This window comes from Odocoileus virginianus, chromosome 4 (assembly GCF_023699985.2).
Source record: "Odocoileus virginianus isolate 20LAN1187 ecotype Illinois chromosome 4, Ovbor_1.2, whole genome shotgun sequence".
NCBI classification, from domain to species: domain Eukaryota; kingdom Metazoa; phylum Chordata; class Mammalia; order Artiodactyla; family Cervidae; genus Odocoileus; species Odocoileus virginianus.
The window spans coordinates 57,104,365-57,392,722 of NC_069677.1; the positions used below are offsets into that span (position 1 = coordinate 57,104,365).

At 40.9% G+C, this 288,358-nt stretch overlaps 5 protein-coding genes, 1 long non-coding RNA gene, 1 other non-coding gene and 1 pseudogene across 10 annotated transcripts; 4 read left to right on the forward strand and 4 right to left on the reverse strand.

Annotated features, from left to right (window-relative positions):
* Positions 1-39,833: 39,833 nt before the first annotated feature.
* Positions 39,834-40,326, reverse strand: LOC110149339 (transcription factor BTF3 pseudogene; annotated as a pseudogene).
* A 9,332-nt stretch (positions 40,327-49,658) lies between these two features.
* Positions 49,659-56,008, forward strand: PFN2 (profilin 2). The gene is made up of 3 exons (XM_070466600.1): positions 49,659-49,889; positions 52,012-52,204; positions 54,337-56,008. Exons 1-3 carry the CDS (start codon positions 49,758-49,760, stop codon positions 54,432-54,434), a joined length of 423 nt encoding a protein of 140 aa, XP_070322701.1. The 5' UTR covers positions 49,659-49,757; the 3' UTR covers positions 54,435-56,008.
* A 3,110-nt stretch (positions 56,009-59,118) lies between these two features.
* Positions 59,119-179,568, reverse strand: RNF13 (ring finger protein 13). 4 transcript variants are annotated; one of them, XM_020911432.2, is made up of 10 exons: positions 179,421-179,568; positions 146,269-146,398; positions 139,836-139,916; positions 124,843-124,968; positions 105,574-105,661; positions 98,714-98,804; positions 95,010-95,115; positions 87,615-87,708; positions 60,755-60,835; positions 59,119-60,496 (listed from the first exon to the last, which is right to left on the reverse strand). In XM_020911432.2, exons 2-10 carry the CDS (start codon positions 146,380-146,382, stop codon positions 60,132-60,134), a joined length of 1,146 nt encoding a protein of 381 aa, XP_020767091.2. In that variant the 5' UTR covers positions 146,383-146,398; positions 179,421-179,568; the 3' UTR covers positions 59,119-60,131. The 4 variants fall into 4 exon arrangements, with proteins under 4 accessions (XP_020767091.2, XP_070322698.1, XP_070322699.1 ...); XM_070466597.1 differs by lacking the exon at positions 179,421-179,568 and adding an exon at positions 178,064-178,088; XM_070466598.1 differs by lacking the exon at positions 139,836-139,916.
* Positions 179,569-181,424: 1,856 nt separating this feature from the next.
* LOC110149123 (uncharacterized) lies at positions 181,425-231,696 on the reverse strand. The gene is made up of 4 exons (XR_002317362.2): positions 231,559-231,696; positions 231,255-231,393; positions 183,918-184,159; positions 181,425-181,586 (listed from the first exon to the last, which is right to left on the reverse strand). It is a non-coding gene; the product is annotated as an uncharacterized lncRNA (long non-coding RNA).
* Positions 196,153-226,816, forward strand: ANKUB1 (ankyrin repeat and ubiquitin domain containing 1). The gene is made up of 6 exons (XM_020911439.2): positions 196,153-196,827; positions 198,129-198,272; positions 205,695-205,911; positions 214,704-214,818; positions 218,467-219,405; positions 224,746-226,816. Exons 1-6 carry the CDS (start codon positions 196,738-196,740, stop codon positions 224,873-224,875), a joined length of 1,635 nt encoding a protein of 544 aa, XP_020767098.2. The 5' UTR covers positions 196,153-196,737; the 3' UTR covers positions 224,876-226,816.
* A 208-nt stretch (positions 231,697-231,904) lies between the features above and the next one.
* On the forward strand, positions 231,905-240,184 carry COMMD2 (COMM domain containing 2). Its single transcript, XM_070466602.1, has 6 exons — positions 231,905-231,991; positions 232,087-232,164; positions 232,758-232,840; positions 236,803-236,976; positions 239,427-239,670; positions 239,872-240,184. The coding sequence occupies exons 1-5, from the start codon at positions 231,925-231,927 to the stop codon at positions 239,622-239,624; spliced, it is 600 nt and encodes a 199-aa protein (XP_070322703.1). The 5' UTR covers positions 231,905-231,924; the 3' UTR covers positions 239,625-239,670; positions 239,872-240,184.
* On the reverse strand, positions 233,860-234,733 carry LOC110149112 (small ribosomal subunit protein eS1-like). The gene has a single exon (XM_070466601.1). The coding sequence runs from the start codon at positions 234,721-234,723 to the stop codon at positions 233,929-233,931; it is 795 nt and encodes a 264-aa protein (XP_070322702.1). The 5' UTR covers positions 234,724-234,733; the 3' UTR covers positions 233,860-233,928.
* A 38,351-nt stretch (positions 240,185-278,535) lies between the features above and the next one.
* On the forward strand, positions 278,536-278,608 carry TRNAG-UCC (transfer RNA glycine (anticodon UCC)). Its single transcript has one exon. It is a non-coding gene; the product is annotated as a tRNA-Gly (tRNA).
* Positions 278,609-288,358: the final 9,750 nt, after the last annotated feature.

Sequence of the window (288,358 nt, forward strand, 5' to 3'; positions counted from 1 at the left end):
TTGGCTCAGCTACCCATTGGCCTTTTGCTAAAGGGGTTCTAGATACCAAATCAAGCCAAAGACCCCGCTAACTAAACACCCAGACTCTCAGATAATGCCAGATTCTGATGGATTTTTTTTCTTTTTTTTACAAAGAACACTGACATTTCCATCCCACTGAATTATAAAATACACCCAAGTCTCCCTCCCCTTGTCTCTATGAGACACACCAACATAACTGCTTCAGTTTAGGATTGAAAGTGATGGTTTAATGAGCTGACAAATGAGGTCTGATTACCAGGAGTAGCGGCTCTGAATGGCAAAACGCATCAAGCATTCTACTCAAACCATCCTAGGTTTCCAGGCAGCCCACATAACAGACAATTGTCATATCTCATTGCCTGATGCAAATTTTAGATTAGAAATGAAAAATGGGGATGTATCTAAGTCCACCATCAGTCTGTATCCCTACTTCTGTCAAATTTATAAACATACATGGATCCCACTGTACCCTCAGCTGTTTTTTAGAATGGGAAGCAGTTAAGCACACAGGCTCTAGAGACAGACTACCTCACTTATCTCCTCAGTAAAATGAGGACAGTAATAGCTCCTGTCTCATAAGGTTAGGGCAGTAACTAACTAAAAGGGCTGACTCATGAGAACACAGTGACTAGCACTCCATACATGTTAGCCATTTTTATCATTACCTATGATATTTTATTGCAATTCCTGATTTCTAGATCTGTCTTCTCTGAGTTTTTAAGAAAAATTATCCAAAATTTAAGATAACCATCTAGCCTTTCAAATAACACTCAAGTATTATCTCATTTGCAGGCCTAAGGTGAAAGTAACTTTGTTTGACATATTACTTTCTATTATTAAGAGTTAGAGGCCAGGTTCAGGAGAGTTAGATGTAAATTTGTAGAAAACTGATACATTGCAAATGATTTGTGTCTTAGTGGGAAAGAAAGTGAAGTTGCTTTGTCGTGTCCTACTCTTTGCGACCCCATGGACTGTAGTCTACCTGGTTCCTCCATCCATGGGGTTTTCCAGGCAAGAGTACTGAAGTAGGTTGCCATTTCCTTCTCCAGTATCTTAGTAAACAGGTAAGCTGTTTATTTCCAATCAAAAAATAAACCCACAGGGGTATGGGTTTAAGAGATACCAACTACTGTGTATAAAATAGATAAACAACAAGGATATATTGTGCAAAAAAGGGAATCCAGCCATTATTTTGTAATAACTTTAGATGGAATATAAGCTATCAAAGTAGTTACTATGCGGTACACCTGAAGCTAATATAATATCATAAATCAGCTATCAGTTCAGTTCAGTTCAGTTCAGTCGCTCAGTCATGTCTGACTCTCTGCGACCCCATGAACCGCAGCATGCCAGGCCTCCCTGTCCATCACCAACTCCTGGAGTTTACCCAAACTCATGTCCATCGAGTCGGTGATGCCATCCAGCATCTCATCCTCTGTCATCCCCTTCTCCTCCTGCCCCCAATCCCTCCCAGCATCAGGGTCTTTTCCAGTGAGTCAACTCTTCGCATCAGGTGGCCAAAGTATTGGAGTTTCAGCTTCAGCATCAGTCCTTCCAATGAACACCCAGGACTGATCTCCTTTAGGATGGACTGGTTGGATCTCCTCGCAGTCCAAGGGACTCTCAAGAATCTTCTCCAACACCACAGTTCAAAAGCATCAACTATACTTCAATATAAATAAATAATAATAACTAAACCCAAAAGGCTTTTAGGCTCCTATAAGACAGAAACCAGTTTTGTACTGAGCTTTGCAATGTTATTCCAGCATTTTGTTTTTTTCTCATTGACCAAATTTAGCAGTTTTTCCTGTTCTCTTCTGAACCGGTTTTGCTGTTTTGTCAAACTCATATGATTAATGGCTTAAATCTTTGATACATGTTCACTATACATTTTTCTGAGATCATGCTTTTACTTTTTAATATATTGAATGAAGGATTCTTTAAATTCCATAGTGCTGTACAATTTTCAAAAGTTTCACACACATGGTTTCATATAATAGTGTAATAATTCTTTTTCCCCCTAATCCTGTGGTTCGCCTAGCCCTTTTCCTCTCCCCACTGATAACCACTTGTTTGTTCTTTATATCTGGTCATCTGTTTTTTAATTTTATTTACTAGTTTGTTTTATCTTTCAGACGCCGCCTATAAGTGATGGTATGCAGTATTTGTCTTTCTCTGTGTGATTTGTTTCACTTAGCAAAACACCCTCCAGGCCCATCCAGTGTTGCAAATGGTAACATTTCATTCTTTTTTTGTGACTGAGTGGTATTCCATTGTATATACAGATACAGCACATCTTCTTTATCCATTCATCTGTTTATGGATGCTTAGGTTGCTTCCATGTCTTGTCTATTGTAACATGTATCTTTTCAAACTAGATCATGTATTTACCTCTTAAAAAAAGTATTCTTTGCCAAAAACCAGAAGCTCCTTACAGACGGCCATCCTAGAGTTCTTTGCCGTTTCTCAAGCTTTAATGTTCGTCAGCTGGGAATTCTGTAGGTCTGGGGATAGGGGAGCCTGAAACTCAGGATTTCTAGCAGGTGTTGTTGATCTTATTCCTGAACGCAAGGCCTGGACTTGGAAAATGTTACCCGTGGTGGTGTGAACATCCACCTCTATCAGCAATGACGAGTCCTACTCTTTATGCCACCGCCCTCCCATATCTATCCTTTCTTTTCACAAGTTATACACAATAATGCAGAGGATTTAATTTTGGTTGGGATACAATTAGGAAAGCTTGATTATCACGACGACTCAGTTAAATGAGAGGTTAGTGAGAGTGAGGGAAAGTGGAAGAGGGTTCGTCAACAACTGGAAAACCCAGTTATTTTGGATGTTAAACCTAAGGCACCTATGATGGTGCTGGGCTCCCGTCCCTATGGAGGACCTGCCACAGGACCCTCAGACAGACGGTAACACCTGCTGCATTGCCCAGCTCGTTCCCAAGGGCGTCTGAATTCCCCCTTAGGCAGCCTTGGGCTTCAGAGACGTGAGTCAGGGTGGCCGTGCCAACACTGCCGGGACTTCCGAGCTAGGGAGCGGACGTGGTATTCAGCTCCTCTGTCTTCGGGTCTCCCGCCTTCACATGCTGTCATGTATGTATAGTTTGGGGCAATAAACTCTCTGCTATTAGAAAACATAAAATAATCAAGTGCCTCCTATATGGATTTAGGGAGAATTCTGGATGCCAGACCACCTTACCTGCCTCCTGAGAAATCTGTATGCAGGTCAAGAAGCAACAGTTAGAACGGGACACAGAACAATGGACTGGTTCAAAACTGGGAAAGGAGTACATCAGGGGTGTATATTGTCACCCTGCTTATTTAACTTATATGCAGAGTACATCATGTGAAACGCTGGGCTGGATGAAGCACAAGCTGGAATCAAGATTGAAGGGAGAAATATCAATAACCTCAGATATGCAGATGGCACCACCCTTATGATAGAAAGCAAAGAGGAAATAAAGAGCCTCTTGATGAAGATGAAAGAGGAGAGAGTGAAAAAGCTAGCTTAAATCTCAACATTCAAAAAACTAAGATCATGGCATCTGGTCCCATCACTTAATGGCAAATAGATGGGGAAACAATGGTAACAGTGAGAGACTTTATTTTCTTGAGCTCCAAAATTGCTGCAGATGGTGACTGCAGCCATGAAATTAAAAGACAGTTGCTCTTCGGAAGAAAAGCTATGACCAACCTCGACAGCATATTAAAAAATTGAGACATTACTTTCCAACAAAGGACCACCCAACAAAGCCATGGTTTTTCTAGTAGTCGTATGGATGTGAGAGCTGGACTATAAAGAAAGCTGAGCACTGGAGAATTGATGCTTTTGAACTGTGATGTTGGAGAAGACTCTTAAGAGTCCCTTGGACTGCAAGGAGATCCAACCAGTCCGTCCTAAAGGAAATCAGTCCTGAATATTCATTGGAAGGACTGATGCTGAAGCTGAAACTCCAATACTTTGACTACCTGATGCAAAGAGCTGACTCCCTAGAAAAGACCCTGATGCTTGGAAAGACTGAAGGCAGGAGGAGAAGAGGACGACAGAGGATGAGATGTTTGGATGGCATCACTGACTCAATGGACATGAGTTTGAGCAGGCGCTGGGAGGTGGTACAGGACAGAGAAGCCTGGCTTGCTGCAGCCCATGGGGCCAAAAAGAGTCAGACACGACTGAGCGACTCAACAACAGCTGAATGTCTATATTCATGTTCTCAACCCTGGAGGCACATCAGAATTGGGAACTTGAATAAAAACATTCCTGTGCCTGGTCTCCCCTCCAGAGAGCCTGTTGTAATCAATCTGGGGTGGGACTTGAACAAGGGTATTTTTAATACCACGCTGCTTCTTAAGGGGAAATAATAGTCACATCAGCTGCCCTATCTTTGAGGCAACTGGGAAATTGTTAACTATCGACTCCTTTACTCATCTCAGCAGCACTAAGGCCAAGTATCTCTAGTCATATTAAGAGCGTTGCAAGATTTCCAAGAAAGTGCTCTTATTTCTTTCTGCTTCATAATGTGAACGTGTTAAAACTGCTTTTGAGAAGAAGCACTAGATGCTACAAAAGGTAACACGAAATATAGGTGGCTTGTGAAGCCTGGTCGTAAGGTATGACCTCCCTAAGCACCTGGAAAAAAAAGAAAGGTGTTTCATTTGAGTCTGAATCTAATTAAATCCACAGTTAAATGGATACAGTCAAGCAACCAAGAAATTGTAAATATGGTATTATGAAGTTTTCATTGGTATTTTTATAAAATACTGTTACTAGTGAAAGAAAACATGTCTAAAAATAAATTAAAGTCCCACATTTCTGCACCCTTGCTCACTCCCCATCACTGCTTCTCATCCTTTACCTGGAACCTGACTGCTGGCTTAGACAGGAATGAAGGTGAGTTCATGAATAGGATGTCTTTGGACCACGCCCATCCTTACCCAGAAACGTTCTTCCAGAGGCCAAACAATTGGGAAGGCACAGATGAGGCAACGGGTATTTTGAGAAATAAGATCTAACACTATAGAGAATGTCATTAAACACCAAAGTGTCAGATACAGGGACCTGTTTGTACCGATTAGAAGGAGGAGGAGGAAAAGAAATAGAAAAACAGCTAAAATGCAGAAGACAAATGCAAACAAGCCATGAGACATTAATAGTGGACGTCATGTGTTGGTACTGAGTGCCAGGTACTTTATATATGCTGTTTTATGTAATTCTCAAAAAAGCCTAATGAGGTGGGTCATTATCTCCATCTTTCAGTGAAGGTCTCTTTTACGTAAAGGCGGCTGAATCAGGATCTTTCCCCTGTTAGCCAACTTTAAATCATTTCCAAATTCGATGTCAGGAAGGGGAGGGTGCACCGGAGGCCTGAGGCTGGTTGCTACTTGGGGGGATGAAGAGGACCCGGAGCATCTCGAGGGGAGTGGAGTCCCAAGAGGGAAGGAGACTAGGCCCCAACTAGGCCATGGAGAACCAACAGACCAGGAGCACCCACAGTGGACAGTAAGGAAGAGTGAGCATTTTCATTCATTCGTTCGCTGATACATTTGTTCATTTACCCACTCAACAGCCACTTGCATAGGTTACTATGTGCCAGACACTGTTCTAAGGGTTTTATAACTGTCAGCTCACTTAATACACAAAACAACATTCTGAAGCACATGCTAATATTATCCCCATTTTACAGATGAGGAAATTGAAACAAAGCTAAATAACTTCCCCAAATATTGTATTAAGCCATTGATTAGGAGTTTTATTTTTACAGCAGTGAGCCTGCCTTGATTAATACAGTGTCACCACATAGATATTTTCTATTCAGACTTAAAGGGCTAATTTTGTGAAGAAGTTTACAAAGCCCAGAGTTGTGACTTCAAAGACATTGAAAAGGAAGTTCAAAAGACATCTCACATTTTGATGTGGCTCAGTTCAAAAGACTGCTGACAAGGATGAGTTTATTTGGATGATGTGGGGGGATTAATACATTGACTACTAATGATCTTTTTGAAAGTATCTATGCAATCTTATTTACAAAATCCCTTGTGAAATGCACTGTCTTTTAAAGAAAATGAGTAAGTTCATCTCTCAGATCCAGGTGGCTGCATGTTCTCGTCTGTTAAATGAACGTTAGGGATGGATAAGCTTGGAAGTACCTTCCAGCAATAACATTAAGCACCAGTGTTCAATTTCCCATGTTGAGGCCGTCTCAAGATGTGAAATTTAACTTAAAGTGGGAGTAACTGCTTTTCACAAACAGTTCACAAACTCAAGGCTGAATTCAAGCCTCTGATCCCAGTCTTCATTCTGAGCCAGGAGCAGAGGCATAAAAAGTCTCTGTTAGCATGTGAGCTTTTATAGACATCAACTAATATAAAAGGACAATAACTGCACTTTAATTTGGCTATCGTTTTTTAAATCACACAGTGTATGATTCTATGATAAATAAAGTGATAAGTGGAGCACTTTCCTTGGATGCATGCATTCAGTACTGCCACATACTGGAAGGGTTTCTATGAGAAAGCAGGTTGGCAGAGACGTTGACCTCCTCTCCCTTCCATCATTTTCTGCTCCCTTTTGTTCTCTGTCCTTTCAGTTCCTCCTCATTAGAGCCTCTGGCTCTCTCATTTCGTGGTTCCATCATTTGACATTGAATTCACCTTTCCTTTTGACAGGACCCGCTGCTTTATATTTTCCTTTTTCCAACTCTGCAAAGATAAAAATCTCATTTCTCAATGAAAACTGAGACTCGGATACAAAGCATACTCAGGAATTGGCTTAATTGGCAAAGAAAAAAGAAAATTATTGAAAGAGCCAGATAACTGATCCCAGCCAAACCCGGTGTTAAATCTAGCGTAGCTGTTATCTTTTTTTCAAACCCAGTACTGAACCAAAACCACTGCTTTTGGAAGGTTTTGTGAAACTTAATCAAACACTGCCGTGGGGTATGTGAGTGAGGACTTTTACAACGAGAATCAGCCTGCATTGTCATGGGCCTGAACCTAAACCAGACTGGAACAACCTCAGGTGTAACTAGAAGCTAAAACCCAAGTGGAACACTTTAAAGTTCCGTTCCATGTAGGGCTAAACCGGCAACCACCATTCCTTTTCCTAGGTGACTCAGTAGTCTCTAAAAATGAACAGATTTGTGGACTTGAGTTTTGCCCTTCAGTTCAGTTCAGTTCAGTCGCTCAGTCGTGTGTGACTCTGCGACCCTGTGGACTGCAGCACGCCAGGCTTCCCTGTCCATCACCAACTCCCAGAGCTTGCTCAGACTTATGTCCTTTGAGTCAGTGATGTCATCCATCCGTCTCATCCTCTGTTGTCCCCTTCTCCTCCTGCCTTCAATCTTTCCCAGCATCAGGGTCTTTTCCAGTGAGTCAGTTCTTCGCATCAGGTGGCCAAAGTGTTGGAGTTTCAGCTTCAGTGTCAGTCCTTCCAATGAATATTCAGGGTTGATTTCCTTTAGGATTGACTAGTTTGATCTCCTTGCAGTTCAAGGGACTCTCAAGAGTCTTCTCCAAAACCACAGTTCAAAAGCATCAATTCTTCGGCACTCAGCTTTCTTTATGGTCCAACTCAAGTGGGTTTTTACTTATGCCACGAACTACAGTTATGTTGTCATATTCAAGTCCACGTGCCTGATGCACAGTGAGGCCAAACAAACCTAAATATCAAAGATTGGAACAGAGAAAGGTTTATTGCAGGGCCTAGCAAGGAGAATGGGTGACTTGTGCCCAAGAAAAGCCCAAATTGCCCAAGGGTTTCAGTAAAGCATTTTAAAGGCCAGATGATAGAGGAGCATCCTTGGGGTTTATGATCAGCTCATGTATAAAATTGTCTGATTGGTTCATGTTGAGGTAACAGGGCAGTCAATTCTTAGAGACCCTGTGGTTTGAGGCGGGGGGTGGGTGGCTAGTTATAATCACCAAGTAGTTAATGTCTCCTATTGGTGGTGGTTTTAGCATCTGAAAAACTCAGGAAATGTTATCAGATACTATTCTCTAGGTACTTCAGAGATAAGCTATAGCAGAGAATATGAGGAAGGGGGTCTGTCCCAGGAAGTCCCCATAGGGTCTGCTCGGCTATGGTTAGATACCAAATCCTCTCTCTCTGTCTCTCTCCCCCAGCCCTGCCTTCACACCCCTTTTCTCTCTGTCCTTCCTCCTTCCTCTTTAGCTCTCTCTCCCCACTTCTCTCTTCTTTTCCTTTGATTAGGGGAGGAGGTAGGCAGGAACATCCTCTAAGGCACAACCCTTTTACAGTTTCTCCCTTAAGGGGTCTAATTATCTCATGAATTCAGCTTCTAATCTCTGCCTATGATTTCTCCTTTCTGTCTCTAGTTCTATCCTCTCACCTAACTTCCAAGGTCTTTAGGACACATTCACACTGATGTAGTTGCCGCTTGTCTTCAAGAAAGCTGCGTCAGTTTCTTCCCCCTTTGAGACGTGGAGCCTATTCCTTCACCCCCAGTGAATCCGGGGAAGGGGGGCTGTGACTGCTTTGACTAACAGAATATAAGGAATGTGATGCTGCAGAACTTTGAAGACTAGGTTTTAAGTCACCTTGCAGCTTCCACTTGGGTCTCTTAGAACATTAATTCTAAGAGGAGCCAGCCCTGGGGGAACCCACCACCGTAAGAGAATCTAACCACCCTGAGACCTCCGTGCCGTCAGGAAGCCCATACTAGCAACACGCAGAAGCTGTGGAGGGGGTGACACCAGCCAGTCCCCAGGGGCCCAGACATCACAGCCCGAACGCCAGACAAACATCAACCAGGAAGTCGTAACTCCAGCCCTAGCTGCCATTTGACTGCAATCCTATAAGGAATCTGTCCCAAGTGAAAACTACCCAGTTGAGCTTATCAGAATCACAGAATAATAAACAACCAGAAGAGACATCTAAGACATTTCATTCAATAGCTGATTCTTTCATTCATTTAGCAATTGTTCATTGAACCTTACTACATGTGCAGCAACTTGTAAGGTACTAGAAACAAGTGATGAAGAAATCAGACCCAATTCTTGCTTTCATGGGGCTGACAGTCCTTCAAAAGGAAAGACTGAACAACAACTGATCAATTGCTTCAAACTTCTAATATCTCTCGTTTGCTCTCATGCTCAGCTGGTAAACATTCTTTAATTTTCCATTGAGAAATGGAAATAATCGAGGAGGGATTCCTTCACTTAGGGACCTAGGATGTAACCTCCTAACCTACCAGCATCTCTGTGGAACTCTTCACCCACTTTCTCTCTTGTTTCTCTGAATGAAGTGTCTCTGGAGTTTACTCCATCCACTTGAGCCCTGGATCTCATATCCTTCACAGTGACTTCTCCATCACTTTCATCAGAATGCAAACAACTCCCAAATGATCTCGACCAGGCCCTTGGTGTGAAATACCATCTTTAGGCTGATAGCCCAGGAATCCCTCTCTCCAACCTTGATCCCTGCTCAGACCCACAGACTGGTATATGTCCAAAAGACACACCATGCCTCACACAGAACTCTAGATTTCACGGGCTCCCTTCACTCTCCATCATGCTTCTCAGCCCCAATAAATGGCTGCTTCCCAATCCCATCTGGAGAACAGACGAGTGATGCTTGACTCCTCTCCTTGTTTCACGCCCACCTCCGGTCCAGCAGGCAGCCCTATGACTCTGCCTCCAAAACATCCACAGATCGACTCACTCATCTTCGGCTTCAGCTTCTCCATGCTGGTGCAGGTCACCATCCTCTCCCAGCAGACTGCTGAAATTTCAAGCCTCCTTACTTCCACTCTTGTGCCTCCACAGTCCCTTTTCCTTACAGCATCCAGAGTATCTTTCAGAAGTGTAAATTATTATTGCGTGATTCTTCTCTTCAATGACTTCCTCTGCACTCGGAGGGCTTCCCAGGGGGCACAGTGGTAAAGAATCCCTGCCAATGCAGGAGGCATGGGTTCAATCCCTGGGTCAGGAAGATCTCTTGGAGGAGGAAATGGCGACCCACCCCAGTATTCTTGTCTGGAAAATTCCACGGACATAGGAGCCTGTCAGGCTACAGTCCATCAGGTCACAAGGAGTTGGACAGGACTGAGCACACGTCGTACTTAGAAAAGCTTGCGTCTTTGTGTCCTTGTTTCTCTGATCTGGCCTCTCAAACTTCTTTGCATGTGACTCCTGCCTTCATCTACTGCTTTCTAGCCGTGAGGTCTTCTTTCCTTGCTGAGACAGGCCAAGCTCACTTCTACGCAGGGCATTTGCACTACCTGCTGGCCCTAGTCTTGACTTGGCTGACTTTTGCTAGTCAGCCTCCAGCTTCAACGTCTCCTTTTCAGACTATCGAACCTAGTGTGACGGCACTCTGTTTTAATTGTTTGCATAGCACTGCTTACTCTGACGTTGTTCATGATTGTGTGTTTTTTTAACTTATTTTTTTTCATCACCTGCACCTAGAAAGTAAGCTCCACGAGGGCAGGCGCTTTGTCTTGTTCTCTGCTGCTTCCTCAGCTCCACAACAGTGCCTGGCCTGTAGGAGGTGCTGCATCAATGCTTGTTGATGAATGAGTGAAACAATCAGTGGTGTGATGAATATGAAGAGTGTCGGTGCTTTGGGAGCACCTCACCTGTGATGACGAATGGACTGACCTAATTTCAGAGGCGTGGAGTGGGAACCATTTTCCTGAGAAGGTGGAAGTTTAAGTGAAGATCAAGGTCTTCCCTGGTGGCTCAAATGGTAAATAATCTGCCTGCAATGCAGGAAGCCCGGGTTTGATCCCTGGGTTAGGAAGATCTCCTGGAGTAGGCAATGGCAGCCCACTCCAGTATTCTTCCCTGGAGAATCCCATGGACAGAGAATCCTGGCAGGCTACGTCCATGAAGCCGCGAAGAGCTGGACACGACTGAGCGGCTCAGCACACAGCACACGAAGGATATAAAGGAGAAAGGCGCGAAGCGGGGGGAAAGAGCAGAAGGTCACGCAGAACGGCCCGGGGGGCGAGGAATGCTGCTCCCAGGCTCCCTGAGGGGAGCTCTCAGGGAGAGAGGCGTGCAGGTCAGGTCCCAGGAGGGCTTCTCATGTTTTCAGGCCGCTCATCTCTGCCCTGCCTGGACCTTGCTCATCTTGTCGCCAGTCTGGCATCTTCCCGCATGTGCCTCTGCCAGCGGCTCCTCTGTCCTCCCACGGGCCCGGGAGCCCTGGGGCCCCCTCTGCTTCCTCAGTCAGAGCGCCATGCCCCTCAGGGAGGGTCTCTGTCCCGCTGGCCACCCGCTCCAGGCCCCGTCCCGTCTCTGAGGTCAGCACCCCCGTGCCCGTGGGGCGGAGAGGGGCAGCTTGGCCTTGTGCTCACGGTCAGCCTCCGTCTCAGCCCCGCAGGCGGCCTTCCGTGGACCGCGCCCCTGGTCCTGGCCGCACCGTCCCACCCCCTCAACGCTCCCAACACCACTCCTGCCCGCCTGGAGCCCCCGCCCTGAGGTGGCCTTCAGCGTGGGCCTTCTCCAACCAGAGGCCTCAGCGGCCTCTTAGCTCCTGCAGCATCCTCTCTCAGCCCCATCACCAGGCTCCACACCCCCATCCAGCCTGACCCAGAGCTCCTTCTGAAGACTCCTGCTTCACAGGCAGCGAGCACACCAACACCTCCCCTCCCACGATTCTGCACACCCCTCAGCATGACCTCCCTTCTCTCGACCACTCGAGTCCTTCTCCTCCACGGGACCTCTGCCCGTCACTCAGTGTACGGCTGTGACATACTCAGTGTACGGCTGTGACAAAGAGCGCTATGCCTGGAACCGGATTGATCCGCTCCACCCCACTCCTGCAGTGGAACCGTGAACAAGCTAGCCTCTCCCCTTCTCTGCGCTTTGTTTTCCTCATCTGCAAAATGGGAACAATAATAGTGTCTGATTCATCAGGCTCTTGTGAAGACTGCATTCAGAGCACTAACAAGCATTTACTAGTATTATTGTTGCTGTTATCACCTGTCCACCTTTTCCGTCCTGAACTCAGAAAGCACCCAGGATAGCCCACATCACAAATGTAACACTCGGCTTTATTCCTAATTGTATTTTTCCCTATTATTTCCTGGGACCCCCCCAGGAGGAGCCTCATTTCCTTGAAGACAGAGAGACAACAGAGGCCGTCTTGTAAGCCAACAGTCCCAGGGAAGGCTGAGATGAGTCAGAGCCCCGGCTCTCAAGCCGTTCACAGCCGAGGAGAGGGAGACTAGCCTGTAATCACCATTCCAACACCAAGGAGCGTGGAAGTGCAGTAGCCTTCTTGGGAGCACCGAGAAAGAGCTTTCTGGAAAGAGGGCTGTCCAAGCTGCAGGCTGAAAGTGCAAGCAACAGATCACAAAGTCAGGAGTGGAGGAGACGGTCAACATGTCGCACTGGCCCTCACACACCACATGCTCCTCCTTTCCTTTCAATGGAAGCACATACTCCACATACAAAAAGCACTGACAAGGATTTTAAACCTCACCGAAGCTTTAAAAACAGGGTCTAAGCAAGCTACGCTGCATGACTCACAGCAGCTTATCCTGAAATATCTCATCAGCCGTCCGGGTCGTCTCCACAGCAGCCACTCAGAAATGTCCCCTGGCTCCTTTCTCCACTCTTCTCTTTGAAAACTTTCCCCCCAAACTGCTCCAGGCTTGGCCACTTCCCTCTCCCCTCCCCACTTCTGCTCAGCTCTTCACTAAGGAGACACATTTAGCTTTTCTAGGCCTCCTTCAATTCATCTTTTATTCTCAGCAGCAACCAAAAGCCAGGCTCCAAGGCCTCCCTGGAAAGGAAGGGGGAGGCTGCAAACTTTTATTACACTAGACTTTCTCTTCTTCTCTATCACAGATCCTGCCTGGTAAAAGTTTTCTCTAAGAAAAGGACGTGGGCTTCTCTAGGGGCTCAGCAGTAAAGAATCCGCTTGCCAATGCAGAAGATGTGGGTTTGATCCCTGAGTCGGGAAGATGCCCTAGGGAAGGAAATGGCAACCCGCTCCAGTATTCTTGCCTGGGAGATCCCATGGACAGAGGAGCCTGGTGGGCTACAGTCCACAGGTTGTGAAGAGTCAGACACAACTTAGTGACTAAACAACAAGAGGACATCACATCATCCAGGTCATCTTCCAAACTCAGCCCACCCAGCAACCTGCCCCAACCCTTGTCTCCTATTGGACTGAGCCAGTTTCTCCTCTGATATTGGCAAGGACATCACATCATCCAGGTCATCTTCCAGACTCATAGCCCACCCAACCACCTCCCCCAACCCTTGTCTCCTATTGGACTGAGCCAGTTTCTCCTCTGACATCGGCAAGGTTGGGGTGGGGAGAGTTGAGGCTGCCTGCTTCTGTGTCTTTCATAGTTCCTTCTAGAACAATGACTTTTGAAATTTTTTTGAGACCCCCTGTAAGAAATACATTTTACATCACAGCCAAGGGCACACATACACACACGCACACACCCCCCACACTACTGAAACAGAAGTCTAATGAGATATCACATACCCTTTGTGCTGTATTTTCTATTCCATGTATGTTATTTTTAAATGGGAATAAGCATCATCTTTTAGGGATACAAACTCTTCACAGATAAAATGATTCAAGGTCTGTAACTTGCTTGAAAATACTTGAGGTGTAGATGAAACAAGATTGAACAGGAGTTCATAACTGTTGGAGCGGTGAGAGGCACATGGTACATGATGGTTCATTATGCTATTTTCTCTAATATTTTATATAGCTGGTATCTCCCATAATAAACAATTTAAAACAAAACAAAAATATTGGTGATGCCCCACAAAAGTGATTTTACAATCCATAAATATTCCAGGAACTACATGTAAAATACCTTCTAAAAAGCCCAGGAGTTGGGAAATTTGAAACTAGATGGCAGGGGGAAAATGTCAACATGTAAATTTAATCTGTTACACACTCCATCCCCCTAAACAAAGTCTATCCCTCCCTCTAGGATTCAGAGTTGGAATGTTTGCTGAGTTTTGTTTCCCTGCAGCATACAGTTGTTTCTAGGTGTCTGTATGGATGAGAAACGAATATGATAGGGTAGGGAAAACACTTTGAAAGGATGGCACAGACGGCCAAAGCCCTGTATAGTGTCTGCTTCAGACAAACAGAAAGGGAGGCGATCATTAAATTCAATCTAGACAGTGAGCTTTCACCAGGAATAATGCCACTTGTGCTCATCATTTGCTCCTTCCAGAATGCCGTATGTTTGTGTGTGTGTGTGCTAAGTCACTTCAATCCTGTCTGACTCTCTGTGACCCCATGGACTGTAGCCCACCAGGCTCCTCCGCCCATGGGAGTGTCCAGACAAGAACACTGGAGTGGGTTGCCATGCTCTCCTCCAGGGGATCTTCCAGACCCAGAGACTGAACCCAAGTGTCTTTATGTCTCCTACATCGGCAGGCAGGTTCTTTACCACTAGCGCCACCTGGGAAGCCCCATATTATAGTCATTTGATGTCAAATTGCCAGTCTCCTGTGTTATGCCCTCCCTTGATAACCTTGTGGAGGCTACTGTCTTACGAGAGCTCCTGGCTGAGGAAGGGTGGGTGGTGCCTGCTGCCTACAGTGTAGCGGGGGCCCCATGTCCCCTCTGTACCAGATGGCAGTTGAGCTTACCTGGGCCTGCCTCTGCACCCCGTCCCCGCCAGCTCTCCTGAATGGTGTTGTCTGGGCAGTGACAGGCGTGCCCGGGAGGATCCTGGCTCTTCAAGAAAGTTAGAGATACCAAGGGAACATTTCATGCAAAATGGGCTCAATAAAGGATGGAAGTGGTACGGATGGACTTAACAGAAGCAGAAGGCATTAAGAAGAGGTGACAAGAATACACAGAAGAACTATACAATAAAGATCTTCACAACCGAGATAATCACGATGGTGTGATCACTCACCTAGAGTCAGACATCCTGAAATTCGAAGTCAAGTGGGCCTTAGGAAGCATCACTATGAGCAAAGCTAGTGGAGGTGATGGAATTCCAGTTGAGCTCTTTCAAATCCTAAAAGATGATGCTGTGAAAGTGCCCCACTCAATATGCCAGCAAATTTGGAAAACTCAGCAGTGGCCACAGGACTGGAAAAGGTCAGTTTTCATTCCAATCCCAAAGAAAGGCAATGCCAAAGAATGCTCAAACTACCGCACAATTGCACTCATCTCACATACTAGTAAAGTAATGCTCAAAATTCTCCAAACCAGGCTTCAACAATACGTGAACCATGAACTTCCAGATATTCAAGCTGGATTTACAAAAGGCAGAGGAATCAGAGATTAAATTGCCAACATCCGCTGGATCAACGAAAAAGCAAGAGCATTCCAGAAAAACATCTACTTCTGCTTTATTGACTATGCCAAAGCCTTTGACTGTGTGGATCACAACAAACTCTGGAGAATTCTTCAAGAGATGGGAATACCAGACCACCTGACCTGCCTCTTGAGAAACCTGTGTGCAGGTCAGGAAGCAACAGTTAGAACTGGACATGGAACAACAGACTGGTTCCAAATAGGAAAAGGAGTACGTCAAGGCTGTATACTGTTACCCTACTTATTTAACTTTTATGCAGAGTACATCATGAGAAACGCTGGGCTGGATGAAGCACAAGGTGGAATCAAGATAGCTGGGAGAAATATCAATAACTTCAGATATGCAGATGACACCATCCTCATGGCAGAAAGTGAAGGAGAACTAAAGAGCCTCTTAATGAAAGTGAAAGAAGAGAGTGAAAAAGTTGGCTTAAAGCTCAACATTCAGAAAACTAAGATCATGGCATCCAGTCCCATCACTTCATGGCAAATAGATGGGAAAACAGTGGAAATGGTGTCAGACTTTATTTTTGGGGGCTCGAAAATCATTGCAGATGGTGATTGCAGCCATAAAATTAAAAGACGCTTGCTCCTTGGAAGGAAAGTTATGACCAACCTAGACAGCATATTAAAAAGCAGAGACATTACTTTGCCAACAAAGGTCTGTCTGGTGAAAGCTATGGTTTTTCCAGTAGTCATGTATGGATGTGAGAGTTCAACTATAAAGAAAGGTGAGTGCTGAAGAATTGATGATTTTGAACGGTGGTGTTGGAAAAGACTCTTGAGAATCCCTTGCACTGCAAGGAGATCAAAGCAGTCAATCCTAAAGGAAATCAGTCCTAGGTGTTCATTGGAAGGACTGGTGCTGAAGCTCAAACTCCAATACTTTGGCCACCTGATGCAAAGAGCTGACTCATATGAAAAGACCCTGTTGCTGGCCAAGATTGAAGGCAGGAGGAGAAGGGGACAACAGAGAATGAGATGGTTGGATGGCGTCACCAACTCAATGGACAAGAGTTTGAGTAAACTCCGGGAGTTGGTAATGGACAGGGAGACCTGGCGTGCTTCAGTCCATGGGGTCGCAAAGAGTCGGACACGACTGAGTGATTGAACTGAACTGAATTGACCATGTACCTGCAGCACATATTGACCTGTTAGATCTTCTAGGAGGGAGTGGGCACCTGAACCCAACATCATCATTCCTAGAAACCATCTGCAAAATAGTCCAATCCCAAGTTCTCCAAACTCTAATCAGGAAAAGGAAGCCCCTAAACACACTTTTGAATTATTCTGAGATTAAAGAAGACCGCGGAACTGTACTCCTGGCTGTAAATGCATAGAGAACTGCGTGGAAGAAATTACAAACCATCTCCTTTTATAAGGTAGACTGTGGGAAAAGGTTGCTGACATGCTTTCTAATAACTTACATACAAAGGTTAGAGATTCCAGTGCTAACCTTCATCAGCATGTTGGGAGATGCGGCAGTCCCCTACACTGAGATGACAGTGAGCCTTCTTATTCTGTTTACTGTGCCCCGTACAGGATCCTCTTCCCTAACCAGCCACTGAGCTGTCACCACCAGCTTTCTTGGAAATGCCACCTGTTGCCAAATCTTCATGGAGTGACTCCTTTTCCATCTGCTGAGAGAAGGAGACCCATTTATGATGATTCTTCAGAGTAAGATTCCATGCTCCAGCAAAAGAGAAAATCACACACACACTCTCAGCAAGGCACTTCTAACAAGCTGCCAATGACTGCTCTGTTTGCTCCTCATGCGGACACTGGACCAGCCTTGCTGGTCAGTTTCTGGGGTCTCTACACCCCAGAGGAGGCAAGGAGGTCTGGTTTCGGCCTGAGTCACAGTCCAGTCCTTCGGCCTCAGGAAGCCCTGCTGTCCAGCACGTGCCACATGGGGCTGCTGGATGGCCCCGCGGAGCGACGTGAGCAGCCGGCCGGGCGGCTGGGGGGCCTCTGCACCGCGTACACTGCTCATGGCGCCCATCCCCAGGATCTGCCTCTGACTTCCTGTCTTTCCTGGAATGGACTTACATTTCAGAAACTGTGATCTTGGAGGCTCAGACCAGATAAAACTGCACGCAGCCTGTAAGCCAGTGAGCGAGGGGACCCTCTGAATCTTGGGTGGTGCCCGGAGGCCCAGGACAGGCCGGCCTGTTTACCGCACAGCTAGCCCTGGGTCAGTCATCTCCCCTGAAGGCTGGCTCCGCAACTTGGAGTGGTTTGGAGTGGGTTCCACCACATGCCTAGGATTCTAAGGTGCTGCTTTGCAGAGAGCGTTTGCTCTACTGAGTCCACACCGTCTACTTGGCTTGCCAAGTCCATCATAGGTACTCTTGGTGAGGGTGCCCTTGAAACTCAGTCTGGAGGAAATATCCAATTCTGTGGGTAGCTAGGGCCTCAGGGCCAAAGTCTAGTACACCTCCTCCTTTTGCTACACAGAATGTCTGAAACCAAAGGAGTAAGGCTGAGAAGGACTGAGATTAGAATCTAGGCTTTCTCCTTTTCCTTTGAAGTTCATGACAGAGTTGAGGACTGAAGAGGCAGGCCCACATTATGACTTTCAAGGGTCCGAGATACCTTTATCGTCCTGGGCCTCTTCCTCCATAAAAATAAAACACTTTAAATTGAATTTTATTGTTGGATTGCAATAATGAACAAACAAGTCAGTATAATATACTGAAGCATTTTCTTCAACCTAAACATTAATTTTCTTTTGCTTTAAAGAGAAATGAAAACATTTTTATGCACCCTTAAAAATATTGTAAGTCCTGGGTACTGTGCCTGGGTTAAGCGGATGTCAAACCTATTAAGAAGTGCCAGTAAGTACTCATGAATGGATCAGTAGATGAAGGGAAAGAGCATGATATTCAGGATGAGCTTTGTAGAAAATCCTTCACTGTATCTCCTTCCATCTTTCCACCCTGCCCTGCGCTTCCTGCTCTCGGCCGTGATGATTTCAGAATCTGATTCACTCTGAAGGGTGGGAGAACGTCTGGAGGGAATCCGCATTCTCCTCTTACCCGCACAAGTCACACAACGCTGTAGTAACAGAGAATTACAGTTTCCAATTTTAAGGGAAATTTTATTTAAGCACATGAACAGAAATATCAAGAATAAATTTTGTCCTTCACTATAAACATCTCTGCAGATGTCCTAGCATTAGTCATGAGAAAAACCATTTTAAAAGATGTTTACAGAGCTACCTTCTGAAGCTTGGGCTTCACAATCATAATATTTTTCATCTGTTGGTTAACTGAGTCTCTAATCAAACAATCCACTGAGTTACAAATGAAAGACATTAGATTGGCAATGGCCCCTACAATATTTCAACATTTGTCATTTGCAGAACTTATCACCAAGAGACAATGTATTAAAATTTTCTTAGTGTGATTCAGATTCACTTTCCTTTACCTTAAATCTACAGGTCTGCGTGCTAAGTCATTTCAGTCATGTCTGACTCTTTGGGACCCTATGGACTATAGCCCTCCAGGCTCCTCTGTCCATGGGATTATCCAGGCACGAACTCTGGAGTGGGTTGCCATTCACTTCTTCAGGGGATTTTCCCAACCCAGGGATCAAACCTGCATCTCTGACATCTCCTGCATTGGCAGGTGAGTACTTTACCACTAGCTCCATACAAGTCTACAGGTGGCCAGAATCTCCAATGGAATCCTGAAATTTTCCTATTCTTTTCAAAAGATATTTTTAGTTCACTTTCTCATATACAGAGATTCCAGGCAGCACATTTAGCAGTAGACTGCTTGTGTCCTTTGAGAACAGAGTGTTACCAAACTAGAGATTGAGAAATGCTCTTAATATTCTCAGAACCAAGTGAACTGAATTATTATTGTTGAGGGAAAAAAGGTAATTATCCCTCAAACCTTCTAAGTTCTTGGCCAAGACCCCCCTACCGCATAATTAAAAGACAGATCATCAAGAGAAAAACACATTAATTATGTACCTATGGGGGGACCACAAAGATATGGGACCTGAAGCAACCCAAGCAATTGAGCCTTGCATACCATCCTGAGCTAAGAGACGGTATAGCAAAAGCCTAGAGGCTCCTCCATCCTGAGATAGGAGCCTCGGGCTTCCCCGGGGAGGACAGCAGTTTACAGGAGGATGAGAAGAGCGGGTATTTGGTAAACCAAAGTTGCTCTGTCAGGCAGAGAAGTCACTCATATGATAAAATGGTATCTGGTAACAGCTTTCTTCCTGGTATCGGCTCCCTTTCTCATTTCTTTTAGGCAGTTAAAGGAGGTGGCAAAGAGAAGTAAAGCAGCTTTTCTTGAGTTGGTTGGGTCTTTAGTGTCTTTATCTTAAACATGCATGTACCAAAGTGGCACACTCTGGGGTGATTTATTCTGAACCCCCTCATTATCTTAGAGCAGCAGGAGGCAAACTAATGTTTATGTGTGTGCATGCTAAGTCAATTCAGTCCTGTCCAACTTTTTGCGTCCCTCCATACTATAAGTAGCCCGCCAGGCTCCTCTGTCCATGAGATTCTCCAGGCAAGAATACTGCAGTGGTTGCCGTTTCCTTCTCCAGGGGATCTTCCTGACCCAGGGACTGAACCCACGTCTCTTATATATTCTGCATTGCAGGCAGGTTCTTTACCACTAGCGCCACCTGGGAGGCCCAAGACTACCAGGCACCAAAGTTAATACCTTTATTCTGGTGTCATCATCACTTTCTGAGCCTTCCCTGGCGTCACGGAAGTTTGCCGCTAGGACTCTATTTCTTGGCTTTTTTCTTAAAGTGTAGTTGACTTGGAATGTTGCATTAGTTTTAGGTGTACAGCAAAGTGATTCAGTTATATCTATTTTTATTCAGGTTCTTTTCTCTTATAGGCTATTACAAAATATTGAGTATAGTTATCTGTGTTACACGGTAAGTCCTTGTTGGTTATCTACTTTATATGTAGTAGTATGTCTATGTTAATCCCAAACTCCTCACTTGCCCCCTTTGGTAATCATAAGCCCGTTTCCCATGTCTGTGGGTCTGTTTTGTATGAGTTCATTTCTGTCATTTTTGTTTCAGATTCCACATATAAGCGATATCACGTGCTATACTATTTGTCTTTCTCTGATTTACTTGACTAAGGATGATCATCTTTAGGGCCATCGTGTTGCGGGGTGCTCTATTTCTTTTTAAAGATTTTTAAAATTTACTCTGGCCCTGCTGAGTCTTCCCTGGTGCGCACAGGCTCTCTCGAGTTGCGCCGAGCTGGAGGCTGCTGTCGTGGTGAGCCGCGCGGGCTCTCAGCAGCGGCTTCTTTGCTGCGGGGCACAGACTCTCGGGGCTCAGGCCTCAGTGGCTGAGGCCTGTGGGCTCAGGAGTTGTGGCTCCTGGGCTCTAGTGCTCGGGCGTCAGCTGTTGGGGCCCACGGGCTTAGCTGCTCCGCAGCGTGCGGGGTGTCCCCGGGCCAGGGACTGAACCCGCGTCTCCAGTGCTGATCGTGCTTATTCGCAGATCCTTTACCCCGGAGCCCGCAGGGGAGCCCTGAGCGCGCCTTTCTAGTGCACTCTCAGCACACCAAGCCGAGTGCAGAGTGAGGCTTCCCTTTGTTTGTCCCAGTTTGCACCTTCTCCAATCTTAAAAGGGAGCTCTGTGTTTGGTAAACACGCTCTTGCTGAGTCTGGGTAATTCAGCCATCCCCTCTCTTGTTTTTTGTGACTCCCGTCTTCCTCTAAACCTTTTTTTGGGGGAGGTGGGGGTGGGAGGCAGGGCGGAGAACATCTCTACTCCTTGCAAACGGAAATGTCCTCTGCTCTTCCAGCCTGCTACGGTTCGGTTTTATTTCTTTAGCTGCAAGAAGCAGAGCAACAGATGGCATCCCCAGTTTCGGTAAACTGGCAGGGTAGGGTTTCTTTTCATTTCCTGTGTCTTCCTTAATGATCCCTAGCGTTTCACTCTTGTTTGGCTTCATCTTCTTGGGGCCACAGAAGCAAAAGAGAGCCCTGTTCTGTGTTTCTGGGAACTTACCAAGCACATTCCTGGAGCCAAACTTGTTTGCTCTGTGCTAAGGATCCTATTATATTGTTTACATTAGCTTCCTCTGAATAGTTTGAGTATCATTTTCCTGCATAGTTCACATTCTTTTAGTTCTCGTTCTAAAGGGAAAGAAAGGCACAGGAGGAGTGTGTGTGTGTGTGTGTGTGTGTGTGTGTGTGTGTGTCTACACGGGGGAGGGCTACCCACTGAGGCGGAAGGCCTACATTCCTATACAGGAACTGGAGCTCCAAATATCTTGGAGCTTCCAAGAATATCAGATATGATCTAATCTCTAAATTGAAAGTCAACAGACTGTTCCCATGACTCATGAATCCAGATACATCTTTCAACAATCAGGCCTTCACTTCATGGGGGTGGGAATATCTATACCTAATCAATGTGAATTAAAGCAGATCTTTTTGAAAGGCTCCCATTTCTTCTGAAGACTAGGAACAGTGTTTTGATATATTTTACTCCTGTTTTCTTAAATACATTTTCAAAAACATATATTTCTGCCAGGCTTCTAGGTAAATTTTCACGTAAGCACTCTTTCAAACACCTCAGCATAATTGCCAGTTGGTCGTAGGGGCTTAAACCTGACCCTGCATGTAGTAATGCTTTTCTAGATTTCTCCACAGTCATCAGTTTTCACAGGTGGAGCGATGTGAGATCATTTCATTCATCAAACCTGATGAGAAAGACTGTATAGTCCCTGCCTGGACGTTTCAGACATTCGTGTAACTTTTTCAAAGTTTCCTTGACTCTCTCTCATTACTTCTCTGTGATGAAAGTGAAAGCGAAGTCGCTCAGTCGTGTCTGACCCTTTGCAACCCCGTGGACTACCAGGCTCCTCTGTCCACGGGATTTCCCAGGTAAGGGTACTGCAGTGAGTTGCCATTCCCTTCTCCAGGGGATCTTCCCGACCCAGGGGTCGAACCCAGGTCTCCTGCGTTGCAGGCAGATGCTTCACCATCTGAGCCACCACAGACGTCTCCTCATGCTCATTCTGTCTAATCAGTGAGTGTCATCTGTACTAACGACTCTCAGCTCCTTTGGAAAACCTAACAAGAATTCCATCCACCCTCACTAGTCAAGACAATTCCCAGCCTATATTTATTTATTTTTCTTTCCTTTCTTCTTTTTTTTCAAGACAATAAACCAAGATTAGAAAGACAGAACTAAAGGCAAGAAGGTGCTTTTGTAACAAGCCTCCCATAGGGCGTGGCATCCCTGCCGACTGTGCCTGGCACCTTTGCTCAGGCCGGTGAGCATCGCCACTCACCTGAGTTCTCCCAGGTCCCCAACACCTCAAAGCAGCTAATAAAGAAGAGAGTCCCGTTTTGCACCCATGTAATAAATAGAAATTATAAAGACTAATAGTTAGGATATCACCTCGGGATTTATTTTTACAATTATTATAACAAATATACTAAATTCATGTATGAAGATAAAAAATACAAACAAAACATATTTTACTGGCTCATCAAGAACCTTAAAGAGTAGAATCTTGTCTTACCTACCTAGAACAAAGATTCTAAAATCAATATATAATTTACAAAACCACATATAACCTAACACACTCTTTTTTCTTTTATCAATTGAAGTATGCTAGTACCACCTGGGCAGCCCATATATATTAATAGATACTTATGAGTATGTATTAATACCTATATTAAAATATATACTTACATACTTATCAGTATATGGGGCTTCCCTGGTGGCTCAGAGGTTAAAGCGTCTGCCTGCAGTGTGGGAGACCCAGGTTCGATCCCTGGGTCAGGAAGATCCCCTGGAGAAGGAGATGGCAACCCACTCCAGTATTCTTGCCTGGAGAATCCCATGGACAGAGGAGCCTGGTGGGCTACATTAGTCCATGGGGTCGCAAAGAGTCGGACACGACTGAGCGACTTCACTTCCTTCCTATCAGTATATATGGACTTCCCAGGTGGTACAACTGGTGAAGAACCCACCTGCCAATGCAGAAGACATAAGAGATGTGGGTTTGATCCCTGGGTCGGGAAGATGCCCTGGAGGAGGACATGGCAATCCACTCCAGTATTCTTGCCTGGAGAATCCCATAGACAGAAACGCCTGGCAGGCTACAGTCCATAGGGTCAAAGAGCCAGACATGACTTACAGCCTTAAGCACATTCACAGGGATGGTGGATCAAGGTGACAGCAAGGCTAGAGTCTATGTAAAGCTCATGAAGCTCTTGTGTTTGAGCGTCTCCTGTGCGGGTCCGGGTCAGCAGTGGACAGCCGCAGGGACAGGGGCTCTGGGTGCAGACGTGGGTACAGCATAACCCCCTTGGAGGAGGTCGCCATTAACCCCCCACAGAGCCGCCAGAACTGACGCAGGACTGGGAAACAGACTCTAGGAGGCACAACAGAACCTTGTGCACCAGGACCCAGGAGAAAGGGGCCGTGAGCCCACAGGAGACTGACCCAGACTTGCCTGTGCGTGTCCAGGGGTCTCCATGGGAGGCGTGGTCGGCGGTGGCCTGCTGCAGGGTTGGGGCACTGAGCGCAGCAGTGCGCGCCTGGGACCCTCTGAAGCAGGTCATCATTATCCTCATCACCTCCACCATAGTTTGGCAGACTTCTCTGGTGGCTCACGAGGTAAAGCGTCTGCCTACAGTGCGGGAGACCCGAGTTTGATCCCTGGGTGGGGAAGATCCTCTGGAGCAGGAAATGGCAACCCACTCCAGTATTCTTGTCTGGAACATCCCGTGGACGGAGGAGCCCGGTAGGCTACAGCCCACGGGGTTGCAAAGAGTCGACAAAGAGTCGACATGACTCAGTGGCTTCACAAACCGCAGGGAGGGAACACATCTCCACCCATCAATAGAAAATTGGATTAAAGATCTACTGAGCATGCCCTCTCCACTCCCGCACCCCCCCCCCCCCAATCAGAGCAAGACCCAGTTTCCCCCTCAGTCAGTCTCTCCCATCAGGAAGCTTCCATAAGCCTCTTATCCTTTTCCATCAGAGGGCAGGCAGACTTAAAACAGATCACAGAAAAGTACCAATCTGATCACATGGTCCACAGACTTGTCTAACTCCATGAAACTATGAGTCATGCTGTGTGGGGCCACCCAAGACGGACAGGTCATGGTGGAGAGGTCTGACAGAATGTGGTCCACTGGAGGAGGGAATGGCAAACCACTTCAGTATTCTTGCCTTGAGAATCCCATGAACAGTATGAAAAGGCAAAAAGATAGGACACTGAAAGATGGAACTCCACACGTCGGTAGGTGCCCAATATGCTACTGGAGATCAGTGGAGAAATAACTCCAGAAAGAATGAAGAGATGGAGCCAAAGCAAAAACAACACCCGGCTGTGGATGTGACTGGTGATGGAAGCAAGGTCCGATGCTGTAAAGAGCAGTATTGCATAGGAACCTGGAATGTTAGGTCCATGAATCAAGGCAAATTGGAAGTGGTCAAACAGGAGATGGAAAGAGTGAACGTCGACATTCTAGGAATCAGTGAACTAAAATGGACTGGAATGGGTGAATTTAACTCAGATGGCCATTATATCTACTACTGTGGGCAAGAATCCCTTAGAAGAATTGGAGTAGCCATCATGGTCAACAAGAGTCTGAAATGCAGTACTCACTCCATTATTCTTGCTGGGCGAATCCCCATGGACAGAGGAACCTGGCGGGCTACAGTCTGTGGAGTAGCAAAGAGTCAAACACGACTGAGCGACTAAGCACACATAATTTGAATATTTATAGGTTTAAAAATTCTCGACCACAAAATACCACCATAAAAAGGTAGAAAGAAAGAGGACAAAAGTGCAACGCTGGGGCTTCCCTAGTAGCTCAGTGGTTAAGAATCTGCCTGCCAATGCAGGAGACACGGATTCGATCCCTGGTCCAGGAAGATCCCACATGCCGAGGGGCAAATGAGCCCCTGGGCCACGACTGCTATGCCTGTCCTCTAGGGCTTCGACTGCTGAGTCCATGCGCTGCAACTGCTGAAGGCCGTGCGCCCCAACAAGAGAGTGGCCCCTGCGGGCTGCAGCCAGAGGAAAGCTTGTTCAGCAACAAAGGTACAGCACAGCCAAAAATAAAGTTAAAACCAATTTTGTTACGTGCAACCCTGTGTTTTCTCACAGTCATTCTGATTTCCACAAGCAACTAGATAAGAAACAAATTGAAATTTATCAAAGGTTCTTACGCATTTCCAAAGTTTCTATGTCTTATTAAAAGTATCTGCTTTTTAACACAAAAAAGAAGCAAACTCACAGGTACAGAGAACTAGTGTTTACCACTGTGGTGCAATACTAGGGTGGGAAAGTGGAAGGTGCGAATTCTTGGGTGTAAGATGGGCTTAAGGATGTATTGTGCAACATGGGGAATATAGCCAATATTCTATAATAATTATAAATGGAAAGTAACATTTAAAATTATAAAAAATTAAAATAAAAGATTTTATATCCTCGTTAACAGATTCCCTAGATCAACCTCATTGTTGATAGTGTGATGGTATATGGACAGGGAAATGTAATCATAAATATGTAACATTTGTATCTAAAAACTTGATCCAGACTGTAACATTTTCATATACTATGCTCATCAAAATGTAGTATCACATGTCATAATCTGCCCAGTTTATCAAGAAAACTGTTTTTGTCAAATAGTGACACCCTTTTTTCCTAGTTGAAATCTTATTTTTAAAACCTTGAATACTTAACATATTTCACACAATCTGTTGATTGCATAAGGCACTTTGAGGGCAAACTAATAACCACAATTTACTGTTGTATAACATAATCAAAATTAGATATTTTCTTTAAAAATAATCAAAATTGGCCTGTTATTTTAATATCAAAAATTGACTCAGAAATATGGTTTCTCTAATTTTTGTTTAGCACAGTCCTGCCCAGGATTAATATTGTTAATACCTCTATCAGTTACTTATTTGGATAACGTCTTCTTGTTGTTCAGTCGCTAAGTCATGTCTGACTCTTCACACCTCCAAGGACTGCCACACACCAGGCTTCCCAGTGTAGAGTTCTGGTCCTGGTAATGGCAGAAAGCTTGTATCAGACAAATCTTCCTGCAGGTAACAATGTAAACTTTAGACAAAACATAAAAACTGCTATCATAAGGCACCAGAGAGCAACCAAACTTGGCAGACATAGAAGAGAATAAGGAAGGATGAAAGCCACATTTATTCGTTTTGCCCTGAGAGCACACCCCAGCCTACACTATGCAGAGTGGCTAGAATTCAGGCAGAAAAGTGCAATATTGTTGGCTTGAAATGTCAAAGGATGGAGTTCAAACTGCTAAAACTTCTGGAAATTAAGGGGGAAAATCTCAGAAAGGAGGGAGAGAGGGAATCCTAAAATCTGTGTAAAAACTTCCCTCAAATCCTTGGCTAATTTCTGAACTCCGCGCATATGGGAGAGACTTCAAGAAGCCCAGTGGAAAGCCACAGCTAGAAGTTCATGGAGCTAAGCAGATACTTCTTTTGCTGCATAGCGTAGGGAGGCTGAATTTAAAGTCTGAGTCCTGCAAAATTAGAAAAGCTTGGTACATACCTTGAACTTGCAATTGGAATTTCAGAATAGAATGACCATGTCTCAGTACTTGTGCATTTGCCTAGGAATAAAGGCAAAACTGAAACAGAATTACCCTCAAATAATAAAACCAAGTCTATAGAAACTCAAAGTGATGAGTAAGTAATTAAACTGATGACCTGAGCAAAAATCAATACTATTCAGAAGAAAACAGCACAATCCAGAGTCTCTTTAACAAGTCAGTAACAATGTTCAATATATAATTTAAAGGGGCTTCCCAGGTGCCTCAGTGGTAAAGAATCCACCCGCCAAGCAGGAAACGCGGTTCGATCCCTGGGTCAGGAAGATCCCCTGGGGTAAGAAATGGCAACCGGTTCGCGTTTTCTCCCCTGGAAAATGCAGAGGGTCCTGAAGAGCTGCAGTTCATGGGCTCACAGAGTCAGATACAGCTTAGCGACTAAACGGCAACAAATACAATTTAAAAGTTTCCAGATGGGTTTATCAGTCTAGGGGGGGGGGGGGGGGGGTGGATCGGGACCACATACTAATTGCAACAGAAAGCTCAACATAAAAAGTTGTTAAATTACTATAGCAGAGTGATAACGAAAGGCACGAAGAGCTCAGAAAGGCCTTCTGGGGCTGACGGAGAGCTCTCAGGAGGCGCAAACTCGGGAGCGGCTTGCCTCAGAGCTCAGGCCTCCTCGGAGGAGCGGCTTCAGTGCAGTGATGGCAGAGGATGTTGCTGGCTGCTCAGTCCAGAGCTTGTCCACCTTAGCGGGCAGCAGCTGTCCCCTCCAGTCCCCAGGCCAGCCGTCCTGGCCGGGAGGACAGGGAGGGAGGCAGGGAGCTGTAGCCTGTGTGCCACGTCGTGTCTGGGGATCAGAAAATGACCCTGCGGGGCCGGAGCAGCGGAGCCAGCACAGGTCTGAGCGCGGCGGCGTCTGCGTCGGGGGGCGACAGGAGCCGGTTCTCAGAGAGGCAGGCAGGCGGACCAGGGGGCAGTGGTCAGGGGGCGACAGGAGCCGGTTCTCAGAGAGGCAGGCAGGCGGACCAGCGGGCAGTGGTCGGGGGGTGACAGGAGCCGGTTCTCAGAGGGGCAGGCAGGCGGACCAGGGGGCAGTGGTCGGGGGGCGACAGGAGCCGGTTCTCAGAGAGGCAGACGGACCAGGGGGCAGTGGTCGGGGGGCGACAGGAGCCGGTTCTCAGAGAGGCAGGCAGGCGGACCAGGGGGCAGTGGTCAGGGGGGATCGGGGCGTCTGCGTCGGGGGGCGACAGGAGCCAGTTCTCAGAGAGGCAGGCAGGCGGACCAGGGGGCAGTGGTCAGGGGGCGACAGGAGCCGGTTCTCAGAGAGGCAGGCAGGCGGACCAGGGGGCAGTGGTCGGGGGGCGACAGGAGCCGGTTCTCAGAGAGGCAGGCAGGCGGACCAGGGGGCAGTGGTCCGGGGGCGACAGGAGCCGGTTCTCAGAGAGGCAGGCAGGCGGACCAGGGGGCAGTGGTCAGGGGGAGATCGGGGCGTCTGCGTCGGGGGGCGACAGGAACCGGTCCTCAGAGAGGCAGGCAGACGGACCAGGGGGCAGTGGTGCGGGGGGATCGGGGCGTCTTTCCTAGGATGAGACTGAAGTGTGCTGTGTCTGCAACAGCGTGGCGGTCGCCAGGACTGGGGTGGGGCTGCCAGTTAGCAGAGGACTGTGTGCTCTGGGCACGCGCTTGGAGTGGAGTCCGCTGGGTGTTCACACACACGCACAGCCCATCACATCACTGCTGACGGTCTCTGCAGAGGACCAAGGGAAAGCAGTGCCGCGTGGCAGAGCCAGGAAGAGAACCGCTCTTCATCCTGCAAGGTGCCTCCAGCCTCCTCCGCTAAAAAAGCTTAACGTTATAGGAACTATGGATACACACATGAATGTTGAAACAGTCAGTCCGTTTTCACAGAGCACGTCCTAAGAGTGTAGGTGGAATTAAGAGACAATAAACTTAGACACACACACAAAGAAACAGGAAAACGTAACCTAATACAGAGAGGAAAAGCCATCAGCAAAAACCAACTCTGGGATTAAGTGTCGGAATTAGCAGACAAGGTCTTTGTTTCAGATGCTATAAATATGTTTGAGGGCTTAAAGGACAAAATGTCACAATGATTGAATATATGGGAAATACTACCAAATAAATGGACACTGTAAAGAACTAAATAGAAATTCCAGATCTAGAAATGAAACATCAGAAATGAAAAAAAATTACTTATTAGCATCTTGGAAGTAGGAGAAGAAAGGCTAATTGAAAATCATCGAATCTTAAGAATAGAGAGGAAAAAATTGAAAAGGGAAGCCTCAATGACTTATGGGAAATAGCAACCATTCTAATATATGTGTGACTGGAGTCTCAGGAAAAGAGATAGAAATTGAGGCAGAAACTATATTGAAAGAAATAATCATGAAAAATATCAATTTAAATAACCAGGAGTCTCAGCAAACTCTCAGCAGATAATCACAAGGAAAACCACGTCTGGTAACATCATAATCAAATGAAAACTAAAGTCTTAAAATCAGCTAGAGATAAAAGACACATTACATACAGGAGAGTAAGTAAAGGGAAGGAAAGTCGCCCAGTCATGTCCTGCTGTCTGCGGCCCCACGGACTGTAGCCCAGGCCGCTCTGTCCGTAGGATTTTCCAGGCAAGAGTACTGGAGTGGGTTGTAAATGACAGCTTATTTCTGATAATGAAGACAATGAAATAATATCGTTAAAGTGATTAAAGTAAATAAAAACTGCCAGTCCAGACATTTTTAGATAAACAGAAGTTGAGAGAATCTGTTACTAACAGACTTGTACTACAAGAAATGTTAAAGAAGGTTTTTTTTGCTGAAGTGAAGCCTCACCACACAGAAATTTGAATCTATAGAAGGGAATGGAGAACACTGGAAATAGTAAATATTTGGGTAAATATAAAAGACCGTTTTTTCTTATCCTGCTTTATTTAAAATTTTAAGGCAAAATTTTATAACATTTTAAGGTTTATAATCTATATAAATGTAAAATATATGACAATAATAACACAAAGAATGGGTGGCATAAATGGAATTATACTGTTACAAATTATTTTATTTTTTAAATTCTTATATTTTAAATGAAGGGTACAGTGTCAACTCTAAATAGACTGTGATAAATTAAGATGAAGTAATCCCTAGTGCAACCAATAAAAAATGACAAAGAGTTCTATCTTAAAAATGGAGGAGTCTAAATTTAGGAATATGCAAATACATTTGACTAACGCATATAAAGGTGGAAAAGGAGGAACAGAGGATGGGACACTAGAAAAGAAATAGCAAAATGTAGACCTAAATCCAACTCTATCAATAAGCACATTAATTATAGGTGGATTATGCACTCCAGTTAAAAGACACAAAACTATTAGGCTGGATTTTTAAAAAGCAAGAACCAACTAAATGTTCTCTACAAGAGATAGGTTAACATCCAGTTTATCTCTGAATAGATGTGTCTAATGTGTACATCATGAAATTAGAGATGGCCCTGGTTTTAACTAAATGTGGTTAAAGTATTTGCAAGTTCAACTAAACTGTTACAGTTTCTTCTAAGGGTCACAACTCACTGAACAGATGGAATCTGGGGATTTTATGAAATGCTCTTGTTTCAACTGATGCCAATTGATTATTCATTCCTATAACTTCCTGTTCCTTTTGTAACTATATGTATTAATACACCACATTTAAATATTAGACATGATCTAATATTAAAAACCGTTTCTTAAGCATAGAAAATCATGGTTTGAAATTATAACTGTCTTTAATGAAGACAAAAATGAGCAGTTAAGCATGCAAAGCAAAGGATCTGAGATCACATTCCCTTAATGAGAATCAAATGTCCCACAGTGGCATTTTTTGCTAATTTAGAGAGGCAATGTGGAGTGTTCAGAGATAAGGGGGTACAGAGTCCAACAAATCCTTCTTTTGACCCCTGCCATCTCCTCTTATTGGCCATGAGCCAAGTCAGCTCGATTTTTATATTCTTACCTGCTTCCTCCTCTGCTTAGGAGGTTGACTTAGGAGCCAGGCTTCTTAGGTTCTAACCAAACCACTTCCTTCTCATTAAGTTAACTTAGTAAATTCTCACTAAGTTACTTAATTTCTCTAGGCCTTGGCTTTCTCATCTGCAAATGGGTATAATAATACCACCAACCTTATACAGTTTCTGAGGATTGAGTGAATATTTGTAGAGCACTTAGTATCTGGCACATAGAAAGCATTGCATGACTGTTTGCTAAATAAAATAGATACTGCCTCATTAGGTCCTTGTAACAATTAAGATGGATAAAATAAATCACTTAGACCACTGTTAGACAAATAGTAAGTATCAATCAGTAATGGCTGTCATTACTATTCCTAGAGGTGCCGTGGGTGATCATTGTTAAACATTAGCAATTGTCTCATTAGTACACATCTTATCAGTCACTGGGAGAAATCTTGGTTTACTGATTAATAATGAGTTGATGGCTTTATGCATAGTTTATAAACTATATAATCAAGTTTAAAAAGAGTGGTATTAGAAAATATGTTTACAAAGAGGCCTCCCCAAGAAGTTAAAAAATAAAACTTAGAGGGGATAGATAATGCTAACAGATATAAAATTCTAACTGTCAAGACTGTTCAAAGTTGACGAAAATGTTAGTGAAGAACTAAGGCTTTAGAAACCATCTTTGGAGTGGGCATAATTATGGAGGCAGAAATTAAGCTTTCAGAGACCTTGACCTACTGACTGGAAGTAGTAACATCCCCTGAGAACTTAACTAGAAATGAGGAATCTTAGACTCTACCAGAATCAGAATTTATAAGATCTCCAGTTGATTCTGAAGCATTGTGGTAGAGTATTTTTGCTTTCTAGTTTTTCTGTGGAGTTTATTTTAAATATACCATATTGTTAATACTAAGATCTGGGTGATAGTATGTCTCTTTAGAATGATACATTTTCTCTGATGATGAGACTTTACAGTTTGGCTACATGCATGATTTTATTATGTCCTGGGGATAGATTTTTATAATCGAAAGCCATTTCTGGTTTTATAATGCAAATCTATTAATATGTGAAAAGAGTCGCCAAACAGGTTTTATAGTAAATATCACAGGCGTTTCTCAATTTCACTACCTCAGAGATGCATGTTTTTGAAAAAATCATCTCTAAATCACTAGAGTTCAGAATTTCACCACTTTTCACAGATCACACTTGCTCAGACTAAAGATGAGAAAGGGCCCTGAAAACAGAGCTCTGATGCACACTTCTGTTTAATGCAGTCATAACTCACTGACTTTAAATAGACTGTTTCAAAACCAAATATTTTATTTGGATGTATCTGGAGAGCTAAAATATTTCTATTGAAAATCTCTGTGAGAAAACATTCTAGATGTGAAACGTCTGGTTTTGGTCATTTCAGTTGAAGGCTAATATTTGCACGGGTCAGGGGGCCCACGGTGACACTGTGTTGTTCTAGAACAGTGTTTCCATGACACAGTGTTCCTAAAGGGTTGAGTAGCTGTGTTCAACCCGTTCACATGGTTCAAACGTTCCCAGCGTATTGCAGAATACGTATATCTGCAAATATCCACAAATAGCTTTCTCACTTCCTTTTTTTCCTCGGAAATAGAGGGTGAAGAGGGGTGGGGAAGGCTGGATACAGTCGTGGAGACACACTGGGGTTTCAATGTCAGGGGCAAAGTGCCTGGGAGACCCACGTATCAGCCTTAGTGCTTGTCCAGAGGGGCCACCACTGCCAGTGGTCTTTGGTAGCATTCCCCTCGCAGAGTGAAGCTGACCACAGGATCTACCTGTTGACTTCCAGTGGGCGGGGGCCATGCAGTCTGACAGTTATACCCTCTACTTACCTTGAATAAGTTAGAAGGAATAACTTGTCTTGAATGCTGGAGCTGTCAAGAACATTTGATCAGCTCTTTAGGATCTCATCCTGAACTACACGATGGGAATCAGCTGGGAAGATTTACAAGTAATTGGTGCTCAAGTCTCACCCCCAGACATTCTGATTTAATGGTTCTGAGGCGTACCCTGGGTACCGAGATGTTTCAGAGCAGCCTAGTGACCTGTGTGCAGTGACGGGTCTCCGTGGCACGACTGTGAGGACCCAGTTCTCTGTCTCTTCCTCCGAACAGCCCATCCTGCCGAATTGCTTCTCCTCTGAGCATTCAGCTCCTTCTCGCCCTCCCCCACGGTTGGCACCTCAGCGACTTTGCCAGGCTGGGTCTCTCTGCCAGCAGTGCATGAGCTCCAGACCACAGAGTTTTAGACATTGTTATGGGCTGAATTCTGTCTTTCCAAAATTCATGTGTTGAAGTCCCTCAGAATGCAGCCGTGTTTGGAAAGGTAGCCTTAATGAGGTAACGAAGGTGGAATGAGTGCATATGGGTGAACCCTCACCCGATACGGCGGATTTACGAGAAGGTTAGGAGGCAGGTACGAGAAGGCACTGGCACCCCACTCCAGTGCTCTCTCCTGGAAAATCCCATGGATGGAGGAGCCTGGTGGGCTGCAATCCATGGGGTCGCTAGGAGTCGGACACAACTGAGCGGCTTCAGTTTCACTTTTCACTCTCATGCATTGGAGAAGGAAATGGCAACCCCCTCCAGTGTTCTTGCCTGGAGAATCCCAGGGACGGGGGAGCCTGGTGGGCTGCCGTCTATGGGGTCGCACAGAGTCGGACACGACTGAAGTGACTCAGCAGCAGCAGCAGCAGGAGGCAGGTAGGCATAGAGGGAAAATGGAGACTGAGGGAGAAGAGTCCCATCTACCGGCGAGGAGAGCTTCCTCAGAAGAAATCAGTCCTGCTGGCACCTTAATCTCAGACTCTTCACCTCCAGAGCTGTGAGAAAGCAAATTTCTGTGGTTTAAACCCCCTAGTCTGTGGCTCTTGTCACGGCCGCTGGAGAAGATGACGACAGAGTCTTCCAGGGCGCCCGGAACCTTGTGAGTCACGGCTCTCCTCTCCCCAGAGGGTAGTTGTGCCGGACACGTGGCTTAGTCTTTAGTATCTCAGAGGGTTTTCGCAGACAGAGAAACACCCACAATGATTTGAACTCTCCACAGATTGAACATTTAACCCGTGATCTAAAATTTGATTAAATTACCTTACTTTAAACTGAAATTGCAAATCCCATATGATCAATTCTTTTGAAAACTTCAACACCTTCAATAGCAGGCAAAACACATAGGACAGCAAAGCTTACTACAATGTTTAACTTCAGACTATTCTAAATATCAAACGCCATATGTTGAATTTATTTCTTCATTAAGGTTGTTTCATATCTCCCTTGGATTATGAATGAATTTGTTTTGACATCTTCCTAATGTTCTAGTGATATAGTTGGATACCTTCTAGTTACGATTCTCAACAGACCCCAAAACTCAGTTTCTGTACGCTTTGTCATTCCTTGGTTGGGGCACAAAAATACTGGTTTTTCTCTCCAGGTGATTCAAATCCAACCCAACTGTTACAATACTGAGCATATGTTTCTTATTCTAAAACTTATTTGTTAGCTTACTTAAGATTTTTTAAGTCCATTCCTTTTTCTAGACTTAATTTTGTCACCAGAAGTTGGTGTTTGCCTCTGAAAATAATATATTTTACAACTCTTTTGGTCAAGATTACACAATGCATATTGTTATAGGCTGATGTGGTCTATTAGGTTTATAAACATCATGTGTGTTCTTATTGCTGTTTTTATTACTATTCATGAAACCACTGGGATTTCATTCCCTGAAAGTTGATGAGTCTCTCTGCTCAGCAAGCCTTTACAGGATATTTGGGACATTTATCACCTTGGAATACATCACCAAGCCTGCTTTTTATTTTGCTATTGTTGCTGACCCTTGGTACTAAATAACTGTTGGGTCCCTTTTCCATTTGATTATCCTACACTTTCTGTTAACTCATTGATTAAATGCTCATACCTCTTCACAGGGGCTTCTCAGGTGGTGCAAGTGGTAAAGAATCCACCTTGAGTGCAGGAGACTCAAGGGACCCGGGTTCAATCCCTGGGTCGGGAAGATCCTGGAGAAGGACGTGGCAGCCCACTCCAGTATTCTTGCCTGGTAACTCCCATGGATGAGGGGCCTGGAGTACGTCTGTGGGGTCTCAAAGAGTCAGACACGACTGAGCGACCAAGCACAGCACATTAGCAGTGTATGTGTAGTCCTGGTTGGTCATGATTGGCAGTTTCTTTCTTTATTTTTTGCCATTCTGATAGGTTTGTAGTGGTACTGTGGTGGTGGGGGGGTTTAGTTTTAAAATGAATTGCAATAAAGTCCACATAAAGTTTGCCATCTTAACCATTTTTAGTTTATTTACTGATTGACTGATTGCTGCACCACACATCATGTGAGGTCTTAGTTCTCTGACCTGGGATTGAATCTGTGCCCCTGCAGTGGAAGTATGGAGTCTTTTTTTTTAGGTCATAATAATATATTTATAGCCCATGAGAAATAGATTCAGAGTGCAGCCATGAAATTAAAAGACGCTTACTCCTTGGAAGGAACGTTAGGACCAACCTAGACAGCATATTAAAAAATGGAGACATTACTTTGCCAACAAAGGTCTGTCTAGTCAAAGCTATGGTTTTTCCAGTGGTCATGTATGGATGTGAGAGTTGGACTATAAAGAAAGCTGAGCACTGAAGAATTGATGCTTTTGAGCTGTGGTGTTGGAGAAGACTCTTGAGAGTCCCTTGGACTGCAAGGAGATCCAACCAGTCCATCCTGAAGGAGATCAGTTCTGGGTGCTCATTGGAAGGACTGATGCTGAAGCTCAAACACCAATACTTTGGCCACCTGATGTGAAAAACTGACTCATTTGAAAAGACCCCGATTCTGATTGAAGGTGGGAGGAGAAGGGGACAACAGAGGATGAGATGGTTGGATGGCATCACGGACTCAAAGGACATGAGTTTGAGTAAACTCTGGGAATTGGTGGACAGGGAGGCCTGGCGTGCTGCAATCCATGGGGTCACAGAGAGTCAGACACGACGGAGCAACTGAACTGAATCTATTTATTGTAAAGAGACTGATTTTTTAAGTTGGAGGATAATTGCATTACCATGGTGCGCTGGTTTTGCCATTCAGTAACGTGAATCAGCGGTAAGTACACACATGTCCCCTTCCTCTCGCATCTTTCTCCCACCCCAGCCCCATCCCGCGCCTCTCGGCCGTCACAGCGCACTGGGCTGCGCTCCCACGAGTGGTGTACTTTACACGTGGTAGTGTATCTGTGTCAGTGCTATGCTCCCAGCTCATCCCACCCTCTTCAACCCCTGCTGTGTCCACAAGTTCATCCTCTGTCTGCATCTCTATTCCTGCCCTGAAATAGGTTCACCAGTACCATTTTTCTAGATTCCATTTATGTGGGAAGGACGGAGTCTTAACCCCTGGACCACCGGGGAGGCCCATGAACCACTTTTAATTGGACGGTTCAGTGGTGTCGGGTACATTTAGAGTGTGGTGCTACTGCCTTCATCACCATTCTTCCACGGAGCTCTTCATCTTGCAGAACTGAAACTCTGTACTGAGCAAATCATAGCTTTTCATTTCCCTCCCCCCAGCTCCAGTCAACCACTCTCCTGCTTTCTGTCTCTGATTTGACAACTCTAGGTACCTCCTGCAGGAAAAGGATGTATTATTTGTCCTTTTATAACTGACTTATTTTACTTAGGATAATATCCTCAAAGTTCATTGATACTGTAGGATTTCCTTCCTTAGGAAGGAAATTCCTTACATACATTGTATGTATAAATCACGTATTGTTTATCCATTCAATCATTGATGAACAGGTGGGTTGCTTCAACCTTTCTGTTATTGTGAATACTGCTACTATGAACATGGGTGTACAAATATCTATTTAAGTCCCTTTCAGCTCTTTTGAGTACATACCCATAAGTAAAATTCCTGGATCATGTGATAAACCTATTTTTAATTTTTTGAGGAACTGCCGTACTATTGTCCATAGCAGCTACACTGTTTACATTTACATTTCCACCAACCAGTGCACAGAGTTTACGATTTCCCGACAATCTTGCCAACATTTGTTTCTTAAATTGTAGCCCTCCTGATGGGTGTAAGATGGTAGACTCTAGTTTTAATTTGCCTTTTCCTGGTGACTAAAGCAGTTGAGCACCTTTTCCTGTGGTTATTGACCTTGCGAACCATTTTTGTAAAGTGCACATTCAAATCTTTGCCAACGTTTCTCACAGGTGTCACTTTACGTGAGTCTGGACAAGCCTGAAATGGCAAGGCAATGTAGGGCATTACCGTGGTCTTTGAGAGTCTTGTCATGCCCACAATTAGCTACCTACTATTTGTTTCTCCATAGAGGTGAGGGTGCTGCAGGTGGGGGTGGTGATGATGTGGTGGTGGGGGGCTTAGTTAGGAAGTTTCGTCTGACTTGCAACCCCGTGGACTATCATCTGCCAGGCTTCTCTCTCCCTGGGATTTCCCAGGCAAGAATACTGGAGTGGGTTGCCATTTCCTTCTCCAGGGGATCTTCTCGACCCAGGGATTGAACTCACGTCTCCGTCATTGGCAGGTGGATACTGACTGAGCCACCGGGGAAGCCAGTGTTCTTTAAATGCCAAATGATATTTTAAAAACACACACGTATTTTTAAGTTTTTGGTGTTTAGTTGGTTTATAAAGTATTAGTTTCAGGTGTGCAGTAAAGTGATTCAGTTACACACACACGTGTGGTGTGTGTGTGTGTATATATATATATATATATTTCAGATTCTTTTCCACTACAGGCTGTTGCAAGATATTGAACATAGTTCCCTGTGTGACACAGCAGGTCCTTGTTGCTTATTTTTAGTAGTGTGTATCTGTTAATCTGAAACTCCTAGTTTATCCCTTCCCCCATATTTTAATATTCACTTTAAGAGCTACTTGTAAATGTAATGCATAATTGTTTAATTTACATTTTTAGTTCTCTGTTCATCAGTATGTTTGTAGACCTAGAAACATTCTCTCTAGAAGTGAAATCAGAACTATTCTAAAGAAGACCAAGTAAAGGACATGAATTGCCAAAAAAAAAAAAAGAGAGAGAAGACCAACCACAAAAATTTAAAGCCTCCTTTTAATGCTTTTTGGGGAAGGCTATCTACTTAATTAAATTAAATTTCATTGCTTGCCTTCTGGGACTGAGATCAAGAAATATTAGATGTGTTATCTCTTTGGGGAGGATTGTGCTGGAGTGCCTGCATCTCTCTCACAGATAACAAGATGGCCGGTGCTTCTACAGGCCTCGCCCTCTTCCCCTGGAATTCTACAACCCACCCCTCAAATTCAAGCACAATTTCCTTGGAATGAGATGCTTCAGCTATGATTCAAGAATCCTCTTTTTGCATGTGGTAGATCAGAGAGCTCCGATACTTTGGCCACCTGATGCGAAGAGCCGACTCACTGGAAAAGACCCTGATGCTGGAAAATATAGAGGGAAGGAGGAGAAGGGGACGACAGAGGACGAGGTGGTTGTATGGCATCACCGACTCAATGGACATGAGTTTGAGCAAGCTCTGGGAGATGGTGAAGGGCAGGGAGGCCTGGTGTGCTGCAGTCCGTGGGGTTGCAAAGAGTCAGACACAACTGAGCAACTGAACAACAAAAATATTAGAGAAAATAAATCAAAACTCTTAGGGAGTTGTGTGTGACAGGACTTGTGTGAGGAGCTTGTGTGAAATTTAGGAAAGGACATGAATCCTTGCCGCCTCCAGGGCACAGTGTAATAGGGCTGCAACAAAACTGGTGGGTTAGCTTTCCACGATGTGGCCAGCTCAGGCACTACAGTAGGGATGCCGCGACTGTAAGGCGTTTCCTCAAATGCTCAGCTCATCATGGAGAAAATGACACTGGGTAAACTTTAAGGACCTGAGGTGGGCTAGGAAAATGGATGTTCTGCTGAGCAAAGGGTTTAATTGCACTTAACAGAGGCTGATTATATACTAGCTTAACCAAGGAAGGAATTTATTTATCCAACGTAAGAAGAATCTGGGGTCAGCGGTGCAAGGCTGGTGAAGCCCTTGAGAAAGCAGGTCCCTTCTCCCCAGCTGCTCCACCGTCCTCAGCATAGTCACAAATGGCTGCCCTATCTCAGCGCTACTTCATCACCATCTGGACCAGAGGAAAGGCAGGTTAAAGGCAGAAAGCTTATATTGGCCTTTTAAAATTTTTTTTAAACTTATCAGGGGGAAAGTAGTTTTCCATTAGACAATTTTTGGCCAGTGGAGGACTGGATGCTCACCAAACTTTTGGAATTATTTTAAATTAAATTGTTACCTCCCAAGTAAATTTATGATTCTGTTAGCAAGAAAGAACAGGAGAAACTGGTAATATCTAGTCCATTAGATTAACTGAATTGTCATACTTTGTATTTAAAATTTTGCTGTCAGACACATTTATACAAATGTGTTTACCATTCCCATGCCTTTGAAAGCTCACCATCAGACAAATCACAACTAAATTCTCTTTCATTATTTCTCAACTTACCTGATTTTTTCGAAAAGAAAGGATAACTTAAGATACATCTACTTGAATGACTGCATTGTCAGTACTACTGCAAGCACTTCACAAAAGTGTCCAAATGACTGACTAACATTTGAAAGAGATGCTCACCAATATAGATTTGCCATTAGGAATATGCAGATTAAAGCCATAATAAATGGCCATTACCTACCCAGTAAAATGTTTATTTTATTTTATCTTTGTCTCAAACTTTATTCTTAGGCTTCTTCAACTTCATTAGTTGCAAAGAATAAATTGTATATAAGCAAAAACTGAAAAGAGCTGCAGTGTCCAGGGGCTTAGGTTTAAAAACATTAGAGATCTAGATTTTATCAGATCCATAAGCAAAATTTTAAAAAGCAGTCATAACATAAAATAGCAGCTCCCAGTAACTTCTTTAAGATTTATCTTCTTCAGAAGTTAACTCAGTTCAGTTTGCTTCATTCTTGGAAGCCTCATCAACATTCTCCACAAGACCTGGACCTTCATCATCATCCTTCTCTCTCGTGGCACGTGGTGCTTTTCCATCCACAGACTGTTTGGGCAGAGCTTCAGCCAGTCTCCTTAAACTGGTCAGACTGTCGGCACCAAGCTGGTTTAAGATGCTGGGGAGCATTTCTGTCAGTTGCTTTGTCTCAGCGTGGCTTGTAAAGGTGAAAGTGTTTGCTGCCAGAGATGCCTGAACTTTAGGGTTGTTAAAGTGGATCACTGTTCCTTGATTTGTGAACATATTCACCTCTTCAATACCAGAGATACTGTTTACCCCTAACTTCTTTAAAGAGAACTGAAGTTTCTTGTCATCTGCTGTGGCTGTTCTATGAACCACCTTCTTCTTTCTGCGAGCAGTTCCTTTCCCACCAACGTGCACTTGTGCCTGCAGTTTGGCGAGTTTCTCCTGGTTCATGATGGTTTCTTTCATCTTGTTGGAGCAGAAATGGGGTCGCGCGGGGGACTAGGGTTGGCGCTGGCAGACCAGCTGAGGTTAGGCGCACACATGCGGGGACGCAAGATCCATATCCAGTAAAATGTTAAAAATTAAAAAGATATGATACCAAATGTTGGTGAAGATGGGGAGTAACTGAAACTTTCCTACATTGCTCGTTCTGGGATAAAACCTCTTCAGAATGTTGTCTCATAGTTTCTAGTGAGCCTAAACCTATGAGCAGTCCCGGTCCCAGGAATGTGCTCACCAAAACACATGCATAGAAAAGTTTATATTCATAATAGCAAAAACCTAGGGACTCAGCAAATGCACACTGACAGTGTAAGGAATAAATAATGATGTAGTCACATAATGGCATACAGCGGGAATGAGCAAACTACAATTACATGCAAAAGTATAGATGACTCACAAACGTTTGAGGGAAAGAAGCCAGAAAGAGTCACAAAAAAGGACCTACTGTGTACGTAGGCTTTTACCTAAAGTTCAGAAATAGGCGAAATTATCCTGAGTTCTGAAAAGTCATAAAAGTAGTTAAAATCCTGATCTGAGTAGTCCTTAACGGGAGCAAGAAGAGAATTCTTGGGCTTCTGATATTATCCTGTTTACTGATCTAGGTGTGGGTTAACTGGTTGAGTTCACTTGGTGAAAATCATCATGGTATGCATTTATGATTGGTTCTCTTCTCTGTATGTATGTTACACTGCAGTAAAAAAGTGAAAATACTACAATCATACACTGCTATTATAATGAAGGTTTCCGGTGTTTTGTCTAAGGCCAATTCTTCTCCCTGCACTTAAAGACTTTAAGGCATTCATTTCATCTGTGGGTTTTGGGATGTTATTTATGAAGTTGAGAATCATCACAGCACAAGGTGTTTCTTTTTATATTAAAAAATGAAGCATAGTTGACTTATATGTGATAGTTTTAGATATACAGCAGTGATTCTGATCTATATATACACATGTACATATATATAACATGCTTTTCAAGATTCTTTTCCATTTATAGATTATTATGAGATATTGAATATAGTTACCTGTGCTATACGGTAGGATTTTTCTATTTTATATACAGTGGTGTCTATCTGTTAATCCCAGATTCCCAATTTATCCCTTTCCCCCTTTTGGTAACCCTAAATTTGTTTTCTAGGTCTATTTCTGTTTTGTAAATAAGGCCTTTCCCATCATTTTTGGGATTCCATCTATGTCATATCACATATTTGAGTGCCTTTCAACCCTCCTCTTATTTGATTTCTAAGTTTTGCTACTTTTGTCCATTCCTACCATTTGGAGAAACTTTTCCTTGTGCATTTACGATTTACTGGCTTCTGAGTCCCACCTGACTTCTCTGGCCACTCGTTCTGTTTTCACGGCGAGTCTCTTCCTTTACTCACTTCTGAATGCTATCTGAGCCCAGACCTCTCTTCTGAACTACAGGGCTCTATCTCTCTCTGCCAAGCAACATTTTCACTAAAAGTCAACCAAGCTTAACATCTCCCTTCTTTGTGTTGCTCAAATTTCCATATTCCTTGTCTCAGTAAATAGCACCAAGCAGTACCCGAGCTGGAAACCTATGTTCAAATTATAGTTACTGAATGAAACAGAGAAGATGTAAAATTATGAGTATGACTTTTACTTCCGGCATCACAGTGGACTAGATACTGTGAGGGAATCATCCAGCTGCAGAACAACTAGATCTGGATCAAAAACATTTTTTGATGTTTTGCTTGGTTCTTAGAAATTAAAAAAATCTTCAAAGACTCCTCTTCCTCCCAAATAAGGAGAAATGTCTTGAGCAGAATTAGAGCGGGGATCTCCACGCATGCGGGAGAGAGGCAGGCGGTCTGAGTGCAGACGCCAACAGCGGCTCTGTGCGAGGAGGTGAATCTGATGCTCCTGCATTCAGGAGACACCCGCACACAGGGGACATCAGAGAACGGTGTAAAGTGGCCCCGGGTTAAAGGTTTTCTAGCACTCCTGGACACACAGCGGAAGCAGATACAAATTATCTTTGAAAGGAACTGTCCTCAACTTAAGCCATTAGGATTCTCACTTATTTAAGACCCAGGAAATATAAATTCATAATCTAAGATCACCAGGTACACAGGAGGCAAGCCTCTATGTGTCAGAGAAAAACTAACACAACTTATTTAGATGTTGAAATCGGCATATACAGAGTACAGAATAACTAGGTAAGAAACGTTTAAAGAAATAAAGTATGGAACCACAAAGTTGGGCAAGCAATGAGAATACCAGGAATGATGAGAAAGATCTGTGTGGCAATAAAATAGAATTTCTAGAAATAAAAAACATGGATTTTTAGGAAGTAAAAAGCTCAATCTAGGGGTCTGATAACAGGTGAAACATAGTCAAACAATGAATTGGAACATTTGGCAGAAGAAATTTCCCAGAGTGCAGCATAGAGAGATAAGAAGATGAAAAATATAAAACAAGCTAAGAGATATGGAGAAAAGAAGAGGAAAAGGAAACATTTATTTTGAACCCAAAAAGAAGAGAGAACTGGGAAAAGGAATAATTGAAGGGGTGATGATTGAGAATTTTCCACAAGTGATCACAGATATAACTCTATTTTTCCAACTAAAATAAAACCAGGTATAAATACATCATTGTGGAACAGCAAAGACAAAAGGATCCCAAAAGCAGAGAAAAGGGACAGAACATAAAGTACAGCAGCAGTGATGAAAATCAGAATGAAATAATAGCATCTTGAAGGTGTCAGTCTTGCATTGTAGATCCAATCAATTTTTTTTAAAAAATGAAAGTGATACAAAGACATTTTCAGATAAACAAAAATAATTTCCCATCAAGAGACCTCCACTAAAAGAACATCTAAATATTTACTTTAAAAGAAGAAAAGGATCATAAAATGATGGTCTGAAATATGAGAAGCAATGGCAAGTGAATAAAACCGGTAACATATAAATGTACATAAATATCTGTGGAACATTTTATGCAAAGATGGGTACAATAGAGAACAGAAATGGCATGGACCCAACAGAAGCAGAAGATATTAAGAAGAGGTGGCAACAATACACAGAAGAACTATACAAAAAAGATCTCCATGACCCAGATAACCACGATGCTGTGATCACTCACCTAGAGCCAGATATCCTGGAGTTCAAAGTCAAGTGGGTTTTAGGAAGCATCACTGTGAACAAGACTAGCGGAGGTGAAGGAAGTCCAGCTGAGCTATTTCTAAATTCTAAAAGATGGTGCTGTTAAAGTACTGCACTCATTATGCCAGCAAATCTGGAAAACTCAGCAGTGGCCACAGGACTGGAAAAGGTCAGTTTTCATTCCAATCCCAAAGAAAGGCAATGCCAAAAAATGTTCAAACTACTGCACAATTGCACTTATCTCACACGCTAGCAAAGTAATGCTCAAAATTCTCCAATCGAGGCTTCAACAGTACGTGAACTGAGAACTTCCAGATGTTTAAGCTGGATTTAGAAAAGGCAGAGAAACCAGAAATCAAATTGCCAACATCTGTTAGATCACTGAAAAAGTAAGAAAGGTCCAGAAAAACATCTGCTTTATTGACTATGCCAAAGCCTTTGACTGTGTGGATCATAATAAATTGTGGAAAATTCTGAAAGAGATGGGAATACCAGACCACCTGACCTGCCTCCTAAGAAATCTGTATGGAGATCAAGAAACAACAGAAATGGATAAGGAACAGCAGACTAGTTCCAAATTGGGAAATGAATACATCAAGGCTGTATAGTGTCACCCTACTTATTTAACTTATATGCAGAGTCCATCATGTGAAATGCTGGGCTGGATGAAGCACAAGCTGGAATCAAGATTGTTGGAAGAAATATCAATAACCTCAGATATGCAAATGACTCCATCCTTATGGCAGAAATCAAAGAGGAACTGAAAAGCCTCTTGATGAAAGTGAAAGAGGAGAGTGAACAAGTTGGCTTAAAACTCAACATTCAAAAAATGAATATCATGACATTCAGTCCCATCACTTCATGGCAAATAGATGGGGAAACAATGGAAACAGAGAGTTTATTTTCTTGGGCTCCAAAATCACTGCAGATGGTGACAGCAGCCATGAAATTAAAAGATGCTTGCTCCTTGGAAGAAAAGCTATGATCAACCAGGATAGCATATTAAAAAGCAGAGATATTACTTTGCCAACAAAGGTCCGTCTAGTTAAAGCTATGATTTTTCAGAAGTTATATATGGATGTGAGAATTGGACCATAAAGAAAGCTGAGCACCAAAGAACTGTCAATTTTGAACTGTGGTGTTGGAGAAGACTCTTGAGAGTCCCTTGAACTGCAAGGAGATCCAACTAGTCCATCCTAAAGATCAGTCCTGGGTGTTCATTGGAGGGACTGATGCTGAACCTCCAATACTTTGGCCACCTGATGGGAAAAACTGACTCATTAGAAAAGTCCGCAATGCTGGGAAAGATTGAAGGCAGGAGAAGGGGACGACAGAGAATGAGATGGCAGGATGGCATCACCGACTCGATGGACACAAGTTTGAGCAAGCTCCAGGAGTTGGTGATGGACAGGGAAGGCTGGCATGCTGCAGCCCATGGGGTCAGACACCACTGAGTGACTGAATTGAACTGAAGCATCTGTGTAAAATAATAGTATTATGAAGAGGGGTGACCAGACTTAAAGTGTTTTAAGGTCCTTGGATTATCTGGTTGGAGGGTGTAATATATTATTTAACTTAAAGTTTTATTCTATTAAATGTGCATGGTAAAATTTCAGTGTAACACTAAAGGAATAGAAAATGAACATATGAGTTCCCTATGAATGAAAAAATTAAAGAATAGTTTGCATATTAGACAAAAAGATAAAATGTAGCTAAGTGAACATAAAAAGACATTAAAATTTAAGGACAGAGAGAGTGAGAACAGGAGATGGAGAGGGAGGAGGAGGGAGGACCAGGAGGAAGAGAAAGGAGGAGGGGGAGGCAGAAGGGAGGTGGGAGGCAGGAGGGAGGCAGGAAGGGTACATTAGAGAAAAATGTCAATAAATGGAGAGCAGGGGATTTCCCTGGCGGCCCAGTGGTCAGAAATCGGACTGCCAATGCACTGGGCATGGCTTGGACCCTTGATCTGGAAAGATCACTCATGCCACCAAGCAATTAAGCCTGTGTGCCACAGCTACTGAGCTTGCACCCCAGGGCCTGAGCTCGTCTGTACTGCGCAACAGCAGGCGCTGCAGTGAGAAGCCTGCACTCAACTAGAGAGCAGCATCCCCTCCCCAACTACAGGGCCCACGCACAGCGGTGACGGCCCAGGACAGCCAGAACCAAAATTTAAAAACAAGACAGCAAGCATAACATCGTTTATTTCTGACAAGATAGACTTTACCCCTGGACATGACTTCGTGACTAAATAACAATATATAACTGAATCATTTTGCTGTACGCCAGAAACTAACAGAACGTTGTAAACCAATTATACTTCAATTTTTAAAAGATAGATTTTATGACAAAAACAATACTGGTGATAAAGAAGGCCATAGTGCTCAGGTGTGTCTGACTCTGAAACCCCATGAACTGCAGCCCGCCCAGGCTTCTCTGTCCATGGAATTCTCCAGGCAAGAATACTGGAGTGGGTTGCCACTTCCTCCTCCAGGGGATCTTCCCAACCCAGGAATCAAACTCACATCTCTTATGTCTCCTGAACTGGCAGGTAGATACTTTACCACTAGCATTACCTGGGAAGCCCTAAAGAGGGATATTACTCGAAAGTTCAATTTATCAGAAAGAAAATATGTTAACTTGTATTAAATAACCTAAAGCTAGTAAAAAAAAAAATTCATAGTTTCAGGGTAAAATTGACAAATCCAGAATTGTAGGTACTCCTTGTTCTTAACTGTAAAAATCATAAATAAAACGAGTGAATAGATTTAAAAGATAACATTTGTATTGCTTGTGGCATTAACAGTGCTTTTGCTCCATTTTCTGAACTTTCTTGATTCTTGTGACAATTTTATAATTAAAACGCCTTTGAAGAAAACCAAGTGTGGAAGTCAAAATCTTAATTGAGGACTTGAGGTGGGCCTAGTTATTATTAATTAATTACTAGAGTTTTACTGTATTGGGGTTAGTTCTATAGCTCTTACCCCAATGTTTATCAGGTTCAGTTTAGTTCAGTCGCTCAGTCGTGTCCGACTCTTAGCGACCCCATGGACTGCAGCACACCAGGCCTCCCTGTCCATCACCAACTCCCGGAGTTTACTCAAACTCATGTCCATTGAGTCAGTGATGCCATCCAACCATTTCATCCTCTGTTGTCCTCTTCTCCCACCTTTAATCTTTCCCAGCATCAGGGTCTTCTCAAATGAGTCAGTTCTTCACATCAGGTGGCCAAAGTATTGGAGTTTCAGCATCAGTCCTTCCAGTGAACACCCAGGACTGATCTCCTTCAGGATGGACTGGCTGGATCTCCTTGCAGTCCAAGGGACTCTCAGGAGTCTTTGCCAACACCACAGTTATCAGCTTGGATACATCTTAATTTCAACTTGTTTCTTGGTGTTTTGCTAAAATGTCAAATGATTTTTTACATGTGGACATAAATGGCTCCGGCACTCCTTGACTGTACATTAAATATGACTTACCACAGTTATTATTACTTATTCTAAATAAGAACAAAATATTTTGGAAACAATGCAAAATAATGCATTCTGCATTTAAATATGCTACAACTGATTGTTATTAGCTACTTCTGGATATCTGTTTCAACAACAGTGCTTTTACTTCTCTTTGGTTCTGCTCAGACATCACTATTATCAATTACCAGAATAAAAGCAGAGAAAGATACAAATTGGTACTTTTTCTCATATTGGTACTCTCTTGGACTTATATTGCAATTCTTAAAACAGTGTTCAACATCTACTCATGCCTTTTGAAACACCTTGTGGTAAGCAACAGTTACATGAAATAGGACCAGATCACTGTATACAAATAGAAAATAAGGCAGCCGTGCTCTGTGGCTTGTTCTAAAGAAAAAGGGCATTAGGAGTCTTTTATTATAATACCAAAAAGAGAAGTGAATAGACTCTTCAAATGCATCATCTCAAAATCTAAACTGTAAAATCTGGTCTATTACACAAGTTTATTTTTCATAGTTCTTTTATTTTTTTATTTTTATTCTCCAGGCTTCAGAAAGATCCCCTGGAGGAGGAATTGTGTGTGCAATACTGGGATAGAAATGACACCGTTTGAAAAATAAAACAGTAATTTTAGGTATTTTAAAAAATATTAAAAATTGATAAGAATTTTAAATTCTTTTGTTTTACCCAATGTGTTTTAGAATCTTTTGAGATTTGAATATGCAGAATATTCAGTTGACTTAATTCTTTTGCTGTTTAGACAATAAAAGAATAAGAATTATTTGCATTGCTTTGCTATATGAAGAAAATAGTGTAAAAATTAAATCTTAAAAACTTCAAATAAAACTTCATTGTAGATTAATAAGTCAATTTCAACTTCAAACTATCATTTTATTATTTTTCTTTACTCGTTACCTTTGTTTACTGTTTAAAGTTACTGAATTACAACTTGTATAAAGAGCGCGAATAAGTGTACAGCTTAATGAATTCTTACATCGGCACTGTGCAGTGTATCATTAATTTTGAGGCTGATCAACTAGTAAAACAAGGATTAAAACCATCAACGACCACCATACACACAAAAAAAGTAGTAAACAAGAATGAGTAAGTGTGAGTAAATCAGGTGGGCGGCACATTTGCAAAAATGAAACAAGTTTGGCACACATTTTATAGCACATAGGTTCTATGTATCATCAGAACATGAAAGAATACATTATCTCAGTCTGACAGAAGCCTGTCTTGGGAGTTCGCTGACGGTGATTTCCCTTCCTTGCTGGTAAGAGTTGTACATTTCAAAGCAAACATCAGAAAAAATACAAAACGTCAGAACCAACTAGATTACGTAGCAACGTTTTTATCTTCTTTCCTGAGCGACATCTGTGGAATCCTCCTTGTCAGTAACTGTGACCTCACATGATAACTTTAAAGTTGAAAATCAACTTTTTCAAAAACGCTTTGAGACGCGCTCTTCCCTTGATTGACAGATCGTTTAGTTCATTTAAAATCGAAATTGTGGGACGTCTCCGAATCCTTTGCATAGTCATAACGCCCAGCGGTTACTAAAGACCACGCAATATTTACAGGGAGTCTACCCATGTTTTACCACTTAAATACAAGCCATTCTCCGATCTGGGTCCTGAAATTAGTTTACCTTTATGAGAGTAGAACCATTAACATGTTCATACAACGAACCCGTTCTTAAGATTTTAAAATTCTTTATATGTTCAGATTTCTTCGACCCACCAGTAATATTCCCAGTTACCAACCAATAGTTTTACACTGCTCGCTATTTGTTTTCTTCGGCATTTACGAGCAGTTTAGCCGCTTTAAAACAGGGGAAGAGAGGCTCTTCTGTCAAGGAACCCACACAATGAGAGGCCCTTGGTACCCAAATGAAGCAACAATGAAAGACCGGCAAAGCTCAGAAATGCTCCTGAAAGCCAAGAATGCCACTCTGATTTCAGATTGCTGGAGCGCGCCCGCCTGGTAGCCTTTGTGGCCGAGAGGTCCAGAGAAGAGGGTCCCACTGAGGATGCCTGAGATGACAGTGGCCGACTCTGCTACCCGCCCGCCCGGACCACAAAGAGGAGTCAACGCTCCGCATCCCGTCACCAGGGCAACTCTGCAATCCGACACCGAGGCGCAGGTACCGCATCCCGAGCCGCCGGCCGCAGGACCGAGGCGTTTCACCGGCCGGACGCGGGGACTCCGAGGCGCCCCAGACGCCGCCGTCCCGGGGGTACCGAGAGCGACGAGGGAGACGCCCAGTCCGCAGACCGCGGGTCCGAGGCTCAGCCACTCTCAGCTGCCCGCCGCACTCAGACCTCGCCGGCCGCACGTGGCGCCGTGATTGCCCCGGGCGGTATCCCTCCGCGCCGTGCCCCCGCTCAGCCTCCCTCCCTCCTCGGGACCCTCGGGGCCAGGGCGCCGCGGAAGGATCGCACGCACGCGCGCGCGCACGCCCGCCGGGACGGCGGAGAGCCCGGGGAGCCGCTGCGAGGAGTCGTCCCCGGCGCCATCGCCCGCACGGCCGCTCCGCAGCCTGCCGCCGCGAGCTAATCAGCCCCGCAGGCGCGGGCGGGAGGGCGGCCGGGCCGGGCGCGCTCCGCGGCTCGTCCCTCACCGCCGTCCCCGCGTCCTCCCTCCGCAGCTCCTCGGGGAGGGGGGCGGTCGGTGCTTGCGCAGAGCCGCCTCCTCTCCGCCCCCGCCCCGCCTCCCCCCGCGCCGCCGCCGCCCGCGACCGCCGCCGCCGCCGCTGCGCCTGCTGCTCCTCGCCGTCCCCGCTGCAGTGCGAAGGGCTCGAAGATGGCCGGTTGGCAGAGCTACGTGGATAACCTGATGTGCGATGGCTGCTGCCAGGAGGCCGCCATTGTCGGCTACTGCGACGCCAAATACGTCTGGGCAGCCACGGCCGGGGGCGTCTTCCAGAGCATTACGGTGAGGACCGGAGGGGACCGGGGCTCCCGGCCCCGGACCCGAGCGGGGCCGGCCGGCCGTGGGGGTGCCGCAGCGCGGGGCCGGACTCGGGCAGGGCCGCGCCGGCAGGTGTGCGGGGCGGCGGGCGCCGAGGATGCGGCTGCCGGGCGGGCGGAGAGGCCGAGGCCCGGGGACGCCCCCTCGCCGGGGCTGCGCTGGGTGGCGGGGGCGGCGGCCGCGCTCGCCGGCGTTCCCGGTGCTTGTCCGGATGAGGCTGGGGGAGGGGGCGCGCACCGGTCCGTGGGTGGGGGGCCTTCTCCCTTTTCTCGCCCCCGCCCCGGGGTCCCCTGGAAGCCCTGGGGTTTGCTTTGTACGTTCCCGGCTGGAAGCGGGGACCGGAGGGGCCGGGCTGGGGCGCGGGTCCTCGGGTGGCCGGGCCGCCCCTAGCTCCGGGGACGGCGCGCCGGCCGCGCCGCGGGCTCTGGGAGGCGGTGGCTGCCCGGCCCCCAGGAACCTCGCAGCCACTTGGCGTAGGTTTGCCGGTGTCCAGGCCTCTTGGGCTTGCGAGAAATGTACGCAGACAACGTAGGTGGATTCGTGAATCTCTGGCTCCATAGGATTTTTTTTTTTTTTTTAATTCTCCAAGATGGCGAACTGCCATTGATTTCTCTCCTATGGAGATTCATCGATATACAGTTATCCCCAATTACGCAACAGAGCTCTAGAAAAGGGGGTGCTTGGGGCTTTCAATAATCTGCGAACACCGAGGGGACACTTCAGTTCTCCAAGTCCCTCCCTCTTAGTGATCTTCGTAAGGGAACTAATGCAGATTAATGCTTCCCGGTGCCTGATTTTCCTGTGACTTGGTGGTTTGACTCGGTTGCCACATGTTTGGGGAATAATTGTCTATAAGCCTTCCAGTGCTGCTTTATTGTTTTGCCTCTTTCTGCATAAGGGTCTGAAATGGTTACATTATATCAAATACAGGACCATTCTCTTAATTTCCTAAGCTTCACGCCCCCTTCCTATCAAATGCCAAAATTCAGGCCCCTTACTATGGGTGCTACTAATTATTCTTGTACTACTTAACATGGTTTAAGGTCTCGCTGTGTAGAACTCCTGATCCAGGTGCTTTCAGGTTCTCTATTGCCGCAGTGGACTACAATTCTTACAGAGAATTGGCGTCTGGCGATCAACTTTTTTCCTGCAGTCCTCTTGTCTTTGTGTGTGAGTTCCCGCTGTCTGGCTGGGAAGATTGCGGGAGAGTGCATGGAAATGGCTGGGGCCTGCTATGACTCTGCAGTTCTGATGGGGGCGACGCCTTCCTTCTTATTCATGGAATGTTAGAATGCACGTTTTCTCCTTTCCGGTTCTGGTCGCTACCTCAGTTTCTTTCCCACTCTCCCTCCATTTTCTCTACTCTTTCATGGTTGCCTATTGCAGTGCTACAGACAGAATCCTCTTTGCATTTGCCCGGAAAGAAAACTGATTACTGAGGAGGGAGGGGAAGGAGAGTTGGAGGGGGAGTAGGAGCTAAAATAAGAGAGGAGGGAAATATGAATTGGGGGATGCCCTGAGGTTCAGGGCTTGAGGTTCATCCTCAGGGGGTATGTCAAGCTATTTGAAACAGAGTAGATGTGAACAGATCTGCCAAGCGTGGACTTTTGTTTCAGGAAACTTTAATCAAACAACTTTAAGTTTGATATGACAAGACTGTTAACGTGACTGTGATAAGATTTTGTTGAAAGTTTTTAGGTGAATCTTTACCATTACATAAGCACTTCGGCTGCCGCCTGACTTGAAACAAGTTTATAAATAACTCAAGTTTGTAGTTTATCTAGTGTCAACTACCAACTGGAGATTCTTTGCATAGACTGGGCTTAGTTAACAGACCACTCTCTCTTAACTGTGAAATCTAACTAACTGACTGACTGATAGAACATATCATCCTGTAAGATTAAGTAATCTTTTAAAAAAGACGGGAACTTGGTTTTACATTAATGAAATGTGGATGTCTTGTAGTGGTAGTACAGACTTGACAGTTTTCCTGTTACACCAAGACAAGAAATTAACTACAACTTTTTGTTTTGTTTTCTCTCTCTTTTTTTTTTTTTTTTTTTTTTGTGGTTGGGGGCGGGGGCAGCCAGGAGAAATAGATATGATTGTAGGAAAAGACCGGGAAGGTTTCTTTACCAATGGTTTGACTCTTGGCGCAAAGAAGTGCTCAGTGATCAGAGATAGCCTATACGTGGATGGCGACTGCACAATGGACATCCGGACAAAGAGTCAAGGTGGGGAGCCAACATACAACGTTGCCGTCGGCAGAGCTGGTAGAGGTAAGTACAGTGCCCTTTTGGTTAAAAGTGGCAAGTCACATTACAACTTATTAAGCAGTTTCTTTACCATTTTGAATAAAGTGTTAGTCCATAATGGCTATTAAGCTGGTTTTTGTGAACTGCCCAGCACTGAAGGAGGCTCTTCTCTAGATTCATTTACTCTCTCCAGCAGCCGCGTGTACGCCTCCCCTCTGAGAGCCTGACTTTATGCTGAAATAGAGTCTTAACATCAGCTCCTTCAGTTTCAGCTTTAGTAAACGGAAAATCTGTATGTATAACTGAACCACTTTACACTTGAAATTAACATTGTTAATCAACTATACTTTAATATAAAATAAAAAGTTAAAAAATAAAATCACTTTGTCTCCTCAACTGCTAGTTATTCAGATTGTTAAATCATTCAAATTGGTTATTTTAGTCCCTCTGGGTTTTTGACCTTTGAAAGTCGTCTTTCTTACTCACATTTTGGTCATTCACTATTCAGCATAAAAAATGAAAAATGAATATTGGCTTCCATTTCTATTAGAAACATTGCTGGAGAAGAGAGAAGTAATTAGAATGAGGGTTTTGGAGTAAGTTTCGCACTTACTAAATATTTTCAAAGACTCTATGTGCCTGATTTATTTGAAAAATAGGAAATTATATTTCATTTATACACACTGATCCAGAAATTCTTGTGTTTCCTATTGTCAACATTGCAGAAAGTCTTACTGTACTAAATAAGTCTCACTGCGTTTTTGAAAGAAACTTTAAAAATTGAGATTTATTATGACATCTAATTGGTTTACAAATACATTTTAATGTGTTAACCTGTGAAAATGTTTTGTAAATAAAGAAGGCTGGTGTAGCCTAATAAAGCAGGCCCATCTAATGTTAAGACCAAATCTACCACATGAAGAAACTTGAAGCCACTGTGAGCCATCGTTTACTGTAGTGGGCCTACTGGCTCCCAGGACTGTCCTAAAGGTCCCTGCTGTTCCGCTGTGCATTGCTATGTATGAGTATGTCTCTGTAGGAAAATTAGATGGCTGTGAAATAGGAGTAAATCTCAAATAGTAGCTGAGCTCAGATAAATACACTACAAAGAAGCATCGGCCATGGGACATAAAACCAAAGTTTTTGTGCCACACTGCACTCCTGACATCTAGTGGCGATAAATGTAAAATCTGATACATACACATTCTGAGGATAGACCTTTGAACTACATCATAGAAAAACCTGCTGTTGGAAATAATAAATTTATTTTAGGGTTTTATACTCAATTAAAAATAAAGCTAACACAGTGAGGATATCAGTAAGCACAAACCTTCAGAACTTTTCATTTGGGCTTTTCTGAATAGCACTGAAAATGCTATTTAAAATTCAGTCTTGGTTTTTCTCTGGAAGTAATACACACGTAGCCTCACTAGTAAGACTTAACAGTTTGTACTTAAGCAGTTAAATTTGGAAAGAATTTTATAAGTAAATAAGTTTTTTAAAATTCATTTTTTGGGGATCAGTCTAATGTGTATTTGTCATGCAGAGTTTTTTGCTCTCTATATAAGATGGATGTCCATAAAAGGAATGCCATTTTCAGCAACATGAATGGACCTAGAGATTATACTAAGTAATAAAAGTCAGAGAAAGAGAAATCACCTATATGTGGACTTTTAAAAAACATGATACAGAGGCACTTATTTATCAAACAGAAACATTCACACACTTAGAGACAAACTGAGGGTTACCAAAGGGGAAAAGTTGGGGAGGAGGGATAAATTATAAAAGTTGGAGATGAATGAGGACACACCACAATATATAAAGTAAACAACAAGGGCCTACACCAGGAACTCTACTCAGTAACCTAAGTGGGGAAAAAAAAAAACAGTAAAGTCACACTCTTTTCCCCCTAGTTAGTGTAAAGATACTTTTATAGAGCACTGCAGCTGGACTCCAAGATGCAGATAATAGAATGTTTTCGGCATATTTCTAGTTTGAAAGTTCTCCTTTTTGGAGACCTGGCTGACTTCAGTGCTTCGTTGTTCATGAAAAACTGACTTAATGTTAACTTATTAATCGGGATTCTGTCTGCTAAAACTTATGTGAGTCTCTTGATTAACACTTCTTTTGAAACACTTTTCTTCTTTCTCTTTCAGTCTTGGTCTTTGTAATGGGAAAAGAAGGGGTCCATGGAGGCGGATTGAATAAGAAGGCATACTCAATGGCAAAATACTTGAGAGACTCTGGGTTCTAGCTGCTAGGCAGACTGTTAAGTATTAGGGGAAAATTGCTCTTAAACTTTCCTAGCTGTAAGCTTGAGTCTTAATTCTGGAAATTTTATTAGCAATGCAGGGTGATGGGGCATGAACCTGTCTCCTTTGTATCCCTCTGTCGGTGGGGAAAGGCGTCTTTCTTCCCGCTCCCCCCCCCCCCCCCAATAATTCTGTTCCCTTTGTTTTGTTCCCTTGTGCACTCCAGCACCGGTTATAGTCGTGGGAAGGGAAGGTGCCCACGGAGGCACGCTTGACAAGAAAGCGTATGCACTTGCGTTGTTGAGGAGGTCTCATGTGTAAGCAGCCTCTCCCCATCTTCCTAGCAACTGTCTTCATCATCACCCCAATTATGGTCACAGCGCTACCAGATTATAGATGGTAGCTAATTTTTCTTTACCTATTTTCTAATGTCGCAATTCCTGTTTGCCCAGTGGATCATTTGTATGTTAACCACTGTATGTAACCAACCTTATCTGGCAACATAATTGCAGCACAATAATGATTTGCATGATACCTTGAAATTTGGGGGGAGGGGGCATGCCAAGTTGGGCATCACTTTGTCTTAGCAATTAATGGGATATTGATTACTAAAATAAGTTAATATTAAGCAAGGTGCCGGTTGTACAATCTCTAATTTGATCAGTGTCTTTCAGCACTTTGAGCATTTACTTAGCTCATAGTCTTCCTTTCACAGCGCATGGTTGGGAGGAAAAAGCGCATGCATCTTTCCTTCACTCCCCTTTTCCCACCCCCTCCCTTTGCACATAGGTATTTGGTTCGCTTCCATCTTCTTTTATGCAGTGCCTGGTTTATTTAACCAATTAATATCACTTTTGTTGATGAGCTGTTGAGAGCTGCAGTAGTTTGCTTTTAGTATTGTTGTTGCACTTGAGTAGAGACAGAACTTTCTTCATAGTGTCCACAGGACATGCGACAAGTGCAGCCGCAAAACCAGAGCAAACGCACTTCCTCCCGCGACCTCCTAGTGACCGTGGAATCCCCAGGGACGGTCCGGCACCGCAGTAGCTCAGACTTGTGCTCCTGTCTTTTTCTTTGCACACCAGCTCTTCTCTTCAGTAGGATTGTAAAAGGCTGCCATTATGGACGTTAGGTATCCCAACATAACCGTCTGGAGTGTGTCCAGTTTGTTCTTCATAGGACCAACTTTTATTTGCAGCTTGAGTTTTTATATGAAGTTGCATTATTGTGGACTTGGCTGTCTTGTGATGAATTTTTTTCATATGTATTCTGTGCCATACTATTGTTAAAATGAACTGTTGCTATTGTGAGATGGATTTTAACTGACCTGTTAAAGGTTTCTTTCGAATGGCACTACTTTAGGGACACTCTAGTATTTGCTTCTATTGTTTGGGCCTTGTGGATAATGTACAGATTTAAAAACAAATCTTGTTGCTGATTTGTCCATTTCTTTCCCTGCACTTTGTTACATCTGGGATACAGTCTAACTCATCTGATTTAATATGCATTTAAAAAAATGCCATAACTATTAAACACCTTGTTTACAGACAGATGAAATAAATTTATTCCAACCAAATACTCTAGACTCCTGTTATTTATGTAAGTTGTTAGCTTACTGTTACAGTTGATCTTTGACATAATGGGAATATACTTTTCTGCTACAAAAGCATAAAATTTTTCAAAAACTTCAGCTGGTGGCCTGCTCCATTTTCTCTAATGTTATGAGTGCCTAGGAATTTATTTTTAAAAAGCTTTGCTCTATTAAAAATGGCTTGTCATTTTGGGTGCATCTTCAGGCTTAGGAGGCAAAACTTGATTTATCCACTAGAAATTAAATAACTTTTCTTTTGTTGCTGGTGTTTGGATACGAATATCTGGTGAGCCGTAAGGGGCCCAGTATCCTGAAGAGTTTCTGCATTTGTGGGTTCTTCTGTACTGAACTGTCATATGACCCCGCTGGATTTGGAGGCCGTGTTGGCAGGTGAACTCAGGCAGCTGGGCCTCTCACGTGAGAGAAGCCATTCCTTGGGCAGCATAGAAGATAATTGGGGTTGGGATGTTGTGCAGCTTCCGGCTGTGGACTGACCTGTAAACTGTGACTGTGTAATAGTCAGGTTTAATCCCAGAGGTCATAAGGCCTCTGAGATGTACTGAATTTTACTAAGTATGTTTTAAGACTGTTCAGGTAAGTGATTATCATCAACTGCCAGGTGGAAGTTCCAAGCTCAAAACTTGGTGGGTCTAAGCAAAACTGGGAAGCTGGTTATAATTCAGATTCTGGGCTCTGGAATGCTACCTTGGAGATGAAGTTTCCTGAAGTCACTTGAGAAATAATCATTATTAGGTCAGTCTGATTCATTTAAAGCGGACTGTATGCTACCGTATGAGAAAGAGTGGGTTAGGGAATGGAAGTTAATCTCTCAAGATACACTGTGCATAACTAAGATTTTTTCCTTTGACAGCGTTGTTAGTTCTGGATTTGACTGGCCATGCAGGGATGTGAAGGTGTGGAAGGTGTGGGGTTTCGGGCCGCTGAAATAGCAGGCACACCTTAGAAAGGTAAAAAAAACCCCAGAAACCTCCTGACCTGTTAAGATCCCCGTTAGGAGCAAGAGGTTGGTCAGATGAAAATCTGGTGGTTGGGTTGCGATGACTTATGAGTTTATGGTAATGTAAGTTTACACTTTAGGGTAACTAACTAGAAAGCAGTGGCTAGACTTGGGAAACCCTTATGAATGAACCTCTGAGTAGGTGAGGGGACGTGTGTGTGTTGGAGGTGTGGGTAGGGGAAAAGACAGGAGTTGTGCTGCACTGCCTAATCCCGCAGTTGTGTCCAGCTCTTTGCAGACCCCTCTGTCCATGGGGGAGTCTCCAGCAAGGAGACTGCGGTGGGCGGCCATGCCCTCCTCCAGGCATCTTCCCAGCCCAGGCCTCCTGCACTGCAGGCGGCTCATTTACCTCCGGAGCCGCCAGAGAAGACAGTGGATGGCCACTTTGTCGCTCAGATGATGAATGAAACAGTAACTGGCCCCCTTTCCTTAATTTCATTAGAGAAGCACGTATGAAAATACATAAACACGCATCTTTGCTTTGTACTTTTCTAGGAATTTAACCTAAAGAAATGGAGCTATATAAATTTGTATAGCAGAATGTCACTCCCACAGTGTTACTTAGAATAACTAAACTTGGAAAACTACAAGATTTAACTTTCAGGGTTATGAGTCGAATAAATGACTATGTTCAGAAGATAAAATAGTCATTGAAGAATTACATAAGACAGTGCTCACCAATGAATTTTATATAATGGGATAAATATATATCATATATAATGTATTTTACATGTGTATTTCTGAAGGCAAAATACAGATCTTTCTCGGGTTAAGTTTCTAGGTAACTATACTTTTTATAATCAGAAGATTTTTAGATTAGGAAGATTTTTTTTTAGTGGAAATGGTATTTTAATTTTATTCAGTGGCTTTTTTTTAATTTTTATTGGAGGCTAATTACTTTACAGTATTGTAGTGGGTTTTGTCATACATTGACATGAATCAGCCATGGATTTACATGTGTTCCCCATCCCGGTCCCCCCTCCCACCTCCCTCTCCACCCGATTCCTCTGGGTCTTCCCAGTGCACCAGGCCCAAGCACTTGTCTCATGCACCCAACCACAAAGCTGTGTAATTATACCCATAGAGAAATTATGAAAGATTTCAAGTGACTATTAGAACTAGTAACAATCCTAGATAGTGCTGTTAAGTATATATATTCTTAACAACTGAGAGTTTATAAGAGTTTCAAAAGAAAATGACTTTTGCCTCAGAAAAATTCCTAACTTAAATTTGAAGGAACCAAGTCCTTGATTTGAATTGTGGATTAAAGACTGAGGGAATATAGTATCTAATACACTTAACCGTGATTAACTTTTTCCCTTTAAAAAATTATACTTTAGGTATGTTCTTCTTATTCAGTAATTATAAAAACTATCACATTCATGTGCTAGACAGTGAGCACAGTGTTTGGACCGTGCACCCTGCCTCAGGATAAATGAACTACACAGATGGGCAGACAGGGTCAGAAAAGTTGGGATCAAACAGGTGCATCAAATTCCATAGCACTGTTTTAACTACCATAGGAAACTGATAATTTCTGTTTCTCAGCTCTTTTATTTCTGTGGGGAAGGGGTGGGAGAATAATGAAGAATTCAATTTTTTATTTTCCTAAGTGGAAATACTCATTTTTTTGTTGTTGCTTATAAGAATTTTTTTAAAAGCTGTTCAAAAAGTGAAATTTCCCTCAATAGTGTTACATTTTTAAAAAATGTATTAAATTTTTTTACAACAGAAGGCTAACTGGTACACTTAACTATTCTCTAACATGCTTCTGTTCAGTATTAACTTCCCATGTCAATACAGATAAATCTAGTTATTTACCCTCTTGGGGCTGCACGGCAGTTTACTGTAAAGATGTACCATAATTTTAAGAAAAGGCACCATGGTGTACACTGTTGTTGGAACAATGTGGTCTGCAGTTTTGGGGGATTCCCTAATTGCTTGTGAGCAGTTACTTTGTATAAAATCCTAAGGTAATGTGTATTTATCTGACCTAAATTTCCTTAATCATTGTACCTTTAAAACACACTGTGCACATAAATAGGTTTAATGTGGGTAATACTACAGGAGAACAAAGGAAGTGGAAAACGTGTTTATTAACATTCAAACTCCCTTCATACAAGGCCATATAAAAATTCTTAGCATTTTGATTATATATATATAAGCCTATATTTTCTACATAGTTACAATAATGTGTAATTTAGCTTTTCATAATACATTGTTTAAATACATCATTAGTTCTGTTAAACATAAGCAACGTTTTCAAATCCAATACTTGAACAGTTTCCTCTGTACACAGTTTAGCAGGGCTAATAAGCATAGGATGCTCTTATTAAGAGGTATATGATCTGAATATTAACAATTACTGAAGTTTGGTATTTTTATACAGCATTTTGCTTATGTTTTGATCACCACACAGAATCCTGAAGGATACTGAAATTCAGTAAGTGAAGTCAGAGACACTGCTTCAGCTGATAAATCAAGTTCATACATGACACTAGTATTAAAAACCTTAGAAACAGGAACAAACCTTTTGCGGACTGCCGGAGTGCTGACTGCTCCTGTCAGGGAGGGGCTGCTCGGCAACAGAGGGGAAAGCTCTGAGCTCCTCTGCGGTGCCGTGGTGGCCTCGCTGATGACGGCGATCTGGGCAGACACCAGAATAAGCATATCCCAGCCCAACAGCGCTGGGTGACTTTGTGGAGATGGGAGTCGGCTCATGCTCGGCGGCTACAGCACTGACCCTGTGTGTGAAAACGTGGAACGTGTGCATCCTGTGATCTAGGTCTTAACTGCAAGCTATACTGAGGAATTTTTTTTAATGTTTTGGCTATATTTCATTCCAAAAGAGTCGATCTGATGCTTGAGTTACAGCACCAGTCTATTATTAGTGAAATGAAGTACACTCCTGCAGATAAAATACCAGATCAAAAAAACCTGTTTCAGTAATCTTGATTAACCTGTAGAATAAAAAATAAATTATCTCTACAGAAATCTCTGAAGGGAGCAAAAAAAAAAAAAAAAAAAAAAAATCAAACTATATGCCTAAAGAAACATTTTAAAACGAAATAACCCAACATCCTCTGAAGGTCAGACAGTATTTGCTATGTTGTAATCCCGGTCACCATTAGGCTGCAGCTGGACCACAACACTGTGTTCATTCATTTCATTTTCTGCGTCACTGCTGTCGGGATCTTCATTGTCATCCTCCTCGTAGTCTGAAGACTCTGTCATGTTCTGATGTGAGCGGGATTCCGACAAGGCCCCGAATGACTGGGTGCTGGCGGAAGCCACAGGCCTGAGTAAAGGGGTGTGTTCCGACACTTCGTTTTCTTCTTGACTACTATCTGTGTCAGAGTCTGAATCGCCTTGAGAAGGGACGACTTTTTGCTTGCAGACTGGACAGGTTTTTTTGGTCTTAGTTAGCCAAGGATCTACACACTTGCAGTGATAAGCTGTTGAAGCAAAATACACATCTTTTAGACAGTACACTGTTGTTGAGAACATAATCTCCTGCCATGGTTATTCATGTTCTCATCTGTATGCATCACAGAGGGACGAGACAAGTTTGTAAATTTGTATAAATCTTCCTCCTCTAATGAGATCACTGATTAGTACAGGGCCTGGCTTATGATGTGCTAATAACTATTTTCTAATACTGAACCCAAGTATAAATTACGTATAAATTCAAAGCAGTATGTAATTATTCATACCATGGGAACAGGGAAGGATTCTGAGTTTGTCTCCATCTTCATATTCATCCAAACAAATGGCACATACATCATATTCATCTCCTATGATAGAAATAGTAAAATTAATTAAAAGATCCCTTTTGAATTCCTTACTGTTGAATTTACAACCTTTATTTTAAAAAAAGACAAAGTCATTGCCTATCTCACACACAGGGCAACCACATCAGGAAGCATGTCAGGATAAAGCCATTGTCTGGATAGATAGGTGGGAAGAACATTAACATATATAGAAAAGAATAATAGTTCCAATTGAAAGAATCCCTTTAACGTCTGTAGTCATTTAAGCACATTCAGGAGAGGTCCTAAATAGAAAGTTTTAATGAAAATTTTTGTTGAGTATCTTGAATGTGGTTATTATAGTATCACTTATCAAATATATTCTGTAACAAATACGGGTTCTGTTACAACCTCTTTTTGAGATTTAGTGAGACTGATTTTACCTATCTCAAACTATTAAAATACTAAAGGACTCCAACATATCTATAATTATCTGTAATTACACAGTTGATCCATTTACCTGGGCTTTGAGGACAGTTCCAATATATTAAGGAAGTCAATCATGCTGATTTCTCATACAAATCAAATTTTCAGTCTTACGACTTTGTGAAAATGCCCATTAAAAACAGATGCAGTTAACATAACTGAACAGGACTGAAGCAGTCCGAAGCTGTACCACAGACCTCAGCCTCGTTTTACTAAGGTAGAAGGTTATCCTGCGTTATCCAAGCGGGCCCAAGGTACACCGGGGCCCCTAAAAGTGAGAGGAGACGGCTTTTCTTGTTCAGAGTCAGAGGGGGAGATGTGACTATGTCAGAGATACAATATTACTGGCTTTGAAGAGAGAAAGGAAGGAGAGTCATAAGCCAAAGAACATGGTGGCCTCTAGAAGCTGGAAAAGGCAAAGAAATGGATTCCCCCACTAGAGCCGTCAGAAAAGAATGTCTGATTTTAGCTCAGTGAGGCCTGTCAGACTTCAAACCTACAAAACAAATAATAAGTTTATGTTGCTTTAAGCCACTAAGTTTGTGGCTTTAAATTTGTCACCACAGCAATAAGAAATGAGCATAAGTAGTATTAGGGTTAGCCTGCAAGTGAAAGTCGCTCAGTCCTGTCCGACTCTTTGCAACCCCATGGACGATACAGTCCATGGAATTCTCCAAGCCAGAATACTGGAGTGGGTAGCCTTTCCCTTCTCCAGCGGATCTTCCCAACCCAGGGTTTCCTGCATTGAAGGCAGATTCTTTACCAGCTGAGCTTATCAGGGGGTTAGGCTAGACATAACGGAATTGATGCTTTAAAGTGTTTCAAGTGATAGATTTATATTGATCTCCTATATTTTCTAGGTACAGCACTTACTTTGATGATAACTGGTCAACATTCAAAGGTGTAATTTGTGATCATGGACCAGAAGGGGGCCTAGTGTTCTGTAGAGAATTAACCCCCATGGTGTGTGTGATGAAATGGTAAAGCACATCCTGACTGTTTTATTACCTACGTAACCATGTGCAAGATGCCATCTTTATATTTCAGTACTCAAAGGCAAAACATTAATATACTATCATTTTTGATTGTTGTGGATTAAAAGAGAATGCAAGTAGTGTCTGGCACAAACAGTACTACTTAGCCAGTCTCCACCTGATAAAAGTGACCTGGTAGGCATACTGGCTTATGAAGGCCATAGCTAGGAATCTGCTCTCTGATATCCCCACGTGATTCTGTTAGTAGCAAAGAGCTAGTGGCAATGGTTAATGAACCTGTTGGCTCTGCTTGGGGTAATTATGTAATGTAAGTATTCAGCAGCCCTTGAGCTGTGAGTGTATGTGACTTCCGGTTTTATTTGAAAGCTAGGTTTGGTAGACACTTGATAAAAGTGTTCCCCCAACCCCTCTCCAGTCAAAATGTGATTAAATGTGGTATGGGTGAGAAATCTAAAAAGCAGACAGTTACATATCAACAAAAAAGCAAAAGGGAAAACAGAATCAAATATCTGTCCGTTTTTAAAAGACACAAAATTAAAAATGGTAGAAAATGTGTTATGTGACATGACAACTTAGAAATCCAGCCAGTGGATTCATATTCAAGGTAATGGCCCAACATCAAACAGTTATTAAGTGGTTTTATATTTAAGTTAAAGGCGTTTACATGTTTTTGAAAATGATTTTTAACCTTAGCAGATTTTAAAAATTAACCAACTTGCCCAGTGATTCTGGCAGCATGAGATAAAGGGGCTCTGACAAGCGCTAACAGATGTCAGCTTTGTTATTGTCAGCACCATGCTAGAAAGTTCTACTGCTTATAAACCAGTGGTTCTCAGCCAGGGGACGACTCTGCTCCCCTGCCCCTCGGGATACTCGGTGACCCCCGGAGACCTCTTCGGTTTTCACACTGGGAGCCAGCATTGCTGCTACCTAGCGGACGAGGAGGCTATGAAACCCTATAAAGCTGTGGTGAAAGTGGGTGTCAGTCGCCCAGTCATGTCCGACTCTCTGCGACCCCATGGACTGTAGCCCACCAGGCCCCTCTGTCCGTGGGATTCTCCAGGCAAGGGTCCTGGAGTTAGGTGGCCATTTCCTGCTCCAGGGGATCTTCCTGACCCCGGGACTGAACCTGGGTCTCCTGCACTGCAGGCAGACTATTTCCGGTCTGAGCCGCGGGGAAGCCCATGATGCTCTAGGCGGCCCCTCAAAGCGTCTTCCCATAAAACAGCGAGAAGGCCGGGAGAGCCTGATGCAAACACCCCTCCAGGCTTTGTCAAAGACTGCTGATTCACTAGCGGACAGATGTTCAGAAGCTGCAGGAGGGGTGAGATTCATGTCTGCTACGTGTGACCATATGGAAACACTCCTATCTGGATTGTTATATTACTGTTATTTAAATGTTTCAGAAAATTTTCAACAAGACAGTTAAAATCTCATCAATCTAGGACCATTATAATACGTAAGTGGACAAAACTTTGATTTTCCCCTCTAAACCTGTTTCTCCCTAGTTTTTCCCCAAACCTTGGGTCATCAGATATAGCAAGGGCACTGACCTGTCAGAGCAGAAAACACACACTTAAGGCAGCCGCTGCAGCAGCCAACACTGATTATCAGGCCTGGGCATGGCCTTGATGCCTCTTTCCCTTAAAGCTTAGATTCAACACCACCAAGTCCTATACACTTTTCTCTAAAAATCCTCAGTTGGTCTCTCTGATTCCTCAATTACACTAATCCATTAGCCTTGATTACTAGAAGAGTCTGTTCTTTTCCTGTGTTATATGGTTTTTCTCCATAGCAGCCAAAGTGATATTTTAAAAACATAAACAGTGCCCCATCTCACTTAGAATAGAATCTGAGCTCTTTGTCATGGCCTTCATATAGCTGAATACGATCTGATACACAGATCTGTCCTCTCACATCACCATCCCCTTTCATTCACACTTCAGTCACACTGGCCTTCTGTCAGTCTTGAACAAAGAAATGTAAAAGTCAGGTGGGCACCTGCATTTAGCCATGTTATGGCAAAAAATTAAGACACAAAACTAGTTATAGGAAGAGAAATCACTATTTTTGAAGATGACTTAAAAATGAACTAGTTGTCGACAAAATGAAAAGACAACTAATGAATGGGAGGAAATACTTGGAAATGATTTGACTGACAAGGGGTTGATATCCAAAATACATAAACAGCTCACATCAAAACAACATAAGACCTAAACAGATATTTTTCCAAAAAAGATGTACAGGTGACCAACATCACTAAACATCAGAGAAATTGATACAGGTGATCAAATCACTAAATGTCAGAGAAGTTCACACAGGTGATCAACATCACTAAAGTCAGAGAAATTCAAATGAAAACCACAATAAGATGTCACTTCACAGCTTTTAGAATGGCTATCATCAAAAAGACCAAAAATACTGGCAAGGATGGGGAGAAAAGGGAACCCTTGTACACTGCTAGTGTGAATGTAAGCTGGTACAGCCACTGTGGAAGACAGAATAGAGATTCCTCAACAAACTAAAAACAGACCTACCGTATGATCCAGCAGTGTTCCACTCCTGGGTATACATCCAAAGAAAACAACATTAATTTGAAAAGACTGCACACCCCATGTTCACAGCAGCATTATTTACAATAGCCAAGATAAGGAAGCAACTGGTCCATCAACAGATCGATGAATAAAGACGATGTAGTATATATATTCCATTATGTGTGTATATATTCCAGAGCTACCACTCAGTTATAAAAAAGAGTGAAATTTTGCCATTTGCAACAACATAGATGGACTTGGAGGATATTCTGCTCAGTTAACTAAGACAAAGACATACTGTGTGATATACTTGTACACAGAATCTAAAAAATAAACAAATATAACAAGAAACAGTTATGGATATACAGAACAAACTAATGGTTATCAGTGGGGAGAGGGAAGGGCAGGGGTGAAAGGGGTGGAGGATTAAGAGGTACAAACCACTAGGTGTAAAATATATAAGCTACAAGAATATACTGCATAGCACAGAGGATATAGCCAGTATTTTAAAATAACTATAAATGGAGTATAACCTTTACAAAATGAGAGTCACTATACTTTACACCTGACAATTATATAATACTATAAATCAAATATACCTCAATCAAAAAATAAGTTTACTTGAAATAATCTAGTCATAGTATATACAAAAATTGATGCAAACCTTAACCGTTCAATTTTATAACAAACTAGTCCACCTTAAATCAACTAGAATAGGTTTCCTCAAAGTGAAAGAGAATGAACATTCAGGGCTGAACACACACATTTTCATGAGAAAAGAATATGTATTTTAAATAATGTGTCCAGGGGAGATATAGCATTGAGTCCATGAGCTTCAAATCAAAAATTGCTTTTCTTATAAAGAAAATGCCACTCGCTCCCTGCTTGGCCAGTAAAGAAAACAATGGCAGCTCTTTCTAGCAAATTTAAATAAATAAATCTTATCTTTCGTTTTCCCCTCCGCCATACCTGTTCCTAAGAAATGTGAACGGAAGACAGACTGGATAAAATATTTCATAAGCCAGACTTCCTTAAGAATTGTTCCTGATTATATTTAAACCCTGAGCAAAGGAACAAATAATTACTTTTAAGGTTGGATTAAAGACAGGTAGGGCTTCCCAGTTAGCTCAGCTGGTGAAGAATCCACGTGCAGCACAGGAGCCCCCAGTTCGGCCCCCAGGTTGGGAAGATCTGGAGAAAGGACAGGCTGCCCACTCCAGTATTCCTGGCTGGAGAATCCCATGGACAGAGGAGTCTGGCAGGCTACAGTCCATGGGGTTGCAAACAGTCGGAGACGACTGAGTGATTTCACTTTAAAGGCAGTTAAACAGAGTAATAAAAATAAGGATGTCTTCATAAACAGATATAAGAAAAAGTTAAAAAAATTAAATACTGCCCCACTGTTTTGTGATCTGCTATAAAATGTCACACTGCATTTTTTCAGTCTCTGAAAAAAAATCTTCGTCCTTCTAAACATGATTAGAAAATTTCAGTGATTAAGCATAAAGGAAAAATGTGGGTAACTTAAAACTTCAAATATAAAACCCACTTTTTCATCCTTTACATCTCAGAGATTTTCCTCCTTCACACATTAATGGGGTAGGGAGACGGCTCCCATGGAGACTGCCTTCAGTGCTTAGCTGAGAGACTATTAAGGGAAAACATAAGGATTTTTCATTTGCTGTGAAACATGGTATGTGGTAACCACTCTTTATGGTTCTAGAAAATGCATCAATTGATGCAGGAAACTCAGGAAACCACAATGTCAACTGAAGAGGTATTTTTGAGGACAGCAGTGAACAATGAAATTTGTAAGGAAGCTGGCTGCCTCAAAAGCTAGACAGTAACTAACAACAGGCTGTCACTGTGTTGTGTGTGCCGGTGACGGTTCAGTCGCTGACGTGTTCAGCACTTGGTGATCCCATGGACTGCAGCCGCCAGGCTCCTCTGTCCTCGGGAGTTCCCAGGCAAGAACACTGGAGTGGGTGGCCATGTCCCCTCCAGGGAGTCTTCCCCACCCGGGAACTGAACCTGGGTTCACTGCGTTGCAGGTGGACTCTACCAACTGAGCCCCAGGGAAGCCCTTGCATGTGCTAGAAATAGCGAAGTCAGTATTTTAAACATCTAAATGTTACTCAGCATAAACATTTTGGAACAAGCGACAAAGATGAAGAACACGAAGACAGGAAGATTTAAGATGACCTTGTCCCCACAATACCGTAAATGAATGAGAGTGCTGACCAACCTTTACAGACATTTTACCTGTGCCGCAGCCTCAAGCTGCTAATTTCTGTGGGTTTGATTACAGGTGCCTATGAAATACTTCCAAACGCCAAATTCTTTTTTTGTTTGTTGGCAAATATTTCCTAAATGTTAGATTCCCCTAACATAAACATAAACAGTTCATTTCAGTTGCTCAGTCTTGTCTGACTCTTTGCAACCCCATGGACTGCAGCACGCCAGGCTTTCCTGTCCATCATCAACTCTCAGAGCTTGCTCAAACTCATGTCCATCGAGAGGGTGATGCCATCCAACCTTCTCATCCTCTGTCGTCCCCTTCTCCTCCTGCCTTCAATCTTTCCCAACACTGTGATCTTTTTCAATGAGTGAGTTCTTCGCATCAGGTGACCGAAGTATTGGAGCTTCAGCATCAGTCCTTCCAATGAATACTCAGGACTGATCTCCTTCAGGATGGACTGGTTGGATCTCCTTGCAGTCCAAGGGACTCTCAAGAGTCTTCTCCAACACCACAGTTCAAAAGCATCAATTCTTTGGTCCTCAGCTTTCTTTATAGTCCAGCTCTCACATCCATACATGACCACTGGAAAAACCATAGCCTTGACTAGATGGACCTTTGTTGGCAAAGTAATGTCTCTGCTTTTTAATATGCTGTCTAGTTTGGTTATAACTTTCCTTCCAAGGAGCAAGCATCTTTTAATTTCATGGCTGCAATCACCATCTGCAGTGATTTTGGAGCCCAGAAAAATAAAGTCAGCCACTGTTTCCCCATCTATTTGCCATGAAGTGATGGGACCAGATGCCATGATATTAGCTTTCTGAATGTTGAACTTTAAGCCAACTTTTTCACTCTCCTCAAGGAATTAAATGAAAAATTTGAGCAGCCTCAGGTATACCTGAAGCTTAAAGTGGAGGAAGCAACAGGACACATTATTTTTGCTTAAAGCAGAATTCTTTCTAGATGACTTCTGCCTGCTGACTGGATTGAGCTAGTTTTTATTACAATTCTCAGTGTAGTAAAAATGACTATAAAAAAGCATACATAAAATTTCCTCCTAAAAAGTATGTACAAGTTTGGTAAGAAAACACTGAGATCCCAAAAGAAATGTGAACAAAAGACAAGACAGGTTATAAAGGCAGAAATATAAACAGGTAATCTACTTTGTTAATGGAGAATATGATAAAATGAGTATGCTGGTAGACTTGAACCACTAGGAAATTAGGTTTTTCTCAAAAATGTTCTGTCTGTTTGACACAGTGAATTGAGATGGTAAGGGTTAAGTACAGCTAGGGGCTGGGGGAAGATTAGAGATGGGAGAAGAGGTGGATTAAAGCTAGAAGGCAGTTTATTTCATTTTGAAGTGGTAGTGATTGAAAAGGAAAGACAGGCTTGGGTAGTATTTATAATCGTAATGTTTGTAGTCAAAAGCCTGCTACTTACCTAGCTATGCACACTCAGGTAATTACTTGACACTTCTAAGTCATTTTCTTTTTCAATTAAATTGTCATGACAATACTTTTCTAATTGTGCTGCTCTGAGAACTAAATGAGATCATTGTGCAAGGTGCATGGTTTGCTTTTATGCTATATAATAGGTGTATTATATGCTTATAAGATTAAAATAGAAAATTATCAATATTTTAATTGGGTGCAGTGTCCATCCCAATCCAATTTAATACTGCCTAACTCATTTGGTATAAATGACACTGACTTCTTCAGTGAGAAGTTAGTTAATAGGCTGAAGGTATGGTTGTCTATAGCAATCACATCTACAGGCAAATGATAAAGGTCAACAGTGCCATGATATAAATCAACCTGACCAACTCTCTCAATCCCCTTCAGTCTGTGTCAAGACTACAGTGCAGACCTTGGGCCTAAAATAATAAAACAGTTGATTTTCAAGTAACTCAGGAAAACAGTGATCGCTGAGGGCCACAGCCATTACAGTAGCTTCTACCTGACTGGGAACCTCATTATTTTACTGCTTTGTGGCCATTATAGAAAGTGTTCGAGGAATTGAGGATATTCCCTTTTCAGATTCATTTTTTAATAGTAAATTCAGAGCATTTTCCTTTAAAATACTTCAACAAGGAAAACATACCAACCACCATTGGTTGGACTGAGCTCTGGTTGTAAGTTCTTAACTTATGAGGATACAGACTGTGTCTTTTCCTCACCCTAGTGTTGAATACCATGTCCAGTAGACAGCAGGCTCCCCAAAAACATGCAGAGTAATACATGCCACAGAGCCTTTGTTCATGTCAAGAGGGATGGTTAACAAGCATCCGTCTCTCCCCTGGACCTGCCGCACACCTGCTTCCCTGCTAATCTCTAGTCTGTTCGCCATTCACCAGTGTGAGGGGTCCTTTTCCACAGTAATCTTAGCATGGCGTTCTTCTGCTAGAAACCCGCCCAGGTTTTACCACAACACAATAAAATCACAATAAAATCCTGCACTATGGTGGGACCTGGCTCCCCATGCATCTCTCTAATCTCATCTCTAACCACTCACCCTCTAAGCCACTGTATGTAGTCTAGTCACATGTTCTTTTTACTGTTCCTTGATTATATCAAACACAGTGTTACCTGAAGGCCTCTGAACTTGCTGTTCCTTCTCTGCCTGCAATGGTCTCCCCTCCCTCCTGTCCCCCACCCCCCACCCCGGTTTATTCTCTTCCTTCATTTGGATCTCTTGCAGAGTGTCCTTCTCAGAGAGGTCTTCCCTGTCTTATCTAAAATAGCATCCTGTCCCATGCTGTGTCGCTCATCTGTTTTTCTTCATTGCACATCCTGCTGTGTCGCTTTACTGCTTTACTTGTCCTTTTACCCCCACAAAGCTCCACAAAGGCATGAGGTTTTATTTTTTCCATTTTATTTACTGCTGTTTCACTCCCACCCAGAACAGTGCCTAGCACACAGTAAAATCAGTGAGTAAGTATCTGCTGGAAGAATGTACGAATAACTACATAAGTTATTCCCAGGAAATCCTGATTTCTGCCTGAAACTTTTATCAGAGGACCTAATCAGATAGGTTTAAGTACAAAAAGCTAATAGTGTAGATAAATTCTGTATAGATTCTGACGGGAGTTAAACTGGCCTGTCTTCCTACTTCCATGCTGAATATTCTAGCCAACTCTCAAGATGACAGAAGACAATATGCAACCAAGTCCATAAGGAATACTATGCTTGCACAGTGGCAATCCTCAACACTGTGTCTACTGATAAACAGAAGATACCCACGGAAAGAAGAGCTGTATACCAAGAGATACTAGAGAAGAGTGCTTAGAGAGGCACCAAGGGTCAAGTCTAAAAGGTAAACTGAATTGAAAAAAACTAAGGAGGAAAAGACAGGATTGGGAAGGTAACAGTTGAAAGACTGTCGCAAAGAAGAAATAAACATGGAAACAGGGCAAGATCAAAGTTATGCAAAGCTAGAAATAAAGAGCAGTGGGAAGTAAAGGTGGATAGGTTTGGTGGAGTCAAATCCTGAAAGTTTTAACACCGAGATGGAAGCTTGATCTTGGCATCTCTTCAGCAGTAGAGGCTAACTGAAAGCTCTCGAGCAGAGGAATGACCGACGCATGAAACAGCATCTTAGAGACTCCTCACACGGGCGATGAAGGGGCCTGGGCCTCGGACGCACAGGTCAGCCTAGAGATGGTTAGACTGACCTGATGTTCATCCTCTCAAAAATCAAGCAATAAACTGGTGTTGGCTTGCATGATAAAATGACCAAAAGAAAGAAATGATCAGATCCAATGACCATTTTGGAAGAGTAACTCACTCACTGCATTTGGAGACTAGACACAGGTAATTACAGAGAAGGGGTAAATCGAAGATAACACATGTAATCTTACGTGATGGCTATTTTCATTTAACAGAAATCCAACAACTTTTAAGTGTTTTATTTGACATTATTAAGATACAACATATAAAAGGAACAGGACAGGCGCTGGGAAAAAATGAACTGCATACAATCTGGTAGTTTTTTTAAAATATAAGAATTGGTAAATTAATTCTAAATGTTAAGGAAGTGGTTAGTATTTTGTGACTGTGTTTTATCCTGAAATAATGTAACTAGTACCAAAGACAAATTATAGCCTGAACAGTATGTGTGGAGCTTATTTAGACTACAGAGTGTCAAAATGTATCGATAATATCTCTGCGAAGACAGAGTATCTGCTCTTCCTGGACCACACGCTTTATTGTAATATAAGACACACAGTACAGGTTTGCTCTGATCTCTGAAAGCAGAGTGGCAACAAGAGAAGTCACTGCAATGAAAAGCCCATGCACCGCAGAGAGAGCAGCGCCTGCTCGCTGCGACTAGAGAAACCCTCAACACAGCAATGAAGACTCAGAGCAGCCATAAATAAATCAAAGATTTTTAAAAAGATCCTCAGAATAAACTATAGAGGTTCTCTTATTGTATATAGTTACAGACAGTAAGCTGCTATCTCTAACACCAAGCACAGTGGCTGGTCAAACAAATGTTGACTAAATGCAAAAGGAAAAACAGTTCTGAACATACTGAACTTGAAGACTGTATATCCAGGCACAGACGTCTATTAGTTAACCAGGCATATGGAGCCAGTGCTCAACAGAAAGGTGGGAGATAAAGTATGGAAGTCACCAGGAAGTAGCTCCAGGAAGAGGCAAGGGCCAAGGAGATAATCACCTGATGTAAAGCCCATAGACCAAAAGTGTGCTATTTTTTAAGCAAGCAGTGAACCAAAGAATAAATGGCAGCAAAGGAGATTCCCACTTTACAGAAGAAGAGGACTCAAAATACTGATGACTGACTATAGCAGTCACTCACTGCCTACAGATGCCTACCCCACCTACAACCACCCAGCACTGAAAACCATGGCATAGAAGAGAAGTTACTGGTGGCAGTGAGTTGCATATGTCAATTTGAGGGAAGCAGAAAAATGTTGAGACTTTCTGAGCCACAAACCTTTTTTTTTTTTGAGGGCACAGACTGCAGACTAACTTTATAAAATAATTCATTGCTTCTTTCAGAGCATAGCCACCATAAAACAAATAAACATTTGTTAAATTACTAAAATGAGTCTTAGAGGATGATCAGCCTATGAAAATTTGCTAATATAATACCATTTTGGGGAAAACATCTTTAAATAAAAAGTCAAACTACAGATCATGGATAATAAGCCAAATGAGGCAATATATTTGTGAAAACATTTCCCATGACAGAGTAGTGAAAAAACAAAAAAAGAGTCTAACTGTAAGAAATACTCTAGAAGGACACAAGGGAGACACTGCTATAGAACAACTTCAGAATTCTTCTTCTTCTGAAGTTAAGGCATCCTGAGTATCTAAGCTGGCCTATGAAACTATATAGATTTTACGGCTAGCATGATACTAAACTTGCTTAGTTGGGGTCTATAATAATTTGTAAGTTACTTTCAGCAAGTATTACCAGAGAGGGAGGTTAAGTGCTCAAGACCACAGAGCTAATCACTAAGAATCAGGTCTTTTGGTTCCATATCCTGTATTCTTTCCAATGTAACATTCTGCTGATATTCTAAAAGTTAACTGCTAACTTCCTCACTGCTATGGGGTTCATAAGAACAACTTATTGATACATTACTTATAAGCCCCCACCCCTCCAACTAATAAAGTTTATCTGTGGTAGAAGGAAGACTAGGAACCAGCTATAGGAAAGGAAATGACTTGTGATTTCAGTGGCGTTTTAGACCTGTCTATAATTCCTAAAATGGAATGATTCCCACAGCAAGAAGAGGTAAAATGATGAACATTCCTCACTGACTTCTATTGGATTTCCTTTTGGATATAAGACCTAGTGACAGTTACTTTCTTTCTCTACTTTTTTTAAATTAGAGAAGTTTCAAGTATACACAAGAGTATAATGGTACGCCATTATGCCAGGCGTCCTAGGTGGCGCAGTGGTAAAGAATCTGCCTGCCGATGCAAAAGACGCGGTTTGATCCCTGGGTTGGGAAGATGCCCTGGAGAAAAAAATGGCAACCCCACTCCCATATTCTTGCCTGGAAAATCCCATGGACAGAGGAGCCTGGCAGGCTACAGTCCATGGGGTTGCAGAGCAGGACACGACAAATACCATTATACCACCTCATGCACCATCACGAGTTTCAGCTTCTGCTCTTCTCGCTAGATCTACCTTCCTCTGCTTTTTTTCCCTGAAGTATTTAAAACTAATTCTGAGATATATCATTTTACCAACACATACTTTAGTATGTGTTGTATCTCTAAAAGATAAGGACTTTTAAAAGATGTAATCACAATACTATGATCACACCTAACAAAATGAATAGTAACTTCTTAATACCATTCAATACCCAGTGAAAGTGAAAGTCGCTCAGTCGGGTCCAACTCTTTGCATACCCATGGACTATACAGTCTGTGGAATTCCCCAGGCCAGAATACTGGAGTGGGTAGGCTTTCCCTTCTCCAGGGGATCTTCCCAACCCAGGGATTGAACCCAGGTCTCTGTCATTGCAGGTGGATTCTTTACCAGCTGAGCTACCAGGGAAGCCCAAGGCATACTCAAATGTTCTCAGCTATCTCAAAACTCTTTCTGCAGATGATTTATTCAAACTAGGATCTAAACAGAGTTTAAACACTGCATCTGGCTGATGACCTATTAGTCTTAGTCTAAAACTGTGTGTCCTGCCACCTTTGCACACCTTATTTGCTAAGGAAATGGATCATCTCTCCTGTAAATCTGCCTGTGTTCGAGACTCGGCTGGTCACACAGCAGGTTGTGAAGATGGCTACAACAATACATCGATCATTTTATCTCCAGACTAAAAATTCTACGGGCTCAATGACACCCTGAGCAAAGTAGGAAAAAGGCACCTCAACGGACATCATCGTTTGCCCCCATATAATTGTTACCACAAATACATAATTCTCTGATGACGAAGAATGAGTGAAAACCTCCCAGAGTTATGCAGCATACAACCAGTACAATCGTATGCTGCAGCCAGGATTCAGAGTGCTTGGTGAGATAACTTCCCACAAGTAAGGAAATGTGGGTGGGATTTCTTTTAGATAGACTAGTTTATTTCAGACTTTCAACTCGAAAGACAGAGAGAGCATCAGTTTTCAACACTGTCATCCTTTGACAGTAGTGAACTCGACAGGCTTTTCATACTTCAAAACTGTGTGGCCCCGAGCGTCCAGACTGAAAAAGAATCCATGGTTAAAGGTTTTGGCAAAGGATTAATTAAAAAAAAAAATTTTTTTAAATAGTATCCAATGCTGTGTTCATGTGAAAACCATTTTGATTTTACCCTTTTCATAATTATGACAAATAGTTTGACTTTTTCACAGACAAAATAACAACTATCAAAATGTATTTAGTCTGATACTGCTAAAAAGTTCATCCAGTGATTGGTTCTAGGTTTCTCATAATGTGGCTTACAATGTGATGATCGGGTATGCTGATAACAAGTTCTACACCATCAAACCTTTGGTGCAAATGAAGGACTGCTGTCAGTGGACACAGCAGAAGGCATGCTAGCGAAGCTCTGGGACGCTAACAGTTGCTGGAAACTTTAATGTTTTTAGGACCAGGATAACTGAATTTAAATGGTCTGTGACAATCGTTAACTTAGAGCAAGTAGCAAATATCTGAATTCCTACCAAGTAAGTGCCATGCTAGGTATGAATGTTTTTTAAAAGTTAAAAAAAAAAAAAATACACCCTATGCCAAACAAAGTATCTTTAAGATGCTAATAACAAATAATTTTAAAATGTGAGGCCCATCTCATTAATATATTAGGAATTCACACAAAAAAGATGCAATGAGCCAAAATGTTTTCTAAACCACTAACTCAATAGTTAAATAAAGCAGTGTGAGGTCTTTTAGTAAAATGTGGGATGACAGTTCCTTTTTGATTTATGCTCATTATCGCATCCCCAGTGTTAGGTAGAACAGTATGTCTAGAGCTCAGCAGTGCCCACTATGGATGAATGAATGATTATTTAAATCTGGAATTTACCATGTAAGTTAATGTGTAAGTTACTTAAGGGCAGTATTTTTTAAAAGCAGTCTGTATAAATCAAAAATAATATTAACAAATAATTTTGTTGGTACTAAACTAAATGAAGACCTCATGAAGACAGGTAGATATGATCAGACCCACAACTTTCTAAGAATACTGGATTGATCTGGAAATGTGTAAAGTAACAGAAATTCTCATATACCCCTTGTAGGATGGTGAGTTGGTATAAACATTTTGGAGATTAACTTAGCACTATGCAGTAAATGTGATGACATACATAAATGCTGTGACTCGGCCATTTCACTCCCAGGTGAATATATGACCTAGAGAAACATGTATAACCATGCTGGTGTGAAGCAGAAGTAGCAGTAGGATGAGAAGGACAGAGGGAGATTTCCAGGCTCTGGTGTGGCAGATAAGGGTCTTGGAAGCTATCGCTACTGTGCTCACAAGGAAAAAGCTAAAAAAAGAACAAAAACAAAAACCTGGAAATCAATAACTCTTTTTAAACCTGTTGAAGGACAAAGGTCACGGGGAAATCTGCTGCCCCCAAACTGGGCAGACAGATAAGCAGAGAGAATCAGAAATGACTGGACAGAAGCCCAGAAGCAGAAGACGCCGTGGGCAGCAGTACTGGATAGACACTCGTAAACTGTGAGCGGTAAATGGCTGGTGCTCAGTGTGGATGCTTTTGACAGTTAAAACTCTAGGAGAAGGTTTCTAGTCCAGCATATCAGAAGCTTAGAAGTCACCATTTAACAACAAGTAAAAAGCTAAGCAAACTGAAAAATCAATTCTTCTTAGCTCCATCAGAGAAATTAACTCACAGGGCAAACTGCTGCCCCCACCTCCCAAGTTAGAGGCACAAACAGGTAGATACAGAGAACCACAGCTCATCAGAGCAGAAACCCCTAGAAGACACTTCCCCAGGGACCAGTACCAGGGCAGGGAAAACTAAACTGTAATTGATGAACTGCCAAAGGCCCAGTGTGTACAAGTCTAAGAGTTTTAAACCCCAGTGGAGCCTGTACGTTTCTTCGTGTGTGAGTTTTATCTTGTGGAGCTTTATCAGGTTCTCACAGTGAACAGAGAAGGAAAAAGCCCCTCGGACTTCTGGCAGGGGAGGGGAAAAGTGGCCCTCTGAAGTATGCCACAGTATTCTGTTCTTCACAAGCCTGCCCTCAAGAATAAACCATCTCACCAGGTCATAACCTACTGGCGTTTTAGCTTTCAGGTCTAACCAACATGGAGGAAGGGAAAAACCCACCTTCAACCTTTCCAGCCATCAGGTCCCACTTAGAGGCTGGGGAAAAAACAGAGGCACTTGTGAAGTTCCCAGCCCAGAGCCACAGGCTCACTAAAAAAGCAGTCTTGAAAGAAGCCAGGGCTGGGGGGAGAGGACCTTACCTTTACAGCAACAAAGATAAGAATTATATCCAACTCTTCTCAGAGTTAGCTATTTGCTAAACAATCTTAGAAATGAAGAACAAAGTTGGAGAACCCATACTTCCCAATTTCAAAATACAGTGCAAATCCAGAATAACCAAAAACTGTGGTATTGGCATAAGGATAGACACAGAGATCAATGGAATAGATTGAAGAGTCTAGAAATAAACCCATTTATCTGGGGCAAATATTTTTGACAAGGGTAAATGACCATTCAAAGAAGAAAGATTAGTCACTTCAACAAGTGGTGCTAGGACTAGGACAACTGCATTTCCACATGCAAGGGAATAAAGCTGGAGCCCTACCTCACAATATAAGTATAAAAATCAACTCGAAACTGATTAAAGGCCTAATGTGAGCTAAAACCATAAAACTCACAATGTATTCTTAACTATGACACCAAGAGCATAAACAAAATCAAGCACTGAGAATTCACACTTCATCATAATTAAAAACCTTTTAGCTTCAAAGAACACTGATAAGGATGCAGAGGAAGAAGAACGCTGAGCACTGTTGCTGGCATGGAGAGCATGCCCAGCTCTGGAAGACACTGTGGCAGCTTCTCAGAAAGTTACACCCAGAACTGCCACACGACCCAGCAATACTCCTCTTAGATGCTTAAAAAACTGAATGCGGGAACTCAAATATACTTTACATCAATTTTCAGTGTTATTCACAAGAGCAAGAAGGCGGATGTTAACTCAGGTATCCATCAGCAAATAAAGGGACATACAAAATGTGGTAAAAACACACCACATTATTATGGAAAGGAATATTACTGCTCCTTGGAAGAAAACCTATGACCACCTAGACAGCATATTAAAAAGCAGGGACATTACTTTGCCAACAAAGGTCTGTCTAGTCAAAGCTATGGTTTTTCCAGTAGTCATGTACAGATATGAGAGTTGGACTATAAAGAAAGCTGATCGCTAAAGAATTGATGCTTTTGAACTGTGGTGTTGGAGAAGACTCTTGAGAGTCCCTTGGACTGCAAGGAGATCCAACCAGTCAATCCTGAAGGAAATCAGTACTGAATATTTATTGGAAGGACTGATGCTGAAGTTGAAGCTCCAGTACTTTGGCCACCTGATGTGAAGAACTGACTCACTGGAAAAGACCCTGATGCTGGGAAAGAATAATGCAGAAGGAGAAGGGGACGACAGAGGATGAGATGATTGGATGGCATCACCGACTCAATGGACGTGAGTTTGAGCAAAGCTCTGGGAGTTGGTGGACAGGGAAGCCTGGTGTGCTGAAGTCCATGGGGTCGCAAAGAGTTGGACTCGACTAAGCGACTGAACTGATAAAAAGCAATGAAGTTCTGATATATCCTACAACATGAATAATCCTTGAAAACATTATACTAAATGAGATAAGCCAGACACAAAAGGACAAATACTGTATGATTCCACGTATATGAAATTTTTAGAATAGGCAAATTCATAGTGACAGAAAGTAGATTAGAGGTTACCAGAGACTGTTGGGAGGTAGGAATAAGAAGTAATTGTTCAAGAGGTACAGAGATCCTAGAGTGATGAGAAAATTTTAGAAATAGATAGTGGTGACAGCTGCAAAAACATTGTGAATGTAATTAAAACCACTGAATGGTACCCTTAAAGATGGTTAAAATGACGTATTTATATTATATACATACTTTACCAGAATAAAAAGATCTGTTAAAAAAAAGAATCTGGACACAGATGTTATATCATTCCCAAAAATTAACTCAAAATGGAGCACAGACCTAAACAGAAAAGGCAAAACTGTAAAACTTGTAGATTACATAGAAAATCTAGCTGACCTTGAATTTGACAGTGAGGTTTTAGGTACAACACCAAAAGAATGAACTATGAAAGAAAAAACCGACAAGAGAGACTTCATCAAAATTAAAAACTTCTTCTTTGCAGAAGACATTGGCTAGAGTGAAGAGACAAGTCACACCCTGGGCAAAAATGTTTGCAAAATACATACCTGATAAAGGCTTGTTGTATGAAATGTACAAAGAACTCTTAAAACCCAAATAAGAGAACAACCTGTCTTGGTCAATCTGCGCTGCCGTAACAAACCATAGACTGGGTGGTCTAAACAACATTTCCTCCGCAGAGTTCCGAAGGCCAGGAAATCCAAGGTTAAGGGGCTGGCCAGGTTCCTTCCGGTGACCACCCTCCTTCTGATCTGCAGAGGGCTGCCCTCTTGCTGTGTCCTCGGGTGAGAAAGATGCCATTCCTCCTGTGTCTCTGCAAGTATGAAAGCACCTACTCCTATTCATGACGGCTTCACCCTCACGACCTGGTCACATCCAGAGGCCCTACCTCCAGATATCATCAACCTGGGCACTGTGGCTTTAACATGAAGTGTGGAGGAACACAAACGTTCAGTCAGGTGTAAAAGCCAACTAAAAAATGACTAAACGATCTCATCAAAGCAGATATACAGATGACAAGTACAAGCAAGCATATAAAAGCTGCTCAACAATATATGTATGAGACACCACCACACACCTATTAGAACAGCGACAACACAAAACAGTGACGCCTCCGAAGGCCGGGGAGGACGCGCAGCAGCAGAACCCTCAGTTCCTGCAGGGGGACGGCGCAGTGGCATGGCGGCGGCAGCAGAACCCTCAGTTCCTGCAGGGGGACGGCGCAGTGGCATGGCGGCGGCAGCAGAACCCTCAGTTCCTGCAGGGGGACGGCGCAGTGGCATGGAGGCGGCAGCAGAACCCTCAGTTCTTGCAGGGGGACGGCGCAGTGGCATGGCGGCGGCAGCAGAACCCTCAGTTCCTGCAGGGGGACGGCGCAGTGGCATGGCGGCGGCAGCAGAACCCTCAGTTCCTGCAGGGGGACGGCGCAGTGGCATGGAGGCGGCAGCAGAACCCTCAGTTCTTGCAGGGGGACGGCGGAGTGGCATGGCGGCGGCAGCAGAACCCTCAGTTCTTGCAGGGGGACGGCGGAGTGGCATGGCGGCGGCAGCAGAACCCTCAGTTCCTGCAGGGGGACGGCACAGTGGCATGGCGGCAGCAGAACCCTCAGTTCTTGCAGGGGGACGGCGCAGTGGCATGGAGGCGGCAGAACCCTCAGTTCTTGCAGGGGGACGGCGCAGTGGCATGGCGGCGGCAGCAGAACCCTCAGTTCCTGCAGGGGGACGGCGCAGTGGCATGGCGGCAGCAGAACCCTCAGTTCCTGCAGGGGGACGGCGCAGTGGCATGGCGGCAGCAGAACCCTCAGTTCTTGCAGGGGGACGGCGGAGTGGCATGGAGGCGGCAGAACCCTCAGTTCTTGCAGGGGGACGGCGCAGTGGCATGGCGGCGGCAGCAGAACCCTCAGTTCCTGCAGGGGGACGGCGCAGTGGCATGGAGGCGGCAGCAGAACCCTCAGTTCTTGCAGGGGGACGGCGCAGTGGCATGGCGGCGGCAGCAGAACCCTCAGTTCCTGCAGGGGGACGGCGCAGTGGCATGGCGGCGGCAGAACCCTCAGTTCTTGCAGGGGGACGGCGCAGTGGCATGGCGGCAGCAGAACCCTCAGTTCCTGCAGGGGGACGGCGCAGTGGCATGGCGGCAGCAGAACCCTCAGTTCCTGCAGGGGGACGGCGCAGTGGCATGGCGGCGGCAGAACCCTCAGTTCTTGCAGGGGGACGGCACAGTGGCATGGCGGCGGCAGCAGAACCCTCAGTTCCTGCAGGGGGACGGCACAGTGGCATGGCGGCGGCAGAACCCTCAGTTCTTGCAGGGGGACGGCACAGTGGCATGGCGGCGGCAGCAGAACCCTCAGTTCCTGCAGGGGGACGGCACAGTGGCATGGCGGCGGCAGAACCCTCAGTTCTTGCAGGGGGACGGCACAGTGGCATGGCCACTGGGGACGAGTTTAGCAGTTCCTTACAAAGCTAAACACAGCATTACCACAGGATCCAGCCATCACCCTCCTTGCTGTTTACCCAAACTGTACTGAAAACCTATGTCCACACAAAAATATGCACACAAAAACTTACTGCACCCTTACTCTTAACCACCAAAACTTGGACGCATCTAAGATCTTCTTCAATATGGTATAGCCATACAATGGAGTATTATTCAGCAATAAAAAGAAATGACCCATCAAGTCACGAAACAGGAAGGAAACTTATACACACATATTTGCTACTCCAACTGTATTGTTGCAACTGCTGACAGTCTGCAACATAAAACTATAGAGACAGTAAGGCATCAGTTGGTGCCAGCAGTTTGTGGGAAGGAAGGAGAAAGGGGTGAACAGATGGAGCACAGGGGGTTTTCAGAGCAGTGACTCTGTACGATATAATTATGGATATATGACATGACATTTGTCAAAATGCATAGAATTATACAACGCAGAAAGTGAACTCTAATGTAAACTAATGTACTTTAGTCAATAATATATCAATATTTATTCATCATTTGTAATAGGTGTACCACACAAATGAAAGACGATAATATTAGGGGTAATTTAAGAAGGGGAGGGGCATGTAGGAGACCTCTATACTTTCCACTCAATTTTTCTGTAAACCTGAAACTGTTCTAAAAATAAAATCTATTAGTTAAAAAAAACAAAAGTATATTTTTAACAAAGCCAGGGCACTGTGTTATTCTAAATGTCAACATCATATAACACAAAGGCTAAACAACAAGTTCAAATTAAAGAAACCCAAAGAAATAGAACTACAAGCAATAAATGATACCAGCCTGGATACTACTGTTATAAAGGAACCTACTGGAACAAACTACACTAGAAAAAGAACAATGAATTAGTTTAAAATAACCCATCAACAAATACCCTATAGTTGGTGACTTAAATGCAGTACCACAAAAGAATCTCCTTATTCTTAAGAATCCACATTAAAATATTTAGACACAAAGAATCATGATGTATATAACTTACTGTCAAATTATTCTGATGAAAATTTTACACACATACATAAAGAAGGAGAGCAAAAATGATAAAGCAATAGGTTGCAGCCAAAACCTCATGTCCACTCAGAACTTGTGGATGTCACCTTATTTGGATATCATTTCTTTCCAGAGGTAATCAAGTCAAGATGAGGTTTTAGTGGATTTGGGTGTTGTTATAAGAAATGGAAACTCATTTTCTGTTTTGCATATAGGGTTATCATTACCATCTTTCTAAATTCCATATATATGGGTTAGTATACTGTATTGGTCTTTATCTTTCTGGCTTACTTCACTCTGTATAATGAGAGACACAGATATACAGAACAGACTTTTGGACTCTGTGGGAGAAGGCGAGGGTGGGATGTTCTGAGAGCATAGCATTGAAACAAGTATACTATCAAGGGTGAAACAGATCACCAGCCCAGGTTGGATGCATGAGACAAGTACTTGGGGCTGGTGCACTGGGAAGACCCAGAGGGATGGGATGGGGAAGGAGGCGGGAGGGGGGATCGGGATGGGGAATACATGTAAATCCATGGCTGATTCATGTCAATGTATGGCAAAAACCACTACAATATTGTAAAGTAATTAGCCTCCAACTAATTAAAATAAATGGGGGAAAAAAAAGAAATGGAAACTCATATACTCACACACATACACACGGGGGAAAGGCATGTGAAGATTGAGGCGAGATTAGAATTCTGTGGCCACAAGTCAAGGAAAGCCAAGAGCTGCCAGCAAATACCAGAAACAAGGAAGGGACAAGCAAGAATCTGTCCTCGGATCAGAAGAAAAACGTTGCCAACACCTTGATTTTGGAATTCTAGCTTCTAGAACTGTGAGAAAATAAACTATCATTTTAAGATACTTAATTTGTGGTACTTTATTACGGCAACCCCATGGTAACAAATACTGTAAGTAATAGGTGAATCTGAATAAACGGTATATGGGTGCTTTTGGAGAAATCATGCAAAGTTTTTTTTTGTCCTCTTAACAGAGTCTTTCTCAGAACAAAAGTTTTTAAACTTTGAAGCAAAGTTTTTCTAAGTTTGAAATTATTTCCCAAAAGGTTAAAGATGAATACAATAGGACCAAGAACTTGAATAGCTATTTCTCCAAAGAAGACAGACAAACAACAGTAAGTGCATGGTAACATACTTAACATCACTAATCATCAGGGAAAGGCAAGTCAAAACTACAATGAGATACCATGTCACATCCATTAGGATGATTACTATCAAAAACAAAACCAGAAAATGACAGTGTTAGCAAGGATGTAAAAAAACGGAGCCTTGTGCAGTGCTGGTGGGTGTGTAAAATGATGCAGTTACTATAGACAATAGTATAGCTTTCCTCAAAAAATTCAACAGAGCATTACCATTTAATCCAGCAAGTTCACTTCTGGATATACACCCAAAAGAACTGAAAGCAGAGACTGACAGATGTTTATAAACCTCTATGTTTACAGCAGCATTATTCACAATAGCACCTAGGTATCTATCAACACATAAATGGATAAATAGTATGTGGTATATACATAGAATATTATGAATACTACTCAGCCTTTTTAAAAGGAAAGAGATTCTGACATATACTACAACGTGGATGAACCTACAGCATGGATATTGAGGACATTATGCCAAGTCAAGCAAGCCAGTTACTTATTATTCTGCTTAAAAGACTAGAGGGTTTCCCTTGTGGTTCAGCTGGAAAAGAATCCACCTGCAATGAGGGAGGCCTGGGTTTGATCCCTGGGTTGGGAAGATCCCCTGGAGAAGGGAAAGGCTACCCACTCCAGTATTCTGGCCTGGAGAATTCCATGGACTGTATAGTCCATGGGGTCGCAAAGAGCTGGACATGACTGAGCGACTTTCACTTCACTACATGACTAGAACATCCAAATTCACAGAGATAGAAAGCAGAATGGTAGTTGCCATGGGCTGCTTAGCGGGGAAATGGAGAGTTACTGTTTACTGGGTGCAGAGTTTCCACTTGGGATGATGGAGAAGTTCTGGAGATAGATGGTAGTGATGGCTGCACATGTGAATACAGATTATGTCACTGAATTTTACACTTAAAAATGGCTAAAATGGTCACTTTTATGTATATTTTATTACAAAAAATGCAATAACTGTATATACAAATATATACATATATTTATATATTTGGAGGTAGGGTGGCCTTGACAGGCTGATTTTAAATTTACATGGAAATGCAAAGTGCCAAGAATAGCTAAAAAATTGTTGAAGAGCAAGGCAGGAGGACTAACTCAATCAGAATATCAAGACTTACCATAAATCTATAGTAACTGAGATAAGAGTAAGACTAACAGAAGTTCAGAAACAAACTCACACGCACGGACACTGGATTGTGTCACAGTTGACCGACACTACAAACAGTGTTATGTTTAATAGCTCTGGGACAACTGTATATCCTTATACAAAATATAAAACTGGAAACAAATTGGGCCCAAATTTTACAGAATCAATTTAGATAGACTAAATGTCCAAACATAACAGGCAAAATTATAAAGCTTTCAGAAAATAATATCCATATGATCTTAAGAGTATGGCAGAAATTCTTTTAAAACATGCAAAACATAAAAGAACTTTAGTCCTGTGAAAAGAATAAGCAACGAAACCGGAAAACAGTTAGGACACATAAAATCAGTGAAGAGCTGATTCACCAACACACCCACAACTCTGCGGAAGGAGGGGGTGCTGTGCGGATCTCTGAAGAACTCCTCCTGCATGTAAAGAGCAGGAGAGCACAACCCAACAGGAAGCATGATATGGAAGCTGCTTCATGGAAGTGAAAATCTAACTAGGAAATAAAAACAGGCACTTCACCTCACTGACAAGGAGCGAAATGTAAATTAAAACCACTATGAGCTATCTTTATAAACCCATTGGATTGGCTAAGATTTAAAAGTCTGTCGGTACAAAATATTGGTTCAGATGTGAGGTGAGAGGAACTCCTATACATATTGATGGGAATATAAACTGTTAACATCATTCCTTTGAAACAGATTTGGTATTATCCAATAAAATAGAAGATATGTATATCCTATGAGCCAGCTAATCTATTTCTAGGTATGTACTCTATAAAGAAATCCATGCTCATATATACCAGGATATAAGTACAAGAATGTTCTTAAAAGTATGGTCTTTAAAGATCCCCCCAAACTGGGGAAACAGAACATTGTATATCAACTGTACTTCAACAAAAAATAAAAAACAAAACAAAAACCCAATTGTCTATTAACAGTAAAATGGATAAACAATGTATTTACACAATGAAATGACACTGAATGAACTACATATACATGCAATAAGGTGGGTTAACTGCATCCAAAAAACGTCAAAGAGGAAGGACCAAAGAATACAATTCAAAAACAGGAAACTGTGTCATACTGTTTCGGAATCCATACATAGGTGGTAAACTTAAGAGAAAGGCAGCGACATGATTATCATAGGCCAGCATGGTGATTACTTCCAGTGAGAAGGAAAGGGTCCTAGTCTAGAAGGGGCACAGTAGTTTCTGCGATACTAATAAGGTTCTGTTTCTCGAACTGGAAAGTTTCAGAAAAATGTCTTATATCCTTTTCTGCATACACATTATACTTCACATTTCTAAAAAAATGTAAAGGTATAGGAAGGATAGACACCACTCCATACAGATGAACATGGCTACAGAAAAACACAGTTATGCTGACTGGTTCATAACTATGAACCTGAAAGGGAGGCTCAGGCCCTCAGGCAATCATATTTCCCTCTTCCATCTGTCCATCTGCTCTCCTAGAATAATATCCTATACCCTTCTGTCCTTAAGCCTCCAACATCTCCTCCCCATCCTATCTTTTGGTTGCTGATTCCGTTTCCTTCTTCACTGAGAGCCATGAAGTAAAGAATGCTTCCACATCTTGACCACCATAAACACTGCCAGGATTTTGTGCCCACATATTCTACTTTACCTGAGCTTAGCTCTCCATGCGCCTACCTAAGGCCAATCCACCTATTTGTACTCCAGATCCCATGCCTTCCTGCCTTCACAAAGACATATATTATAGCAATTCTCCCATCTATCCCCTACATCATCAATTTTCTTCAGCAAATAAGCTATTATTTCAATGAAATTTCCCCTATCAGCTACTGCACCATTTCTTTGCTCTCCTTTATAGTTAAATTTCTTGAAAAAATTGTCTATAGTTATTATTCCTCTCCTTCCATTTTGAAACCCACCACAGTCAGGTTTTTGGACTCATCACTCTGTCAAAACTGCACATGATGATAATCAGTAATCAATCAGTTCTCATCGATCTATCAGGAACACTTGACACAGGTTATCAATCACTCTTTGCTCTTTATAGAGACTGGGATCACTTGGTTTCTGGTAAACCACTGTTTTCTGATTTTCACCTGTATACCTGGTCACTTCTTGGTCTCCACTGCTGATTCCACTTCTTCCTTACTCAGGGTTAGGCTGCCCCAAAATGTCTGGCATTCTGTCCATTTATACTCATTCACTTGGTGATATCAGCAGTCTCGTGATTTAAATACACCTTTATACCAATACTTCCAGTTGAGGAATGAAAATATGGAGCCTTAAAAAGTGATTCCTAAAGGCAGCCCTCAAATTGGCCTATGAATAACTTTTAATTAATCCACACTGTATGATGACAGCGCACTGCATTTTTATAAATGTTGATAATTATTTAACATGCAATTTTCCTGTATTTCTGTTGTTAAACTTTATATTTTTCATAAAGTAATGGTTATTATATTTGGTAGGTTTTTTGAATAGGTGTTACTTGGAAAAATAAAAATTCTGCAGAACTAATTTTTTTAAATTGAAGTATAGTTGACAGAATTAAGTTTTAATGCCTTCTCTTTTCCTCCTTTTCACTCTCTATGCATTTTCTCTACTGAATTAAAAAAACAGAACATTTTTACTGGCATAGAAATTGAAAACTCTAGGGAACTACTGGCCAAAAAGATTTAATAAGCATGTACCGCACTGAAAGCTCACGGAGCTTAAGCAAGAGAAACTTTAGCTAGAGTGTTAGACCCCTACCGGCTCTATCAGTACTGGCGAGGTGACATTAAATGTTTTGCCTTTCTGACCCTCTTTCCTTGGAAATTTTTTCCCTTTCCTTGGAAGGAAAGTTATGACCAACCTAGACAGCATATTGAAAAGCAGAGACATTACTTTGCCAACAAAGGTCCGTCTAGTCAAGGCTATGGTTTTTCCAGTGGTCATGTATGGATATGAGAGTTGGATTATAAAGAAAGCTGAGCACCGAAGAATTGATGCTTTTGAACTGTGGTGTTGGAGAAGACTCTTGAGAGTCCCTTGGACTGCAAGGAGATCCAACCAGTCCATCCTAAAGGAAATCAGTCTTGGGTGTTCATTGGAAGGATGGATGTTGAAGCTGAAACTCCAATATTTTGGCCACCTGATGCGAAGAGCTGACTCATTTGAAAAGACCCTGATGCTGGGAAAGACTGAAGGCTGGAGGAGAAGGGGACAACAGAGGATGAGATGGCTGGATGGCATCACCGACTCGATGGACATGAGTTTGGGTAAACTCCTGGAGTTAGTGACGGACAGGGAGGCCTGGTGTGCTGCGGTTCATGGGGTTGCAAAGAGTTGGACACGACTGAGCAACTGAATTGAACTGACCCTCTATTTCCTCACATATAATAACCATTATGGTACCCATTTCATAGGAATATGAAAATTAAAATGAGATGATACATTTAAAATACATCGATGATACATCGATACATAATAGCTACCCTACTGTGTTTAGTTAACCCAGCACTACAGTGTTCAGTTAACACAGTGTTAATACAGTGACGGAGGGAGGAGAGAGACGAGGAGGATCAGCGGGAGCAGACCGCCTGGTGCAGAGAAATACTTCACCCACGGACGTTTTCAACTTCTGGCGCATGGGGATGATAAAGCATTTTCGGCCAGTTTCATCACCGTTTTTAAATTCTCTGAAGACTAGTACCCACCCCTGCCCCGACTGTTCCTGTCTTTACCAGCATAAACCATAGCAAAAGACCACCTTCTACATTCACTCATTAATTACTAACTGAGAATTAGGCATAGCGTACGGCAAGGACTCAGCAGGATTATTAAAGTACGATCACCATGTATTATTAAAATAAACTAATGGTGGTTATTTAGAAAATAATCGCTTACCCTTTTTGAATTTATGTACAGGGAGCTTCTTCAGTTGATCTTTACGAAGTCGGTTTCTCCTAGCTCTATGCCGATCCTGGACAAATTTTGTGATCTAAAAACAAAAGAGAAATATAAAGGGAAATAGATATTAAACATGCAAATAGAAAATGACTACTAAGATAATAAATGCCTTTTAAGTTTCCAGATAGCTGCTACAAATCAATTTATTTAAACCCTAATCACAAGGCTTATTAGCTAAAATATCTATGATTAGATGTATTGACAAGTTGTATTGAAATGTGTCAATTGGAGGGTTGAAATTTCTGTAAGTTACAAACAAATAAAAATTTCAAATTTTATAATGGGTATTGTATATGAGGAAATAGAGGGTCAGAAAGGCAAAAAATTTAATGTCACATCGCCAGTACTGACAGAGCTGGGGAGAGGCATGGGTCTAACACTATAGCTCTATCTTTATTATTAGTGATTAGTTAGCCCATAAATTATCCTTTGAATTTTTATTCACTGACCTAAACTATCTTTATTCTGACAGAAACATTATAAATAACATGTAACTATTTGTTTGCAAAAATATAAATGGTAGACTCTAGGTTACAAAGATTTCATTAAATCAAAAATGGGAGGGTCGAAATTTCTATAAGTTACAAACTAATAAAATTTTAAGTGCACCTTCAGTGGTTCCAGTAGCAAAATGGATAGAACTAATACAGATTACCTATATTATAAATATATAGAAATATCAGATAAAATATAAAAAACATTAAAAAATATAAATTGCTATGCTTACAAGAATAAAAATAAACACATGGGATCAGAACCAAATGCCAAAAACAACATTCACAAAAGAAAATTTTGACAGATTTGACTACATCAGTAGACTTCTGTCTACATCAGTGATTTCCGTCCTCAAAAGATACTGTTTAAAGATAAAAGACAAGTCACAGACTGCGAGGAAATATCTGAAAATTGCATGTGTCACACGGGATTTCTATCCAGAATATACAAAGAGTTCAAAACACAATAATAAGAACACACAAACAACCCAACAGAAAATAGGTAAAATATTTGAATAAACACTTCACTGCTGAAGATATAGACAGCAAATAAGCACTTGGAAAGATGTTCAACATAATTAGTCAAGATAAAAACAAAAATTCAAATCACAAACACTGCTGTATTATGTGTGTGTGTGTGTGTATATATATATACACATGCTATATATCTATTAAAATGAAAAAGACTGACTATACCAAGTGCTGGCAGGCAAGTACAAGGGCTGGTGCGCTGATATGCTACTGGAAGGACTGTAAAACTGTACAACCATTCTGGAAAATAGTTTGGTGGTTTCTTATAAATTTAACTACATACTTATGAAATGACCTAATCATCCCATTCCTACTTATGTGTTGCCAATAGAAATGAAGGTGTATATCCATAAAACAACTTGTACACAACGGTACAAAAAAGCCTATGTCAGCTTTATTTAATAGCCCCACACTAGAAACAACCCAAACATTCATCAGCAGGTAAGTGAATAAACAAAACTGCAGTGGAGTCATACAATGGAAGACGACTGGTCAATAAAAAGTAATGAATATCAACATATTCAATAACACTTATGAGTCCCGAAATAAGTATTCTGAGAGAAAGAAGGCAGACACAAAAGAGTACATAATTTATGAGTCCCTGTATACAAACTGGTAGAAAATGCAGATTAATCTACAGTGACCTGTGGCTGCCCAGGGATGGTGGGGAGGGAAGAAATGAAGGAGAAATTTGGAAGGGGTGAAAAGAAAGTGATTATCATAGAGTATAAGGAAACTTTTTTTTAATGGAAATTTTTCTGGTGGGTTGATATTTCATTATCTTGATCATGATGGTGCTTTCATACATATCCATATATGTATGTCAAAATTTACCAGACTGTACAATTAAGTATGTGCAGTTTATTAATATATTAATCATATTTCAGTGGGAGAACGAAATGGCAACCCACTCCAGTATTCTTGCCTAGGGGATCGCACAAGTCTGACACGACTGAAGTGACTTAGCAGCAGCAGCAGCATATTTCAGTACAGGTTTATTTTAAAAATTTAATAGTAACCACTAGAAGAATAACAATATAATATAAGCTTTCAAACTAGCAGGAAAATGCAGAGAGGGATAAAGAGAAAAAAAGTTGGGTAATCCAAATCTGCACAGTAGGAAAAAACAATAAAAAGTCAACAACAGAAGTTAGTCCACATCACAATAAGGTAAATGGATTCAATTCACCAGCTTTGTTTAAAATTTAGAGTGTATCATATTGGATAAAGAAAAACTTCCAACCATATGCTATTTACAAGGTATGAGATTAAAACTTAATGACACGTTAAGACAAAAATAAAAGTAAAAAATACAGGGGTAGATAGTTATATTATGATAATACCAAGTAAAATTTGGTTTATCAAGTAAAGTAGGATATAAGACAAAAATCATCATTAGGAAATAGTTATCACAATGATAAAAAGGATACTTCACCGAGAAAATGACAAAATTGTGGAAGAATACATAAATTCACAAGCTCGGTAATTTCCAGGTCAAGCAGACAAAAAAAAAAAAGTAAAGACCACAGACCCAAGATGCCCACTATGGCAACCACCGTTTACAGGCAGCTACCAAGCACTTGAAATGTCTCAATCGAGATTTACTGTGAAAGTATAAAATATACACCAGATTGCAAAGACTCAGGACAAAAAGGATGTAGGATATGTAACTATTTATTAACTGAATGTTGAAATACATTTTGGATTTACCAAGTTAAATAAATACAATATTAAGTTAATCACACAGAAATATTTCCTTTTACCTTTTTAAATTTGGCCACCAGAAAATTTTAAATTACAATAAATGTGGCTCACAGTATCATTCTATTACACAGCACTTCTTCACAAGACAGAGGAGTGCAGAAAACTACAGACAACTGCAGTGATTCCTGCATACTGCAGTAGCACAGTTCTGTGAATATACCGAAAACCACTGGACTGTATGATTTAAATGGGTCAGTTTTATGTTATGTGAAGTATATCTCAAACTCTCTTCAAAATACTAAAAAAAAAAAAAGACTAGATAAGACAAATACACAAGCTCAAGTTAATGGACATATAGAAAACTTTACACCCTGAAATGCTTTTCACACATGGGGAAAGTTTATACATCTTAACCACAGTTACCATGCCTCTTCACCACCTGGATTAAAAAAGAGAGCAAAGACATTAGAATACATGTCCTACTGGAATGTAAGCTGCTTGAAATCAGGGATTTTTACCTATTTTGTTCACTGAGGAAACTTCAGACCCTAAAGCAGTGGCTAGGTTTGGAGATGCAGAACAACCATTGCTTGAATGAAAGGAAAAAAAGAAAAATGCAAAATCCACTTCTCTAAAAGACAAAGACAAACTTCTGACAACACTGCTCAAGGTATGGGTGGATATGAATAAACCAGAACTCATCCCACATATAGTAGGAATTCTCTTTAAGTTGCTATAGGAGTACATAGATGTTATAAATCACTTTATACAATACTTGAAAACAGACAAAACAGAAAATTTCTTAGAAATATAATTTGGTATAAAGAAAAAGACAACCATTTATATACCCACGTAATTATGAAAAAAAAAAAATCAGCAGATATAGATAATTTTACAGGCAACCTTCACCAAAACTTCCAGGAAAAAGACAATCCCAATTTTATTAAAAAAAAAAAAAAAAGTTTAAAAAATAGAAAAAAGAAAGCTTTAGTTTTATGGGACTAGCTTTATCTTGTCTAGTTATTTTAAATTATGGCAAAATATACAAAACATAAAATTTACTATCTTAACCATTTTTAAGTATACAGTTCTGTGGCATTAAGTACATTGTTGTGCTAACATCACCACCATCCATCCACCAAACTCTTCACATTTCCCAAAAGTGGAACTCTGTACACATTAAACAGTAATTGCCCAACCTCCCCTCTCCACAGCCCTTGGCAACCACCATTCTATTTTCAGTCTCTGAATCTCACTACTCCAAGCGCCACACAGAAACAGAATCATACAGCATTTGTCCTGTAGCACTTGCTTATTTCACTTAACATGTCTTAAAGATTCATCAGTGTTGCAGCATCTGTCCGAATTTCCTTCCTTTTTAAGGCTGAACAGTATTCCATCACATGTATATACCACATTTTGTCTATCTATTCATCCATCAATAAGATAACTGGGTTACTTTCACCTTTGGCTATTGAAATAATGCTGTTATGAACATAAGCATACAAATATCTAACTTCCAGCTTTAAATTCTTTTGAGCATGTACCCAGATCTGGAATTAGATCATATGTTAAATTTATGTTTAATTTTTTTTTGAAGAATTGCTGTACTATTTTCTATAGTAATAGCTCCATTTGACATTCCCACCAGCAGTGCTCAAGGGATTATCTAGTTTTGATGTCAAGATTATTCTAGCCCCATAAAACTAAATTTCTCTTAACTGGACATCCAGGTTGCTAGTATTTAGGATTTCTGCACCTAAGTGTAAACTGGTTGATCCATACTGGAAATTTGATAACCCAATATGCAAAGGCAAAATTTATATATCATAGTCAAAAAGAGTGTACATAAGATACTAGGGTTTTTAGAATTTACAAAACAAATTCATGTAATCCAACATAAGAATAAAAGAAAAACAATGATCATCATGATAGAAAAAAAAGACACTTAAGGCATCACCTATTCTTTATTTGAAAAGAAAAAAAGGCAAAGAAAAATTTTGTTTCCTTATTTCTAATTCTTATACATTTTTTTTGTCTTACCAGAAAATATAGCACAATGTTAAACAGGAAGTACAATAAGCATCTTATTTTTTTTTTTTTAACATTCATGGGAAGGCTTCTAATAATTCACTACATAATGTTCATTTAAGTTTTTACTCAGTAATCTTTATTGGCTTAAAGGTATTTACTCCTAATTTGCCAAGGATACTTCTTGTTGTTCTAACTTTCCATATTTCCTTCTATACTGAAAACCCAAGGGAATAAAAAAAAATTCAAATTACCAGAATTGGAGAATTCAGTAAGTCTGCAGAGATAAAATTAATATAGAAAAATCAATACTGTCCACTGTCCAAATAGTGGTTTCTTGAATACTAATCTTCAATTAAAAAAAAAACAAAAAACAAATCCAGGGCTCCTTGGGGAAACGTCTGGTTTTAGGGCTAGGGCAAGAAAAAGAAATGATGAGCCTGGGGTTTCTTATAGGACCAAACACTAAAGAAGTATCATACTTATGACAGAAGGATGAGCCAAATCAAAGAGATCCAAGACCCAGCCTGCAGAGCTCCCAATGGCCAAAGCTCAAACAATTAAACAACAAAAATAATGTAGTACTGGGTTATTACCCAAAGTATAAAAGAAACATACAGAGCACATACCAATATAAATGTGACTGAACAAATAAATAAATGCCGAGAAGAGACAAATCATCCTTATAAAAGAATTCCAAATAATATATGTAGATACTTCCCTCCCTCCAGGAAGTGGAGCTTAATTCCTGCCTCTCCCCACTTTTAAGACTGGCTATAGTTAGTGCCTCACTTCCAAAGGAAGAATCGAATACAGAAAGAGAAAAAATGCTAACTTCACAGTGGAAACACCTGGCAAACACAGCCTAAAGCAAGGGATGGAGGTTAGCACCATCAGTGATGTTATGCAAGCACCGTGTGCCCCTGGCTGACACGTTAAGATGAGAACGGCACTCTGCTTTGCTGACACTCTTTATAAAAACCTATAACCAACCCATTCTAACCATAAGAAAAATATCAGACTGAGGAACATTCTATAGGATACCTGGCCAGGACTCCTCAGGACTATCAAGGTCATGAAAAACAAGGAGGGATTAAGAAACTGTCACAGGTCAGAGGAGATTGGGAATACACGGTAACAAGAAAATGTGGTAGCCTGGACTGGGTCCTGGAACGGAAAGAAAGCATTAATGGAAAAATGTAAAATCTCTCCAGTCTGGACTTCAGTAACAGTAATGTTAACTGTGTTAGTTTCTTAGTTTTGACAAGTGTATCATGGTAAGCAAAATGTTAACAATGGGGACAACTAAATGAGGAATGCACGGGAACTCTCTTCTTTGCAATTTTAACATTATTCCAAAATTAAAAGTTTATTTTAAAATATTAGTAAGTTCCTATACCTTAGTAATATCTAATAGAAAATACAATTAAAAAAAAATCTAACAAAAGACATGCTAAATGTTTACAGAAAAAAAATTATTAAACTGATGGATATGAAAAACCAACAAATTAAAAGAAATACCACATCACAGGAAGACTACTTCAAAGACAGTGTTTAACCTTTAGTCTATTAATTCAATACAATAATAAACTCATTGGATGTTACTGTAAATACTCTTTATGAAAAATAAAAAGGTTAGGGACAATAGTGGGATTGTTTTCTATTTTTGTAAATCTCTTTTAATATCTATCTTAATAGACACAGAGAGATTCTCACATGTGCTTCTGCATTCAATTTGTTTTCATACTTCAGACCATGGAGCCTCTAGAAACCTCTTCTATGAACCCAAAAGAAAGAGAGTGACAAAGGAAAACCATAGCTTAGTATCATCATGGAAATAATTTTGACCCTGCAGACCCACCAAGAGTCCTGGGGTCAACCTCGATAACCACTATTTTGGAAACAATGTGTCACCCTCTTAACCTTAAGGCCTCACAGTATTCTTTATTTACATTTTAATATGAAAAATTTCAAATTAGAGAAGAGTTAGAAGAATTTTTATAATAAATATGCATATATCTCCTACCTAGATTCTACAATTAACATTTTACTATATTTTTTAATCACGTATCTATCTATGCCACTATTTACCCATCAATACATTTTTTCTCTTTATTTTTTACAATCCATTTCAAAGTAAGTTGCAAATACTAATATACTTCCCCTCAAATAATTCAGCATGTAAACTCATTACTTAGAGTTTAGTATTTTTTATAGCTCTTTTTAATTTTTCTTTTTAGGTAAACTTCACATACAATGAAACGCACAAAATTTGAGTATGCAATTTGATGAATCAGACACTGTGCAACCCAAACAAGATACACAACATGATTCTCATTCTCCAGGAAATTCCCTGATACTCTTCTGAGTAAATCCCTCACCTCCTTTCCTCCCTGCACCTACTCCCCCAAAGAAATCACTGTTCTGCTTTTTTTCAACCCAGATTATTTCCACCTTTTCCAGAAGTCATGTAAATGAACTCATACAACATGTACTCTTCTATGTACGGCCTCTCTCAGTATAATGTGTTTTAGAGCCATTCATATTAAGTATTTAAAATTAATTTACCTACCATAAAAATGACTATCAAGATGAGACAGATGCCCACTATGATAAGGAAGGGGATTAGGTAGTATTCCAGAGGAAGGCTAAATTCTGGAACTAAGATAATGTGGCCCCTGCAAGAAAACAAAGATAAATAATTAGGAAATATTGACTTGTCAAATTATGATGTTAATTGAAAACAAAAATATTTTTTAAAAGCATTTGGACATTACAATTTAATCCACTAGACCCATCAATTTTCTAATAGATGATTTCCATTAAGTTAAGGGATGTTTTCTCCATTTTTAAATCAGCTTTACATATTTATCAAAATAATTTGCCATTTAATTAAAAGAAATTTTTGGACTGGTTAGAGGAAATCAGTTAAGCAACACTTACTGTGTCCCTCCTAAGAACATGTGTTTACTGAATTTAGTAACCTGGATGAAAGTTAGCATATTTCACAAGCAAAAAGTCAGCATTTAAAACTGGCAGTACCTCAGGCAGAATGTCAACAAGAACCCACCCACACACACACCAAATTATTTTTCATCATTTTCTCCCATGAAAAAACTCTGGAGCCACTATTGATGAAAATGAACTCCCTATTCCCTTTATGCTTTATGGGAATTTGTTGTACCAAGTACAATGGATATAACCCCCGTACTCCACATTCATCTGTGAGATACAGCACGGAAAACTGGCAAAGAAATTCACAAGAGCTGTAGCTTCTCTATTCTAAACCTTCTCCACTGCTTAACTTAAAAAAGCACAAAAAACTACAAAAATGTGTATATTGTGGGGGTTAGGGGGGAGAATAACCAAAGGCCCTATTCTCCCCGTTATTAACCACAGTTAATACGGTTATATGGTTATCAACCAGACAATACTAGTATTATAAAAACTGACAGGGACTCAAGAAATGAAACTGAACAGAATAAGCACACTATTTGTGCTGCATGAGCAAACTGCATACAGCAGCGAATCCTACAGCAGAAAACTCCCTCAGACCAGGGAAGGGTCTGTGTAACGGTCACCGAGACGGCTGATCTCTCCACTGTACTTCCGTGCTCCTCAACCAGCACGGTGTCAGCAACATCACACGGCTACCACGGCTGGGTGAGCCTTTAGGCACCGACTCCAGGTGCTTCGCATCACAGACTGCACAGCAACGTAATCAAATAACTGATGAGGTGCCAATCCTCTTTATAGAGTTATTTCAGATAATAAATTAAGGAGGAATTATAAAGTAAGACCACTTGCAAATCCTAAAGAACCAACGGCTTCAGACAATGATTATTAATGATTGCTCACATCACAAAGAGAGAACCAAATATTATGTCTCCTAATGGAGACATAATACATAATAATACATATAAATTATTCTTGCCTTACCTATCCTCCTGGCCCCCAAGTCACACTTGAATTTGAGCAGCCCTCTAGATCTAACTTGCAATTTACAGGGAAAATAAGTAACAAAGGAAACCTCTAGACAATACACCAAGGATGCAGTCAGAAAAGTCCAGACTGTGGTAAAATTTTACAGGACAAATGACCCTGTTACTCCAATAAATAAATGAGTAGGGGAAAAAAAAAAGAGGCACAGCAAACTTATAGATTAAAAATAGGGTCATTATATGCCCTTATTTGCTCTGAAACAAATCTAGATTGAAATGTTTTGATATTGAATTAAATGTTTACTTTTCTTAACTAAAAAAGGATAAAATAATGAAATGCCATTATATTTTTTATATATAACTTTATCTTCTAGTGATATAGTCTGAGATGTTTACAGTTTAGATCAAAGGGTATCTAGCACTTGCTTTAAAATAATAATCATGGCGTGGGGAAAAAAGGGCAGGTGGCACTTAAAGAGTGAAGAGTCCAAACAAAATTGGCCATAGTTGATAATTCTGAAACTGAATGATCAGATTCACCATACCCATCTCTAGTTTTAAACAGCTGAATAAATTAATAGGTAGGTAGGTAGGCAAGCAGTCAGACTGACCAACTGGCCAGTCAAGAGACAGACGAGACAAACCAGTGTGCACAGGTCTACAATCCTTCAGAACAATTCTGAAACCTAAAAAGCTGTAAAAAGTAATGTCTGCAATTCATTTGATAGTCAACCTGAACCTAACTGACATGATCAAACACCCATACATTTATTACAGATATATATGTTATTTGATTATAGAATGCTGCCTCAATCCTCAAATTCTATCCCTCGGAATATTACTTAACTTTTAAAAATCTGAAAATGCTTCAATTCCACATTATATCTGTCCCAAAGAGCTGGGATAAGAGATTTTGTATCCTTGCATTAACATGGAAAAGGTCTAAACATTAAATAAATGAAGTATGTAACAAAATACTGAGTATGTCAAGGTCCTGTTTTATGAGCAGGGTACCTCTAGCTAAGGTCAGCATTCAAACATGGGGAACAAAGTTAAACTGTCAGTGAAGAGCGTCATAGGAACTTTCACTTAAATGTTTCCTATTTCTGAATTTTTCCATATTTTATCAGCAGGTATCTATCACTTCTTAATTCAAAAAGAAATGGTTTTATTATTTAAAACAAAAAGACTCTTTAAAATACACACAATTTTTCTATATGAGGGAATAATACTGATATAAAAGCAAGTAGTAGTTCTCCTCACCCCCATTAACTACACAAATATGGCTTGCAAAATAGCATCTTGCTTAACTATTTTTAGTACAATATCCAAAATTATATTCCCTAACTTAATAAAGATGTTCTAAGCACAAAATATGTGAACAGTATTTTAAATATCAAAACCATATAGGGAAAAGGACAAAAAATGTAAACAGACACTCTTTCCCTCTCTTTTTTAATTCATATTCAAACTCAAATAATCATGGATTCCCCTGCCCCAAATAATTAGAATTGCATTTCATTGTGCCAGTTTCCTCTTTTGGCAAATGTAGATGGCAAGAGATAATAATAATAACTTCTGGAGGGTTGTTGTTAGAATTAAATGGATTAACAAATATAAAAGCTTTGTTTCATGAGTGCCTGGCACTTGCTAAATCCTCAATACTTATTATATTACTATATTATAATATTACTGCTTTTATTATTAATATTGTTCTCTTGGTCAAATGCCTGTTCCTGTCCACTATGTTTTGGTACCTGTTTTTTAGAAGAAGCTCTGAAGTGTTAATTGAACTGCACTGTTTTCTATATTAGATAAGACAGTTGTGCCTTAGGTTAGTTTCAGTCTGAATTCTATCATGGTAATGAGATTTGGGGGAGAAATTCCATAAGGAGTTTTAAAATCCTAGTCAAACTTTTTAAACTTGAAAACAAACTGTGTTTGTAAAAGTTAGTCACCAAACACATCGTGTGTTGGATTCTGTCTTTATAAAACATTTCCATTTAATAAAATAGAATATGTCTTAATGTAAAATATCATATAAATGTAAATCACATTGCTTCTAAATACCAATGGTTTGACTAAACTATAAAAGGGGAAGTTCTCTTTTTAGCAACATGGGTGCCTAAATCTCTCTAGCATAAACATATTTTCAATATGCAATCATACACAGAAGAAAAGTCAAGTCTTAAAATTATGACTTAAGAAAAGATATAATTTAGCACAACAGAGTACATTCTAAAACATACTTTTGATTACAACTAATCTTAAATAATTCTACCCTCACACAGAAAAGAATTTAAGCTACATGATTTTTTTTATATCCATGACTTACCCTTTTTCATATGTGAATTCGTCTTTCAGGGAATTAGCTGATGATTCACCAATAAAGACAGATGGAATGTCAATTTTCTTTAGTACCTCAACTGTATAAAACAATAGTAAAAGTTATTCTTCAAAGCCCACAGTTAGTGTAAAATCAACTTAACTTTCTTTATAATAACAGCAAATATCAATGTAAGTGGAAATAACTATAATCAATTTGAATTGTCTATTAGTTGATTTTCCAGACTGCAGATTTATACCATGATCCAAATGGCCGAGAAACAGGATGACATTCACAACAACAAAAGCTAATAACATTTTGCAGATATACATTACCACACTATCTCAACAGTCCTATGAGACTGAAATATAAATCTTACTCTATTTCCATTTTGATTTACTTGATTTATTCCTGTACAGACATACTTAACTGTTAGAAAAGAAATAAGAGGAAGAAATAAAGTATTTTTTCCCACACATAACTTAATCCCTAAATGAAAAAGTGAAAAAGCTCTTTTTACATACCCGTTCCCAGGAGAGGTGTAAGCCAAAGAATGTAAGAAAAGACCACTTTACAACAGTCTGAAAAATGACACCACACATCTAAGGCTTTCCAGAGTGAAGGGCTGACAAGGGTTCCGAAAGGGCACTGGGCAGGGAGCCTGGTAAATTTCTACTTCCTCCTAAGCTCGGAGTGCAAGTTAAAGCATTGTGTTTTGACCTGTGCCTTACAAAATTTACTTCCATATCTATATTAAAAAACCAAAATCAAATGCCAACAAAAAAAGAACTTTGTAAAAATTACCCACGACTCGAGAAGTAAAATTCGCTTACTGTCATCACGGAAAACAGTCGTAGTTTTAACTATGAGTTACTTTAACGCATTTGGCTTTAGAGAAAGTCCATTTGTTTTCTTTTGTTACATTCTGCACAACAGTTTTGTTCTACATTTCTTTTAAAAACTGCATTATTTATTATTTATTTAAAAGAGGAGAGAGGTGGATGCACATAAAGAAGAACAGAACACAATCATAACCCTTCCCACCCAAAGATAAGGCTTTATTTGAAGCAACAGAAACAGTTCTGTAAGTTTTGACAAATAGGTACCATTATGAAACCACCACCACAATCAAGATAAAAAAATACGTTATCATCCTTCCAAATTCTCTCATGCCCCTTAACAGTCAAGCCCTTGCCACAACCTCAGCAACCACTGATGTATTTTTCTTTAATTCTTACAAAGACAAGTTTAAAAATTTTTAAATCTTAGTATCCTTAATAGAATACATGCTTTTTCATTTTCAGATTGGATTTACACAAATAAAATCATCCATTTCATACATTCCTTGGGTGTGTCTCTGTCTCTCACACACATACACCCACACACACTCCAATATCATATAAGCCCTAAAAGCGAAAGAGCCAAAATGGTTAGCAGAAGAATATTTAATCACTATCTTTGTATTAATAAGATCAATAAATATGAAAAATTTTGTATTAATGGGATCATATAATAATGGGGAAAATTATAGATTTTTTTCCTACTCAATGGTATATCTCAGACATTCTGTCATGTCACTAAATAAATATCCACCTCATAATTTTTAATAGCTGCAGAAGTACTATTATATAATCATACATATTTTAGGAAGATATTTTCTGTCATGTTAGGAGATCTTTCCCTTTCATGTAACAGTTTAAATTTTAATTTATTTGGTAATTAAAGCTTGGAACTGAATGCCCTTTGTAAAATGTTCTACTCTTTCACAAAGATACCCTGATAAACTCAAAGAGGAATTTTTGGCTTGTAACTACTGGCTTATAATTACTGGAAGTAACATAACTTTGAGTTTTGATATCTAATGAGGTGTTAAAAGCTCCTCACTTCAGTCAAAAGGTTAAGAGGGAAATGATGTATACAAATATGAAGAGCCACCTTAGAGACTCCACCACATCGTTTATTTACTGAAAACAAAACCAAATGTTTTCATTCACAAAATACTTTAAAAACACTGAATTTTAATTCTGATCCACAAAATAACTCTGTAAAGCACACATGCCAAGTAGTATTATCGTACCATAGACAGGTTATAATTAAAGTGGTCAAGCCCAACCTCTCTAGATGCACATTCCAATTGCCTGTCCAATATCTCCATTTGAATGCACGATAGATGTTTCCAACAATGTTTCTCAAATGGATCTCTCAATATCTTTTTTCCCTTCATCAGTCCTACTCTTCCTCATCTCTGTAAACAGCATTAACTATTTTCACCTAGTTTCTCAAGTTAAACATTTTGGAGTTCTCCTTTACTCCTCCCCTTCTATTCCTTAGGTCAAACCCTATCAACTTCAGAACACATCCGTAATTCTATCACTTCCCATCACAGTCACTGCTAGTTCTCCTCTGCCACCATCTCTTGCCTGGCTGTTGAACAGTGTTGTAACTGGTCTCTCAGCCAGCACTCCTGCTCATCTTTCACCTTCAGTCTGTTCTCCAAAGAACAACCGAAGTGATCAGATCAGCTCACACCTCTGTTTAAAACCTACATAAAACAAATTCTAAAGTCCTACGATACCCAGCGTGGTCTAGCCTCCGGTTCTCCTCTAACTCCATCCCCTACGATCTCTCTCCCCCTTGTTCACTCTACTGCAGCCGCCCTGACGCTCTGTCGCACCTTTCTGTCACAGCTGCTTTATCCCGGAGCCTTTGCATTTGTCTGCTCTTCTTTTTCCTTGAAACACCCTCCTCCAGAAATCTGCATGGCTTAGCCTTTCACTTCAGACCTAGCTCTAATGTCAAAGCTTCAAGAAACCTTCTCTGATCACCCATCTAAAAACAGCCCTCCTCAGCCTCTCATCCCTGTCACCCTGTATTCCTTTAACCTGGCATGTTTTTCTTCATAGCACTTACCACTCACTACTTGACATATACCATACCTCTATGAGTATTATTCCCACTCTAGAATGTAATGATAATAACCACAGCAATAAAAATTAATAGCAGCTAAAGAATCATTAAACAGCTATTAAGAACCAGGAAGTCTTCTAAATATTTATATGTCATAAGCAACAAGCCAATGACTTGAATGCTCTTATTCTCGACATTTAACATACCAGAAAAGTGAGGCACAGAGATGTTAGGTGATGTTCCCAAGGCCAGACCACTGGTAGCTGGTGGAGCTGGGATTCAAACCTTCTAAGGCCATACCCAGAAACCACACTCTTAACTATATCATTCTGCTACTTCAATGAAAAGTATGAGCAAAGCCTTAAAACTGTATTATTTCCTCTGTAGTCATGATGCCTGAGAGAGTACTTGATGGGGACTAGGCTACCAAAAACTATCTGATGAAGGAAGCAAGCAAGGAAGAAAAGAGAAGAAACAAGCCCACACATATTGATAACTTGCCCTGTTTATACAGCAATCTGCACAGCCTAGACCCAAACTTGAGGTTCAGACTCCTCATCTAGACTCTTTCCACTCTGCCTTATCATGGGTTTTTCCCCATATGCCTTCTTTCATATGATCTTCACAATCTTGTCGGGTTAAAAAAAATTAAAAATACTCACACTTTTATAGATGAAACTAAAGGACTTGGAAAGATCAGTAACTTTTATGAACTAGCGTGAAATAAACCCACATTTCCTAGTCTTGAAGTTCATGTTCATCACATTCTCCTGCCTCCTGAAGATGACAAATGTGACTGACTCAAGGTGACCCTGTCCTATGTCCTACCTGAAACAAAAAACCGACACATTCCTGTGTGAAATGCTGGCAACAAGGGGTCTGTAAAACTTCCTTTTGTTTCCAGATGTCAGAACCATATATTAGGAGAATACGTGCAGTATTCTCCTTGTGGTTATGATCTAAACCTAAAAAGAGTGACAGATACATGCTTATTTTAATAAACCCAAGCTTTCTTTCCTCTACTAGTGACAGCAAAGATGAAAATGGGAAATATCTTTACAGCGTGTTGGATATATAAAATGTTCAAACACATACATACTCAAGGACAGAGCAAAATGCCATGGAAAGTAATCGAAGCAATAAAGTCAAGAACCAAAATTCTGAACAATTTTTGAAATAAAATAACTCAGTTGGAACATTTCCATAGCAACAACAGGATTATATGGTTATGTGCTACTTCTAATATTTAGCACACTTTCCTTAGGAACTGACATGATTATCACATAAAAAGGTTTTATTAGTGACATGAAGCCAAAACAGGTGTCCAAGGGAACTGACAATTCCAAATTGAAAAATTTTTATTAAAAGCATGTTAAAAGAATAAATAGTTTACAAATACTAATCATTTTATTCAACCCAAAACCCTTGAGAAGGTCTTGAGGGTCACTAAACCCTAAGCCCAGGTTTTCAGCAAAACACACAAAAAGTAAATCGCTTCAGTCGTGTCCGACTCTCTGCGACCCCATAGACGGCAGCCCACCAGGCTCTCCCATCCCTGGGATTCTCCAGGCAAGAACACTGGGGTGGGTTGCCATTTCTTCTCCAACGCATGAAAGTGAAAAGTGAAAGTGAAGTCGCTCAGTTGTGTCTGACTCCTAGCGACCCCATGGACTGCAACTTACTCCAACTCTTCACGACCCCATGGACTGCAACTTACCAGGCTCCTCTGTCCATGGGATTTTCCAGGCAAGAGTACTGGAGTGGGGTGCCACTGCCTTCTCCACAAAGAGCAAGTAACTTGCTCAAAATTATACAGTCAATTCAAGCAGGAGCTTGGACTTGAATTCAGGCCTATTTTTTAGAGTGTCTATGCTTTCCATTTTGTTAGTCAAGTGTACAGGTCACAGAAATGACTAATGTGGGAGGTATGTTGTAGGATAATGTTTTAAGGGAGGTGATTAAAGGAGGGGAAGAAACCTGTATCAAATGTGCAGGACCAACAGTATTAGTTTATTTGATAAGTAAAATCCCTTAATCAATTCCTCTAATTCCTATCAGTGGTTGTTAAACTTTCAGTGAAGTGCCAGAAGCTCTTATGGGTACATCATGCATTCTACAATTATGACTTAACCAGCCAGAAGATTAAAATAATCATTTAAAATATAAAGAAAGTAAGGAACTTATCACTAAGTTTTACTTTTTATATATTGTAATTTTGCCCTAGATTGTATTAGGAATAAGAAGGAAAAGAGTTGCAGGAGACATGGGTTTGATCCCTGGGTCGGGAAGATCCCCTGGAGTTGGAAATGACAACCCACTCCAGCATTCTTGCCTGGGAAATCCCATGGATAGAGCAGCCTGGTGGGCTACAGTCCATGGGGTCGCCGAGAGTTGGACACAACTCAGCGACTGAGCACAGCAACAACGAAGAATAATGTCCCGTGTTATAAAAAGATTTTTTGGTCAAGAAATCCAAAATATTCCCTATTGAGGATACAGTTAAAGTCCTAAATACATTGCAATGGAGTATATCAATCCATGCCTTGTATGTCTGCTCTCTGCTGCAAACTCTTTCTTGCATATATGATTCAATGCAACTTAATAACAAGAGGTATTATGGATATATACTAAAAGAAAAAGAAAAACAAAATACTTAATCATGAATGTTGGCAGTTTATTTAGTGTATCTGGGGTTCTGATCCCAACTGCCAATGTACATGGGCATCTTCCTCACACCATGAAACAACTCAATTCAATGCTGACATTATCTAACTCGAGATGGCATCAGATTCCACAGGCTAAGGGTCTGGTCTCACAAGAATCCCCACCCCCAACTTCAGACACCAGCCACAAGTCTAAGTTGTCACCTTTGCTTCTGACCTACCAGTTACAGACTGGAGGTTTCAACAATCCTTACCCCATGTGTTCAATTAATTTGCTAGAGCAGTTCACAGAACTCAAAGAAACATTTTATTTACTAGATTACCAGTTTATTAAGAAAGGATATAATTCAGAAACAAGCAGATGAAAGAGATGTATAGGGCAAGGGATATGGGAAGGGATGCATGCCCTCTCCAGGGGAGGGCAGCTTTCCCAGCATCTCCACTTTCACCAACCCAGAAGCTCACTGAACCTGTCCTTGTAGGTTTTCGTGGTGGCTTCACTACATAGGCATGAATGACTAAACCACTGGCCACTGAGGTGGGGCTGAAAGTTCCAATCCTCTAATCACCTAGTTAGTTCTCCGAGCAACCAGCCCCATCATTTGGTGGGGGCCAAAAGGAGCCTTATCACCATAAAGGAGACACCTTTATCACTCTCAATAAATTAAGTGAAAGCATACAGCTTAAAAATCAGTCTGATTAAAGCCAGTTGTTTCATTAAAATTAGCTCATTTTCCCTACAAGCTAATATTTCACAGAGAATAAGGAAAGATATTGCCACTTTGAACAAAAAGGTATAGGCATGCCAATATATATTAAGAGGCCAATAATAACCAACTGGTATAAGAGAGCACAAGTATGTGGCTTTGACATTCCACAGGAATACAGTAGCTACTTAGTATTTCTGCATATTCTAAAATTTAATGTTGTGAATCTCTAAATAAATCACAAAACTTCTCCTATGGCATCCTTAACTCAACAGGCTTCTCTCTATTTAAAGCTTTGGTTTTTCCTTTAGCTTTTACCAAAATATCAACACATCCTCGAAAATGAAACACATGGGTTAAAAACAAACAAACAAACCAGCAACAAGAACAAACTGTTCAGGAAAGAACAAGTCAATTCCACTTATACTGCGAGCAAAGTTATCCCAAGGGGATTAGAAACTGGAAATTATCTTTCTGATGGGGAAGAAATTTTGCTTTCTAGAACAGAAAACGAAAGAAGAGAGACTCTGGTAAATTTTAGTTTTGAACGACTGGTCAAACAGGAGAGAAGAAAAGTGATACCTGTACTTACTGTCGTTGGATCCCATGCTAATGAGGTCATCGGAGTCAACATTGTGGACTATGGCTGCTTTGTAGCCTGCTCTCTGTGCATTTAAAACCTGCAAGTCAGAAAACAGTCACGGTGTGAGGATGTGCCACAAGGTCCCTCAACTTCCACAAACATAAATCAACAACTCCAAAAAGGACAGACTAGATGTGTATATATACAGACCGATCTCAAGAGTGTTCTTGAAACATAACCTTATACAATTGATTATCAAGGACTTCTATAGATATCTTCTTGATTTCACTCAAGGTACTAAGTGAAATGAGAGGTAAATAAAGGACGATGTGTAAGCTACCTACCAAAAGGACGGAAAGCACTAACCCTGTCCAGCGCTAACGGGATACAGACGTGGGACCACGCTCAAGAGCCATCAGCCCTTGAGAAGCCAAACCTACCTCCACCACTACTTAGTGCAATAAACTCGGGGCAAATTGCTCTTCTTCCTTAACCCTCAGTCTCCCCAAGTTTAAAACAGAATAGCAACAATACTTCTATCATATGTAAAATAATTTTAAAATGCTTAACACATTATGATTCAAAGAAATAAGTAAAATAAAAGCTATTCTTATTACTAGCTTTATCAACAACCGTTTTCTTTAGAAAGCTTTTCTAAAGCTTCGAAAAAATTAAAAATAAAAATACTCCAGCCTTAAGTTGCTGACTCTGGTTCTATTTAGCTATATAATCTTTCCTAAAACTAGCTTCCAAAATATTAATAGTCAGTTTCACACCAGAAGAATATGGCTAGCTATGTAGTAGAATTTTACTAAAGCAAAGATCTGAAAAGTATGCAACACATGTTACCATACCTCACTTTTAAAGTAACAGTCTGTTTTAAACAAAAATAAACCCAGACTAACCTCTTATTGTACCACCTTTGAACCATTTGGTAAAAATGAAGGCTATTATTTGCATACTGGTTAAATAAAATGAAAACTGGATATGTAAATATATATATAATAGTTTTGAATACTTTGAAAATTATATACATATAATTCTAAATACTTAATATGGCAAGAAATTTGAAATATATCCCCTTATAATCACTGCATAGTGATATGTCTGAAAGTTCCTTTATAATATCAATACTTCTAAAATTAATTTTAAAAAATAATTCCCAGAAGATCTAATACTAGCTCTGTTTTAGTTATCAGCATAACAATGATTCAAAATTCTACAGTAATTCAATAAAGACCTGCATCAAGCTGCAAAGAGTAAGGGAAAGTCCAAAAAGTCAAGTTCCTAAGAATAAAACAAATGCCCAAGTGCTCAGCAGATTGGACTTGGATGGCAGGTAAAGAAACGAGGCTCACGCAGTCAGCCCCGTTCAGGCAAAAAAGAGCAAACTTCCCTTCCACACTGCCCTGACTCCACAACTACCTCACAGATCAAAGTCAGAATTCTGAAAGAGATGATAATGTGGGTTAGTCAGAACAATTTTATCTTATCACTGAAAAAAAAATCTAAATCTGCAAATGCCTCAAAGAATTAATATTTTGTCTCTCTGTGGGTATGCTTACTCACTAAGTCATGTCTGATTCCGAAACCCCATGGACTGTAGCCCCCCAGACTCCTCTGTCCAGGGGATTTTCCAGGCAAGAGTACTGACGTGGGTGCCTTTTCCTTTTCCAGGGGATATTCCTGACCCAGGGATCAAACCCACATCTCCTGCATCGCAGGCAAGTTCTTAACCACTGAGCCGTGAGGGAAGCCTTTACAGTCTCTGTAACTCCTGTGAAACAGCAGGCTGACAGAGCAAGCACTCATTAAACGTTTCCAGAATGAAAATGTGTACATGCTTAAATCAGTAGCTCATATTATAACATTACAAATACAAGAGAGAAAATTGTGTGTGTGTTAGTTGCTCAGTTGCGTCCAACTCTTTGCAACGCCATGGGTTACAGCCGGTCAGTGTCCTCTGTCCATGGAATTCCAGGTAAGAATATTGGGGTGGGCAGCCATTTCCTTTTCCAGGAGATCTTCCCGACCCAGGGATCAAACCCGGGACTCTAAGTTTTTTTAATGAATCAAAATAGCATAAATAGTTCACCAACATAGGACCTACTGCTCTAGTGTTCGGAATAATGACAAGAAAACCAACCCACCAACAAACCTGTTACAAGGAATGTTCTGTAGTCATGCGAGGAAAAGTCAATAACCCCCCCCCAAAAAAAGTTTACTACTTTTTGCCTGTGTGTGCATGTTTTAATTTTAGGTGGATTTTGTTATCCAACTATAATTTTAAAAATGTCAACCTCTACAGTCTTTTACCCGTAGATTTTATTGCTTTACAAGGGGAGAAAAAAATAAATCTCTCAAGACGGATTTAATAGTTTCTAAACCTTATCTGCTACTTATATATTAACCTTTTATTTACTCATTACATTTTCATAGCAGGACAGACTTCACTTAGCTTTTATTTAAACTAAAGTATACTTGGTTGGGGTTGCTATTAGTTTATTGGATGCTTTAATGACCGTTTAATTGTTCCTAAAAACACTAAACAAGTAACTACAGAGAAATGTTTCTCTCACAAATCCAAAAAGCAAGTGTTTCCAAAGATACAATTTAAGAACTACAAAATTTATATCAAAAGCTGTTCTCTCCTTATATAAAACTTAAGTTTTACTTTTCTTTGTAAAGCCAACTAATACACAAAGTCACTGAAATTGCGATTTGACTTGTTTCCCTGAAAAATATGTATTTGTGAGCAAAGATACAACATGTTAGGATACAGAGAAAAGTGGTCCCAGGAACTATGATAAAGTGTAGGTAAAAACAACACAGTTCAGTTTAGTAAATATTTGTTGAATTTACATAACATGTAAGGTGCTGTGTGTTGGGCACAATGCAGAACTTAAAGGTGAATCAGAAACGATCATTATCCTCAAGGGGACTCAATACTCCCGGACATCCCAACAGGCCAGCTGCGTTCCAGCCTCTCTACTTGCTCAGGCTACCATCTCTGCCTGGAACAGCCTTTGGGTTCTGAGTGCCTGATCAGGCTTCAAATTCCATCACCTCCATGAAGGCTATCCTGTTCCACGCCCTATTCTAATGCCCTGGTCCACATGCTGTCCCAAGCACCCATGTAGCTGCTTCCCACTTGGTATATATGCCTGTTATAATGTTCTTAAAGATCTTCTATAGTGTCTTATATTTATGCATTATACATACTATCCCATTTATAAAACAAGGCTGTATGGAGTCCTTTAATCTTCTGCAGTTGCCTATGCGTAAAGACAAAATAGCATGACTCTTAAAAGAGGCTTCCTGAACTGCAAATTGTTAAAAATCACCGATATGAAACAATCTGCTATGTGTGTAACTAAATTTAGCCAGTAGTTTCTGAAAACTGCATTGAGCAACTGAGGAAATATGTTTCTTTCACACATCCAAAATGCAATTGGTTCCATAAATACAATATAAAATTAGATTAATATCAAAAGCTGTTCTCTAATTAAAAAATAAAATTCTTAAAATAGAAAACCACTAAAATAGGAAGGAGTTTTGTAAGCACAAGTGTGAATTCCAGAAAATAGCAATATGTTTAAAAATTTAATAAGAAGGCTTCCCCAAGACGTTTGTTATTGCTATTGATTTTTAAAATAAAGCAATGAAATTAAATCAAAGAAACACATTAACATATGGACCAATGGGCTTACGAATACAAACAAGGAGAATATATTCATGTTATGAACTGCAAAAATCATGTGTCAGTCAAATTAAATTAGACTTTTAAAACTATGCAGCAGCTGGTATTTTCAAAAACACAGGAAGCAGAAATAAGGCCTAAATAATCAGTAAGCATGTGCAAGGTTTCACATTCATAAAATGCAATCTCAAATATGTTGTCAGATGGAAGCAGAGAACTCAAAGATTCGTTAATAAAAAGCAGGCACAGTGAACAAACCTAAATTTCAAAACAGCCATCAAACAGAAAATTGCACAAAAAGACCTTCTGAATTGAACTGCAAACGTGCCTTTTTAAGGAGACTCAAACTGTGCTAAATGTACTAGTTTACATCTAATCAACCAATTAACTGCAACTAAATCATGTAGACCAGGCAGCACCTAATCACAAATTTTAAAGAGATGTGGGACTGCCGACTTGTTACTATAAATAGCCAGGATACAAGAAGACAGCAGACTGCTGATGGAAGAGCACTCAATGAGACAGGCTCTAAAAGGAATCCTGGGAATGAAATAACAGTTCATCTTATTTCCAGACTGCACAAACTGGTGATACTGACACTCACAAACAGACCTTGTGAGAAGAAAGAATTCACTGTGTTGTCAAGATGATCGTAAGGAGAAATTTTTTAAGGGACACGCAGGCATGAGGAGGTGGAGGGAACTGTTGATAGAATATATACAACAAGGTTCCAGACCAAAGGCTACATCTCTGAATAAAAGAAGCCTCATGTGCTGGTGCCTTACATATATTATCTCTAATATCTGATAGAACTCTACCATGTAGATATTCTTTTCAATATTCTAGAAATGAATAAAGACGGGTAAACGAAAATACCCTAAGGTCACACTTAGGCAGAGCCGAGATTTGAAAATAATTTTATTTGATTAGATAGAGAAGCACAGAGTTTCCCAATGAATCAGAATGAGAAACAGGATCACTAACCTTATGTAACATTTTACAAATGTCTAAAAAGAGGGATTAAGAAAGAGGTCACTTTAAGGGATCACTTTCTTTGATATAATAAAGCACCCAAACTCACATGACATCATTTATCTTAAAATCTTACGGGCAAAATAAAACATACAAATCAGAGTATAAGCCAAAAAGAAAAGTGCTCAAATAGTGTGGTAGTTTATAAAAACTTTATAAAAACAGATTTTATAGGACCTCAAACATTTTAATAAAGAGATGAAAGCTGCATTAACAGGAAAGAGTTGTGGGGAAATTTCTCATGTTAAGAGGAAGACAGAAATAACAAGGCAAAAGGCAGGACTGAGGCATATTTAAGGCATATTAAAAACAAAACACAAAGAAGGACCTCAATAAGTGAAAAAGAGTGTTACAGAAAGGAAGACTCTAATCCCAGCAGAGGAGTTAAAACTATACTCCTGGAAGGAGGTTATCTGGGCTCAAATTCTGACTCTGTTGCATACAAGCTGCATACACTTAGGCGAATAACTCCAGTAAAATGAGCATAATAATACACCCAACTTAAAGAGTCACTCTGAGGATTAAATCACTTAATACATGGACAGCACTTAAAACAGTGCTTAAACAGTTCCTGGCACACATTAATAAGTGCTAGTTACGACTACTGTCTTTGCTGTTTAATTTCACAGTTGCTGTCGGAGAGTCAGAGGTTAGAGAGACGGGGAAGAAGGACAGATAGGACTGTATCTTGAAGGCCATTCAGCAAAGTAGACGTGGGGTCTTCCCTGTTAAGGGTTCCCATTCCCTTCTCCAGGGGATCTTCCCAACCAGGGATCGAACGCAGGTCTCCTGCACCGCAGGCAGACTCTTTACCATCTGAATCACCAGGAACCTTAAGGGCTCACAATAGGCACTGGAATAAGGGGGTGGCATGGCTAAAGCAATGTTTTAGAACAATCTGGCAATACTTTGATATGGAGAAGACAGACTGAAGATTTGGAAGTTGTTATGACAAGGCAGGATGACTACAATGATGTGAAATATTTTCATGCTTCTTCAAAGCCAATTTTTTTGAAACTAAGAAACTTAGGAATGTACTTAACCAAAAATGGGAAAGCTGAGAAACAGAGCTTGTTTTCAAGAGGAAGAAGAGAATGGTTCTGAGCTCACTAAACTTGAGAGGTAGGGAGGTTTCTATATACAGATTTCCTAGGTGGGTAGAATATAAAATATCAGGACCTGAGGTTTAAATTTACATATTTTCAGCAAATTAATTCATTCAACAAATATCTGGAATAAAGATCGCTACCTGGTTGTGGAAAATAATTAAACTTGTAATAAAACATAATCCACTCACAGTTTTATATATCTTACAGTCTCCAACGTCCTTTAAGTTCCATACATGAACTAAATTTAAGTGCACTTTGATTTTCCCGAGAGGACACACTACAAATAAGCATATCTGTGTATACTTATCTCTAGGTATATACCTGCAAGAATGCTAAAAATGTTATGAGGTAACTTTTCTTGATGAAAGAGAACCATGAAAAGAACCTCATCATTATATCAGACAGTAGTCTGGATGTTCATGTAAAATGAGACACACTTGGAACATTTTTTTATTTGAAATGTATTTACAGTTCTGAAGTCTTTAACTGAATTCTAGTGTTATTTTTCCCTTGCATGAAGAATAATTTTAATGTTTGAACAACAGTGCAAAGGCAAGCTAAAAACAGGATTATTGAAGACAGACAGACGATACTCCATGAACACTGTACATGTATCCCCTACAGATGTCCCTTGTTTCTGATGTTATCTGCCTTCAGGTGCTGGGCAAAAGATGTTTGAGAATAGTAGCCATTTATAATATATCCTCTTCTGATTTGAATGATAATACAACCTTTAGTTCATTATTTCAACATTTTTATTAAGTGTTAAAAGGTCATTAATTTTAATTGGGAAGTTGAAAGAAAATACTATACTGAAATATTCCAGCCTGTAATTCATGCAGAATTAAAATATGTGATCTATACATGGAATCTAATATATGACACAAATGAACCCATCTATGAAACAGAAACAGAATCGGGGACACAGAAGATAGATTAGTGGTTGCCAAGGGGGAGAGTGGTAGGATAGGGATGGATGGAGATTTGGGGATCAGCAGATGCAAACTGGTATATATAGAATAGAGCACAGGGAACTATACTCAATATCCTGTGATAAATCAGAATGGAGAAGAATATATGTATAGCTGAGTCATTTTGCTATATGGCAGTAATTAACAACACAACATTGTAAATCAACTATACTCCAATAAAAACAAAACCAAAACGTGATCTAGAGGGGAATTTCAGTGATGACTTACAGTTTTATTCACTAAAGAAGTAATAAGACTAGAACTACAGGGACTCCCCTGGTAGTCCAGGGGTTAAAACTTGGGCTCCCAACACAGAGAGGCCGGGTGTGATCTCTGGTGGGGGGCAGAGTCCCATCTGCAGCACAGCAGGGCCAGAAAGTGAAGGAACAGAGGCAGAGAAAGACGTAATAAATATTAGGGAAGCTCCACTATTATGGTTTATGTATCAATAAGAAAAATACATCTATCTGGAGATGTAATTTCACTGCTTAATTAACACCAGGAAGAGAATGACAAGATATTCTTGCACTCCCATTGAATCAGGTGATACCTTCAGTGATTGAAAAGCTCTGTATTTTCTTCTTGCTCTCAATCTGCTTCCCTGCAGAAGGGTATGTACTCCATTTATCAGATAGGATATACTACCTAATTATGTATACACACACACACATATAACATATATACTAATACTCTATATTATTATAGTTATTTATCAATTATCAATAATAAATTTCCTAAGTGTGGTAACTGTATTTTGTGAACATGGAGGAGAACGCTGCTGTAGGAAAGAGAGGAATAAGACATAAAAGATTCAACTCTTAAAATAAAGACAAAATATCAATACTTGGGAATTACAAACAACATTAACTTCTGCAGGATACATCTGTTTTCATCTTTGTTATTATATACACCACAAGCTTTTGTCTTGAATAAGTTATTTTTTTAATACCGATCTGGGTACTTTGACAACCTGATACATTTTAATCAAGCCAATGTCACATAATTAACCTCACACAGAGTAATTTTCAACTTCCATAGTTCATTAAATGACATAAATGTACACTAATCTCAGCATGTTCTCAAAAATATAATAAAACCACAGTCCTGCTATCTTAATAGAAATCACAATACTAGAAATATAAATTTGTGATAATTTAAAGTATTACTTTAAAAATTAACAGAAGATCATTGTTTCATGTGTGTCAGTAAAAGCATTAATTATCAGAAAATTAATCCTGACATCACCTTGAAAAATAAGAGATCTGATAAAATAACAGTCAGAGCACTTTGAATGCCAGACTTCATGTTTCCTAAGGAACCATCTTGTTCACTAGCATGTATCTCCAGCCTAGAAGAATCTCTCACATAAATACTTATTTAGTCAAACTAAATCATAACTAGGGTAACTATCTATCCAGTCCTACCCAGAAAGACATACGCCATAAAAATGCAATTTCTTTATATTTATGGCTTACTTCCCCCTTAAAAACATACCAAAAATTTTACTTCAGTCATCGTGGATAAAAAGTTTTTCTGAAATATTCTGCATCTTCCTAGCTGTCTCAGTTAAAAGACAACAAACGTGATTCGACCTTTTCCAATGACTTGGGACCATCGTGAAGACGCTCTACTACTCCTAGTGCTTTCTGCTCAGTGCTGACAGTGCCACCTCCTCTCTCTGCATTCAGACTACTAGCAGCCGTTAACCTTGCTCCACTCTTACATTCTTCTCTACAATGCAGAAACAAAGGAGAAAACCTGATTAGAATTCTATCCTTAAAAACAACAAAAAAAGTACAGAAAAAGTTCCAAGAAAAAGTCATCAGGAAAAGTACACGGTTTTAAACGCTGGAATTTCATGACATTATGGTGATACCAAGGCGTGTTTCCTTCTTTTATCTTAGGTTATATACTGAGAGCACTGACCTTTTGATAAATGGCATGTTACAAACATACAAGTTTATTTCTTATTTAGGCTGAGAGATAAATTGAATTTGTTTCATTAGAAAATTTGGGGGGCAGGGCTGGTAAAATTTGCAAAATCAGCAAAGCCACACTTACTCGTTTCAAGTAGAGCAGAAAACAAACCAGAATCCATGGAACTTTAAAAATTACTTAAAGATCTTATGTTATATCCCAGCGACAGGTTTTAAAGTCAATCTTTGTATATGGGAATGCAATTTTAAATATTGCGGGTACTGAACATTATATATAAAATAATTTAGAGAACCTGGGTGAACTTTTTTTAATAAAAGGAAATTTCATATACCAAAGTATTTTAGCTAATATAGGTAAGTACTGTTTTATGAAACTTTATTATAGGCTGTGCGCTGTATATATACTAAGGGGACATGTGTAAAAATAAATTTCTTAATATAGGTTGCAGTAAAGAAAGTTTGAAATCCATATAGTGAGTTTTTAATGTTCTGTAGACTGTCTGCAATCAGAAAATAGACTGTGCTTTTCCAACAATATTATTGTGTAACATACCATCACAAAATCAAAGTCATTAATGCATAGGTCATTGAATGTGGTGGTTTCCAATGTAGTTTTAATATTATACCTAGCATGTGATTAGTACTAAAGATTAAAACTAAAACTGATGCTTTTTCTCTTGGTGTCATTAAGAAAACCCAAATAAACCTTTACGTAGCTATTTCTGATGCTTGCTATTAAAGAAGCTTTTCTTTAAAAAACTTTTATATAATGAAATATACCAGTTAAACTATATTAGTTAAAAGCTGCCTAAATATTTAATTTTGAGACTGGCAATTTAAATTTAACAAAAGTATCCATAAAATATCCTCTAGTTATCTATGTATATTAAAGTGCATATTAAAACGAAGGATCCAAACTAAGTTCCTATTTTTTAAATACTAATAGGATTCATATTCCAATCAAATCTTATTTCTCATCCCAACAACAGCAGTAGCTCCATTTTAACCCAATCACCACAGTTAATAAAGTTTTTTGGAAGAAATTATTGTGAAACATAAGGATAAATCTAAACTTGCTATCAGCTTCTAGGAATTTCCAAGTAATGACAAAGGCTCACACTGCGCTGGAAAAGTAACTGGCGAGGCAGTTACGATGAGACTTCTGGCGCTCAGCGCCCCCTAGTGACAGGTCTCTGAGCACCCGCCTCCCTCTAAGGCCTACTGATTCTGGGGCTCTAAGCTCTATACTGTAAGCTCAGCACACAGATCTGCATAAAAATATAAGTCCTACTCCCAAGAAAGTGAAATGAGAAAAGATACACCCATGGGTTTTTTTCTTAGGCTAGAATCAAGCAAGAGGGGGAAAAATATTATGGGGCAAAAAGAAAGAATCTCTAGTAAAGAAATAGGAAATGCAAAGTAATGCCAGCTGGGATTTGCTCTGGCCTCAGCCAAGAATCTTTCCTATCACAACTTTTCAAACACAGGACAGAAAATGAGCAGCTTTAATTAGCAGTCACTTTGTGGTACACTTAACATCATTTTATTAAAATATCTGAAATTATCATAAAAATTCTCCCAACAGGAAGCTCCTTCATGAAAACAGGCTATTAGTACAAATCTAACATAATCTGTAAATGAAATAAAATATATAAGATTTACCTAACAAAGTCTCCAATGAAGTCTGGTTAAAGTAATTAACAACATTAACTAATTAACGTTAGTAACAGGTCTCTCTTAAGCTGAATAGTGAGTGCTCAGATATTTATTTTACCATTTAAATTGCAACTTAAATTGTACATACATACACTGTGAACAGTTTTTCTGTGTTATGCTATGTTTGAAAACACAGAAGGTAAAAGTGCATCACACAGATGCTGGGCGGCTGCGGTGCGGAGCCTGGCCTCATCTGCCCACCCCGGCCGTCCATGGGTTCTGGCACTCCCAGGTCTCGTCTGAGAACTGGAGCACTACGTCACTGTCCAACCTCTACAGATCCTCTGCAGAAAATGTAGTGTAACACTGCTTCTAAGTGTTTTCAAATGCCAACTGGAAAAAAAAACATTCTCTGGAAAACTGATTTTTCTTTTCTCTCAGAATTGCCAACAGAAAGCAACAATAACTCAACCATTAGCCTGGACACAAACTATACTTTGTCCCAATCTGGATATCTAGCACGCGGGAAGAAGCTGTTTTCCCTACAAGGGAAAGAGATGAAGTAAAGAAACTCATGAGGGACTTAGAGGACAGAGACAACTGTCAAAATGTAGCTATGTTCTTTCATCTGAAGAAGGAAGAAGACACTAAGAAGCAAAATTTCTTTCTCAAATGATCAAAGCAATGAAGATGAGAATGGAACAATAGTAGGTAATTCAGGTTTAATGTAAAAACTGTTAGTTCTATCTATAGGATAAAAATTTCTGCAAACATTACAGTACAGTAGGGAATAAGCAGTTGTTGAAATAAGATCCAGAACTGTGGCAAGCAATCCTACCAAGATTAAATCCAACATCACTCTTTCCTGCACATATTTCAGAATCCCAACATCACTCTTTCCTAAACATATTTCAGAATCCCTACAGTAAACACTGGGAAGAGCTACTTCGCTGAAGATAGCATTAGACCCTGATGATGTTTTCACTCTCATCAAAAGGAATTCAGTGACATAAGCCATCTTTCCCTCTTCCTTTAGATTCCATCTTCCTTAACTAGACATTCTTCATTCATTGTGTACCTGAATAATCTGAATAACTTTATTTTAAAGGCAACAATGTGTGTGGAATCTATGACAAAAGAGGTAAGAATATACAATGGAGAAAAGATAGTCTCATAAATAATTGGTGCTGGGAAAATTTGAAAAAAAAAACAATGAGATTAGAACATCCCTCATACCATATACTCAAATAAACTCAGATTTATTTCAGATTTAAAACCTGAAATCATAAAACTCCTAGGAGAGAACACAAGCAAAATATTCTTTGACATAAATCAGATCAATGTTGTTTTGGATCTGCCTTCTAAGACAGAAAGATAAAAAAACAAAAATAAACAAATGGGACTGAATTAAACTTAAGGCCTTTGCATTGCAAAGGAAACCACTGCTAAAACAAAAAGATAACCCACTGAGCGGGAGAAAATGTTTGCAAATGACATAATCAAGAAGGGGTCAACATCTGAAGTGTATGAACCATGCACGCAACTCAGTACCGAAAACAAAGAGCTCAACTGAAAAGTGGACAGAGACCTTAATAGACATTTTTCCAAAGAAGACATACAAATGGGCAACAAGTACATGAAAAAACGCTCAACACAGCTAATTATGAGGGAAATGTAAATGAAAACCACTATGAGATATCACCTAACGTTTGTCAGAATCAAAGGTGAAAGTGAAAGTCACTCATGTCTGACTTTTTGTGACCCCATGGACTATACAGTCCATGGAATTCTCCAGGCCAGAATACCGGAGTGGGTATTCATTCCCTTCTCTAGGGGATCTTCCCAACTCAGGAATCAAACCCAGGTCTCCAGCATTATAGGCAGATTCTTTACCAGCTGAGCTACCAGGGAAGCCCCTTTCTTCAGAATGGCTATCATCAAAAAGTTTATAAGTAACAAATGCTGTTGACAATGTACAGAAAAGGGAACTCTCATACTGTTGGTGGGAATGTAAACTGGTTCAGCCACTATAGAGAACACTATGGAAGCTCCTCAAAAAACTATAAATAAAATTACCATATGATCCAGCAATCCCATTCCTGGGAATATATCTGAAGAAGACGAAAACACTAACTTGAAAACATACATGCATCCCAATGCTTGCAGCAGAATTACTTACAAGAGCCACAGGGCAACAGCCAAGGAAGTAACCTAAATGTCCATCAATAGATAAATGGTAGAGAAGATACAGTATACAACCGAAAATGAAGAGAATGAAACTGTCCCATCTGCAAAAACATGGACGGTCCTAGACAGTGTAATGCTAGCAAATACTTTATGTTATCGCTTATGTGTGGAATCTAAACAATGAAATAAATGTATGTAACAAAACATCAACAGACATGGATTCACGAATAGAATTAGTAGTTATCATTGGAGAGAGGGAAGGGGCAAGACAGGGATATGGGATTAAAATAGGTAAGCAACAAACATATATGGCACAGCACGGGAAAACAAAGCTAATGTTTTACAATAACGTTAGATGGGAGTATAATTCTTAAAAGTTTTGAATCACTGTGTTGTGCACCTGAAACCAATATAATATTGTAAATCAACTATACTTCCAATAAAAGAATGTGTGTTGAAGAGCTATATAAGTGAAGTTACTGGCATTATATGCTTTCACTGGGTGAGGGTAAAGTACATGTAATATACTGTTTTTCAGCTTTTTCTTTCATTAAATATTACTTTCTTTGTAAAAGAAGAGAATTTGTCTTGCTGTTTTAATACTGAATGAATTTGCATATAAAGGAACCTAATTATTAACACAGATATTTTTACCAAAGGGTGGAAGAAGGAAAGAAATGAACAAATGAATGCCCTAGTAGCGCAGAGCTGTTTGGATCCTATACGGGTAGAAATGCTTTCATCTCCCGAGTATTACTCAACACGCTTCTTCAGTGATATCTTTTAAACAGGATTCCAAAGTAGATTAGCAACAAACACTGTAGATTACTTTGGAGAAATACAGAAAAGAGTAAGAAAATTTAAATAATGATATTATAGATGACTTTAATATATGAGTTCAGCTTCTATTTAAGTTCATATCTACTTGCTTAGTACTACTGAAATAAAAGTGCAATTCTGAGACTACCATATACTGTATCAGCCTGGAGGCCTGAGAGAGGAGAATGAAAGGTAAGCATAGAAAGAAAAACTAGATGCCTATTTTGTAAGAAGACAGAATTTCACTCCAAAATTTTTATTATGTTATTATAATGTTAACATAATGCTTATGTTAATTTTTTAATTATCATAAAGTATTTAGACCCAGAGAAAAATGTGGGATACATGATTATCTAGATTTAGAAATACTTCCAAGGGCATTCCAAGAACATTAAGTGAAATGAACATGAAGCTGACAGAATGTTCCAATAATACTGTTTATTCCATAATCTACTTAAATTTAAAGCCATTAGGATTTTCTAAATATTCTAAATTCAGCAAATATTTATTAATCATCTACCAAGTGCTACACAATGTATTAAGAATTTGAGTTGTAGAAACAAAAACATGATCTTTTCTCTCACAGAGGCTGACAGAGGGTTAAATAAGCAATATATAAAAGAAGTGATCTGCTCTGCCTTGAAGATTAAAGAAGGTTTCAGAAAGGAGATGAGACTTCATCTTAGAGCTAAAACAAGCCAGGTAGACAAGCGAGGGAAGATGCTCAAACGAAGGACAGGGGAGAAACCAAGACAGAGGGAAGAGACCGCTCAGCACCTACTGGGCCTTGTGAATTCTTCAAGGTTGAGGTACGGGGACAGGCAAGGTACAGATGTGACTTGACTTCAGACAGAGACAGAAGTCAGGTCAAGTAGGGGTTTGTGCCCCAGCTGGGTTTTGTAAAAGTCACATTCCAACTGAAAACGAGTACCAATGTATTCCTTGGATTGTATTCATCTACCATCCAAATGTAACTCCATCTAACGAACCCCTCCCTGAAATATGGAGGGAATAATATCTAAGTCCTTTCAGCCTCCTGCAGCTAGCTACATTTTTCGAAAATAATCACTAGCGCATTAAGCAGTAATAAGATTCAACAGAAGTACGTGCACTACACCATTTCTGTTTACCAAGCTTCCCTTGAGTTCAGCTGAAATAAGGCAAAGTGACTATTTGCAGAAGTTGACTTAGCATTAAAACCACAAGGTAGAAACATTTCGGACTGCAATGACAACAGATTTTTGACAACTAATGACTTTTTGGCTATAAACACAGAAATCTGTGTAGCTTACAAAAGTTCTATTTTAAATGATTATTTTAATGTTCTTGAAATAACCAAGTATTTCTACAAGAATTTTTAAATGTTATTTCCCACTGGGATGCCAATTCAAGTCTTCTGAGACCTCTCTGCCTCAGAATGCTATGAAGTCATTTTTCTAACTAGAAGATTTAATAAGGCCTTAATTTATTTACCAGAAAGCCAGAAATGTTTCCCTAATTTCAAACACTCACCACAAGCTAACATTTCCAAACACTTATATTTTGTCACAGTGAAGCACAAGTGCATAAAGACAAACAAAATAACACTGCTCTGCTTTTCCTCTAAAGCGCTGGGTTTTTCAGAAGATGCAGCTTTTGTCAGTGTGAGTAAAAGTGACTGTTCTCACGTTAAGCATCTGGCCTTCTGGACACACCACATATCCAAATACTAATTCTGAGTATGGGTTCTGCTATTATCTCTCCAGGGCAAGAAGACTAAAAGGCTCAAATGTGCTTCTCTTGAGAAAACATTAAAAAAAAAAAATTAAAACAGTACTCTATGTTTAAATGTTACAAACAATTCAATTTTCTACCTTCCAAAAACTGTTAATTGCATTTCAGCATCTTATTAGCTACCTTGAGTCACAAACCACTTGGGATAGTTTGCATAGAAATTCTGTCATCTCCTTTATTGTAACATACAGCTTTCCCTCATTTACTTTTAAGAGAGAATAAGAGAAGTTTAGGTTTCTTTAATTACAGCATAATGCTCTTCTTCAAAAAAAAGTCTAAAGATTTATAATAAGTAAACCTTGAAATACCCACCACCATTATCATTTGAAGTATCTTGAGAGAATTTTATTTTTTACTTCTTTTCTCTTCTGCTATCTACAATGGAAAGGGCTCCTTTCACCAAAGAAAGCTCTGTAAGATGGTGGCAATTCTCATTTGTCTGAGATAATTTGGGTATCACTTTGTATAGGAGGCATAACAAAAAAACCACCTTGTAACTATTCTCAATATACTGTAGCATACTGTATGGTGCTGAATTAAGCTTTTGTCAGTATTCAGTCCTAGCATGTTGCATCAGGAATAAGAAAATGAGCTCTTTTTCTAACTATTTTCTTAAGTCAATTTATTCATAAAAAATTGTGGCTACACATGAATGAACCACTATTGAGCATCCACAAAGAGCTATTTATTTGCAATTCATAAGAGAAGTACCATACATAAATTGTAAATGATTGGTTTCTGTAACATACTTACTACAAAACTTAATCATCAATTTGGAAGCCAAAAAAGTACAGTCATGGATTTCTGATCTGAAGATTATACCTAATAAAGCTAATAGCCTATTCACCAGTGATCACCATTAGAAAAGAAATTTTCTTTGGAATGAGATTCCAGTTGTTTTCCCAGCAATCATGATGACTTTATCTTTTTCCACTCACTCTACCTTGACAGGTGATCTGTAATTCATAAGCTTGTGTATTTATGAAATTTATTTTTTATACATTACACACTGGCATGACAACACTGTCCTTTATAAACCAAATTAAAAATTTTACACATCAGTTGACATGAGTTACTATATCACAGTGTGACTTATCAGCCAATGATTAGTTTCTGAAAGGTGAGAACTGAATTCATGTGTTAATTTGACTGGGCTAAGAGGTGTCCAGACAGCTGGTAAAATATTTAGGCCGGTGTCTGTGAGGGGGTGTTTGAAGTGTTTGTCATTTCATTCAGCAGACTGAGTAAAGAAGATCCACCCTCAACAATGTGAATAGGCATCATCAAATTCCTAGAGGTTCCAAACAGAACAAAAGATGAAGAGAAGGATGAATTCCCTCTCTCTGTTCTTGACATCCACATTCTCCTGCCCTTAAACTTCAGAGCTCTTAGTTTTTGGGTCTCTGGACTCTAGGATTATACCATCAGATCCCCCGGTTCTCTGGCTTTCAGACTCTAACTGAATTACACCACTGGTTTTCCTAGTTATCCAGCTTGCAGAGAATAGATTACAGGACCTTTCAGCCTAGTACAGTCAGCATCTTTGCCATCTTTACCCTTATTCTATTTTATATCAATAATAAAAAAATCAATAAAACATTGATGGTTAATAACTACTGCCTAGTTGCTGTGTGCAAGGCATGTCTGACAAGCATTCAACACTGACTATTTCATTTAATCCTTATAACAATTCTATGATATCAGGAACATTTATAATTCTATTTTACAGATAAAGAAATTGAGGCACAGAGAGATAAAAATAACTTGTCTAAGATCACACTACTATAAATGATAAAGGTGTGATTCAAATGTATGCAGTCTGTTTCCAGATCTTGAATACAACCAATATGTCTCCCTCAGTAAATTAATGTCTTATAAATTTAATATAACTGAAAGAAATCACTAGAAATAATATGAGTAAGAAATCTTTCATTTTAAATGTCTATAATATATTGTGTATTTGTGAAGGAAAATTAACGAAATTAAAGAATATGTACAGAATAAAACTTTATCCATTAAGACTATGTCTACACAATGAGTTATATAATAAATATTTTAATGTTTTCCTTCTAAGATTAGAATCCTCAATTAAAACATTTTTACATATTCTTTATACGCACGTGCTTTTAAAGAATACATTATACACATAAGTAGAAGACTTACTATAATACATAGTTTGATTTAACAAAACTTTATTGCTGTCCTACTATGCACTGTAATACAAATTAGATATTTAAACATAGTTAAAACATGAACTCTAAACACAGTAAGACTGCATATATGTGAACTACATATAATAAAAACAACAATGTGATAAAGAGATATAAAGGCACATTGAGCTGGGATGATTTGTTCTGCCCAAGGGAGGGGAGAAAGAAAAGTAAGGCTTCCAGAAGAGGTAACGGTCTCAGCTAGCACTTAAATGAGATGGTCAGAAATATAGGTGATAAAGGTCATCTTCAAGATCTTGGACAGAGAAAATAGCATGTGTGAAGGCACAAAAACACAGCAAGTTGAGAGATTTCAGTAGGTGATATGGCTACAGCACAAAATTCAAGACAGGAAGTGGAAAGTGATGAGCTAGAATATTAGCTAAATCACGAAATTCCATTAGAAATACTCAGACACATGATGAGGATTCACTGAAGGGACTGGAGGACTAACAAGCCCTCCTATCCATTCCTGAGTTGGGTTTTACCCCAAAAAATAAATATTTAATGACAGTATTTCCCTAAATGTTATACTGCAATACCCCCCATCCCCACCTAAAAAGAAAGTTACTTAAAAAAAAATAAAAGGTATTGTAGTTTTGAATTACCAAAGACTGGACTAAGACAAATATTACATACCTTAATGATGCAATAAACCTTGAAATCAGCAGAATTAGCTTACTTTTCATTTCTTAGTGGCATGAAATTATCAAATATTATAATAATAGTTCATTTTTGCTGGAACAATCTATAATTATTATAGTTTAGTTCTAGATCAAATCTTAAAATGGTTTAAATTCAAACTACCATAAAAGCATAACAATTAGAAGGAAATCTAATACATTCGACTTCAAGCTCTATTTCCCATTTAAAGGCAACTGAGAGTTTAAATTTGGAACTAATATACAATATAACAACATTTATTATTTACAAAGTGCTCTACATTTTCAAACTCCTTTACAGTTATTATTTTATTCATTTAAAAAGTTTATTATGGAGGTGTAATTTCTTTCATGAAATGAAAGGAGCAGAGACAAAAAGGCAGGCACAGCAGGAGTCAGAGTAGCCTTTCTTACTTAACGGATAAATCATCTAAGATCAAGCATGCACAGTACATGAAATGATATATCTCACGTCTGTTCTCTAAGACACCCATAAGACACTCAGGTGTGAGATAGTTCAATAAAAGGAACAGGCGTCAATCTGGCTCTCTTGACAAGCAGACAATCCAAAAACAGATTTTTTAAGGTAGTATTAAAAAACAAAAAAGAACAAAATGAAAAACGAATAAAAAAACAAAAAATAAACCTTAAAATCTCACATCTTTAGAGCTGAATTAATGATAGTGAGGGAAGTCCTATGGCAAACTTTTAACTATTTGAAATGCCAATGTAACCCACTTCATGGAGACAAACTTTATACATGTGACAGTCAGCTTATTACAAAAGAGAAATCCCAGTATCAACAAAGATATAGATACAGAAGTTGTAATCATACTGGAGGGTGAAGACACAAAACTAAAGACTAGCATTTCCATTCCTAGGTTAGATCAAGCAAGACCACTATCAAACCACAGTTCAAGATGCCCAATAACCACATGAAAAGTGTTAGAACCAATAGTAATTAGGTAAAACTGTGAATCATAAAACTGATGATGTTTTCCTCTTTGTACTGGCAGCTAAAAGCTTAAATTTTATAGCAAATGAATGAGTTAAGTAAACTCACTCTTGTCTTTCATTGTCTCCTCATTTTCTTTCTGTCCCTACTCCTTTATTTAATCTGAATGAATTGTGCAAACTTTCTTAAATCCCTTCTGAAACAAGAGAGAATTTAAACTAGCTAGCTAAACAAACAGTAACCAAAAAATGAAAACAGAAACATTACCTTTTCATCAAAATTACAATCAAGTCTTCTAATTAACACGATGAAAGTGCCAGATGAATTATCTCTTACTGGCGGAGGCACGATGGGTTCACAGGCATTCTCTGGTTTTGAGTTAATCAAAAAACCCTAAAAAAAGAATTAACAGTAAGTTTTCTGTTAAACTAAAAAAAAAAAAAAAAATGAATTCAACTTACTTCTATAAACACCTTTTGAATTTGCTCCCCATGTTTTGCATAATGCTAGATGAATTATCTGGCAACGACAACAGTTCCTACCTGCCAACTGCCCACAGTCCCAGAACTACTAAAGCAGTTATTTGGTTTCCTAAGCATTTTTTAAAATTCCATTTTTACTATTAAACTTAAAAAAAAAAAAAATCACACATAAGTCCATTACCCCAGAGACAACCATTGTTAGCATGTTGATATATTTGCCAACAATGATTCACATTTCTAAATCAAGTAAATACTTTTCAAAAAGTAACTACTGATTTTCTTTCATCAAACAATGAAAATGCACAGCATTTCTAAGAACTTATTCTATAGAATTACTAGACTGGGAATATATAGGTGTATGTAGAAAGATGTTCCCTCTTATATTGTTTTTAACCAGAAATCATGCATATCAAATGGCAGCCATTTAAGAAATTATAATATATTCTTTCAGTGGAAAATAACAAAATCACTAAAAGGAATAAGATAAATCTATACATATTAAACTGAAAAGGCATTCACAAAATAACTACCAATTAAAAAAAATACAGCAAATTGCTTTCCCAAAAATACAGGATGGTTTGACATCTGAAATGTATTAATATAAAACATTATATTAATAGTTTAAAACAGAAAAACCAAAATCAATAGATGTAAAACACTGAATAAACACATAAAGATATTATCAAAGTCTTCAAATTCAATTATAAGAAGTGAGTAACTTTGTAACTTTACCAACAAAGGTCCATCTAGTCAAAGCTTTGGTTTTTCCCAGTAGTCATGTATGGATGTGAGAGTTGGACTCTCACAGAAAGCTGAGTGCTGAAGAATTGATGCTTTTGAACTGTGGTGTTGGAGAAGACTCTTGAGAGTCCCTTGGACTGCAAGGAGATCCAACCAGTCCATCCTAAAGGAAATCACTCCTGAATATTCACTGGAAGGACTGATGCTGAAGCTGAAACTCCAACACTTTGGCCACCTGATGCCAAGAACTGACTCATTTCAAAAGACCCTGATGCTGCGAAAGATTGAGGGCAGGAGGAGAAGGGGACAACAGAGGATTAGATAGTTGGATGGCATCACTGACACAATGGACGTGAGTTTGAGTAGGTTCTGGGGGTTGGTGATGGACTGGGAGGCCTTGCGTGCTGCAGTCCATGGGGTCGCAGAGTTGGACACGCCTGAGCGACTGAATTGAACTGAGTAATTAAAGCTATGACACAGTGTCTTAAAATAGTCCTGTATGGTACATGAACTGGTCACACCAACCATCTATTCTACAGGATTTGGTAACTTCTCTTGCCTTAAATGAATTACCTAGCTTGTGATAGAGAACGCTTTTGCACATGTTTCAGGAATAAAACACAGCATACCTTCGCTTACTCAAATAATTCCCTTTCTTGATTCCATAAAGTGCTTGGTTTTTACTTTGCAAGGAAACAGAACTGTGGTTATCCTCCCAATAAACAATATTTACTTCATTCATATTAAATTTGCTCCCTGCTGCCTTTCCTATGCCTTTCTGCACACTAACTTTTTGCCTTAAAGCCAAATCATACAGCACAGTTCTTTTCAAGACACTTTTAACAGCAATTAAACTCAAGCCATGTGGCAGCAACAGGGTATATAACTCAACTGAAGTGAAGACAATATGAACAGCTATGACCAAATTTCCTGTGAGGAAAACTCCATCATGATCACCATCTAGTGGATAACAAGTGAAAGACACATCCCAATTTCAGATATGTTAAAACATGGGGTAATAAAGTGCATCTTGGAATCAATATGGGACTTGGAATCTTAGAATTAATGTATCAACATGGGGTATCCTTGCCTGGAGAATTCCATGGATGGAGGAGCCTGGCAGGCTACACACAGTTCACGGGCTCGCAAGGAGTTGGAAATGACTGAGTAACTTCACTTTAGAATCAATAAATGTATAGTATGTACACCTTTTTGTATGAACACAAAAAACTCTACGAGTGGAACCAGGAAAAGGCTTTTGCTTTTTAATCATTTCTGTATTGATGAATCTGTTATGTATTATTTTGTATATTATTATGCATATATTATTAGTATGTATTATTTTTAGACATAAGAAAATTTACAACACTTAAACACACATAAGGTAAAAATTAAAAAAAAAAACTCTATTTGCATTAATGGAAGCCTAAAAAAAAAAAACCAGGTTTTTGTTTTGTTTTGTTTTGTTTTGTTTTGGGGAGGGGGGCACATGCTCATGGGATCTTAGTTTCCTAACCAAGGATCAAACCAGAATACTTGGCAGTGAAAGCACTCACTGGGCCACTAGGGAATTTCCCAAAACGGGTCTTAAAATTATTAAATGTTATTTTTCCTGTGGACTGTGCTAAAAACAGTAGCTTGATAAAACAGTCTACCAGTTCCTATCCTTCCCCCATATATGTCACTTAAATCAGTGAAAATTTATTTTGTTTTATCCAGAAAGTCTACGAGGCAGTGTAATGGATTGGTAGTGCCAATGAATTTAGCAGAACTCTCTAGTCCCTTAAAGAGTGGCCAAGAAGGTGCTGCTTTATTCCAGGTCCACATGCCTCAAGTTTCCCTCCACAGCCAATTCCTTTTTATTAAAAGGATGCTTGCTCTGCGATCAAGCATCCTCCTTATCCCTATTTACTGACAGGGACAGTTTACATCCCTGTAGGGGGGATGGAGGAAGCCCAAGAAAACTACCAATGTCGAGGAGACTCAGAGAGGATGCTCATTTTTCTTACCGTTGTTGTTTTAATTCTCTTTTGATGAAACAAGGAGGCAGGACAAAAATAGTGCATTCAGACTGGCACCTCAATATCATCAAATGTGTAACAGGTTTGTGGTATATATATTTAAGGATTTTTAAAAAAGGTTTATGGCAATACATGAAGCAGAGTGCACAAAAGATGGTTTTTCAGCTTGATGACTGTTCCCAAACTAAACATACCTGTATCAGGAAGCAGATATTAACAGCACTCCAGGAGTTCCCTTCATCATCCCTGTCAGTCACCACCCCCTCATCCAATCAGCAATGTCACTACATGGACTCTGAATAGCTTAGATCAGACTTTGCCTAATTTTATTCTTGACAGAAGCAGAACCAGACATACAGCAGATTCTCCTTCAGACTTCTTTCTCTCAGTACTGTATTTCTCAGACTCATTCCTGCTCTTCAGCAGATCTTACTTTCCATTTCTCTATAGTATTACATGGTATGAGTATACCAAAATGTATCCTACTGATGCGCATTGCGGTAACTTATAGTAGGCACTATTACAAACAGTGTTGTTATAAACTTTCCAGTACAAGTATTTTCATGAACACATGTGCAGGATGTTTACGTACAAAGAAGAACTATAGATATCAAGCTGGATCACAGAGTTTCAAGCTTTAGTAAATACCACCAAGCAATTCAGTTTTCCAAAGTGGTCTGGGTTACCATGTTTCAACTGGAAAATTCAAATAACATAAACTCAAAAATCATTCTGAATATAATTGTGTTTTAACACTTCCAAAGTATTTAGAACTGTGAAACTGCAGGGTAAGTGTTAGGAGAGAATTACTTTGGTTGATAAATCACACTGTTAACGAAGTAAAAAAGAGGCAGATAATTTAATTAAATGGTTTTATTTAAAAGACTGTTTCAGGCTGAAAAGCCTCAGACTCTCCTCCCTTCAGTCTGAACTGAATGGTGACTATCCAATGAATAAATTAAGAAGAGTATGTGTCTGTGCTCTGTATCGTTAGCCATGTCCAGCTGTTAGCGAACCCCGTGGACTGTAGTCCACCAGGCTCCTCTGTCCATGGGATTTTTCAGGCAAGAATACTGGAGTGGGTTGCCATGCCCTCCTCCAGGGGATCTTCTTGACCTAGGGTAAGGAGAGTATATGCAATGATGATGTCAACAAAAATGCTGAAAGCAAGGGAACAGAGCATCGTTCCCTTTGCAAGAATATAAAAGTAAAAGCATGAAGGAAAAAAAAGTGGTGGGCTGTTTTGCCGGTGAATACTGAAGCTATTACTAAGAACGCAGCAAAGGCAGGCAGTTGACTGTTGCTGAGCCATTGCATGGAGCACTGTGTCAGGCCCTACGCCCTGTAAACGCCCTGAGTCATTTCATCTCTGAAACAACCCGACGAGGTAACTCCCATTGTCATATCCCTACTGTAAAGAGGAGGAAACTGAGTCTCAAGAGTTAGGTAACCTGTCCAAGAGCTTATCCCAGGAAGTCTAGCTTCAGACCCTACATTCTCAACCACTCTGCCTTACTCCCCCTGCTGGACCAAAAAAAAAAAAAAAAAAAAAGGGAAGAACAAAATGGGCAAGAAGAGGAGAAATGCACTTTTACAAAAATGAACAAATCGTTAGCCGAAAAGGCAGTTAAGGTTGATTCTAAAATTTAATACAATCATTTCAAATGATAAAATGTCAATGGAACCTGTCATAACTTTTACATTCAAACACAGACAAAAAGAGTCACACTGGTCAATCAGACTTTATCAGCTAATGTGTTCCTAATGTGTGACAGATTAATTTGTTTCTAGACTGTTAAAAAGATCCACTGCCATTTTCTCTCATGCTTTGTTAGACCATTCTTCTAAAATCTACTAGTAATTTTCACATACAAGGTACATTTAATACCCTTTTCACAAACTGCTGGAGATTACTCTCCTCTTAGGCAGTAAAACACCCCTTAACCATTACTCATTACTTTAAGTTCAGTAAGATAAAACAAAATAAAAACAACATGCAGCACAAATGCACAGATCAGAGAAAATTATTCTATGTGAGGCAGTAACAGAAAAGGTGATGTTTGACTTGGTTCTTAAACTTTACTATGGTTCAATCTGGTGCCCAAACCTAATATACTACTATAAGTGATCTGACCAATACAACAACAGACAGGAAATATCACACTTTAACCTTTTCTAGATACTGTATGTCAACTGATGCACCATAAAACCAAATGAGGTTTCTGACAAACACATTACAATCCTTTCAACAAAATTCTGACATGCTGCTACTAAGCTATATTTCTTCTCTTTTCAGAATCTATCTTTTAAGACTTAAGGGCAGATTTAATTCTAGTATCAAATTTGATTCTTAAAAATAACAACATAATATATAAAAATGTAAGGATTGTTGCCTTGCATTTTACCTAACATAGAAGTAGTTATTTGTCAGGATTTTTATTTTATAAATCTCAAGCTCTAGGAGGAAAGTCCACCCGGTACAGGCTTCTCATTCAGCATGTAGACAAAACAAAATCACTGCGCCCTCTGGTGGACAATGCTTTTTAGTTAGCAATAGGTTGCATACTATTTCACCAGCATACCCACTTATACTGTTATCATTCTTAAGAAAAATTAAAAATTGTCACTTCATTCTGAACCAATAGGGATTTATGTGGTGGAGTCAGCGGTAAACAATCCACTTGCCAATGAAGGAGACATAGTGAGACACAGGTTTGATCCCTGGGTCAGGAAGATCCCCTGGAGGAGGACATGGCAATCCACTTAAGTGTTCTTGCCTGGAGAACCTCCATGGACAGAGAAGCCTAGCAGGCTATAGTCCACAGAGTCGCAGACCTGGGCACGACTGAAGCGACTTTAGCACACATACGGTGAATCAACAAAGTGGAAAATCAAAAGCTCAAAAGACTGGTATACTTGTAGGACTTGATATATCCAACAAGATGGTTTCTTTAAAAATGAGGATTTCTAAGTGAATTGGACTTACACTGTAATTACATGTCCTTTAAGATGTTCTTCTATATTGCCATATAATCAATAAACATCAGTAAGGAATATTTATTCATATTTTATAGTCCACAGTACTTGGCAAATCCTCTAAGAACATAAAAGCTTTAAATGTGTTAATCCATTAGAGTTCTTAACAAAATCCTTGATAACAAAAAGTTCAGAAACAAAGAAAGAAAGTAAATCTGTGAAAACTTAAGAGACAGCACAGAAATTCTCCTTCAGTTTTACAAACAAAAGTGAATCCTGAGTAATATGTCATCATCGTAAGTGTCTGCAATTTGTCATTATCACAAGCCAGTTGTGTGCTGAGTACCGAGGTCGTGTCTGACTCTTTCCGACCCTCTGAGCTGTGGCCTGCCAGGTTCCTCTTTCATGGGATTCCCGGGCAAGAATACTGGAGTGGGGAGTCATTTCCTTCTACAATAACTCAGAGTTGAGCACAATCTAGTTAACTAAAGTTGAATATAATCTGGTTATCAGGCTGATTAAGGGGGTCAGAACTTAAGATTAAGTGATAGCAATGGTCAGATCCTAACTACTGAATTGATTTCAGTATGCAGTATTCAAAGAGAATGGTGAATAGCAAGAAGAGGTGGTGCAGGTTCACAGATAAAAGTAGGGAGAACGATACAAAATAATATGTGTTGGTATCGGTATTGGATTTTCTGTTAATTTCAAAGAGGATGATCACTGATTTCTTTGCTAAATGAAATAAGAAATACAGTAAGTATGGGGGAAAGTAAATTATTTCACCATATGGCAAACTCTAATTTAAAGAAGGGAGATACTATCAGTCTCTCCAAAGGGGTCAGAAGTTCATATGCCAGCCATTCACAAGAATACTTGGTTTCCCATTTCCTTGTCAGCCACTGATTAAGACTTTTTTCTCACTAATCTGATGAGTGTGAAATGAACTTCAATTATACTGTACGCAAGGAGATATTTCAGTGCAACACTATATAATAGCTAAAAACTGGCATCTTACACATCTACCAACAAAAGAATAAAAAAATAAATTGTAGCATAGTCATAAAATGAAGTGCTATTCATTGAAATGAATTAAGACTATATAATAACATGAATTTCAAATGCATTGTTGGATGAAAAAGGCAAGTTTAAAAGCCTCATGAAACATATAAAAGCATGCACAACAGTGTTCATAAGGTAACATGTTTTATAATATTAAATGGGAAATATACACATAAATTTCAGGGTAATGATTATCTATGAGGGAACCTAATTGGGAGGATAAAAAGAATGTTTCAGTGGTATTGGTAACACTTAATTTCTTCTTTAAAAAATGGTAAAATATTCGCATCTAAGTAGTAGGTATACTGGTATTCTGTTGTTTCCCTATGCTATTCTGTTTCCAATATTTCATAATTTTTAAAATTAAGAGCAACCTAAATGTATAATGACACAAGGGATTGGCACATTATGGTGTAATTCCAGTACTGCAATAAATTACAGAATTTCTAGTGATGCTATGAATACATATATTTTTACATGAAAAGATACCCATGATATTCAGATATGTTATGATATTGCCAAATTTCAAGAAGTTGCAAAGTAATATATATAAATGGATGATTTTCAAATTCTTTTCACATCCTACACCATCTTAATTTTTATAGTGACCATATATTACTCTTATAACCAGAAAAATAGGTTTTCATGGGCAAACGAATAAAAAATTACCCTTTTTAAGCTAATTACCAATTTTTACCATATCAAATTGATAAAGCCAGCAAGAAAATCTAATGAAAACTACTAAGCGAACCGACACCAGAAATGCCCAGCAGTGAGGCAGGGATGTGTGTAGGCTGACTATGTTGATTTACAGTATCAGAACCTAAGCCTCCTTTTACTTCCAAGGTGACAGGAGAACAAACAGAACAATGTGTGTGGGTCCGAGGATGGTGGAAGAGACGAGGGCCCAAAGCGCGGAACAAAGGAGAAGAACCAAGGTGGGATTTTCGGAATTCCACCTAAGACGGGCGAGATGCCGTAGATTTTCTCGTGCGCTCTTCTCAGGCCCTCCCTTCTATGCTGTCTCCCAGCTCCCCCACATCTAAGTGATAAGCTGCCCTAATGAAATGATTCTTCATTATTTTCTATCTCTAATGAGACTCTATATTCCTTGATTCAGAAATACATGAATAAGCAATCATCACCTTTGAAATTAACAGGAAGAGGCTTATTTTATACGTTCAAGAGTCACTGAAGAAGCATTCTTTGAATATAATCGAAGTTTGTGCAATTGAAAATGCCTTTGTATTTTAGAATTCTCCTTTTACGTATAGCCAGCTGGCTTTATTCCTTGTTTTGATGGTCCTATTTCCTTATTTTTCCTTCAAAAAGGAAACTCTGACCTCTGTTTTAGCCAACAAATTGAAGGTGACATTGCAACAATTCATAGTTCTTAGGAGAGAGGCAGCCATGCACGTTCAGCCTTAACCAAGACTCTTCCTATCACAAAGCTGTCAGGTGTCTGGAGGAAAAACACAGCAGCAGTCCTGAATCTCTCTTGAATATCTGCTACAAAGGAAGCGAAGGAAGTCTCACAAACAACCACATTTCCTTGCAATATTTGCATTTTCCTTCACAGCAAAAAAAAAAAAAAAACCAAAAAAAACCACTCTCTTCTAATCTCATCTTTACATTAAACAAAATAATTTCTTATAAAATAATCCTAAAATTAACTAGTAAATTTATTTTCAAAGAATAGTACAGTTTGTGAAAAATTAACTGGTGATGATGCTATAAGGCACTAATTTAAGAATAAAGATCAGAAGAAAAAAAACTAATCATAGGAGGAAATCCTTTTATTTGTACCTTTGTGTGTCTATACATGAGGAAAGGCAGTCAAGGATGAATCTCCTGCCAAGATCTTTATCCGGTCTTCTCACTGACATGAAGGACTTAGGCTGAGTACCAGGTTACAAAAACACTGTCTGCAAACGTCACGGCACCAGACTTCCCCGTGGCCCAGTGACTGAGACTCTGTGCCCCCAGTGCTGGGAGCCCTGGCTCGGTTCCTGGCTAGGGCACTAGATCCCACATACTTTAACTGAGAGCTCGTCTGTCTCAACCAAGGCCTCATGCAGCCAAGTAAATAAATACATATTTAAAAAAACAAAAGATCACGGTAAATCCAGCCCAAAAGGTGTTTTGCTGAAAACAAGATTTGCCATTTACAGGAATACTCAGGAAACCCCAAATACTAGGCTTACCTTTCAGAGATAATCTTGATTTGAATTTTTAATAATCATTATTATTCCCCCTACTTGTCAAGGCACTTCTTAAAAGCAAAGAAACAAGAAACCTAGAAAAATTTGATCCCCCTGAGACTGGCCTTTGGTATATAACTGAATTATTCCAATGATACTGATAATATACAGAGAGTCTAATCAGAAACTTTGCTAGCATTACTAATCTACATGATAAAATCCTGACTATGCAATAATGAGGCTTTAGTGGTTGGGTATTCTTTCAGAAAGGTAAAAATAGGGGCCTATTTTACACTATAAAATAAAATAATCCTGGGTAGATTAAAGACCTCCCAAGCATGGAGTGAAGGGCATAGGAAAAATTTACAAATTTTGGAGTAAACAGAGAAAAATATTTCAAGGCCTCAGGGTAGGGAAGAATTACTTAAGATACAGAAAATGCAAAACATCAAAAAACATGTCTACATTAATTTAAACTTAGGCATAATTTTCAAAGGCAATTTTAAGTTAAAAAGCACAAAGAAGAAAATATTTATAAGGCAATATAACTAAAAGATTAAGAAATCTGAGCACCAAAGAATTGATGCTTTTAAATTGAGGTGTTGGAGAAGACGCTTGAGAGTCCCTTGGACTTCAAGAAGATCAAACCAGTCAATCCTAAAGGAAATCAGTCCTGAATATTCATTGGAAGGACTGATGCTAAAGCTGAAACTCCAATACTTTGGCCACCTGATGGGAAGAACTGACTCACTGGAAAAGAACCTGATGCTGGGAAAGGAAGGCGGGAGGAGACGGGGATGACAGAGGATGAGATGGTTGGATGGCATCACCAACTTGATGGACATGAGCTTGAGCAAGCTTCGGGAGTTGGTGATGGACAGCGAGGCCTGGAGTGCTGCAGTCCATGGGGCTGCAAAGAGTCGGACACGACTGAGCGACTGGACTAAACTGAACTAAGAGATTAGTGTCTGGACTCTTAAAAGTCAATATTTTAAAGATTTACAAACCAATACAAAAATGGGTTAAAAAACAGACAAACTAGAAGCCCGTTTGACCAATAATGCTATATCTCACTAATAATTATATAATGTTACATGCAGGTAGACGTAAGAGATGTGGATTCAATCCCTGGGTCGGGAAGATCTTCTAGAGGAAGGCATGGCAACCCACTCCAGTATTCTTGCCTGGAGAATCCATGGACAGAGGAGCCTGGTGGGCTACAGTCCATGGGGTCGCAAAGAGTCAGACACGACTGAAGTGACTTAGCACACATACATGCACATCTCACTAATGCTCGATATCACTAATTATTCAAGAAATCCCAAGTAAAAGCAGTAAGACAACGCTTCATACCCCATCAAGTGGGCAATCCTTTAATTCTGATAATAAGTCTTGACAAGGATATGGCAAAAGAGTAACACTTACTTGTAAGTTTTTATTTTAGTGAGGCAGGAGAGAGAACGGAATGACAACATCAAACTGAGAGGTTCAAGACCTTCCCCAGTGTCTAACAGGGACTCTCAGTAAGGAACTTTTTGTGAGTATCTAACTCTGGACAATGTTTAGGTCTCTTATGAGATATTTAGACTTAAAGGAACATACTGATGTCATACATCTTCCTTTTGGATCTGAGGCACAGCCAATAAGGTCTCAAAAAAAAAAAAAAAAAATAAGGTTTTCTGTTAATGGTACTGGCTAACACAGCCAATTAAAATATATAACCAAAAACAAAGAGTTTCCCCCAGGTAAAAGTATCAAATCTTTCTTTTAAAACTTCAACAACACTAACAGGACATATTTTGATTCTTGTAAGATTCACATTTTTACATTAAAGCTAAAATTTTCTTTTGTTACTATTAGCTTAATTGGGGCATATGTAAGTGAATGCAAACAGAATTTCAATTGATATGTGTCATACCATACATATCTAATCTTTTATAAATGTTGGAATTCGGTGATACTATTATAAAATCTACAGATTCTACAGAATTTTTTACTATATTTTATACTAATATTTTATAGTGTTATAAAATATACAGATTCTGTCTACAGAACACAAGCCTACAAAAACTATCCCAACTAACCACTCTGGACAAAGCTCAAAAGTAAAAATATTTCTCAGCTATGTCTCTTAATGCTATAACCATACAATATTTTTAAATTAATTTGGTTATATTTTTAACACACCTGTTTAATCAGTTTTATAGACATTACACTACTGTGAGCGATGTCCACTTTATCGTCAAGTCCTCCTTATAAACAATAAGAAGTAGGCTGCTGCTGCTACTGCTGCTAAGTCACTTCAGTCGTGTCCGACTCTGTGCAACCCCATAGACCATAGTCCACCAAGCTCCCCCGTCCCTGGGATTCTCCAGGCAAGAATACTGGAGTGGGTTGCCATTTCCTTCTCCAGCGCTTGAAAGTGAAAAGTGAAAGCGAAGTTGCTCAGTCGTGTCCAACTCTTCACAACCCCATGGACTGCAGCCCACCAGGCTCCTCCGTCCATGGGATTTTCAAGGCAAGAGGACAGGACCGTGGGTGCTATTGCCTTCTCCTAAGAAGTAGGCTAGCGTTTGTGAATTCTGATTCTGGGCAAAGGCAAGCCAGTCATGCAACTATAAAAGCTATCTATAATGATCCAACAATTTGCAATTTGTTAGAATACTCTCTTTACTATCACTGTATTTCACCTATTGGGCTTGCCCTATAACTACAGGGTAAAAGCAGGCAGATATTTAACACTATTTTTTTTCCCCAGGCAGTGAATAAACAGTTGTCAAAATACCTTTTAAACGTAAACTAAATGTACAATGAGCTTCCCAGGTGGCTCAGTGGTAAAGAATCCACCTGCTAACGCAGGACACTCCAGTTAGGCTCCGAGGTCTGGAAGATCCCCTGGAGAAGAAAATGGCAACCCACTCCAATATTCTTGCCTAGGAAATCCCATGCACAGAGGAGCCTGGAAGGCTATAATCCCTGGGGTTGCAAAAGAATCGGACGTAACTTATTGACTAAATGTCAAAATTTACAATAGCACAGAAGAGCTACAATAAGACTATGGTTATCAAGAGTTAATGAAACTCTTCAAAACAAGCTTACTAAGCAGAAAGGTTCTTCAGTGAAAAAGGATGGACACACTCTTTATGCTGAATGGAAGAAAGGCTGCCAGCTCAAAATCGCTGGTAATCAGAGAAATGCAAATTAAAACAAGATAATTCTTTGGCGCATCAGATTGGCAGAAGTTTAAAAGACTGATAATATCCAGGATTGGCAAGGGTGTAGGAAATTCTTATACCCATTAGTACAGTTTTTTAGAAAAGTAATTTAGTGCATCTAAGAAAATTTTAGATATAAATACCCATGCACTCATTTATTACACTTCCAAACCTCTATCCTAGCAAAATAACTGGCTTTAGATAAGAAACCAAAATATCTGAATATTTATTAATAGAATATGACTAATAAACTGTGGTCATTCATGTTACAGAATACCAAGCAAGGCTGCGGAAAGATCTCTAAGACATAATGCTAATATGAGGAGGTGGGGGAATCAAATGTAAATACAATAGTGGATACCTTTCTTTCATAGTGCCCAAAGTTTTTGAAACCACTGTTCCCACACTATGATCCTACCTTCCCGAAGTAGACCAAAACAACAAAAATAACAATAACAACGACTGTATTATCCAGCCTCCCTCACAGCGAGGTGAGTTGCTACAGTATCAATATACAGCTCATCACCGTGTGATCTCAGCTCAGTGGCTCAGTCCTGTCTGACTCTTTGTGACCCCATGGACTGCAACACGCTAGGCTTCCCTGTCCATCACCAACTCCCGGAGCTTGCTCAAACTCATATCCATTGAGTTGGTGATGCCATCCAACCATCTCATCCTCTGTCGTCCCCTTCTCCTTCTGCCTTCAATCTTTCCCAGCATCAGGGTCTTTTCTAACAAGTCAGCTCTTCGCATCAGGTGGCCAAAGTATTGGAGTTTCAGCTTCAGCATCAGTGCTTCCAATGAATATTTGGGACTGATTTCCTTGAATATCTGGTTTGATATTCACACCTGGTTTCAATTTCCTGCAATTCAAAAGCATCAATTCTTCACCGCTCAGGTTTCTTTATGGTCCAACTCTCATATCCACACATGACTACTGGAAAAACCACAGCTTTGACTAGACGGACCTTCGTCGGCAAAGTAATGTCTCTGCTTTTTAACATGCTGTCTAACTTTGTCATAGCTTTTCTAGACTGTGTGGTCTAGAGTCTGTCAATTAGAAAAACCCAGGTGATAGATTTGAGGAAACAGTTTGGCAAAGGGTGTCTCTTTGACCAGCTTGGGCACATAGAGGCAGACTGTCTTAAGACCACAGGAGCTTCTTGGTCACAGACCAGGTTCTGTGCTTTTCTCTGGCAGGCAGTGGCTGCCATCAGTCTTTTATCATGGCAGTTCCACAAGGCACTTCTGGGTTTTATTGCTGAAACAGTCTGGAAACTGCTTCTCCAGGCTGCGATACTCTCAACATCTCATCCCTTCATAAATTCCTTTCTGGATAAATTAGCTAGAATGGGTTTCATTATAAAAATTAAGAAACCTTTCATATACATAATGATAACCACTTATGAACTTTACAAGTTCATAAATGTGTGAACTAAAAAGCACTAGATATTTAGAAAAGGATCTGAAGACTATGAGAGCACATAACAACCTGATGCTGAACCCTAAAGAAGAAACATGTACAGGTGGCAAAAAGGGTACAAGAAAGCTTTTTCCTTTCTCCTCTACATACCTCTTTTCTGTTTAAATATTTTTACAATGACAAATAGTTGTACAATACTGGGTTTTTAAAAATAATTTAAAATCTTTGAAAAACTTAAAAATTGGTACATCCTTCCCAGAGATGCCTGGTATCCTAGTTGAGAGTAACATTTTTATGGCAGAACAAACTGAAAATATTCTGTGGTACATATATACACAACTTCATGTATTCTCACTTACATAACATAAAAACCTTATACTGGAGCACGGAAGGATTTTTTTAAGCATGACTCCAGAGGTAGAAGAGAAAGATAATAATATGCAACTATAATACACAAATATAACTTCTGAAACTTTAAAGTTAAAAGATGAAGGACAACTATCTGAGGCATATAAGGCAAATAATAGATTAATACTTTCAATATATATTCTTACATATCAATAAGAATGGACATTTTAATTTAAAAATGGGCAAAGTGCATTAGCAAAAACTGGACAAGCTAAATATCCACAGTAAAAAAATTAAACAAAAACATTCAAAAATCCATAGTATGTCATGATATTGCAAAACCATGCAGGCATAGCAAACTAAAATGCAGATCCTTGTCTATTAGCATGAAAAGATGTTCTAGTTTACAATTCAGTAAAAATGGCAGGTAACCAAGTGAAAAATTTCTATTAGTATTAAATATAGGTTCATTGTATGTGTACATAAATATATATGCACAAATATTTGTACATATATCTCAACAAACACATAGCACATATTCTAGAAGAACAGGTCTGAAATATCATGTCAAATGCTAATAGCAGCTAGTTCAGAATAACAAAATACAATCACAAGTAATTTTCACTTTCTTTCTCATACCTTGTCAATAGTCTGAGCCCTTTATGAAAGAATATATATAGGTTTTATAAGTAACAGTAAGAAATATTTTCATTCTTTAAACAAATAAAAAGCAATAAAGATAACTTTATTAAATATCCTATAATTTTAATCATATATTACTACTTTCTTACCTTTAAACCTTCAGCTGGAAGTCTATAACCAAACCTTGCTGGAAGGTCATCAAATGTCTGAGATGCATTTTCAAAATTATACTAAATATAAAATTAAAAACAATCAAGTTACAACCAATGTACACATAACATTAAAAACAAAAGGTTGTTAAATTATTTAAATTGTCATTTCTACGATTCTGATTTACTATCACAGCTTATCACAATAATTCAACTTTGTAAATGCATATCCACTAAGAAAGGAATATATTGACAAAATTTACTACATATACAACTGTTTCAATTGGATTCTGATTTCATATAATTATTATTAAACAGAAGCAACAATTCTGTAACATTTAACTACCTACTGTCTTCCTGAGTTTTTCCCCAAAGACAATTCCCTAGCAAGAAATTTTCTAGACAGATTATTTTCCAGCAAGAATTTCATTTTATTTTCTCTGTATTATAAGGGTCTAGATATAAAGGAAGAGATTCACTGGATTTCTGGATCTAGCTTTGAAAGATGCCTTTTCCCCAGAGAAAGAAGGAGTATCAAACCACCCTTTTAAGACTGCCATTTTTTTAAGTAATCTGAACATTTTTATCCAGGACTGAAAATGAAAGACCTAAACTCAATGAAATACATACACATAGAGAGCTGAAGGTATTCAATCTCTTTAATAACTCCCCCCCTTCCATATAGAAACAGATTCCTATGCTACAGTATTTCAGTCCTCCACCAAAACAGAACAAAACAAGGATCTGCTATACTTTTATAATGGAGAGTAACAGTAATGATAACTGTAAAGTGAGCTTACTGCATTATTTAAGACGCTGTATTCAATATGCTTTAAGGAAAACAAAAAAAACGAGGAAGACATGGAACTAAACAAAAATGGTAAACAAGTAACTTCTGAAACACAGGTGAAATGTACACAGTGAAACAGAAGTTAAGGAAGCTGTCAGTAAACTGTAGGCCAAAGACAGAAGAAACTGAACACGATTAGTTTGAATACATTTTAAAAGGATGGAGCAAAGCAAGAGTGCTATGTACAGACAGCGCAAGACAGAAGGATGATGCAAATATTAAATATTCACAACATGGATTAGGTCACACATCCAGATTGCTGTCTTTACATCAAACACCCACTGGGGATCCTCATTCTAGCCTCATGTGTCATTTGCCAGAGACTGGTGGGTCAACAGCTCTGCAGGTTAAGGGCAAATTACAGCTGTGTTCAGATGCAAATACCTCAGGTCTCTCCAACACAGCAAGCAAACACTGGATCCAGACACTTTCCATCTGTTGAGTCCCCCTGTTCATCCTCAACTACACTGTAAACATACTGTCACCAGGGAAAGTGGATGCAGCACAGAGACTTCTTAGTGTTTAGTCGCTAAGTGGTGTCAGACGCTTTGTGACCCCATGGCCTGCAACCCGTCAGGCTCCTTCCGCCGGTGGGACCTCCCAGGAAAGAATACTGGAATGGGTTGCCACTTCCTTCTCGAGGGGATCTTCCCAACCCAGGGATCAAAGCCTCGTCTCCTGCATTAGCAGGCGGGTTCTTCACCACTGAGCCGTCAGGGAAGCCCAGCAGAGGGACTGAAGAAACTAACAACAGGAAACACAGGATTCGGGCGGTGTGGCTCTTCGCCCTATCCTAAGTGTATTAACATACCCATCTTTCATCTGTGCTTCTCCCTGTGTGTTTGTAATAAATTCAATAAACTGTAACTCAAGTATCCAAATATGATCACTGAACCTATCCTGTTACCTTTGGGATAATCAGCCTGGAAGTATACTTGAAAGCCAGCAATGCTTCAGAGTAAATTCTTATTTTAAAAACAATTCATATTTGCAGAGTGCTTTATGGTTTACAATGGAGAAAGAAATCAGAACCCACTCCAGTACTCTTGCCTGGAAAATCCCATGGACCGAGGAGCCTGATAAGACTATAGTCCATGGGGTTGCAAAGAGTCAGACACGACTGAGCAACTTCCCTTTTTGGTTTTCACAGTGCTTTAGTCAACAAAGTGCTTTTACCTCCATTATCACAATGTATCATTTAATCTCTTAATTAAAACATCCTCCTTTAACTGATTTGATTAAATTATGATCACCTTTGAGCTTGAGACAGTCATTTAACTCCTCCAAGGCCAAAGACACTACCATAAAATAAGGAAATATATCTAGATCAATACAAAGAAAAAGATAGATGTGTACAGGCAATACTTTTACTAAAATGTACTTTTAAGACTAGGAAATGAAAAACCTACAGCTGTGCTAAAGTACTCTTTTATAACTTCCTATTACTGAGGAGTTTCATGCTTTTGGCTAGAATTTCAGAAATAAAATATCTAGCTTGAACTATAGTACTTGTAACACTGGGACTTGGAATCCAAGTTTTGTTAGTGAGTGAGCCTCATTTTGAAATTGCTTTGCCTTTTGTCAGGAAAGCAAATGTTACTTTGCTCACAATGCTTTTTACAATCACATTGTTTAAAAAAAAAAGTTTCTATACTGAACAAGACAAACAGAAAAATCTTTAGTACAAAAGTGCTTCACTTTTCAAAGTAAGGGAGAGCAAGGGGTCCACTAATGCTCATGAAATTAGAGCACACTCACTGTTCAAACAGAAATAAAATCACTCCTCTCTGGAGTCTCAGGCTCAGTGATCATCGTGCTTTAGTTTTAATCTACTTATTTTGAAAAAGTCTCTTCCTAACTAGTTATCCTTGACAGCAGCCCTAACAGAAATTTAATTCGATCCTGTTGTTCACTCGCCAAGTTGTGTCTGGCTCTTTGCGCCTCGACTGCAGCACGTAAGGCTCCTCTGTCCTCCACCATCTCCCAGAGTTTGCTCAAATTCACATCCACTGAGTCAGTGATGCTATCTAACCACCTCATCCTCTGCTACTCCTTTCTCCTTTTGCTTTCAAGCTTTCCCAGCATCAGGGTCTTTTAATTCAATTTAAAAAGTAACAAATGGCTAACAATTATGGAACATTTAGACATCATACTAAACATTTATTCAGGTATTCACTTATTTAATCTTTATGACAATACTATAAGTCATATTATTATCATCATTCTAATTTTACAGACTGACTATAGAATAAAACACCCTGCTTGAAAATAACTTGCTCTAGTAAATGAGAAGAACCAGGATTCTAATCCAGGCAGTCTTCTCCAACACCACAGTTCAAAAGCATCAATTTTTTGGTGCTCAGCTTTCTTCACCGTCCAACTCCCACATCCATACATGACCACTGGAAAAACCATAGCCTTGACTAGACGGACCTTTGCTGGCAAAGTAATGTCTCTGCTTTTTAATATGCTGTCTAGGTTGGTCATAGCTTTCCTTCCAAGGAGTAGCGTTTTTTAATTTCATGGCTGCAATCACCATCTGCAGTGATTTTGGAACCCCAAAAATAAAGTCAGCCACTGTTTCCACTGTTTCCCCATCTATTTGCCATGAAGTGATGGGACCAGATGCCATGATCTTAGTTTTCTGAATGTTGAGCTTTAAGCAAACTTTTTCACCCTCCTCTTTCACTTTCATCAAGAGGCTCTTTTAATTCCTCTCCACTTTCTGCCATAAGGGTGGTGTCATCTGCATATCTGAGGTTTTTGATATTTTTCCCGGCAATCTTGATTCCAGCTTGTGCTTCCTCCAGCCCAGCGTTTCTCATGATGTACTCTGCATGTAAGTTAAATAAGCAGGGTGACAGTATACAGCCTTGACGTATATACTTCTTTTCCTATTTGGAACCAGTCTGTTGTTCCATGTCCAGTTCTAACTGATGCTTCCCGACCTGCACACAGGTTTCTCAAGAGGCAGGTGTGACTCTTACCAGGTACCAGAAGCAAAGGCGAGTAGGACAGAGCCCTGTCTCCCAGGCGCCCGTGGCCCAGGGGACTCACTGACCAGTCAGCGACCCACTCTACAGTAGTGTCTCCATATCCTGTGTGTCAGTCCCAGTCGTGCCCAACCTTCAAAACCCTGTGAGCTGTAGCTTGCCAGGCTCCTCTGTCTAGGGCAGGAATACTGACGTGGGTTGCCATTTCCTCCTCCTGGGGACCCTCCTGACCTCGGCTTGAACCCGCGTCTCCTCTGTCTCCTGCACTGCAGGCAGATTCTTCACCCACTGAGCCATCGGGAAAGCCCCCATGTCCTCTAAGAACTCACCAACTAGCTGGACAAAACTGCTGCCAGCAAATTAATGGTCAAGCGGGAGAGTTTAACTGCCAAAAACAAAATCATCTGGCATACAAACAGCATCACTTAACACTGGCTACAGCTTTTCAAAAGCAACATCCTAATACCTGTCCAAAATGGAGCCAGAATCAACCTGATTTCCAACTTACTTAAATTTTATTATTACAAATTCAGATTACAGTGATGTTGTTATTCAATTAAAAGAAAAAGCTAATGTTTTCTACCTTTTAACTCACTTCCTCTGAACAACTGTGCTACCACATCCGGTTCTTCTGCCTCAATTTTTAGTTCCTCTTTTCCCCCAGACACTCGACCCCACAACCGACTCCCCACCAAGCTACCTCTGCATTCCTGTCAGCCTCTATCATTAATGTCAACATAAAGACCAGATTTAAGTAGCTCTCATGCTGAATAGTCCTTCACTAGAAGACGTCAGCCTACATGCCACACTAACCTGCCTGAGGCACAGCCAGCAAGGTTGGCAGGACTGACTGTTCTTCTATCTCTGACATCCTGTGCTGTATCTAAATTAAAAATACTGCTGAAGAGACTCCTGTGGGGGTCCAGCGGTTAAGAATCCGCGCTCCCAATGCAGGGGGCACAGGTTCGATCCCTGGTTGGGCAACTAGATCCCATATACTGCAATGAAAGCTCCCTCCTACACATGGCAATGAACACTTGGCATAGCTAAATAAATAAATATTCTTTCAAAAAAATACAATTTAAACAGTCACATAAGACCAAGGGAGTGAGTGAAAGATGATGAGAATGATAATTATAGTGAAGATAAAAAGATAAAACATTTACTATGTGTAGATACTAAACAGTTTACCTTATTTAATCATTATAGCACTCCAGTTAAAAAATTAAAAATGGGGGGGACCGGGATGGGGAATACATGTAAATCCATGGCTAATTCATTTCAATGTATGACAAAAACCACTGCAATGCTGTAAGGTGATTAGCCTCCAACTAATGAAAATAAATGGAAAAAAAAAAAGAAAAAAAAAATTAAAAATGGAGGCATTTATAATGACTAAGTATTTTGATCCACATCACATAGCCAGTCAAATTCCCAGAGCAATCCACTGAAAATCATTTCACCCTTCACATAGCTGAACCATAGAATAGGTGAACATTCACTTCAGGTTAAGAAAAAAAAAAAAGAATCTGCCTACAATGCAGGAGACCCCAGTTCGAACTCTGGGTTGGGAAGATCCCCTGGGGAAGAGTCCCTGGCAAACCACTCCAGTATTCTTTTCTGGAGAATCCCGTGGACTAAGGAACCTGGTGGGCTACAGCCCATGGGGTCACAAAGAGTCGGACACCCCTGAGCAATTAGCACTTCTACCACAGATGAAAAGGAAAGAAAGATAAGGAACCATCAGAGGGGAAAAAAGGTATGGAAACCAGCCTGGCTCTCTAAAGTTCTAGTGATTCTAGGCCCTTCCACAAGGGCCACAGGATGAAGAAGCATGGCTGAGGACCACAATAAACTTTGGTCAGCAACAATTTTGGCCCTTCTCTTTCTTACCCAATATTAATAAGCAAATCACTTGCACCCAGAAAGAAAAACCAATAAATCCTTAGCACAGTACCAAGCGCAGAGGTGCACCTACTCACACATGACAGGCGCAGATACCGTTATCTCTTCTTTTCCTAACTTCACAGAAATGAGAAATAGCAAGCACATACACTTCCTAGTACAGAGGACAGTAAGACAGTAGCTCAGAGAGGACTAGAAGGTTTTGATGAGCAGCCTTCTTCTCTAAAAATTTTTCTACCCACCAACGAAGATAAAATCATTAGGCTTCTCCTCATTCAGTTAAAAATGTTTATGGCTGTTTGTACAGTTTCTTAAAATATCACCATCACAGTCATTACAGCTACACTAGTGACCAAGAAAAAACAGTAGAATTCTATGAAAACACACAGCATGTAAATCAGTGTGGGCACCCACACTCAAGAGAGCACCAACACTCTCACGAGCAACATTTATCAGGTACTTATTGTACATGGGATCTTATGTTAGAGATCAACCAACTAAGAAACCAGCGCTTACACTCTCAAGTAACAAATATGCATATGAACTTATGTGTTTGTAGGTAAACACTTTGTGAGATTCCATTATTTCATTATTCACTCTTATCATTCAGAACTTAAAAAAAAAAGACTTTTCTTTAAGGGATGTTTTTAGACATGAATAAATTTCACTGTTTAAATTTACTTACTGCTAAAATGTCTGCTTCTACAGGCAGGAGGTTTAAGAATGCAAAGAGCTGGACAGTCAAGATGGTGTAGACTTGCGTGGCCGAGAGCATGAGCATCCCTATGGAGAGCAGCATCTCGCTGTAAAATCACCTGGAAGACAAGCAGAGGAGTAACAGTAAGTTGTGGGGCGTTGTCTCTGAAAGTAAGTTACACGACAGAGTCATTCCTGATGTCCAAAAATGTCTTTTAAATTATAAACATGGATCAACATTAAAATGAAACTAGTATTTCAAAGCGTAACTGTTTACACAGATTCAGACGTTTCAGTAAGCACCCAGTGTTAGTCAATACCTACAGAACTCGTGGTTACTAAGTTCTATGTTTTAGCTCCATAATAAAGATCCTCTCACAATTCTCAGTTTATAATGTGTGTTAGTTGATCAGTCGTGTCTGACTCTTTGTGACCCCATGTACTTGTAGCCTGCCAGGCTCCGCCATCCTTGGAATTTCCCAGGCGAGAATACTGGAGTGGGTATAGTACCGCCTGTCTACTAACTTAATTGTGGGAGAAACTAGACTTCAATCAAAATAGTGATTTAAAAATGCACATGTACCTTTGACTTAACGCATTTTTTACAATCTTAAAGAATTATGGTAATTTTATTATTTTTTTTTTTGGTAATTTTAAAATATAATTTGTAAATGTCCATTTTATTTATCTTCGAATATTATGCCCCACATTAGAGCATTTTTTAAAAAAAATAGCCATTTATCATAAAGTAATACTTTTGCCCTTCCCCTCCTAACACACACGCACACCTCTTTGCCTTTCTGTCTCCCAATGGCACTAGTGCAACTGCCTCCCCCAACCTCACCCAATTTTCTACATGAATCTCTATCTTACAGCACAAAGATTCCATGAAAGAACCAAATGGTAACCAAGTATCAACATTCTCACTGGGAAGCCTCAACCAACAGTGTAAGTGACTTTTTAAATGGTGAGAATGAAGTTTGCAAAGACAAGAGCCTATATAATGAATTATTTCTTTAAATATCACAAATTCATATAATAACAATTCTGATGACCACTGCTGTTTGTAAGGCTTCAGACTTAGAGACTACCAGACAGACTCAAACTCTGACTCTTTCAAACACACTGAAAGAGAAATATCCTTTAATAATTTTTGAACTACTGTCTTGCAAAAGCCATTAATACCAGAAATTATATAAAGGTAAAAGTACGTTAAATGTGTAGATTTGTTCAACAAAGACAAAAATAAATTAGTGGTTGCCTGGGGATGGGGCTAGGAGGGAGACGGGGGACAGACAGGAATGGACATGACCGCTCACGGAAATGGCGTTTCTTTTCAGGACGATGAACATGCTCTAAAATTCAGACTCTGCTGATGATTGCACAACTCTATAAATTTACTAAAAATAACTGCAGTTTTCACTTTAAATGGGTAAATTTTATGGTGCATTATATAATTCAATAAAGCTGTTTTCAAGGTTTATAGATTAATTGATATGAATGTCTTAGGTAAAATACATTTTCAGAATATATCTCTGTTGAGAAGAGTTAAACACAGCGGGCAGAGACTACTATCCTTAGAACGACCTGCTTGCAAGGCTGGCCAGTCGTTGGCATCTGACAGCTTAGATTTCAGGAGGATTGCTCTCAGTCCCTGATGAGAACAGCTCATTCCGTCTACATGCTGCAAACAACGTGGTTTACGCTGGACACCTGCTTCCCTTCTTGGAGTCTGAGAATCTGGTCCATGCTGGGTGGAAGGTGCCTACCTGAACAGCCCTCACTCAGTACAAACCCTGGGCACTGAATCTCTAATCAGCTTCCCAGGTAGACATTCCCCATGTATCATCCTAACTCACTGCTGAGAGACTAAGCAAACCACCTTTGACTCCAGAGACTCTCATAAGCTCACACCTGGTTTCCTCTGGACTTCCACTCCATGCACCCCTCCCCTTCGTTGATTCTGCTCTGCACCCTTTCACTGTAATAAATCAGGATCACAAGTAATCACACGCTGAGTCTTGTAAGCCCATTAAGATGGTGAGGCAGTGAACTTGGGGACCCCCGTCATAACCACAGTATACCATTTCTGGGCAGAAATCACACCATAAAAACATAAAAATCCTTATAAAATAAGGTGCGCTGGTGACTAAATTTTACTAGAAGGAATTAGTACACAATATACTGACCACGGACTTATTTAGGAAAGTTACTCTGAATAAGAAGTATGACTTTGCTTGTAAAGTTTTGGAATTCTCAGCTAACTTTAGGTGAGGGAGAGGAAGACGGAGTTTAGAGGGCAAATAACTCTAATGATAGGAATAATAATAATCCCAACAACTATAACTGACCACTTACTAAGTGCCAGGCATTGCTCTAGGCATGTTATTGAATTTAACTCATCTAACCCTAACAACACACTCTAAGGTGTCATTTCATAGTTGGGAAAACTCAGGCCCTGTTAGGTAACTTGTCCAAGATCAAACAATGAGTAATAGTAGAGCCAGTATCCAACCCCAGGCACTCTGCCTCTGAGATCTACATGCTAAAGCCCAACTGAAAATAGCATCAGTACCCAAGGCCAGTGTCCCAAAGGTTGTGGAATGGACCTAGGCCCAAACAGGCACTCAAGGACTTCAGTCCAATGCTCATGGCACCTGCTTCTTTTGCTGTGTGTGTGTCTGTGTGTGTTTTTAATAACATCAAGTAGGTTTTGGCTATACATTTTTGCTTTTATTGCCTTTTTCAAAGTAACACATTCAAGAGTTTCTAAAGTCTATTTACAAAGCTAATTCTAATTTCATTGTGGAAAATGAGAGAAAAATTGAAATCATTCATAATCACCAAGTAAAAGAATAACCAGTGTCTATATTTTGAGGTATAACCTTCCAGTCTTTTAGCCATATGCAAATTTAAATATACATATTTAACAAAACTGGAATACACTATACATGTTTTGCTAACTATTATTTTCATTTACTACCCTGTGAATATTTTCCTAATTCATCACTACATTCAAACACAGTTTACGTCACAAGCCCTGGACCATAGCATCCCTCACGAGGCCCTCGAGGGCTCCTGCCCGTTTCACAGATTTTAAAATAGTTTCGTATAATGGTTCCACATATCTGACTGATACATAAGATGAAAACTACTGGTCTAAAACATAGTGTATAACGACCACAAGATACCTGTACACATATTCTTTAATAGATTTAAGGGAATCCCCATTACTGGAGGGTGAATTAGCTTCTTGCTGTAAACTTTTTATTTTGTACTGGAGCATAGTTGGTGAACAACACTGTGATAGTTTCCGGTGGACAGCAAAGTGATTCACTTACACACACACATGTATCTCTTCTTTTTCAAATTCTTCTCCCATTTAGAATGTTACAGAATATCGGGCAAAGCTCCCTGTGCTATTCAGTCAGTCCTTGTTGGTCATCCATTTTAAATATAGCAGAGTATACGTGTCAATCCCAAACTTCCTAACTATCCCTCCTCCCTGCCCTTCCTCCAGTAACCGTACCTATGTTCTCTAAGTCTGAGTCTGTTTTGTAAATAAGTTCATTTGTATTTTTTTTTTTTAGATTCTACATATAAGCAACACGATCTCCTTCTCTGTCTGACCGACTTCACTGCGTATGACCATGTCTGGGTCCATCCATGTTCTGCAAATGGCATTATTTCATTCTTTTTAACAGCTGAGCAATAACCACTGTATATACATATACCACATCTTATTTACCCATTCACTTGTCAATGGACACTTAGGCTGCTTCCACATCCTGTTCTTTGTCCATTTTTAACTGACTGGTAGTGGCTGTTCAGCTGTAAAAGTTCTTTATATATTCTGCATATATTTCCCTTGTAAGATACATGATTGAAAAACATTTTCACCAATTCCATGGGTTTTCTTTTCACTCTTCCTAGTGTCCTTTAATGCACAAGTTTTTAATATGGAGGAATGAGGGTTTTCCTTGGTGGTCCAGTGGTTAAGACTCCACACTTTCAAAGCAAGAGGGTGTGGATTCAATCCCTGGTTGGGAAATAAGGTCCCACATGCCAGGCAGCACAGCCAAAAGAGTAATTTGTTAACCAAATTTCATTTTGAGGAACCAATCCTTAATTCTATTAATTTTCTCTTGGGCTGAATTTGAGTACCCTGGAGGCTACATGTGATTATCCACATGGCTTAACAGCACAGATGCCAGTCACTCATCAAATGCTATTCTGCTAGTTGCAAAATTTAAAACTTCCCCAAGCAGCAGAATAAATCCTAACCTCACATTTAAATTTGTGACAATACCATGCAACTCATCTATAAAAAATTCATTATAAACTTTTTACATTCTAAATTTTACAGATGGGGATGTATTTAGAAAGTTTAAGACCAACATTACTTTCAGGAATGCGCTTTTCAAATAACCTTTAACTCTGAAGATGACACATCTGACATCAACTGGCTCAGTGCCAAAAAACACACATAAAACAGCTAACCATCTCCATAAGAACGCCTCTGAATAAGCTCATATTCCATTGGTCCTCAAGCTATTCTTGCATATCACTAGGATTTCAAAAACTTGACCAAAATAACACACTGCTAAAATAATGATAATCTTTTCCTAATTTGAAAAATGATTTAATAGGCAGTAATTTCAATTTATTTTTCTCCAAAAATGTATCATATATTTCAAAAACACATCAAAAGAGTATGTACTATAGAAAGCACTAACAAAAAAATCTGAAACAGCTAGTTAACTATTTTACCGTAAAGTTTATAATAGCCAAATCACATTTTAGTAAAGACTTGTAAAAAAATTTTAAAAACCAATGTGCTCATCATCATGCTGTTTACATATATATCAGACTATAACATTTCCTCCAGAACAGCGTTCTCAATTCATAAAAGTGAATATATCAATAACTTCATAATATGACTTCTAAGAGTTCAACTGAGAACTACTGAACATATACCACATTTAAGTTCCCATAAAGCATAGTTTTAAATTCTTTTAAAGAAATGGTTGAGACACTGTCATGAGCAAAAGTGTTACAATGGGAAAAAACTGACAACATCAGGGCTCAACTTTTTAAGCAAAAATAAGATACTCAATAGTTCTTTGCAGAGGAGGTGAAGGTTGCCCAGCTAATTTCTCTAACATGAAGTCATCTAAACTAAAAGCAAGCCACATCTAAGATTTTTTACTTTTACTGTCAATCAATACAAGCTTTTTTCAGACTCCACAACAAATTGATTTTTCAAACAAATGAAACAAATAAACCAAAACTTTAAGAGGTTAGCAAACAGGCTTCTCCCTGCGGGACTCATACATACTATTCCCATTGTTTAGTGTGTGCCGTGATCCCAAACCCAGACACGGACAACACACACATGCAAAAAAAGTTACAGGCCAGTAGATAGATAGATAGAACTCAGATACAAAATCCTCAACAATATTCCAGCAAACTGAATGCAGCAACATTTAAAACCATATTCAAACCATATTGATCAAAACCATAATGAAGTGGATTATTTCAGGAATGTAAGAATGGTTCAACATCTGCAAATTAATGTGATACATGATATTAATAAATGAAAGATAAAAGTCATTTGATCATTTCAACAGATGTAGAAAAAGCATTTGACAAGATTCAAAACTCATTTACATAAAAACAATAAAATAGGTATAGAAGGAATGTATTTCCACATAACAGAGGTTATAAAAAACAAATCCACAATTAACATCACACTCAACAGCAAAAAACTGAAAGCTATACCTCTAAGGTGAGGAATCGGACAAAAAACAAATCCACAATTAACATCACACTCAACAGCAAAAAACTGAAAGCTATACCTCTAAGAGGAGGAATCGGACAAAAAACAAGTCCACAATTAACATCACACTCAACAGCAAAAAACTGAAAGCTATACCTCTAAGAGGAGGAATCGGACAAAATGCCCACTTTTGCCACTCTTATTCAACACAGTACTGGAAGTCCTAGCCAGAACAATTTAGCAAGAAAAAGAAATAAAAGGCATCCAAACTGGAAAGGAAAAAGTAAAACCACCACTATTTGCAAATGACATGATTCCACCAAAAAAGTATCAGAAATAATGAACTAATACAGTAAAGTGCAGAGTACAAAATCAATATACAAAAATATATTCCATTTCTATACACTAAAAATGAACTATCAGAAAGAGACACTAAGAGAACAATCCTATTTACAATCACAATAAAAAGAACTAAATACCTAGGGATAAATTTAATCAAGGTGAGAGACCTGTACACTGAAGACTATAAAACACTGTTGAATGAAACTGCAGACACAAATAAATGGAAATATATTCCATGCTCATAGACTGAAGGAATTAACATTATTAAAAGGTTCATATTATCTAAAGCAGTCTACAGATTCAATGCAATCTTTATCAAAATCCCAAGAACATTTTTCACGGAAATAAAACAAAAATCCTAAAATTTATACAGGACCACAAAAGACTGTGAAAAGCCAAGGCAATCCTGAGAAAAAGAACAACGCTGGAGACATCACACTCCCTGATTTCAAATGATACCACAAAGCTATAGTAACCAAACAGCATGGTATTCACGAAAAACAAACAAACAAACACACAGATTAATGGAACAGAATTGAGGGCCCCCAAACAAATCTATACCTACATGGACAATTACTTATGGCAAAGGAGCGGAGAGCTACAATGGAAAAAAGATAGTCTCTTCAATAAATGTTGGGAAAGGACTTCCCTGGTGGTCCAGTGGTTTGGAATCTGCCGGCCAATGCAGGGGACATGAGTTCCATCCCTGGCCCGGGAGGATTCCACATGCCACAGAGCAACTAACTAAGCCCAGGTACAACCACCACCCAAGCTCCCCTGCTGCGGGCCGCGCCCCACCACAAACAGTAGCCCTGCCTGATGCAACCAGAGAAAGCCCATGTGCAGCAACAGAGACCCAGCACAGCCACAAATAAATAAACAAATAAACGCTGGGAAAACCAGACACCCCTATGCAAAAAAAAAAAAAAAAAAAAAAAACAAAGAAAGTAGAACACCAACTTATACCATACACAAAACTCAACTAAATAGATTAAAGACCTAACGTAAGACCTGAAACCATAAAATTCAACAGAAGAAAACATAAGCAATATGCACCTTAACATCAGACTTAGCAATATCTTTCTGAGTATGTCTCTTCATGCAAAGGAAACAAAAACAAAAATAAATAAATGGAACTACATCAAACTAGAAAGATTCTGCACAGCAAAGGAAACTACCAGTAAAATGAAAAGACAATCTACTAAATGGGAAAAGATATTTGTAAATCATACATCTAATAAGGGGTTAATATACAAAGTACACAAAGAACTCAGAAAACTGAACAGCAAAAAACCAAACAACCCAATTTAAAAATGAGCACAGGATATGAAGCAACATCTTTCCAAAGAAGACACACAGATGATGAAAAGGCACATGAAAAGATGATCAACATCATTAATTATCAGGGAGATACAAATCAAAACTGCAACAAGATAACACCTCACACCCATCGGAATGACTGTTATCAAAAAGGCAAGCAATAATAAGTGTTAGTGAAGACGTGGAGAAAAGTGAACCCTCAAACACTGTTACTGGGAGTGTAAATTGATGCAGTCAATTTATAAAAATAATATGGAAAGGCCTCAAACACTTAGGAGAACTACCATATGATCCAGCTACACTTTTGGATATCTATCCAAAGAATATGAAAACAGTAATTCAAAAAAATGTTTTTTGCACCCCGATGTTCACTGCAATAACCAAGAAATGAAACTACCTAAATGCCTAACGACACAGGGATAAAAAAGATTTGGTAAGCGTGCAGAATACTGCTCGGCCACTAAAAAAATAAAGTCTTACCATGTACAACAGACACATGGGCCTTGAGGATATTACGCTAAGTGAAATAAGTCAGATGGAGAAAGAGAAGTACTATATGATTTCATGTAATGTGGATTATAACTAATAAAAGGAACAAACCAAATGAAGATAAAACAAATGCACAGATATGGAGAACAGATCAGTAGTTATTGGAGTGGAAAGGGGTTGAGGAAAGACAAAATGGGTCAAATGCAGGGTGACAGATGAAAATCAAACTTTCAGTGCTGAGCATGCTGTAGTATGTACAGAGATCGAAATATAATTTAAGCATGAAACAATGTTATGTTATCAATGTTACCTCAATTTAAAAATACATTAACATAATATAATCAAAGATATTTCTACTATTAAGTGGCGAAAGTCAGGTCCCGTTCTTCCTCCAATCTATTATCTCCCTTGTTCTTATATAGACATAGGCAATGAGTTGTCCTTTTTGATAAACTTTATTGAGCATTAAGCATTAAAGTAGAATTAAATTTCTGCATGGGCATACAATGTAGTTCCCTACAATAAGGAAAACAAATCACAGCTGTATGACTAATACAGACGAATTTCATAAGAATAACCCTGAGCAAAGGAAGCAAGTCACAAAGAAGGCGAACACTATGATTCTACTCACATGAAGTTCTTTAAAAGACAAAACAGAAGATATTCTGTACAGATTCACATTTAAGAGGTAAAAAGGTAAAGAAAAATGAGGACATTACAATCATAAAAATCAAGATTGTGATACCTTGAGGGTAAGAAAGCTAAGGAAGCGGGTGTGACCAAGAAATAGATGCTTCTGGGATGTCAGCAATAGTCCACATCTCAACCTGGGCTGTGATGAGATGGGAATTTGCATTATAATTGTTCTTGAAACCATATACAAATGTTTTATGCATTTTCTTGTATCTACAATATCATATTATTATTATTATTATTATTATTATTATTATTTTGGCCACACAATGCTGTAAGTGGGATCCTAGTTCCCCAATCAGGGATAAAACCGTGCCCCCTGCATTGGAAGCTCGCAGTCTTAACCACTGGACCACCAGGGAAATCTCCCTCTATTTTTAAAAGGAAAAAAAGCAAAAATAAAGCAGCTTGTCTTTAAAACAAGATTTTGTTTTGCTTTGTTTTTCTGACGACATGGAAATATTACGAAAGCTAGCAAGCAGAAGCCTATCAAGATCACACATACCGAATCAACAAACAACAAGCAACTACTAAAAACCAGACATGTTCAGCCCAGAGCTGTTATCTTCTCACTCAGTGGACGTGAGATGGGATCTAGTCATGTGTCTATAGCACGTATCATCCAGGGGCTTGTGGTAAAAATAAATATTCCCAGGTCCCTCCCTGGAGAGTCAGACAGAAGACTTATAATTTTACTTTTTAAAAATGTCCCCTAGTGAATCCACATTATCAAGCCAAATTTGAAAAACACTGTTCTCAACTATAGATTGGCAAGTACTAGAGCAAGTCATTATTTATAAACTTCCTGTAAGTCAGAGGAGTGGGGTAGAGGGTCAAATTAGAGCAAGAAGGGAGGGAGGGAAATAGGAAAGTAAACAAAAATAAACATATTTCTCTTCAATGCCACTGTTGTCACCAGTGCCAATGCCAACCCCAGCAACAAGCCAAGGAGTGAACAAGAAAGACAACTGACAATGAATTGCTTTCATAACATTCGAGCCTTAAGCATCATTTGGAGAAACATTCTAGAAAATTATGGTTTTCCAGGTTATCAAATCAGGCCCAGCAGAGACTTCCCTGGTGGTCCAGTGGTTAAGACTGTGAGCTTCCAATGCTCAGACTCCATATGCACCCTGATCAGGGAACTAAGAGTTCACATGCTATAACTAAAGATCCCACATGCTGCAACTAAAACTGAAGATCTCAAATGCCACAGCTAAGACCTGGCACAGCCAAATAAATAAATATTAAAAAATACCTGCATCAATACTTCAGGCCTAGTGCATCTACACTTCAAAATATCAATCTTCTGAATCAAAATGTTTTATGATGCTTCACACAAATATCAGTATCACCACTATACACAGATTAGTAGAGAACTTACTAATTTTGACATAAGAGCTCTGCCAAGTATTTGAAGTGAATGTTTTTCCATCTAATCCTCAGAACAACCTTGTCAAGTAAAACAAAAACATAGCAGGGAAAAGCAACTTGTATTATCATTCCAGTTTCCTATTTTAGGGGACTCAATTTCTATGTGTAAATACTAGAATAAATGAACCAATTCTCATATCCATTATTCCCACCCTTTTCCTTTAATTTATGTATAATTTATGAACAAAAAGCTAAGCACACCCAATGCCCCATACACTGTCTGAGGCATGGAATTAATCCCACTAAATCAATGGTGTAAGAGTATGGGGTGCCAGATAAGACACCCCATTTCCACTGATGACAACTGCTTCTTAAAACATCACTCCCAGAGTCGGTTCTTGGCTTCTTTTCTGTATTACTGTTAAAAATATTTCATATTTACATTAAGATGCATAAATACTACGAAATAAAACAACCTGTTAACATGTCTATGTGTAAACTCTGAGTGGTGGGACTCTCATGATTTTACTTGACATTTACCTGCACATTTCAAAATAAACTTTCTCCAGTTTATTTCATTTTATATAACATACACCAAACAAAAACATTAACTTCACTATGGCGATGGTTTAACTGTTACACAAATATGTCAAAGCTAATAAAAGCATAAGCTTTAAATATGTATTATTTGCCAGTTGTAAATCAATAAAACCATTTGTAATTTTTTAAGGAAAAATAATTATTAAATTCTGATGGGAAAAGTAAGGCTGAGGGAGAGTACCCAAAAAGACTAAACCTGGGAGAAGGGTCCCCTCCTCAAACCTGGAGCTTCTCACTGGCGAAGGTATGGCTGCAGCTCACAAGATAACAGAGTCTCACCAGACTGTGCAAACCAGAGCTGGCCCAACACTGCCAGACAAGCAGGAAACCAGTCTCCGGAGTGCAGGTGTGGAGGCTGGTGAGCAAGTGTGCAGAGGTGCTCAGGACACTGCTACAGGCAGAAGACCTGGAATGCAGAGTACGCGTGTGGAGAGAACTGCAGGAAACAATTCCCTGGGTACACGCAAGCCAAGGCTGGGGCACAGGCATGCAGAAGGAGTCAAGGCACTGCAGGCCCAAGGCCTGAGGTACCTGGCGTCCACTTCAGAAGGGCCGTGGCAAGGCAGGTGTGGACCGGGACTGCAGGACCGGGGGGGCCTGTTTACGCTGGGCCTGCGGCTGAGGCAGAGCACCACCAGATGTCCCCAGTGTCCCAGGGGAAGGGGCAGGGGCAAGAGGACACACACAGCTCTTGAGGAAACTAGGAAAGGAACACGAGGAAACGAAGAAGGGAAGAAGTCCCTTCCCCTCCAGCATCCTGACCCGTTAGCACCTAGTAAAGCTTAACATCACGCTCTTTGTAAACGAGAAACGGTTAGAGTCCAGTCCAAATTACCGCAGAGCAGGTACTGAAGGGTGAGATCTGGAGCAGAAGGAAAATGAATTGATAATTCACACAGTTATCTTTCTGCTCTTAACAGGATTTAAGTGAGACAGTACTTCACTCACTCAATAACAGGGAAAAAGGAAAGTGAGTACATGGCCATGAGTGTTCATCGTGGCCACTGATGCAGAATCTCAAAGAGCACCCACACTCTTTGACGTATCACTTCTTTGTAAGTCACACAGATTTCTTATTCTAGTCTAGGCTATTATCCGTGTGTTTTAAAACAAAATGTTTTAAATTATGCAACAACTGCTTTTTATCTTATCAGCTTCGAGGGGCTGCCCACATCCCTTGGCTCAGGTGACCCATGCCCCACCTCCAAAGCCAGCAACGGCGTATTGATTCCTTCTCGTATCACTTCATTCCAAACTCCTCCTCTTCCACTCTCAGGAAATCTCATGATTACACTGGGCCTAACTGAATAACCCCCAGCTTCCCTGGCGGCTCAGTGGTGAAGAATTCACCTCCAAATGCAGGAGACACGGGTTTGATCCCTGAGTCAGGAAGATCCCCTGAAGGAAATGGCAACCCACTGCAGTATCCGTGCCTGGAAAATCCCATGGACAGTGGAGCCTAGCGGGCTACAGCCCATGGGGTTGCAGAAGTTAAGATATGACTTAGCGACTAACCAACAACAGTCACGTCATGTCTGGGCACATCTGTTTCCTGGCACAAGATTTTCTTGTCCCATCTTATACTTTCCTTGCTGTAGCCCCCAACTCAGTCATTTCTCAAAGGAAGATATCCTTGTTTGTAGGAATCTTACACTAACACCTCTGGTGAGTACAGAATATGAGGTTAACAATTCACTCTCAGATGATTAAGGAAAGAAAGAAAAGGTTCCTGTACTGTTCTGGAAATGAGATCATTTCCAAATTAAAATATACACATACATAATTTACATTAATCAACACAATTTCTCCCAAAGCTCAAAACAAATTATTTGAGACTTGTCTAAACACTAGCAGTACAGATGAATGAAAATTTACCAGCTATAAAAATCACTGACTCCTCTCAGGACCTGACAAATTGAACTCAGCTTTTGAAGTGTAACTGCAAAGATTGTGAGGAGAGTTGTAAAGTATAGATCAAAGTTCTCGGCCTGGTAAATCCACCATTTACTGATTTAAGTTAATGACACTGTAATCAGCCTCTAATCCTTACACATTATTCATTATATTGTTATCTAATAAAAGGTTTATGATTTTTTCTAATACTAAAAATAATGCTCAGTAGAAGACATGAAGAAAATACGGATCACCCAAAGGTTAACATTCACAGATAACATGAGCGTTTGATCTCATGTGCTGCAGTTCATCCTCACAGGTTCCTATATACCCTCGCTCTCCAACCTCACTTTCAGCTCTCGTTCCTCACCACCGCCCAGCTGACCCACAAGGGCCAGCTCACCCAGCGTATTAGGGCACAACAGCAAGAGCACTGTGATTGATATACTTCGTAATCAGATACCAGAATTTCTTAAGTCTATTCCCTTATTCTGTATCACCCACATCACTCATACTGGTTCTACTTCTCTGATCCAACCCTACTAGCAGGTTTTTTTCCAATCCATATTTTATTATCATTTTTATACTTATTGTATTATGACTTATATGTTTTTTTACTTAAAGTTGTATCATTTTCCCTTGTTGTTAAAACTCTTCATAAACATTTTGTTAATACCTGCTGAATGTTACATTATATGGCTAAATCATGACCTTCTCTATCCCTCCCTCTACTGTGTAATATTAAGTTGAATCTACCTATTGCAATTATAAATAATTCTATGATAAATATAAATCCCTTTCCATATTTCAGATTGTTTCCTTAGTACAGATTCCTAAATGTGGAATCACTATGCCAAGGAAACAATCTAAAACTTTACACATGTAGCCAAATTGCTTTCCAGAGAAAATATTCCTATTAATATTTATAAATATCAAATAAATGTACATAATAATAAATTATTATACCAAATAAATGTACATTTCCAACACTGATTATCCTTTTCTCATCTTTGTTGGTGTTAGATAATAAGTTACATAAGCTGTAAGTGATTTTTAAAATTTCTGGCTATGTACTTAATATGCATTATTTCTTTTAATACTCCCAACAGTATCAACAGATGGTGGAAGGTCTTACTATCCTTCCATAAATATAGGAAACCGAGAATTAGATAAATAACATTAAGGGCTTATAGCAGTGCTGAGGATTTAGCAAGTACATTAAAAGTATTCATTTTCTTAAGTAACTTGCCCAACGATGCTTACCTCTTAAATAATGGAGTTACGATTCAAATACAGGTGTATATCATGAAATGCCAGCCCTTTCAGACCATCTAATTACTGTATAAATTTGCACTTATTTATGTGTGAGATTGAAATTGTTCATATGAAATTTGAACAGATGAAATTGTTCATAATGAAATTTTAAGGCTAAATATTTGAAATCCTCTTTCAAGGAAAACTAAGAAAGGTAAACTAACATATATAAATGATAATTCACATATTCAAATCAGCTACGATTCCAAGGGCTTCCCTGGTGGCTCAGTGGTAAAAAATTCACCTGCAATGTTGGAGATGTGGGTTCAATCCCTGGGTCAGGAAGATCTTCTGGAGAAGAAAATGGCAACCCACTCCTGTTTTCTTGCCTGTATACTGAATACTCCTGTATTCCCATGCATAGAGGGGCTAGTGGGCTACAGTCCATGGGGTCGCAAAAAGAATCAGACACAACTTAGTGGCTAAACAACAACAACCATTTCAACCTTACTTTTATTATTCATGGATTTCTGAACTAGATTTAATGATAAATATGGTTTATCCCTAAGCCTTTCTCCAAAACATCAGAATTAAGTTGCAAAAAAAAATTAACTTTAAAAATAAATATGCCCACCTTTCTTCAAGCTTAAAGAAAATAAAATATTCTTATCTATATTATAATGACCAATCCTGATACCAGGAATGCAATAGTGTAAGCAGATAATCATTCAACACTATGCTAAAAGGACATCCCATTCTATTAATATTCACAATAATCATACATCATTGAGATCAAAATTCTTCAGTGTTCCACTTCCCACTTTCTTATTTACCTACGTGATCCAGCTTACAAAGGTAAAAAAGGCGGCAAATGACCATTAAAAGAAATTAATGCGAAGCCAAGATGGTGGAGGAATAGGACCGGGAGACCACTTTCTCCCCTACAAATTCACTGAAAGAACAATTGAACGCTGAGCAAACTTCACAAAACAACTTCTGATCGTTAGCAGAGGACATCAGGCGCCCAGAAAAGCAACCCATTGTCTTCGAAAGGAGGTAGGACAAAATATAAAAGATAAAAAGAGAGACAAAAGAGCTAAGGACGGAGATCCGTCCTGGGAAGGGAGTCTTAATAGAGAAAGTTTCCAAACACCAGGAAACCCTCGAACTGGCGGGTCTGGGGGAAGTTTTCGAATCTCAGAGGGCAACCTAACTGGGAGGAAAAATAAATAAAACCCACAGATTACGTGCCTAAAAGCAACTCCCAGAAGAAAAGTACCCCAGACGCCCGCATCCGCCACCAGCAAGTGGGGGCGGAACGGAGAGGAGCAGGCGGCCTTGCTTAGGGTAAGGACTGGCCCGAAGGCCCTGAGAGCAATCGGAGGGAGCTTTCGTGAGATAGCAACTTAAACTGTGGGATAGCAAGAGAGAGAGAGAAAATTAACCAGCCGAACACACTGCCGGCCGTTCGCAGAACAAAGGACTGATCCCCGCCGGAGGCAGGAGGCAGGGGGGAGGGGAAAGGGGCAAATTCAGCCCCAGAGAAGGCATCCCCTACAACACTGCAAACAGGCCTCCAGTTTCTAACCAAAGACTTCCTGAGATTCTGGATGGTCGACATCCGCCTGGAGGGTCGTGGCTAAACACAGGCGCACGCACCCGACTGGCGTGGGTGGAAACTGAGGCTGGGACTGCGGAGGGGAGAAGGCGCGCCGCCCCAGGGGAGAGGGCGCCCGTCAAGCTCCTGGCGGCCTGAGCTGCTCGGCCAGGGAAGGCACAAAACGCAGGCGCAACCGAGTCTGCGCTTTTGTGGAGTACCCAAAAACTGGGACCGCACGCAACGCAGGGCACGCTCCATATAGAGCAGCCGGGAGCCTGAGCAGTGTAGATGGGGAAAGCACACACCAGTGAGTAGGGCAAACCCAGTGTGGCCGGAATACTGAGTGCTATCCACACAGATATCTGTCTGCAGGGCCCCGCCCTCCCCGCAGCGGGACTGAACCAGCGAACCTGAACAAGAGACCACCTCCGCCCGCCTGGGTCATGGCAGAAATTAGACACTGAAGAGACTAGCAAACAGAAGCCAAATAAACAAAGGGAACCGCTTCAGAAGGGACCGGTGCAACAGATTAAAATCCCTGTAGCTAACACCGACTACACCGGAAGGGGCCTATAGATATCAAGAAGTGTAAGCTTTTGGAAAGAGGAGCTATCTGAAACTGAACCGAACCCACACTGACCACAACAGCTCCAGAGAAATTCCTAGATATATTTTTACCTTTTTTTCTCTTTTCTTTACTTTTTCTTCTCTTTTATTTTCTTTTAAAATTCCCTATTACTCCCCATTAATCCTTAACTTTCGTTTTCATATATTTTTACAATTTTTTTAATTAGGAAAAAAATTTTTTTTCTTTTTTTTCTCTTATTTTCTTTTAAAGTCCTCTATTACTCCTCTATTACGCCTTAATTTTCATTTTCATTTCACTATAACCTTGCAAAAAAAGAGAGAGAAGCCCTATTTTTAAACCGAACTTCATATATATTTCTAAAATTTTTTGTTTTTGCTTTTAATATTGTATTTTTAAGAGTCTAACCTCTACTCTAGACTGTTAATCTTTGTTTTTGAGTATGTGATATAAATTGTGGACATTTAAGAAGCCAATATTCAGTTCCCATTTCTATTCAGGAGGGTGTTGATTACTCTCTCCCACCTTTGACTCTCCGTTTTCTACCTCAGAACACCTCTATCTCCTCCTTCCCCCTTCTCTTCCCAATCCAATTCTGTGAATCTTTGTGGGTGTCTGGGCTACGGAGAACACTTAGGGAACAGACAACTGCGTAGATCTGTCTCTCTCCTCTTGAGTCCCCCCTTTTCTCCTCCTGCTCATCTCTATCTCCCTCCTCCCTCTCCTCTTTTTCATGTAACTCTGTGAACCTCTCTGGGTGTCGCTCACGGGGGAGAATCTTTTCACCCTTAACCTAGAAGTTTTATTATCAGTGCTGTATGGTTGGAGAAGTCTTGAGACTACTGTAAGAATAAAACTGAAATCCAGAGGCAGGAGACTTAAGCCCAAAACCTGAGAACACCAGAAAACTGCTGACTACACGGAACATTAAGTAATAAGAGACCAACCAAAAGCCTCCATACCTACACTGAAACCAACCACCACCCAAGAGCCAATCAGTTTCCGAGCAAGATATACCACACAAATTCTCCAGCAACACAGGAACACAGCCCTGAGTGTCAACATACAGGCTGCCCAAAGTCACACCTAACACAGAGACCCATCTCAAAACTCACTACTGGGCACTCCATTGCACTCCAGAGAGAAGAAATCCAGTTCCACGCACCAGAACACTGACGCAAGCTTCCCTAACCAGGAAACCTTGACAAGCCAATCGTCCAACCCCACCCACTGGGTGAAACTTCCACAATAAAAAGGAACCACAGACCTCCAGAATACAGAAAGCCCACTCCAGACACAGCAATCTAAACAAGATGAAAAGGCAGAGAAATACCCAACAGGTAAAGGAACATGAAAAATGCCCACCAAGTCAAACAAAAGAGGAGGAGATAGGGAATCTACCTGAAAAAGAATTTAGAATAATGATAATAAAAATGATCCAAAATCTTGAAAACAAAATGGAGTTACAAATAAATAGCCTGGAGACAAAGATTGAGAAGATGCAAGAAATGTTTAATAATGACCTAGAAGAAATAAAAAAGAGTCAATTTAAAATGAATAATGCAATAAATGAGATCAAAAACACTCTGGAGGGAACCATGAGTAGAATAACAGAGACAGAAGATAGGATAAGTGAGGCAGAAGATAAAATGGTGGAAATAAATGAAGCAGAGAGGAAAAAAGAAAAAAGAATCAAAAGAAATGAGGACAACCTCAGGGACCTCTGGGACAATGTGAAATGCCCCAACATTCGAATCATAGGAGTCCCAGAAGAAGAAGACAAAAAGAAAGGCCATGAGAAAATACTTGAGGAGATAATAGCTGAAAATTTCCCTAAAATGGGGAAGGAAATAGTTACACAGGTCCAAGAAACCCAGAGAGACCCAAACAGGATAAACCCAAGGCAAAACACCCCAAGACACATATTAATCAAATTAACAAAGAACAAATAGTAAAAGCAGCAGGGAGAAACAACAAATAACACACAAAGGGATTCCCATAAGGATAACAGCTGATCTATCAATAGAAACCCTTCAGGCCAGAAGGGAATGGCAGGACATACTTAAAGTAATGAAAGAGAAGAATCTACAACCTAGATTACTGTACCAGTGAGGATCTCATTCAGATATGAAGGAGAACTCAAAAGCTTTACAGACAAGCAAAAGTTGAGAGAATTCAGCACCACCAAACCAGCTCTTCAACAAATGCTAAAGGATCTTCTCTAGACCGGAAACACAGAAAGGTGGTATAAACGTGAACCCCAAACAACAAAATAAATGGCAACGGGACCATACCTATCAATAATTACCTTAAATGTAAATGGGTTGAATGCCCCAACCAAAAGACAAAGGCTGGCTGAATGGATACAAAAGCAAGACCCCTATATATGCTGTCTACAAGAGACCCACCTCAAAACAAGGGACAGATACAGACTAAAAGTGAAGGGCTGGAAAAAAACATTTCAAACAAACGGAGACCAAAAGAAAGCAGGAGTCACAATACTCATATCAAATAAAATAGACTTTCAAATAAAGGCTGTGAAAAGAGACAAAGAAGGACACTACATAATGATCAAAGGATCAATCCAAGAAGAAGATATAACAATTATAAATATATATGCACCCAACATAGGAGCACCACAATATGTAAGGCAAACGCTAACGAGTATGGAAGAGGAAATTAATAGTAACACAATAATAGTGGGAGACTTTAATACCCCACTCACAACTATGGATAGATCAACTAAACAGAAAACTAACAAGGAAACACAAACTTTAAATGACACAATGGACCACCTAGACCTAATTGACATCTATAGGACATTTCACCCCAAAGCAATCAACTTCACCTTTTTCTCAAGTGCACATGGAACCTTCTCCAGAATAGATCACATCCTGGGCCATAAATCTAGTCTTGATAAATTCAAAAAAATTGAAATCATTCCAGTCATTTCTGACCACAGTGCAGTAAGATTAGATCTCAATTACAGGAAAAAAATTGTTAAAAATTCAAACATATGGAGGCTAAATAACACGCTTCTGAATAACCAACAAATCATAGAAGAAATCAAAAAAGAAATCAAAATATGCATAGAAATGAATGAAAATGAAAACACAAAAACCCAAAACCTATGGGACACTGTAAAAGCAGTGCTAAGGGGAAGATTCATAGCATTACAGGCCTACCTCAAGAAACAAGAAAAAACTCAAGTAAATAACCTAACTCTACACCTAAAGCAACTAGAGAAGGAAGAAACGAAGAACCCCAGGGTTAGTAGAAGGAAAGAAATCTTAAAAATTAGGGCAGAAATAAATGGAAAAGAAACTAAAGAGACCATAGCAAAAATCAACAAAGCTAAAAGCTGGTTTTTTGAAAAAATAAACAAAACTGACAAACCATTAGCAAGACTCATTAAGAAACAAAGGGAGAAGAACCAAATTAACAAAATTAGAAATGAAAATGGAGAGATCACAACAGACAACACTGAAATACAAAGGATCATAAGAGACTACTACCAGCAGCTCTATGCCAATAAAATGGACAACTTGGAAGAAATGGACAAGTTCTTAGAGAAGTATAACTTTCCAAAACTGAACCAGGAAGAAATAGAAGATCTTAACAGACCCATCACAAGCAAGGAAATCAAAACTAATCATAAATCTTCCAGCAAACAAAAGCCCAGGACCAGATGGCTTCACAGCTGAATTCTACCAAAAATTTAGAGAAGAGCTAACACCTATCTTACTCAAACTCTTCCAGAAAATTGCAGAAGGCAAACTTCCAAACTCATTCTATGAGGCCACCATCAGCCTAATTACAAAACCAGACAAAGATGCCACAAAAAAAGAAAACTACAGGCCAATATCACTGATGAACATAGATGCAAAAATCCTTAGCAAAATTCTAGCAAACAGAATCCAACAACATATTAAAACAATCATATACCATGACCAAGTGGGCTTTATCCCAGGAATGCAAGGATTCTTTAATATCCACAAATCAATCAATGTAATACACCACATTAACAAATTGAAAGATAAAAACCATATGATTATCTCAATAGATGCAGAAAAAGCCTTTGACAAAATTCAACATCCATTTATGATTAAAACTCTCCAGAAAGCAGGAATAGAAGGAACATACCTCAACATAATAAAAGCTATATATGACAAACCCACAGCAAGCATTACCCTCAATGGTGAAAAATTGAAAGCATTTCCCCTAAAATCAGGAACAAGACAAGGGTGCCCACTCTCACCACTACTATTCAACATAGTTTTGGAAGTTTTGGCCACAGCAATCAGAGCAGAAAAAGAAGTAAAAGGAATCCAGATAGGAAAAGAAGTGAAACTCTGTTTGCAGATGACATGATCCTCTACATAGAAAACCCTAAAGACTCTACCAGAAAATTACTAGAGCTAATCAACAAATATAGTAAAGTTGCAGGATATAAAATTAACACACAGAAATCCCTTGCATTCCTATACACTAACAATGAGAAAACAAAGAGAAATTAAGGAAACGATACCATTCACCATTGCAACAAAAAGAATAAAATACTTAGGAGTATATCTACCTAAAGAAACAAAAGACCTATACATAGAGAACTATAAAACACTGATGAAAGAAATCAAAGAGGACACAAACAGATGGAGAAATAAACCATGTTCATGGACTGGAAGAATCAATATTGTCAAAATGGCTATACTACCCAAAGCAATCTATAGATTCAATGCAATCCCTATCAAACTACCAACGGTATTTTTCACAGAACTAGAACAAATAATTTCACAATTTGTATGGAAATAGAAAAAACCTTGAATAGCCAAAGTAATCTTGAGAAAGAAGAATGGAACTGGAGGAATCAACCTGCCTGACTTCAGACTCTACTACCAAGCCACAGTCATCAAGACAGTATGGTACTGGCACAAAGACAGAAATATCGATCAATGGAACAGAATAGAAAGCCCAGAGATAAATCCATGAACCTATGGACACCTTATCTTCGACAAAGGAAGCAAGGATATACAATGGAAAAAAGACAACCTCTTTAACAAGTGGTGCTGGGAAAACTGGTCAACCACTTGTAAAAGAATGAAACTAGAACACTTTCTAACACCATACACAAAAATAGACTCCAAATGGATTAAAGATCTAAATAAGACCAGAGACTATAAAACTCCTAGAGGAGAACATAGGCAAAACACTCTCCGACATAAATCACAGCAGGATCCTCTATGACCCACCTCCCAGAATATTAGAAACAAAAGCAAAAATAAACAAATGGGATCTAATGAAACTTAAAAGCTTTTGCACAACAAAGGAAACTATAAGCAAGGTGAAAAGACAGCCCTCAGATTGGGAGAAAATAATAGCAAATGAAGCAACAGACAAAGGATTAATCTCAAAAATATACAAGCAACTCCTCCAGCTCAACTCCAGAAAAATAAATGACCCAATCAAAAAATGGGCCAAAGAACTAAACAGACATTTCTCCAGAGAAGACATACAGATGGCTAACAAACACATGAAAAGATGCTCATCACTCATTATCAGAGAAATGCAAATCAAAACCACAATGAGGTACCATTACACGCCAGTCAGGATGGCTGCTATCCAAAAGTCTACAAGCAATAAATGCTGGAGAGGGTGTGTAGAAAAAGGAACCCTCTTACACTGTTGGTGGGAATGCAAACTAGTACAGCTGCTATGGAGAACAGTGTGGAGATTTCTTAAAAAACTGGAAATAGAACTGCCATATGACCCAGCAATCCCACTTCTGGGCATACACACTGAGGAAACCAGATCTGAAAGAGATACGTGCACCCCAATGTTCATCGCAGCACTGTTTATAATAGCCAGGACATGGAAGCAACCTAGATGCCCATCAGCAGATGAATGGATGAGGAAGCTGTGGTACATATACACCATGGAATATTACTCAGCCATTAAAAAGAATTCATTTGAATCAGTTCTAATGAGATGGATGAAACTGGAGTCCATTATACAGAGTGAGGTAAGCCAGAAAGATAAAGACCATCATAGTATACTAACACATATATATGGACTTTAGAAAGATGGTAATGATAACCCTATATGCAAAACAGAAAAAGAGACACAGATGTACAGAACAGACTTTTGGACTCTGGGGGAGAAGGCGAGGGTGGGATGTTTCGAGAGAACAGCATCGAAACATGTATATTATCTAGGGTGAAACAGATCACCAGCCCAGGTTGGATGCATGAGACAAGTGCTCAGGCCTGGTGCACCGGGAAGACCCAGAGGGATCAGGTAGAGAGGGAGGTGGGGTGGGGAATACATGTAAATCCATGGCTGATTCATGTCAATGTATGACAAAAACCACTACAATATTGTAAAGTAATTAGCCTCCAACTAATAAAAATAAATGAAAAAAAAAAAGAAAAAAAAAAGAAATTAATGCTACACACAAAAATCAGTCATGCTTCTATATATCAGCAATGAATAATCCAAAAATGAATTAAGAAAACAACTGCATTTATAAAGGTATCTGAAAGAATAAAATACCCAGGAATAAATTTAATAAGGAAGTGAAAGACTTGTACACAGAAAACCACAAAACATTACTGAATGATAAAGACCTAAATAAATGGAAAGATAACCCGTGTGTTATAAGACTAAATATTGTTGAAGAGTTCCCTGGGGGCCCAGTGGCTAGGATTCCAGGCTTTCACTGCTGTGGTCCACATTCAATCCCTGGTAAGGGATATAAGACCCTGCAAGCCACACGGTGTAACCAAAACAAAAGACAGGCTACATATTGCTAAGATGGCAATACTACCCAAACCAATCTACAGATTTTAATACATTCTCTACCAAAATTCCAACAACCTTTCTAATGCAGAAATGGTTAAGTCAGTCCTCAAATTCATATGAAACCACAAGGGGCCCTGAATAGTCCAAAATAAATTTGAAAAAGAAGAACAAAGCTACAGGACTCACACTTCCCAATTTTAAAATCTTACTATAAAAAAAATAATAAAATCTTACTATAAAGCCATAATCAAAACAATGTAGTATGGGCATAAGGATAGACATAGACCAAAGGAACAGAATTTAGAGTCCAAAAATAAATCCATACTTCTATGGCCAAACTGATTGGCAATAAAGGTGCCAAGATCATTCAACAAGGAAATAATACTTTCTTCAACAATTGGTATTGGAACAACTGGAGAGTCACAAGAAAAACAATGAAGCTGTACCCCTAAATTCACAATATCCAAAATTTAACTCAAAGTAATTAAATGACCTAAATGTAAGAGCAAAAATGATAAAACTCTTAGAAGAAAATAAAGGAGTAAATCTCCATGATCTTGGATTCCACACTGGATTCTTAAATATGCCACCAAAAGTATAAGAAACAAAAATAAATTGAGCTTGATCAAAATTTAAAACTTTTATGCATCAAAGGATAGTAATAAGAAAATGAAAAGACAACCCACAAAATGGGAAGAAAATACTTGCAAATCATACATCTGATAAGGATCTAGTATTCAGAATACATAAAACATAACTCAATAATAAAAAGACAATCCAACTAATACATGGGCAAAAAATTAGAATAGACATTTCTCCAAAGATACACAAATGGCCAAAGAAGCACATAAAAAGATGCTCAACGTCATCAGTCACTAGGGAAATGTGAATCAAAACCACAGTGAGATATCACATCACATTCACACAGATGGCAATCAGTTCAGTTCAGTCGCTCAGTCAAGTCTGACTTTTTTTGACCCCATGAACTGCAGCATGCTAGGCCTCCCTGTCCATCACCAACTCTCAGAGTTTACTCAAACCCATGTCCATAGAGTCGGTGATGCCATCCAACCATCTCATCTTCTGTTGACCCCTTTTCCTTCTGCCTTCAATCTTTCCCAGCATCAGGGTCTTTTCCAATGAGTCAGTTTTTTGCATCAGTTGGCCAAAAGTATTGGAGTTTCAGCTTCAGCATCAGTCCTTCCAATGAACACCCAGGACTGATCTCTTTTAGGATGGACTGGTTGGATCTCCTTGCAGTCCAAGGGACTCTCAAGAGTCTTCTCCAACATCACAGTTCAAAAGCATCAATTCTTCAGCGCTCAGCTTTCTTTATAGTCCAACTCTCACATCGATACATGACTACTGGAAAAACCATAGCATTGACTAGACAGACCTTTGTTGGCAAAGTAATGTGTCTGCTTTTTAACATGCTGTCTAGTTTGGTCATAACTTTCTTTGCAAGGAGTAAGCATCTTTTATTTCATGGTTGCAATCACCATGTGCAGTGATTTTACATCCCAGGAAAATAAAGGCTGTCACTGTTTCCACCGTTTCCCCATCTATTTGCCATGAAGTGATGGGACCGGATGCCATGACCTTAGTTTTCTGAATGTTGAGTTTGAAGCCAACTTTTTCACTCTCTTCTTTCACTTTCATCAAGAGGCTCTTTAGTTCTTCTTCACTTTCTGCCATAGGGTGGTGTCATCTGCATATCTGAGGTTATTGATATTTCTTCCAGCTTGTGCTTCCTCCAGACCAGCGTTTCTCATGATATAATAAGTTAAATAAGCATATAAGTTAAATAAGCAGGGTGACGATATACAGCCTTGATGTACTCCTTTCCCTATTTGGAACCAGTCTGTTGTTCCATGTCCAGTTCTAACTGTTGCTTCCTGACCTGCATACAGATTTCTCAAGAGGCAGGTCAGGTGCTCTGGTATTCCCAACTCTTTCAGAATTTTCCACAGTTTATTGTGATCCACACAGTCAAAGGCTTTGGCATAGTCAATAAAGCAGAAATAGATGTTTTTCTGCAATTCTCTTGCTTTTTCCATGATCCAGTGGATTTTGGCAATTTGATCTCTGTTTCCTCTGCCTTTACTAAAACCAGCTTAACATCTGGAAGTTCATGGTTCATGTATTGCTGAAGCCTGGCTTGGAGAATTTTGAGCATTACTTTACTAGCATGTGAGATGAGTGCAATTGTGCAGTAGTTTGAGCATTGTTTGGGATTGCCTTACTTATGGATTGGAATGAAAACTGAGCTTTTCCAGTACTGTGGCCACTGCTGAGTTTTCCAAATTTGCTGGCATGTCGAGTGCTGGCAGCACTTTCACAGCATCATCTTTTAGGATTTGAAATAGCTCAGCTGGAATTCCATCACCTCCACTAGCTTTGTTCACAGCGATGCCTGCTAAGGCCCACTTGACTTCACATTCCAGGATGTCTGGCTCTAGGTGAGTGGTCACACCATTGTGATTATCTGGGTCGTGAAGATCTTTTTTGTACAGTTTTTCTGTGTATTCTTGCCACCTCTTCTTAATATCTTCTGCTTCTGTTAGGTCCATACCATTTCTGTCCTTTATTGAGCCCATCTTTGCATGAAATGTTCCCTTTGGTGTCTCTAATTTTCTTGAAGAGATCTCTAGTCTTTCCCATTCTATTGTTTTCCTCTATTTCTTTGCACTGATCACTGAGGAAGGCTTTCTTATCTTTCCTTGCTATTCTGTGGAACTCTACTTTCAGATGGGTAGCAATAGCACTAATTTTTTTAACTGGGTAAGAACAAGTGTTGGTGACAATGAAGAGAAACTGGAACCCTCATATGTTGCTGGTAAGAATGTAAAATGGTTCAGTCACTGTGGAAAATAGTTTGGCAAGACCTCAAAAGGTAAACATAAGATTACCATATGATCCAGCAATTCCATTCCTTACATTTATCCAAAAGAAATGAAAACTAGTTCTCAGACAAACTGTTGTAAATGAATGTTCATGGCAACAATATTCACAATAGTCAAAAGATGCGAAGAACCCAAACATCCTTCAGTAGATGCTGTATATATACAATAAAATAATTAAGCTGTAAAAAGGAAAGATTCATACATACAGCAATGTAGCTTGCAACAACCTCGCAGAACCTTGAAAACATTATGCTAAGTGAAAGAAGCCAGACACTAAAGGTCACATATTGTATGGTTCTATTTATATAAGATTTCCAGAATAAATGAGATCTCCAGTAAATCCATAGAGACAGAAAGCAAACTGGTGCTGCCAGGGGCTGGCGGCAGCAGAGAATGGGTACAAGGTTTTAATTTCTAGTGATAGAAATGTTAGATAGAGAGTGGTGGTTGTACAATACTGTGATTTACTAAGTACCACCCAATTATTAACTTTAAAATTATTAGTTTTATGTTTATGAACTTCACCTCAAAAAATGTTAAGCAATTAATATTTAAAATACTTGCTATATAAATGTATAACTTAGAAGCACACTTTTTCTTTTTTGAAGGTCAAATATGTAAATTACAAGGACAGTGATTAGACAAATTATTCTTCAATATTTAATGAGATGTTTTACACCTAAGCAAAGCAGAAATTCAACTCCTACTCTCTTATGACTTGATTTAGAAATATTTACCTATCATCAGGTGGGATTATTCTTCCCTGACGATTCATTCCCTCTAAAAGTTTAACTAGATATCCTGATCATTAAAAAATGAGCCCAAACTAGAGTCATATTCAATCTAACTTCGACAAATTTTTTAGCCCCTTAGAAATAACCCTAAGTCAAATTCTTACCTGACCAGAAGCTCTCTCATTTCAATAAGCAGAATACCTTTCATTTTCAGCCATCTTCTCAATTTACATTAATGTGGCTATGGACATAAATAAGTTTTAATGTCCAAATATTTCAAGGTTACTGATACCCTAAAACCACACAACACTGTTGCTCAGAATAAAAGACTTGCTCAGTCGTGTCCAACTCATGGGCTTCTACAGGCCAGAATACTGGAATGGTTAGCCTTTCCCTTCTCCAGGGGATCTTCCCAACCCAGGGATTAAACCCAGGTCTCCCCCACTGCAGGCGGATTCTTTACCAGCTGAACCACAAGGGAAACCCGAATAAAAGACAGAGTTCCTCAAATAGGATTTATACCACAGAAATAACTGGAAGCAAGATAAATATCTTCCCCAAGGATCATTCTCTTAAAAGGTATATAAAGATAGATATAAAGATGCCTAATCACATTACTCCCTGCCTAAAATTCCTTAATAGATTAAACAACTTTTAGAATAAAGTTGAAAACTAAAAAGTTCATGAACTGCTCCAGTTTTGTCCCTTGCCATTCCTACACAGTCTCCTCTAACCGCTAACTATCTGAACTTTCTCTTCTCTCAGCCTCTCATTACGTGCCTTCTCCAGGCCACCTCGGTGTAAGGAAACATTTAACTTGCTCATCACCCGTTGAAGTTAGGAACTATGTGGTTTCAGATTGAGATACTTAGCACCTAGCACAGTAATCAGAGGCTGATGTAAGACTAAAGTATGAACAACTAGTAACATCCTTTACTGGGGTCTAAAATATTATGCCTTATTTTTCCTTCATAATGGCAAAAAGGGAAACTACATGTTAGGCTATATTTTGCCTTGTTTTTTAAAATTACAATGTAGTCTTCTTAGTAAATAACATCAAATAGGTAGCATTAATTTTGTAGACATCTTTTTTAAACATCTAGCTTGTTAATAAAAGCATAAATTCAGTCTGATTATTATTCAATGGAAGCTCGTGATCGGCTCTGCTTTATCTATACTAGTAAAGTGAAATGATAAAAGACATCTTGTAAGTCTTAAAAGCCGACTTTTTTAGCTGGAAAATTCAAATTACTTCCTTGTACAAATGAGGAAACGAACTGAGAGGTCAAGCTATTTACGCAAAGTCACCGAGCTACTTATTGGGCAAGGTGGGGAACACCCAGACACCCAAATTCCTTTACTGGTGATGCTTTCAGCTACAATATAACTGAACTTCTGCATAAGCCAGGCAGTGCAATTCACAGCTCCCTTCTCTTCCTCTGTACCTTCAATCTAGTGAGCACGTGGGGCCCTTAATACTTTTTACACTCAACTGATTCCTCTATCTTTAAGATCTGGCCCTTGCCTTAACACAACTTCCTTCTCCCCATCATAAATATTTAATGAGTACCTACATTTGCTGAGCATTAAATACATCAAAGTCATTTCATTGGGAAAAGGGGAAATGGGGAGACATGCATGAGTCAGAATGATGCAGTCCCTTCCTTTAAAGTGCTCTACAAAATTAGTTACAATCTGCTACAGTACTTGTACTTTATCTGTTCAGAATCATAATTTTATATTAAACACAGAATACAAGAAAAATCTAATTATTTTCAACTATTAAAATTAACCTTATTTTAAAATAAGCTCCATGAAGACAAGGATTTTTTATTTTTAATTTTTTTTTTGGTTCACTAACATACTCTGCATGCCTAGAACAATGCCTGACATAAAATATACCTCAATACTTGTTGAGTGAATGACTGTGATAGAAAAATTCGTAAGTAGTGGAGTCCAAGTAATGTTTCCAGCAATAGAATAACAGAATATGCAAACCTTCCTTGTCTTAATGCTTAAGCCTAATGTCCAATTTTTATTTGATTGGCCAGTTACTTTGGCCTTGCATTACAGGAAACTGAAAACAGTTCAGAGATGAGTAAAATACTATACTGCTTAATTTAGTATCATGCCACTAACGAATTGTACCAAACTCTAGAAAATCTGCCAAGAAAGGAAACCACAGGCCATTCTACTTAGATCTGCGCCCTTCTTAAAGTATGCTGCTGCTGCTGCTAAGTCGCTTCAGTCCTGTCGGACTCTGTGCGACCTCATAGAAGGCAGTCAACCAGGCTCCTCCATCCCTGGGATTCTCCAGGCAAGAACACTGGAGTGGGTTGCGAGTTCCTTCTCCAATGCATGCATGCATGCTAAGTTGCTTCAGTCGTGTCCAACTCTGTGAGACCCCATGGACAGCAGCCCGCCAGGCTCCTCTGTCCACAGGATTCTCCAGGCAAGAATACTAGAGTGGGTTGACACTTTCTTCTCCATTTTTGAAGTATAAAGGGCCTCTAGGCATGTTTCTTCCTTGCAACAGGACAGAACTGGTATTATCATCATCATCATCTTACAAAATGAGGAAACTGAAGCCAGAGAATGGGTTCAAGGATTCACAGAATTGCTAAACTTCCTACCACACCAGGAGGCCTTCTCCTTTTATCCTCTGAGCTTCTCCCACAGTCTTGGCTATAAGTAGAATACAGTCTCTCTAGATCCCCTCCATTGCTGACCCTTAACAAGCACATAGATTCTCTGATTTTAAAGGTTTTGCTACTAATCAATTCAGGGTAACAAAGAGGGGATGACACAAAATAAGCAATCTGGAGATGTTACAATGCAACATACAACATGTGTTTATAAGTGTCTGGTACTATATCACATCATCTTTCCAAGTTCTTAATGTGAGAATCCCTAGTCTTCAATTTACTGGCTCTTTTTTGAAATAATAAATGAGAGCCTTGCTAATTTTCCAAAATTTTCCCTCCCCACTACCTTACCCCTATCCTCCCTGGACACAAAACAACATTACAGGGGAAAACAGTGGGTAGAACTCTATTCAGTGATAAATCTGCATTTCTGAGGGTCTTCTGGGGTCACATCCCTCTTGTGAAACTGACCCACAGGGGGACTGTGGCTTTAGACCATTTCCTCACATGGTGAGCAACTGGTCTCTACTCTTTTTATGGAGTACACAGAGTTTCCAGGTTCCATTTTACATTTCCAAACATCTGAACTAATCCTCTGCTCCACAGCCAAAGATGGTATCATGAATTCTTCTCCTAAATCCCCTTCCACCACCACCATCTGTTCTTCATCATAATACCCTCCCCAAAATAAGGCCCATACTTCTGTTGGTTCCCAGGGTCACTTAACATTCTCAATCTAAACCCTTCACAACAATCCCACCATCATCACTTCCTGCCTCAACCACTGTAATTCCACTCCTTCGATGGACTTTGTTCCAGATTAGTATCTATAAAGAGGGATTCTTCTCAACCAAGAATCATGTACAAAATCCTTAACCTGGTTCCTTTAAGGATTCCTGTAAACTCTATCCATCTATCTTTATACCAGCCTGTTCCTTAAACATACTAACCTTGGCAAATGTTCTCTGCTTTCCTACCTCTATACCTTTGCTTCAGCAGTGTCCTTAGGTGAAATTCTTTCTTCTATCATCCTCCTCCAGTTGCTAACAATCTTTCAAATGGCCACATCCTCAATATGAAAGGAAAAGGCTGAGGCACATGATTTATTGAACACATACTCTTGTCTAGAGCTTTACAAATTATCCTTACCACACAAAAACATAATGGCTTAATAATATATTTTTGAGGAAGGAGCTGAGGAAACCAAGGGTCAAAAGAGCTTACCCAGAGCCATCCAAATTAGCGAGAATCCAAAATAACTCCACAGCATTCTGTATTTTTTAATAAAACATTATACAAGACAGGCTTCATAATCAGAATGCCTACATTCAAGTTTCAGTTACTCCACTAACAACCTGTGTGAACTCAGAAAGTTATGTATTTTCGATGCCTTCATTTCCCTATTTATAAAAAGAGAATCACAAATATTAAGTGCTTAGAATTGTCTGCCTGTAGTAAACAATGTTAGCTATTACAACTGTGATTGTTACCTATGTACTATGATATGTAAACTAACAATACTGACTATATGTTCTCATTGTTCCTAAATTAGCTTTTATGTAATGTAAAAGGATTGTGGAAACTAGTATTTTTGATAAATGTTCAATAAGTATTTGCAGAAAACATGAATTTTGAAACAATGATTATCCACCATGATCTAATTAAAAGAAATGTTTATTAATTCTGTTTCTTCTTTTGAGAAAACTGACAATGCTTGGTCTCTTCCTTTTGGATGTCATGTGAAATTACCATATGCAATACCACATGGCAGTGACATGTCAAATGGGACAAAACACCACTTTGATCCAAACTCATTGTGACTTCTGCTAAACATTCCCAGATTTCAAAATGTCCAAAACCACACTTTTTACTTAAACATCAACCATTTTTAGGTCATACCAACATGAAATAAGAACACCATGATATTTGACCATGCCATTTCACATATCCTTATGGCAAAAACTATAAAATGCCTTCCTATCCAATTCAGTTCAAAGACACAAACCTATCATATCCTAAGTCCTGCCCTTACTTTGCTAAAATTAGTGCCTGGAAAACTTTTGATAAATCTATGTTACTCTAGGATGCAGAAAAACATCAAAGGAAGGGTGCTGAATGCAGTAACAGTTAGGTCCCTGCCAAATGCCTGCAAGAAATGAGATTTAAACAAGGACAGATGAGAACGTACTCCCAATCCTTCAATATTAAACCCTGCAAATTAAGATTTTTGTCCACATCATTTACTGTTATACATGGAGACATGAAGCTGCTGGCTTCAAATAAAGGCAAGGGTAAAAAATATATATTATTAAAACAGCAGTTGTCGTTTCTTACAGAAAGAATTTACTGGGCTTCTTAGCCAACATTTCCAAAAAATAATAACAACAAAAACAGCTACTTTGAGGCTTAACTATGTAACAGACATATTTTATATCAATTAATTCTTATAATTCTTCCCTTATTCACAGATAATGTCACAAAATTAGTAAACGGCAGAGCTGAAGGCTGAATCCAGTCTGACTCCCAAATTTGGGATCCAGTGTTTTGCCACAATCCACAATAATACGGTATACATTTACACCCTCCTCTTCACACTCATAGATTATTTTTTTAAACCTAAAACAAAAGTTTCATGAAATAATATTTACTCTTACTCCATAGGATGTCCCATGCTATTTTTTTGTTTTTTTCTAACATTAATGTCAATGCACTAAATTGATTTCAAAATTCCCACGAGCCCTGCACTACACTTCTTTGTTACTGTTGTTCAGTCTCACCTGACTCGTTGCGACCCCATGGACTGTAGCCCACCAGGCTCCTCTGTCGGCATTTCCCAGGCAGGAATACTGGAGTGGGTTGCCATTTCCTCCGCCAGGGGATCTTCCCCATCCAGGGATCGAACCGATGACTCCTTCATTGGCAGGCGGATTCTTTACCACTGAGTCACCAGAGACGCCCACTACATTTCTTATCTACTATTTAAAGTTCTTTTAAACTGCTACCAGAGTCGGGGAACTAAGATCCCACATGCTGTTCAATCAAAAAAAAAAAACAAAAACAAACAAAAAACCTGCTACTACAGCCCAGTTTTGTTACTCCAAAATGAAGCTAATCTCATAGACCCATTAAAATGTAACCCTAAAAAGATTAAATCCTTGAAAGCCCTTCCTTAAACCCTGCATTGATGTATCTCTAACTAGAACTCTCCGACAGCACACCCATCTTATTTATTTACATTGTATCAAATACTGCAGATGTTCTCCTTGGAGAACAACAGATCATTGTGGAAAGGAATGCATGAGTTTTCCCTGTTCCTGCAGCATCACTGAGGAACACTTGTCAGGCTAGTTTGGGGTAACAACAAAGAACCTAAGCAGCTGCCCACGGTGCTGAAACTGAAGACGAAACGATGGTTTTGGAAATCTACCATTGCCAGATTAGGACAAAATAGAGGAATTTACCTAAAAGCTGACAGAGAACACTCAGTGACTGCCACCAAATACGCACGAGTGCTTCTGGGATCGCCTGGCTTCGGTGTTTGCCCACTCCCTCTCTGAGATAAAGTCCTTTCATCAGCGCGGGTCCACTCAATAAGCGTCCCGGCAGAGCTGCCAACTTTAGGGGGCAGGGACGTGGTTATCTGTCCCTAGCAGAATCACGTCCCACCTTCTATCTAGCTTCCGGGGTGGGGGGTGGGGGTGGCAGGAAGGTTAGAAAGCGAAAGGCGACTACCCTCTTTTTCCCCCAAAGACTAAAGCCTTCCCACAACTAAATTCAAGCGACTTCGACAGGGGACGCCCGGAAAGAGACGACTTCCGGAGAGCTCCCCAGGCTCAAGACACCTCACGAGCGGAATGCAAGAAGCAAAACAGATAACCCAACAACTTTAGATACAAACTCATGGCGCAGGAATGCAAGGGAGACTCGGCCTCTGAGCGCAGGGTTTTCTATTCTACCTTCTGCAAAACAAAACTAAACTATAATTTCCTCCGCACCCAGCCTGAGGAGCAGCCAAGAGCACGGCGGCGGGGCCGCCCCGGAGCTTCAGGGCGGGCGAGGGGGTGTGTTCTCCCCGGCAGGCCCCACGGGGGGAAACCTGCCGTCCGGCCGTCGAGACGCAGGAGAGGCTCTTACCTGGAAGCTGACCCTGCCACACACACAGGCACGCCAGCCGCGTCGCTGCAGAAGTCTCTACCCCGACTTCATGACTGGGTCTCCGCACCGACCCCCACAGCCGAGTCGGAGCGCGGACGACAACACCGAAGGCGAGGCGGAAGTCCCGCCCCTTACGCCTCATTGGCCCGCACCCGAAGGTAGAAGAAAGCCATTGGGCCGTAGAACTGCTCGCTAAGGCTCCTTCCCACTCTCGCCGAGTCTAGCTGCTTTGCTCTGGTCCAGCTCAGAGGGATGCCTAGCGCGCGGAGTGCGTTCTTGGCCTCGTGACCGTTCCTCTCTGGATTGAAAGGGCAGGGCAGGGTGGGGCTGGCTTGTGGAGCGAGGCTGAATAATCTGCTTTTGGCGGGGAAAAGGGTAGGATGGCCGAAGGGATTGGCTATGGAATCCTGCCGCGTCCCCCCAGGAGTGGAGGCCGTGGGTCAGGAGCGGATCGGACCGAGCGGCCAGAGCTGGCTGGCCTAGTCCGTTCGGGCTGTTTGGGCCGAAGCAGCCCGAGATCCGCTGGCGGGCTCCCCCTGGGCGGGCCTGCTCTGGAGCCGTCGCGACTCTTTTCCTGTGCCGCACTCACCCGACCTGTGGAAGAGGCCAGGACGGGGCTTTATCCCTTCTGCACCGCGTCCAGACCGAGATCTAGAAGGATGGAACCAAGGCCAGCGCCTTAGAGTCTCAGTCGCCTTGTTAGAGGAGCGAGCAGGCCTAGGGCTGAGCACTAGTCCCCCGATGCCAGAGTGAAAGCCGTGCTGACGTCTGCGCTTTGGGTCTGACACGCGCCATCCCCGAGACTCAGCAAAAGTCAAACCGTGTGATTAAACCCTAGGTCAGCCCTTTAAAACCCTTCTTTCTTTTAATGAACAACAACAACAAAAATGTTGCTTTCTGATAAGACTTCCTTGACCCAAGTACTCCGGTTTTAAACCAAGCTACTTTTAAACTTGAATGACCGGATTGAAATATCCAGCATTCACGCTGATGAGCCAGTTAACAACTAGACACTGCAGAGAGGCAATGTGGGCTTACTGCAAGGACCGCAAAGAGCTATGATCTAGAATGCCAGGAGCTAGATTCTGGCTCTGCTGCTGCTTCAAAGTAAGGCGCCTTTAAGAGCCAGTGACAGGCTTCACTTCCTTCAACCTCACTTTAGAAAAAGGACGGCCGAGAGGGAGTTACCACCTGGAGCGGCTGCGGAATACCCTTGGCTGCAGCTTGTTACCTGGATTGCTCTGGGGAGACCTGAGGAACAGGAGGACTCCCTGTTGTGTATCCTTTTGTGCCTTTCAACTTTTGTACCTTTTGAGTATTACCCACTCAAAATTTAAATACAAAGTAGTCGGCTGATTCATGTCAATGTATGACGGGAACCACTACAATATTGTGAAGTGGTTGGCCTCCAACTAATAAAAATAAATAATTAATAAAAAAAATACAAAGAAGTCTAAATCAAGTTACAATAAAATAAATAAAGGTCATCAAAGGTACTTTCCTCTTCGGTGTATCTCTGACTATACATTCTATATATTCTTAGATTCTCATCAGTTGTAAACACATTCAATACTTAATAAACAGTCCTGCCTTTAAGAAAGTCATAAGGAAAAGTCAGAATCGGGAATATTATTATGAAGGCTAGTGTAATACTTAAACGTATAGTTAGAATATCCCTGTAAACATTTTTTCATCAAATTATCTCAGTCTGGCTTTATAGTAAATCAGAGATTCATGACATCAAGAAAAGTAAAAAATAATAATGTCCACATTTTACAGGTTAAAGAGAATAGCTTTGTTCATCCCTTAAATAAAGACACATTGGGGGATTTCCCTGGTGGCCCAGTGGCAAAGACTGCACTCCCTTTGCCGGGGGTGGGGGTTTGATCCCTGGGCAGGAAATTAGATCCCACCTGCCACAACAGCTAAGGCCTAATGCAGCCAAATAAATATTTTTTAAAAATAAAATAAAGACACACTGGATACAGAACATTTTAATCTGACTTTATTGTGCTCTTCAAATCACAACAGATATAGTTCTTTCAGTTACAAACAAGGTAATGTGTTATTCTGCAATTAGGCAGATGAATTGTGCTACATCCTGCAGAAGCATTTATTCTCCCCATTGTGTTAAATGAAGGCAAACTGGAAGAAAATAGATTGGAAAAAATGTACTAATTTTTTTAAGTAGGTAAGACAGTAAGATTAATAAACATCTCAATTATGGTTTTCTAGAGCATGAAGGGTTAATGTGACACCTGATATTAATAGTCATTAATTATCTCATATAGACAAAAAAAAATTCAGGCTCTTGACAGTTTTTTATTTTTTATATCCTCCTAAAAGTACAAACAGCATACAAAATTGTAGAATTTCCTAACTCCAATAAACTGTATGGAGAAGGAAATAGCAACCCACTATTCTTGCCTAGAGAATCCTGTGGACAGAGGCGCCTCTCAGGCTACAGTCCATGGGGTCACAAAGAGTCAGACATGGCTTAGCGACTAAACAAAATATAGTGTAAGACAGCAACAACTAAAAAGACAAGATACCCAACAATCTAATTGTCTAAAATGGTTTAGAAGTAGTTTTCCCTAAGTAATGAAAAGAATGCAGGCAGTTTCTTCAATCACTAAAATCAACTAGAGACATTAAAATTACTCTAGGTGTTATTATATTTAGAATCAGAAAAAAGATTCAGATAAAAAGATTTTTGAAAAGAAGAAAGTAAAATTATTACTGTGATGGAAGAAGAATTAGAATCCATTGCTGTTGTTGTTCATTAGCTAAGTCATGTGACCCCATGGACTGTAGCCTGCCAGGCTCCTCTGTCCAAGGGATTTCCCAGGCAAGGATACTGGAATGGTTTGCCATTTCCTCCTCCAGGGGATCTTCCCCACCCAGGGATTGAACCCGAGTCTCCTGCCTTGGTAGATGGATTTTTTACCACTGAGCAACCTGGGAAGTCCATAAAGCATCCATAGGAATCCATGTATGTATGGAATACACACACTTGAAAAAGTACTAAACAGGACTTATGAAAATTGTTTTAGCAAATTTTTAGCCAAAGATTAGAAAGCCTCCCATTTCTTTACCAAATTCTAAACTAATAAGTTAATATTATAAATGAATAAAAGTTCAGAACAGATACACAAACAGGTATTAAAAGGTATTTCAATAAGTTTATTTTCAAGGATTTAAGAAAAGCCAGACCCCAGAAAAGTTCTATTTAAATCTAAGTGCCTTAAAAAATGATCTGGTCATTGTTTCCCTTAAAATGAGTTGCAAATGACTGACATACAATTTCAACTTTTCCTTTCTTAGTTGGGTCATTGAGAAGCAGTCTTCCTTCATTTGCTAAAAAAAATTATCACAGAATAAGCACACAAAAATTCAGATGACATAATGTAATATAAAGATGTAAGAATTCAGGAATATGAATCAAGACAGTCATTTTGGGAAACAATCTGTCATTATCTAAAAAGGCTGGAAAGTAATATTTTCTATGACACAACAATTCCTATCTAGATGTCCCTAAAGAAGCACAAAATAATTTCATAACTAGGTTCATTGTGGGGAAATTTAAAGAAAAAAGAAATAGACATTCTTAAATAGAAAGAAAAATGAACTGCAAAGGAATGGCAGCTGGCTTCTCAACAGGCACACAAGAAACCAGGAGTCAGTGAAATAATATCCTCAAATACTAAAATAAATAGTTACAATTGTCAACCTAGAATTTGTTGTGTCAAGTTAAGCCATCGTTTAAAAATGAGGGCAGCAGCTTCCCTCGTGACTCAGTGGTAGAGAATCCGCCTATCAATGCAGGAGACCTGGGTTCGATCCTTGATCTGGGAAGAGTCCATATGCCACGAGATCACCAAGCCTGTGCCCCACAACTACTGAAGCCTGCACTCTAGAGCCCCTGCTTACGGAAGAAACCACTGAAATTAGCCCACACATCGCAAACCGAGAGTAGCCTCTGCTCACTGCAACTAGAGAAAAACTCATGCAGCAACGGAGACCCAGCACAGCCAAAAATAAACAAATAAAATTACAATAAATAAATCCCCCCGTTAAATAAACTGAACAAAGATAATACAGGTAAAGAAAAATCATAGGCCAATCTCACTTTGAATGAATATTGCTAAAATCCCAAATAAAACATTAGTAAACTAAAACTAACAAAGCTTTAAAAATGAATACTATGACCAAACAATGTTGAATTTAAGATAACATTATAAAATTGATTGGTACCATTCACCATATTAACATATTTAAACTGCAAAGTTTATCATAATATATGCAAAACAATCATTTGAGAATTAAAGGAGGGACCTATATTGTACAAAATTGTCAAAGAAACTTTCTGAAAAGCTGACATAAGTCAAAATTTAAAGAGCAAAACTTCACAGGAACCAATTCTAATCAATTTAAGTTAAAAAAGGCAATTTACTTGAAGAATATGACAATACTTACAGGATTAAAGGGATGCCTGAAGTACAGTCTTGTAAAGATCAATAACCAGTGGCTCCAGTTGCCCCACTGGATCAATATTGTCATCCTGGCAGTAGTACTCCAGCCATTTTCATCATTCTGCTCACAATTCAAATTCCAGTGAGGGTGTTTTCCACTGGCTTCTCCTGTGGCACATGTTCATCCCTTGATGCTTTAATTAAGTGTTTCATGAGATCACACACCACAGGAGAGAAGTAAGGAAACTGGAAAAAAGATAGAATAAATGCTAATAAGGGCACCTAGAAAGCATATTCAAAGGCCGTGAGGCTGGAGCAAGTCTAGCATAATTGAGGGTAAGGGAACCATTGGGGCTGGAATATAGTGAAGGAAGGAATGGGAGGTAAGAGAAGAGGTTTAATTGGACACTACTATTCAAGGCGAGCTTCTCGACTAGCCAAATTAGCCTCATCTGGGAGTCTGTTAGAAATCTCAGTTCTCAGGCCCAGGCAGAGAATAAGATTTTTCTGGGGGTCAGGCCTAGGGATCTGTGTTTTAACTCCAAGTGATTACATTTGAAAATCACTGATGTGGAGGTCTATAAAGCATAATAAAGGTCCCAGGTTTTCAGTTGTTGTCTTTTGTTTGTTTGTTTGCAGGGGGAAGGCGTGGGAGGGGAGAGTCGACCACACCCTGCATCTTGCAGGATCTTAGCTCCCCAGCCAGGGATTGAACCCGGATCTAAGGCTGTGAAAGTACCAAGTCGTAACCACTGGACTGCCAGGGAATTCTCAAAAGGTTCCAGTTCTATCGTTAAGGCAATTAGGAATTTCAAGCCAAGAAATGACATGATCTAATTTGCATTTCAAGAGAAACACCCTGCAACTGTGTAGGAAACAGACTGAAGAAAGACCTGAGTGAAAACAAAAAAGCCAGTCAGGGGGTTGCTGCAATAATCCAAGAAGCAAATAATGGGCAGGACCAAAGCTGTGGCAGTAGAGATGGAAAGAAGTCAGAGTGAAGATGTATTTTGGAGTTTAAATGATGAGGATTTGATGATGGGTGTGGAAGCTGAGAGAAAAAGGAAAAACCACGACTGCCAGATTTCTGATGTGAGCAGCTGCGTGACTGGTGGTACCATTTATGACACAGAGAAAACTGGGTGATGGAGAGGAAAAATTGGAGGGGAAAAAGCACACGTTCGTTTTCATATATGTTAAGACCAAGATATCTAAATGGAGATGTCCAGGAGGTATCTGAATGTCAAGTGGGGGATAATAACAGCAGATATAAATTTAGGAATCTTCGCTGTAAAAGTAGTATTAAATACACGGGAGTGTATGAGATCATTCACAGGCAGCCTCCTTGGCAGTGCCTTAAAAAAACAACTAAACACATATTTGGCGCTAGCACCTAGTGTAAGTTGAGCAGGTAGCCATCTCCATGTTATGTTCTGAGACTCCTTGGCTCAGGTCCCCCAGTTCTTTCCATATGGAACCCTTTCAATGAAATCCTCAATTCATGCACTGATTATTTTCCTTAGGCTCAAGAAAGAAGAGTGGATATTGGAGATTTCATGGTCAGCCACTGAAGCTTCATATTTCATAAATTCTCCCCTCCCCTGCCACTATTTTGCAAATTGCAAGATCAAATACATTTTTCAGGCAGAGAAGGATACTCTGCAGAAGAGAAAATACAACAGAAGAGATGAGAACACAGATCTGAGATAGCACTGTCCTCATCTGTGGAACTTGCATGAAAATGTCCAAGTTTTCTCCACAATTTAGACACAGAACAGGAGACAAAACAACACCATGAGCCAGCAGAAGGGGAGACACAAGCTTGATATGCTTGATTTTACTAAATGGGGCAGCAGTTAAAGTTAGAATTTAATTTAAAATTCTGTAATGATATAAAACACTCCAACTAACACAATGGTACTTAGACAGTACTTTAATTAGCCTACTGTTTGTTCTGTTTCAGTTGACAATACGCTGTTATATAATTGCTATTTCCTCCAATACTGCTTGTTTTCCCGATTGTAGATTTCTTTTCTGTTCACTGCTTGTTATTTCCTGTTTCATGCATGAATTTATTCCAGCCATCAATCACACAATTTCACTTCCTTGATAGAGGCTTAGCATCTGGTGACGAGCTCTATAATCTGGAAATTCTCCCAGCTTCCATCGTGATTGTGGCTAAATCTTATCAACTTGGCAATGTAATGAAATGCATCAGCCTTCAGTTTGTTCATTTCCAAAAATAAAGATGTAGGGGAACCGCTGAATTACACGTGCCTGTGTTCAGATGATTAGATTAAAGCACTAGGTATGTTAGATAGTGTCTTCCCTTGTGGCTCTGTTGGTAAAGAATTTGCCTGCAGTTCAGGAGACCTGGGTTCAATCCCTGGGTTGGGAAGAGCCCCTGGAGAAGGAAATGGCAACCCACTCCAGTATTCTTGCCTGAAAAATCCCATGGACAGAGGAGCCTGGCAGGATACAGTCCATGGGGCTGCAAAAGTTGGACACAACTTAGCGACTACACCACCACTACCACCATGTGAAATAGTAGTAATAACCAGCTAATGGGAAAAAAAGACAGACAGTATATGAGAATGGCTAGAATTGATCGCTTTTTTTAGCCTTTCTTCTTTTTTCTGGCCCTGACACACAGCATATGGGGCTTCCCAGGTGGCTCAATGGGTAAAGAATCTGCCTGCAGTACGGGACATGCAGGAGAAGCAGGTTCAGTCCCTGGGACTGGAAGATCCCCTGGAGGAGGGCATGGCAACCCACTCCAGTATTCTTGCCTGGAGAATCTCATGGACAGAGGAGCCTGGTGGGCTACTGAGTTGGACATGACTGAAGCAAATCAGCTTGTAGGCATGCAGCGTGTGGGATCTTAATTCCCTGACCAGGGATCAGACCTGCACCCACAGCCGTGGAAGCTTGCAGTTTTAATCAGTGGACGACCAGCAAAATCCTTCAGTTCAGTTCAGTTCAGTTCAGTTCAGTTGCTCAGTCGTGTCGACTCTTTGCCACCCCATGAACCGCAGCTCGCCAGGCCTCCCTGTCAATCACCAACTCCGGGGGTTTACCCAAACCCATATCCATTGAGTCAGTGATGCCATCCAACCATCTCATCCTCTGTCATCCCCTTCTCCTCCTGCCCTCAATCCCTCCCAGCATCAGGGTCTTTTCCAATGAGTCAGCTCTTCGCATGAGGTGGCCAAAGTATTGGAGTTTCAGCTTCAGCATCAGTCCTTTCAATGAACACCCAGGACTGATCTCCTTTAGGATGGACTGTCCAAGGGACTCTCAAGAGTCTTCTCCAACACCACAGTTCAAAAGCATCAATTCTTTGGTGCTCAGCTTTCTTTATAGTCCAACTCCCACATCTATACATGACCACTAGAAAAACCATAGCCTTGACTAGACAGACCTTTGTTGGCAAAGTAATGTGTCTGCTTTTTAATATGCTGTCTAGGTTGGTCATAACTTTCCTTCCAAGGAGTAAGTGTCTTTTAATTTCATGAATGCAATCACCATCTGCAGTGATTTTGGAGCCCAGAAAAATAAAGTCAGCCACTGTGTCCACTGTTTCCCCATCTATCTGCCATGAAGTGATGGGGCCAAATGCCATGATCTTAGTTTTCTGAATGTTGAGCTTTAAGTCAACTTTTTCACTCTCTTCTTTCACTTTCATCAAGAGGCTTTTTAGTTCTTCTTCACTTTCTGCCATAAGGGTGGTGTCACCTGCATATCTGAGGTTATTGATATTTCTTCCGACAATCTTGATTCCAGCTTGTGCTTCTTCCAGCCCAGTGTTTCTCATCATGTACTCTGCATATAAGTTAAATAAGCAGGGTGACAATATGCAGCCTTGATGTACTCCTTTTCCTATTTGCAATCAGTCTGTTGTTCCATGTCCAGTTCTGACTACTGCTTCCTAACCTGCATACAGATTTCTCAAGAGGCAGGTCAGGTCATCTGGTATTCCCAACTCTTTCAGAATTTTCCACAGTTTATTGTGATCCACACAGTCAAAGGCACTGCAAAGTCGTTAGCTTTTTCCAATGTTTACTTACAGTCTTCTCTGGCTTACCTCTCTGCTACTTCATAATGACTTTACTTTTTGTTGATGTTGTTTTTTAATTTTTACAATGTTGCATTGCCTTCTGCCACACAACAATGCAGATCAGCCACAACTGCACACATCTCCGCTCCCACCTGAACCTTCCAACCCTCCAGGTCATAACAGAGCACCAGACCAGGTTGTGTAGTACAGCAACTTCTCACTAGCTCTCCATCTTTCATATGATAGTGTACTTAGGCTGATGCTACTTTATCCATTCATCCCACTCTCTCCATCCTCCACTGTGCCCACAAGTCCTTTCTCTACATCTTCATCTCCATTCCTTTCCTGCAAATAGGATCATCAATACCAGTTTTCTAGTTTCCATATATATACGTTAATATACGATATTTGTTTTTCTCTTTCTGACTCCATTCAGTATAACAGGCTCTAGGTTCATCCACCTTATTAATACTGACTCAAATTTGTTTTTTTTAATGGCTGAGTAATATTCCATTGTATATATGTACCACATCTTATTTATCCTTTCATCTGTCCATGGAAATCTAGGTTGCTTCCACATTCTGGCTATTGTAAATAGTTTGATGCAATGAACATTAGGGCACATGTGTCTTTTAGAATTGTGGTTTTCTCAGGATGAAAGTGAAAGTGAAGTCGCTCAGTCATGTCCGACTCTTTGCAACCCCATGGACTGTAGTCCACCAGGCTTCTCCGTCCATGGGATTTTCCAGGCAAGAATACTGGAGTGGGTTACCATTTCCTTCTCCAGGAGATCTTCCCGACCCAGGGACTGAACCCGTGTCTCCCGCATTGTAGGCAGACGATATACCCAGTAATGGGGTTGCTGGGTCAAACGGCAAATTTATTCCTAGTTTTTTAAGGAATCGCCATAGTGTTCTCCGTAATGGCTGTATCAGTTTACATTCTCACCAACTGTGTAGGAAGGTTCCCTCTTCTCCACACCCTCTCCAGCATTTATTGTTTGTAGATTTTTTGATGATGACTCTTCTGACTGGTGTGAAGTGATACTTCATTGTATTAATAGTTTTGATTTCCACTTCTCTAATAATTAGTGATGTTGAACATCTTTTCATGTGTTTATTGGCAATTCTGCTTGTCTTTTTTGGAGAAATGTATAATGACTTTATTTTTATCATTGATCGCTTCATATTTGGTGCCAAGTAAAACTTTTAATTAGGCACACTTTACTCTTAAACCTTTCCAATCTTTCTTTTCGACATTGTTATTTCACATATCAGACTCTCTATCCCCAGGAGATCAGTGCTCTCAAAATAGTCCCAGACTTTCCCTTGTTCCCCCTGCGCCCTTCACGAATAATAACAAGAATAGTAGCAGCAACAGCACTATTCTAAGCTCTTTTATATGCTGCGTTATAAATCTCCTGACAACCTTAAGTCCTACCGTTGTGTTTCTTTTCACAGATCAGGAAACTGTAAGGTTCCAAGAAATGAAATAACTCATCCAAACACACACAGCTGGTGAGAAATTAAATAGACCTTTTGGGCTCTGAAACTGGAACTTGAATGCAAGTCCATCCAAAAGTTCAGAGCCTGAACTTTGAGCTGAAATGACAAACAACGAGTAGCCAGTGTAACAGGAGCGAGAGGGCTCAAACTGGAACCAAATGACTCTCTCCTGTATAATCTGGGGCAAACAACGCAACTTCTTACTCATAGATTCCACCACATTCTCTGTCTATGCCCAGCTCTCCTGCCTAATAGCACCCCTTATCTGAGCATATGCCTCTCTCTGAATACCTAAAATTTACCTTAGATCCTCAAAGCTCCACTTCCAGCTAACTATCCTTTAGAAAACTTGTTAGTAAATGAATACATGAGTACTAGCCTTGTTGGAGTTGCATGTTTTGTAAAGCAGCTTTCAAAACCACAATATCTTAAATGAAAATGAAATTTTAGATACTGAAAAGAATGAGTGAAAAACCCAATGGTCAAGGGAAATCTTCCTAGTACCTTTCAATTATGACATCTCGTAGACCAGTGATCCTTAAACTACTATCATAGGAAGACCTGAGCATTTATCCAAATGCAGATTCTGATTCCACCACAGGTCTGCAACGGAGCCTGAGAGTCTATAGTTCCAGCAAGTGCCCAGGTGATACTGATACTGCTGATCACCAGACCAAACTTCCAAATCACCCATTTCTTTTAGAGTTGAGTCCATTTTCTCTCATCTTTGATCCTTTTCTTGTTTTTCTTTGCTAAATAGCAAATTTGGGGAACAGTAAGATCTGATTTTTAGTTTCCTCTTTGTCTGACCCAAGAGGATATTCCTTACTTCCTTCCAAGTTCTGCACTTATGAAGATGTATTATATTTAGCTAAATATATCTAAGGAGTTTTAGGATTGCCCAAATGCACGATTGTTTTTCTAGTTAAAATAAAAAAAAATAATAAATTACTTTCTTAAAAAAGCTAAAACAGTACTTTAAAAGAATCAGGAATAATATAAGGAAAGGAAGAATATTGAGAATTAAGAATTCTGCTTCCTTTTTTCAAACTTGTTTTTATTCTCAAAAAGCTGGCCTATTTGAAACATAAAGTGCAACCTGTCACTACAGACAAATGCTTTCTATGAAAGCCTTCTCCAGTTATCAAGAGCTATTCAAAAGTGGTATCAGTACAGTAAATTATCACATCTATTTGTAGTTTTAACAAAGACTACTGGTTCTTAAACTTTTCAGGGGTTAAGAAATGTGAAACAAGCTTTGTGGTCAAAACAAGCTTGCATCTTTTAAATTTATTTTTTAATAAATATGATTTTAAAAACTCATGAATTTTAAACTGAAGGTAGCTCATTTTACTTTTACTAAACTACAAATGAAAAATGCTTATTGCTATCAGTCATACAACAATGGATTTTGTTTATGTCTTTTACCATATTCAAGTAAACTAAGGAATGCAAGATTGAAATCTGTTTTGTAAGACTATTTCTAGTGAAATTTTAAATAATAGTTTTCTTTTTATTTTCTTTGTATTTAATTGGAAGGCAGCCGAATCAAAATGTGTTTTTCTTCATAATTACTTTTAAAAAATTCTCCATATAGCTTCCAGTTCCTTGCCATTTAAAGTTTGGTCCGGGAGTCTGTTAGAATTGAAAATCTCAGGCCCACTTGAGAACCACTCAATGAGAATCCCTATATTAAGAGTATTACCAGGTAATTCAAATGCACATTTATGCTTTCTTAATGCATAAATGAAAAGAATTAATGCATAATGCATTATTAATGCATATTAATGCATAATGAAAACAATGGAAGTCAGTAACAAATTTTTAAAGTTACAACCATAAAAGCATAATTCTATATTAAAGACAGATGCTACCAGTTTTTCTCAACACATCAGCATTGAGAATTTTCAACCCAAAGCATATCCTACTAAGGTAAATTTTACTGTAAAGGACCACTGACCACTCAGCATTCCTTTACAATACTGTTTACCATGTGACATTGAATATATATATGTTACTATATATTTGGGGGGCTGTGCTGCCCCTCGCTGCTCCTCCAGGTGTGGTGTGGTGGGAGGGGGCTACTCTCCAGCTGTGATGACAGGCTTCTCACTGCAGTGACCCTTCTCGAGTAGCAGGGCTCGGGCTCCAGAGAGCACAGGCCCAAGTACTTGGGGCACATAGGCTTAGACGTCCCACTGGACGAGGAATCTTCCCAGACCAGGGATCGAACCCGTGTCCCCTACATTGGCAGCTGGACTCTTGACCGCTAGACCACTAGGGAAGTCCTGTATCGTATATTTGAGAAGTTGCTAAAAGTAGATCTTAAATGTTCTCACTATTAAAAGAAATAGTGTGTGAGGTGACGGGTGTGTTAACTAACTTTATGGTGGTAATCATCTCAAAATCATCTCAAAATGGTATATACATATACCATTACACTGTACACCTTTGCATTCAATAAGGCTGGGGAAAGACTTTGTTAGGATTTTTTTAATTTATGTTTTAAATTTATATACTAACTCAGGAAGTTACTTTTATATTAACTTTAGAAGGCTTCCCTGGTGGCTCAGATGGTAAAGTATCTGCCTACAATGAAGGAGACCCAGGTTCAATTCCTGGGTCGGGAAGATCCCCTGAATAAGGGAATGGCAACCCACTCCAGCATTCTTGCCTGGGAAGTCCCCTGGACAGAAGAACCTGGCGGGCTGCAGTCCACAGGTTGAACTACATCCATGGTGAAAGAGCTGGACACATATGAGCAGCTGACAACTTCGCCTGACTTTTCACTTGAGAAAAGTTGATGACTTAATGGTTTTGAAACTTTCTTCTGAAGTCATGGTACGCCAGTCCACTTCTTCAAGTCTTTTATGCTTATTGGTTAAGTTTTAACATTTATTTTATACATTTCTTACATGTTTCCTGCTGTTTACTCCTAACATATTATCTTTTTTTCTTCTTATAAATGGAGTATTTTCTTCCATTATATTCTATATCAGTCATTTGTTTCTAGGAAACTATTAATTTCTGTGTATTGATATAAATCCAGCCACCTAGTTGAATTACTTTATTATTTGTAGTAGTCTTAAAAGTTCAGTACTTCCCGGGTGGTCAAGGGAAGGTGATTAAGAATCCACCTTACAATACCAGGGACGCAGGTTCAATCCCTGGTTCGGGAACTCAGATCCTACATGCTACAGAGCAACCAAGCCCATGCACCATACCTAGAGACTCTGTGACCCTCAGTGAAAGATTGATGCCGTCTGCTGCAACTAAGATCTGACAGAGCCAAATAAATAAATAAACATTTTTAAAATTTTTGATTGCCATGATTTACTGGTTTATAATTATGTCTTCTATGATGGGGTAATTTTACTTGCTCTTTTCAATTTTACTTCTCTTGTCAGAACATTTTGGCTGGCTGGCCAAGATGACAGAGTAGGAAGACCCTGAATTCACGTACTTTCAGGGGCATACCAAAATTAGAACAATTTACAGAGCAACTATAGATGAGAAAGGCTGTAATCTAGCAGAAAAGATGGTCTACTCCTAAAGACATAAAGAAGGAACCACAAGGAGATGGGTAGAGATGCACTGTGGTCAAGACTCGAGACCCCTGGGCAGGTGACCGACAACTGCGAGGTTCTGACAGCTGCAGAGGTTCTCCCTGGGGGGCAAGGGTTTCCAGTCCCACATCAGGCTGCAACCCAGGGGTCCCACACTGAGAAGATGAGCCCCCAGAACGTCTGGCTCTGAAGGCCAGAGGGCTTATTTTCAGGAGAGCCAGAGGATTGTAGGAAAGAGAGACTCCGTTCTTAAAGCAGGCGCACAAAATCTCAACACCCCAGGACCCGGAGCAGAAGCAGTGACCTGAAAGGAGCCCGGGTCAGACCCCCTTGCTGACCTCGGAGAGTCTCCCAGCGTCAGGAGCAGCTGAAGCTCGCCCCGGTGACAGCCACTTTGGGAGTTCCCTTCTACCCGGAGGCCTCTGGGGCTGGCAAGCGCCATTTTGGACTCCTCCCTCTAGCTTACCCAAACTGGGACCCAGCCCCACCCACAGGTACAGTAAACACCAGTACATACTAGGATGCCTCAGGCCAGGCGACTGGCTGAGCAGGACCACAGCTCCACCCAGCAGCAGGCAGGCGGCCTAAAGGAACCCTTGAGTCCACACTCTCCCTGGGCACAGCCTGGTCCCTCAGAGGGCTCAGGACTCAACCCCACACGCAAGGGTACGGGCAAAGCCCAGGCTCCCGGCAGCCAGCGACTGCAGGCCTCTGTCCACCACCAAAGGACCAGCCTCACGCACCAGGGGCCCTGAGCCCCGGAAACCCCTGGACCTCAGCTCTGCCCACTAGCAGGACAGTGCCAGTTCCAAGACACTTTGGACCTTCAACCAGCTGCCCTGGGATCCAGCCCACTCATCTGTAGGCCAGCGCCCGCTTTAGGACACCCCAGAGCACACAGTCAGCCGCGTCAGGAAATGAGCCCACCCACCCACCAGCGGTCTAACGCTAGATCTGGCCCCACAGCCACTAACTTCAGAACCAGTTTTCACCCCCAGTGGGACAGCACTGGCCCTGGCACCTCCTGCGGCTCTTCAGCCAGCCACCCCAGGACCCAGCCCACCAACCAGTAGCCAGCAGCTCCACATAAGCCAGGGCCGGGCAACCAACTAGACCAGGGGCCGCTCATGCCTACCAGAGCCGAGCATTTACTGCAAAGGCAAGTCCACTACAGAAGACAAAACTATACATGCGTAAGAAAGCAAGCCACTCAGGAAGTTATAAAGTACTTGGTTGTGATTTCTTAACGCATATGAGCTTCCTTCCGTTTTCCTGGCGGCTCAGCTGTGAAGAATCCACCTGCAATGCAGGAGATGCTGGAGAAGGGAGTTTGATCCCTGGGATGGAAAGATCCCCTGGAGAAAGGCATGGCAACCCACTCCAGCGTTCTTGCTTGGAGAATCCCGTGGACGGAGAAGCCTGGCGGGGTACAGTCCACAGGTGGCAAAGAGTTGAACACGACTGAAGTGACTTAGCATGCACACATGACCTTTGAGATTCTCTGCCCTAGGTTGGTCTCTGGAAGCAGAGCCTGAGACAGGGGTTGGGATGTGTGCCAGTTACCGAGGGAGCACTCTTCAAGAAAACCTGGGACGTCTCTGGTGGCGCAGTGTATCATAATCTGCCTACCAATGCAGGGGACATGGGTTTGATTCCTGATCCAAGAAGATTCCTCATGCTGTGAAGCAATGAAGCTGGTGAGCTACAGCTCCTGAGCCTATGTGATCCAAATACTGAAGCCTGTGAGCCTAGAACTTGAGCTTCAAGAGAAGCCACCGCAATGAGAAGCCTGCTCAATGCAACGGGCACCACCACGCAGAGGAACCTCCACTCGCAGCAGCTAGAGAAACCTGAAGGTGTTAGGCACTTAGTCGTCTCTGACGCTTTGTGACCCATGGACTGTAGCCCTCCAGGCTCCTCTGTCCATGGGATTCTCCAGGCAAGAATACGGAGTGGGTTGCCATTCCCTTCTCTGGGGGATCTTCCCAACTCAGGGATTGAACCTGGGTCTCCTGCATTGTAGGCAGATTCTTTACTGTCTAGACCACCAGGGAAGTGCAATTAGAGAAAACTCCATGCAAAGCCACAAAGACTCAGAGCAGCCAAAGATAAATCAATAAATAAAAAGAAAAGAAAACCTTAGTAAGCAAAAGAATTAAGCAGGATTGGGAAAAAGGAAAGAACTAAGGAAGAATGTAATCTCAGTTAAAGTCCAGCTATGGCCTGTTCTGCAGGGATCCTTTGCAGAATTTTCACCCCTTGATGTAAGACAGTGGGCTACAAAATGACTTCTGAGGTCAATTATTGAAGGGAGTGCGTAGCTTTCCTGGCAAGACAGCGCACATCAACTGAGGGCAGTTCTTTGGAAAACATGGTGTAGCTATAAGCCTTTAGCAGTTAACAGTAACTGCAGCTGGAGGGGGTGAGGGTGGGTAAGCAAGACACCAAAACAGTGGTAAAACTACGTCCTGTCTTAATATTCTTTCAATCGAAATGTTGAAAGCATAAGACGATATCATCACGTTGCAACACGAAAAATATGAGGCAAAATAATCAGTTTGTGGATGAAATCCTTTACCCTTCTTAAGTTTTCTGTTTTCTCAAGTTTCTTACAATTGGAACTCAGGCTGGGAATCAGAATAGACTTAATCGAGAGTTAAATTTGCTGAGCACCTATCATGTGACTGACATTATGCTAAGTGCTGTTAAGAGTAAAAAGAAATGTAAGATAGGGATTCTGTCCTAGATTGGGAGGAATTTCAGGAAGAGAACAGGATTTATGTATATGAAAAAATGATCAGACATAATAACATTAAACAAGGTGTATAATACTGTGGATTTCAAAGGAGAGTCAGGATTAAGCTCCAGTAAAATGCTTACTCTATACACTTGAGTAATAGTGCTTAATATGTTTGCTCATTTTTTTGAGAGGGGTTTGAAATATTTTCCACCAACACTAAGGGAAGTTGAAGGAGATAACAATGGTAAATTGTTCTAAACAACATAAGGGCAAGGACTAAAAGAAATAACCAACTGTATTGTGTTGTTATTGGGCAGATCCCATTATGCAGGGAAGGGAAAACCACAGTCATTTGCCTACACATTCATCTCCCTGGTGCAAGTGGGTATTGTTCTGTACCCCGTGGCAGGATTAGAAATACCCTGGGGAGCAAGTACACAAAGTTGTTATGGAAACCAGAATGCTTCAGCTCAGAGTTATTTACAGAGAACTTCCAGGATGGTCACATTCAAGAAGATCAACGCTGTTTTGCTTTACTCTGTGCCAAAGCATCCCAATCAAATATCTCTTTCAAAGGGTCATTTGATCAGTTGTACTTGGGCAAATTTGGATTCAAGGGTCAGTGGATGGTGGTCACATCACAAATTAGAATTCATGTGACATTTTCGTGTTACATGCTTGACACCTGTTCACACTTGCCTCAACCATTGTCAAGCATGCTGGTTTCCGTAATAGAGGACTGTTGACTAATGCCGTCGGCAGAGATACATTTCCTCCACCGGAGCTGCGGCCAGCGTCACCTGGGACGGTGGTACTGCACGGCTGCACGCGCCACGTTCTCTCAGCTCGCCTCTAAGGCTGGCAGTAAGAGTGGCCCCGGCCGTCGTGTTTAACTGTGAATTGGGATTCTCCCAGCTATACAGTAGAATTGGGGAAAAGCTTCTTCTTTTGAGAAAATGAGAATTTTCATAGCCTTTGAGGGATCTTTTGAACCATTTGATGTTTCAGCAGATGAAACTGTGGAGGCTGTCAAGCTGATGATAAAGGTACGTACTTTGTCCCTGAGCCACTAAGATGTGTATTAATTTTAACTATGCAGTGAAGTTTAAACTGTATGTGGGGCAAAGATAATATTGGGTACATTTTTAGCAAACAGGGAAGTAAAACTACTTGAAAATATCATTGTTTGCTTACATAATCATTTGTTGGATGATGTTAACTGTAAATATGTTAGACAGGAAAATTCTCAGGGGAAAAAAAAGTTTAACTTCTCTTTATAAGATTCATAAGTTTGTGCATTGGCCAGATAGTATTACTGCAATTCTTCACAAAAGGAGAAAAACAAAATACTAACTCTAGGCTGGGCAAGTAGAACAGGCCAGTTATCAGACAATGGCTTGTGTGTTGAGCAAGCAACTATAAAGAACCAAAGGACTTGGGATGTGGAGGGGACTCTGGGGCTACAGTCTCATTTTGCATCCAGGAATAACTGCAGTTCAGAGAGGCTGACCATTTAACCTGGATCACAGAGCCAGAATAAGAAATAATTTGGGTGCAGTACTTTTCCTAAAAGTTTCTTCTCAATACTCACTCTAAAATGGGAAATTAAGACAAATATTTAGGAATTGACCATCAAATGGTATTTAACTGGACATGATTTATTCCCATTTGCTGAGGAGCATTTATTGAATCATAGTTATATTATATTTAGTAATTACTATGATCTCTAAAATCTAGATCTTCTAGCATAGAGGCTCTTAACCTTTGTGTGTCATGGATCCCTTAGGCAGTCTGGTGAAGCCTATGGACTCCTTCTTACATGCATTAAATAAAATGCATATCCACAAAAAGGAAACCAGTTGTATTGGAATACAATTTTCAAAAATTAGAAAACAAATCGGTGGCACGTGGGTTTCCTTATTAACACAGCAACAAGCGTTTGCAGTGCGTCTCATAACTATTACAGTTTCAAAGGAGACCAGTATAAATATTTTGAGATATCTGCAGCAACTATAATGATGTATGAAGCTATCTGTGATTTCTATTGGTGACAAAGTCACAGGAACAGGCAATTATGGCTACTTTAGTTTGTCGCCTATATACATAAGGAAAATTCCAATTTCATTTGGAGTTAAAAACCAAATACAGTTTTTCCTATCTAAATTCCATCCATAAACTTTTGGGAATGTCTAAAGACCCCAGGTTAAGAACCCCTGTCTAAGACTTCTTCCTTCTCTCCCAAACAATTTTATAATATTCAGTGGAAAATGTAAAAGAAAAGAAATTACATGGCTGGTCTAGTAATGTAGAGATGTGCTGTCTTCATAATATGCTATTGATTTTAAAGGATTATTTCCACATTCCTCTCTCTGAAGATGAACAAGGCAGGAGGTATCTGGAGCTGACATATGCTGGAGCAGCTCTAAAGGACAGCTGGAGTCTTGCTGACATTGGAATATCATTTTGTTCAACTCTCAAATGCTTTGTTAAGGTATGATGGATGAACAGAGTAACATTTGTCTAAGATATCTACCTCATGTTCGATAAACTTATGGATAATTCAACCAAAGTGATTTCATAACTTAGGAAGAGGTTTTCTCTTCTTGCTTTCCCCTCTTTTTCACTTGTAAAACCAGTCTTAGGCAAAAATCCATGCAGGAAGGGGAAACAAGGCATGGAGACTGGATGAAGTCCCCTCACTGGCTCCTTTTCCCCTTCCCTCCTCTTTCCCACTAAGTTGCCTGCCCCAAAATAGTCATCACAGAGCAACCCGTAAACCAATATGGGAGCAAGACTGAGGCGCAGATCTGAAATACTGATGTGAGAGAAAGAGGGTTAAGTCAGTTCTTTGGGCTTACAACAGATGATGGGAATGAGGAGAGGGAAGAAATTCTCCATAACAATAAAAATGAAGGGGCAGTTTCTACACTCAAATCCATCAGCACAGCCATGCATGAATTAGCTGTAATACAAACGGAGACAGCATTTTCCATTTAGACTGTCTGTAATCAGTGGTGCTTAATTTGGGATCTGTGGCTGGGCTTTAAGAACAAAACCCTAGAGTGGCAAAATATGCAAAACTATGTACATGGAGACTTTTTTGGGTGAAGGATCCTCAACTTTTAACAATTTATCAAAGAGACAAGCAATATAAGAATTGTTCTCTAGGATAGAAATAGTGTTCAGTACTAGTTCTCTACTCCATATGAAACACCAACCTCAAGGAACACAGTAAAGTACATATTCTGTGCTAAATGGGGCACTAATTTTTTCATATTTAGCATTTAGAAAATGTTACTGGCAGCTAAAGCTAACTCTTTTTGTTTGCATGTATTTTACTGATAGACGAAGTGGGAAGTCTACTTTTAAAAGGAATATTCTAAAACATCTACTATTATGTAGTAAAGATAAGTCACAGAAAAATAAACATTGTTTGATCCCCATCTAGGTAAATAAAAAGGCCACGTTTTTATATGTGTTTTTAATATCTTACAAGCATTTGTTCATGTATTTTTAAAGTTTCTTTTCCATTGCCACCACATTTGTTTATAATAGTATATAATTTTTATGCATACAATATTATATTTCTACTTCCACAAACTCTATAGCATGCTTGTCGCTAGAAATTTAGTTTCCATTCATCTCTGAACCACTGATCCCCTTTACCCATGTCTCACTCCTTTACCTTCACTTCTTCCTGTTTGCTAACCACTACTCTGTTCACTGAATCTACTTTTTGGTTTGATTTGTTCATTTTTTTGGTGTTGCTAGTTTGCTTTTTATATTCCACGTGGACTGAAATCATATGATATTTGTCTTTCTCCATCTGTCTGACTTTACGTAGCATAAAATCCTCTGGGTCTCTCATGTTGTAAATGGCAGGATTTAATCATTTTATGGCTAAGCAGTTCCATTGTACACCCAACCACACACACATATGTATATATATACACACCACATCTTCTTTATGCATTCTTTTGTTGATGGGCATTTCGGTTGCTTCCACATCTTGGCTATGGTAGATGATGCTGTGATGAACACAGGCGGGGGTACATGTATCTTTCTGAATTGCTGTTTTGCTGTGCATGAGCTTTTTAGGTCGATAGTTTGATGTCGTACTGTTTTCCTTTTGTTTCCCTTGCCTGAGGAGACATACCTAGAAAGACATTGCTAAGACTAATGTCAAAGCGCATACCGCCTATGTTCTCTTCTGTCACATTTTATGGCTTCAGGTCCTACATTTAAGTCTTTAGTCTATTTTGAGTTGTCTTTTGTGCATGGTAGGAGATATTGACCTAGTTTCTTTCCTTTTTCTTTCTTTTTTTTTTGCATGCGGTTTTCCAGTTTTCTCAACATTTATTGAAGAGGCCATCCTTTCTCCATTTTATAGTCTTGGCTCCTTTCATGTAAATTAATTGTCCATATATGTGTGGGTTTATTTTGGAGCTCTCAATTCTATTCCATGAGTCTGTTTTTGCCAATACCATGCCATTTTTTTAATATTGCTTTGTAATATAGTTTGAAACCAGAATGTGTGATATCTTCAACTTTTTTGTTATTTTGTCTCAAAACTGCTCTGGCTATTCAGTATCTTCTGCGGTTCCATATAAACTTTAGGATTTTTTTTGTTGTTGTTCTAGTTCTGTGAGAAATGCCTTGGGACCTCGATGGAGATTGCACTGACTCTGCAGACTGTTTTAGTTATTATGAACATTTTAATAATGTTGACTCTCCTTTTCTAAATACTTAAGTGTGTATTATTAAGCAAGAACAACATTCTCTTGCAAAACCATGGTCATACTCAACCCAGGATTTTCAACATTGCTGAGATATAATTATATAACACAAGAACTGGCAAAGCTTTGTTTTTTTTTTTTTTCTTTGCAGAAGGTTAGATAGTAAATATTTTAGGATTTGTAGGCCATATACTCTCTCTCTCACAACCAGTCGACTTTTTAAAAAACTTTATTGGAGTACAGTAGATTTACAATGTTGTGTTAGTTTCAGGGGTCCAATCATGTTGATTCTTAGAATTAATGGAGTATCTTTCCATTTCTTTGTGCTGTCTTCAGTTTCATTCAACAATGTTTTAGAGTTTTCAGTGTACTAGTCTTTCACCTCTGTGGTTAAATTTGTTCCTAGGTATTTTATCCTCTTCATTGTGATTATAAATGGGATTGCTTTCTTAATTTCTCTTTCATTGTTAGCATTTAGAAATGCAACAGATTTCTTGTGTTTTCTTTGTTCTTTTTTTTTTCCTCCTTTGGATGGTAATTGTTCTGTTGGTTTCTGCCATACAACAACATGAATCAACCATAAGTATATATATATATATATATATCCCCTCCCTCTTGAAGGCTAAGGAGAGGGTGGAATGAATTGGGAGAGTAACATTTTGATATTTACTTACTTATTTGGCATTACACAGAGACATTACTTTGCCAACAAAGGTCCGTCTATTCAAGGTTATGGTTTTTCCAGTAGTCATGTATGGATGTGAGACTTGGACTAGAAAGAAAGCTGAGCGTGAAGAATAGATGCTTTTGAACTGTGGTGTTGGAGAAGACTCTTGAGAGTTCCTTGGACTGCAAGGTGATCCAACCAGTCCATCCTAAAGGAGACCAGTCCTGGGTGTTTATTGGAAGGACTGATGTTGAAGCTGAAACTCCAGTACTTTGGCCACCTGATGCAAAGAGCTGACTCATTTGAAAAGACCCTGATGCTCGGAAAGATTGAGGGCAGGAGGAGAAGGGGACAACAGAGGATGAGATGGTTGGATGGCATCACCAAGTCAATGGACGTGAGTTTAAGTAAGCTCCGGGAATTGGTGATGAATAGGGAGGCCTGGCATGCTGCAGTCCATGGGGCTGCAAAGAGCTGGACATGACTGAGCGACTGGACTGAACTGACTTATTTGGCTGCATTGGGTCTTTAGTTGTGGCACAGGGGATCTTCACTGTGGCGTTTGGGTTCTCTTTTCGTGGCATGTGAGCTTAGTTGCCCCAAGGCATGTTGGATCTTAGCTCCCCAACTAGGGATCGAACTTGCATCCCCTGCATTGCAAAGTGGATTCTTAACCACGGGACCACCAAGGAAGTCTCTAGAATTGCAACAGAGTTTTGAAAGTTGATTTTGTACTCTGCAACTTTATTATTTCAAATAGTTTTCTTTGTAGGCTTTTCTCTATATAAAATCAAGTCACCCATAAATTGTGACAGCTTTACATCTTCCTTTCCAATTTGAATGCCTTTCATCTCTCTCTCTCTCTTTTTTGTTTAATTGCTCTGACTAGAGCTTCCAATACGCTGCATAAGAGTGGTAAGAGTGGGCATCCTTTTCTTGTTTCTGATTTTAGAGGTACTGTTTTCATGCTCTTGAAAGATGCCTAATTATCAAAAAAGAAAAACAATTTTTTCTGCTTTTCTCCCTCTAATATTCAGAAAATTGTAGTATAATACATTTTTAAGCATATTAAATTCCATGTTATTTCTTAAATGTCTTTCATGTCTTTAAATATGTATATACATAATGTGTTTTTGTTACTATATAGTATAAACTAAGTTTATAGTATAAACTATATACTATAAACTATAGTATACTATAAACTATATAGTATCAACTTTCACTTAGCTAAGCACTGACTTTATTTTCATTACTTAAAATTTTTATTTATTTTTGACCAGGTAGTAAATTCACATGGTGCTTAACTCAAATGCTACAGAAGGATAAACAATAAAAAGTCTCTCTCCTACCTCTGGCCCCTAGTTTCCCTCCCCAAAGCAACCTATGTTCATAGTTTTACTTACAAGAATATTTCATAACTTCTGCCGATTAAGCATCATCCATCACAGTGATACAAGCTGCCTTTGCACTGAACTCTAAACTTTCCCTAAAGTTCTAAACTACTAACGACAAGAATCAAATGTAGACGTACAAGACTCTTACAGAGAATCCAGGAAGAATAGGATTACAAGTCACAGGACTGGCCAACATGAAGGGTTTAGTTAAAAACTCTCAAGTTCCACAGATTCTTAACGATCTTTATTTTCTCCTTCTCTGGCAGAATTATATTTATAGAGAATTTCCCCTGTGGCTCAGCAGTAAAGAATTTGCCTGCAATGCAGGTTTGATCCCTGGGTCAGGAAGATCCCCTGGAGGAGGGCATGGCAACCCACTCCAGCATTCTTGCCTGGAGACTCCCATGGACAGAGGAGCCTGGTGGGCTGCAGTCTATACGGTTGCAAAGAGTCAGACGTGACCGAGCAACTGAGCATGCACGTGTGCACGAAATAGATCTATGTGTTTTCTTTACTGACAACTAAGACACTTTGTATGTACCTCTTACCATGGTGCCTTGGTTTGCTTGTAAAGTGGAAAATCTAATTTTACATTTGTCAATAATGGCTTGTTTATGGAATTGCTTATTTAACACATCTGACTTTCCTGGGCATAACTACCAGTGTTTCAACGTTCAGAACAGTCAGGGAGGGGTATCATATAGATAAATGCCTTTTTTAAATAGATAAGGTGAGTCAGCAAGTTGCTGTTAATCAACAGTTACCTGCTCCTTCTCTGTAAAACCAATATGAAGAAGCATCACCAATTGGTATGGTTCTCAGTAGAACTTAAAATGTTGTTCAGTTGCTAAGTCATGTCCAATTCCTTGTGACCTATGGACTACAGCACACCAGGTTTCCCTATCCTTCACTAATATGGGTTAGTGAACTTAAAATGGGTTTCCCACAAAAACAAAGCTTATAAAACGGTGAAAATACAGAGTTAAAATAGTGCAGTGAGAACTGTGTTCCAGACGTGTTATGAATCATTTATTCAACACACATTTATGGACAGTCCAGTCTGTACTGGGCACTATTCTAGGCACTGGGGGACCACAATGAGCAAAACTCAAGCAATAGTTCCCAAAACACCACAGGTTAGAACAAAGCAGGCAAATATTTATTCATACTCTGAAAACCACCTTTTAAACTTATTTTTCTAACTTCACATAGTAGTTAGTTAGTTGTTAAGGGTGATTTGGGGCTTTGCTGTTTTGTTTGTACATTCTGCATTTAATTCTAAATATAAATGAAAACCCAGATCAAGGGCTAATTTTAGGGAAATCAGAGTAATCATAAAAGAAACAAGAAATAACTATTACATAAAATATAACTTTTCTCTCTTCCTCACTATCTCTTTATTCAGATTTCATAGGCATTTCCTCCTGGCTGTAAGTAGCATATGGATTAGGAGCCTTAATGGAGCCAGGGGCAAACAGGAGCATGAAGAAAGACCAAGGGTGACTCCTGCGTCCTTTCAGTGTTTACTGAGGGAGTTTGTGAGGGGCTGCTGAGGAAGCTGGTTCTAAGCACTTAAAGTTCAGCGAGCCGCTCTGCCTGCAGATTAGTTCAGCAGGAGAGAGCTGAACTGCTCCCAGCGATCTGAGTCCCTGAAATGGGCCTCAGACAAGAGCGCCACAGCCCCAGTGATCACCAGTAACACTGCTCCTTCAAGGCTCTTTCAGATATCTGCATGCTGCTCACACTGTGGCAATGCATTATCTGGGAGGGGCACGACGAATTTCACGTATCATAAACCAGAGGCAGGGAGCGGTCCCTGCAGAAACCAGGACGAATCTCATAGGTAGAAGGGGAGGCGAGCAGGAGCTGGGCCAGGGAGCAGGGACCGGCTGGAGCAGCCACCTGAGGAACCCGGAGGCCAGGCCAGCTTCTCAGTTCTGCTCACGGCCCTCGAAACCGGTTACTGGGACCCGGGGCGGCAGCTCCGTGAGCTGACATCTGCTGTGGCCGCATCATGCTAAAGAAAAACAAGATCTTCCTGAATCCCCTGAAGAGAAAGGAAAGCCAGTCTCTTTTCTGTTGTTGTGGTTGTAAAAGGGAAGTTTTAGTAACCTTTCCTTCCCACCCTTTCCGCACTGGCCCCTTCTGCTACATTTGTAGTTCTGATCTGATTGATTTAAGGGTTTTAACAGATTAACATTTTCCTAAAGGTTCCTTCTCAACTCTCAGATATCTGAGTTCCAGCTCAGATTCCCAATCAAAAGGAGCAGAGGAAACTTTTGTCACTTTTATTTAGTGAAAAGTGAAAGTGAAGTCGCTTAGTCATATGGACTCTTTTAGACCCCATGGTATGTAGCCTGCCAGGCTCCTCCGTCCATGGGGTTTTCCAGGCAAGAGTACTGCAGTGGGTTTTGCCATTTTCTTCTCCAGGGGATCTTCCCAAGTACTTCCCTTTATAAAACAGTAAAAATAAATACATGAAGTTGTTTTAAACAACAACGAAAAAAAGTCAAACCATTCAGAAGAGGAAGAGCATAAAATGATAAGCAAAATTCTCCTCCTACCCCGAGCTCAGTCCCACTGCCCAGAGACAACCTCCTAGAAAGAATTTTTTTAATTGGCTGAGGTTTAGAATCCACAGTATTTCCATATTAAAGTACATCATGATGGAGGAACTGTTACTAAACAAACACCTCCAGAAGCAGCGCGTGGGTATATGTGGTCACCACTCCTCTCGGGCATCTGGGTCCACAGGTAAGAAGTAAGAAGGGACTCAAAGCCCCGCCAAGTCTCCTTCACTTGTCTCAAGGCCATGCTAAGTCGTTTCTTTGCGACCCCGTGGACTGTAGCCCACCAGGCTCCTCTATCCATGGGATTCTCCAGGCAAGAATACTGGAGATTGCTAAATCCTACTCCAGCAGGGCTCAGAAATGTCTTCAGACAGACGCGTGAGACTCAGACCAGAGGTCAAGGCGCCTCACTGGCTCTTGCTTGCAACCTTAGTACGCGGGCTGTAGAAGCTGGAGGGCTGAGAGCAGCACTCCGAGACGTTTGTGTCTCGTCCCAACCCCCAGACGAGACTGAGTCCTGAGCGTTCTCCTTCTCTCTTTCCTCAGGAGGAACAGAAGCCCACTGTCCGTGTGTTCAACGCGGTGACCCAGGAAACCGTGGCCATCACGGAGGGCATTTCCCTTCTCGGTAAAAGAGTGTCCGATCTGCGGACACTGGTCGCTCTGAGGTGTGGCGTGCCCGTGAGTGTCTTCTGTCTTCGGACCCCAGAGGGACTGGAGATGTATGACTGCAACCTGCTCAGGGATTACCAGACAGACCCCGGTACCCCCACGGCGTGGGACCACAGCTGCGACTCAGCCCGCGGGTTTTCTGATGCCAGATGCACGACGGGGGGGGGGGGGGTGTTTCTAAACTAAAACCTCTAGAGGTGCAGTGTGGATGTAAATTATCAATTTTATGTAAATTACCCCCTTCTTTGGGGGCTCCCCCTGGTGGCCCAGAGATAAAGAATCCACCTTCCAATGCAGGACACAGCTTCCATTCCTGCGCAAAGAACTAAGAGCCCCACATGTTTTGGGGCAACTAAGTCAGCCTGCTCACCACAACTAGAGAAGCCTGCACACCACACTGAAGGTCCAGCGCAGCGGAAAACAAAACAGACTCTCTTTGTTGTCTGGGTCTGCAGACCAAGAAATAAGAACCTTCTCAGTCTCAAGAGCGTCCCCAGTGGCTCAGCGGTAAAGAATCCGCCTGCAATGCAGGAGACGCAGGAAATGCAAGTTCAGTCCCTGGGTCGGGAAGAGCCCCTGGAGGAGGGCATGGCCACCCACCCCAGTATTCCTGAAGAACCCCGTGGACAGAGGAACCTGAGGGCTGCAATCCACGGGTCGCAAAGAGGCGGACATGACTGAGCATGCTCACACTACGCTACACAAGTGGGATTTGTCTTCAAGCAGCTTATGACTTAGTTACTTAATGAAACGACAAAGGAGAAATGAGAAAACCAGGTGACTGCCCTTCAGGCTTGTGCTGCTCAGGTCATGAGGAGACAATTTAGAGACTGAAGAGAGCTCAGAAATGGCCTGGTCCAACCTCTATTTTTTTTTTTGGTTGCACCATGTGGAATGCAGGATCTTATTTCCCCACGAAGGATCAAACCTGTCCCACCTGCAATGGAATTATGGAATCCTAATCATGGGACCACTGGGGAATTCCCCCAACCCCTAATTTTTTATAGATTTAAAGAAAACAAAAAGATTCTATATGCTTAAATTACTTGCTCAGGGTATGTCAAGGATAACACACTTTAAAATGATCCTCTAAAAAGGAGGTGCTGAAGCTGATGTAAGTAGAGAGAACAGGAGTCAGAAAATGATACAGACAGCTGTCAGAGTTGGGAGGAGAACAGGGACTCTGCATTGTCACAGATGATGAAGAAGAGACAGTTTGCTGGATGCTGGTAAAAGACCAAAGACAGTGTATGATTAAAAACCCTTTGATCTGGCTTAAAGGTCACTGGTGAGCTCAGAGAGAACAATTTCAATAAACCGGATGGAGACAGAAAGGTTGCAGGCATTAAGAAGAAGATAAGTAATAAGGGACAAAGGGCTTTTTCCATGATAGAATGTCTGAGAATTAACTTATCAAGCCTTGATCAAAGCTCAACATTTCCTAATGTTTGTGATTTTGTAATTTTATGACTTCAGCTTTAGTGACACATTATAGAGGTCCAATAGACACACACATGTGCACACACACACATATAACTTTTCTTGAATCAACCTATACAGGACAGAATGATGCCATTGGTACTTCTCACTGTGAACACCTCATGGCAGGTATTCACGGCCAGACTGAGCATATCACATCTGAGAGACTATTCCAAGAAAAGGGTCCTGTCAGCTCAGGCCTCGAAATCTAGGTGGGCTCCAGGGCCCCTCAGCCAGACGTTAGGCCACTTAGAGACCTACTGTGCCATTTTCATTCCTTTTATATATGAGAAAACTGAGGCTCAGAGAAGTGAAGTGACCTTGTTCAAGGTCACCTGGGTAATGAATGGTCATCTCACATTCAGGGTTGGGCTCTTTCCAACAAGGTCTACTGTCAACCCAGTGTCTTTACTGATACCTATTTCACTTGAGCTCTTTAAGTTCTGATCAGTGTTCTGTTTTGATTTCCATTAAGGGAAACCCAAGCCAGAGAGACATAGCTTTCACGTTCAGAAAGAAAAAGCCTAAATCAGACAGGCAAGTACTGTCCCCAGAGTATGTGTGAGGAATCCAGGAACTTGGGACACAGGAACCACACAGGGAGAGGCTGGAGACATTCCCTGGAATGGGCCCTGTTGCTTGCGCGTGCTTTCCTGCATGGCTTAGGCATGGTAGATGGGTTTGGAAGTAGAGAGTGGGTGGAGCCAGGTTTTGAAAATATATACAATTTGGGGAATCCATTTTAAAAAATTAAGAGTAAAGAATTAGACAGTTTCATGCAGGAAGAGTCCTTGAAGTTTAAGTCTCATTAGCTTTACCTTTGGCTATAAATTTTAGTTGCAGTTTCTGGAGCAACATAGCACTTTAAAAATAAGTTGCTATTTTCTAACAGAATTCCTAAGCTTATGAAGGAATTTAATGTGTGACAAAGGAGGCATTACAGATCAATTGGGATGGAAGGATTATCTAATAAATGGTGCTTATTAACTCACCTAGAAATTTGCTAGACATTCAAAAGTTAAGCATTAAGGGAAAAACCATCCATTGTCACCTATGATCTTTGAGAAATTAGAACTGCTTTACTGCAAAAAACTGAAATTGATAGATAAAACACCTGTAACATTTGTTCACGTAAAATACTCTGTTGGTGAGGGTCCTGGAACAGGCTGGTAAGTCTGGATTAGCAGTCGGGAAGATGGAAGAAGACAGAAGGTGAACCTTAGGGGGATCCAGCAGGGCCCCATAGGTGAATCACAGCACCAGGGTAGTGAATGAATCAATGCATTTTTTTGTTTTCTTGTTTGGTATTTAGTGTCCAAGTCCTGTTGGACTCTTTGAGACCCCAGGGACTATAGACTGCCAGGCTCCTCTGTCCATGGAATTTCTCGGGCAAGAATATTGGAGTGGGTTGTCATTTCTCTCTCAAGGGGATCTTCCCCACCCAGAAATCCAACGCATGTCTCCTGCGTGGCAGGCAGATTCTCTACTGCTGAGCCACCAGGAATCAATGAACGAATGACATAAAAGGTCGGAAGTGAGATAAGCTGGTTGCTGGTACTGGAGCCTCTGTCAACATGTAAGAGAAATCCAACCCCAGAGACCGGGCTGCAGAATAAGAATCCCCCAAGTCCCAGGCTCAGAGAACAGAGATGGGATCTCAGTTCTGAAGTCCAAAGGTGGAGTAGGATATCGAGACTTGTGCTCTGAGGCATAAGATGCGGGCTTGGTCTCTTCTTCCTGGAGGAATAAGGCAAGTTACTAGAACAGGACAACATCTGAGCAGGATGAACAGGACGAGCAACTTTCCACCAAACTTCCAAGCTGCTGGCCTGCAATCTTAACTAATCCTCTGCTACTGATATTCGGACTGTTCCGGTCATTCAAATGGAGACTGTGTGGCCTCACTGTGGAGGACCAAGGGGCCTGGGGTAGAGTGCTAAGCTAAAGCTTTTCAATGCTCATGTGTGAGTGATTTCCATAAATTAAAAACAGAGTAAGTCACTTAAGTCGGGAGATGACATCAATGCACTTGGTACAGTGTTTAAAGTCTTTTATTTCTAGTGCTGGTCATAGAAATCCAATATTTTATTTTAAGATTTTCTCTTGATGTGGACCATTTTTAAAGTCTTTATTGAATTTGTTACCATATTGCTTTTGATTTTTATATGTTGGTGTTTTGGCCACAATGTACGTAGAATCTTAGCTCCGTGACCAGGGATCAAACCTGTACTCCCTGCATTGGAAGGTGGAGTCTTAACCACTGGACTGTCAGGAAAGTCCTCAAATATTTTATAAGAAAGTTTAAATACAGCAAGAAGCTTTAGAGAAACAAATCTATTATGTCGGGGATGATCCATGTTTTGGAAAATGTTTATTCAGGCATTTCTAGAGTAGAACTGCTACACCATCTCTACAGAATAATTCCATAATTCTCCAGCAAAAGAGTGAGTTCTCCTAGCTGAGGCCAGACTTGTGAGGGTTAAGGTAGGCTAGGTGCTTTGAGGCTATTAATGCAGACCAGGCTCTGTGAGTAAAGAAGCCGTCAACTAGGAATCAACCCACAAAGGACCATGAGGCCAAGGTCAAGAAATCCTAGAGCCAAGAGTAAGGGAAGAAGAGCCCCACTTCAAGACTACGGATTGTAACATTCAAAAGGGAGGGATCAAAAGCAAAACAAACAACAACCACCAAACCAAAGGAGAGGGATCAGCAGGAAGAACACACTTGTGTGGGTGTCTGCCTGTGAAGCTGAGGCAGGAAGGGCAAGAGCGGAGAAGCAAAAAGGAAAGAAAGGCAACTGGAAACAGGAGGCTTTCTAAGCATTCAAAAGAATCCTAGAGACATGAGTTCCAAGCCACATTCTACTCCCAGCTCACTAATTCAGGCAATTCTCCACAGGCTGGTCTTTTAGGATATATATATATATATATATTTTTTTTTTTTTTTCTTTTTCTTTTGGGGCGGGGCTGTGCTGGGTCTTTGAGAGGGCTTTCTCTAGTTGCAGAGAGCAAGGGCTCAGTAGATGCCCTAAGGCATGTGGGATCTTAATTCCCTGATCAGAGATTGAAACCATATACCCTGCAAATTCTATACCTCTGGGCCACCAAGGAAGCCCTGGTGGATCTTCGTATCTTCAGCCTTCTGTGACTCTAAGATGACTGCTGTTATGAATACTCTACTTTCCTTCTTTCTCACCTATGAGTGTTTATGGTAAACCTGTCTGAGCCTAAGGATGTGTGTGAATGAGTCTAGTCACCCACTGCCTCATCATCACTTTGGCAATCAACTTCTGGGGCCATCAGACTGAGTCAAAGGCAGTCAATCCATCTGCTGTCCAGGGGCCTCGGCTCTCCTAACTGAGGCAGTTAGAGTCTCGCCTGGAGGCAAGCATTACACAGAGGACAGGGACAAGGGCCCAGGAGCCTGAATGCCCAGGCCCAACACCTGGTTCCACTACTGACTGGTTTGTAAAACCCGGGGAAGTTGCTTCATCTTGCTGCTGCCGCCGCCGCTGCCGCTGCTAAGTTGCTTCAGTCGTATCCGACTCTGCAACCCCATAGACGGCAGCCCACCAGGCTCCCCCGTCCCTGGGATTCTCCGGGCAAGAACACTGGGGTGGGCTGCCATTTCCTTCTCCAGTGCATGAAAGTGAAAAGTGAAAGTGAAGTCGCTCAGTCGTGTCCGACTCTTCGCGACCCCATGGACTGCAGCCCACCAGGCTCCTCCGTCCATGGGATTCTCCAGGCAAGAGGACTGGAGTGGGGTGCCATTGTGCCTCAATTTCCTCAGCTGTCAAATGGAGAAAATAATACAACCCATCACTTAGGGTTGTTGTGAATTTTAAATTATTAAATTATTCACATACTCAGAACATATAATAAGTATTCAGTGCATATTAGCTATTCATATCAATATGTTACTATTATTATTATTAACTATCATTCTTGTGAATTCAAACTGGGAAACATAGAGAGACAAAACTGGTTATCAGTAGGGGTAAAAAATGAAAAGGTCAAGAAGTAAGGTTGGGTTACAGCAGATCCATGTGGCATGCATGCCAAAGTTGTGATAGGACAGAAACTCCAAGAGTAAGAGGGCAGCCCGTCAGTGGAGAAAGGAAGGCACACGGAGAGACCCAGAGGGCATGTGACAGAGATCCTGGGGCCCCCGGGAGAGATGGCCCATTCTGAGAGATGTCTCGGTTCCTTAGACATCAAGATGTTGTCATTGTCCTGATATAATAAGCCCCATTTTCTTGAGGGTCTCCTTGCAACCCAAGAGCATAATAAAATAGAGCCCATAGACTGGATGAAACATAATGCTTGGGCTCAAAGAGTTCTCTTTCAGTGTCTGTCAACTGGCAATTCCAAAGCAAAAATGTATGTTCAATGACAAAGAGTTTCCAAGTATTCTATGGTAACCAGCTGAACAGTCATTTATCCTATTTGGAGAGGTAAGAGGATGGTGCAGTCAAAGAGAGCTTCCTGGAGGAGGTGATGCCAGGATTGCATCATGAACTATTGGGAGGAAAGTGGGAGGATCAGAAGAATTTAAAAGAAGGGATAGCAAAAGAAGCCACAAATCCAGAAACAGCCTGGGGTACGCAGAGTCTACTGGGCTGCTAAGGGTTTAGGAGGGCAGTACATGGCCAGAACGTGTTTGAGGGGTCGGTCAGAGCTTCATTCAACAAGTATTTACTGACCATCCACCATGGGCCAGGATCCTTCCGGGAGAACAAGCACAGAGTTGTGACCAAGAGTAGCAAGTTTCCAGGATTTCCTCGGTGGTCCAGTGGCTAAGACCCAATGCAGGGGGCACAGGTTCGATCGCTGGTCATGAAGCTAGATTTCACACGCCACATCTAAAGATCTTGCATGCTGCAACTAAGACCAAAGCCAAATAAATAAAAGTTTTTTTTTTTTTTTAAGTAACAAGGTTCCTACTGTCTTGAAGCTTGCTTTTCAGTGGGGAAGGCACGCATCATCCAGTAAGCAGATTAAAATACCCAATTTTAAGTAGAATGAAGAACTATAAAAGAAAGCAGAAGGGAATTGAGAGTGGCATGGTAAGGTGGGGAGAGGCTATTGTCGATGGTTGGCTAGAACAGATGACATCTGAGCAGAGAATTGAATAAAGATGGGGAGGCTGCGGGGAGCTTCTCAAGGTAGATTTAGGTGAGAGATTATCTAGGCCTGAAATAGGACAGAGCTGGCTGAGATGGAGGTGAGGAAACAGAGTAAAGCTGTCAGGTCTAAGTGATTGTATGAGCTTCCCAGGTAGCTCCGTGGTAAAGAACCTGCCTGTCAGGCAGGACACACAGCTTCAATCCCCGGGTCAGGGAGATCCCCCGGAAAAGGAAATAGCAACCCATTTCAGTATTCTTGCCTGGAGAATCCCACGGACAGAGGAGCCTGGTGGGCTACTGTCTATGGGGTCACATACAGCTGGACACGATTGAGTGACTCAAGAAAAACAAGTGACTGTATAGATGTTGGGGGCACAAGAGAAAGGAAGGGCTGGAGAACAACTCCCAGGTTCCCAGCTCAGGCGGCAAGGAAGGAAGACGGTGGGGACACACACTGAGACACGCGGCAGGAAGAGAAGCAGGTTGGGGGTGAAAAGTTGTCTTTCACAACAGCAGCTTCTACCGTGACCCCTTGGCTGCTGATGTCCCCGGCAGGAGCAGCCTGCAGCTGGAGCGGAGGCCTGCCTGGAGGTTGCGGACTCAAGGGTGATGAATGATGCCATCAGTGGCACGGAGGTGGCCTGTCGGCCAGCTGGCAAACTGGGCGTGGGCACTGTGCCCTCCCAGAGGACCATCTGTGAGCACTCAGCAAGAGGCAGGTGGTGTGGCAAATCCTAAAGGAGCTTCCTCTCGAGTAGGTCGCGAAAAAAATCTCCACACAAGGAAAATGATTTCAAGTGCTGATGACAGGGACTATGAAGAATTTCAAGCAAGGTCACAGCATAAGGTGTCTCGGGGAGGGTGGGCTGTGGCAGAGATGGCTTTAGCCATGGTGACTGAGATGGTCCTCTGTGAGGATACAGTGTTGAAGGCAAAGCTGAGTCAGAAGGACACTGCCCTGTGGAACTGGATAAAGCCCCTCTGAAGCAAAAGAAATTGTAGGCCTTTCGATCCTTGGATGGGAAAGGACTTGATGCATCTGAAGAACAGGTGAAAGGTCAGAATGGCCAGAAGAGAGTGAGGGGAGGCAGGCTGATGGGAGAAAGGTCTGAGTGGGTCAGATGGGGAGGAGCCCATTTCTGACTTTTCCTCTTTCTGGTTGCACTGCAAAGGTTGTCTTTCACAACAGTAAGGATCTAGCATGATGCTTTGGCTGGTGATGTCCCTGGCAGGAGGAATCCGCAGCTGGAGCAGGGGCCTGGCTGGAGTTTGGACTCCAGCCAGGGGATTTTAGTTCCCCACCCAGGGATCAAACCCATGCCCCCTGCAGTGGAAGCATGGAGTTTTTTTTTTTTTTTTTTTTATAATTTTTATTAGTTGGAGGCTAATTACTTTACATCATTGCAGTGGTTTTTGTTATACATTGATATGAATTAGCCATGGATTTACATGTACTCCCCATCCCAGTCCCCCCTCCCACCTCCCTCTCCACCCGATCCCTCTGGGTCTTCCCAGTGCACCAGGCCCGAGCACTTGTCTCATGTACCCAACCTGAGCTGGTTATCCGTTTCACCCTAGAAGCATGGAGTTTTAACCACTGGACTTCCAAGAAAGTTCCCAAGTCTGGGTTTTATCCTGAGGGAACATGGAGAGTAAGAGCAGAAGCCTGAGGCAAGATTCCTGGGAAACACCAGCCTGAAGGACAAAGGGAATATAGTCACAAAACCAGGAGCAGGCAGGCTTTTGTGGAACAAGTGATAAATCCTCCAGCTGCAATGAGCATATCACTTGTATGTTCATAATACAGAATGGCTCCTGTTTTGTGAAGGATACGATGCAAGGATTGTTCATCTTCACCCATAGCCCACACATAAGCTAAAGGCCCAAGAAATCCATATGTCCTGCCACCGTTTCTTGAGTTTCTCTTTCAACATAACAGCATTCATCTACACGGTGATGTGTAGATCAGCAAGGAATCAGTATCCACAGGACTGCTTTAAGATAGCTGCAGAAAGAAGCCCAGCAGTGTATGCTTTCACCGTGCAGATGAGAAAACGCAAGTATACGGAGGTTAAAAAGTTTTTCCAAGTTAATGTAGGCCTAAGCTAAAGATAGCATCTCTCCTTCTCTCTCACTTTTAGGCAGCCCTGTCTCCTTATTCAAACGCTACTTTTTGTTTGGCACCTAGTTCAGGCCAGTTTGGAGAAGTCTATCATTAAATGTTTTTTGATCACCAAACCCTGCTGACTCTAGCCATCTCCACCTCTCTTTATCCACAGGCACAACACTTCGCTTGGATGTCTGGGACGGATGGAAGGAGTTTCTGATGGGTTGTCTCCTTGGACAAAAACTTCAAGTCCAACGCTATTTATCAAACGAAGGACCAGTCCTCAAGTACGAGATAAAGCAGATGCTAAACTAATTAATTTTTGCTAAACCCTCATAGAACCTCTTTAGCTGGGGTGTTGCTCCACGAAAGTTCCCCTTAGGCATTTTTATTGCGATGTATTCTGGAACAAGAAAGCAAGGATGCCACCAGGGCTGAGAGCCTTTGGTGATGAATTGCAATTTAAGAAGGTTTTCCTCATACTAACAATCTAAATGGGAGACTTCAGTTTGGTTTGGATATTAGACTTTTAACAGCACTTTTAAAAAGCTACCAGAATAAGTGCCTTGCCACTCTTACATTCAATTGTTCTAAAAACCACTAATTGCTCATTGATTGGCTGAAAATATCCATGGTCTCTTCCTAAGCTATCATGTAGCTTATCAAATTACGTTTAATGCACGCTTTTAACTTTTGCCACACATGAAGTGTTGCTTGTGCCGCTGGGGCAATGGAGGGGGGTAGGCTCAGAGAAGCAGGTGAACATTTTAACTTATCTCTGCAGCCAGTAGCTTCCCAGGTGCATAAACTACTTTTTCGGTTTTAATGCAGTGCTATTTTTGAACACTGCCCCCGTGTGGTGATTTAGTCATACTTTACAGATGCCCACGCAGGAGGATGTGAGGTGACAGACTGGAAAGCCAGCGTTTGAAATTTTCTAAGATATTCAGATAATTTAAATTGATTTCTATTTGGGGATAATTATAATACTCTGTTTTCATGCTCTGAATGCAAAGAACCATTTCATCGGTTTCAACAGTGCCTATTTGTTGAATACGTTGCAGCAGACATTGTTATATTTATTACCTTATTTTATACTCAGAACATTTCTATGAGATTGCCCACAAAAGTCTTATTCTTTATCTTATTTTACAGATAAGGAAACTGATTTAGGGAATCTGCCCAACATCACACAGTTAGCAAAGGGCCCAACTGAGTTTTGGATCCCAGCAACTTACTCCAGTGCTCATAACCATTTCCACTTAATCTCTAAATAAAATCTAAGAGCTCAGAGAATATAAATAATGAGACTGAAGAGCTCCTTTTGCAATTCATCCACCCAATCAACAAACATCTATTGAGCCTTTACTATGTACTATGAACAATAAACAAGATATGGTTCCTGCCTTTAGCAAGCTTACAGTCCAGTGGAAGAAACACAAAACAAGTAACCAGTTCTTGGAAGAACAGAATTGCAAAATGTTCTGGGGTACAAACCCCAGTGCCCATCTACCTAGACTCATAGCCCTGCTCCCTCAGGGTTTAACTGTGTACACGTGAGCAAGTAGTCATCCTGTACCTCAGCTTCCTCTTCTGTACAATGCGAATAATAACAGCACCTATCTTACAGAACTACTTTAGAGATTAACTGAACTAACACCATAAGGGACTTGGAGGTCAGCCTGGCACATGGTAAGGAGGATACAAATGTTAGGTGTCACCGCTGTTACCATTCAGCCTGAGAAGCGTGATGACACGGGCGTGGTGCAAGAAGATGCGGGGAAGTACAGTAGGGACGACTAGACTTGCGGGAGCGGATAAAGCATCCTTAAAAAGGAACTTGAAGGGCTGACACTCAGGTAAACGGTTGGGAGAAGAATTAAAAGGTTCCAATGAGAGCTCTCCTGGTGGCTCAGATAGTATCGAATCTGCCTGCAATTCAGGAGACCTGGGTTTGATCCCTGGGTTGGGAAGATCTCCTGGAGAAGGGAATGGCAACCCACTCCAGTATTCTTGCCTGGGAAATCCCATGGACAGAGGAGCCTGGTGGGCTACAGTCCACGGGGTCACAAAGAGTCAGACATGACAGATTAACAAACACTTTCAAAACAGATGGAACCACATGTACAAAGACCCAGGGGGCAAGAATAGATTTAAAAAACTGAAAGAAGTTCCACATGGTAGATTATAGAATTAGAGGAAGCTAGTGGCCAGAGGCTGGAAAGATTAGAATAGGCCAGCTCATGAAGGCTTCTGTAGGAATGTGAAGGAATTTGCACTTTATCTTTTGAATGGTGGGAAGACATGGAAGGTAGAGAAAGACCATGATGCAACCTGCATTTTCGAATGTTGGCTCTGGTTGCAGTGTGAGGAATAGAGGCATTCAAAAGACACCGGCAGCCTGAGTGAGGCTTATGTAGCAGAGGCGGGTCTAGGAGAACAGAGAGACAGTGAAAAGATCGTTTTGGAGGCAGAATCAACTGTCTCAGCAACAGGAGTGCGCTAGTTCCAACATGGGTGTTAAGGATGAAAGCAAAGGACAGTTAGTTGACCCAGGAGACGCTTTTCTCCCCAAATCAGGAAAATTGATCAAATTTAGAGTTGCTGGCTTACACTAATGAATTTCAAAATAAATTGATATATGAACCAGAACACCAATGCATTCATGTATAACTCTAGTTAGTTAGACTCTAACTGTCATAGGGCCCTAGAAGCTCTCATGTTCTGGGAAAACCATCTTTCTCATTCAGGAGAATTTCATGGGAAGCCAACAGACAGGAACAGATGCTGTGGTGAACATGTAATCAGAAACAAGAGTTAGTTCTATGCAGTAGATTTTGAATGATACCAGGCTAGCTTGCCTCCATCTCTACAGTGGGGTCTGGTCAACCTTGTCCAGTGGATCTGGACATTACCCGGCAGAGCTCTGTCTAGCTTTGCCTCCATAATTCTTACTTCTCTGAACACTCTTCACCAATAATTTGATTTGTGCCTGATGGGGGTATTGGAAAGATAGAGATGTCAGGAAGGCCAGTAAGCGTATAATACAGTGGAAGAGAAGGGGAGTTGGTGGGAAGTGATGCTAGAGATGGGCAGGGTCCTGGTGACAGGGGCCTTGTAGGCCAAAGTGAAGCATTAGAACTTCAGTTGCAGCAGGAAGCTATTAGAGTGTTTAGAACAGGGCATAGGCCACCACCAACTTAAGGGAAAAAAGATTGCTAAGCACTATATGAGGAAAAGCCCATAGCGGGGTAAGAAGGAAGTGGGAGACCAGTTAGGAGACTGTGGCACTGGTGGTCATGCTGATGGGAGGCACTCTAGTGGTTTAGATTGCAGTGGAGACTCTGAGAAGCCAGAAAATAAGGACAAGGCAAACAAACATACAAAATGTTCAAATTTCTAAAAACAGACTGAATCCCTTCCTGTACTTTCCCAGTTAATACAAAGCTTAATATTTTTCTTGAACATTTGATTTTCATAAAAAAGAAAACTGCTCTAAAGAAACCAGTTTGAATTATTTACATTTGCACAGTAGGGCAATGTGTATAAGCAGGGCCTGTGTGATTTAACCTGCATATTGAGTGCTAAGCCACTTCAGTTGTGTCCCGACTCTTTGTGACCCCATGGATTGTAGCTCTCCAGGCTTCTCTGCCCATGGGATTCTCCAAGCAAGAATACTGGAGTGGGCTGACATTTTATCCTCCAGGGGATCTTCCCCACCCAGGGATCGAACCCGTATTTCTTGTGTCTTCTGCATTGACAGGTGGGTTCTTTACCACTAGCCCCATCTGGGAAGCCCGTATATTACTATGGGTCTTTTCTGAAAACATTTTAGGTAAAAGTTAGGAAGAAATAAATATTTTAACTAGAATGCTTCAGGGGTATTTAGTGAAACTACATTTGTCTGTTTGCTCTGGCTTGTTTCATTCATTCAGGTATCAGAAAAGGGTCGCCCTGTACATCGCCGCCTTTTACGGGTACATTGAGCTCACTGAATGGGCCCTGAAACAGGGCGTGCGGCCCCACGAGGCAGTCGGCGTGCACCCCTACCGAGCGTGGTGCCAGGAAGCCCTGCACACAGACGTCTCTAAATGCCCCATTCATGCAGCCGCGGAAGCTGGCCAACTGTTGATTCTGAAGGCCTTTGTCAATTGCAGCGTCCTGTGCCTGGATTGCAAAAACGCAGCAGGACAAACTCCCCTGACCATTGCGTGCAAACACAAGCATAAAGACTGCGTGTTGTATTTACTGAGTAAAATGTGGTCGACGGTTTCTTTTCTGAAAATCTCAGTCTCCATGAGGATTTATATTAAAATAAAACAATGGGTACTCAGAGCTCAGAGTCACAACCTGAATAAAGGCCAGCTTTGCGGAGCAAGGGTCTTGGGGGCAAGAGTTGGAGACGTTGTGATGGTGGATGGTTTCACCAAACCCAAAATGACCTCCAAGAGCTGGCAGAAGGCTACGGACAGGGACTCCCAAGGAGGCACTGAGGGTAAACTGCCGCCTCTCCGGGAGCAAACTGTGAGCAGGCAACTTGCCCACCCTTCGGCAACTGCACGGCAGGACCCAAGGGAAGAGCCAGTCAGACTTCCTCCGCTGGCAGATGCAAACACATTCTCTGAGCTACAAAAAAGACAACAAAACCGGAAAAAAACCACTGCCACGGCTAGGAAAAAAGAAAAGCTCATAAAAAACACATATATGCCCCAAGTCCCTCTCCCTCCAATTTCAAGAGCGGGCTATTCACACCCATCATTTTACTATGCAACTCCCAGTGCTGACTTTTTACTCAGATCGTCCTTCGCATCTTTCTCGGAGCATAGTGGGAGGACTCCAAGGGAGAACGCCATCTACTGCTTAGCTGTGGCCAGGTAAGCTTTGCTCTTCAAACAAAGGCAGACTTTAACCGGGCAGCTCTAGGGGACAGATGGTCCATGAAGCGCTAACATGCCACATGGTGTAATACAGCTTGTTCCAACACATCAGTCCCCAGCTTCAAGGCCCACAACCTAACCTCATATTCAGGACAAAATGAACTGATTCTATTGGCCCATCCATGTAGTATTCTACTCATCAGATTTTCAGGGAGAGAAGAGTTTTATCAGTGAACAAGTTCCCTTGCTGCTGCTGCTGCTTCCTTTTTTTTTTTTTTTAATTAAAAGGAATCTCCAATTATAATTAAAGGGAGAAGGGGGAAACTTGCAATCTGGGAGATATCAAAAGTGTCAATGGAAGCTTGGATGGTAGTGAAAGTGGAAGGGAAGAAAAGAACAGTTTAATGACAAACCGAATCATAAGACTTCCGTTGACTTACAGATAAGATATACAGGCTGGGGGAGAGCTATATCGGATAAGAGAATAGAATTGATATTAACATTTAAGGTACGTTTAAAAAGTAATCCATTATCACATTTAAAGACAGAAACAAGTGTGTCAGAAGCAAATTTTTCAGGCACATTCATTTCATAAGGTAAGATTTTATATGTGGGTCATCCATTTTCCCTGAAAACAGAACTCTAATTAGACCTCAGGACCCATCCACGACTTATGAGGCATTCTTGGGTGCCATGATTACAATGGAAATATAGATTTATGAATGGCTTTCATCCTTACTCAGTGTCTTGAGAAGGAAAGAAAAAAAATAAAGCTAGACTGTTTTAGTGGTCTTTCTGTATTTCTATCTGCTAGATTGTTGCCACCTACTGGTGAGAATAATTTTAGCCCTAAAACTGTGGATGTGACTGGTGATGGAAGCGAGATCCGATGCTGTAAAGAACAATATGGCATAGCAATCTGGAATGTAAGGTCCATGAATCAAAGTAAATTGGAAGTGTCAAACAGGAGATGGCAAGAGTGAACATCGACATTTTAGGAATCAGTGAATTAAAATGGACCCGAATGGGTGAATTTAATACAGATGACCACTATATCTACTTCTCTGGGCAGGAATCCCTTAGAAAAAATGGAGTAGACCTCACAGTCAACAAAGGAGTCTGAAATGGAGTACTTGGATGCAATCTCAAAAATGACAGAATGATCTCTCTTCATTTCCAAGGCAAATCATTCAATATCACAGTAATCCAAGTCTATGCTCCAACCACTAATGCCGAAGAAGCTGAAGTTAAACAGTTCTATGATGACCTACAAGACCTTCTAAAACTAACACCCAAAAAAAGATGTCCTTTTCATCACAGGGGACTGGAATGCAAAAGTAGGAAATCAAGAGATACCTGAAGTAACAGGCAAGTTTGGCCTTGGAGTACAAAATGAAGCAGGGCAAAGGCTAACAGAGTTTTGCCAAGAGAACGCACTGGTCATAGCAAACAACATCTTCCAACAACACAAAAGAAGATACCACACATGGACATCACCAGATGGTCAATACCAAAATCAGACTGATTATATTCTTTGCAGCTAAAGACAGAGAAGCTATATACGGTCAGCAAAAGAAGACTGGGAGCTGACTGTGGCTCAGATCATGAACTCCTTATTGCAAAATTCAGACTTAAATTGAATAAAGTAGAGAAAACCACTAGACCACTCAAGTATGACTAAATCAAATTCCTTATGATTATACAGTGGAAGTGACAAACAGATTCAAAGGATTAGATATGATAGACAGAGTTCCTGAAGAACAATGGACAGAGGTTTGTGACATTGTACAGGAGGTGGTGATCAAGACTATCCTCAAGAAAAAGAAATGCAAAAAGGCTGTCTGAGGAGGCCTTACAAATAGCTGAGAAAAGAAGAGAAGCCAAAGGCAAAGGAGAAAAGGAAAGATACACCCATTTGAATGCAGAGTTCCAAATAATAGCAAGGAGAGATAAAAAGCCGTCCTCAGTGATCAATGCAAAGAAATAGAGGAAAACAATAGAATGGGAAAGACTAGAGATCTCTTCAAGAAAATTAGAGATACCAAGGGAACACTTCATGCAAAGATGGGCACAATAAAGGACAGAAACCATATGGACCTAAGAGAAGCAGAAGATATTAAGAAGAGGTGGCAAGAATACATAGAAGAACTACACAAAGAAAGATCTTAATGACCCAGATAATCACGATAGTGTGACCACTTACCTAGAGCCAAACATCCTGGAATGTGAAGTCTAGTGGGCCTTAGGAAGCATCACTACAAACAAAGCTAGTGGAGGTGATGGAATTCCAGTTGAGCTATTTCAAATCCTAAAAGATGACACTGTGAAAGTGCTGCACTCAATATGTGAGCAAATTTGGAAAACTCAGCAGTGGCCACAGGACTGGAAAAGGTCAGCTTTCATTCCAATCCCTAAGAAAGGCAATGCCAAGAATGCTCAGACTTCCACACAGTTGCACTCATCTCATACACTTGCAAAAGAATGCTCAAAAGTCTCCCAGCCAGGCTCCAACAGTACGTGAACCGAAGATTGCCAGATGTTCAAGCTGGATTTAGAAAAGGCAGAGGAACCAGAGAGCAAATTGCCAACATCTGCTGGATCATAGAAAAAGCAACAGAGTTCCAGATAAACATCTACTTCTGCTTCATTGACTAGGCCAAAGCCTTTGACTATATGGATCACAACAAAAAATGGAAAATTCTTAAAGAGATGGGAATACCAGACCACCTTACCTGCCTCCTGAGAAATCTGTATGCAGGTCAAGAAGCAACAGTTAGAACTGGACATGGAAAAACGGACCAGTTCCAAATCGGGAAAGGAGTACATCAAGGCTGTATATTGTCCCCCTGCTTATTTAACTTATATGCAAAGTATATCATGTGAAATCCCAAGCTGGATGAAGCACAAGCTGGCATCAAGATTGCCAGGAGAATTATCAACAACCTCAACAACCTATGCAGATGACACCACCCTTATGGCAGAAAGCAAATAGGAATTGAAGAGCCACTTCATGAAAGTGAAAGAGTGTGAAAAAAATGGCTTAAAACTCAACATTCAAAAAATGAAGATCATGGCATCCGATCCCATCATTTCATGGCAAATAGATGGGGAAACAGGGGAAACAGTGACAGACTTTATTTTGGGGGGCTCCAAAATCACTGCAGATGGTGACTGCAGCCATGAAATTAAAAGACGCTTGCTCCTTGGAAGAAAAGCTATGACCAATCTAGACAGCATATTAAAAAGCAGAGACATTACTTTGCCAACAAAGGTCTGTCTAGTCAAAGCTATAGTTTTCCAGTGGTCATGTATGGATGTGAGAGTTGGATTATAAAGAAGGCTCAGAATCGAAGAATTGATGCTTTTGAACTGTGGTGTTGGAGAAGACTCTTGAGAGTCCCTTGGACTGCAAGGAGATCAAACCAGTCAATCCTAAAGGAAATCAGTTCTGAATATTCATTGGAAGGACTGATGCTGAAGCTCCAATACTTTGGCCACCTGATGCAAAGAGCTGACTCACTGCAAAAGACCCTAATGCTGTGAAAGATTGAAGGCAGGAGGATAAGAGGACAACAGAGGATGAGATGGTTCGATGGCATTGCCGACTTGATGGATATGAGTTTGAGCAAGCTCTGGGAGTTGGTGATGGATGGGAAGCCTGGCGTGCAACAGTCCATGGGGTGACAAAGAGTCAGACTCGACTGAGTGAAATAAACTGCACACAATGAGGTTGAGAATAGAAATCTTATCTCCAATCTCATCGTTTCTCATTTCCCAGTATTTTTCTCTTCCTTGCATTTGTACTCTTGACTGCCTTCCCATCTGTCTTCTCCTGTTTTCACAGCATCCTCCGCAGGATGTACCCCACATCCCCCTGTTGGTGTGTTGTGGGGGGCACAGGGAGCCTGCATAGCTTCTGCCCCTGAAAAGCTCCCCCTGGTTGGACTCATGTCCCCCCTTACAGGAGTCACGAAAGTACCCCCTCCATCTGAAGCTGGCAGTCAGGCCCGGCAGCCAGGTGGTCTGAGCACAGAGCCCTGAAGGACCAGTCACAGCTCCTGGGCCGAAATGTGAGAAATGGACATGTGCCATCTTGATGGCGGTGTCCACCATCCTCAAGCTAGCATCATGGCCAGGAGACGGGAAAGGGCCTCATTAACCCTTCAGGGTGGTGACCCAGGAGAACTGGGTCGGGGGGGTCCATTAGATGTTCCCAGTTGTGTGAGAAATGCGATCTCCCATTCCAGGACCCCAGACATTTCATCTGGCATCATATGAGAGCGTTTGCTGGACTACATGTCATTTAGGAACTCCACATTTTTTTTAACATTATTCATTCATTTATTTAATATTTATTTGTATTTATTTGGCTGTGCTTGGTTTTAGCTGCAGCATGCAGAATCTTCAGTCTTTTAGTTGTGGCCTGTGGGATCTAGTTCCCTGACCAGGGTTTGAACCTGGGCCCCCTGCATTGGGAGCACAGAGGGTTAGCCATGAGACCATCAGGGAAGCCTCCAGGAATGCCATCTTTGGCTTCACAAAAATGTACTTGTGCGGGTTGACTCAGAGTGTTGAGTTAACTCAGATCCAGTGCTAACATGGGTCTCAGGCGGTGAGTGCAGGTGAGTGCTGTGGAGATTACTGACTGAGTCTCATTCCTCAGAAGACAGGGTCAGCTTTCTCCACATCAAAGAACATTGCCGACATGTGCCTAGAAAATGGTATTCCTTACAGCTTACTGTCTTATTTCAGTGAACCTGATGTAACCTGGAAATCCAGCTTAGTGAAGATTCAAACATGGAGGCCTGGTCCAGAAGGGTCAGAGTGAACTGAGAATAGACGGAAATCCCCAAAGATGTTTCTGATGGGCTCTTACGCTCCTGATAACAACAGAACTCTCCATGTTGTTTTGTTTTGTTTCATTTTGATAAAAAGTACCAAGGAGGGAATTCCCTGTCGGTCCAGTGGTTAGCACCCCAGGTTTTTGCTGCTGAGGAAGTGGGTTCAATCCCTAGTTCAGAAACTAAGGTTCCTGCAAGTTCCACAGCAAGGCCAAAAAATAAAAAAAAGCTTCAGCCCAGCAGATTCTATGACATTGAGTGGCTTTCCGTTCCTAGCTGTGAGTGCTCACCTTTTGGTATTGCCTTGGGATGATTTCATTCCCACCGATTCACAAGGAAACAGTTTTAGAAAGATTCCTTTTCCCTGTTTACCTCCTCATAGGGCAAGACAAACCGGCCATTGGAACAATAAAATAAGCCCAAGATTTCCACCATTTTAGCTACAAATGGGGACAAGAATGGACCTCCTTATAAATTACGTCCTGTTTTCTTGCAGCGCCTTTAAAGAGAAACGATGGCTTCAGCAGTTAGGAATAGCAAGAGTCCTAGCGAAAAAGAGCATTTCTAACCTGACCGTCCAAGGAGGCTCGACAGCACGTGAGAATCCTCCAGAAATCGTGCTTTGAAAAGTCACGATAACCCAGTTTGTATGAGGACCTGGTCAAACAGAACCTCTAACTTTAATGCTAAGGTTTCTAATAACTGTTTTAATTGTGGGGTTTCTAATAACAGTTCTGATGCTACATGAACATTTAAAGTTCAATACTATGTTTTCTCAAACTCCATCACCCTAAGTGAAAATTTAGGGCATTTGTTTTTGCACAAAGAGTCTGAGGTAGAATTCATAAGAAACGGAGAAGAGCAGTTGTCTATGGGGTAGTAAGCAGGGCAACTGGGAAGGTGGGAAGCAAGGACATGAGCAAGCATGTTTACTCTTTCTCCCTCTCTCTCTCTTTTTTTTGCTTTCCTGGGACTTTTTAAAATGCTTTTTGTTTTTTAAACATATGATTGCAGTACATAGTGAAAACAGTAATTCAAAAAATTCTATATAGGGAAAATATTCTATAGAGGGGTGAGATGGCTAGATGGCATCACCAACTCAACGCACATGAGTTTGAGCAAGTTCCAGGAGCTGGTGATGGACAGGGAAGCCTGGCGTGCTTCAGCCCATGGGGTTGCAGAGTTGGACATGACTGAGCGGCTGAACTGAACTGAAATACGGAGAGTCCCTGGTAGAGTTAAAAATACCATCTACGTCTAATGCTGGTCTCAGATATCTTTTGAATTTCTGCTATTAATTTTTTTAAACTGATGTAGAATGTACCTACAGTGAATTACAAAGATCTTAAATGTAAGATTCAACAGCTTGAACAAATATATACATCTGTGTAACTAATACCCCAGGCAAGATGTAAACACTTCCATTACCCCAGAAAGTTCCTCCAAGCTCCTAAATTTATCTTAATCCATATAGACAACTGCTATTCTGATTTCCTGATACACCTCCACGTATAACACTTTCCAATTAAAGGAATCATATAGCTGTTCACTTCGTGTCTGGGTTATTTTTCTCAACTTAATCTATTGAGGCTCGTTAACATTGCTGCATGTATTAGTAGAACATTCTTTTCTTTTTCTCTATGTAGTAATATTCCTTTATTCATTGTTGATATCATTGGTGGTATCTTTTGCCCTATTTTTATTTTTGCCATGAATAGTCAGTCTTGTAATGCTTTTGTCAATTTTACTAATTTTATTAGTTTTCTACAATGAACTGCTCCTTTTCTTTACTCTTTATATTGTATATTTGTTTTCTAACTTGTTAATTTTCTTTTTTTTACAGTTTCTACTGCTCTGATTAAATACCTTACTAGTCTTCTAATATTTTGGACATATTATTCATAGTTATTCTCCAGTCCTGGTCTAATAACTCCAATATTTGCACTTCCTCCATACAAGTCTTCCTTGGATCTTTTTTTGCTATTGAGTAGTATCCCACTGTATGGTCACACCACAATGTATTCAGATGTGTGACATTTGGACTGTCTCCAGTTTTGCGATATTGTAAATAAAGTTGCTTTAAACATAATGGTAAAGATCTTTTTGTGGATATATCCTTTCATTTCTTTGGGGGCAAACATATAGGTATGGAATTGTATGATAACAGAGTAAATATATAGTAACATTATAATAACCTACCTAACAGTTCTCCAAAGCAGTATTATAGTTTTACACCTCTAGTAACAAGTGTTCTGGTCACTTTACAGACTCAACAAAATTTGGTATCATTAGTACTTTTGATTTTTAGCTACTCTAGGGGTTTGAAATGATTTCTCATGTATTTCCTTGATGACCAATAATATTGAATTCTTTTTCATGTGATTCTTGGCTATCTGTACCTTTTATTTTGTGAAGTATCAATTAAGTTCATGTCCATTTAAAAAATTCTGTTGTTTATCTTTTAATTATTGGTTTATTGGAGACTTTTACATACTCATGATACAAGTTCCTTGTCAGATGTATGCACTGTAAGCATTTATTCCTAATCTATGGACTCTTTCATTTTATTAATGGTGTCTTTTGATGAATGAAAATTTTTAACTCCAATGAAGTTTATCATTTTTTTCTTTTATAGTTCATGCTTTCTGCTTCCTAAGAAATCTTTGCCCACCCCAAAGCCATGAAGATATTCTCAAATGTTTTCTTCTGGAAGTTTCAGAGTTCTTTAGGTCTGGGTGTGTTTAGTCTCTAAGTGGTGTCCATCTCTTTGTGACCCCACAGACTGTAGGTCTCCACGCCCCTCTGTCGATAGGATTCCTAGGCAAGAATGCTGGAGTGGGTCACCATTTCCTCCTCCAGGACATCTTCCTGACCCAGGGATCGATACTGTGTCTCCTGCACTGGTAGGTGACTCTTTACCACTGAGGCACCAGGGAAGCCCAAGTACCTTGGCACCTTTGTCAAAAATCAATTTACAATTGATTTGTTCTTTTTCCTAGTTTGTTTTGGCTATTCTTAGCCACTTACATTTCCAAAAAGATTTTTAAATAAACTTGCAAAAAATAATAAAAATAAATTTGCCATCCTCTATTTTTAAAAAAAGCCTATTCGGATTTTGATTGTTCAAAACTAACTTCTTAATAATAGTAAATCTTACAACCCACCATATATCTCACCATCAGTGGTATATGTCCCCATTTATTTAAGTCTTCCTTGATTTCACTCATCAATGTTTTTTAGTTTTTAGTGTAGAAGTCTTACAAATCACTTATTAAACATTTTTTTAAAATATTTAAATTTTTTGACTCTATTTGCTAGAAAGGTTTGTAAGATTGATCCTTTTCCAATAGTCAGAGACACCTAAAATCTAAGGCCATCTAAAAATAGGTTTCTAGTTTGATATTACAGAGTTGGGCACATAGAAAGTTGATACAAAAAAAAGGAAAGAGGATGCTGAAGAGATGTTGTAGGCAGCATGTGCAGAAGTTTTGGTCATTGCAGAGACAGTAAGAGGGGATTGTAACTGGAACAGAGCACGGCACAGGTTCTGGGGTACTGGTAACTTTCTATTTCTTGATTTCTGTTAATAGATGTGCTGAATTTGAGAAAATTCGACAGGACGTGTTTTTTTTCTTTTTCCAACTCTGTACCCTTTTCTGAATGAATTTTATTATCCAGTTTAAAAAACTTAACTAAAATAATGAGGAAAATTTTAGGAACTAATTCATAAGCTACTTGATGCCAGCCTCAGACTCATGAGAGGGCAGTTCATGTGATGGATGCCACCATGCTACCTTCCCCTTGACCATGTGCTGAACTAAACTGCAATTCCTTGCAAGAGATCATCAGTTCAGTTCAGTCCAGTTCAGTCGATCATTCATGTCCAACTTTTTGTCACGCCATGGACTGCAGCATGCCAGGCTTTCCTGTCCATCACCACCTCCCAGAACTTGCTCAAACTCATGTCCAGAGAGTCGGTGATGCCATCTGACTATATCATCCTCTGTTGTCACCTTCTCCTGCCTTAAATCTTTCCCAGCATCAGGGTCTTTTCCAATGAGTCAGTTCTTCCCATCAGGTGGCCAAAGTTTTGGAGTTAAAGCTTCACCATCAGTCCTTCCAATGAATATTCAGAACTGATTTCCTTTAGGATTGACTGGTTTTATCTCCTTGCAGCCCAAGGGACTCTCAAGAGTCTTCTCTAACACCACAGTTCAAAAGCATCAATTCTTCGATGCTCAGCCTTCTTTATGATCCAACTCTCACATCTATACATGACCACTGGAAAAACAGCGTTGACTAGACAGACCTTTGTTGGCAAAGTAATGTCTCTGCTTTTTCATATGCTGTCTAGATTGGTCATAGCTTTTCTTCCAAGGAGCAAGCGTCTTTTAATTTCATGGCTGCAGTCACCATCTGCAGTGACTTTGGAGCCCCCCAAAATAAAGTCTGTCACTGTTTCCATTGTTTACCCATCTATTTGCCATGAAGTGATGGGATTGAATCCCATGATCTTCATTTTTTGAATTGAGTTTTAAGCCAACTTTTTCACACTCCTCTTTCACTTTCATGAAGAGGCTCTTCAATTCTTCTTTGCTTTCTGCCATAAGGGTGGTGTCATCTGCATACCTGAGGTTATTGATATTTCTCCTGGCAATCTTGATGCCAGCTTGTTCTTCATCCAGCAAGGCATTTCACATGATGTACTCTGCATATAAGTTAAATAAACAGGGGAACAATATACAGCCTTGATGTACTCCTTTCCCAATTTGGAATGGGTCCGTTTTTCCATGTCCAGTTGTAATTGTTGCTTCTTGACCTGCATACAGGTTTCTCAAGAGGCAGGTAAGGTGGTCTGGTATTCTCATCTCTTTAAGAATGTTGCACAGTTTGTTGTGATCCACATAGTCAAAGGCTTTAGCGTAGGCAATAAAGCAGAAGTAGATGTTTTTCTGGAATTCTCTTGCTTTTTCGATGATCCAATGGTTGTTGGCAATTTGATCTCTGGTTCCTCTGCCTTTTCTAAATCCAGCTTGAACATCTAGAAGTTCTCAGTTCATGTACCATTGGAGCCTCACTAGGAGAATTTTGAGCATTAGTTTGCTAGCATGTGAAATGAATGCAATCGTGGGGTAGTTTGAATATTCTTCGACATTGCCTGTCTTTAGGATTGGAATGAAAACTATTTACCTATCATTGAAACATAACCAAGGAGATGCCTGGTACAAAGTTCCTGGTGCAGGAATGTCTATGAAGAAGAAAGAAATATGATGAAATATGAGGAGAAAGGAAGGTAGATGAAGGGGAGGATGATAAGATGAGAATGTGACAGCACAACTGATTCCCTGCCAGAATCAACTGAAAAATTGTTGAGTCTTTTATTTTTTATTCACTTTAGCTCTAAAAGTAAGATAGTATGAAGTGATATAGGTCTTACTTTCTTACAATATTAAACAGACATCAAGCAGTATATTAGCATAGACAGGCTACCATGGGACATTTATTCTAAAACTGAATCTTACTGAAATCAAAGTTAAGCATCACCTTCTCTTTGCTCTAGGTCATTCTGTTCTTTCCTCGGGTATTACCACTTTCACACAGCATAGAAATTACTTGACTGTCTCCTTTACTATCTTCTCTTAGCCAAGGACAGTGTTTTATTCATCTCTAAACTGCCAAGGAATAACATATGCTTGAGCTTTTGAATAACTGCTCTATAAATATTTGTTAAATTAAATAAATGAATTTTATGATAATCATATACAAGGCATTCTCAATGACATGTACACACAACATCTGCTCATAAAATATAAATATTTCCACTTAAAAATCACTTGCTTAATGCTAGTTTATTTAATTTGATCATCAAGATCAATTTCTTAATATGAATTTATTAATTCATCTGAGCATCATAGCAGCCCCGCATGGTACATTAAGGACAGTCATCATTAAAGTACATGTTTTACAAATTAAGAGGCTAAATTTATAAAAACAACTTGGTTTAGGTCCTACAGGTAGTTAAGTCTCAGATTCAGATCTGGAATCTAGAGTTTTGGTTTTTCAATCAGGTAATTACCTCTAAACAACCATAGACACTTGGTACCAGAAAGTCACTCTATACATTATCCTAGCAAGTTCTAACTCCCAGGTGGGTTTCCCCAGGTATAACTTGGCTTTTTGACCACCTTCCTTGACCACCCCATTCTGTTCATCCTTATTTCCCATCTTCACCCCCAACCCCCATCACCACTCCTGCTGAAGTCCCTGAGATCACAGAACAGAAATGCTATGTTATACTGGCATAATAGTATACCTATTTGTAAATTCATTTCATCATTCCTTATTCCCTCTATAATTGACATTCTCTCAATAATGTATGAATACAATCTTCATAAAATGCCATTTTTTGCTGATCTGCAACACAGTGTCAGTAAAAGCTGTATTCTCTCTGCAAATGCTGCTTCAAGACCTAACAAGTTTAAGGATCTGCCTGTCTGTGCCCCCACATAGGAAACAGAAGAGCCTGGCATGCTGCAGTCCATGGGGAAGCAAAAAGCTGGACATGACTCAGTGACTGAACAACAACAATAGGAAACAATTTCCGTTTCAGTCACACGTAAGGGATGAGGGAGATGCAGAGAGCAGAACTGAAAAACATTTCCAATGTTCACTTCCGCTCAGGAGATGGCATATAGATATCTTGGGGCATATAATTAGCTTTTTATCTATATTCCTAGATATCACAACCATAGATGTGAAATTTCTCTTTTCCCCCACCCTTTCCTCCACTAAGAGAGTAAAAATTGAGGAGTCATATTTTTATTAATAAGCTGTTTAATAGTCTCTTATATTTGAACCACAGCAGGTGAGAAGAATGAGTTGGTAAAGGAACCAAATTCTCCCACTGCCCTTAACACATAAAAAATAACGACAAGCATGGGTCATTGTTTTCCTCCTCCTCATCTTTATCCTAATTTATAATCACTCTCGGAACGTGTTACAAACCTCCATCTTTCAGGATGCTGTGCAGAATGACGGATTTTGGAGCAGGTGGTCAAGGGCTCTGACCTTCTTCCAGCTCTGTCACTGGCTGATAACACCGTATCGGGAGCTTTGGATTCTTCATGTACAAATGATGACCCGTCTGTACAAACGATGGCATGGTTATTGAGAGCATTAAGTGAGATAAATCAAGTAAGATAACATATACAGAAGCTCTGTGTAAACTACCTAGCGCTAAAAAAAGTGACGTTCAGTTGCTTGACCTGTCTGTTTACTTATCTGTCTCGGGGACAATAAGGATACCTACCTCGTAAGGTTCTTGTGAACTCTAAACAAGTTAATAAACCTGAGAACAGTTCCTGACATAGTGCTTCATAAATGTTAGCTGCTAACATTATTCATGTAAGCTCCGCAAGGGGGCGAGTCGAATTTTACACTTCTCTTCCTCAGAGCAAGGCATTCTGAGCCCCGCAGGCGACGTCTGATTCGCAAACCGGAGGATCTCCGGCTCCCAGTCTGCGCCGGGGAAGGCGTTTGCGTGTAGGACGGCCTTCAGCCGGAACCCAAGCCTCCGGGCGCTGAAGCACCGGAGCCACTTTACGCTTGGACTCAGGCCCCGGAAGTGGCGAGGGTGGGGTCGGCGCTGCCCCGTGAAACCGGCTACCCCGGGAAGATGCTGCTGGACCTGTCGGAGGAGCACAAGGAGCATCTGGCCTTCCTGCCGAAAGTGGACAGCGCGGGTGAGGGCGCGCGGCGGCGGCCGGTGGTTCCCTGCGGCCTGGGGAGGGGTCGGGGGGAGCGCCCGGCGCTCAGGCTCTCCTGGCTTCCGTTGCAGTGGTCGCAGAGTTTGGGCGAATCGCGGTGGAGTTCCTGCGGCGTGGCTCGAACCCCAAGATCTACGAAGGCGCTGCCAGTAAGAAACGGGAGGCACAGAAGTGCAATCTGCTCGGGGAGTGTGGACGTTTTCTGTCGCCCTGGAGAGGACGGCTTCTTGCGACTCTAAAGGTTTTTTCCCCCGTCGTGGCAGAATCAAGCAGAAGCCCTGTTAAGCCAGCGCGCAGATACTGCGCGTGCTCTAAATACTGAGTTTTTTAAAGCTTGTGTTTTTTGGCGTGTAATGGACATAACACCATCTGCCAGATACACTATGATGCCTACATGCACCCAACTGTGTGGAATACTTCGGTGAACCGTAAATACGCAAGTGTTTGGCTGTGTTCGTTGTTCAGACATCTGCTTTTACTGAAGTATTTTCCCCCCGATGGACGAGGGCAGGTTTCCGATTTTGTCTCTTCTACTAGGCTTGAAGTAGCTGCGCGCTCAGGAGAGAGATAGTACAGCTGATTTTGTCTCCACGCATCTGTATTTTGAAAGAAGGTTACATGGTGGGAAGTACTGAAGGCATTTGCCTGGGAATGGCGAGTGAACAGGAGGTTATTACCGAAATTATTTTTTATTGCAGTGTTTGAAAACAAGGAGTAATGGATAATATTTACTCTTTTTCAGGAAAACTCAGTGTGAGTAGTGACACTGTCCAACATGGTGTGGAAGGATTAATATACCTCCTTACTGAAAGTTCGAAGCTCATGGTAAGGGCTTTTGTATTACCAGGACCTTAAAGGGGTTCATTATACTCTATATATCAATCCTGGTAGGATCTGCTCATGTCAGTAATGTTGTTACTGGTTTATAATTGATTGCGTGAAGCCATGCATACATAATCTGACTATAATGTGACCTGCTGGCATGAATACCTCTTGTTAGTATAAATTAGAATTGCCTCTAATTCCTCATGTTACCACGTGTATCCTAAGAAGAGGGAGAATGAAATGATTTAACTTTTTGTGTATTAGCAGTATCTAGCTTGTTGGAGAATTGAGAAAACTGGGTATTTTAGCAGTTGTTTTTGTGTTTTAATAAAGTATTTTTTTCCACATTTTTCCCTTTTTAATACTGGCTGGGAATCTTGTACCAGTTGTTGTTTCTCCATGCTCTTACTAGAAAAAATACTTAAAAAATTACAGCTGGCTACATGGGGCTTCCCAGATGGTGCTAGTGGTAAAGAACCCACCTGCCAATGTAGGAGACATAAGAAACTCAGGTTCAATCCCTGGGTCAGGAAGATCCCCTGGAGGAGGACATGGCAATCCACTCCAGTTTTCTTGCCTGGAGAATCCCATGGAGAGAGGAGCCTGGTGCGCTACAGTCCATGAGGTCGCAAAGAATCCAACAGGATTGAAGTGACTTCACACACACACACACACACACACACACACACGGCTTAATTTACATATTGTCCATTCTGCTGTTTCTCAGACTTACCTTTTGGTGATAATCTTGTGGTGACCGTTTTATTTATTTATTTTTTTAAACATTTATTTTTATTTATTTGGCTACATAGAGTCTTAGTTGTGGCATGTGGGATCTAGTTCCCTAACCAGGGATCGAACCCAGCCCCCCTGTATCAGGAGCGCAGAGTCTTAGCCACTGGACCACCAGGGAATTCCCGTGGTAACCGTTTTAAACCAAATTCCTGGTTCGTCTCAAACCTGTTGAATCAGGTTTTCTAGAAGAGGGGCTTGAGAATATTTTTCCAAGGTGCTTTAAATGATCTTTTTTTTTTTTTTTTTTTACCACAAATAAGATCTTTTATTTGTCACCATTAAGAGTCTGCATTTTAAACTGATTCTTGGACTGGTGGTTCGTATCCATCAGCTCGTTCAACTTTAGCACCTGTCTCGTCCCCAGTAGCTTTTCCAGAACTGCTACCTTCACCATGTAGCTCCCTGAGTTTTCCCAATTCAAATTTGGGCTTCTTCAGCATTTTTACTTTTCTAACGAAGACATCATGGAGCGGATAAATAGATTGGCAAGCCTTTTCTATGTCTTTTCCAGTGCTATCTGGAATCAATTTATTGATCACCTCTTTCAAGTCGTTTGTCTGCACCTCTTGGGTCATGATCTCCATCATCTTCTTACGGATCTGGCGCACCTGCTGGTGCTGGGCGTAAGAGGTCTTCCGGATCTGATTGTTGCGCTTTTTAGTAAAACCCACACAGAACAGATGAAGCAAGTAACCATCGGTAGTCTTGACATCAACGTGAGTTTCAATCATGGTCTGCCATTTTTTGACCATGGAGCACATTTTGTCATGGGTAAGATCCATACCATGAAAATTAGTCAGGCAGTTTTTGCCCTGAACATCCTCAGTAATTAGCTTGAATTTTCTAAATGCTACTTCATCATTCTGCAAATCAGCAAGCCTCACTTCAAAAACACGACCTTTGAGGCCATCAGACGTGATTTTGGTTCCTTGAGTTCTCGTGACCAATGTTTTCCCAATATTCCTTATATTGAACATAGCTGGTGCTTTCACATCATACCAATCTTTTTTAGAAAATGGGTCAACCACTTTCTTCTTGGCTCCCTTTTTGCCTCCTTTCGTAAGGCGCTTGTTCTTGCCTACCGCCATGGTACAGCTCAGAGAGCCAAAAAGGCTAAATGATTCTTAAGAGCAGGTAAATTTGGGAAACTACCCTAAAGGCTTAACATTTTGATAGCAAATCCTCATGGTGGAAGTGATGAAAGACAGAGTGTGGCTTATTGAGTTATGGTGTTTCACCCTAATAATTAGGGTGAAATAATTAGATTATTTGAGTGGTTAACTGCATGAAAATATGTTTTATAGATCCCTTTTGTCAGACTTTCTAAAATGTTACACTTAGAGATGTTTCACAGCAGATGCTCTGTCACATAAATCTGTGTTCCGTTAGTTGACATGGGGAGCTCATTTTTGCTTCCTGAGGTGATCTTTTCTGGCCCTCTTCAGAGCTTTCCTGGCTGCCCTCCTCCTCGCAATAGACCTCTAGCCTCTTGCTCTTAGATTTAGTCGGGTTGAATCGTCGGAGAGACTACCTGATGTGATTGGTCAACACACCTAAACCACCTGGCCCCAAAGACTAGAAGCCCTCCACACCAGCAGTGAGCCCATTTGATTTATTCAGTTCTGTCTTCCTAGCATGGGACCTGTCCCATCGCAGGATCTCAGGAAGTACTTGCTAAAGGGACCAGGTAACCTAAGCCTGTGCTATTACAAACAGAAACAAGTCTAATGACAGTGAAGTCCCCTCCCAAAAAGGGTGACATGCAGAAACTGGCAAAGAGCAGGCAAAGTAGAGCATTAAGGTGGCTGAGGTGAAGACGATGATGGGAAGAGAAACAGAGAAAGAATGCTGCTTCCTCTCCTTTTTCGCTGCCTGTTGAGCCCTCCTCATGTGGGTTATCCAATAGGGAGCAGAAGCAAGCCTGCTGTGGGCAGTCTCCTTTCATCTTACTGAGAGTCAGTGTCAGGCTGGCTTGGTCCCCAACAATGTTGTTCCACTGAAGAGCCACAGACTGGGACTCCCATGTCCTTCTCTCCCGCCCCCTTTCCTGGCCACACACGTGACTTTCCTGTGTTCAGTCCGCATCTGAGTATCCCACTGAGATTACCCAGACCGTTTTCTTCCACCCGCTCCCTGCCTCTGGCGACCACCATCTGTTCTCTGTATCTGTGAGTTTGCTGGGGCTTTGTTTTTGGTTTGTCTTCGATTTGACCTGTAAGAGAAATCATACAGTATTTCTTATTCTGTCTGACTTAATTCACTTAGCCTAATATGCTCAAGTTCCATCCATGTTGTTGTAAATGGCAAATTCCATTCTTTTTTATGGCTGAGTAATATTCCACTGTGTGTATATGTCACAACTTCCCTATGCATTCATCCTTCAATGGATACTTAGTTTGTCCTCACGTTTTAGCCACTGTAAATAGATGCTTCAGTGAACATGAGGGTGCATGTGTCTGTTCGAATTCATGTTTTTGGTTTTTTTGGATAAACATCCAGAAGTAGAATTGCTAGATCGTATGGTAGTTCTATTTTCAATTTTTTGAAGAACCTCTATACTGTTTTTCATAGTGACTGCACCAATTTATGTTCCTACCAACAGTGTACAAGAGTTCCCTTTTCTCCACAGCCTTACCAACACCTGTTTCTTGTCCTTTTGGTACTGTCCGTTCCAGTGGATGTGAAGTGATATCTCATCACTTTGATTTACATCTCCCTGATGAGTAGTGATGTTGAGCATCTTTTCATGTGCCTGTCGGCCTTCTGTATCTGTTCTTTGGAAAATGTGAATTCAGATCTTCTGCCCATTTTTTAATCAGATTGTTGATCGGTTTATTTACTTATTTATCTATTTTGCTATTGTGTATCAGATACGTGATTTGCAGATTTTTCTTTAGGTTGCCTTTTCATTTTGTTGATGCTTTCCTTTGCTGTGCAGAAGCCTTTTATCTGAAGTAGTCCCACTCGTTTATTTTTGCTTTTGTTGCTTATTTTTATTTTTATGTATCAGAAACTCAGAGTTTGGAAGAGTGGACAGGGGTTGCCTTTTACTCAGGAGTGTTGTTTCTTTTACTAGACAGAATGGAATTCATATTTTTTTGTGTATATCCAGTATTTCAGCATTTATTAGACACAAATAAATTTTGATAAACTTGATTCATTTTTAGATTTCTGAACTAGATTTCCAAGACTCTGTTTTTGTTCTTGGATTTCCTGAAGAATTGAACAAGTTGTTGCTTCAGCTTTATCTGGACAACAGAAAGGAGATCAGAACTATCCTGAATGAATTGGCACCAGACCTTCCCAGTTACCACAGCCTTGAATGGCGACTGGATGTACAGGTATGACTTTTTTTTAAAAAATCTGACCTAGAATATAAAATTTATTTTAGGCTTATGTCTTTCACACTTGTTGTATTCTTTACCACCTTAACCAAATTCTGGTTTGAAACTTCAGTTTTTTAATGTCCATTTTTAGACCATTTCACAAATAGTTCATTTTCTTTTTTTTTTTCTAACCACACCACAAGGCTTGTGGGATTTTTTAGTTCCCCAACCAAGGATTGAACCCAGGCTCTTGGCAGTGAGAGTGCTGGGTTCTAACCACTGGACCGTCAGGGAATTCTCCATTCTCTTATATTTTTAATATGTTCATATTGGTTTAATTTGTGAAGTTTGTAAGAAATAGGTTATTTTGGAAAAGCAGATGGTTATCTATATTTTTAAAGTGGTGCTTAGCTTTTAGAAAATCTTTTTCTGTCTAAATAAAGCACATTTATAGAAAAGTACACAAGTCAGTATATAGCCAATGAATTATCATGTGGTAAAAACACCCATGAAACCAGCACCCATGATCAGCACCTCAGAAGCATCCTTCTTGCCTTCTACAAGTTACTTCCCCATCCTTCTTTTCAGAGGTAACCAGCATCCTGTCTCTTAATGCACAGATTACTTTTTTCTGCTCTGTAACTTTCTATTCATGAACTGATTCAATAAATATTCTTCTATGTCTGCCTTCTTTTTATGAGATTGGGTTGTTTTTAAAGCCACATACACAACCAAAAAGGAATTTTCAGACTATTGCATGCAGCCTTTCTCAAGCAGTGACAGATAAGCTAGTTAAGAGATATTTATTGAATGCCATCCAGTCACTGATTAGGGCTGTGCTGAATGCTTTGGGAACCATAAGAATTGTAAGACACTTTCTCACCTGGAAAAGATATTATTTGTTTAGTGATATTAGATGTCTCAAAATAACTAGTAATTAAAGATAGTTGTGAAATAAGGTTCTGGAGAGGAAAAAAGAATATAATTGTATAAATAAAGGTACTTCTGAGTATTTCAGAAAAGCTGTATCTCAGGTAGTTCAGTGTACATTGGCATGATCCAGAAAAGCATCAATAAAAGAAGGGTAAATTTCAGAAAAAGAAATGGATGGAGAAAACCAGGGTAATATTATTGAGAGAGGAGACAGCATAAGTTGTAAAGGCCCACATGAATCTGAGAATGAACAAATGAATATGTGGGATAGCTCCCTAGTTCCCAAACTTGATTGCACATTGAAATGATCTAGGAAGCTTTAAAAGAATCCTGATACCTGTGTTCTGCCGCAGAGGTTCTGATGTATTGGTACAGAGTTTTACCTGGGCAACAGGATTTTTTAAAGCTCCCTTGTCACCTCGGTAATTCTAATGTGTAATAATGTTTGTAAACTGCTGTAATAGTAGATTCTTCCTGATTTGAGTGGTCCAGATAGGTTACAGAAAATCAGCTAGACAAGCTTAGCAATTGTATCCCAGTGTGTTGACTGCTTGCATATATATATTAACTCGGGAGAATGTATAAAGCGGATTATAGGCTCCTTGAAGGCATATGCAACTTGCTTTTTCGATTAAACATTTTCTTTTTAGATTTGTTGATGACAGTTCAGGTTGCTGTAGTTTACTTCTTTTCCCAATCATTTAGTAAGCATTTCATTGTATGGATATTCTCAATTTATCCATTCTGTTGGTAAAGAATATTTGAGATATGTCTAGCTTTTGGCTCTTGGAAACAAATACTATTATGAATCTGTGTATATGTGTAAGAGTTTAAGGTATGTACCTAGGAGTGGAATTGCTGGTAATTTATCTGTTTTCCAAAGTAATTCTTTCATCACTCTCACCAGCAGTGGATGAATTTTCATTACCATCACTTTGCAGTGCTCCTTATGGGCAGGTTTCTAATTCTTGCCAGTCTGATAAGCAGCATGATTTTATTGACCATTTTCCTGATTTCTAATAAAGTTGAATGTAATGTATTTCCTGTGTTTACCTATTTTAATATTACTTCTGAAAAGTGCTTTCATAGGTCTTCTGTACAAGTTTCTTGGTTTTGTGGGGTTTTTATTAAATCAGAGCACTTCTTCATATATTCTTGATACTTGTTTTTGGTTATGTGTTACAGAGTATCTTTCTGAGTTTGTGGCTTGTTTTTTTCCACTATTTTTAGAAATCTTTCCAAGAAATTTTAATAATTTTAATGTATTTCAGTTTATCAGTTTTCTTTATGATTTTTGTTTTTATATCATGTTTAAGAAACCCTTCCATACTGTATAACTACCTATACATTGTAGTTTTGTTTTTTACCCCCAAAGATTTTTTTTTCCCCCCAAAGATTTTAAAGTTTACTGTTCATTTTGAAGTCTGTGATTCATCTGAAATTCAATTTTTGTGTATGGTATAATGTCATTATACATATGTTCAGCATGATTGTTAAGTAGTCATTATGCTCTTATTCCATTTAAAACTAAGCTTGCAAGCAGAAGCCTCAGACAACAGATTAAACCATCAGTGACTATAAAGCTCCACCTTAATCAGAATGGAGGTCACAACACCCACGTTCTGCAGACAGACCCAGCCACCCTGCTGCACTTGGCTCAGCAGCTGGAACAGGCCTTGGAGGAGGTGAAAACAAACCACTGCAGGAGAGTCGTGCGCAACATCAAGTAGGCCCCGCTTGTGTTCTTCCGGCCGAACACTTGTGAATTGGTGATAGGCGTGCGCAACATCAAGTAGTCCCAGCTTGTTTTCTTCCGGCCGAATCACTTGTGAATTGGTGATAGGCGTGCGCAACATCAAGTAGTCCCAGCTTGTTTTCTTCCGGCCGAATCACTTGTGAATTGGTAATAGGCGTGCGCAACATCAAGTAGTCCCCGCTTGTTTTCTTCCGGCCGAATCACTTGTGAATTGGTGATAGGCCGCAGTTGTTTTTCAAAATCAATTTTTTAAGTTGATAGTGATAAATATATAGAGATTTCATAAAATTCCATTCCCTATGTCAAGATACCTGGCTAAGTGACATTTCTCTCTCGGTGCTGATATGATCAGCCTCTTGAGTTAAGATGTAGTTTGTATTGTAAATAGGACTGAGTCAACTGAAGGTGAATCTGTGCGGTTCGAATCATCTGTGTATGTAAATGACTGTTTCTTGGTGCTTTTTCTGACTGGTTTATTGTTTTTCTCCTCATTGATCTAAACTTAAAAATAAAGTTCACGGTGTGATTCTGTTACTATTCTGAGTATTTCTAGACAATTTAGTGTTTTTGACTTTTTTTTTTTCCTTTTTTTTTTTAATCGCATATGACATAATTTTTATTTATTTATTTATTTTTTCCATTTATTTTTATTAGTTGGAGGCTAATTACTTTACATCATTACAGTAGTTTTTGTCATACATTGAAATGAATTAGCCATGGATTTACATGTATTCCCCATCCCAGTCCCCCCTCCCACCTCCCTCTCCACCCGATCCCTCTGGGTCTTCCCAGTGCACCAGGCCCGAGCACTTGTCTCATGTACCCAACCTGAGCTGGTGATCTGTTTCACCCTAGATAATATACATGTTTCAATGCTGTTCTCTTGAAACATCCCACCCTCGCCTTCTCCCAGAGTCCACAAGTCTGTTCTATACATCTGAGTCTCTTTTTCTGTTTTGCATATAGGGTTATCATTACCATCTTTCTAAAGTCCATATATATGTGTTAGTATACTGTAATGGTCTTTATCTTTCTGGCTTACTTCACTCAGTATAATGGGCTCCAGTTTCATCCATCTCATTAGAACTGATTCAAATGAATTCTTTTTAATGGCTTTAAAGCACACCATGGTGTTAATAGCCACAGAGTAGTGGGACATGAAGATGAATTTTTTTAGATGCGACATTTTTTAGGCAGTTCATGTGTTTTATTTGGCTGTGACTATACTAAGTACTTACCTTGTTGCTTAACTTTAAGTTGCCATGCTAATAAGCTTAAATAGTACTCAGATTTGTGTGAATGTATTGTAGTTTATCAAGGATTCATTTTTTTCCCTATTACCAAAGCATCTGAGAGACACACTGCCATTCAACATTTATAAACAATGGTTGCAGGCATATTGTAATCAGTTCTTAATTATCTAGATATAAATTACCGTCACTTTTAAAATTCTGTTTGAATAAAGCATAAAGAGGGCAAAGGGAGGCCATGCTTACTACGTTCCCGGCAAAGTTCCCTTCTGCCTTAAATGAAACTTGACTTTTGTTTTGTGTTGTCTTTAAGTGGGTGACTGTAAGCTATCAGCCTGAGCAGTTCAGATGCCGACGTGTCAGGTCGGTCTCAGGGACACGGTACGGGGGTTCAGGAGGACTGACAGAGTCACAGCCTGAAGGAGAAGGTTGCGTGGAAGGGTGGAAAATGGGGCTCAGCCTTAAATAGGCATCCGAAACCTCGTTCTGAAGTTCCCACCCCGTGGAAGGCCTTCGGAAACGCCAGACTCCAAGCAGTCGTCTCGGCTCTGTTCTACTTCGCCCCCGAGAGTCAGAGATTTCCAAGTCAGAGTGGCATCATGCTTCTTTCTCTTAAGAGAGAGCCTAGCAGGAAACAGAGGCTAGTGGAAGAAAAGCACAATTGAAACTGCCACCCATCATCCCCTTGCAGGCATCTTTTTTCCATACAAGTGTGGAAAAACATATGCACTTGCAAAATAACTGTAAGGAAACTATACTCAGATAATTTTTAATTATAGTGATAACTTGATTAATGAAGCTTTCAGGTTAACCTCACAAATAAGAGGAAACTTTACATATTACATGAAATTGTAGTATATGTCATCGGGTTAAAAGCAACATGCCTGCCAAACTTACACAATAAAAATAGCTCTGTGAGCCTTCTTATTTGTCCACATTGAGTGGAGATAAGCAGGGCTGACTCCAGCCAAAATTAGGGCAACTTTTTTCTTCCTCTATATCCACTATTCTTATCCCAAGCAAAACAACAAAGCATATGTTAGCCTCTTTTTTTTTAATTTGTATCAAACTCCCCTTGTCTTTTTATTACAGTCTATGGGGTTCTCATGGCAAATATACTGGGGTGGTTTGCCATTCCCTTCTCCAGAGAAGAAGAGGACGACAGAGGATGAGCTGGTTGGATGGCAGCACTGATTCAGTGGACATGAACTTGGGCAGACTCCAGGAGATGGTGGGGGGACAAGGAGGCCTGACGTGCTGCAGGCCGTGGGGTCATGAAGAGTCAGACGAGAGTTGATGGCTGAACAAAAGCCCCTGTCCCCAGGCTCTGTGCTGTGTTATTCTTTCTGGTGTTCTTTGCTTTTGTAGGCCGGAAAGAGTTGGGAGCAGTCTTTCTTTTGAATCTGGGACTCACTTTTCTTCCCCACTGAGCGTCTAATGAGTCTCTTCCTTTTCTTGTTCGAACGTTCCACACCCTGACCCGCTTCTCTGCCTTCTTTGTTTTATGGCACATTTATATTTTTGTAGTTTGTAGATGAACATATTTTGTATATGTTTGTAGATGAACATATTTTCTGCAGATGCAGCCACTATTCTACTCTCCTATATGACCAGGTTTCTTGACTCTGGGATATGCCTTTCCATCTGTAACTATCTAAATGTTTATTAAAACATTTTGGGTTATGAGTGTGCATATTTTTCAGGATTTGCTGATGCATGCGCTATTAAGTATAGTAGCTATTTAAGTACATAATAGCTCTTAAGTCTCAAAGCCAGAATAGTAACATCTCATTTCTCAGAACAGCTCTGTAAGTAGGGAATAATCAATATATGTAATTACAAAGTCTACATATACTTCACCCATTGGAAGTCTCCTTTCTGTTTCACAAATTCATGAGTTTATTTTGTTATTGATGTTTCCAAGCTTGAGTAAATTTAAAACAGCAAACTAGAAAGTGGTGTGGATACTATAAGAAGAAAATACACTTTTGTGAAAACTGGAAGATGAGAACCTGATACTAAGGAAAGTTTGAAAAATCATTAAGAGTGTGTAAAGCAATATTGCAAAGTAGTTAGCCTCCAATTAAAATAATTTTTTTAAAAGTGTGTAAAGGATGCTTGTGTGGGAATCCTTGAAATGTATAACAGTATGTTGCCCTTTAGGGTATGATCCTATGAGAAATCAGTCTTTGGGAATGGACAAAAGGATTTAAATTTAGTTTTTGTGGCTTCTTATGGATCCTTGGTATCACCGACTGGATGGACGTGGGTTTGAGTAGACTCCGGGAGTTGGTGACGGACAGGGAGGCCCGGCATACTGTGATTCATGGGATTGCAAAGAGTTGGAGACGACTGACTGACTGAACTGAACTGATGGATCCTTAATAAATTCTCAAAGCTTTGTTTTCTTCATCTCTAAAACAGGAATAATAACACCTGTGTCATTGGCTTGTAGAGACCATGAGACAGTGCATATAAAATGTTTAGTGTAGGGCTTTAGAATATACTTATGTGGACTGAGGATCCCATTATTTTATAACCTTGAACTCTGTCTAAAACACTCTATTTAAGGAACTGAGAAAATGTTACCTGATGGTTTCTGGGTGGTAGGATTATGACTTTCTTTGCCTTCTTAATTTCTATACTGAGTTTAACTTGTATTAAAAATTTTTTTTGAAGTCTAAAGGAAGAAGAAAAAAGATCAGGGAACTTAAATACATTTTTAGTAGTACTTTTACTGAAAATTTTAATTCTTAGGGGCCTCCGCTGGTGGCTCAGTCGTAAAGAATCCAGCTGCCAATTCAGGAGACACGGGTTCAGTCCCTGACCCAGGAAGATCCCACATTCCTCGGAGCAGCTTAAGCCTGTGCACAGTTACTGAGCCTGTGTTCTGGAGCCCAGGAGCTGAAACCTGTGAGCCCATGGGCCCCACATACTGAAGCTCCAGGGCCCTAGAGCTCTTGCTTCGCGGCTCGAGAAACCACTGCAATGAGAAGCCCACACACCACACTAGGGATAGCCCCTGCTCTTCAAAACCAGAGAAAAGCCCGCTCAGCAACAGAGACCCAGCACAGCCAGAAATCAATACATAAAATCTAAACGAAGCAAGAAAATCTCAGTTCTCAGACTGATACACATATAACTGTCCTGAAAACTCAGCTATTCAAAACTGCCTCGTCCCCAAAGGACTCAGGTAGACAGGCTGAGGGTTTTACCTATAGGCTTGGTCCAGAGTCCTTTTTCTTTCCCCCTGTCTTTTCCCCTCCATGCTAGTGAAAGAAGCATGGGAATCTCAAGGCATTAGCTAAGCCAGCTCCCTTTTTTCTAGGTAATATTATATCTAAATGGAGTTTTTAATCTCCACAGGAAAACGTAATACTTCTTTGTAGTTCTCACAGCCTTCATGATTAGGAAGATCTGTCCACTGCTGTATTAAAGTCTTCCTACTATACATACTTTTCTCTGTACTTTTTTTTTTAGTATATGTTTAAATTTCTCTTTAGCTTACCCTTCCATGGTTTCCATAGTGATTGGTAACTGTCATCTCTTTTCCTTTCTTTCGCTACAAGTAGAAAATACTTTGGTAAAAAGGATGTAGTACTATATTGCCTCTAGTTTATACATACCTGTTTTTAAAACCATCATGACAGTTATGCTCAAACATACATACTTTCCTTAAAAGCAAAACAAGCAAGCCCTGCTTCACTGTTAGTGTGGTTACTTCAGTGAGCTTTGCAAACTTTGAGAACGACGTTTGAATTATAAAAGCAGAAGAAACCCACTGTTTCTCAGCTTTGCAAAATAGTGTATACTATTTCAAGATGAGAAAACAATGATATGCTTTATGGCAATAAAATACATATATTGAATGACTTCGTCACTTGAATATTAATGGCTCTTTATATAGTTCCAGTCCTCTCTGCCCAGGAACTCAAATGACTTAATTATGTTTGGTAGCCATGAGTCCATGAGAGTCTACTTACTATAATAGGGAAGCATGGGAAAAGTAATTTTATTTTCTTAATGGGCCTAAAATGGAGCATTAGGAGTATAGATATCTGCATTAATCAATTTAAAGCCTATCAACTTTTTATAAGAATTTTTTAATAAGTGTAGTGTAAATTGCTTGTTTCATTAGAAATATTGCTAATTATGTAACTGTCAGAATGCGAGGCCATGCACTTTTATTGTACTTGAGCCTAAATTAATGGTTTTTAGTTGCAAAGACCACGCTTTTCATTTTCCTCTCCTGCTCTTATCATCTCTAGTCTCACAGAACGGTCTGCCCAACGACCAGCTACAAAGAGGCAACACAGAGAAAAGGATTTTTGCCCTTTCTCACAAGCTTCGTGAGATCCTTTACCTCTTTTATTCTTTATTTTTCTTAGTCTTCACTATTTTACTTTGAACTCTGATCCGCCCATTTATGTATGGCATCGTGCCGATAGGAAAACAAAGCAAATTTTAAAACTTTTTAGCTCTTTTTACAAAGGCACTGACTCCGTTGTGTTAAATATTAAATACTTAGAATGATCTATGTTGTGTGTCAAAGGGTAAAGTACCGTAAAGTTTAGAATGCTCTCAGGCCATTCCATCCTTGAAAATCATTTAGTTCATAAACTCATCAGGCTACAGAAAGGAGTATCCTAGTGGGCAGGGGGCTGTTCTGCAGAAGGGAAGTTCCTCTGGGCTGCTGTGTGTTGGAACCATTTTTCATTGAAACTCCACCTTCTTCTGGAAAGCAAAACTCCTAGTATGACTCAATAGCTAGAGCTGTAGAAATGTGCAGAAGAAAAGGTACATGACTGCAGAATACCCTGGAGTAGTTGGACATGGTTTGGATGGCAGAAATTTACCTTTACTCCTTTTCTACCAAAGAGGGGTTCCCTGAGGTAACCAGAGGTGTGATGGGAAAAGCAAATGGAGTGTTTTTAATACCTGCATGCCGATGTTGTGATTGTCATAAATCCAATGAGAAGTGGATGCCTGCGGCTTTGAAGGAATGTGCTTAGTGCACAGAACGAAAAGGCTTCTCAGTTAACTCAAAGGCTAAAAACACAGATTAAAATTCAGAGAATGAGGAAAAGAAAATCCAGGGAAGTCTTTGAGTTTCACTGGAGCAAGTATAGATGGTTAGGATTTGATTTTCTGGCATGGTCTGCAAACCATATGCTTTTATTCCAAATAAATAAAAAGCCCTTACAAAGCTCAAGTGAGTGTAAGTCCTGCAGCATAATGAAATCACTTGATTTGCAGCAAGACTGTTCCACAATACATAAACTAAAAGAACTGAGAAAGGCCATAGACAACTTTTTGCAGTACTTGAAAAAACAAGCAAGTCACCATGTATTTTTCAAAAGGAGAAAATGATTTGTCTCACAATATGAGCAATATAATTAAAAAAAAATCTTTTTTAATGTTTAGGACCTTAAGGGTGTAATTATTGGGTATTCTTTCTCATGCCTTTTTGTTCCACTCTTTGCCTAGACATAAATACCAAATTCCATGCCTTTCTTAGGCACTTAGAACAATTTCTTTTCATGCCAAACCTCTTAAGCCTCCTCCCCTCCCTTTTTTTAATTTAAATTTTATTTTTTTGGCCATGTGGTGTGGCATGTTCCCCAACCAGGAATTGAACCTGTGCCCCCTGCATTAGGAGCATGGAGTCTTAACCCCTGGATGACCAGAGAAGTCCTTACCTCCTTAAAAAAAAATTTTTTTTGAGAAATAATTCGAATAACATAAAATTCACCCTTTCAAAGTGCAATTCACTGGGGTTTGGAATATTCACAAAGTTGTGCAAACATGGTCACCACTATCTGATTACAGAACATTTTCATCACTCCAGAATGAAACACAGATCCATGAGGAGTCACTCCCCATTTCTTCCTCCCTGCAGTCCCTGACAACCACTAATCTACCTTCTGCAGATTTGCCTCTTCTGGACGTTTCATATAAGTAGAATTATACAATATATGGCTTTTTGTGTCTGGCTGTGACCCTATGGACTGTCTCCCACCAGGCTCCTCTGTCCATGGGATTCTCCAGGCAAAAATACTGGAATGGGTTGCTATTCCTCCTGCCAGGAGATCTTCCCCACCCGGGGATGGAACCCACATCTCTTACTTACGTCTGTCTCCTGCACTGGCAGGCAGGTTCTTTACCACTAGCACCACCTGGGAAGCACTCTTTCACTGAGCATAGTGTTTTCAATGTTCATGATATAGCAAGTGTCAATACTTTACACATTTTTAATGACTGAGTAATGTTTATTGTAGGGATATACATTTGCTCTTTACAGTATTTGATTTATTTTCACTCCTAGTTGCCCTATGGAATTAGTCTGTTGCATTTTATTTTATTTTACAGTGGTTATAAGAGAACCTCTGACAGATCCAGTAGTGCATTTTCTACGATGACGGTTTTCTAGAATTATGTTCCCAGGTACAGCTTAGAAAAATCTGAGAATAATTTCTTCCTCACCAGTTATTAGTAGTTATTCTCTAGTGAACTGAACATTTTGTTTTTAGCCTAATTCAAAAGTTACACCAGGTAGGGAGCTAGTTGGCCAAACTGTTGAAGGGACTCTTAGCTGAGTCAGCTCAAAAGAAAATTAGATTTGTATTATATCCTTTTTAATTTTAATTTAAAACATTTCCTGCTAAAATAAGGACATTATGTGGGCATTTTACAGACTTAGAGAAGATAGAAAAACAACTAAGGATTTATGTCTTTCTGTATTCATTTTGTATGTTTTTCACATTAGAAATGTGCAAAATGCTTTTCACACTTTTTAAGTTAAAAATTTATAAAAATTTTCTATAGTGGAATAGAGAAAAATGCATTTACTTTTGCCTAAATTCACTCCTCAGAGTATTTCTGTATTAATTTTGAAGTAGAGGATTGGGGGCCTCCAGGACACCGTTTTCCAGATGATACAGCTGTTGTAGCCACTAGTGGAGGGAATGAAGAGCTACTTCGGCAGCACTGGCTCAGTCAGAGTGTGCTTAGGCATGGGTAAAGGCAAGGCAGATAAGAAACTCTGCATACATATGTGCGGGAGCGAGTCACTCTCACTAGGGGCGTCGGGAAGGCACTTCTTTCCCCCTGATCATTTTCACTGTCTTGGTAATTGCACCCCGGTTTACATTTGGAGAAGAATTTCTTTCCAATTGAATACAGTTTGGTGGGACTGTCAGACAAGAGGCTGTGTGCCCTCTGCTCTTTGTACTGAGCCCGTAAGTCTCTCTCCTGGGACTTTGAAACCTGAGGACTCAGAATGGTTGGCACAGATGCGTTTTAGCAACAGCCCTGCAAGGTGCTCAGGGACTTGTTCCATCCTGTTCATATCCCGTAAGGACCTGGCCTCAGAGCTGCCCCTCGATTCTGCAGGGCACCTAACACATGGCCAATAAACTCCCTCTCTGCTTGCTTTAGCATCTTACTTATTCTAAATACTACAGAGGGTAATAGTATAATTAGATTCATTTTGTGACATTGCATACTCTAGTTCATAAAGTGGGTTTTTGTAAAATAGCTCTGCACATTCTCACACATCTAAAACACAGGCATTACTTTAGAATACAGATTGACTGCAATATAGGATCTGATTGCAGTCAGTCTGATCCGGGAGACAAGTTTCAAAACATAAAATCTTAACATTTTCTTTCTAATGCTGTAGTATTCCTTTTATTTGCCTTCTCTATTTTCTCTATCGTGTCTATAAACTGTCTCCTTAGAAACTACGATAATCTTGTGGTTTCACTGTTATTGTTTTAGTTATTGTAACAGTATATTACACTTTCCTTGTAGAAATAAGATAAGAACAAAGCTGTAATAGTCAAATGAAGCAGCACTTTGAATGGTGCCTGGTGTGTTAGTCGCTCAGTCGTGTCCAACTCTGCAATCCCATGGACAGTAGTCTGCCAGACTCCTCTGTCCATGGGATTCTCCAGGCAAGAATACTGGAGTGGGTTGTGATTCCCTTTTCCAGGGGATTTTCCTGACCCAGGATTAAATCTGGGTCTCCTGAATTGCAGGCAGATTCTTTGTCATCTGAGCCACCGAGGGTACAGGTACCAGGTACATCACAGTTTTAAAAAATTATGAACAAATGAATGTGTAAATAAGAGTGATGAGTGAATAGTATATGCTCTATTCTCTGTGGAACTTTAGGTAAGGAAAAAGCACCTCAGCCTGGAGTGGCCAAAAAAAGTGACTCTGAGCTGCTGAGAGAAGGGCAAGACTTGAGCAGACAGTTGACAAGGCAGGAATTCTGAGCGGGAGATAAAGGTGAGCAAAGGCACACGTTCTGTGGGAAATTCTGAGAGACGGGAATACCAGACCACCTGACCTGCCTCTTGAGAAACCTGTGTGCAGGTCAGAAAGCAACAATTAGAACTGAACATGGAACAACAGACTGGTTCCAAATAGGAAAAGGAGGACGTCAAGGCTGTATATTGTCACCCTGCTTATTTAACTTATATGCAGAGTACATCATGAGAAACGCTGGGCTGGAAGAAGCACAGCTGGAATCAAGATTGCCAGGAGAAATATCAATAACCTCAGATATGCAGATGACACCCCCCTTATGGCAGAAAGTGAAGAAGAACTAAAAAACCTCTTGATGAAAATGAAAGAGGAGAGTGAAAAAGTTGGCTTAAAGCTCAACATTCAGAAAACTAAGATCATGGCATCCAATCCCATCACTTCATGGGAAATAGATGGGGAAACAGTGGAAACAGTGGCTGACTTTATTTTGGGGGGGGCTCCATAATCACTGCAGATGGTGATTGCAGCAATGAAATTAAAAGACGCTTACTCCTTGAAAGTTATGACCAGCCTAGATAGCATATTAAAAAGCAGAGACGTTACTTTGCCAACAAAGGTCCGTCTGGTCAAGGCTATGGTTTTTCCAGTGGTCAGGTATGGATGTGAGAGTTGGACTATAAAGAAAGCTGAGCACCGAAGAATTGATGCTTTTGAACTGTGGTGTTGGAGAAGACTCTTGAGAGTCCCTTGGACTGCAAGGAGATCCAACCAGTCCATCCTGAAGGAGATCAGTCCTGGGTGTTCATTGGAAGGACTGATGCTGAAGCTGAAACTCCAGTACTTTGGCCACCTCATGGGAAGAGCTGACTCATTTGAAAAGACCCTGATGCTGGGAAAGACTGAGGGCAGGAGGAGAAGGGGATGACAGAGGCTGAGATGGCTGGATGGCATCACCGACTCGATGGACATGAGTTTGGGTAAACTCTGGGAGTTGGTGATGGACAGGGAGGCCTGGCATGCTGCAGTTCATGGTGTCGCAGAGTCAGACACGACCAAGCGACTGAACTGAACTGAAAGGACAAAAGTGGAAAACGGGAAGCTGCCCTTTGTAGGCTGGAGCTGTGGTGTGGACTGTGACTGCTGCTTTTCTGCAGGTGAACCCCTGTCACTGCCAGCTTAGATCTGCTTCTCCCACTGAGACCCCACTTTCGTTTGCCTTTTCTAGTGGGGATTGATGTTCTCCGGAGCCTTGAGTATTTTCCAGAGTGGGATAGGACGGGTTTTCCAGTGTCACTTACCAACTGTACCTTTCAAACTTTCTCCTTTCACCTTTGTTTCAAAGCTCTGCTTATGGGAATTCCCTGATTGTCCAGTGGTTAGTCCCCCAAGCTCTCACTCCTGAGGGCCTGAATTCAATCCCTGGTCGAGGAATTAAGATCCCCCAAGTCTCACAGTGTGGCCAAAAAATAAAAGCCCTCCTTCATTAGAATTTATGCTGTTCAGCCATGCCCTCTTTATCACTGATAGCTGCCTTTCATGTGCTTCCTGGATCCTTCCTTTTTTCTGTTGATCTATACAATCCAACAAGTATTTATTAAGTACCTAGTGTAGTCCAGGATCTGTTTAGGTTCTGAGAATACAGTGAGGACAAGAGAAAATCAGTGCCCTCATCGAGATTACATTCTAATGGGAGGGTAGGTAATTAGGAAAATACATGTGTACTGTAATTTCACATTGAGTTAAATACTCTGAAAAAGAATTTTTGAATAGGAATTACAAGCGAGGGGTCAGAGTTGAGAGCTACTATTTCAGATAGACTGATCAGAGAAGATTCTGAAGAAGTGATATGGGAGCATAAACCCAACTGAAGTGACAGGCTGAGGATTGCTAGAGTGTTTGGTCATCAGAAGGTGAAATGAAGTGTCCTCTTCACTGGCCTGTGGAGACTGTGGTCGGGAAGGCATCACAAAGCTTTCTGGCATGGATCACATATTGTGGAAGTGACTACTCAGATTTGTGTTTAGTAACAATAAAGAAACTGCACAGTTTCAAATAGGAAAAATGTACTCTATAGATTTACAGTTTGAGTTTAGGAGTGTTTCAGTGAATCACAGTAAAATAAGACATAGAGATTTATAATAGCTATCAAGAACAAGTTTTTGGAAATCACTTGTCTGTGATAGAAAACAATTTTACAGTATTAAGTTGCTTTATCATGGATTTAGAAGTGAATTGCACTGGGAAAAAATGTGAAATATTTGGAAGAACAGTACGCAAGACAGAAGGAAAAGTATATGCAAATGCCCTGAGGTGAGAATGAGCATCACACATCTGAGGGCGTGCAAAGAGGGTGATGTGGCTGGAGTTGAGGATAGAAATTATCAGAGGAGTGGGCAGTGGCAAGATCATGTGGGGTCTTTAGCTTCCGAGTTTCCAAATTGGGATTTTCCAAATTGGGAAAGGAGTATGTCAAGGCTGTATGCTGTCACCCTGCTTATTTAAGTTATACGCAGAGTATATCATGCGAAATACTGGGCTGGATGAAGCACAAGCTGAAATCAAGATTGCCAGGAGAAATATCAATAACCTCAGATATGCAGATGACACCACATTTATGGCAGAAAGTGAAGAAGAACTAAAGAGCCTTTGATGAAAGTGAAAGAAGAGAGTGAAAAAGCTGGCTCAAAACTCAACGTTCAAAAAATGAAGATCATGTCATACAGCCATCACTTCATGGCAAATAGATGGGGAAACAGTGGAAACAGTGACAGACTTTATTTTCTTGGGCTCCAAAATCACTGCAGATGGTGACTGCAACCATGACATTAAAAGATGCTTGCTCCTTGGAAGAAAAGCTATGACCAATCTAGACAGCATATGAAAAAGCAGAGACATTACTTTACCAACAAAGGTCCATCTAGTTAAAGCTATGGTTTTTTCCTAGTAGTCATGTATGGATGTGAGAGTTGGACCATAAAGAAGGCTGAGCATCGAAGAATTGATGCTTTTGAACTGTAGTGTTGGAGAAGACTCTTGGACTGCAAGGAGATCCAACCAGTCCATCCTAAAGGAAATTGGTCCTGAATATTCATTGGAAGGACTTATGCTGAAGCTGAAACTCCAATACTTTGGCCACGTGATGCGAAGACCTGACTCACTGGAAAAGACCCTAATGCTGGGAAAGATTGAAGGCAGGAGGAGAAGGGGACGACAGAGGATGAGATGGTTAGATGCCATCACTGACTTGATGGACATGAGTTTGAACGAGCTCTGGGAGTTGGTGATGGACAGGGAAGCCTGGTGTTCTGAAGCCCACGGGGTCACAGAGAGTCGGACACGACTGAGCAACTGAACTGAACTGAACTAGCTTCCAAGTGTTCTTCTCTCTGAAGTCCTCCCGTCAAACTGGGATATGTAGGTGATCCAACAACTTGGCTTCTTTTCCCCTTGATCTTATTTCCTAAAGTTTTCCATGTTTCTTTCAGCCATTTACTTTCACTGCTGGCTCTCTGGCCCTTGTCTTCACCTGATCTGTTCTGCTTCTGAGAACACAGTTTCAGACATCCCATCCTCTGAGATTGATCCGGCTCATAGATGAGTTACCTCCGACACTCCAGTTCTTCAGCTTCACAGGGACCTTCAGTTCTCTTGCCCGAGCCCTCCCCATTTAACAGCCTCTGCTCTGCTGTGCTGCGCGCTGGTCACTCCAGTCACGTCCGACTGTCTGCGGGACTGTGGATCCTATGCCCAGGCTCCTCAGTCCCTGGGGTTCTCCAGGCAGGAACACTGGAGTGGGTTGCCATGCCCTCCTCCAGGGGGTCTTCCTGACCCAAGGGCTGAACCCTCATCTCCAGCATCTCCAGCATCACAGGCAGATTCTCCACCGCTGAACCACTGGGTTAACAGCCTCTGCCCATCTGTATTTCCCTCCCTCTCCAAATCATGACTGATTCACAGCCCACCCCTCCAGACACCCATCACCGCCAATATTCCCAGTCCTAGTGTTGCACCTCCGGTGGCACGTATCTTGCCCACTGTGCATGAAGGCATCTGTCCATTTTTTTTCTTGCTAGCTCACAGGCTGCTGAGCCCCACAGGAGAAAATATGCCGAAGCACAGAGACCATCCTGGTTATAATGGTCATCAGTCCCAGTGAAGCCCTTACCACTGCCTGACTAGCCTACTGTTTCCCTAGTCAGCCATCTCCCATTTTCAACAACTATTTCAGAACTTCTTCACTGCCCTGACACCTCTGACCCACTCACCATCTCCTCTCATTCTCTGCTGATGACTGCCTCCTTCTTCAGAGAACAAACGGAAGTGATCAGTTAGGAATTCTCTCCACTTCTGGCCAACCAACCTACAATCCTCGCTGTTCTCTGCACCGATACTCTTTCTCCTATTCCAGTAGAAAAGGCAACCCTCACGTGTCTGGATCCCATTCCTTCCAGTATCCTGACACTTTTGTATTTTATGCTTTTATCTGTCTTTCTGATTTCCTTTCATTAAAGGGGGGGTGGCATTTTCCAGTCTGTCTCATCTTCATATCTGTTGACTCACATCCCTCTCCAGTTACCAAACTCTTTCTCTTCTCCGTTTCAGTAGCTTCTGAAGAAGTCTACCTTCCCTTCCTCAGCTACTCATGGCAACACCTCCAGGACTTGGTGATTGTGCTCAGGTGCTCAGCCGTGTCCGACTCTGCGGCCCTGTGGCTGTAGACCACCGGGCTCCTCTGTCCATGGGATTCTAAAGTGGGCTGCCATCTCCTCCTCCAGGGGATCTTCCCGACCCACGGATGGAACCTGTGTCTCTTCCGCGCCCTACATTGGGAAGTGGATTCTTTACCACTGAGCCACCCGGGAAGCCCTTCCAGGATCTTCCATGTTGCTAACTCCATTCTCTGTACGTTTTTCAATCCTCATCTTACTAGAGCTTTCATCAGCTTTTGACAGGGTGGATCACGCGTTCTAAAAATGTGCCTTTCCTCAACCTTTTTTTCCTCAGCACTCTCTTGTTTTGTCTCCTCTCTCTCTGTCAGCATGTTCTCACTTTTCTTGCAAGATTTCGTCGTCTGCTGTCCTTTCAGTTGTAGGTGGTCCACGGAGCTTTGTCCTAAGTCCTGTCTCTACAGACTTATACCTGCATAAGTTACACTTGTATAAATTTAAATTTATAATTTACACCTGTATAAATTATAAGTATATAATTGAGTTCTTCCTCTTGGTTTTACTGCCATCAATTTGCTGATAACTCTTAACTGTAGATCTCTAGTGCATATTGCTCTCCTGAATTTGAAACACATGTATCAGCTATCTGTAGCTCCATGTAGCTACATGTGCAACAGGTACAACAGGTACTTCAAACTTGAGACAAAATTTAACTCATCTCTTAACAAACTTGCTTTTCTCCCAGTGTTCCTTACTCAAGAAATGGCATTGCCATCCACATAGTTACTCAAACCAGACGTATATCACTCTTGGCTTCTCTCTCTCCCCCTCACTCATCACAGCTAGTCAATTACCAAGCCCTATCAATTACATCCTCTTAAAATGGCATTCAGATGAGCCCACTTCTCTCCATCCAGTGGCCTCCTTGCTCTTACCTGGGCTACTGTATCTACCCCCAGTTAACTGGTCTCCCTAACCCCCTAGTAGTAAGTTCCTCTTTTCCCCACCTGTGCTCCTCTCCTCCAATGCATTTCCTCCACAGCCGCCAGAATTATCTTCCAAAGAGAAATTATATCGTTTGACTGCTTAAACCCCTTCAGTTGCTTTGCGCTGCTTTTGGGGTAGGTCGTGGCTCCTGCCTTCGTCTCCAGCCGCACCTTGAATTCTCCTCTCTGCTGCTGTGTTCTTTCGGTTCCCTTTCTTCCACTGTCTGGATCCTCTTCCATCATCTGCCAAGGTAACTCACACGCCTTCCTTCGGTTTCGGATTAAACATTTCCCCCGGGAGGTTCGGAGTCCCTGTTCTGTTTACATGGTGCCCTGAGCTGCCCTCTTCATAAAGTCAGCAGATTTTGTCGCAATTACTAGATTTATTACCTATTTTTTTCTGGATTGTAGGAACTGTGTTTCTCCTTGTTTTCCTGTTGTCTGTCACTGTAACTGGACATGGTAAGTTCCAATTAAATGTTGAAAGGAGAAACGGAAAGAGAAGAAAGTCTATAAAAGGCAGTATCGTACAAAATTTGCATACATTTTAAGGGTAAAACGAGACTCCAAATAAATTTTGCTTTTCTGTCATACAAATATGGTTTGCATTAACCTTACAAGTTATTAATACATGTCAGCTTTCTTTCCCCACTTCAGTGGAAAGACATATTTTGAACATTTTGTCTGCAGATTCCATTAAATGGATAGAGCTAGATATTTACTTAGACCAGTGATTTTTAGCCTGGAAATCTCTTGGTGGGGTTTTAAAAATTTTGTTTCCTGAGTCCCACCCTCACAGATTTTCACTTAATCTGCCGAGATTTTTCGAAGCTCTCTATACGATTCTGATACACAGCAAAAGTCAAGAACACGACAGTTACTGGAGCTTTTGTTTTTGTGACTTGCTTCACTGACTGATTTTGGAGCCTGTTGGAAAGTAAGAACTAAAGCAATGCAGATTCAGCAGCACCCTGATCCACCCACAAGTGCTTTCACCTACAACCACAAATGGCTGAAGTAGTGAAAAGAACTCCTTGGTCAAGTCCAAAGGTGGTGTTGTGAGCTGAGTCACTCAGTCGTGTCCAGCTCTTTGCAACCCGCTGAACTGTAGCCAGGCTCCTCTGTCCATGGAACTTTCCAGGCAAGAATACTGGAGTGGACTGCCATTTCCTCCTCTGGGGAATCGTCCTGACCCAGAAATGGAACCCAGGCCTCTTGCACTGCAGGCAGACTCTTTAGCAGCTCAGCCCCCGGGGAAGCCCCAGAGGCAGTGCTGGTCTCAGGCGCCTTTGGTCCAACGACCCGGTGACCCCAGTCACCCCACATCTTTCTGTTTCTCTTCCCAGGCGTGGTGTGGCCTCGCTCCCAGTGTGGGCCTTCGTCGTGGCAGAAGGCGGCTGCTGAAGCCACCAGGAGAGGGAGGGCATCTCTGTCCCAGCGCTGTCATTAGAAAAAGTCCTCAGGGTCACACTGATGGGCCTGGTTCAAGTCACAGACCAGTCGCTGTGTGCGAGGGGTGGGAATGTGGCAGCGCGAGGGTGTCGTCCTCTCCCCAGGAGCCCCAGGCATCCCCGAGTGAGAGGAGGAGGGGAGAACAGTGAGCGCCGAGAGCATCAGACATCTGCGGTCACGCGCAGTGGTGTCGCCCGACTGCAGAATTCGGCCACAGCACGGTGGTAGTCCCTTAGAGTATCTGTGCTACTTTGTGAGTAGCACAGATACATTTTCACAGCAGTTCCCACAGTTAGGACTTCCCTGGTGGTAGAGTGGATAAGAATCTGCCTACCAGTTGCAGGGGCGACGGGTTCGATCCCTGGTGCGGGAAGATCCCACATGCAGTGAAGCAACTAAGGCCGTGTGCCCCAGCTGCTGAAACCCGCACGCCTAAAGCCCAAGCTCTGCCACAGGCGAAGCCACTGCGATGAGAAGCCCGTGCACTGCGGCTGGAAAGGAGCTGCTGCTCCCTGCGACTAGAGAGAGCGCGCGTGCGGCAGAGAAGACCCAGCGCAGCCCACGCCGGAAAGATTTCCACAGTTAGCGACTGACAGAAAACTAGGGTTATATCTATCTCAGAACTCTTCAGTGAGAAAAACCTTGAGAACAGAAGATTTGATTTGGGCCCGGTAAATATAAGTTTCCTTGTGTCTGGCTTTTTCTTAGTGCCTCAGTGAGCGTGTTTTCTTCCCTCAGTTTGAAAACAAAAACTGAGACCCTCCAGAGAGTCTGACATGTGGATCGCCACCCTCCAATCCGAGTGGCACTAGCCAAGAAGATCCTGTTGAGCTTTGCATTTTATAATTGTCATTATGAAAGCAATAGGGTTTAAGTTTCCCCCCTGAAATGTACTTTTGGATTATAATATTAGTTATGCCATTTAGCACATGCCAATGACATATGTTAAAAAAAAAAAAAAAAGAAAACTTCACTACATGCAAAAATTTCCCTAAAATCCTCCTTCCCTTTACCTGCCCCCCCCATCCCAGGGGATATTAACTCTCCCTGGTTGAAAATTCACTGTTCTACAACTTGCTGTTACCAAACACCCTTCTGATTATAACTGACTTTGCATAAAAAATTTCCCATAATAGAAAATGTGCTAACCAGCAAACATGGATTTGGGGTCTGCTTAGAGTTATGTTTCCTACTGCAAGTTAATGTATTGGCATTCGCCAACCCTTAGAGTCTCACTGTGTCTATATGTGCTAATTTTCAGTTTCTGAGTTTATAAAACAGAGGACCACATTCCAGAACAAGGCCCCTGCCTTAAACTTAGACTAAGACTTAAACTAAGACCAGAGATGTTACCCTCTCCTGGTGGCCAGCCATTCTTTCAAGCCGCCCTCACCAGGTTCCGTTCAAATTGTACCAATAAAATAATTTTTTAATAAGTGGTGTAAAACAGCACAGGTGGAATTTCTTCTGTTGTTTTTGCTGTTGTTGTTTGGTTGCTAAGTTATGTCCGACTCTTTTGTGGCCCTGTAGACTGGAGTCTGCCAGGCTCCTCTGTCCATGGGATTCTCCAGGCAAGAATACTGGAGTGGGTTGCCATTTCCTAATTCAGGGGAACTTCCTGACCCGGGGATCAAACCTGTGTCTCCTGCATTGGCAGGTGGATTCTTTACCACTGAACCACTCGGGAAGCCCTAGAATTTCTTTTACCGTTTAGAAATACAGTGCCTGAATCCTCTGTCTATACATCCAGCAAGATGGCACATGTCCCTCAACGCGCTGAAATGAGAACAAGACCCACAGGTGTCAGCATACTAGGGCGAATTATAAGAGTTTCCCTTGAAGAGGAAGGAGGGCAACCTGTAACTGCCCTCCTTACATAATGGAGCCTCATGTATCCATCACTTAATTTCAATAACAACCAACTATGGCCAGTTTCGTTTCATCAAAACCCCTACCCACTTTGTGTCAGCCACTTGCACTCCCAAGTAATTCTTGAATCAGATCTCAGACATCACTTTTGAGGTAGCGAATTTTCAGCTGGGGAGCAAATTTATTTTGCCTTCTAAAATGAAAATGATCACCATGGTTAGGACTTGCTTTTTTTCATATAATGATTCCCCCGTACAGTAAAATTTCTTGTAAGTATAGCATTAACCTGCTAAACTTTCACTTGTCTAGAGGGAGTGTGATGTGTGCTGTCATTTAAGGGATTGTTCACAAGAAATCAAGAGCAAGGCTGACAACTTCAGGACAGGAGATCAGACCACATCCTCACCTTGAGCCCTAGGGAACTGGACTGGTGTGGCTAGGTTTGACTCATAGGGGGCCACAGGGGACACTTACTGCCAAACATGGTTTTTATGACAAGACTGAAGAGTCCAGGCTGTGGGAAATGTCCTGATTCCTGATCCCCTTTTGGGTCAAAACCACACTTTCCTAGGTGAAAAGGAGAAGGCATTCCCTGAAGGAGGAGGACATTCCCACTCCTTTTAGGAGGGGACAGTCATGATGGACTTGGACTAAAGTTACAACCTATTCCTTTTTCTCATGGCCTGAGGCAATTTGGGAGCCTGGATTCCAGTTAGGGGACACAGGCCAAGGGGCCACCTGAAAGAGGGAGCAGATGTGGTCCCTGCCGTATGGTGTCTGGGTGGGAGGTAGGCAGGAGCCACCAGAATCTGAGGCTGAACATTTGGATATAGACCACCTCTAGCAAGAATTACAGATTGTCTTCTGTGCTGTGTTTTCCTCCTGTTATCTCTGAACCTTCAACAAAATCATGCTAAAGTTGTAGTCTGGTGTTACCAGTCTGGTGTGAGAGTAAGAGGCTGGGCACACATGTGAGAAGTCAGTACAAGGGAAAACGTTAGCAATCTGCTGTGAGAGGCCAGTGCTGATATCACAGGAAGGTGTCTGCATAGAGTTTTACCCCCCGGAGCCAGATACAGTGGCCATGATGGTCCTATAGGACAGGAATTTTCCAGGGATTCTTGGAGCCTTTTGGTAGGTAAGCCTGCTAAAAGACTGGTCTTCCTGTTGCCCTTCAGATAGGATGGAAGTAAAAGAAACATGTCTTTATACTAATCTCCAAGACTCTTGAGTCCTCAGACTACTAGAGACTAGTAAATATTGACATACGTAAATGCTTGCTGTGGATAGCAGATTTCTAGAAAGATATATAGGAATTTTTAACAGGGTTTTCTCCAGGATTTCACTTTTATTCTTCTATACAGCTGAAAAGTTTATAAAATATATGTATTACTTTTATAATATAAATTAATGAAAATGAGATAAGTATTATGTACACATGAAATATATGTTGCTTATCACCTAAAACCACGTGCCAGCTGAACCAAGCAGTTATTACACATTACGGATTAAATAATGGAGAAAAACAGAGTATTAAAAATATTACCCCAGGGTGGTTTACATTTGCCAAATTCCTTCTAGACTTTCCTTCTGAAATTTTCTTGCCTTAAAACAAAAGCCGGATATATCTATTCAGTTCAGTTCAGTTTAGTTCAGTCACTCAGTCATGTCTGACTCTTTGCAACCCCACGAACCGCAGCACGCCAGGCCTCCCTGTCCATCACCAACTCCTGGAGTTTACCCAAACCCATGTCCATCGAGTCACTGATGCCATCCAAACATCTCATCCTCTGTCGTCCCCTTCTCCTCCTGCCCTCAATCTTTCCCAGCATCAGGGTCTTTTCTAATGAGTCAACTCTTTGCATGAGGTGGCCAAAGTATTGGAGTTTCAGCTTCAAAATCAGTCCTTCCAATGAACACTCAGGACTGATCTCCTTTAGGATGGACTGGTTGGATCTCCTTGCAGTCTCAGGGACTCTCAAGAGTCTTCTCCAACACCACAGTTCAAAAGCATCAATTCTTCGATGCTCAGCTTTCTTTATAGTCCAACTCTCACATCCATACATGACCACTGGAAAAACCATAGCCTTGACTAGACGGACCTTTGTTGGCAAAGTAATGTCTCTGCTTTTTAATATGCTCTCTAGGTTGGTCATAACTTTCCTTCCAAGGAGTAAGCGTCTTTTAATTTCATGGCTGCAGTAACCATCTGCAGTGGTTTTGGAGCCCAGAAAAATAAAGTCTGGCACTGTTTCCACTGCTTCCCCATCTATTTCCCATGAAGTGATGGGATTGGATGCCATGATCTTAGTTTTCTGAATGTTGAGCTTTAAGCCAACTTTTTCACTCTCCTCTTCAACTTTCATCAAGAGGCTTTTTAGTTCCTCTTCACTTTCTGCCATAAGGGTGGTGTCATCTGCATATCGGAGGTTATTGATATTTCTCCTAGCAATCTTCATTCCAGCTTGTGCTTCTTCCAGCCCAGCATTTCTCATGATATACTCTACATATAAGTTAAATAAGCAGGGTGACAACATATAACCTTGACGTACTCCTTTTCCTATTTGGAACCAGTCTGTTGTTCTATGTCCAGTTCTAACTGTTGCTTCCTGACCTGCATACAGGTTTCTCAAGAGGCAGGTCAAGTGGTCTGGTATTCCCATCTCTTTCAGAATTTTCCACAGTTTATTGTGATCCATACAGTCAAAGGCTTTGGCATAGTCAATAAAGCAGAAAGAGATGTTTTCTGGAACTCTCTTGCTTTTTCGATGATCCAGTGGATGTTGGCAATTTGATCTCTGGTTCCTCTGCCTTTTCTAAAACCCACTTGAACATCTGGAAGTTCACGGTTCATGTTCCAAGCCTGGCTTGGAGAATTTTAAGCATACCTGTTACTGAGCTAGAAACTATGAAACAACTTTAGTACTCTCTCAGGCTTCCACGACTAGTAATGATGTTGATTCCTTGCACACAGCATCACAGCATGATTCTCATCCCTGTTTGCATGCCCAGAAGCCTGACTCCAAGGTCATAAACCTGCAGCAGGCTCACCTCAGCTCACCTCTTTTCAAAATTTAAAAAACTCTACACTCGATTATGATGTATGGTCCAGCACTGGAAGAGGAACTGGGGAGAATGATACAAGAATGCCTCCAGAGGATTCAACCCAACCTTCTACTCAAGGTGAGTAGGTATTATTGCACCGGTCCAGCCCAAAGATTCTCCAGAAATGAGCAAACAGCACAGCCGAACATAAAGTGAACCCTGACAAAGAGGCATAGACACCTCTGCAGCTAAAACGGACTTGTTATTTTGAACTGATTTTTCAATTCCAATCTGGTTTCTGATTGTATTTTTCCTGCTTTCGTTTCAAGAAAATCCAATATTGCATGAACATAAATGAAGGGACTAGAGAGAATAAGGTGTAAGAGATGAAGAAGGTAGTTTTAGGGTGGGTTTGGGGACTGTTTTGGAGTTGGTACTAAGTGACTTCAAAGCGGCAGGAAGACATTCAGAGGCGGCATGAGGTTAGTGTGAAAAATGTTGGTGGGGCCTCTAGTTCTGTTCCTCACACCCCAGGACTGGGGCCAGCATGTGAGCTCTTTATGTCCAGTTGCCTCCGTAGCACAGTTGAAAGCAATGCTTTCCAGCCTCACAGTTCTGTGTATCTGAGAAAGAGAACCAGGCCAAAAAGCCCAGGTAAGGAAGGGGGAATCTTTCACAGTAGATAGAAACTGAGATTCTACACCTGGGATCTTTAGAGAGCTTCACGGTGTCCATGCACCTCCTGAAACTGCACATAAAATTATGTGTGTCCCTTTGTGGGGCGGGGCAGGTAACTGTCCATGACTTTCACCAGAGTTTTAGGCCACTGGGAAGTATTAAATGCTGGTTTTTTTTTCCTTTTTTAAAAAAAATTAGTCAAGTTAGGAAGATAGAGGGGCTTCCCTGTAGTCCACTGGTTAGGACTCCACTCCACCCCAGTGCAGGGGCCCAGTTTCAGCCCTGGCCAGGGAACTATTGAGCTGGTGGTGAGAGTGGAGGTTATTGGCCCACCGGACCCTATGGCTGACTCATGGAAAAGACCCTGATGCTGGGAACGATTGAGGGCGGGAGGAGAAAGGGGCAACAGAGGATGAGATGATGTTGGATGGCGTCACTGACTCAATGGACATGAGTTTGTGCAAACTCTGGGAGACAGTAAAGGATAAGGAAGCCTGGCATGCTGCAGTCCATGGGATCACAAAGAATAGGACACAACTGAGCAACTGAATAAAGGCAACAACCCTATGGCTGGAACCTTATGGCTGAGTGAGTGGTTGGCAATAATCTCTCACTTCCTGCCATCTGCTTCCTTTTCTTCCTCAATTCCTTTTTTCTCATCTGCTTCCAAGAGAACAATCCCAGTTCCTTGAGATATTGAATTCCAAGTTTGATGTCATTATGCAAAAAAGGGAGGTAGAGAGAGTGTGAGGTTACTTTGGAAGGGAATGTTAGTCACTCAGTCCTGTCTGACTCTTTGAAACCCCATGGACTGTAGCCCTGCCAGGCTCCTGTGTCCTCGGAATTCTCCAGCAAGAACACTGGAGTGGGTTGCCATTCCCTTCTCCAGGGAATGAGGTTACTTTGGAAGGCCCTATCCCTTTGGAAGTCTATCTGATAGTCACATAGACTTTTAAAAAATCTCTAGGACCAGATAAGGAGTATGTCAAGGCTATATATTGTAACCTTGCTTATTTAACTTATATGCAGATTACATCATGTGATATACCAGGCTGGATGAAGCACAACCTGGAATCAAGATTTCGGGAGGAAATATCAATAACCTCAGATATGCAGGTGACACCACGCTTATGGAAAAAGCAGAAGAGCAATTAAAGAGCCTCTTGATTGAAGGTGAAGGAGGAGAGTGAAAAAGTTGGCTTAAGACTCAACATTCAAGAACCCAAGATCATGGCATCTGGTCCCATTACTTCATGGCAAATAGGGAAACAATGGAAACAGTGTCAGACTTTATTTTCTTGGTCTGCAAAATCATGGTGGACGGTGAAATTTAAAAAAAAAAGAAGAATATAAAGCTTGCTCCTTAGAAGACAAGCAATGACAAGCCTAGACAGCATATTAAAAAGCAGAGACCTTACTTTGCCCACAAGCGTCCGTCTAGTCAAAGCTATGATTTTTACAGTGGTCATGTACGGATGTAACAGCTGGACAAAAAAAAAAGGCTGAGTGCCAAAGAACTGATGCCTTTGAACTGTGGTGCTGGAGAAGACTCTTGAGAGCTCCTTGGACTGCAAGGAGATCCAACCAGTCAATTCTAAAGGAATTAATCCTTCTATTCATTGGAAGAAGTGATGCTGAAGCTGAAGCTCCAATACTTTGGCCACTTGATGCGAAGAGCCAACTCATTGGAAGACCCTGATCCTGGGAAAGATTTGTCAGGCGAGTGTATGCTCCTCGGTTCTGTCTCATCACAACAAAGATTTGGAGCGACGGACATTAAAGTCCGCGATGTGTCGCGGTTCTCGGGCCTTGGACAGACTGTGTCATAGCTCTTAGACAAATCAGTGTTACAGCTCCGTGTTATAGCTCTATTTTACTTAGGTAATAGCAGGAAAATCCATCCTCAAGGTGTGAGGGCATGTCGACCCAAAGACGCAAAAGGAAGGGTGCCTCTGCGCGCGGGAGAGAGCGAGCTTTGGCCCCTCTTTTTATGTCTTTTCCTCCCCTGGGCCAGCCCGATGCAAATTGGGCCAGCCAGGAGTGCTCTTGTTCCACCTGAGGTCTTCACTCTGGTCCTCGGACCTTCCTTTGTTCTATTTTCGAGGGCTTTTCTCTTTGTCTTTTAGCCATCGCCATTCTGGACTCCTGTTTCCTATTCTAACTACCTAACAGGTGGAAGGCAAGAGGAGAAGGGGATGACAAGATGAGGTGGCTGGATGGCATTACAAACTCGGTGGACATGAGTTTTGAGCAAGCGTTGGGAGGTGGTGAAGGACAGGGAAGCCCGGCATGCTGCAGTCCATGGTGTCCCAAAGAGTCGGACAAGACTGGGCGACTGAACAACCACAGCTCAGTTTCAGTTAAGACGCATCAGGCAAAAGAGCAAGTAATTTAATGATAGATGTGGGTTGATGGTCTATTTTTCCTGAGTAGGTAGTTCAAGGGATGAAATTTCATATAAGTCCCCTATTCACTTATTTTTCAGTATAAATAGAATCTTGATGGTATGATCATTTCTGTTCTTTCCAAAATGAGGATAATAATGTTAGTTGTTTTACTAACAGTGATATAAATCTTGGGAGGAAACAAACGCTTAGAAAATATCTGAACACTCACAAGTTACTAATTTTTTTTCTAAACCTTGAGACCTTCCAAAACATGAATTTTAATGTCTTTACCTCAAACTGAGCATATTCTCCTTCACTATGCCCTCTCCACACCTAATCTATAATTAAAGTATTTCACATTTACAAACTGGTTACCTTGAATTGTCACCCTTGTCCTTCACCACTTGGGCACCAGAGGGCAGATGCCTAAGTTTCACTGTATCTGGAACACAAATCTTTTATCCCTCAGCAGAAGTTTTCTCCTCTGGATTTGCTCCAGCTCCTTGAAGAAGCTTAAAAGAGCTATTCAACTTTGCTCTTTCTGATAATTACTATTCAACACACCCATCAAAGACAAAAAGTAATGATTACCCAGGAGGCTTACCCTTTGTCAATCAACACAGTCAAAAGAGTTGTTCTTGTAAGTAGTTTTTGTAAACAATCAGTTTGTAATCTTTTTTTGTTGTTGTTCTTGTTAATTTTCATTGTTTTTAAAGACTCTATTCATTACTCTAGCCGTCAAAGCTTATAAAGTGAGATAACGGAAGTCAAGCTGCTTTCAAAGGGACAGAAACCCCATATAATTACAAAGTAGTCTTAACCTCTAGGAGGCAGTAAATAAAACCAGGCCATTTGCCTAACAAGTAATCAATAAATGGCCCATAATAATTGCTAGGGTAACATTTTCAAATTCTTTTATTTTTAAATTTTATTTTATTGAGGTATAGGTGATTCACAATGTGTTTACACATTGTAAATGATTTTCAATATATTTATATATACCTATATATTCTTTCTCATATTCTTTTCCACTGTGGTCTATCCCAGGATATTGAATATATGCTATGCTATATATGCCAGGTTTCCTATGCTATACAGTAGGACCATGCTGTTTATTGCCAATGTTTTCTTCGTAAGCAAATCTGGGAGAAAGACTATGTTTGTGAGGCTCCCCTGCTCACTCCCACCAAAATAAAACCTGATGAAACATTACAAATATGTTGTTGTCCCCTTGGGGGTCCCCACCAATTTTTGCTATTGTCATTGAATCCGCCTGCCAGGACAGGGAACAGAGACATGGCTTGATCCCTGGGTCAGGAAGATCCCCTGGAGGAGGAAATGGCAACCCACTCCAGCATTCGTGCCTGGAGAGTCCATGGGGCTGCCGAGAGCCAGTGCGACTGAGCACGCACACACACAAGCACGTGGTGAGTAGCAGTGCGGTGTCAGTCACTCAGTCGTCTCCGACTCTTTGTGACCCTGTGGACTGTAGCCCGCCAGGCTCCTCTGTCCATGGACTCCTCCAGGCAGGCATCCTGGAGTGGGTTGCCATTTCCTTCTCCAGGGGGTCTTCCCGACCAGGGATCCAACCCGGGTCTCCTGCACTGCAGGCAGATGCTTTACCTTCTGAGCCACCAGGGGAGCCCATCCTACAGCAAAGGACATCTGCAAACATCTCAAGTTCTTTTATAAACCCTTATGTTTCTAAACACGTGTTCGACTTTTCCCACGATCTTCCCCACCTCTCAACGAATCACTTCCCTTGTGAGCTTCAAAGTTCACCCTTGTGCTTTCCTAACTGCACGAGTAACAGGACTCTGGATTTCTGGATCTCCCTTATTCAGCCTGCCCACTCTGCACAAGAACTATGCCTACCTTTCTTACAAAGGCCTTTTAAGCAATGTTTTTGGTCCTCCCCACTGGATTCAGATAGACACCTCTCCACCAGGATTTTTCAAGAACAATTTTTTAATTCCATGCCATCTCTTCTGCTCAAAAATCCATTCAGGGTAAGAGGAAAACAAACTCAACTACTTATCAGATCCTCACCCTTTCTTCTTTAAGGATTTAGTGAAGGTTTCTATAGCTTTCCCCTTTGCCTACATTCCCTCATTGACTTTCATAGACCAGTATGTCTAAGAATTAAGGGTAGAACCAATAGAGTCTAAATCAGCTATGTTACTCTAGCCTTAGAAACTGGTGGATGGAAACATTTTGCTTGTTGCCAATGAACTACTTTTGACCTATTCTAATTAAAAAAAAAAAAAGAAAAGAATACAATCCCCATGCTACCACTAAAATACAAGGTGATTAGTATATGTAATGTGGAAAGAATCCCAAAGAAAGGCAATGCCAAAGAATGCTCGAACTAGATCTACTGCACAATTGCACTCATCTCACACGCTAGTAAAGAAATGCTCAAAATTCTCCAAGCCAGGCTTCAGAAATACGTGAACTGTGAACTTCCAGATGTTCAAGCTGGTTTTAGAAAAGGCAGAGGAACCAGAGATCAAATTGCCAACATCCGCTGGATCATCGAAAAAGCAAGAGAGTTCCAGAAAAACATCTCTTTCTGCTTTATTGACTATGCCAAAGACTTTGACTGTGTGGATCACAATAAACTGTGGGAAATTCTGAAAGAGATGGGAATACCAGACCACCTGACCTGCCTCTTGAGAAACCTATATGCAGGTCAGGAAGCAGCAGTTAGAACTGGACATGGAACAAGAGACTGGTTCCAAATAGGAAAAGGAGTACGTCAAGGCTGTATATTGTCATCCTGCTTACTTTACTTATATGCAGAGTACATGATGAGAAACGCTGGGCTGGAGGAAGCACAAACTGGAATCAAGATTGCTGGGAGAAGTATCAATAGCCTCAGATAAGCAGATGACACCACCCTTATGGCAGAAAGTGAAGAAGAACTAAAAAACCTCTTGATGAAAGTGAAAGAGGAGAGTGAAAAAGTTGGCTTAAAGCTCAACATTCAGAAAACTAAGATCATGGCATCTGGTCCCATCACTTCATGGGAAATAGATGGGGAAACAGTAGAAACAGTGCCAGACTTTATTTTTGGGCTCCAAAAATCACTGCAGATGGTGATTGCAGCCATGAAATTAAAAGAGTCTTACTCCTTGGAAGGAAAGTTATGACCGACCTAGACAGCACATAAAAAAGCAAAGACATTACTTTGCCAACAAAGGTCCATCTAGTCAAGGCTATGGTTTTTCCAGTGGTCATGTATGGATGCAAGAGTTGGACTATAAAGAAAGCTGAGCGCCAAAGAATTGATGCTTTTGAACTGTGGTATTGGAGAAGACTCTTGAGAGTCCCTTGGACTGCAAGGAGATCCACCAGTCCATCCTGAAGGAGATCCGTCCTGGGTGTTCATTGGAAGGACTGATGTTGAAGCTGAAACTCCAATACTTTGGCCACCTCATGCAAAGTGTTGACTCATTGGAAAAGACCCTGATGCTGGGAGAGATTGGGGGCAGGGGGAGAAGGGGACAGCAGAGGATGAGACGGCTGGATGGCAATGGAGAAGGTGAGCAGTAGACCTTTGAGAACACGGTGTAGAAGAAGAATGAATGTGACTTGCTGACGGGCTGGATACGAAGCAGCGGGAAAGGGGAGGAGTTGTTGCTGGCCAAAATTCTGACTTTTGCAGCCAACTGACGTCAAATAAAAAATACGGAGACAGAGTTTGGAGGTAATAGAAAAGTGGCTTTAATTCTCAGCTGGTGGAGAGGGGAACACAGTAGGCTCATGCCTCAAGAACTGTGTCCCCTGTCCATGAGGAGTCTAGGGGCTTGATGGGAGCTTACAGTCAGGAGTCAGTGATGAGGAACAAAGGTGTTAGGATCTTGTCTTTTTCTTCTTGCATTGCTTCAAAGACAGTCATGAGCTAGCATCAGTAACCCAGTAACTGAGTCTGCCTGTTCTGAGGCCTTCCTTCTGATATGTAAAAAAGAACTATAAGGAGAAGAAAATGTTTTAAGGGTAACATACTCACTTGTGTGTCACAGGATGTATTTAGCATAGAGTCGAAAGATAATAGGTGTAAATGTAGCTCCTGCAGACTTAGGGGACAGAAAAGCAAACTTAGTTACAGACATGCAGAATTAGGGGCAGTTCAAGTGAAAAAAACAAAACTAAGAACGTTCAGGCTTGCTCATGGTTCTCTTTATCTTTGTCCTCAGAAAAGGGAAAATAAAAACACCTTCCTCTTTTTTCCTTTTCACTGCAACAGAATCAACAGTGATTCCCAGGACTCTGGCCTCTGCAACTTGGAGTACAGTATTGCCATTGCTGAAATGGCATTTCACCAGGAGTTCATTTTTGGTCATACTAATTTTGAGATTCCTTTCAAATACCCAAATGCAAATGACAAGCAGTCAGTTCAACATATGGTTTTGAAGCTCAGAAGAGGGAGTAGAACTGGAGATATAATGTGACAGTTGTTGGCATGGAGATTGAATCATTTATTTTAAGAATATATATTGAGTGCCTATAATGTGTTTGTTAGTGGCTCAGTAGCGTCTGACTCTTTGAGACCCCACGGACTGTAGCCCACCAGGCTCCTCTGTCCGCGGGGGTCTCCAGGCAAGACTGCTGGAGTGCGTAGGCATTCCCTTCTCCAGGGGATCTTCCCAACCTGGAGATCGAACCGGGCCCTTCCACACTGCCCTCAGACTCCACCTTCTGAGCCACCAGGGACGTGCGGGGGATATATTCTATACCGATGCCAGAGCAGTCGGTTGTATAGTATCCTAGAAGGTGACAAGAGTCACTTCAACAAAGAGAGAGGAGAAAGAGGAGAATCGGGATTGTGAGGGGGTGGAACTGGCTTATGGTCTTAAATGGGGAGGTCAGGAAGGCCTTCCTGAGATGGTGGACCTTAAGATTTCAAAGAAGTGAGGAAGTTAGCACTATGGATTCCCAGGGGAAGAGTGCTTCGGGCAGAGGGGGTCCCAGCTCCCAGAGGTGAGGACATGCCTGGCATGTGAATAGTAAGTGGTGCCGCAGCGCTGTGAGCTCGGTACTGGAGAAACTCCTGTGGGCCCTGGGGCCCTGCATCTTTAAGAGGTCAGATAGCTAGGGAGAGAATCTGTTGAAGACTAAGAGCTGGAGGTGTCACAGAAGCAAGAGAAGGAAGTGTTCCAAGAAAGAGAGACTAGGGGACTTCCCTGTGGTCCAGTGGCTAAGACTCTGCACATCCAACGCAGGGGACCCAGGTTCCATCCCTGGTCAGAGAACTAGATCCCACACGCCGCAACTAAAGATGCCACATGCTGCAACTAAGGCCCACCACAGCCAAATAAATAAAAAGAAATATTAAAAAAAATGAGCCCAATCAGCTGGTGCTGCTGAGAGGGTAGGTGTCGTGAAAATCACAAGGACTGTGAGACTTCGCCTGTGGTTGGCCATGGGCAAAAAGCAGGGTCAGGAGGGTGACTGGATGGAAGCCCAGGGATGAAGGTTGAGGGGAGATGTCTGCGAAGGATGGAGACTAGTGGTTAGGCCGGGTGTGCCTTAGAGCAGAGGTAGATTTTTCTCTATAAAACAGGATAAGAAGTTCTAGTGTCCCTCTCTTGCGGCACACACTCACACGTGTCATCGCGCAGACTTTGGTGGTACTCGGTGAAGCATCTGGCTGGCCCGAACCACTTTCATTCAGAATGACCACACCACCAAATTTATCCATGAGTTCATCTTCCTGACAGCCCAGAGTGTAATCCTAAATTCTCTGAATTGGTCACATATCTCTTTTGTGTACGTTCTCCAGGCGTAAGCAGGATTGCTGGGAAACTTGTTAGCTATTTCTACGGTTGTTGGAAATACTGATATAAAGAAATATAAGTACTAAGCTTAAGGGTGTGATTTAGTTATAAAATGTTACTGATTAAGGATGTTACACATCCTTCTCCACCTTGGGCACTTATTTCCTGTAAAAGTGGTCTTCACATAAGCCCCTAAGAAGAGAAGGGAAAGAGAAAAAAACTTCCTAGTGAATGTCAAATGGCTGATGAGGTGATGGGAGTCAGGATTCAATAACGCCCACCCCTACTTCCCGGAAACACACATGGACTCTTGCAGCCTCACTCCAACTCACCAACATACACTCTAGAAGCTGCTGACACTTGGCGACTCAAAAATAACACAGAAATGAATCTACTTGGCTTCTATCTTTTCTGACATTGTGCTAATAATAATAAAAAATTATTTCATTTTACTATTGATTTCATGTACTTTTGACTGTTATGTCAAGATTCTGATTGGTACCCCCCAAGTATGTAAAACTTCTTCCCTTTCCTCTACCCCATCTTCCTCCCAAACTGTGTCCATGTGATTGAATTAAAACATAATCAACTTGACTGGCGTTCATCAAAGCTGAGAAGTGAAATTACTCTGGCATGATGAAAAAGAGGACGGACTTTGTCTATGAACCTGGATTTATATCCTGGCTCTGCTCTTTTCTAGGTATGTGAACTTGGGCAAGTTACTTAACTTCTTAATGCCTCAATTTCTTCCTGTGTTAAAAGGAGATAATGATAATATTTTATAAGTGTTTTGTGGATATCAATTCATTGAATCTTCACAATGACCCTATAAGTCTATCAGTTCAGTTCAGTCGCTCAGTCGTGTACGACTCTTTGCTACCCCATGCAGCACGCCAGGCCTCCCTGTCCATCACCAACTCCCGGAGTCCCCCAAATCCATGTCCATCGAGTCGGTGATGCCATCCAACCATCTCATCCTCTGTCGTCCCCTTCTCCTCCTGCCCTCAATCTGTCCCAGCATCAGGGTCTTTTCCAATGAGTCAGCTCTTCGCATGAGGTGGCCAAAGTATTGGAGTTTCAGCTTCAACATCAGTCCTTCCAATGAACACCCAGGACGGATCTCCTTCAGGATGGACTGGTGGATCTCCTTGAAGTCCAAGGGACTCTCAACAGTCTTCTCCAACACCACAGTTCAAAAGCATCAACTCTTCGGCACTCAGGTTTCTTCACAGTCCAACTCTCGCATCCATACATGACCACTGGAAAAACCATAGCCTTGACTAGATGGACCTTTGTTGGCAAAGTAATATCCCTGCTTTTTAATATGCTGTCTAGGTTGGTCATAACTCTCCTTCCAAGGAGTAAGACTCTTAATTTCATGGCTGCAATCACCATCTGCAGTGATTATGGAGCCCCCCAAAATAAAGTCTGGCACTGTTTCCACTGTTTCCCCATCTATTTCCCATGAAGTGATGGGACCAGATGCCATGATCTTAGTTTTCTGAATGTTGAGCTTTAAGCCAACTTTTTCACTCTCCTCCTTCATGTTCATCAAGAGGCTCTTTAGTTCCTCTTCACTTTCTGCCATAAGGGTGGTGTCATCTGCATATCTGAGGTTATTGATATTTCTCCCAGCAATCTTGATTCCAGTTTGTGCTTCCTCCAGCCCAGCGTTTCTCATCATGTACTCTGCATATAAGTTAAATAAGCAGGGTGACAATATACAGCCTTGATGTACTCCTTTTCCTATTTGGAACTAGTCTGTCGTTCCATGTCCAGTTCTAACTGTTGCTTCCTGACCTGCATATAGGTTTCTCAAGAGGCAGGTCAGGTGGTCTGGTATTCCCATCTCTTTCAGAATTTTCCACAGTTTATTGTGATCCACATAGTCAAAGGCTTTGGCATAGTCAATAAAGCAGAAAGAGATGTTTTTCTGGAACTCTCTTGCTTTTTTGATGATCCAGCGGATGTTGGCAATTTGATCTCTGGTTCCTCTGCCTTTTCTAAAACCAGCTTGAACATCTGGAAGTTCACAGTTCACGTATTTCTGAAGCCTGGCTTGGAGAATTTTGAGCATTTCTTTACTAGCGTGTGAGATGAGTGCAGTTGTGTGGTAGTTCTAGCATTCCTTGGCATTGCCTTTCTTGGGGATTGGAATGAAAACTGACCTTTTCCAGTCCTGTGGCCACTGCTGAGTTTTCCAAATTTGCTGGCATATTGAGTGCAGCACTTTCACAGTGTCATGTTTCAGGATTTGAAATAGCTCAGCTGGAATTCCATCACCTCCACTAGCTTTGTTCCTAGAGATGCTTTCTAAGGCCCACTTGACTTCATATTCCAGGATGTCTGGCTCTAGGTGAGTGATCACACCATTGTGATTATCTGGGTCGTGAAGATCTTTTTTGTACAGTTCTTCTGTGTATTCTTGCCACCTCTTCTTAATATCTTCTGCTTCTGTTAGGTCCATACAATTTCTGTCCTTTATCGAGCCCATCTTTGCATGAAATGTCCCCTTGGTATCTCTAATTTTCTTGAAGAGATCTCTAGTCTTTCCCATTCTGTAAGTCTATAATTAAACCTAATTTACAGATGAGGAAACCAAAGCACAGATGTTAAGTGACCTACCCTAGGCTAAAATCTATTAAAAATAAATTTATCCTATAATTCAGCAATTCTGCTTCTGAGTATATATCCACATGAATTGAAAGCTAAGTCCCAAAAGGATATTTGTACACCCATGTTCCTAGTAGTACTATTCATAATAGCAAAAAGGTGGAAGCAACCCAAGCATCCATTGATAGATGAATAGATAAAATGTGTTTACATACAGTGGGGTCTGACACATGCTATAACATAGATGAACCTTGAAAACAGTATGCTAAAGTGAAATAAGGTAGTCACAAAAAAGATTTTGTATGATCCTACTTATGTGAGGTACTTAGAGGTGTCAAATTCTTAGCAAGTAGAATGGTGATTGTTAAAAACAGAAGGGGCTGGGGGGAGAGTGAAATGGAGAGCTATTTAATGACTACAGAATTTCAGCTTTGCAATAGGAAAAAGAGTTTTGGAGATTTGTTGTACAACAATGTGAGTGGACTCATTTAAAACTGAATAAGAGGGCAAATGTTATGCTACATATATTTTACAGCAATTAAAAACAAAACAGACAGAGACTTCCTTGTTGGTCCAGTGGCTAAGACTCTGAGCTCCCAACGCAAGGGACCCGGGATTCAAGTCAAGGAACTAGATCCCACTTGCTGCAGCTACGAGTTTGAGTGCGGCAACTAAGACCCAGTGCAGCCAAACAAATAAACAAATAAAAATTTTAATGAAAAAAACAAGAAAATGTCCTCCAGCCTCTTTGAAAACATAGCGATTCTGATTCTATACCACTGAGCGTGACAAAGGGTTGGGAAAGGATGCCTGTTGAATAGGAACACATGAATTCAGGCATTGACAAGCCCAGATAAGTGTTCTTTAGTGGCCCAAATGGAAATGCCCGATCTTTACCTAGGGGTTCAGGTCTGAGGTTGGTGATCTGTACCATGGTGATTCTAGGAAGACAAAGCAGTCGTCCTTTACTACAAAGTTAGATTAGATAGGGAAGGATGGAGAGAAGGACAAAGGAGACATGGAAGATGACTGCTACCGTTCTCATTTAGGAGCGTGGTGATGGTACCGCCATATGCCAGGAAGGGGAGGCTGGAGGCTGAGGAGGTGGAAAAGGCGGTGAGTTCAGGAATGGATGTGTGAGGTTTAGGAATGTGGACAGTTGTTCCGTTGATGGGGAGTTTGAGTTTGAGGTTTCAGAGGGTGACTGGGGCCGAGAAGCCTCTTGTCCAGATTTCCTCAGGTGGGTTCTCGTCCTTTGAGATACAATTTCTTTCAATATTCAAGGTGTGCATGAATATTTCAGAGATCCTGAGAGTACTTTGGGAAAGAGAATTGCTTAACTTTGTTTAACCTGGTTTTTCTAAACTCATTTGCCTGCCCACCACCACCACCACCTCCCTTTTTTTTTTTTTTTTTTTTTTTGATTAATTGACTGAGGTCTACACTTTGTTCTCCGGTCTAGGCAGCTATTTTTCTGTTAACAAAGTAGAACAAAGCAGAAACCGTTTAGAGGGTGGATAGATCTGTGGGTATTTCGTGTGCCCCTGTTAAGTCACCAAAACAGTGAGGAAGGTTCCAAAAGCCCTGGGCTGACCTGGGAACTTCGGACACTGCCCCCGCTGCGTGGGCCGAGGTGGGGAACGCTGCTGGGGGTTTTGATCAAAGCCAGCTGCCGGGCTGGCTTTCTACATGCCCACATATGCCAGTGGAGCCCTGATCCAGTCCCTCCCCTGGTTCTTTTTTATCCTTTGCATTGGCCTCTAGTCCTTGCTTTTCCATTTGCATAGCTAATGCGCACAGCACAGAATTCCCGCAACTTTAAAGACAGCTGGCCAGCACATCTTGGAGGCTGATGTCAGGAAACATCTGGAAAAGGGCTAAAGTTACTGTAGCCCAGCTGAGAACAATGGAAACACATTAATATGGAAAATTCAGTATGGGGGGGCTTGTGTACCTAAAAATGGCTGCCAGGCAGGCTTACAAAAGCCTCGTACAAAAGTCTCTTGTTGGTCTGGGCATTGGTGTCACTGAGTCAGTGAGTGGTAGGCCAGCTAAAACTAAAATATTGCTACTCTCTTTGGATCCTTGTCTTTGAGGCTCTCCTTTTCTTCAAGTTTTCCTAGAAATCCTGCCAGCTAACCAAGGTATTCTTTTCTGAAAAATCAAAATGAACTGGTATTTCATTTTAATAACTTTAATCTCCTCTTTCCTCATCCTCTCTCACAATATAAAGATATAAAATAGAGTTCTCATGTACATATTTTTGCTGTGTCTAAGAAGTCAGCTGTTGGCAGAAATATTGAGCTTTAAAAAACTGTGATTGGAATATTTAAATACGAACATTATCTCCCAAAGCTGCATGGTAGAGCAGTTAAAAGAATGGGTTTTAGAGTTTGGATTCTCCTCTCTACCAACTTTATGTGATCTTGTAAATTACTTACTTAATTAACATTCTCTTAGTAATTTCTGCCTATTTGGATTGTCATGAAGAAGACACAAGCTAATGTGTGTTAGAAGTGTTCAATGAGGTGTGTGGCCTGGGTTAGCCATTATGATTGTAGCTTTGTTGAAATCCAAGGATTAAGAAGAAATTCCTGCCATAATCTATTTCTCAATTCAACTCTAACACATTGAGCACTTGGGCTCCCCTGCTGATCTAGTCATGAAGAATCTGCCTTGCAGTGCCAAGGACACTGGCTTCATCCCTGGTTCAGGAAGATCCCACATGCCGCAGAGCAACTAAGCCCATGTGCCACAGCTACTGAAGCCCGGGCATCTAGGGCCTGTGCTTCGCAGAGAGAGAAGCTACTGCAATAAGCAGCCCACGCACTGCAACTAAGGGTAGCCCCGCTCGCTGCAACTCGAGAAAGCCCGTGGGCTGCAACGAAGACCCAGCACAGTCAAAAAACTAATTAATCAATCTTAAAAACAAAAAGACATTCAGTGCTTGCTTCCATTTCCCTGTGCTACAGATGTATGTTTTGGAATTAGGATTTCTTCTGCAAGCATTCCCCTAGAGTTTTTACTGTTTCACTTTATTTTGTAGAAACCGAAGTGGTATTCCGTCTCTTGTGAGGATTAATAATTACCATCTCATACTGTCTTCCAATCTTTGGACTCCTGTTTTTTTGTATGATACCTTGTATGATATGCTTTTCCCTGTAAAAGCTGCTTGGATTTTCTGGTTCTTCAATTTCTCAGTCATGTGCTTTGGCGCTGGTCTGTTTTAATCCTTTATACCAGGTATTTGTTGGACCCTATCAATCTGGCAGCTTGTGTTCCTTGGTTTTGGAAATCTTCGTAAATGGTTGATTTATTGTGAGTTCCTCCCCATTCCTAATTCTCTTCTCTCTGGAATGCCTACTCATTAGAATACTGGACCTTCCAAAAGATCCTCTGATTGTCTTCTGTTTTCTTTCCTATCATCCTTTTCTTTGTCTTTTGGCTTTACTTTCTGAGAGTTCTTCAACTTTATCACCTTAGACCTTCTGTCCTATTAATTTTTTAACACATGATCATATTTTAAATTTCCAGTTCTTTTTTTTTCTGTAATTTTTTTTCATTTTTTGGCTGCACAGAGTTTTCATTGCAGTGCTCTGGCTTTCTCTAGTTGCGATGCACAGACTTAGTTGCTCCGTGGCATATGGGATCCTAGATTCTTGACCAGGGATCAAACCCGTGTCCCCTGCATTGGAAAGAAAGTGAAAGTGAAGTCGCTCAGTCATGTCTGACTCTTTGCCACCCCATGTACTGTAGCTTGCCAGGCTCCTCCGTCCATGGGATTGTCCAGACAAGAGTACTGGAGTGGGTTGCCATTTCCTTCTCCAGAGGATCTTCCCAACCCAGGGATCGAACCTGGGAAGGCAGATTCTTAACCATGGACCACCAGGAGTTTCTTTTTTGTTCTCATAAGATTCTTTTTTTTCTTTTTAAGCATCATATTTGTATAATTCTTTTTATTTCTCTAAAGATGCTATAATAGCTTTTAGGTGGGAGGAGCTTTGATTTTTCTGTAGTCTGTTTCCTCTCTAGGTGATTGTTTCCACTTTGTTGTTGTGTCTCTATATTCTTTGGTAGAGGCTTGCTTTCTTCATATATCTGATAATCCTTACCCTTCACTCATATTGTAAAGCTGATGGGAAGATGTGTCATGGATAATCTTGTTAAACTCAGCCTTTACTCTAGAGGGTTCTGCCTGGGCCATTTATGTAAGGGGAAATGTCATGGCCCTTAGGTCCTTCTCCTTGCTCTAAGTTTTTCAGGCAGAAAACGTCTATTTTCTTGCCTAAACAGCTTAGCTATACTTGGCTGCCAGTGTTCTGAGAGTTGAATATGAACTGGGGAATTATTGCACTTCATTATACAAACCTTTATTCCAATGTCTCTGCTTTCAGTATAGTATATTCCAATCTTAATTATGCTGACTGCCCTAAATTCTGGCTTAGAGACCCTTATCCTCTGCAGAGAAAAACCTCAAGTCTTCTGCTGTTTTGAAGAGAGGCAGTTGGCTAAGTTGCATTTGGGAAAGAGACTTTGGGGCAGGCCAATCCTGGGAATTGAGTTGCTTCTTGGTTTTCTTCTCTATTAGTTTAGGATTTAGCTTTCTCAATTTGCTGACTCAGAAACCAATTCTCTTATCTTTCAGCTTCTAACATTTTGTTGCTATAGTGATTTCCTCCTCTTTTTAATTTTAAAAATCCCTTTATATCTCTTTTAATGAGAGGGAATGCATTTGTTCAATCAGCCATCTTTCATCGGTATTATTTTAAAAAAGATATTCCTCATGTTATGATGTGTTCTTAAAATCTAGATTTCCTAGGCCAGAATTCCAAGTCAAAGAATTCTGATGAGATCAACTAATCTAGAATAGTCTTGTGAATGTACTCATTAATTTCTAACCATTTCTTAATATTTTGGCTGTTATAACTGCTGCGTGGTAAATGTTTCTATTTGTTGGCAAAACTCGCTTGAGTTGTTCATCACCTTTCATGTGGTTATAGATGCAAATAACATGTGTGTCCCAGCTGGGCTCTGAAATCCAGGCTCCACTTTGTGACAGACTCCTTCATAACACCAGAGGCTTCCAAACTCAAGTCCCTAAATCCACGCATTCCAGCTCACACCCTGGCAACTCAAAGACAGAAATCTCTGAGTGATTGAAACCTCTACAGTGAGAAAATTTTCCCATTCAATATCTATTTTGTGCCAAGTCGCTTCGCTTGTGTCCAACTCTCTGCAACCCTGCCCTGGGGATTCTCCAGGCAAGAATACTGGAGTGGGTTGCCATCTCCTCCAGGGGAGCTTCCCGACCCGGGGATCGAACCTGCATCTCTTGCATCTCCTGCGTTGGCAGGCGAGTTCTTCACCTCTACTACCGCCTGGGAAGCCCTACTTATTTTGGTGGAAGACTGTTCTGCCTTCTTCCTCTAGAGTGAGGTCTAGGGGTAAGGCCGCTTAGGGTGGGGCGGAGTCAGGGGGAGTAACAGGTTGAGCAACAGCATGAGTGAGGATTTAGGTCCACGGTGAATGCCAGGTGCTGGAGAGCGGATTCCTTCAACTGATACCCTCCTAGCAGAGCTGACTTCCTGGGAGGCAATGCTGGCACTACCTTGGGTGGTGGACTGGTGACATGTGACAAGTTTCATGACAAAACAGAAGGAGCAGAGCCCTGGCAATCTCAGAAACGCCACGGCCTGCCTGATGAGCAACAGTCAAAGCTCAAGTTTCTTAAACTGATTTTTGGCCTCCTTAGTTAAAGGAAGACTAACCTGGCTTGTTATTTTATTTATCAATCAGAATGTATCTAACAGCACTTATTTCTTTTCAGTTTGCCAAAGCAAAGTTGACCAAAGTTGCTTTTAAAGATCAAAGAATCACAATAGGGACTTCCCTGGTGGTCCAGTGGCTAAGGCTCTGCACTTCCAATGCAGGGGACCCAGGTTCAATCCCTGGTCAGGGAACTAGATCCCACATGCCACAACTAAGACCCAGTGCAGCCAAATAAAATTTAAAATAATAATAAACAAATATTTGTAAAAAAAGAATCATAATAATTTGTATTACTTAGTGCCTACATTTTCTGGATGCTTTATAAACATAGTCTCATTTAATCCATAGTATTATTACAGCCATTTTCATGAAAAAAGTCTCTTGAGAGGTTGAGTAACTTACCTAAGATCACAAAGTTATTAAAAATTGAAGCACAGTTAAAAGCAAAGTTTTTATAATTTTTCTCAAAAGTCCAGCCTTGAACCAGCCTGTCATGCCCACACCCAAACAGACAAGGACAATGTTTGAAAGACGCTTGTATTATCTGTGCAGTGTTCATCTTGACTGTAGGGCGCGTTCCAGATGTGCTGAGAGGAGATGTGTTTATTCTTGTCGATAAATAACAAGATCAAAGGCAAACTTGTCCATTCGACAATACACATGTACACAATTATGTGAAGAGATCACAGCCCAGCAAGTCACCTTCTGGTACAGACACACCCATGGTAAGCAGAGGAGACAGGAACCAGCCGAGGGTGCTACTTGCTGGGCCGCCATTTTGTCTACGACTATCCTGCTCCAGTCAGTGGGGTTGCGAAGAGTCGGACTCGACTTAGCGCTTGAACAACAGCCGCCGCAGCCGCAGCCTGCCTAACGGAGGAACCACAGAGACTTGGAGTCTTGGGTTCCAGCCTGGTGTTGGTGCGAACCACTGGAATTGGTCCTGTCACCTATGAGGGAAACTCACCTTGGCTGGATGCCTAATGTGTGCCAGGAACATTTCCCCTTCTTAATTTACTTGTTATTTTGAATAGTCTGTACATATCCAAGGGTTCTGAAGAGGATACTGAAATTAGGCTCTCTCTCCTTGGCCCCCAGTCTGTGATTCTCCTTCCCAGAGTTAATTATTTTTAACAATTTTATGTACAGCTTCCAGAAGTACTAGAAACTTTCATATATATTATGTCACTTAAGCTTCTTGATTATTGCTCCAATTTAATATAGTTTAATTTAATTTGAGGAGTCATTTCTTAGGACTTTCCCAGTAGCTTAGGCAGTAAAGAAGCTGTCTTCAATGCAAGAGACCCAGGTTCAATCCTTGGGTTGGGAAGATCCCCTGGAGAAGGAAATGGCAACCCACTCCAGTATTCTTGCCTGGAAAATTCCATGGAGCCTGGTGGGCTACAGTCCATAGGGTAGCAAAAAGTTGGGCACAACTGAGTGACTAACACTTTAACTTTTCACTTTTCTTAGGACTTGAGGCAGAAAAAAGAGGTCAGCGATATGCGCTTTGCCTGTATTTTTTGTCCCCATTTTACAGATTCCAAAACAGAAGCTCAGTGAATGAAAGTAATCATTCAAATAGCTACTTAGTAGTGGCGCCAATATTCATTCATTCATTTAGTCTTTTTCAAGGGATGATAATGGATCAGGTATGGCTTTTATAATGGACCATGCTAGGCTTTGCGGATGTGATAGTGACCCAAATAGGCCCTTCCTGTTCGTGTAGTGGAGAGGTTTAAAATAACCAAATACAGTGAACTGTGGTTGTTTACTGAAGGAGCCTCAACTCTACTTAGACGGCGAAGGAAAGCAATTAGAAAAGCATGACCTCTTGGGACTTTCCTGATGGTACAGTGGATAAGAATCTGCCCATCAGTGCATGGGACACAGGTTCGATCCCTGGTCTGGAATGATTCCACATGCCGCGGAGCAGCTAAGCCTTGGCTCATAACTGTTGAGCCTGTGCTCCGCATCGAGAGAGGCTACCTCAGTGAGAAGCCCTTGAACCACAACAAAGAACAGCATCTGCTTGTGCAACTAGAGGAAGCCCATGCACAGCCTAAAGGAATAATTTTAAACAGTGTAAATTTTTAAAAATGACCACTGAGCAGAGACATCTAGAATGAGTAAGAGTTAGCCGGGTGAAGAGGATGACCTGGGAGGAGTAAGAGACGCAATCTAAGCAAGTGAAACACGGGCCGAGGCCTGAGGTCCGAAGTGCTGAGAGGCTCTCAGGATGACTGGAGTGGCATCAGCTGTTCCCAGAGGAGGTCCAAGAAGCTTAACTGCCTGCCTGAAGGGGCCAGGCGTTGGAAAACCTGCTAAGAGGTAACATGGGAGTGATGTGCTCACAGAGGCACTTCAGAAAAATCATTCTGGCTGTGGAAGAGCAAATGCATTGGAGAAGGCAATGCTGGTTGAGAACCTGCCCCAGAGGGGAGGAAATGACTGCCCGATCCAGGGTTAACCTAGCTATCTGGGAGATGGAATCAATAGACTTTCAAGGCCTGAATGTACATTAATGGTCACGAGAGAAGATTCTAGAACCACCAAGAATCTTGCTCTGCTGTTTCCCAACAGCAGAAGGTGAAGTCGCTCAGTCTGTCCAACTCTTGGTGACCCCACGGACTGTAGCCTACCACGCTCCTCCGTCTGTGGGATTTTCCAGGCAAGAGTACTGGAGGGGGTTGCCATTTCCTTCTCCAGAGGATCTTCCCAACCCAGGGATCGAACCTGGGTCCCCCGCACTGCAGGCAGACGCCTTACCATCTGAGCCAGCAGGAAAGTCCATTCCTAACAGCAGAGCTGTTGGATATTGAATGGCTTATGACATTGGGCAGACTCTTGGACAGGATTTCTTGTGACCCTGCGCGAGGCATTGTAACCTTTTTAAGTGTCAGTTTTCTCATTTGCAAAATGAGGTAAAAAAAAAAGAATCTCCTTTCGAGGGCAGTGACTGGGTGCGTAGAGCCGTTCACTGAGGAGACAGAGTTGCTCTATCCCCTCCTCGTCCACGTCCAGTTGCAAGGAATAAAGACCATAGTGCGTGCCAAGTCTCTTCCGTTGTGTTAGATTCTTTGCAATGCTATGAACTGTAACCCACCAGGCTCCTCCTCCATGGGATTCTCCAGGCAAGAATACTGGAGTGGGTTGCCATGCCCTCCTCCAGGGGATCTTCCTGACCCAGGGATCGAACCCGAGTCTGTTGTTTCCTGCATTGGCAGGCGTTCCCACTAGCGCCACCTGGGAAGCCCAAAGACTGGAGGACCTTAGTTTAATAAAAAAAAAATTAAAGGATGTAAATGGGGATAATATAGTGTCTACTTCATCAGGTCATCATAAGAATTAGAGAATCCCTGGAAAGACTTTAGTGTAATCCCCACACACACCATACTTCAATTAAAAAAATTTCTTTTAAAAATATGAGCTTACAGAGAAAGGGGAATGATTGTGACATTTCTGACTGTTACAAAATCTGTTTATATATTCTTAAATGGATGACAGTGGGCATCATGTTGCTTGGATTTTAGGTTCAAGGGAATCTTTTAAAGAGAATATTATGATAGTTTGTTTTAAAATACCTATATTTTAAAATGGTCCAGTGGCTAAGACTCTGAGCTTCCAGTGCAGCAGGCCTGGGTTCAATTCCCGGTAGGGAACTTGATCCCACTTGCCAGAACTAAGACCTGGTGCAGCCAGATAAATAAACAAATATTAAAACAAAAAACCTATATTAACAATATGTTAGAAATCACAAACTTTCCAATTATTCAAACAAGCAAAACATTTTAGACATCAGCTAAAAATTTTGTGAAGGATTACCTGGCTTTAAGAAATTATTTTAGTGCCAAAAAAAGAGACTCTTGAAAGAACCTTTAAAAACCCAGAGACAAACCTATGAACACGTCATAGATTCATCGGGCTGCAGGAGTGAGCAGGAGCCTTTCTGGTTCACCTCTGTCCTTTTCAAAAGCCTGTGTCTAGGTCACCTGAGACTTTGTTCCAACACAGGACATCTTCGCACATCAGGAGCCTTGCCAGTAGTGTTACTTGGCTAGGTGTAGACTCATTTCTTTTGACCTTAGTTTTCCCACTGAATCATGAGGATGAGAGTTGCTTTCTTTCTTTTCAAAGTTTTCCTCTCTTAGTTGTTCTGAGGATTCATGAGTTAAACATTTGTTAAGTACTTTGCAATTATTGGCTGAAAGTGCAAAGTTTTATTTATTATTGTTGAATGGGTGAAAGGTATACAAGTCCAAAGCCTTGTTTTCTCTCCTGGGCGCACTGCACTATCATGCATTATCATAGATGCTTACTCTTTGGAAGGAAAGTTATGACCAACCTAGACAGCATATTAAAAAGCAGAGACATTACTTTGCCAACCAAGGTCCATTCAAGGCTATGGTTTTTCCAGTGGTCATGTATGGATGTGAGAGTTGGACTATGAAGAAAGCTGAGTGCTGAAGAATTGATGCTTTTGAACTGTGGTGTTGAAGACTCTTGAGAGTCCCTTCGACTGCAAGGAGATCCAACCAGTCCATCCTAAAGGAGATCAGTCCTGGGTGTTCATTGGAAGGACTGATGCTGAGGCTGAAACTTCAATACTTTGGTCACCTGATGTGAAGAGCTGACTCATTTGAAAAGACCCTGATGCTGGGAAAGATTGAGGGCAGGAGAAGGGGACGACAGAGGTTGAGATGGTTGGATGGCATCAGTGACTCGATGGACATGGGTTTGGGTAAACTCCAGGAGTTGGTGATGGACAGGGAGGCCTGGCGTGCTGCGGTTTGTGGGGTCGCAAAGAGTCGGACATGACTGAGCGACTGAACTGAACTGAACTGACATGCTTAATCCCTAGAAAACTCGCAACCCCCTCCTCTCGCAGGGGCTCCTCATTTACAGAAACTGTGACAAACTGGGCTAGCAGAGGACTCCTGGGAGAGGACTGTTGGCTCCCTATGTCTTCAGAGAGTTCGAATCTGCCTAACAGCTGTGACACCCTTTATGTCTGGCTGGACTAGCAGTTCTTACTTAGTTCTCTTCTAGCAAGAGTGAGCGGAGGGGACGAAGACCCTGGACAGTAAGGGAATCAGGAAAATTGAGCTCTTATTTTGTTTTTATTAATTTTTAAATTAGTTAATTTTTTTGGCTGCGTGGTGTGCCATGTGGGGTCTTAGTTCACGAGGGATCTTAGTTCCCAGACCAGGGATCAAACCCCATGGCCCTTGCAGGGGAAGCTCGGAGTCTTCACCACTGGGCCACCAGGAAAGTTCCATCAAGCTCTTTTTTTGATCTGTCTTTGTCCACCTTGCACAAGTCACTTCACTTCTCTGAGGATTATTTTTTTCATCTGAAAAATGAGAGAGAGTTGGAATAAGTAATTCCTTTGATTCTTTCAAACTTAAAATCTCCTTTGAGTACGTCAAAATGCTGAAAAACTCCCCTGAAGATATCAGCATATTGGTGTGTATTGTTTGGTGTTATGTACCAAGAAAAGTACCAGTGAATTAACTGCATAAGAGATACTGCTTTCCTAGTACCCCTAGAGTGAAGTTCTTTATTTGATCCCGGTTTTCACGGTAGATGTGCTTTATAGATCCATGCAGCTGCTGATGGGGGTGGTTGAGGTGATTATGGCGGTGGTGAAGGCAGTGTGCTGACGGACTTGTGAAGGTAGTCCTGACTGGGCAGTGATGGTTATGATGGATGGTAGTGATAGTGTAAACCTCACAGTGACCTTGAATGAAAACACATATATCGATGTTTTCACCAGAGTCTGTTCATCTTTATGATCCCCATGGTCTTTAGTGGATTGCCTTGCACTAAGCAGGTAGTCGGTACCTGTTTGATGAAGAGTGAAGAGTAGCTGGCAGATGACTACATCTTGCCCTAATATCTAAGGCAAAAACAAACGCTCTGGTAAAGATCTCAGAGTTAATTTCACTTAACGTAACAGGCTTTCTAAGAAAACTGTGATGATATTAATACTATCACTGAACTCATTTTAGCTGATGTTGCTCATGCTCATCACTCTAGAGAAGAATGAAAGCTTGTTCAGATTACAGGAGGACCTTTTCTCAAAAGTAGTGGAAGAAAAGTTATTGAAGTAAATCTACTCAAAAAGGTATCAAAAATTTATCAGAAGCTTGACAGGATACATCTGAAAATGAAAACTAAAAGCTATGAAAATAATTTAACCTTTATGCAACAAAATTTAGGCTACTGTAGAAACTATGGCCTGGTCCTTGAAATGTACAAAGACTGAACCAAGTATTGCCTTTTTTTCCTCCCAGAGGGCACATAATTTTTTCAACAAAAGTTAGCAACATGGCTGAGTCCCTCTGCTACTCACTTGAAACTATCACAACATTGTTAATTGGCCATACTCTAATACAAAATAAAAAATTTAATAAAAAAAAAAGAACAAAGAGCTACAAATAAAATTCAGAGCTAAGGAAAAAAAAAGCTAAGGACATACAGAACTCTCAAGATGTAGAAATATTCAGTTTCAGTGTTTTCCCCCAATGCCTTTCTTAATCTTTTGGATTCTTAAATAATTCCACGGACTCAAGATCATCCTGGTTGAATTTTTCTACTTCAATTGTTAGCTGGTTTACCAGTTACACCAGATTCCATAAATCTTTTATTCTCTAAAAACAGTTGATTTAATCAAGTCTTTCCTCTTTTGCAAGATTTAACCCTTTTATTTTGCATTGTATGAGTGGATATACAACTTCCAATAATCAGAGACACTCTCAGAGTTAAGAGGGAAGAGATGCTTGAATATATATTTTAGGGGATATTTTCATTACACAGTAATATTTTCATTACAAGGTGATTTTTGCTTTCCTGTAACACAATGTTTCAGTGGACGTCCTGGTCATTAATATTCAGAAAACAATGACACATTTTATCAAGCCAGCATCTGGTCAGCATTATTGAAAGAAACTTACTGTGGCAGATAATTGTCTCCGAAGATGGCTGCAACGATAGTTCTCATCACATAGGCGCATTTGACCATGCGACCTTACTCTTCTCTGATCAATAGATGGCATCTGTATCTCTCCCTTGAACCTGGGTGGACTTTTGTGGCCTTTCTGCCAAAAGAATATGGTGAAAGTGACTCAATTTCAGATTATAAAGGGTGATACAGCTTTTTCCTAGCTCTCAGGCTTGGGACACTGTTCTTAGGACTGAGCTGTCATAGGGTGAAGAAACCCAGGCCGTATGGAGAGGCCACTTGTAAGCGTTCCAGTTGACAGTCTCAGCTATGGTTTCAGACAACAGGCAGAATCAGTACTAGATGTGTGAACGAGACAGCCTTTGAGATGCTCCAGCCCCAGCCGCCACCTGACACCAATTACATGAGAGCCCTTGAGGGATGACCACCACGCTGCGCTCAGTCAACTCCTAGGACCGTGAAAGGTGATAATAAAAAATCACTTTGATCATTTTGCACCACTAAGCTTGAGGTGGCTTGCTTGGCAGCAATAGATATCTGAAACACTTTAATGTAATTGGCCTTTTGCATGCTTTTGATATAGCGAAGCTTTAAAATGATAACCCAGAAATCATAAGGACTGCAGAATTCCTGTGCCCAGGTCTGCTGCCCAAGCCTAAATATTCTTAGAGAGTGGTGGTGAGCAGGCCAAGAAGTGGTTCTTCATCTCCCCGAAAATCGAGACATTCCCGTGAGGCTGTAAGCACTGTCGTGGCGACAGGCGTCTGGTGATGCCGGTTTATTGGCTGCACTGAGTCTTCGCCGTTGTGCGCAGGCTTCTCTACCGTCCTCTGGCTGTGGCGCACGGTTGTCTCATTGTGGTGGAGCATGTGCTCTGGAGTCCAAGGGTCTGGCAGTTAGAGCTCATGGACTGCAGAACTGGGGTTCAGTAGCTGTGATACTGGGCTTACTCGCTGCGAGGCATGTGGAATCTCCCCAGATCAGAGATGGAATTCACGTACCCTGCATTGGGAGGGGTTTCTTAACTACTGGACCGCCCGGAAAGTCCTGGTTAGTGCTCTCAAAGTCCCCGTCCGCCTGGAGACAGGCCTAAGAGGCTGGGGCCGAACACGCAGGGCTGAGATGCTCTGGCTGTGTTCTTCTTGTTGTCCAGTCGCTAAATCGTGGCCAGCTGTTTGCAACTCCATGGACTGCAGCGTGCCAGACTTCCCTGTCCTCCGCCTCCCGGAGTTTGCTCAAGTTCATGTCCACCGAGTCAGTGATACTATCTGTCTCATCTATAGCTCTGGCTATAAAGGAAGTTAAATCTGCTTCTCTAACCATTGGCTGCTGAGGGAAGCTTCTCTCCCGTTTTCCAAGGCTGGTCTCTGGATACTGGATAAGACCTTGACTCATTAGACTTCACTTTGTTCTTGGACCCATTTTACTCTAGGTCAGGGACCTAGTCCATATGAAGAACGTGTACTGGAGAAAAGATCTAGGGCAGGGGGAAAGGCACAGCCCATGGAATATCAGTGGCGAAAGAAAAAAACAGTAAATTTGTTGGACCAAAGAAAGCACATAGAGCAGAGGGCAGGATGGCCCCCGGAGGACAGCCGTCTGCCGCGTGCCTTCTACTGCGTTAGTTAGGCATGGGCTTCTAGACAGTGAAGGAGTTGAGGGCGAGTCCAAGTGGCCGCGTGGCCATACGCTTGGGTTTTTTAATATTCATAAGTATTTTCTTGAATATGCAGGATCTCATTAAAATCAGTTTGTGTCACAGAGGACCTGAAGGACCATGGTGGGTCCCAAATAGAGGAAACAGGTAAGTTTATGGCTTTTTCTAAGCTCAAGAAAACGGGGTAAAAAGACAGGTAAGGGTTTTTGGTTTGTCTTATTCTAGGTGTTATTCATCAGTTCCATTTCAAGTAGCAGGAGTGTACTCAAACCATGATGATAGGTGTTCATTGGTCCTGTAACTATACAGTTGTGGATTTCAGGAATGCTTATATCCAGGAACTCAAATGAGATCTTTGGAGATCTATGTCTTGCTTCATCCTTAAGGCTGACTTGGCTTTGTCTTTATTCTACACTGGCTTCTTGCATGTGGAGAACATGATTTATGTTCCACTGGCCAGACTCATACCTCCCTCGTTTGTGGCTTCAGTGTAAAGAGGCTAAGTCTCTAGACACTGCAGGTCAAAAACACCTGGCGGAACTCTCACTGGCCGGATCTGAGTCGTTGTCCCGTTCTTAAGGCTAGAGGGCTAGAGAGGGGGTCAGTCTCACCGAAACTCCTTGGAATGGGTCCTCCGTAGACCAGAAGTGCTCTGTTTTCAGAAGGAAGGGGGAAATGAGGACAAACAAAATAGTCAGATGTCTGTTAGAATTGTCCAGCGACTCTGACCAGGATTAGAGAGGGACTGAGACTAGGGGCAGATGCTACCCCCAGGAGTAAAGACCAAGCTGTTGGCTAGAACTTTTTGTATCCTGTGTAATTCAAGAAACACTCTGACGTGGTCAGAGTGCAGGAAGCTGAGAAACTCATGAATGCGTCTTTGACTCTATTCTGCTGTGGATCATGGAAACCCATCCATTGGCCTCACCCTGTGCCTAACATGCTTGAATTACCATTTTCCAGCCCAGAGGTTCTTTAGGTTGGGGAACAGGTGATGGTGATGCTTCTCAGTGTTTGAAAACTACTGACTTACACTAAGAAATCCAAAACATTGTATTCAGAAGTTCTCCTTGGGTATCTTGTGGCTTTCAATATACATGTTGAACTTTTTGTTGAAACATGATATACATGCAAAAAGTGCACATATTATGAGTGGATAGTTTGGTTAACTTTCACAGGCTGACTGTAACCATGGAACCAGTCTTCAGATGAAGAAGCAAAACATTTCTAGTAGCCAGAAGCACCCCCCACCCTGTAACCTCTTCTGGTCACACTTCTCTTGCCAAGGGTGATCACTATCTTTGAACAGCACAAATTTGT

Excerpts from the sequence above, each read along its gene's own strand:
- PFN2 (XM_070466600.1), top strand. The coding sequence starts at position 49,758 with ATGGCCGGTTGGCAGAGCTACGTGGATAACCTGATGTGCGATGGCTGC. Across the intron at positions 49,890-52,011 it reads GCGTCTTCCAGAGCATTACG|CCAGGAGAAATAGATATGAT; the intron begins GTGAGGACCGGA and ends GGGCGGGGGCAG. Across the intron at positions 52,205-54,336 it reads CGTCGGCAGAGCTGGTAGAG|TCTTGGTCTTTGTAATGGGA; the intron begins GTAAGTACAGTG and ends TTTCTCTTTCAG.
- RNF13 (XM_020911432.2), bottom strand. The coding sequence starts at position 146,382 with ATGCTGCTCTCCATAGGGATGCTCATGCTCTCGGCCACGCAAGTCTAC. Across the intron at positions 98,805-105,573 it reads TAGCATGGGATCCAACGACA|TTGAGGTACTAAAGAAAATT; the intron begins GTAAGTACAGGT and ends TGTTTTATACAG. Across the intron at positions 60,836-87,614 it reads TGTACATAAATTCAAAAAGG|GAGATGAATATGATGTATGT; the intron begins GTAAGCGATTAT and ends TTTCTATCATAG.
- ANKUB1 (XM_020911439.2), top strand. The coding sequence starts at position 196,738 with ATGAGAATTTTCATAGCCTTTGAGGGATCTTTTGAACCATTTGATGTT. Across the intron at positions 214,819-218,466 it reads AACGAAGGACCAGTCCTCAA|GTATCAGAAAAGGGTCGCCC; the intron begins GTACGAGATAAA and ends TCATTCATTCAG. Across the intron at positions 219,406-224,745 it reads TACTGCTTAGCTGTGGCCAG|CGCCTTTAAAGAGAAACGAT; the intron begins GTAAGCTTTGCT and ends GTTTTCTTGCAG.
- COMMD2 (XM_070466602.1), top strand. The coding sequence starts at position 231,925 with ATGCTGCTGGACCTGTCGGAGGAGCACAAGGAGCATCTGGCCTTCCTG. Across the intron at positions 232,165-232,757 it reads GATCTACGAAGGCGCTGCCA|GAAAACTCAGTGTGAGTAGT; the intron begins GTAAGAAACGGG and ends ACTCTTTTTCAG. Across the intron at positions 232,841-236,802 it reads CTGAAAGTTCGAAGCTCATG|ATTTCTGAACTAGATTTCCA; the intron begins GTAAGGGCTTTT and ends ATTCATTTTTAG.
- LOC110149112 (XM_070466601.1), bottom strand. The coding sequence starts at position 234,723 with ATGGCGGTAGGCAAGAACAAGCGCCTTACGAAAGGAGGCAAAAAGGGA.